General features: G+C 36.7%; 1 protein-coding gene across 5 annotated transcripts; it reads right to left on the bottom strand.

The window, feature by feature from the left end:
* Positions 1 to 27185: 27185 nt before the first annotated feature.
* On the bottom strand, positions 27186 to 195418 carry NOX4 (NADPH oxidase 4). Of its 5 annotated transcripts, none has more exons than XM_047823951.1 (18): positions 194898 to 195411; positions 194153 to 194248; positions 172902 to 173012; positions 170950 to 171034; positions 167522 to 167619; positions 163606 to 163633; positions 156579 to 156651; positions 152194 to 152274; positions 133777 to 133993; positions 131283 to 131447; positions 131088 to 131150; positions 106664 to 106724; positions 80283 to 80364; positions 52038 to 52157; positions 49463 to 49571; positions 41541 to 41609; positions 40009 to 40109; positions 27186 to 28105 (listed from the first exon to the last, which is right to left on the bottom strand). In XM_047823951.1, the coding sequence occupies exons 1-18, from the start codon at positions 194952 to 194954 to the stop codon at positions 27985 to 27987; spliced, it is 1737 nt and encodes a 578-aa protein (XP_047679907.1). In that variant the 5' UTR covers positions 194955 to 195411; the 3' UTR covers positions 27186 to 27984. The 5 variants fall into 5 exon arrangements, 4 of the variants coding, with proteins under 4 accessions (XP_047679907.1, XP_047679908.1, XP_047679909.1 ...); XR_007144956.1 differs by lacking the exon at positions 27186 to 28105 and adding an exon at positions 40739 to 40835 and having other exon boundaries at positions 40034 to 40109; positions 194898 to 195418; XM_047823952.1 differs by lacking the exon at positions 131088 to 131150 and having other exon boundaries at positions 194898 to 195413.
* Between the last annotated feature and the right edge of the window lie 47681 nt (positions 195419 to 243099).

Raw genomic sequence — 243099 nt, 5'->3', positions numbered from 1 at the left:
GAAATGGATAAATTGAACTCTTGAAGTTCACCCATTAGATGAGGTGGTAGAGAGTCTCAACAAAATCTTGGCATGATAAAGACAACTGTTGACAAACTATGGCCATTGCCAAAATCCTGCCTGCCACCTGTTTTTTTAAACGTAGTTTTATTGGAACACAGCCACATTCATTCATTTATATTACATTCTGTCAATGGCTGTTTTCATGCTACAGTGATAAGAGTTGAAAGGTTGCAACAAAAACCATGTGCCCACCACACAACCCTATATGATATTCACTATCTGGCCCATTACTGAAAATGTTTACTTGACTCCTGGCCTAAATCAAATCAAGAAATTCAGAGTGATGGAGGAGAAATAAATGTGGGTATAAAATCATGAAAGAAAATTCCACCTTAACAACTGTAACAATCATTCATTTTCTTGTTATTCTATTGTTTTGCCAGTTTAAGATATAAAGTTCTTTGGTACAGAGAGAATCATAGATATAGATACAGTTATAGTTTGTATATATGCAGCTAGAACAGATATGAATAGTACATATACATATACATTAATATTATTATATAAAAATAATAGTATTATAATAGATTTATAAAAATATAAAAATTATAAGGAATTATTATAAGGAGTTATCTTATATATATTATATTTTATATATTATATATCTTATATAACAATGGGTAATTATGAAATAACTCTAAAGCCCTTAGGGTAGTTAATTCAGAAGGGAAAATAACAAGAAACTGGAATCCCAAGAACATAAGCTGAAATGTCTACACAGTATGAGTCTCTTTCATCAGGAAAGGCCAAACCCTGTTGAAAGGCCTTCCAATTGACTGAATCAGGCCTGCTCAGAATGATCTCCCTTTTGATTAACTTAAAATCAACTGACTAGGGCCTTTAATCATACCTACAAACTCCCTTCATGACAGCACTTGGATTAGTGCCTGACCAAATAACTGAAGATGTGTGTATGCTACTAAATGCTTCTTCCAACTTTGTGAGAGAATTTTCCTCGTGGTTCATTCTAGAAACATACCAGAAAAGAACTAGAAACATACATGTAGTTCAGTATAGCCACCTTGACACACATGGTGAGTAAACCAGATCCTCCTTACTCTGTGCCATTCTCAGGCCACAACTTCAAATGGACTAGCTGGCAGCTTTTGGGGGTGTGGTATGTGACAGACCCACTGGATCTTATGGTCATGTGCTCATTGCCACATCTTCTTTGTTGTACAGTGTTAGAATCCTATGATCCCCACTGGAATCAGTTTTAAAACTACATCTACTATTGGTTCTGACTTACAGAGCACATACACTAGTGAGCTTCTCAGAAATACTGGTGCCCTTCTAAGAAATTCTTAATCCCATTGGTAAATGGAGATTTCTTGAAGCCTTACCATGAGACAGTCAGCAAGTGGTTTTTCCAGTCTTACCTACCATATCCATGCTGGCCTGCCCTTTGATCTTTCCTCCACTATCAACCATGGAGTTCTGACATTTCATTTTCATTAATGTGGGCCATCTTTTCCTCAAATATACAAGAGTGATCCTTGCAGCATGTTAGCACTGTCTTCTGGGATCTTTTTCAAGAATGTTAAATTCTATATTGGGGGAGATGTTCCCATTTTGGTAAATTTTTCTTTCCCATCTTGATCAGCTTCCTCAGGATCCAGACTCCTATATATTCTCCTAGATCTTCCTGGGTATATATGAGCTAAATCTGTAACTCATTGGTGTGTATACTTTTTCCTCTTTTAACTCACCCAGTATGTCCCCAAGAAGTTTATGTTGTCACTTGACCCTATTATTGGTCAATTACTGGTCTGATGTTCATGAAGAGAATTAGAGGTAGGGACTGAAAGAGGTATGTGTTGTCTTGCATAGCAAAGTTGGCATCATTTTCAAACAAGAGGGGAGGACTAGCCTTTAAGAGGGATGAGTAGACCACTTTTGCAGCACAGAGAGTTGAGGGGAAGCTGAGGGTTCAAGATTTCTGAGTGCATCAACCGAAATGTCTCCATCTTGACTCAGGATTCCACTTAGTTCCAACCAAAGCCCTGATCTTTAGGTATCAGAATTGACAAGGTTGAAAATTCAAGCTTTGTTTCAGTTTCCCATTATTAGTAAGTCCTAGACTGATCATCTTGTGGTTCTATCCTCTGGTGGAAGGGGATGAAATCCTCTTTAGATTCTGCCAAGGAGGCTCTCTAGCTTTCACATATCAGCTTGAATTATAGGTTCACTGGCTTTCACAATTCAGCTTAAAATAATTACTACCAGCCTTTCATTGTCTTTTTTTTCAATGCATCAATAGTGTTTAACAAGAGTCATTTGCTTTAAACTTCTCAAACCCCCTAAATTATGCTTTAGTTACAGGTGCATTTCATTCCATTAGCCTATTCCAGGTGAAGTTTGTAGTAACTACTCACTACAACAAGCTAGGAGTTATCCACTCTCCAAGGATGACTAGGGATAGAGTGATAGAATCTTAATTGCCAATTAACTGGTATGTTTTCCAGCAGCAAGTTCCTATTTCAGAGCCTGCTTCCTAAGACCACTTCTGACACCAGATGTCTTCATGTGGTTTCTGCAGAGGTCTCAGCTGATCCTAGAGCTATTTGGAGCTGACATAGTTCTTTCAAACTGTCCCACATCAAACCAAGGATCTTTAACTTCAATTTATCCACCTTGTCTACTCATTGTGTATGAGCTGTCCCAGGGGAGGAAGTATAAATTTGGGCAAGAGATTCCCTTCCAGTTCCTGGCAAGAGATTCAGCTATGCACAATCTCCAGCCCACACTGCCAGTAGCTCGGGAAATGAGTGTCTCAGTCCTGAAGGAGCAATCTGTTCAGCACGACACAGCATCCCTAAGATACGCTTATCTTCCCATTCTTTCCTTATGACTTTTCTCTTCCAAAATTTCCACAATTATTATCAATTTTCAAGCTTCTATCTCTAGTCCCAGGTTCTTTTCAGATTTCCTGACAGACACCTCCAACAGCTTATTTTTTTTTATTTTTCATTTTTTTTTAGTTGAGAGAGACAGAGTATGAGTTGGGGAGACAGAGGGAGAGAGAAAGAATCCGAAGCAGACTCCATGCTCAGCATGGAACCCAATGCGGGGCTCGATCTCACAATCCTGGGATCATGACCTGAACCAAAATCAAGCATCGGACATTCAACCAACAGAGCCACACAGGGGTTCCCCAACTGCTTACTTTTTAATTTATATAAATATCCTGCAGGAATTAAAACTTACATTTAAAAATGAACTCTTGGGGCACCTGGGTGCCTCAGTCGGTTGAGCATCTGACTTTGGCTCAGGTCATGATCTCACGGTTTATTAATTCAAGCCCTGTGTGAATAGCTCTGTGCTGACAGCTCAGAGCCTGGAGCCTGCTTCAGATTCTGTGTCTTCCTTTCTCTGCCCCTTCTCTGCTCATGCTCTATCTCTCTTTCTCTCCCCAAAATAAGTAAACATTAAAAAATAATTTTTTAATGAACTCTTTTTTTAACTTTTTAACATTTATTCATTTTTCAGAGATGGAGAGAGACAGAGCATGAGCAGAGGAGGGGCAGAGAGAGAGGGAGACACAGAATCTGAAGCAGGCTCTAGGCTCTGAGCTGTCAGCACAGAGCCCGATATGGGGCTCAAACCCACAGACTGTGAGATCATGACTGGAGACAAAGTCAGAAGCTTAACTGGCTAAGCAACCCAACGACTTCTAAATGAACTCTTAATATCCTTCTAAAAATTACTTCCTTCTCCAAACTGGCACACATTAGTAAATGACACCTATGCCCTAGCTATTGAAGTCCCTTCTAATATCTCATCCCCCTTTACCCTCCATCTGTAAGTAGTACTCTTGGTTCTACTTTCTTTTTTAAAAAAGTTTATTTAGTGTGTATGTATGTGTGTGTGTGTGTGTGTGTGTGTGTGAGAGAGAGAGAGAGAGAGAGACATAGAGAGAGGGATGGGGGAAGGGGAGAGAGAGAGAGAGAGAGAGAGAGCGAGAGAGAGAGAATCCCAAGCAGGCTCCAGGCTGTCAGCATGACGCCCAATGAGGCGCTCACCATGAAATCATGACCTGAGCCTAAATCACAAGCTGAACTCTTAACCAACTGAGCCACCCAGGCACCCCAGTTCTACCTTGAGTACAGTGTAAAGTCTCCACTTATTTCTCACCTGCCCTCTGCATGAGAGTAAGCTCTGTGCTTCAGGTCTGGTCTAAGCCATCAGCATCTATCGCTCAACTACTGCAACAACCTCTGGCTGGATTCTACCTTCTTCACTTGCCTTTTTCTAATCCCCACAGCAATTGAAGTGGCTATTTTTAAGCATGCTTGTAACACTTCAGAAGGCTAACATTCCTCTCCGGTTAAATTCCAGGTCCTCAACAAGGTTTCCTTATTTGGGGTCTGCCTGTCTTTTCAGACCTACTTCATTCCATTCTGCTTCTTACCTGCAGTGCCACACCGTGGTTTGTTTTTCTTTGTCTTTTTTTTTTTTTTAGCTCATTAAAAGTGTGATTTTTTTTCCGCCATCAGAGCACCTGTGATTTCACTCCACTCTTGCCCCAAATTCCTACTCATGCTTTAGATCTCAAATGCCATTTTCACAAAACAGTCTTCCCAGTCTGACTCAGATCTTTCTTCCCATAACCTCTCATCACATATTTCAAGGCATTTACCACAGCTTTGCATTACAAAACTATTTGTGTACATGTAGTTTAATGTATTTCCTTCCACTATATAGCTCAATGAAGACAAGGCCTGCATTGATTTTCAGACATATTCCCAATGCCTGGACTCCAGTAAGTATGTGATAGATAGTAAATGGAAGAATGAAAGTGAAATCAACAAAACTTAGATCTCGGCAAATAGAGAAAACTAAAAACAGAATAAACACACTTTGTACATAGAAAATAATGTTAGCCCCCACTTCAGCATGGGACTTCCAAACATTCAGGGCTGCTGATAGTTCTGCAAAAGGTCCAGCTTGCAGTAAACTAAGGAATACTCCTGGGGCACCTGGGTGGCTCAGTCAGTTGGGAATCCGACTCTTGCTTTTGACTCAGCTCATGATCTCATGGTTCATGAGTTTCTAGCCCCACATCAGGCTCTATTCTGACAGCACGGAGCCTGGTTGGTATTGTCTCTCTCATCCTCTCTCTGTTGCTCTCTCATGTGATCTCTCTCTCTCAAAATAGATAAACATTAAAAAATAAATAAACTAGGTAATAGTCCTAATAAAAGAAAATGGAAAAGCTGGTGAAAATAGTGAGCCCGAGAAGAGAGAAGTGCTCACAGGAATTGAAAGCACAATGACATGATAAATCTGCTAATGGTTCTAGACGACAGTGTTCTTAGATCAGATGGTGAACATCCCCATTAGAGCTTTCATAGCATGATAAATCATGATGAAAAGGTCATTAATGATATACAATACTGGAATAATTTATAAAAATAGTTTAGATCAGAACATTTCTTTGTAGAAATCAATCGATAAAATCATGGGCTGGAATTAGGCATCCCGAGGCTTGTATTTGTGGGCATACAGAAGTGAATAGACAGAGGTTCTGCTCTTATGATGTTTCAAGTCCAGGAAGAAATAGAAGAGATACTTACATGCAGAAACTATAAAGATAAAGCAGATGTGGGCTGGGGTCAGTGGAGAAGAATTACAGGAGTTTAAAGACTTGGTGAACTTAATGTTTACAGCAGATTTTTTCTTTTTTTTTCTTTTTTTTTAATGTTTATTTATTTTTGAGACAGAGAGAGACGGAGCATGAACAGGGGAGGGTCAGAGAGAGAGGGAGACACAGAATCCAAGGCAGGCTACAGGCTCTGAGCTATCAGCACAGAGCCTGATGGCAGGACTTGAACTCACGGATGGTGAGATCATGACCTGAGCAGAAGTCGGACGCTTCACCGACTGAGCCACCCAGGCGCCCCATCAGCAGATTGTTTCATATGCCATGTCAAGATCTGGGCATATTATGCATTTGGTCTCATTCCATTGTCACTAAAATTCTGTGAGTTTAGTATTCTCCTTGCTTGAAAGAAAAGGAAGCTAGAATATCAAAAGGCTAATCAGCATGCCCAAGGTCATACTGCTAATGTGGAGTTGGGATTCAAACCTATATCTGATTACAAAGTTCATGGATTTTCTAATGTACATTGGTATAGCTACTTGCCACATATATGTGATTGTGTGTTCTGTGTGTTTATGTGTGCATCTGCTGATAGCATTAAGAAAGTTCAAGGAAGTAATGACATTTGAGCTAATCTTTCTGCTTACGCAGATGACTGGTATGTCTTGAATCAAGGTTTGAATGTAAGACAGAAAAGAGTATGTGAGAAATTTGAGTTTGTTTCCTTTGATAATAATGGAGCTTTTCTAGCAAAGCAAAACAAAACCCTGTTCTCCTCCTCCTCCTGGCTACAGGTCACTGGGGTGAGCACTCTCTGAAACGTTTTGCTGTGATGCATCCTTAGTCAATGCCTAAAAGAATTTTGACTGTAGCCATCTATTAAGTAAAAAAGAAGGCCAGAGCTATGGATACCAATTATTCTTTATGAATACATGGAAATAATCATTTCTATTATGTAATGTGAGCAGTCTCCAATTCTACTCTATATTTTGGCCAATGATTAATGCACTGGTATTGAAGTTGTATCTACAAGTAGGATATTAGCCATGGGAAGAGAAAAGGATAGATGCAAGAAATTTCAAAAAGGAAAAATTAAGAGGACTTGGTTTCATAAGTAACAGAGAGGAAAATTCAAAATTAATATTTAAGTTTTGAAGTCTGATTATACCTTTTCACTAACTAGTCAAATAATTAATGTGTAAGTCTAAAAAATAATCTTAGATCATAAAAATTATTAACAGATCCTTTTTGGTTTTTCTTTATAATATTTTTCTCTTTCTTGAGGACTATTTGAAGATTCTTTCTATGCTTAGAAGTACCTCTAGCAATACCCAGTATTTCCTTTCAGTATGCTCCTTACTTATAATAACAATAAGAACTAGATTTAATTTAGCAAGAAGTTACTGAGAACCTATTGAGAATCAGATATTTTGCTAGGAACCAGAATATAAAGATGATTAAGGTCCTAAGATTGTGCACTTCATTAAGGAAATGAACAATTACTGGAGGTGTTAGGCACGCAGACAAATAACTATGAAATTGTAATGGAAATATTATCACCTCAGAGCAATATCTTAAAACACATTTTCATAAATAAGATCATTATACAGAAAAGGTAACTAATTATCCTTAGTCCACTACCGGATTTCTTCAGGCTGGCCTAATTTCTTCCATAATACTTAAGATAGTTACCTTTTTATGTATTATACATCAGACATAATTCTAAGCACAATTATTACATAATTGCTACTTCTTGTACAAATCCTTCAAGTGGATGTGTTATCTTAATTTTAATAAGGTAGAAGCTCAAAGAACAGAGGCCTGTCCAAAAGTCACAAAACTAGACTTTGTCTGCTCTACCATACTGTTTTTAGACTTTCATACCCATCTTCTCTATTTAATAAAATTATCATTGTTATTCACAGCATTGAGTACTTACTTTGTGTCCCTAAATACTTCACATCTATTCATTCATTTAATTTTCGTTCAATAGGTAAGAAATCTAAAGCTAAAAAAGTTAATTAAAAAAATTGCCCAAGATAACAAAGCTAACATGAGGCAGGATTTTATTTTTTTTTTTTTTAATTTTTTTTTTCAACGTTTATTTATTTTTTTTTGGGACAGAGAGAGACAGAGCATGAACAGGGGAGGGGCAGAGAGAGAGGGAGACACAGAATCGGAAACAGGCTCCAGGCTCCGAGCCATCAGCCCAGAGCCTGACGCGGGGCTCGAACTCACGGACCGCGAGATCGTGACCTGGCTGAAGTCGGACGCTTAACCGACTGCGCCACCCAGGCGCCCCGAGGGCGGATTTTAACTAAAGCAGTATGACTCTAAAATTCAGGGACTTTGTCTCAAAAGGGAGTATAACCATTGTGTTATGTGGTCAACTCTTGAATTCCATGGATCCAGAAAGACACTGATAAATGAAGTGAACTAAAGCAAGTCATTAGCCTCCATCTTGACAGAAACCTAAAGGCTGCTTGACAAAGCATAACCCTAAGAATGTGGCACTTGATTCACAATCAAATTGGCATCATCGTGTCATGTGTTGACTGTATGAGTGCTGTTTCAGGTGGGGTGATTCTTCTGTATGAAATACACCAAGTAATGGTGGGAAAACTGGTCTCTGGTACTTTTGAAGTGTGTAATAAAAATGGCTGATGGAGTAAAGTTTGTTTTTTTCCTGGGAATATAAGCTGTTCTGTAAGTTAAGTAAGTTACAGTTAGAATTATGAGATTTGATAAAGAGAGATAGGTTGGACAATGCAAGCGAGAGAAAAAAGAAAAAAAATGCTATCTTAGAACAGCTAATCCTCACAGCACAGCCCACATTCACCACAACCCACTAAAAAAAAGCTGGGGACAGACAGGTTGGAGAAGAGGATGGGTAGAAAATAAAAAGAAACTGATAAGGAGTATCAGGGTTGTGTGTGGTATTTTAATGACATTTAGCAAAAGGGATCAAAGAATGTTTGAATCCTGCTCTGCCAATTACTTCTGTTTTGCGTCAGGTACTCTTATTTTGTGTGTGTCAGGTATTATATAAGAGGTAACCAATATGTAAAGGGGAGAAAAAGTGGTGTTAGTAACCGGGCCAGTGTCTAATCCCAATTTGGGGTTCTCTGGTAGAGGTAAGTTGATGCATAGGACTTAAGCAATAGTCTCAAATGGAGCCTTCAACTGTTTGTAAAGGATGACTCCAAATCGAGGGCATTTGCTGCCCTTAGGCTGTCAGATGGAGAAAAGAAAGTGAAGAGAGAAAAGACACACAACAAAGAAGATAGCAACTTTCAGACAGGCTGCTTTAAGGATCAGCTGTATGCCCTTAGAAATGGGGGAGACAACTGAGAGTATGGGATAAGGGCCTGTGTCCACTGCCTCCCAGGCACATAGGGGAATAGTGAGACACAACATACCAAAAGGCATGCAGGTTGCATCGGGGTGCCCAATACAACATAGGTTGGGTGACTCTCTAGGAGGACTCACAGGACTCTGTGTACAGTTGTACTCACAGCTAAGATTTATTACAGTGAAGGATACAAAGGAAAATCAGTAAACGGGAAAGGTGTGTGGGGTGAAGTACAGAGGAAACAGGGCACAGGCTTCCGAGAGGCCCTCCTAGCGGAGTCATACAACATACACATGATTCTTCCAGTAACAAGTTGTGAAAATCTTTGTGAAATATCTATAAGGAAAGCTCAGTAGGGACTCAAAATTTTTGCTGGGGATTGACCACACAGGTACCTCTGCCTAGCACTTATCAAAATCTCTGACTCCCAGAAGAAAATCAAGTGTTCAGTATAAACCTTACTGTTTTTTTTTTATTTAAAAAAAAAAAAATTTAACGTTTATTTATTATTGAGACACAGAGAGACACAGAGCATGAGGAAGGGAGGAGTAGAGAGAGGGGGAGACACAGAATCCAAAGCAGGCTCCAGGCTCCAAACTGTCAGCACAGAGCCTAACGTGGGGCTCGAACTCACAAACGGTGAGATCATGACCTGAGCCAAAGGCAGATGCTTAACCAACTGAGCCACCCAGGCACCCCTAAACCTTACTGTTTTAAAGTTAAGTCACATCAAGCCAGTCTTATCAGTTAGGGTGGTGGGAACACACCTGAAATATAAGTTCCCAGATGCCAGCGAAGGCCAACCTTGCAAGCGAATGGCCAACCTTGCAAGCAGGCCTTGCTAACAAGGACATCAGTCACAGGGCTGGATGTTAACTTTTTCCTGAACACAAGTATATGCACAATCTTTTACACACAGTAACCCTACCTATTAATAAATACGAGCCAATAAAAATTTCATACTCTGTCCAATCGAATCAACATTTTATATTGTTGAGGCAGAGGAAGGAAAAGGATTAGAAGAGAAGACGACCAAGATGGAGAAGTATCTTTCTCATCTATAGAGAAGATGCTCCAGGTTAGTTCAAAATCAGCAATAAGTGAAGAATAAAGATAAAAGCTACCAAAGGGCACAGAATCCTCCTTCCCAGTCACAATATCTAGGAAAAGCAGACATAGTCGAACCTTGTTATTCATGGATTCCTTATGTGCCAGTGACCTACTTGATAAATTTTTTGTAACCCTAAAATCAATATTTGCTGCACTTTCTTGGTCATTTGCAGACCTGCACAGAGCAATGAAATATTTGAGTCGCTTGAGGCCCGTGTCCCCAGCTGATGTAAAATATGGTATCTCTCTGCCTTCTTGCTTCAGCTCCCATACCACAATCAAGCGTCCTGTTCATGGTTTATTTAGTGCCACATTTTTTGCATGTTTGTGCTTTTTCTTGGTGATGTTACTGCTTAAAATGGTCCCTAAAAATAATGAAGTCCCATCTAGTGTTCCTAAGTGTAAGATGGCAGGGATGTGCCTTATGGAAAACATACTGCATTAGATAAGCTTCATTTGGGCATGAGTTACAAGTGCTGTTGGCCATGAGTTCTACTAAATGAGAAACACACATATGGTTATGCACCGATTGGTTGAAAAAGTATTGTGATCAGAGGCTCACAAGAACTGAAATGGGAGCAATGGTTTAGTGTTCACTGATTCGGTATGTGTGTGGCATGTTTATAGAAGAAAAAACTACCAGAAAAAAACCAAGACCTATCTGTAGCTGGAACATCACTTCACATGTGAATAAACTCTAAGTATAAAGTTTACCATAATGATACACGGTTCTATAGCATACTGTGTGTGAATGGCAGTCAAAGTGACCATGGGCACAGAGAAGCCATGGCTCGTCAGGGCCAGTGCCTGGATGACTCCTGTAAGCCCTGAAACAAAGGAAAGTCATAGCCAAGGACAGTAGGTTAATTCAGGGGTTGAATGGAAAACAGAAGCAGAGCCTAGGTTAATCCAAGGACCTAAACAAATAGGCTATAGGACCCAGGGGTTCTAAGATCTACAGCTGGGTTAGGAAACAACAGAAAAAAAATTATATCCTCATAAAGGTTCCAGGTTAAAGCTGGTTTCAAGGAAATAAAGAATGGAGTTTATACAGGCCATGGAAAAGAGAAACTGTGGTCATAGCAAGGGTTCCGGGTCATGGCTGTAGCTCCCAGGGGTCTGCCAGTTGATCTACTTAGGAGCACCCTTCCTGTTACTGACAGATTGCGGTGAAAGGGGAGGCCAACAGCTCTGAAAGGCAAGCCTCACAAAACCTACACAGTTGTAACACATCACTAGGCATATTGTTTCCATCTGCTCTGGAAGATCAAAATGTGTTTTCCCCCCAAGTATCCCATCAGGGATTTAAAAACCAATAATTAACCACTTCTTACCACCATCATAAAAGAAACCTGAGGCAAACAGACAGCTATTTTAAAAACTTGAAGTCTGGATTTGTTTAACAATCAAAACCTCCCACTAAAGTCTTTTGTCGGAACAAACTGGAAATTTCATTTCATAACTCACCTTGTCAAAATGCGTGCAAGGTGACTTTGAAATCTGTCACAATTAACAGTCACTCTAAGTCACAGAAGTGTTTTTTACACAATACCTTGGGTCTATATCTGAAATGCAAAATCAAGTTTTAGATGTTTGCTTACATTTCCCAGTTGATGACACATTTATTAGCAAGCTGCAAACAGAGCCTCTGCAACACAAGCCACTTAAAAAGATTTCTTACAGATTTCAGTGCCTAATAAAAAGTCTGATGAGGAACTTTTACTGTCACACATTTTCATATTTCTGAGCTCTGGCAAACACATTCCTGACAGCAGGGTAATCAATATGAATAAAGGAAGGCATTTTAGAGGAACTTTTAATCTTCAGAATTGAGATTTACATCAAAGTCTCCTTGATTTGCACACCCCAAAACATTTTTTCCCCATTATCTTTTGAGGTTTTCCCTTGCTGGCTGCTGCCGCTGAGTAATTTTACAACACTAATGCTATTAAAGCATGCACTCATGACCCCTTTGTGACACAAAGCAAATAATGCACGTAGGGAATGCGAGCACATAACTGCTAATCTTGCCTTTAAATGCATTTGAACCTGACCTATTGAGATGCCCATTACAGAATGCATGACATCCTGGCAAAATACAGGAATAAGACACCATCTGAGGAAAGCAGACTCTTTGAACATAAATCACTTGGAGGACTGCAACATGGTAGGAACTGATTGGGAACAATGCACACTACCACACAGTGAAATAACCTGCTTAAGCCCTAGAAACAAGTCACCACTTATAAGAGCTCCAAAATTAGAGCCCTGTAGCATCTTACTTGACCCATGAATGATGTTCAGATTAGAGAAAACAATGAATAATACTTTAATGTAAAGAACATACATTTATAACCACGGAAAGTATGACATCCTTCACTCTGAAGCAAATAGCTTTTCATTCTCCTAGTGAAAAGGGGCTTTTCAACTTTATATACCTTGAGAGGCATATCTTAGGACCTAAAGGTGGACCACAATCATACATACTGAAGCATTTTCACTCATCCTGTCCACCATCAAATTAAAGGTTCACAGCCAACACAAGAAGACCACATGGAATGAGTCTTAGACAAATTTCTCATCTGTGTTATTCTGACGGGAAAATCACACAGCTAGTTTTCAGATGGTGCTGAAACACAGGTGTCTCTAAGACAGAGCTTATGGCAACCTGCTCATTTCCCACCTAAGTAAATGTCAGGAAAACCTGAGTTACTCTACCGGTATCCTTATTTTGTGTAATTCACAGGCTTTTAAACAAGGGAGATGGGGATATGTTGGAAAAAATATGCCTCCTGTCCAATTCAAGACCCTCAGTGGATGCCTGAAATGACAGTAGTGAACCCTGTGAATACCATATTTTTTCTATGTATACATATCTATGATAATTTATAAGTTAGGCACAGTGAAAGATTAAAAAAATAAAATGAACAATTATAACAATATACTGTAATAAAAGTTATGCAAATGCAGTCTTTTTCTCTCTCAAAATATCTTATTGTACTGTACTCACCCTTCTCGTGATGATGTGATGATAAATTGCTGACGTTAGGAGATGAAGTCAGGAGAGGGGCCAACATGATGGAGAAGTAGGGGGATCCAAAGTTCCCTCCTCTCTCATACAAAGCAGTGTTGAGGCCAAAGGACTTTGAACGCCAGGAGTCTGGGCGGCAAAGCAACAGAGATGCTTCCAGGGACCCAGTGAGACAAGACAGGCCATAGGTGTGTGATTGAGAACTGAGAGAGATAAAACAGAGAGGAGGGATCCCCTTCTGCAGAGAGACTAAGGGAAGAGAAAGAGAGGCTGGGGAAGTATAGGATTGTATCTGGACAACAAAAAAACCACGGAGCTGACAGAGAAAGGTGCAATCTCTAACTGCGGGGCTTTCTCTGGACTGGGGCCGTTTGCCCTGTTCCCGCAGCTGGGGAGGAGTGGAGCCAGCCCCCGGCTCGATAACTAGCTCAGAGGCGCAGCCCTCAGTGGAAGAAAGCAATTTCCTGCCCAGAGTGCTGTGGGAAGAAGGTATATATCCGCTCAACAGACCAGCACTTCCCTGAAATCAGGGCACACAGAGGGGGAATCTTAAATACATTGGGGTTTAAGCCCCAGCCTAGTGCCAGGGAAGCATGGGAGTCAGCAGAGTGGGACACATGGCCTCGTTTGTGCCCATGGCACAGTAAGGATGGCTTGAACAGAGTGGTTTGGGACACCTGGTTGTAGAGGAGGGACTGGGGTGTCGCATTTTTCTCCCCACCACCACCAAGGCAGGGCTTCAGGGATCGGTTTGGCGGAGCCCACAGCGGAGGCGGGACCCGCCTACACCAAACCACGCCCCTCAGTGCCTGATAACTGAGGATAGACGCTGATGAACCAGACAGCCCCTACTCCAGACCAGCGCTTCTGCACTGCCTGGAATCTTGGAAGATTCTTATTATATAGATATATTCTTCCTTCCTTTTCTCCTTCTTATCTCTTCCCCCTCTAGTCTAGTTACTTTGGTTGTTGGTTTGTTTAAGCAGACATATTTAATCTATTCTCTTGATACATGTTCTACACCTCCTTTATTTTTCCTTTCTCTCTGGATTAAGCTGTATAGTTTCTCTGGTCAATTTTCTTTTCTTTTTCCCTTCCTCCTTCTTTATTTTCCTTTCTCCATCTCTGGATTAAGCCATATAGTTTATCTGTCTGGTCAATTTTTATTTTATTTTTCCCTCCCTGGCATTTCTCTTTGTAAGGAAAAAGGCCTCTTCCATCAGCACTGCCTCCACTCTGTTGTTTAATTGTAGCTGGGGTTTCTAGTTTTTTGGGTTTTCTGTTTGTGGGTCTGCTTGTTTTTTGTTTTCTGGTTGATTTTGTTTGTTTGTTTGTTTTCCTTTCCAGGGCTACATCAAGGAACAAATCAAAGCACATCTAGTGGAAGGTCTAAAACATCACTATGAGTAGGGAGATAAAGTGACTAAAGTCACACAACAGAGAGCAAGTAACCCTCTCAAAACAACAACAACAAAACCTCCTGAAGGGCCAGGTCCTGGATAGTGTGTGACCCCTCTTTGATGTTAGTGCTCACAGGTTCAGGGCACATAACAAGCTTTTAAAACACATTAGGGACAGAAAACTAGCCAAAATGATGAAATGGAAGAATACTCCTTAAAAGAAATTCCAGGAAGAAATGACAGCTAAAGAATTGCTTAAAACACGGGGCGCCTGGGTGGCTCCGTCGGTTAAGTGGCTGACTTCGGCTCAGGTCATGATTTCGCTGTCCATGAGTTCAAGCCCCGCGTTGGGCTCTGTGCTGACAGCTCAGAGCCTGGAGCCTGTTTCAGATTCTGTGTCTCCCTCTCTCTGACCCTCCCCCATTCATGCTCTGTCTCTCTCTGTCTCAAAAGTAAATAAACATTAAAAAAAAATTGCTCAAAACAGATATAAAGAATATAACTGAACAAGAATTTAGAATAATAGTCATAAGATTAACTGCTGGGCTTGAAAAAAGCATTGAAGACAGCAGAGAATCTATTGCTGCAGAAATCAAGGAACTGAAAAATAGTCATGATGAATTTAAAAATGCTGTAATGAGATGCAAAATAAACGAGAGGTGGTAAAAGCAAGGATTGGAGAGGCAGAGGGGAGATTAAGTGAAATAGAAGATTAAATGAAATAGAAATTTTGGAAAAATATGAAGCTGAGAAAAAAAGAGATGAAAAAATTCTGGTCCATGAGGGGAGAATTAGAGAACTAAGTGATTCAATGAAATGGAACAATATCCATATCATAGGAATTCCAGAAGAAGAGGAGAGAGAGAAAGGGGCTGAAGGTGTACTTGAACAAATCATAGCTGAGAACTTCCCTGATCTGGGAAAGGAAACAGGCATTGAAATCCAAGAGGCACAGACAACTTCCTTCAGATGTAACTTGAATCGATCTTCTGCACGACATATAGTGAAATTGGCAAAATACAAGGATAAAGAGAGAATTCTGAAAGCAGCTAGGGATAAACAGGACTTAACCTACAAGGGTAGACACATAAGGGTACTAGAAGACCTATCTACTGAAACTTGGCAGGCCAGAAAGGAGTGGCAGGAAATTTTCAATGTGTTGAATAGGAAATATATGCAGCCAAGAATCCTTTGTCCAGAAACCCAGTCATTCAGAGTAGAAGGAGAGATAAAGGTCTTCCCAGATAAACAAAATCTGAAGGAATTCATCACCACCAAGCCAGCCTTACAAGAGATATGAAGGGGGATTCTATGAGTGGAATGTTGCAAAGACCACAAAAGACAAGAGACATCCCTACAAGCATGAAAACGACAGATAACACAATGACTCTAAACCCATATCTTTCAATAATAACACTGAATGTAAATGGAATAAATGCTCCAGTCAAAAGACATAGGGTATCGGAATGGATAAGAAAAACAAAAAACAAAAAACAATACCCATGTATTTGCTGTCTACAAGAGACTAATTTTAGACCTGAGGACACCTTCAGATTGAAAGTAAGGGGAAGGAAAACCATCTATCATGCTACTGGAAGTCTAAAGAAAGTTGGGAGTAGCCATACTTATATCAGAGAAACTAGATTTTAAACTAAAGGCTGTAACAAGAGATGAACAAGGACATTATATCATAATTATGGGGTCTATCCATCAAGAAGAGATAACAATTATAAATGTTTATGCAACAATTTGGAAGCACCCAAATATATAAAACAATTAATCATAAACATAAACAATTTTATAGGTAAGAATGTGGTAATTGTAGGGGACTTTAATACTCCACTTACAACAATGGACAGATCATCTAGACAGAAAATCAGTAAAGAAACAATTGCCCTGAATGATATATTGAACCAGATGGACTTGACAGATATATTCAGAACTTTTCATCCTAATAGCAGAATATACATTCTTCTCGAGTACACATGGAAACTTCTCCAGATAGATCACATACTTGGCCACATAACAGCCATAAATAAATACAAAAGAATTGAGATCATACCATGCATGCTTTCAGATCACAATACTATCAAACTTGAAATCAACCACAGGAAATGCATGGAGGCTAAAGAACATTCTACTAAAAAATGAATGGGTCAACTAGGTAATTAAAGAAGAAATTTTTAAAAATACAGAAACAAGTTGGGGCACCTGGGTCGTTCAGTCGGTTAGCGTCCAACTTCAGTTCAGGTCATGATCTCACGGTTCATGAGTTCGAACCCCACATCGGGCTCTGTGCTGACAGCTCAGAGCCTGGAGCTTGCTTCAGATTCTGTGTCTCCCTCTCTCTCTGCTCCCCCCCTCCCACTCACACTTTCTTTGTCTCAAAAATAAATAAACATTAAAAAAAATACAGACACAAGTGAAAATGAAAACACAATAATCAAAACCCTTAGGGATGCAGCAAAAGCAGTCCTAAGAGGAAAATACATTGCAATCCAAGCCTATCTCAAGAAACAAGAAAAATCCCAAATACAAAATCCAACAGCACACCTAAAGGAACCAGAAGCAGAACAACAAAGAAATAATAAAGATCAGAGCAGAAATAACAATATAGAATCCAAAACAAAAAAGGAAAGAACAGACCAATGAAATTCAGTTATTTTCGTTTTGAAAAAATAAACAAAATTGATAAACCCCTAGCCAGACTTCTCAAAAAGAAAAGAGAGAGGAACCAAATAGATAAAATCACAAATGAAAATGGATTTATCACAACCAATCCCTCAGAAATACAAGCAATTATCAGAGAATACTATGAAAAATTATACGCCAACAAACTGGACAACCTGGAAGAAATGGACAAATCCCTAGACACCCACACCTACCAAAACTCAAACAGGAAGAAATACAAAATCTGAACAAACCCATAACTAGTGAAGAAATTGAATCAGTTATCAAAAATCTCCCAACAGATAAGAGTCCTGGACGAGATGGCTTCCCTGGGGAATTCTAGCAGACATTTAAAGCAGAGTTAATACCTATACTTCTCAAACTGTTCCAAAAAAATAGAAAGGGAAGGAAAACTTCCATAATCATTCTATGAAGCCAACTTTACCTTGATTCCCAAACCAGACAGAGACCCAGCAATAAAGGAGAATTACAGGCCAATATCCCTGATGAACATGGATGCCAAAATCCTCAACAAGATACTAGCAAATCAAATTCAGCAGCATATAAAAAGAATTATTCACCATGATCAAGTGGGATTCATTCCTGGGCTGCAGGGCTGGTTCAATATTTGCAAATCAAACAATGTGATACATCACATTAATAGAAGAAAATATAAGAACTTTATGATCCTGTCAATAGATGCAGAAAAAAGCATTTGATAAAATACAGCATGCTTTCTTGAAAAAAAAAAACTTCAAGAAAGTCGGGATAGAAGGAACATACTTAAACATCATAAAAGCCATACATGAAAAGCCCACAGCTAATATCATCCTCAATAGGGAAAAACTGAGAGCTTTCTTCCTGAGATCAGGAACACGACAGGGATGTCCACTCTCACCACTGTCATTTAATATAGTGTTGGAAGTCTTAGCATCAACAATCAGACAAAAAAATAAAAGGCATAAAAATTGGCAAAGATGTCAAACTTTCACTTTTCACAGACATGATACTCTACATGTAAATCTAAAAGACTCCACCAAAAGGCTGCTAGTACTGATACATGAATTCAGCAAAGTCGCAGGGTATAAAATCAATGTACAGAAATCAGTTGCATTTTTATATACCAATAATGAAGAAACAAATAAAATAAAGAAATGGATCCCATTTAAATTGCACCAAGAAACATAAAATACCTAGGAATAAACCTAACCAAAGATGTAAAAGATATGTATGCTGAAAACTACGGAAAACTTATGAAGGAAATTGAAGAAGACACAAAGAAATGGAAAAACATTCCATGCTAATGGATTGGAAGAATAAACACTGTTAAAATTTCAATACTACCCAAAGCAATGTACACATTCAATGCAATCCTAATCAAAATTGCACCAGCATTCTTCTCGAAGCTAGAACAAGCAATCCTAAAATTTGTATGGAACCACAAAAGACCCCGAATAGCCAAAGTAACATTGAAGAAGAAAACCAAAGTGGGAGGCATCACAATCCAACTTTAGCCTCTACTACAAAGCTGTAACCATCAAGACATTATGGTATTGGCACAAAAACAGAAACATAGACCAACGGTATAGAATAGAGACTCCAGAATTGGACCCACAAAAGTATGGCCAACTAATCTTTGAGAAGGCAGGAAAGAATATCTAATGGAAAAAAGACAGTCTCTTTAGCAGATGGTGCTGGGAGAACTGGACAGCAACATGCAAAAGAATGAAACTAGACCACTTTCTTACACCATACACAAAAATAAACTCAAAATGGATGAAAGACCTAAATGTGAGACAGGAAACCATCCAAACCCTAGAGGAGAGAGCAGGCAACAACCTCTTTGACCTCAGCGGCAGCAATTCCTTGCTCAACACATCTCCAAAGGCAAGGAAATTAAAAGCAAACATGAACTATTGGGACCTCACCAAGACAAAACGCTTCTGCATTGCAAAGGAAACAATCAACAAAACTGAAAGGCAACCTATGACATGGGAAAAGATATTTTCAAATGACATATTGGATAAAGGGTTAGTATCCAAAATCTATATAGAACTTACCAAACTCAAAACCCAAAAAATAAATAATCCAGTGAAGAAATGTGCAGAAGACATGAATAGACACTTTTCCAAAGAAGACATCCAGATGGCCAACAGACACATGAAAAGATGCTCCATGTCACTCATCATCAGGGAAATACAAATCAAAACCACGCTGAGATGCTACCTCATGCTGGTCAGAGTAGCTAAAATGAACACCTTAGGAAATAACAGATGCTGGTGAGGATATGGAGAAATGGGAACCCTCTTGCACTGTTGGTGGGAATGCAAACTGGTGCAGCCATTCTGTAAAACAGTGTGAAGGTTCCTCAAAAAATTAAAAATAGAACTACCCTATGACACAGCAATAGCACTACAAGGAATTTATCCAAGGGATACAGGAATGCTGATTCATAGGGGCACATGTACCCCAATGTTTATAGCAGCATTTTCAACAATAGCCAAATTATGGAAAGAGCCTAAATGTCCATCAACTGATGAATGGATAAAGAAGATGTGGCTTATATATACAATGGAATACTACTTGGCAATGAGAAAGAATGAAATCATGCCATTTGCAGCAACGTGGGTGGAACTGGAAGGTATTATGCTGAGTGAAATAAGTCAGTCAGAGAAGGACAGATATCATATGTTTTCTCTCATATGTGGATCTTAAGAAACTTAACAGAAGACCATGGTGGAGGGAAGGAGAAAAAATAGTTACAGACAGACGGAGGGAGGCACACCATACAAGACTCTTGAATACAGAGAACAAACTGAAGATGGATGGAGGGCTGATGGAGAGGGGAAATTGGGCGATGGGCATTGAGGAGGGCACTTGTTGGGATTAGCTCTGGGTGTTGTATGTAAGTGATGAACCATGGGCGTCTACCCCCAAAACCAAGAGCACACTTTACACACTGTATGTTAGCCAATTTGACAATAAATTATATTAAAAAAATAAAAAAAAAGAGATGAAGTCAGGTGAACAACACAGGCAGCTGGACATAGTGTTTTGCTGCTACAACGATTGATCTTCTGACTATATGTCAGAAGGAGGATCATCTGCTTCCAGAACACCGTGGACTGCACATAACTGAAGCCAAAACCACGGAAAGCAAAACCGCAGATAAAGGGGAATACTGTAAACAAAATCCTTTGAGCAAGAGTTAATATATGGGCGTAAATCTTTACAACATACTCAATGTTTAGGTAAAACTGAAACCATCAGTGATAAAGTATAAAATCTTACCGTTTAGACTTCATAATGAACATTACATTTTATTAGTTTTCTATGCATAAAAATATAATGTTGACATCTTAAAATTGTATAAATATTTCAATGTTTTAATGGACATTATTATGTCATTTAGGAATAATACCACAAAAAGAAACCAAGGTAAAGCCTTGGAAAGGCTAAAGCCAATATACCAAACCCAGGATATTAAACTTATAGATTAGAAATCTATAACTCCCAATTATACATCTGATGAAATGAAAGTTACAAGAGTGTTGAGAAACTTGGGATTAGAATACTTTCAATGTTTCAAAGTAACATGTCTTAAACACTACTTGCTTAGTATCTTCATAAGTAAGATTAGTGTGATAATTGGGTCCTTCATTAGGATGAAAATAACACTAACTTGTTCTAAAAACCCTGGAAAAATTCTTGATTATTAGCTCTAAAGGTACACAATTAGTTTTTAATGAGAGGGACTTTAAGTATATTTGTCCAACTTTTATTTGTTTAGCTTTTAAGCACTATGCCATTTTCTGAAACAATATTTTCTAAAACATACCATGTCTTTACAATAATAAAATTATTTTTTAAAAATAACTGTATATATTTTTCTAATTCTTTCCAAGTTTTGAATCTGGGTTAGTGCTTCCTCTCTAGCAGTGTATAAACACACACCTCAGTTTAGCCAGACAAGAATCAAATCCACACCTGGATTGCTGAGCATAGCACATTTTGATGGGAGAAATAAGCTTCCTCCCTTTGCATACCTGCTGCCATTGGATGCTTAGTTATGAAAGTTGGAAAGTGTCATTCTACACTACTGCAGAATGTCATTTTCATTCAGGCAACTTACTCTCTCTCTCTCTCTCTCTCTCTCTCACACACACACACACACACACACACACAATTTAAATACAAATATCTACAATATAACAAAGTTTTGATGAAGATACAGTGTGAAGTATCTTTGTTGAGAGTTAAAAAAAAGATAAATTAATTTTATTCCATCTAGGAAAAAAAGTAGCTACTGTGTAGTGCTTTTTCCCCCCCCCCCTACTATAGAATTACTTAAAGTTCTAAGATAGAGGCCTTGGTTTTAATTCAGTAAGATGTCTCATATACACCTGCTTTTTTCCTACACCAAACCTTAAGTAAGTAGGATAATGTATATCACCCTCCAGCAATTCCTAGCTTGATTGTCATATCAATACAGCTATCTCTAGCCATATTGGGCCTGACCAAAATCTTGAGAGGAATCCAGAAGGCAGCTATATTGGATACAACAACTTTGTGTAGGGGAATCTCCAGAAAACAAAGATAGAGAGTGGTGTTTATGTTTTCTACTTGCCCAGAAAACATAATTAAATACTGACCCTTTCAGTTACAGTGGACTGTGACTCATAAAAGCCTGGGTTTTTATTTTCTCAGAGTGGCATTTTATTTTTACTATATTATAAAAAAAAACCCACTAAGGAACATTTACCTAGGACATTTCCCTTTCCTGACCACTCTTTTCCTCTTCTCCCCCATATGCTTGCCCCACTACATCCCAGTGCAAGGGATGTAGGTAGAGGTAGAAATTACACACATTTTTAGGTACATAACTGAATACTCTTCAGGGATAAAGGCTGCAAATTCTCTGATTTCTAACCTAGGATTCTGTTCACTCTATACACTGGAGGTGGCTGGATAAAATGATGACACTGGCATTCTCCGGGTAAACAGAACTTCAGTCAATCACTCCCACTTTTCAAAGTAATTTCTACTTTTCCCAACTTTGAATCTGAATCACATTTTAATGAGATGAGAAAAAAATTTCCCTGTTAATGCCATTTGGTAAGCAAATAACGGCCATCTTTAAATAAGGATATAATTGCACCTGGTGGACACCCAACTACTGTGATGAAAGATGCTAAGCTGACTTAAGAGCTAGAATTTTCCTGAACTGGACAAAATCAAGAGTAAACCATCTAATCACAGAGCACGGAAGTACAACTCAGGTCATATTCCAACATATGTGTGGTAAGGAATTTTATAATCCTTTAAGACTCAGTGGGAGAGGAAAACCTAGAAGATTGAAGTACTTCTCCCTAGCCAATGTGTTTTCTACCATATATTTTTTAGCAGACAAGCAAGGCCCCCATTTTATTGTGGAGATTTCTCACCACTAAAATGAATTATAGTCATCCTAATTGATAATTAGTTTCAAATGAATGTGCCGATATAGGTGAACAGACACACTGTTAAGATACAAGAGGGAATTTCTGTATCTCAGGATCCCCATTTGTTAAGAAGGTTTCATTCTCTGGGTAGAAGGATAAGAACTGAGAAGTATGACCTTGCACTGACAGAATTTTAATATGCAGTGTATGCAGCTGGCAAAGTCCATGGCAGACTCCCCTTCTTTATTGCTACATATATTAGAGCATTTACACAGGGCTGGCTCTCATCTAAATGGGGTTGTCTCTAGGTCAACCAGCAGCTTGTCAAAGCTCTAATTCTTATAGAAGCCAGATGTAATTCTGATCAAAGGTAAAATTTCTGCTAAAATTCTAGTGGCAATCAAAATGTGAAATGACCAAACATTACATCTTCCCAAAACACAGTAGTAGTCAGTTCTGCCACACACTTGAACATCTATAGAGTTATGAAAAGAAAAGCATTATCATGTCCTGATGTGTTAAATAATTTTTCTTTGACTCCTTTTTTTTCTTCCTCCCAGTTTTGCTTTTAGGAGGCATTTCTTGCCCTTACCAAGCTTACATTGTAGCCTAACACTGCATTAAGATTACTGGTAATATTTGCCAGTGTAAAATAAGAAATCCACTTTTAGATATTACCAAGAGGAATATAAAATTTTGTATAGGAGAAAGTAAAAATTCTGTATATTCACTTCAAAAAAAATTCTGGTCTCTGTTCTAAAGCAACATTGCTTAACTCTTTAATAATTTTAAATTACTGGTATGGCCTTTTTTTGCTTTTTCTCTTAATGGACCCTTCTTTGATAAGTATTGGAAGTCTTCTGCTTCTTTTCTTTAGAAAACTTCATCTAGCTAGCTTTTGCAACTCTGTCCTTTGAGAATACCACAGTGTGGAATAAAGAAGCAGGGGTAATGGAGTGGAGATTTAGACAGAAGGAGACAGAGAATTCTCATTGTTCTGTGCTGGTTGAAGTAAATGCTCATTATGCTTGATTTCATTTATTTCCTGTCTTACTAGTTAACAAAAAGCTGATTCTTTTCTCCTCAACATTATGGTCATATGAGTAGAGAACAATAATCATCTGTTTAATATCAACATTTCCCTGGGAGGTTAGAAAGCAGGGAAGTTATGATTTCTGTTTACGAATCCAAATTTAAAGTTAAATATTAGTTTTTCCTAAAAATTACACTATTACACATTTCTCCACAACAAAGTTCTGGAGAACATAATCCCTTTAGCACCATTGCCATACTTCAAAACTGACTTCTGGAAATAGGTTCTAATTGCAAAACATAAAGGACTACCACATTTAGAATCGGAAGATGCATAGGGAATAAGAGTGATTCTCTGCACCTGAATCTGGAATTAACACATAGCACCTTATTTTCCACCTACCACTAAATATGCTTCACAGGGAGTAAGATACGTCTTACTAGATGTGTATGTATGTCATGGGGAGGGAAAACACAGAGATGGGGAAAGCTGAACCCCAGTTTCAGCTCTGTGACAAACTCAATGGATGACTTTTTTTTCCCCACCACAAAAAGTGCAGTCGCCACCTGTAACCATAAGTTACTGCAATGTTACTATGTATTCCCTATGCCATACTTCTCACTCAGTGGATGACAAGCAAGCTACCACTTCCCTTTATGCCTCAGTTTTCTCGACCACAAAATAAGAGTACTCCTAACTTCAGTTATGTTTGTATAACATGGCTGGATATGAAAATGTCCTGAATAGTACACAAAAAGGAAATGTTTACCGTAAGTAGCACTTAAAAATGTGTCTCATTGTTTTAAAACAACAACAACAACGTTCAGCTGGGTTAACCTTAAGTAAATTTTTTTCCTCTTTAATATAATGAACACTCTTTAGCACTAGCATTATCTGTTGATGACTGTGGCTCATTTGCTTCTGGTCATCCTCTTTAACAATGCCTTATGATTTAAGTCTATTACCTCTCTGAATGCTCCAAGTAAACACTGATTTGGGGAGTTGTAAGTAACTTGGAGATAGAGACTAAATCAATTCAGCCTATCTTTGCCATGTTTTTATTTCTTTGCTTTAAGTGACTCTATCATTACAATCCTCCAATTGGCATTTTAAGTCGCTAAATGAAAAAAAAAAAAACTATCAATTTTTTCATTTTTAACCTGACTTAAAAGAAAAAGGAAAAAAAAAAGGAAGCCCTGAATTTATGTGTGGTATATATGTATTTATGTATGTATATATGTATGTATATATCTGTATGAATCTGAGTCTTTCATTATTATTGTTATACAAAATCACAGCCTTCTCTTGCATAAAGCAGAACCTGGATTCTGTTTGAGAGCATATGAACAGAATTTCCTTTCCTTTGTCCACAGAGTTAATTTCCTACTATAATATTATACAAATGGATGGTTTCTTGCAAAAAATATAACAGAAAAGCATAGGTAGAAACACCTAGAGTGATGGATTATTTTGTTCAGAGGTTCTTAAACTGGGGTCCTTGCTGTTGGAGGTTATTTGTAATTACACTGTATGTAATATTGTGTATTAATGTCATAATATTCACTTTTTAAAAAAAGTTTATTTTGAGAAGGTGAGAGAGCACGAGCAGGGGAGGGGCAGAGAGAGAGAGAGAATCCCAAGACAGAGAATCAGTGCAGAGCCCGAGGTGAGTCCAGAATTCACCAACTATGAGATCATGACTTGAGCTGAAACCAAGAGTCTGTCGTTCAACCAACTGAGCCACCCAGGAGCCCCTCCCCCCATATTTACTTTTAATCAGGTTTCCAAAGAGATATATTACCCAGGTATGATTGATAACTACTAATCTAGTTTAAATGAAAAATTTTAATCCCAGAGTGGGAGCAACTTGTTATATTCACACCACTAGCCAATGACATCCAAGGCCACAGTGGGTGGCCTGGGTGGCGCAGTCGGTTAACTGGCTCTTGGTTTCAGCTCAGGTCATGATCTCGTGGTTTGTGGGTTTGAGTCCCACATCAGGCTCCACAATAACAGTGCAGATCCTGCTTGGGATTCTCTTTATCCCTCTCTGACCCTTCTCCTGCTCACGTTCTCTCTCTCTCCCTCTCAAAAAATAAAATAAAATAAATAAACTTAAAAAAAAAAAACAAAAACAAAAACTCAAACCCCTAAGGTTGCTCATGCATGCTAACATGCATGCAAATAGACTGTTTCTTCAACTTGCATCATCTTGCGAAAAAACTGTCGGCTTGTTGCAAAGGGCGAGGTTATAGACATCTCAAAGATTCCATTTCAGTTTTAACATTTATTGCCACCAAAATGACCGTATGACAAAGATCTGTATGACAAGAAGTAGCCCCAGAGCAAAAAACAAAACTCTCTTCTACATGTGTGATGAAAACCTAATTTATTACTACCTACAGAAGCAAAGATTAGCTGTGTTTAACACTTCATGTTTGAACATCAGCTAGAATTTAAGAGACAGGATGTTCATCTAGAATAGTATACCTACCAAGAAAGATGTTTCTTTTTTTGAAAAATCTTCTGCCTGTTTTACTGAAATTAGGTGTATTAATACAATCACATAAATAAACTATGATCAGTAAAGAGTCAGCATTGCACATCAAGCCTGTACTAACGCACAGTTCTTTTTCCTACTTCTGTTGTGTGTGTTTCTGAAAATTCTTTTTAGTTTAGCAGGTGTTGCCAAGATGTATTGGTTATCAAATATGCCTTCAGAGCTAAATCTGCAGGAATATTGCACATTTCCCATATCCTTTTCTGATTATCCTTCCACAGAAGGAAGAAGAAAAAATTCCAAGGGAAGGAAGAAATATCTATAAGTAATATGTTTATGGGCATTCAATGCTAGATGTTTTAACATGCTTGATTGCTAACAGTGAATCAGAGCAAAAAGTAACAGTAGCATTTATCATGTTCTATTATACCATGCAATATTTTAACAGACAAGTCATTCTGCTTATTTCAGCTATATTCAATAGCAACTGATAGATGTCTACACAACAAAATCACTAAACTGCAAAAATGCCTTAATTCTTAAAGTAGGGAAGATGACTTTTCCTCTGAGCCAAGAATGAAATGGCCAGCAAGCCTAAATCGATAGGATCATGCAGTGTAGTCCCAACAGTGACTTGAAATTCAATAATTAGATTCTATCAAGACTCAGAATACCAGATGGTGCAACAAATAATATTCTTGATTCTGAACCTAAATACTAATGAAGTATTTCTTCTTGTGTAGAAAGTAAAGTACACGTTCTTTTGTTCAGGAATGGCACTGTACTTTCATTGTCTCCAGTATAAACCAATGTGTGGCAAAAGAGAGATGTCTTCTATCTTGGTGACCACTGAGAGACACAATGCTCTTTGGTCTCAAAGTACAAATTAAAGTACCTTAACAGGCTAAAAATAAGACAATCTATCCGGGGGGGGGGGGGGGAGGGAGTAAATAAAAATAATAGAGGCCAAAATGCTGAAAAAGGAAAGTCTATATATTTCTTTATAATTTAGAGTAATGATATTTTCCTCATTACTATGCAACAGTAATAGATTAAGTAAATTGTGGATGGAAAGGGCCTATTAAATCACTGTCTCTAATGCATGCAAAGGAGGGGAGATTTCCTTATAGACAGGAAAAAAGAAGAAAGAAAAATGTAAAAATAGATACTATATCAACATTTATAAAAGTTCATTTAGCATAAAGTCTACAGACATCAAACAGAGGTATTAGCATCAGTAGTGAGGAAGATTAGATACAAAGTACCCGTATTAATAGAGTCCTGTGCTATATCTTCAAACATCTAATATATTTGCCTGAAGCTTTTCAAAATCAAAGCTACTCTTGTTTATACTCACGTAGAAAATGTAATCTGAGTTTCAATGAATTTTTAATTTTGTTCAATGTTGCATTTGTTCAACCAAAAACAATTTAAAGAGGACCAAGGCTATCAGCGTCACAGTGAGCAAGCACAGCTCCTCACTAGGGAGTTCTTGAATCTGCCATAAAAATCAACAGTGTGCATCTAATAGTTTTCTTTTAATCTGAGCATTGAAAAGTGAATCATCACATCAACTATTCTTCAGGGCCTCTTTGGTTTCCAGATTAAACATGTAATGTGACCTGTCATCTTGCCACATTCTCTGTATTTCCATTTTAAATAATCATAAATAAGAAAACCTTGCTACTCTTTGGTATGACACAGCTGGTTGATTCAGCTGAGTTTCAGTCTTAGAAATTGCACTCATTCCTTGTTCAGAGTCCTGGTTCATCTCAAAGGTTTTCAGCTGAAAGATTCTTTATTGTATTCAAATCTTGTCCCATACGAATTGTTTCGGTTACTCAGTTTATGAAGGGTCTTAGAAATTGAACTGGGTCCACAGCAGAAAACACCAACTGTTTTCCTGGTAAGACAGAGGAGAAAATGGAAAATCAGGTGAAAAATTAGGCAGAACATAACAAGAAGTATGTGTTACAAACATGTTTAAGGTATTAACAAAATCCATTTATTGCTGCTTTGCATACTGAGTTAATTAATTTCTCAATTATTTCCAAATGTAAGTGATCACCATGAAGATACATTATTTACTTCATGCTATTCCCACTAGAAATCAGGATAGCTCAAAGAATGCAACTACAAGCACATATTTGCTTATTATCAGACAGAAAGTGAGAAGTCTGCCTTTAGCCTTTCCGTTACATGCAGAAACAAAATCAAGAACAGCAAGTGGTAGATGTCCGTCCACACTGGATCATGTCAGTCTTCTCTTACTAGATGCTTTATATGCATTTCTCTAAAGAGCCCATGAATTTGCACGGGCAGTGATGATTAAGACAAAGAAAAGCTACTACCAATTTGAAAGGATAATTTTAAGTAACTAATTTATATCCAAGTTGAAACAAAAGCATATTAATCTGTATACAATTCATTTTTTATTTATACACTCTAAGAACTGTAATAAATGCCAAACAGATTTTATTATTTGCTAACATAAAATTTTAGTAGATAAATTATACATATCCCTAACAAATAGACTAAATAAATCCCAGGAAATAACTAGTATTTCACATTGATCTTCTTCCAAAATTTATTATTTGCATTGAATTCTTCCTGGGATATCAAAATTACTAACAATTCATATCATATCTTAGGCAAATATAGTGTGTCCTCATTAGCTTGGCTGAGAATAATTGGTGCTGGAAAAACAAACCTGGTAAATCCACTTAAACGGGTATCAAGATTTTATAATAAATACTTGAACAATGGTTTTACTAAAACATTTCATCTTGAAAAATGAAACAAAGAACTACAAAAATAGAACTTGCACTTGCAGCCATGATGGAGTAGTAGAGACTAGATTTATCCTCATGCATTGAAAAACTAGGGGAAAAACCCCAATATATGAAGTAACATATTTTCAGATACTTGACAGTAGGTAGAACAGAACAGCGATTCACTAGAAAAAGAGAAAAAAACAAAAAACAAGAAACCAAGATGAGTCCAGCAATTGTCTCTGCTTATTGCCTGAAGGCAATCTACAGGCTGCAAAACAGAGAAATTCATGCTGAGATTGGGGCTCTGAGCTGAAGAGACAAAGAATGGAATTCATGGAGGACAAAACAGCTAGAATCTGTGAAGAATGTGGAAAGGAAGAGAGATTGGGGCACCTGGGTGACTCAGTCAGTTGAGTGCCCAACTTTGGCTCAGGTCATGATCTCATGGTTTGTGGGTTCGAGCTCCATGTTGGGCTCTGTGCTGACAGCACAGAGCCTGCATCATATCCTCTGTTTCCCTCTCTCTCTCTGTCCCTCTCCAGTTTGCATGCACTCTTTCTCAAAAATAAACATGAAAGAAAGAAAGAAAGAAAGAAAGAAAGAAAGAAAGAAAGAAAGAAAGAAAGAGTGATCCACAGAAGGAAGCTTTGGGGATCTGTAGAGGTGAACCCTCAAGTCTTTGGCTGAATACTGATTTGCTCAGGTGTGAGAGGAAACTACATGAATCTGGGTAAGGAAGTAGCAGAAAGCAGTAAGGCAAAACCATTCCGAGTTTACACAAGGTTGTGAATAATTCATATTCCCACAAACCAGAATGAAAAGATCTGTATTTCATATGTGGGCAATGGATAGTATTCTAGAAAGTTATCACCTTGCTTGAGGCAAGAGGCAGGGTGGATGTTGGACAACTTTGCCATAGATGGAAGGTGCCCTGGATCTATACTAACAAAGCTTAAAAGCAAGACTTAGGAAGATCAGACTGAATCCAAGTCACAAGACTGCATGCCTGAAACAAGTCCAACAATATTGAAGAGAAAGATCAAAATTTGGCATTTAACATCTAATGTTTATTTATTTATTTTGAGAGACAGTGGCGGGGGGAGCAGCACAGAGAAAGGGAAAGAGAGAATCCCAAGCAGGTTCTGTGCTGTCAGCCCAGAGCCTGACGCAGGGCTTGATCCCATGACTGTGAGATCATGACCTCAGCCGAAATCAAGAGCTGGATGCTTAACCGACTGAGGCACCCAGGCACCCTATGGCATTTAACATCTAAACTTCAAAATGTACAGTATCCAATAGAAAATTAGTAAGAGCTTTACAGAGCAAGAAATTATGAACCTTAACTAGGAGTGTTATGGGCTGAATTATGTCCCCTCAAAATTCGTATGTTGAAAAACCAAACCCCCAATACCTCATAATATAGCTGTATTTGGAGATAAAACATTTAAAGATGTTATTAAGTTAAAATAAAGCTGTCAGAGTGTATCCTACTCCAGTCTTCAAGAATGTTTATAAGAAGAGAAAATGTGGACACATGAAGAGACATGAGAGGAGACACATGCACAAAGCAAAAGACCATGTGAAGAGACAATAAGAGGGTAGTCACCTGTAAGCAGAGGAGGGAGGTCTCAGAGGAAATCAACCCTGCCACCATCTTGATCTTAGATGTCCTGCCTCGAGAAATTTGAGAAAATAAATTTCTTTTGTTTAATCCACTCAAGTCTGAGGGATTTTGTTATGGAAGCAAGCCCTATCAAACTAATACAGGAGAAAGATCAGTCAATAGAAACAGGCCCAGAACAACAAATTTGATGGAATTATCTATCAGACATCATTGAAACAGTGATGAGAAACACCCTTCATTATATTCAAAGGTAAACATCAACATGATGGGAAGAGAAACAGAAGATTTTTTAAAGGCCTAAATGGAAATTCTAGTCATTAAATGCAATATTTAAAATGATAAATATACTGATGGGTTAACAGAAAAATAGGCACTGCAGAAGAAAAGATAATTAAACTTAAAGACCTAGCACTACAATCTATCCCAATGGACCACACCAAGAACAAAAATTAGGGAAAAAAAATGAATAGAGGCTCAGTGACCTGTGGTACAATATCAACTAGTCTAACATGGATGGAATTGTAGCCCCAACATGAGACAAGGCAGAGGGAAAGAGAAAAAAACACTTAAGAAATAGTTGCCCTTTTTCCAAATTTGAAGAAAACAAATACATAGATCCAAGGATCTAATGAACCCCAAAGAGAGCATACGCAAAGAAAACCACGGTAAGTCAATTTAAAGTAAAACCAAAAATGACAGTTTTCAAAGAGAAAAACAAAAACAGCCAGAGGGGTAAAAGGACACTTTACAAATAATAAACAGCAGATGAAAGATGGAGTTCTTGTCAAAAACTATGCATGTCAGAAGGCAATGAAGTGACCTCTTCAAAGTGTTGAAAGACAAGCGAAAATGTCAACTGTACTATATCAAATTCTAAACAAAAATAATTTTCAAAACTGAGGAAGGAATACGAACTTCTTAAACAAAAGGTGAGAGAAATCAGCACCAGCAAACCAGCACTATAAAGTATATTAAAGGAAATTCTTCAGGACGGAGAGTGATATCAGAGGGAAATTTGAATCTACCTAGAGGAATGAAGAGCACCAAGATGGTAAATTGGTGAATAAACACAATGTGTATTTTACTTAATTTTTAATCTCTTTAAAATATAATTGATAGTTAAAACAAAAGTAATAACTATGCATTATGGAGTTTACAGTATATGAAGAAAGATGAATAAGAACAATAACCAAAGCGGGGCGCCTGGGTAGCTCAGTTGGTTGAGCATCTGACTCTTGATTTTGGCTCAGGTCATGATCTCAGGGTCATTAGATCTCAGTGCATTAGACTCTGCACTGAGAGTGGAGCCTGCTTAAAATTCTTTCTCTCTCAGGGCACCTGGGTGACTCAGTTGTTAAGCATCCAACTTTGGCTCAGGTCATGATCTCACGGTTTATGAGTTTGAGCCCTGCGTTGGGCTGTCAGCGCAGAGCCCACTTCAGATCCTCTGTCCCCTTCTCTCTCTGCCCCTCCCCTAACGCATGCTTTCTCTCTCAAAAATAAATAAGTATTTTTTAAAAATTAATTAAATAAAATAAAGATTCTTTCTCTCCTTCTGCCTCTCTCCTCACCCCTTCCTGCTCATGCTCTCTCTCTTTCTCCAAAGAAAGAAAAGAAAGAAAGAAAAAGAAAGAAAGAAAGAAAGAAAGAAAGAAAGAAAGAAAGAAACCACAGCCAAAAAGATGCAGGGGGAATGGTAGTACATAAAGCAGTATAATATTATTCAGGGTGCACTGTGAAGCTAATGATATACACTCTAAACCTAGAATGTTTCTCTGATTTCAGCCTCATCAAAAGTACCTGAGGGACTTCCCAGTCCACAAACCACCTGGTCCATGGACCACCCCTAGAGCTTCTGATACAGGAGACTTTGGATAGGGTTCAAGAATCTAACAAGTTCCAGGGGATGTTGGTCCAAGGAATGAAGTTTGGGAACCAATACCTCAAATAAAACACTAAAAGCAAACAGAGAAGTATGGCTAATATGCCAATATAGGAGTAACAAATGGAATCATAAATGTACTCAATCCAAAAGAAAGTAGATTAAGAAAGAAAAAGAACAAATGTGATAAATAGAAAACAACAGTAAACTGCTAGATATTTACATGCAAAGGAATGAAACCAGACCCCTATCTTACACCACTCACAAAATTAAGTCAGAGAGAATTAAAGACTTAGAGGTAAGATCTGAAATCATCAAAATCCTAGAAGAAAATGGAAAAAATCTCCTTGATAATAGTCTTGGCATTGATTTCATGGATAGGACCCCAGCAGTACAAGCAATAAATGCAAAAATAAATATGTGGTATTACATCGAATTAAAAAGCTTCTACACAACACAAGAAATGCTCAACAAAATGAAAAGATAGCATATGGGATGGGAGAAAATATTTGTAAAAATACATATCGAATAAGGGGTTAATATCCAAAATATATAAGAAATACATACAACACAATAGCAAAAAAAGAAATAATAAAATAATAATTGAAGTAAAAATAGGCAAAGAACCTGAATAGACGTTTTCTGAAAAAGATGTTCAAACAGCCAAATGGCACATAACAGTGCTCAGCATCACTAATCATCAAGGAAATGCAAATCAAAACCACACTAGGATATCACCTCACGCTTGTTAGAAAGGCTATCATCAAAAAAGATAAAGAGACAAATGTTGGCAAGGATATGGAGAAAGGGAAACTCTTGTACACTACTGTTGGGAATGTAAATTGGTACAGCCACTATGGATAACAGTATGGAGGTTTCTCAAAAAGTTTTAAATAGACTAGCGCGCCTGGGTGGCTCAGTTGGTTAAGTGTCCAACTTCAGCTCAGGTCATGATCTCCCGGTTCATGAGTTCGAGCCCTGCATTGGGCTCTGTGCTGACAGCTCAGAGCCTGGGGCCTGCTTCGGGTTCTGTGTCTCCCTCTCTCTTTGCCCCTCCCCTGCTTGTGCTCTGTCTCTCTCTGTCTCTCAAAAATAAAAACAAAATGTAAAAAAAAAAAAATTGTAAATAGAAGTACTATATGATCCAGTAATTCCTCTTCTATGTATACATCTGAAGGAAATAAAATTATTATCTCAGAAAGATACCTGCCCCTCCATGTTCATTGCAGCTTTATTAGAATAGTCAAGACATGGAAACAACCTCAGTGTTCATCAATGGATAAATGAATAAAGAAATCATGTGATATACATATAATTTATATATTAACTATTAATATCACACATACATACACACATACACACAGAACAATATTATTCACCCATAAAAAAGAACGAAATCCTGCCATTTGCAACAACATGATTGCAACTGGAGGATATTGTACTAAGTGATATAAATCAGACAAAGAAAGACAAATACTGTGTAGAAACAGAGAGCATATTGGTGGTTGTCAGGGCCAGGCAAAAGAGGTAGGGAATGGGTGAAGGCTGACAGAGAATTATAAACTTCCAATTGTAAGAATAAGTTCTGGGAATGTAATGTACAGCATGGTGACTATAGTTAACAATACGGTGTTGTATATTTGAAAGGTGCTAAGAGAGTAGATTGTTAAAGTTTTCTTTATACACACACACAAATTGTAATTACATGAGGTGATGGCTGGCTGTGTTGACTAACTAACCTTCTTATGGTAGTCATTTTGCAATATATATACATATATCAAATAATTATATATATCAAATATTATATGGTACATATTCAATTTATATAATATTATATGTTAATGATATCTCAAGAAAGCTGGAAAAAATCAAACACTATTTTTTATTCCATGAAATAATAAAGCATAATATATTTTGTAATGAATACATATAATATTATACATAGAATAATAATAATAATAATATGTAATGAAATAGTTTAAACACTACAATTAAAACCTCCAACTAAAAAAGTCTGATATACATGAAACAAAAACTAATAGGACTATAAAGACAAATAAAGCTAGAGTTACAGTTGATGATTTCAACACTACTCTCTGTAATTGATAGAAAAAACAGAAAATCAGTAAGCGTACTGAAGACCTAAATACCATTAACAACCAACTGTAACTAATATTTACAGTGTGCTCTATCCCCATACAATGGAATATAAATTCTTTTCAAGTGCATGCGGAATGTTCATCAACACCGACCATATTTTGGGCAATAAAACACGTCTCAATACATTTTAAAGGATAGAAATCACAAAGAGTATATTTTCTCAACAGAACCCAATTGAACTAGGAATCAAAACCAAAAAGATATATGTAAAATCTCCACATGTTTGGAAATTAAACAACATACTTCTAAAATAATCAATGGGTCAAAGAAGAAATCACATAGAAAACTTAAAATATTTTGAAGTGTATAAAAACACAAACAAAACATATCCACATTTGTGTGATGTAGCTGAAGTGTGGAGAGGGAAGGAAATTTATAGTATTGAACACTTTTATTAGAAAATAAAAAGGGTCTGAAATCAATGATATAAGGTTCTACTTTAAGAAACTAGCAAAAGAAAACCTAAGTAAACCCCAAGTGAGAAGAAAATTAAAAAGAAACATGAAAATAAATTGCCTTATACATAATACAATTTAGATTATTATTAAAACCAGATATAGACACACTAGATCTGAAACCTAGTAACACACTGGGTTACTTAGATTGAATAAAATTGAACAATTCAATTTACACCACCAAAAAACAAAAACAAACAAAAAACCTAGTGTGGCTTTCATGAAAATGAGTAGGCAGTGAGTCATTGTTTGTTTATGTACATTCTCTGTCATGCTGCATTACAGTAAGATAACATTACTTTCTTCACAGGGCAATTATAAAGTTCATTTTTCAATTTTTACAGATTTCCTGATGGCTTCTCTTAAATTATTTTTTTTTGAGAGGGAGAGAGCATGAGTGGGGGCGGGGGTTGGGAGGGAGGGGGAGAGAAGGAGAGAGAGAGAGGCAGAGAGAGAGAGAGAGAGAGAGAGAGAGAGAATGAATCCCAAGCAGGCTCCATGCCTAGTGCAGAACCCCATGCAGGGCTCTATCTCACAACTGTGAGATCATGATCTGAGCTGAACTCAAGAGTTGGATGCTTAACCCACTAAGCCATCCCAGTGCCCCTAAAATCATCATTTTTAAGGCACCCATATATCGTATTTTTTACATTTTTGTATTTCAGTTGTTAACTAGGTTAACTCTAGTAGATCTTTGTGTAATTTGAGGAGTTCCCCAGTGTGAGTTTCACTAACAATGAGATCCTGTAACTTTTTCAAGATCTACACTTAATCTCTGCAATCCATTTTCACTAAATTTGTATTTGGTTTCTGCAGTCCAACAACCATCTGGAGATTTATCTACAAAAACTTTGCTGAGATGGGTAGAAATAGATGTTAAGCAGAGAATGTTGTTTGGGGCCAGATGTTGGGAACTAGTTCCATAATGCTCAACATATTTGTGCATATTGTATATTTGTGCATATTATACCAATCTTTGTTTTTCCGTGCAGATTTGCAAGTGTGGGATCTCATAATAATGACAGTTTATTCATTCCTTGTGAATATAGATTCAGAAGGTTTGAGTGACTTGACCCAGGGACATAAGATCGAATGTGAGAGATCAGACCCAGGTATATTTAAAAAATACAGCATCTCTTCTTAATTAAAACCCTCAACAAAGTAGGGATAAAGGGAACACACCTCATCATCATAAATATACAAAAGACCCACAGCTAGTATCATCCTCAGTGGGGAAAAACTGAGAGCTTTTCCTCTAAGGTCAGGAACAAGAAAGGGATGTCCACTCTCACCATTGCTATTCAGGATACTACTGGGACTAGAAATCCTAGCCTCAGCAATCAGACAACAAATATAAATAAAAGCATCCAAATGAACAAAGAAGAAGGCAAACTTTCCCATTTGCAGATGACATGGTACTCTATGTAGAAAACCTGAAAGACTCTACCCAAAATTGCTAGAATGGATACAGAGATTTGTATTTTTTAAAACACCAGGAGGAAGATATACAGATACGGTCTCAAACATTTTACTCAATCCCAGAGTATTAGTTCTCTACTCCAAAGGCCACATAAAGTTAATCCTTTATTTCTCCTTTTGTATAATGCATAAATTTGACTAATTTATGATATGATACGTATTTTTATTACAAGTAAGAGGAAACTGGACTTTGGTTAGGCATAACGAAAAATTTCCTGACATGCTTTTAATACTGAATGGCTTATGAAGTAATATCTAGAATCTTTTTATACTTTTGAAAAATTAGTTGTTGACTTTTGGTGTATTATAGTTAATATTCTGCTGTAATACACATAATGAACACATCTCACTTGCAACATCTCACTGTCCCTAAGAGGGACATGGTAAAATAAAACTGCTATTCTTTCTATTTGGGACAATGTTTTGCTGTAAATAAAACACATTGAACTTTACAGTCAGAAGACAGGGTTCATGTATAAATTCTGACTCATTAACCATAGCTTGAGATAAATCATTACCTTTTGGGTCCTAGTTTCTTCTTTTGTCAAATAATGATGAAAATAGGGTGACTTCAAAAGCTCCTTCACTTTCCTTGATCATGTAATACCATTACATAATTCATTTCCTGAATTTAAAAAAGCCACACAAGGAAGGAACCACCTCATACATGTGTGCAAAGTAAATTGAGCATAAACTGATTCAGCCTTTTGGTTTTGATAGGACAGTATTTAAATGTGTATACTCTTTGAGCCAGCAATTCCATTTCAAGGATTCTAACCTTGAACTGCAACTCCCAAAGAGCCTGAGAAAGTATGTGCAAAGATAATTACTATAGCACTGTTAGTAATGGTAGAGAACTGGAGGTAACCTATATATCCATACTGTAGAATACTGTGAGGTAGAATTACATGGAAATCATCCATGAACAACATATGAGTGTACCTGAAAAAGACTACATTAAAGAATTCTATGTAATAGATTCATTCAATTTGCATTAAAATTTAAGGTTCATATTTTCAGTATATAGATTTTAAATATATATGCATACATATACATGTACATGTATAAGTATGTATGTATGTGACTTTATATATTCTTTCAGTAATTCATGTACATGAGGTTAACCAAAATTTTATATCTCAAATGAGGACTTCTCTTTAAGTAGCACCTTTTTTCTAGTTAATGAACCTTAAGATGTTCATCCATTCTTTTCCTAAATATGCCATGTAAAAATTCTTTAAAAATAATGCGTTTTTAGGTGCTTGGCCAGAGCAAATACAGAAAGTGAAAGTGTTGTACAAAATGTCAACAGCAGATGGTATACACTTGTTCTTCTTAAACCAGCTTTGCTGTTTGAAGGAAATGAACAACCAAGCAAATAAACATACAAAATCAATCTAAATCATGAACAGTTTAACTAATGAGAATTCTTAAGAAGGAACCAAAGAAATCAAGAATCCCAATCTAATTTCTTATAAATGATCCTTTCCTGTAATAGAATTTGGTTTCCGAATTGAGGAAAAACAATAGCAACAATAACAAAATCCCAAAGTTTTCATCACTATACCAAGAAAATTAACAAAAGGATGCTTGTCAGGAGTCAACCATGTATTTTTTTTTAATTTTGTTCCCGGGGCTCCAGGAGCCATTACAATTCCTAAAACAAAATCTCTGAAGATGGAGCCAGGAGCCATGATACATCAGTGATTCTTTCAATAAATTGTATTTATCTAGGAATTCATGAACTGAAGCATTTTTAAAACTCTTCATCTGAGAAGCTGTCTCATTTATTCACAAATATCCTTTTTATATTTATAAAAATGTATTTTTTTTAACGTTTTATTTATTTTTGAGACAGAGAGAGACAGAGCATGAACGGGGGAGGGGCAGAGAGAGAGGGAGACACAGAATTGGAAGCAGGCTCCAGGCTCCGAGCCATCAGCCCAGAGCCGGACGCGGGGCTCGAACTCACGGACCGCGAGATCGTGACCTGAGCTGAAGTCGGCCGCCCAACCGACTGAGCCACCCAGGCGCCCCTAAAAATGTATTTTTTAATTGTGAATTGATTAACTATATACTAGTAATTGTAATACTAAATCAATCTAGGAGAGCAACAAAGGATATTTTAAAAACTAAAACTTCAATTTATGTACATTCTTATTACAGAAGTATGTTTACTTAAGCAACAAAAATACAATTAGTTCAAATGTAAAAACATATTGAATTTTGATAAATTCTATAGGTTAAATACAATGGAAATACAAGTTCAAGTAGAAAAAATAATGTATGGGCGCCTGGGTGGCTCAGTTGGTTAAGCGTCTGACTTTGGCTCAGGTCATGAGCTCATGGTTCGTGAGTTAGAGCACCATGTCGGACTCTGTGCTGACAGCTCAGAGCCTGGACCCTGCATTACATTCTGTGTCTCCCTCTCTCTCTCTTTCTGCCCCTCCCCCGCTCATGCTCTGTTTCTCTCTCTCTCTCAAAAATAAATATTAATAAAAAAATTTTTTAAAGAAAAAATAATGTAAAATTTCCAATTGCTAACGAAAGCTTTTTGTATATCTTTACAAATATATGAGGTTGGTATCAAAAAACTGATATTTTAATTCCAGTAGACAGGTTTAAAAGAGTTACATTAATTTAAAAATGTCAGCATGTGCAATATGTTAGAAATTAGAGCCTTTGCAACTGTTTAAACTTATGATGAAACTATTTCAATACCAAATTTAAAATGTGTGAGTGGGTATATTGTTTTCAAAATACTCTTAGAATTCTTATAGACCACTGCCTTGAACAATAAGTTTACAAAAAAAGGGGAGTTGTGGCTAGTCTGTGCCTTACAGTGAATGCTTTCCTTAAACGGTAATCTCTTTAGACCATAGACACGTATTTCATAATACTAAGATTCCTCATAGAGTTATAGCTTCCAAGAAAAAAAATTATGTTTGGAAATACTCCTGTATTAGAGACTCCATATTACCACTAAGGATTTTAAAAGTTTATTCATTCTGATAAAAAAAAATGCAAATGCCTGATTCTTAAGTGCATTCATTGTTAGAAATGCTGGTAGAGTTCCCTTGTTTGCCAACATGATTTTGAAAAGTTTTTCCAGTGATCACCTGATACATGATGTTGGAATGAATACCCATTTTAATATGGGTCTATGCAAATTTGAAAGTATGTAGGATAGTTTCCTCATAAATTCTTTATAGACTATTTCTAAGCCAAATTTTAATTATTTGATGTTACAGATATGTGTGAGGTGGTCCCTGACTTGCTTCCTTCTTTGAGAGTGATAATTGAGTGTTTAAGTGACTTTGCCATTTGTAAACCCATTACCTAATTCATCTTTAAAAACTACATGTTATGATTTGAGAATACTTTAATTTGATCATTAGCCACATGGTAAATTTCCTGAGAATTAGTACTTACCCTCTGTTACATTTTGCTATTTCATCAAATAGAAGTTTCCACCGAGGACGTCCAATAAAAAGTCTTGAATTCAGTGCTTGGTATTTTTCTCCAATTATCTTCTGCCAAAAAGAAAGCACTATATTTTATATGACACAGAGTTGGACGAATAACTTATTTCTCTAACATCATTTTCTACTGGTGCTGTGGCTTCCTACCAAATTGCTGTGATTTAAAGAATATAAATATCAAATGGCAAGCTATTAAGTATAGTCATTTAGAAACATCATTTCCTTCCTCTTTTCCTTTAAAATCCATTATCTTCTTGAATTCCATTATTACAAATGGCTGATTTTCCTAGACTTCAGTTAGTTGCTTCATTTTTAACAACAACAATGTTAAAGAAGGCATTTTAATTGCCTACTCTCAAAAAGGGTGTAGCATATAGACTTTATTGAAGTGTTTTTGCACTGCAAATACAGTTGTCATATTTGGCTCATTGTAGGAGTAAAATACTACAAATTGTCATCATAAATTTGGGGAAATGATCCTAGACAAGATAGCCTAAGACAGAAGAGCTCCACATCTTGAGTCGATCAACAAAATAACTTCTAACGGGTTGGTGTTTGCAATTAACAGAATATTAGATCTGGATTGGCAATGAAGGGTCAGAGGGAAGTGAGAAGACAGGGGGAGAGTGTCTGAGTCCCAGGCAGACAAATGGAGAACCAATGCAATTTATGCTCCATACCTTAATTACAGCCATACCATGAGGAATAACGATACTGACTTGCTTCATGAGAATAGGAAAATGAAATATTTTTTTACATACCAAATGGGATAGAAATCTGACTAGAAAAAATAGGGTTAGGTTAGTTTTGAAGTAACTGACAAGCATTCATAGTTTGTATTCAAAGTATTATAGAAAATATATAATGGAAAATACTAAACTAAAACTTGTAAAAGCATTCATGCCCAGATTTATACACCTGTGCAGCACTTCCATGCCATCTGTAAACCTCAGCTTCCTCATCTATAATGTGAGGATGGCAATATCATCTACCTCTTGGATCTGTTGTAATTACACAAGATAATGAATATGAGATGCTGAGCACAGGGTCCCTAGTATAGTAAGTACATGATGTGTAATGGCTATTACTATGTTGTTTAGTTTCCCTTGAAGAGAAATAAGCTTAACTACATATGATCTTATCTTGTCTCTCCACATAAAAACTCCCCTCGATGAACACAATCATGAGACTGTTCGCTCATGGTCTGATTTCTGGAGGTGAAGAGTTTGAGATAACAGTGAAAAGGAGAGAGATGAACTCAAAGGTCTGTTCCCGCTCCCTGTGAGGAGGACAGATGAAAGACCTAATACGGTTAGCTTCAAGGACAAGCCATGGGTTTTCTGGACACATTCCAAAAGAGGCCTTCCTCTGGGAAACTTCTATTCAAACCACCTGCAGAAATGTTCTTCCAGCATGGCCCTTAGAGTAGATCTTCTATTATCAAGAGGCTTGTTTAATTTATGAAAACATCCAACCACATACCTGTATCCCATCTGTTTGACTGAGGTACAGCTGGATGTTGACATAGTCAGGTCTGTTCTCTTGCCAAAACTGAGAGGACATAAAAGTAAATAGACATGAGAATTCCTTCCGTGTACTCAGACTTTCTCCTATTCTAACATATGTGATTCTACAATTTAAGATGTATGGTGTCTAATCACAGTCAACCTTTACTAGCAAATGTGTATATATACATAGGTACATATATGCATATCATATACATGCCAGATTCTGACATTAATAACGTGCGCCTATTGGCACAATTAGTGCAAGTAGTAGTAGTAGTGATAAGGGAATACTAGATGGTAGCAGTGCAAGACAACAATCCTGTTATCTTATTTCACTTTTTAATTTTTTTAGAGAGAGAGATAAAGAGAGTGAGTGGGTGAGAGAGGGACACAGGGGGAGAGAGAGACAGAGAGACAGAAGAGAGAGAAAGAATCCCAGTCTCCACACTCAGCATGGAGCTACACATGAGACTCAATCCACTACCCTGGGATCATGACCTGAACCGAAATCAAGAGGTAGGATGCTCAACTGACTGAGCCACCCAGGAATCCCTATGTTATCTTTATACATACAAAACCAAGCATGTGAAATATTACACTGATATCCCCTAAATCCTTTCCCTGTATCTCTTATTTTATTCCTTAAGAGTCCCTAAATTAGAGCCAAGAGTTCACTCCTAAAGAACATGATTTTCTTTAAAAAAAACCAAAAAACAAACCACAAATAATGATATAAAATATGCATGCTAGGAATCACAAAAAAAAAATACAAAACAAACAAAAACAAAAACAAAAGGCAGAGTTCTTATTCTTGCCTTCCTCTTACTCAGCAGTAGTTTTCCTTGTACAAAAATGTATGAGGCTGTAAACATACCTGCCAAAATAAAATAGTCTCAAAAAAAAATCTCAAACATTTCAATGCCTTGAAAAATAAAATAAGAAAAATATCACCTACAGGAAAATAAACTCAGCAAAGAGGGGAAAAGGGTTGTTCTTGTCTCTGTATGCTGCCTTTTTCTAGAAGACAAAAATGAACCTACTAATAATTGGCCTTCCTCTGAATGAACCCTGACTTCTGAAATCTGTTATTTTAAAAATATTTTTGCACTTGAAATTAATATTACACTGCATGTTAGCTAATTGGAATTTAAATAACCTAAACTGGAATTTAAACAAAAATTTTAAAATATTTTTAAATGTTATACAAATATAAATTTAAAAATAATTTTTATAATTTTTTTTTTATTTTTAAAAGTATTCTTCTTCTTAGGGCCTCCTTTCATCACCCTGATAAGGACAAGGCATCAAAAGTGGAAGAGAAGGAGAGGAGCACCTCCACCTGGTGGGCTCCTTGGAGAACAGAGAGGAGTGTTTGAGGTGTGGATCCCAGGAAAGGCATCCATAGGAACAGCACTTCTTCAAAAGACAAACCATTTCTTGAACAGAGATCAGCATAGCGGGTTTGCTTTAGATGGTAATGTTTTGTTGGACTTTACTGCAGCAAGAGGATCCACTCATTCAAAGTATTATTTCTATATTATACTATAATACATTATCTACATTATCTACAATGGCCAAGTTTATAGCAACATTATCTACAATGGCCAAGTTATGGAAACAGCCCAAGTGTCCACCGACTGATGAATGGATAAAGAAGATGTGGTATATATATATAATGGAATATTAGTCAGCTATAAAAGCAAATGAAAACTTGCCATTTGCAATGACATGGGTGGAGCCAGAGAGTATAATGCTAAGTGAAATAAGTCAGAGAAGGACAAATGCCATATGATTTCACTCATATGTGTAATTTAAGAAATAAAACAAACACGCATAGGGGAAAAAAAAGAGAGGGGGCAAACCAAGACACAGACTTTTTTTTTTTTTAATACACTCTTAACTATACTGAATGGTTATCAGAGAGGAGGTGGGGTGGGGATAGGTTAAACAGGTTATGGGGATTAAGGAGTGCACTTGCAAAGAGCACCAGGTGATGGAAGTGCTGAATCACTATACTGTACACTTGAAACTAATATTACAGTGTCATAACTAACTGGAATTTAAATAAAAAATTAAAAATAAGTATTTAATTTAATTTAATATAATATAAAAAATGATACATTGGGACTCAAAGTAGAAGTTTTAGGAATGCAAAAAAAAAAGGCACACTGCAAATGGTGGGGGGATTAAGTAGGGTTTCATCACCCCTCTGGCCCCATTTACCGTGGGAGGAACACGTGGCAGGTGACTTGTCTCTCTTCCCATATTGGCCCTGAGACTTCTAAGGATTTACTCACTCATCTAGGCCTCAGGTTTTTCATCAGGACAATGGTAGGGCTGAATGTCATCATCTGTTTTCAGATGTAAAACTATACATTTTCTAACAGGTGGAAACTCTGAGTTATAAAGCCCCAATAAAAACATATTTACTTTAAAAGTGATAAATGATCATTCTCAGCTCCCATCATACTCTTAAAATATAATCGTTAATTATATACCATCAAATAGCTGCCTCAAGTTATAGCCAAATGCTAAATTCATTTTTAGGCCCTTTCGGAACTGAATCAGGATTTATGACTTTTAGTTCCAAAAAACCAGAAGTTTCTAGATGCCAGTGATGAATAGCACCTCAAAAAACACGTGGCTTTTGTTGATTCTTGTCTTAAATGTTTACCAGGATGCTGTTCTGAGATCAGTCCAATGACTCCTGCATCGATAACTGGTATTTGGTACCCACAGCCCCTAGTAAGAACTATGGAAATTTGAATGATGTTTTTAATGATGTCAATGTCTCCACTTTAACCTACCCCTCAATGAAGATAATAATATCTACTAAAGGAACAATTTTCTACAAATAAAAGGAAAAGGGGAAAAAAATAAGGGAAAAAATAAATATATGGATCAACACAATCTTGCAAATAGATTAGGACTGTAGGATCATGCACAAATATTATGTTCTTCATTTTTACTTCTCCTGCCTATCACCCTTCCTTATTTTTCTCACAAATAAAAAATAACAGGATGTGAGTCCTGGAAGGAACTTTACAGATCACTAAGAGGAATCATGGTAATCATTTCTTAAATGCCTTCAAAATGATAGATACTTTAGATATGTTAAAGCTAAGTCTCACATCAGGTTTCAAGTGCTGGTAGCCTCCTTTACAAATTGAAAGCATAAATCAGGTTTATAGAGATTAAGTGATTTACTCAAGGACTTGTAGTTCATATGAGGTAGAACCACTGTTCCATTGTAAATGACAGAATCCAAATGCCTGATGTAGCCTTGATCCCTCATTTTGATTTTGCCAATATGACCCACAGAAGTGAAGTGACTTGGAGTAAGTCATGTGGTTAGATATTAGCAGAGCTGGTACCAGATCACCTGACATCTGGCCCCGTGGTCTCCTTCATTCACCAGGTTGGGACAATCTGCCCAAGCAAGATCCACTTAAGATCCACATTTGTCATCACGGCAGATAGTCTGACACCAAGACAGTCACTAGGGCAACTAAGGTAACTTTGTCTTAGGCATTCTAGAATAATGTGAAACACAGTGGGAACAAGATTGAAAGACTCTATATTTTCATTAGTTTTCAAAAACATTTTCACCTACTCACATAAACTGTATGTAAAGTCACTATGCTATATTGCAGTTGATCTCTCTCTCTGTCTCTCTGTCTCTCTCTCTCTCTCTCTCTCTCACACACACACACACTCTGAACTTGGTAACACAGTTGCAAACACATCATCCTTAGAGGCAAAACTGAAGGACCAATGTTCATCCTGCTGATGTGAAAAATCAAAATCTGGGTGCAGAAGTGTGTATAGAAGATAGTCATCACTGTATTGTTTACACTAGTTTAAAGCTTGTATATTATTTACTCCACAGAATCTTAAGGATAAAGCACATCCATCAAAAAACTTGAAATGAAAACATAAATCTTAAGATTCAACTCCTTTGAAGGTCCAGCCACTTAACATTCTTGTCTTTCCTTTAATCCTTTCCTTCCCTACTACTTGCCTTATACAACATCTATTATTCAAATGTGCCTTTCCTCATCTTGGATCCAATTATGGCTTTTTATTTAAAAAAAAGTACAGGTTTTAGATATCAGTTCAAGAAAGATTAAAAAATTAGAAAAACAAAAGGTAGAATTAGGAAATCCCATAAGTAATACAACTGGTTAATAATCATATGAAGAGAGGTTCAATCTTATTAGCATTCAGGAGAAAATAGAATGAGATCTCACTGTTTAAGAGATTGGTAGAAATTAACAAGATTGGTAATATAATGTTTTAAAATAAATGTCTCTCATACTCTTTGGTAGAAATGAAAATTTCTCTTTGGAGAGTGTTTTGTCAGTATATATTAAAAATTTAAATTCATTCACAACCTCCTCCTAACCTCCAACTCAGAAAGTCAGTCCTGGGGATCAACCCAGGAAAAAATACTCACAAATCGAAGAGTGGTGATTTTGCTCTTAAAAGTTTTTCCTCCTTTAGCCTCAAAGACAGAACTCTCTCATGGTTTTCCTGCTAACTCACTGGCCAGTCTGACCAGCCTCCTTTGTTGGCTGCAATTCATCCTCTGTGCGTCCAGAAACTGCAATATCCCAGAGCTTGATGTTTTCACACACACTTCCAAGATCTACATTTATATCAGTCTTGCTCAAATCCTTTCAATGGCTTCTCATCCCTCCCATTTATCCCCTCCTGATTCAGCAGGTCCCTGGTAGGTCCCAGGAATCTGTACTTTTTTTTCCCAATTGTGGTAAAATATACATAACTGTCCTTAAGTGTACAGTTCGTGACATTAAATACGTCCACACTGCTGTGCAGCCATCACCACCATCCACCTCCAGAACCGTGTCATCTTTCTAAACTGAAACTCCATGCCCACCAAACAATAACCCTCTGTTCATGTTTCCTGAGTCCCTGGCAACCACTGTTCTACTTTCTGTGTCTATGAACTAGACATCTATGTACCTCATATAAACAGAGTTGTACAATATTTATCCTTCTACGTCTGATTTAATTCATTTAGTATAACATTTTCGAGGTTCATCCACACTGCACTTCTCAGAACTTCATTCTTTTTTAAGAAATATTATTCCCTTCTATGTATATGCCACATTTTCTTTATCCATCACCAGGCGTTTGGGTTATTTGGCTATTGTGAATAATGCTGCTATGAATACCGGTGTACAAATATCTGTTCAGATCCTTGCTTTCAGTTCTTCTATCTCCAGAAACCATTTATTTTTTGCATAAAATCCAAAGACTTTATGTCATCCACTTTTCCTCCAAAACAGCATACACACCAGGTCTCTCTATGATTGATTCTCTTACTATTTTCCCCCTTTCTTACTTTGCTTTGCCCACACAGATTTCTTTCATCTTCCCAAACTACCAAGCATACGACTGCATCAGAGCCCTAGCCTATGGAGTTAGATCCCCTTTTCTACAAGATTTCTGCCTAGTCTGCTCATTCATTTCACTAAGGGCTCTGCTAAAATACCTTTCTGGGAGTTGAATTCCCAATTACACAATATATAATTAGTGTGTCCTTTATGGTTTACTCTGTTGCTTTATCCCACTTTCTTTTTCTTCTTTGTCCTAATCAGAATCAGGCATCCTATGTATTTAGTAGTTTGTTGTCTATCTTCCCCACTTAGGATGAGCTCAAAAACTTGTTTTTGTTTTGCTCTCCAATGTAGCTCCAGGTCCCAGAACAGTCTGTGATTCATGGCAGGCAATGAGTGATTATTTGATGAGTGACAGAATGACAGACTGAATAAATGAATATCTGCATACAAAGACATGTATGATACTCACTGCAGTGTTCTTTGTAATAAAAAAGATCCATCATTAAGGGATGGTTAAATAAAGTACTAAGTACATCTATATTACAAAATACTCTATAGCAGTAAAAAGAATGAGGTAACTCTATTAAGTGTTATTATTAAAAATGTTCAAGACATAGTGATAAGCTTAAAATAAGCAATTCATAGAACAATACAAATAGTACAGTAGAATTTATATAACACTCTTGAGTTACCTCTGGTTACACAGATTGGGTGAGGAAAATATTAAGGGAGGATTTGGTTTATCTGAATGATTTGACACTTTTCCAAAGAAGGCATATGGATTACCAAGAGACACATGAAAAAAATGCTCAACATCACTAATCATTGTGAAAATGCAAATCAAAATCACAATGAGATATCACCATACATCTGTCAAAATGGCTAGTATTAAAAAAGAAATACTAAGTGTTCATGAGGACATGGAGGAAAGATAACCCTCTTGTACTGCTGGTGGCAATGCAACCACTGTGGAAAACAATAAGAGAAGTACCTCAGAATATTAAAAATGGAAATACCATATGATCCAGTAATTCTACTACTGGGTAATTTACCCAAAGAAAGTTCAGACACTAATCTGAAAAGACATATGCACCCCTATGTTTATTGCAGCATTATTTGCAATAGCCAAATTTTTGAAGCAACTTAAATGTTTTCCGATATATGAATGGAATGTTCATATATACATATGTATATATATAGAGAGAAAGAGAGAGATAAATGAGAAATATATATATATATATATATATATATATGTGTAATATATATATAATGAGAAATAAATCTTGTCATTTGCAACAATATGGATTGACCTAGAGGGTATTATGCTAAGTGAATGAAATCAGAGAAAGACAAATACCATATGATTTCACTTCTATGTAGAATCTAAAAAACAAAACAAATAAGGCACCCAGGTAGCTCAGTCAGTTAAGTGTCCAACTTTGGCTCAGGTCATGATCTCACGACTCACAAATTCAGGTCCTGCATCAGGTTCTGTGCTGACAGCTCAGAGCCTGGAGCCTGCTTTGGTTTCTGTGTCTCCCTCTCTCTCTCTTCTCCTCCCCCACTCATACTCTCTCTCTCTCTCTCAAAAATATAAACATTAAAATTTTTTTAAAACACAAAACAAACATACAGAAATAGGCTCATAAATACAGAGAACAAACTGGGGGGTAGCCAAAGGGAAGGGGGGTTGTGGTATAGATGAAACAGGTGAAAAGGATTGAGAGGTACAGACTTCCAGTTATAAAGATGAAAATTATAGCATAGGGGAGCTAGTCAATAACTTATAATAACTTTTATGGTGAAAGATTATGACTACATGTATTGTGGTAAGCAGTTTGTAATGTGTAATTGTCGAATCACTATGCTATACATCTGAAACTAATAAAACACCATATGTCAACTATCCTACAACTAAAAAGAAAAAATTTACAGCAAAAATGCTTATTTGTATTACTTGTATAATTTGCAAAAATTAAGATCTATATATCAACAGATAAATAAAAAGCTACATGTAGGATAGATGAAGGAGGCCTGCTTTTTATTTAAGAAATAAAACTTAGAATTTGGGATTTTCGACATTCTGCCTAGTGTGCCAAAAGTTTGGTGATGGTCCATTTGGAATATTAAAGGTGGAAATAAGAGATTAGAGCTAACAGAACGAAGGATGGAAAGTATAGTAGCAACCGCCTGCTGATGTGGCCCTCTATGTGCTTTCCCTCATCACCCCATATGCATACCTCACCGACCATAAGCCTACATTTCCAGGTTAAAATATTCTACATTAAAACACAAATATGAGCATTTCTATGTTAAAAAATACCATAGATATATACACATATTCTCAGATAGCAACATCTGAAAATGTGCGTACTAAATTATTAACATTCTATTCCTGTTCTCTTAAGAATTTTTTCTTGTTCTTTCAACTTATCTGCATATTTCCTGGTTTATTCTATAATAAGTATTATTTTTGTCACTTGAAAAAAAATAGTATTTTTAATGAAAAAAATAACCAACCGAATTTTACCTTGTTATGTAACACACAGAGTAAGTCTGCAAACCAACGGAAGGACTGGATGTCTCTGCACACCCAAATAAAATATAGTCTTCTGAGCTTGTACGGTTCCCAGTCATCCCTGTAAAATTAAAAGAACGCAGCAGGGATTAGGATGAAAAAAAAATTAAGAATCCCTGTATCTGAAAATTTGCTTTTCATTAGTAAGCAAGCAACCCACAGAAAAACCAGTCATTTACATTTTATCATTTGTCATAGGACTTGCTACAGCTCTCAAACGAATTTAAAATGCAATATACTGACTCAGAGGAATGATACACTCCATGAATTAAAGTGTTTATTATTTGTGAATATCATATGCAGATCACCCATTTCCAGTGTGAAGGCAATAAACTCCTGGACCAGAATAATATGAACCCTGCATCTCAGAAAAAAGTTCTCTATTTTCTGTGAATTCTATCACTCAGCAGGGCTCCACTGGACATCAGTTGTGTCCTGGCCTCCAGGCAAAATGAGCCAAAACCATTCCAGAAAGCTGGTTGTTTATCCCCTTCTCAATAATCCTTAAAGAAAGAGATGTAACAGCCACCTACTATGTAATGCATTCCAGTAACTCATAATTCCAAGTCTGGATTCCTATTTATAATTATGAAGTCGACTTGAGGTTAAGAAAATATTTTCTCTTTTTCTTAACTTGGAGTGCCCAAATAACTTGCAGTATGTTTTCAGAAGCAAATGATTCCTGGCTTGGAATATGGTTATTTTTCTAAGAACCTCCAAAAAGTCCCAAATTTGTAACAAGCATTTAAAATTGAATATCATTCAAACACATCATTTCAACTTTATTATTCCTTGTTTTAGTACTCCATAAAAGAGTTTTAACGCAAATTGTGCCTTCTTGAAAAGTGAATAGAATACATTTGAGAATAATTTTTTACGATTATGTTTATTTTTTCATGAAAATTAATATTAATCAATTAATTTTTGCTTATAATCTTAGAACTAAAATAACTGAAAAAGTATTTACTCGGTAAACAGTCTCATATTTGAAATTTTTATTCTTCAGTCTGTTATAACTTTGCTGAGTAATAGGCCAAGGCATCATATGCTCATTTGTTAACTCCTGAGAAAAACTTTTCCTGACCAAAATTCTACAATAACCCTAACCCTTTATTTTTTTATCCCATTATCCTCTCTTCTTTTTATCATAGTTCTAATATTTTCTGAAATAATGTTATTATGAATTTCTCACTGGTTTATTTTTCACCTGCTCCATCTGAATGGAAGCTTTTTTTTTAAAATTTTTTTTTTTCAACGTTTATTTGTTTTTGGGACAGAGAGAGACAGAGCATGAACGGGCGAGGGGCAGAGAGAGAGGGAGACACAGAATCGGAAACAGGCTCCAGGCTCTGAGCCATCAGCCCAGAGCCCGACCCGGGGCTCGAACTCATGGACCGCGAGATCGTGACCTGGCTGATGTCGGACGCTTAACCGACTGCGCCACCCAGGCGCCCCTGAATGGAAGCTTTTTAAGGGCAGGGACTATGTTTCATTCATGACTGTATTACCAGTCCCTATAAGATGGTTTGGCATGTAGGTGCTCCAAAGTATTTGTTGACAGAATGGATGAACAGTACCACTTACTATTTATGAGAAAGTAGAGAAATGAAGGTTGGTGGAATAATTTTCAAAGGACACAGGAATGGGGAGCCTGGGTGGCTCCATCAGCTGAGCTTCTGACTCTTGGTCTGGGCTCAGGTCATGATCTCACGGTTCATGAGATGGAGCCCCACATCGCGCTCTACGTGCTGACAGTGCGGAACCTGTCTGGGATTCTGTCTCTCTCTCCCTCTCTCTCTGACCCTCCCCTGTTCGCTCACTCTCTCACAGAAATGAAGAAATAAACTTTTTAAAAAATTATTTTAAAAAAGGACAGATGAATGCCAAATTGTGATGTTTTACAAGAGAGCATGCTGAAAGCCACAGACCACATATTGAGAAACACTGAATTACTCCCCTCATCAATCAGTAAATGGAGTTCCATGAACAACAAGTAAAGTAGTGCCTCCTTATCTGTGGTTTCACTTTCTGTGGTTTCAGTTACACTCACGGTCATCCGCGGCAGGGAAGCAGATAATCACTGCTCCACCTGACATATTGTCGGAAGGTCAACAGCACACAATGCTTACATCATTCACTTCACTTCATCTCATCACCTAGGCATTTTATGATCTCACCTCATCACAAGAAGGGTGACTACATTACGATAAAATATTTTGAGAGAGAGATACCACACTCACAAAACTTTCATCACAGTATATTATAATTTTCCTATTTTAATATTTGTTATTATCTCTTATTGTGCATAATTGATGTTAAGCTTACAGAAAAAAGTGTATATATGTAGGGTTTAGCACCATCTGCAGTTTCAGGCATACACTGGGGATCTTGGAATGTATTCCCTGTGTGCAAGAGGGAGGACTACTGTAGACAAATTCTGTGAGGAATTACCTCATACTAAATGGCAGATGTCTGAAATATTGGTAGTTCCCTATGTGAACTAATAAAATGGATCAAAATGACATACAGCAGGGTGTTGAGTATTGATGCAAATGGAGTTACTCCAATGCCTCCGGCCACACACAGGCTAACCTCGTAGTTCAAGGATTCCTCAAATGGACTTCCAAATGGACCATCAATGTACAGCCTGTGGAGAAGGCAGATAAAGGTGGGAAAAATGAAAAGAAGTTAAATTAATTCTCTGTAGTATGTAGCAAACATGCTGAATCCAATTTCTAGGCTCTGTATGCTCAGGCCTTATTTCATCACTTCTCATATTGACAAACCTAAAGGAATAAGAAATGTTATGTATAAACTCTCAATGCTAAAACAAGTACATCTGTTTCTAAGCCTTCCCTTTTGAGGGAAATAAAATAAAAAATATTTTAACATTAATTAAAAGTATAGAGAAGCATTTATAGGACCATGACAGATAGCTAAGGACAAGTTAAAGCTCTGATCATATTAGTATATTTGATTAAATTAAAATATCAATTGGTTTACTGTGTCTAAATTCAGTAAGTAAGGGTTCTCTTCAATAGCAAAGTCAGTAGTAGCAATATTTACAGAAACATTTACTATGTGAACAGAAAAGTAATAGAAGAAAAAAATAAAGAAACTGTTCCTCCTCTTTCCCTATTGAGGTTTATTAGTATAGAAACAGCTGGAGAATAATCTCAAAGGAATCTCCACTTACTTGGGATTGTATATTCAAGCAAGTGTGTGTGTGTGTGTGTGTGTGTGTGTGTGTGTGTGTGTGTGTGAAATCCTTAACTTCAACAAAACTTGCTAATTGTTCACTTAATATTTTTCCTCCATACTTTCTTAATAACAAAACATTAATTTATTCAGGGAAGCAAAGTGACCAGCTGAAACACTACACTGCCTAAAATCTATTGCATTTATTTTGACTGTGTGACTATGAACTTGTTGATGTAGCGTAAATGGAAGTACAACCAGAAAAATTGGAAGGCTCCCTGAAGGAAGCTGTCTCAGTTGAAAGCTGCATCTCTTTATTCCTCCCTTTCCTTTTTTTCTTTCTTCTTAGTACCTAAAATGTTGACTTGATGGGCTTAATACTTGTCTTTGATGGCTGTAAAATTAATATAGCCTCTAAAAAACTACCTTGTTCTAGGTATCTTAATGTTAAAGATATGTTGTTGTTGTTGTTTTTTTTTAATATTTTTTTTTAAATTTTTTTATGTTTTTATTTATTTTTTGAGAGAGAGACAGAGCATGAACGGGGGAGGGTCAGAGAGAGAGGGAGACACAGAATCGGAAACAGGCTCCAGGCTCTGAGCTGTCAGCACAGAGCCCGATGCGGGGCTCGAACTCACGGAGTGCGAGATCATGACCTGAGCCGAAGTCAGTCGCCCAATCGACTGAGCCACCCAGGCGCCCCGTTAAAGATATGTTAAAGGCACTGCCATTTTAATGCTCTTTTTTATATATTTTATATATATTTATATATATATATAAATTTATATATATATTTATATATATTTATATATATTTATATATAAGTATATATTTATATATATAAATTTATATATATTTATATAAATATATATAAATATATATATATTTATATAAAAAATATATATGTATATATTTATATTTTATATAAATATAAATATATATATATATAAACTTTGCTAAAACATAGCAACTGTCCCCCAAAGTATATTTATGTTGTCAGTGTTATGATACACGTACCTTTTATTGTAAGGAATGACTGCAATGATAGATCATTTAATATCAAGCATTTGTGAACTTACTGGTTAAATGCTGAATGAATTAATGAATGGACAGTCTTTGGACCTCTGAGCTCTATGGCATGTAGTCTAAGTTGTGTACCACTACCCATGTCAGGATTTGGTTTCCTTTCCTCCTGGGTACTTATAGACTATACTTCTCGGAAGTTTTTGTGGTTATATTGAGCCATATATCTAATTCTGACCACTGGGCTGTGAGTAGAGGCAATACTTGCTACTTCCAGAATAAGGCAGAGAAAAGCGTTGTCTCCTCTATGAGAAGAACTAAAAGCCATGAGTTGAACCGGAAGACAAAAGGCAACTGAATCCCTGACTTATCACTTGAAGCAGTTGTTTTGGATCCACTGACTCACAAAAGTCACTTCATGAGTAAGAAATAAGTCTGTTTTAGACACATAGACCAATGGAATAGAATAGAAACCCCAGAACTAGACCCACAAACGTATGGCCAACTCATCTTTGACAAAGCAGGAAAGAACATCCAATGGAAAAAAGACAGTCTCTTTAACAAATGGTGCTGGGAGAACTGGACAGCAACATGCAGAAGGTTGAAACCAGACCACTTTCTCACACCATTCACAAAAATAAACTCAAAATGGATAAAGGACCTGAATGTGAGACAGGAAACCATCAAAACCTTAGAGGAGAAAGCAGGAAAAGACCTCTCTGACCTCAGCTGTAGCAAACTCTTACTCGACACATCCCCAAAGGCAAGGGAATTAAAAGCAAAAGTGAATTACTGGGACCTTATGAAGATAAAAAGCTTCTGCACAGCAAAGGAAACAACCAACAAAACTAAAAGGCAACCAACGGAATGGGAAAAGATATTTGCAAATGACATATCGGACAAAGGGCTAGTATCCAAAATCTATAAAGAGCTCACCAAACTCCACACCCGAAAAACAAATAACCCAGTGAAGAAACGGGCAGAAAACATGAATAGACACTTCGCTAAAGAAGACATCCGGATGGCCAACAGGCACATGAAAAGATGTTCAGCGTCACTCTTTATCAGGGAAATACAAATCAAAACCACACTCAGGTATCACCTCACGCCAGTCAGAGTGGCCAAAATGAACAAATCAGGAGACTATAGATGCTGGAGAGGATGTGGAGAAACGGGAACCCTCTTGCACTGTTGGTGGGAATGCAAATTGGTGCAGCCGCTCTGGAAAGCAGTGTGGAGGTTCCCAGAAAATTAAAAATAGACCTACCCTATGACCCAGCAATAGCACTGCTAGGAATTTACCCAAGGGATACAGGAGTACTGATGCATAGGGGCACTTGTACCCCAATGTTCATAGCAGCACTCTCAACAATAGCCAAATTATGGAAAGAGCCTAAATGTCCATCAACTGATAAATGGATAAAGAAATTGTGGTTTATATACACAATGGAGTACTACGTGGCAATGAGAAAAAATGAAATATGGCCTTTTGTAGCAACGTGGATGGAACTGGAGAGTGTGATGCTAAGTGAAATAAGCCATACAGAGAAAGACAGATACCATATGGTTTCACTCTTATGTGGATCCTGAGAAACTTAACAGGAACCCATGGGGGAGGGGAAGGAAAAAAAAAAAAAAAGAGGTTAGAGTGGGAGACAGCCAAAGCATAAGAGACTCAAAAACTGAGAACAAACTGAGGGTTGATGGGGGGTGGGAGGGAGGAGAGGGTGGGTGATGGGTATTGAGGAGGGCACCTTTTGGGATGAGCACTGGGTGTTGTATGGAAACCAATTTGACAATAAATTTCATATATTAAATAAATAAATAAATAAATAAATAAATAAATAAATAAATAAAGGTTAGAAAAATTAAAAAAAAAAAAGAAATAAGTCTGTTTTGTGTCTTATCACATTTTCAGGATATTTCAAGGTTGACTAGTTACTATAGCAGAGCTTAGACCATCATGACCACCACGTAGAGGGTTTATATTTAAATCCTCAAAGGACTTTGCAAAGGACTTTGATTTAAAAAATACTGTATCTAATAAAAAAAAGCTACTTATTGTACCTCAAGGAACAATAACCAAAGTTTGAATGCTTAAGGTAGTGTTCTACACACAGCAGAAATTCAGAAAATATTGACAGATCAGATACACACAATATACCAATTCTTACTACATCCATCTTATTCATACTTTATAAATTATTCACTCAACAAACATGCACTATGTGCCAACTAGCTCTGTGATACTATTTTGGACTCAAAGATAAAACTGACACCATGACATCAAAAATGACTTTACTAGAGGGGTGCATAGGTGGCTCAGACAATTGAGCATCTGACTCTGGCCCAGGCCATGATCTCATGGTCCGTGAGTTTGAGCCCCTCATCAGGCTCTGTGCTGACAGCTCAGAGCCTGGAGCCTGCTTCAGATTCTCTGTCTCCCTCTCTCTCTGTCCCTCCTCCACTCATGCTCTCTCAAAAAATAAACATTTTTTAAAAACATTTTAAAGAATGACCTTACCAAAACCTTTCCATCTTCATATGAAAATCATATTAAATGGATTGTTGGATGAAAAAATTACTACAATGCTTTGATCTTTTTGAAGATAAGATCTTCTTGGGGCACCTGGGTGGCTCAGTCAGTTAAGCATTCAACTTTAGTTGGGTCATGATCTCAGAGTTTGTGAGTTCAAGCCCCACATCAGGTTCTGCCCTGACAGCTTGGAGCCTGGAACCTGCTTCAGATTCTGTGTCTCCCTCTCTCTCTGCCCCTCCCCCACTCACGCTGTCTCTCTCTGAATAAACGTTAAAATGAATAAATGTTAAAATGAATAAACATTAAAAAGGAATAATTTTTTTCAAAAAAAATTTTAAAGATAATATCTTTAAAAACATCAGTGATAAAATTGGCAGATGGTTTTAATAGCTATTTAAAAAGCAGAATTTAGGATAGGATTCTTTATATTTATCTAAATGTATTTAGCTCCTCAAGTGCAATGCGTATTTCATTTTATAAAGGTATTTTCACTAAACAGAAAAAGAACAACCTTAAAACAAAGCTACTAGAAGATATTTGAAAACTAAAGATTACTACATTAGATTATTGATAGAAATCTCAACATTATCCGTGGCTCAGAAACAACATATGTGAATTGATTCTACCACTTCTCACCATGTAAGCAAATCTAGAATATAAACATTAAATAAGAAAATTGGGCTTAAAAATAAATACTTCAACTGCAAAAACAGATCATTGCAAATGTCTACAGCAATGGAGGATTCTACTTTAGAATCCATTACACCTAGTACAATCTTCTCTTAGTCATTCATTCATTGAACAAATACTCTTATGCACCTGTAATGTGACAGTGTTTGAGGTGTCAGGGAAACAGAAATGAACAAGGAAGAAAAAGTCCTTGGCCCCTTGGTTCTTTGATTCTAGTGGAAGAGGAGCTAGCCCATAAATAAAGACACAAAAATATATATAATGTCATAGAGTGCTAAGTGCTTTTAAAAACAGGTAAAATGTAATAATTACTGAAGTTATGTGACTGTTACATAAAAATGCATTATACTGTTCTGTTTACTTTTATATATGCTTGAAATTTTGCATAGGCAGTTTAAAGGGATAGTCAGAGAATGAGTCTCTGTGCATATGGCAATTGAACAGAGACCTGAATGAAGTGAAAGGGCAAGATGCAAAAACATCTGGAAAGAGAATCTTTCCAGCAGGAATAATAGGAAGTATAAATAAACAAAGCATTTTGGCTGAATGATTTGTTCACACCAGCTAAACTCTTCTCGGGAAATTTCAGCTCAGTTTCTTCATTCAATCTCCTGCTAACTTTATTTATGATTTTTTCTTTATCAGGACTGATACTCTGTTTGGATCAGTCCCCGTCCTTTGTTCATTAACAAAATTTTTAGCTCCTATCCAATAAAAAGAACTTTTTAGGCTCTGGAAATTATGGCAGTGAACAAGAGACAAATATCCCTGTCCTTGGAGAGGGCTTCTCTCTGGTGTGATTATCTAACCCATCTTTCATTTGCATATACTTATTAAGAATCTTTTTTGTGCAAAGTCCTAGAGATAGACAAGTATATCTCCTCAATTATGGTGCTGCCCACTTCTTTACTTGTGTCTGCTTCTTATAAGAAAAACAGATACAAGGACAGACATGTTATGTGACCAGCTAAGGATAAGAGCAAAATCATGAAAAACACCTCTCTCCTACTTGTCTGCTTTACAACCCACGCACCCCGCCCCCCACATACACCCTCCCCATGTTTGATGTTCCAGAATAAGTTTTAGAAAGAAGACAATAATTCAGGGTTCTAGACATTTACTAGGGTTGGGATCATGGGCCACATACTTGTCCTCTCAATATCTGATTTCCTTGCTTCAAAAAGGACCACTGAAATGTGGTGACACAAAAAAAAGTCTGCTTAAGATTTGTACAGGGCCACCAATATCAGAAATGCTCTTTGTTAATGGCATCAATGAGCACCTGCAGTGCCCTGTCAGGCCAACTGAGAGGTCCAGTGTGACATGAGAAATGTTGATGGGAATGCGGTGTGAAGGACCTTAGATAATCAGCTGGGGTTTTTCGTACATTTCCATTGATTTTTTTTTCCCTTATTTTTATTAACGTTTTTTTTAAATTCCAGTATAGATGATACACAGTGTTAAATTTGTTTCAGGTGTACAATATAGTGATTCAACGATTCTATACATTAGTCAGTGCTCATCATGGTATGTGTACTCTTAATCCTCATCACCTATTTCACCCATCCTCCCACCCACATCCCCTCTGGTAACTATCAGTTTGTTCTCTATAAGAGTCTGTTTTTGGTTTGTCTCTCTCTCTTTTTTTCCTTTGTTGCTTTGTCTCTACATGGTATTTGTCTTTCTCTGACTTACTTCTCTTAGCATTATAATCTCTAACTCTATCCATGTCATTGCAAATGGCAAGATTTCATTCTTATTAAAAATTTTTTTAATGTTTATTTATTTTTGAAAGAGAGAGAGAGAGCAGGGGAGGGGCAGAAAGAGGGGGAGACACAGAATCTGAAGCAGGCTCCAGGCTCTGAGCTGTCAGCACAGAGCCCGACGTGGGGCTCAAACTCATGGACTGTGAGTTCATGACCTGAGCCTAAGTCAAATGCTCAACCAACTGAGGTACCCAGGACCCAAGATTTCATTCCTTTTTACAGCTGAATAATATTTCATTGTATGTATATACCACTTCTTTTCCATTCATCTATCAAAAGACACTTGGGCTGCTTCCATAATTTGGCTATTGTAAATAATGCTGCAATAAACATAGGGATGCATGTATCCCTTTGAATTAGTGTTCCTGTATTCTTTGGATAAATACCAGTAGTGTGATTACTGAATGATAGGGTAGTTCTATTTCTAACTTCTTGAGGAACCGCATTACTGTTTTCTAGAGTGGCTGCAGCAGTTTGCATTCTCAACAACAGTTGTTGTTGCATTAGTGTTCCTTTATCTCTACATCACCATCAACACTTGTTTCTTGTGTTTTTGACTTTAGCCATTCTGAGAGGTGTGAGTTGGTATCTCATTATACTCTTAATTTACATTTCCCTGATGATGAGTGATGTTGAGCATCTTTTCATGTGTCTGTTGGCTTTCTGTATATCTTCTTTGGAAAAATGTCTATTCAGGTCCTCTGCCCATTTTTTAATCGGATTACTTGACTTTTCAGATGTTGAGTTGTATCAGTTCTTTAAATATTTTGGATACTAACCCTTTATCGGATATGTCATTTGCAAATATCCTCTACTCAATAGGTTGCCTTTTAGTTTGGTTGATTGTTTTCTTCACTGTGCAGAAGCTTTTTATTTCAGTGTAATCTCAATATTTTATTTTGCTTTAGTTTCCTTTGCCTCAGGAGACATATCTAAAAAAATGCTGCTACAGCCAATTTCAGAGAAATTACTGCCTATGCTCTCTTCTAGGATTTTTATGGTCTCATATTTAGGTCTTTAATCCATTTTCTGTTTATTTTTGTATATAGTGTTAAGAAAGCGGCCCAGTTTCATGCCTCTGCATGGTGCTGTCCAGTTTTCCCAACACCATTTGTTGAAGAGACCATCTTTTCCCATTGTATATTCTTTTCTACTTAGTCAAAGATTAATTGAGCATATAATCATGGGTTTATTTCTAGATTTTCTACTCTGTTCCATTGATCTATGTGTTTGTTTTATGCCAGCACCATACTGTTTTGATTACTACAGTTTGTAATATAACAAAGTTTAGAACTGTGATACCTCCAATTTTATTTCACTTTTTCAACATTGCTCTGGCTATTCAGGGTCTTTTGTGGTTCCATAAAAAATTTTAGGATTGTTTGTTCTGGCTCTGTGAAGAATGCTGGTGTTATTTTGATAGGGATTTCATTGAATGTGTAGATTACTTTGGGTAGTATACACATTTTAACAATATTTGGTCTTCCAATCCATGAGAATGGAATGTCTTTCCATTTCTTTGTGTCATTTTGAATTTCTTTCATCGGTGTTTTACACTTTTCAGAGTATAGGTCTTTTATCTCTTGGTTATGTATATTCCTAGGTATCTTATTGTTTTTGGTGTAATTGTAAATGGTATCACTTTGTGCCACTTCATTATTAGTGTATGGGAATACAACAGACTTCTTTACATTGATTTTGTATCTTGTGACTTTACTGAATTCATTTATCAGTTCTAGTATATTTTTGTTGGGGTCTTTAGGATTTTTCTATTTATACTATCATGCCATCTGCAAATAGTGAAAGGTTTACTTCTTCCTTAACAATTTGAATGCCTTTTATTTCTTTTTGTTGTCTGATTGCTGTGGCTAGGACTTCCAGTACTATGCTGAATAAAAGTGGTTAGAGTAAACGTTTTTATTTTATTCCTGACTTTAGAGGAAAAGCTCTGTTTCCCCCATATAGTATGATGCTCACTGTGGGTTTTTCACATAAGGTCTTTGAGGTTAAGGTATGTTTCCTCTAGACCTACTTTGTTGAGGGTGTCTATCATGAATGGATGTTGTACTTTGTCAAATGCTTTTTCTGCATCTATTCAAATGATCATGTGGTTTTTATCCTTCCGCTTATTGATGTGATGTATTATGTTGATTGATTTGCAAATACTGAACCACCCTTGCATCCAAGGAATAAATCACACTTGATCGCGGCGAGTGATTTTTTTAACGTATTGTTGGATTTGGTTTGCTAGTATTTTGTTGAGGATTTTTGTATCTATGTTCATCAGAGATATTGGCCTGTAGTTCTTTTTTTGCAGTGTCTTTATCTGGTTTTGGTATCAGGGTAATGCTGGTCTCATAGAATTAATTTGAAGTTTTCCCTCCTTTTCTATTTTTGGAATAGTTTGAAAATAGGTATTAAATGTTCTCTAAATATTTTGTAGAATTTGCTTATGAAGCCATCTGGTTCTGGACTTTTGTTTGTTGTGTTTTTTTGATTACTGATTCAATTTCTTTGCTGGTCATCAGTCTGCTCAAATTTTCTGTTTCTTCCTGCTTTAGTTTTGGTAGGTTATGCCATTTGTGCTGTGGCTTGGTAGTTTTTCAGTTGGGACATATTTCTTTGTGTCCTCATTTTGTCTAACTCTTCATGTCTGTTTCAGTGTTTTAGGTAAGTCAGCTCAGTTATGCCTCTTGTTCTTGATGGTAATGACATTATGAAGAAGAGGTCCTCTAGTGCCCTGCAGTGCAGTCCCCAGGGCCTGGCAAAGGGAATACCTACTAGGTGTGATGGTGTGCTCTGTTGTTGAGTCTTGGTCTTTTTCCTTCTTTCCAGTTGCCTGCAGAGGCTCCCTTTGCTTGTTTTGGGCAGTGTTTGCTCCCTAGCTGGGTGGGACACATTTTAATGGGTATGCAGTGGTATGCCTGCAAAATGACACCTGCCACCACTGTGTGATGAGGCCCTGAAAAACATGCAGGTTGGGAGATCTATGGTGCGGCTTATGCAGGTCTTCCGGGGCAGGGGCCCATAGTACCAGGACTGAGGCAAATGTTACTGGGAAGGGAAGATCTGCTAAAGAACAGGGGGTGAAGTGTGGTGCAAGCCAAGTTAGGTTGAAGAGCCTTATTGGTTCCCACAGGTGGCTGCTGTTTATGCTGGGGGGTAGGGGAATGAAACCGCACAGACCAGCTCCTTTGTTCCTGGTGTCTCCCTGTGATCCCTGATCTCTGGGTCACACTCTGAGATGAAGAAATCACTCTCCCTCTTCTCATCCCACCGTTTTTCAAACTGCTGCTTCCACGTTGTGTCTCTGCTGATTGTGGTCCTTTATCTCTCTTTTTTAAATTTTTAATTCATTAATTTAAAAGTTACATCCAAATTAGTTAACATATAGTGCCTTCTCTTTAAGGGTGGGGAATCAGCTTCCTAAAGCCATCCAGGTTCTCCCAGAGCTGAGCACACTGGCTTTTAAAATTCCAGGCTTTAAGTCCCACTGGTTGTAAGAACTCATGAGATTGAGCCCCTCTTGCTTTCACACCCAAATGTTATGGTGATTTGTCCTCCCTGTTCAGGAGCTAGCCAGTGTGCAAGTGTGTTTCTCACCCTTCTCCACATCCCTGGCTCTCTCCCCACTGTGGACAGTCAGGGGACCTGTATCTAGAATCCTTGGGTGTGGGTGGGAAGTTGTGGCCCCTCCTGCTGGGAGGGAAAAAGCCACCCATGCTGTGGGAAGCTGAGTTTGGAAGAAACAGGGGAAGGAGACTATTGGTTACAGTTGGTTTATTGTCCAGGAAACACAGAGTGATCTCCTGGGGCCATCTGCAGACTATTCTGTCTGTTTCACCACTGGCATCGGTCAGTAGCATCAGGGCCATTTTACTCCCAAATCACGCCTTCGCCCTTCCTACCTTCTGCAGTATGTCCCCTTCTCTATCTTTAGTTGTGGAGGTTGTTCTGCCAATCTTCAGATTGTTTCCAGTGTTATCAACACTGACGTCAATGAGTGTTACCTAGTTGTATTCATGCGACGAGGCGAGCTCAGAGTCCTCATACTCGGCCATCTTTCCAGCCTGTATCTTCTCTGTCTTTTTTAAATTTTGTTTTGTTTGTTCGCTAGAAATGTGTTTTCACACACGGAGAAACAACATTTTGCTTCTTTGGGAGGAAAGATGAAGAATGAAATTACTGGTAATTTGACAACAGCTGGGTTTTTGAGAGAGACAGAAAGACAAACTACTGAAGTCATTTTTCGTATATTTAATGTGATTAATGTGTAAAATCCATTGCCTTTAATTTATGAGCAGTGATTTTTCTCCCATGTTAGTACCTGCTCTTTAAAGGAATGCTATATTCCTATTATTGTTATATATGTGACAAAATTACAGAAACTAAAGGCAACTCTCCAAAGTCTTGTAACAACATAACAGAGGTGAGATCAACCTGACATATTTTTAAACTTCAGCTGATGACTAATAAAAAGTTCCATTGTGAAGGACTCTGGATAGAAAAGAATTCTAAGAAGAGGAGAGGTCCTCTTTCCTGGACCATTCGAACATATATAAACATTTTTTCAAAAACTCAGTAAGTTTTTCCTTGAAAGTAGAATCCACTTAACATATTTAAAATTGATTTACTTGTTTTCATGTGTAATGTTAATCAGCTGATAGACCAAGTATATCAGATCTCTTTTTTCTCAATGGAAAAATCCATCATCTGCAAATTAATCCAACTATATTAACAAATAAAATTACAACCAACACTTCTTGAAATCTTGTTCCTCAATACTTCCTATTACTTCCCTCAAAACAAATTGATATCATAATAAATGAAAATAGAACTTAGACAATCTGAGAATTTATAAAATTATTGTAAGAAAGATGTTTATTAATTTAAGAACATTGGGGCAGCTGGGTGTCTCAGTCGGTTAAGCATCCGACTTCGGCTCAGGTCATGATCTCATGGTTTGGGAGTTCGAGCCCTGTGTCGGGCTCTGTGCCGACAGCTCAGAGCCTGGAGGCTGCTTCAGATTCTATCTGTTTCTTTCTTTCTCTCTCTCTCTCTCTCTCTCTCTCTCTCTCTCTCTGTCTCTCTCTGCCCCTCTCCTGCTTGCTCTTTTTCTCTCAAAAATAAATAAAAACATTTATGAAAATAAAAAAAAAGAAAATAGATACTAATTATACCAGTATTTCCCAAAAGGAGTTTCAAAGAACAATACTGTAAGGGAGAAAAAAGTATTTTGTAGTCAAATAAATTTTGGAAATGTGTTAAGGAAGTTTTTATTATTTGTTTATTTAAAAATTTATTTAATTCAAAACTCCTCTAGACTTTCACATGCCAAGAATGCCTTATAAATCTACAGGCAGGGGTAAACAATACTTTGTAAACATTATTTCATCATAAATTGTTTCTCCATAAAATATCTGCCAAGATTTTAGAGAATAGGGAACAAGTTAGAAATGGAGAATCAAGACAAAGTATTACTCTTTAACAGACTATTGTCCTTGCTAGGTTTCAGAAAGAATACCTTTTGCTACAATAGACATTGCAAAAATTATTTTAAAGATTAAGTGGGTGGGAATTAAAGTGCATTTATTTATTTAACATGTAATAATGGAAAGTTACCATAAGTAAAGCCCACTACTACCTGCTGCAGCAAAAAAAGAAAAGAAAACAAAACAAAACAGAAAGACGATTAATTGTAATGTCTGTCCACAAGAGGGATGCAAAGTGGGAAGTGGCAGGGACACCACACTTAGTATAAAACGAAGCACCATCTGAGAAGTTACTTAACGTGTGTTATATATCCATGTTCCATATATACACAACACTTTGTACTTTTCACATATTATCTGTCATAATCTTAACACCTTATGAGGTAGTTATAGTACTATTATCCCCATGTAGCAAATGAGGACCCTGAGACCAGGAGAGGTGCCATGACCAGTCTGAAATTCCACATGTTCAGATGGAGGATGAGGAAGAGTAAAGGTGAGGAGAGACAGATCAGGGTCAGGGTCTAGTCTGTAAAGAGAACCTTCTAGTTTGTGCATCTGTCACAGATCTAAATACATCTTCCTGCTCAGAAATAAGATGTGCTTTCATGATAGCCATTGGTCAGATGTGAGAATTACCTGGAACTAACTCTGCCTGCAGGAAAGGAAGAGCACCATTGCCACACAGCTGCTTTGTCTGAGCAGCCGTGGGTTCCATCCTACAGGTGATAAAAGTGAAAAAGAATGCATATAGACACTTTGCCAATGATAGTCTTTGCAGTGAGAGGAAGAGGAACCACTGCCCTCAGTGAAAGCTAAATGGGTTTAAATGTTGGAACTGTTCAGTGGTGTTTAGGTGTTACACCCATGCACTCGCACTGTTTAAAAAACACTTTCATTGTGGAGGTTCCACCAAGGACCGACATGGGGGTGGGGAGGTTGAATAGCTCTGTGGTTACCATTCTGAAATTCTCCATCCTTCATTTCTCTGTCACCATAAAACTACTGTTTAATTACATTTTGATAAACACAAGTTTCTTAGGAATTAAAAATATCACATTATAAAAGAATAGACTATACTCAATAAATATATTTTAAAAGAATAAACAAAGGATGCGATGTGCTAGCCTAAGACATAAAAGATCTTGGGATTATTAGCTGGATCCACTCGAAATGGAGGGTGTGAAAAGGCAGTATACGAAGACAGGATGAAATAAATATTTTTTCGTAATAGTCACTAGGTGGATAACAACACTCAACAATTCTATGGTGCTTTAAAGATTAAAAAACACATTTGTATGAATTTCTGATTTGATCTCAGACCAACTGTGTGTCAGCAAAATATGGCAAAAATGTACATTCCTCCATATATTCTCTCTGGGTTGATGTCAAAGGAAGTATTGCTTTCAATGATGTTTCAAGGGATAACAAGCCTCAGGAGCAGTGAAGTTTCTATAGGGAATTGCTATCTTTAATTAACTATACAGCCAAAGGATTATTTTTCTGACCATAATAAATTTATAGGCCTACTCTTTTTGTTTATGGAAAGATACTACAATGCAAAACCATCACCCTTTTCCTTGCCTATCCTGACAACAATGGAGCTATGTGTGGTTGGCACAGTGCTAAATGTTCTAGATGAATTATTTATCATTATTAAATGAGAGCTAAATGTTATTATTTGACTTCATTGATTAGGAGACTGAAGTTTTGGAAGTTTAAATATTTGCTCAAGGCCAAACATCTAATAAGGGGCTTATGTCTACCACCTGAAAGAACTCCATTTATGTTTAGAAAACAAACAACCCAAAACTTTCCAAAACAGGAGTTTTCTAATCAGAGAAATAATAATTGAATGTTTTATAAATGATTAGTAACTCCCTTTACACACAGAAATATTTTTACCTTAAAGTCTATTTTATATGAAATAATTTTGCTTTGATTAGAATTTCTCTACCCTATTCCTCACCTTCTTTACTTTCAGCCTTTCTTTATCTTTCTGTTTTGAGCAAATCTCTTGAAAACTGCCTACTGCTCTATTATTCCAGTCTTACAGCCTTTTCTTTGAACTGTAGAACTGAGTTCAGTTAAGGTGAGCCACTTACAACAGTGTCATCTTGTCCTGTTTATCTGTCTCTCTTTGACTATTTCTTCCCCTCCCTTCCTTCCTTGACTACTTTTATATTGTTAGTCTCTGCTTTAAGTTTTCTGTAAGTAAATTATAATGTTTCACATGGTGAATTTATTTTTATGATGTTGCTTGGGATTTACTGGTATCTCTGAATTTGAGCCATTTTTTCTTCAAATATATAGCCTATATTCTTTCTTTTTCCCCTTCCTAATGGAAGGCTAATATAAAGAAATGCAGGAACTTCTCCCTCCATCCACTATTTCTTAAGCCTTTCTTTCCTACTGTCCATATTTGTGTCTCTTTATGCCACATTCTTGATAATTATTTCAGTTCTATTTGACAATCTATGGTTGTGTTAATCTGCTAAGTTTATGATATTGTATCTTTCATTTGTAGAGGCTCTATTGGCCCCCTTGCCAGGCTGCCTTGAGAAGTTTGATTGTCTTTTGTCTCTTAATCATTATTCTAATGCTCTGGTTTATTCTTTTAGATATACTAAGCATTTGTTGTATACTTTTTTTTTTTCAAACGTTTATTTATTTTTGGGACAGAGAGAGACAGAGCATGAACGGGCGAGGGGCAGAGAGAGAGGGAGACACAGAATTGGAAACAGGCTCCAGGCTCTGAGCCATCAGCCCAGAGCCCGACACGGGGCTCGAACTCACGGACCGCGAGATCGTGACCTGGCTGAAGTCGGACGCTTAACCGACTGCGCCACCCAGGAGCCTCTGTTGTATACTTTTTGAATACAAAATTTCTATTAAAATATACTCATGGTATTTTTCCCCTCATTTTTAAAACTATGAGCTCATATTCCTTGGTGTCTTGTATAGAGGAATCCTTTGGAGATTAAAATGTGTCCCCCAAAGAGTATTTTCATTCTTCTCTACCAGATAACAGGAGGATGTCATGAATCTACAATCACTCTAAATTTTTGTCTCTGGGTTTATTGGGCTACATACATATTATGATTTCACTGTTCCAATCCAACCGAGATGGAATGTATGGTCACTAAGTATTGGGGAAGAATTTTTTTTTAATTCTTCTCAGAGCCAAGGACAAAGTGAGTCAATCATCCCCACTATCCCCTTCTGTATATCAGGCTATTTAATCTCTACTTAATACACTGAGAATGGATTCTAGGCCATTTGCAGGGGTCTCTGATTCACTCTCCTACCCTCCTCAGGGTCCAGACCTCATCTCTTGTCCATCAACATACAGCCCATTGAAACCAGCTCTAACATTTGGGGATAGATAGACACATTGGTAAGAGCAAATATGAGCTCAAGTACTCACTTCACTTACTAGTCTAATAGCAACTTCTTATGGTTTATGACCCAGAGCAATGTCATTCATTCATGTTCTACCATCTCAAACATGCATTAAAAACTATTTGAGAGAGAGTGTGTGTGTGTGTGTGTGTGTGTGTGTGTGTGTGCGCGCGCGCGTGCGTATGTGTGTGTGTGTTAGGAAACATTTTTAGATTTTTTGCATGCTGTATTATCTAGTATGCTATATTTATTTTTCACTCTTAAGTACACACACACACACACACACACACACACACACACACATACACACACATGAATCCTTACTATTAAACTTAGTTCCTATAGAAAATTAAGGAGAAATGTTTTTTCTCTTTTTATTTTATGTATTGGCTAATGTAGGCTTGATCTGCTGGCATGCAACTTGAAACTTCTATTCATATGCAAAAAACAGTTAAAATAACATTAAAGAAAAGCCAGCAAACTGTTCAACTGTTCAAACACTAGTACTTAACTGGAAACATGAATTGCAAGCTGACCAATCCCTACTAAATTTTCAAGTGTAACATCTAGGCAAATTTCACACCCCACTCTAACATATATTTAAACACAGCTGTAACCCTCACTAAAATAAAATTTCCTCTGAAAGCTTTTAGAGGGAATATCGTCAGTTAAAATAAACACCCTTTAAGATTGAGTTTAGATTTTAGACTTTTGTACTACAATCAGCTTTTCCAACCAAGAGTCCTATTTTATAAATTTTATTTAATTTGAACTGTTTTTTATTTAGATAATAATGAATTATTTATTTCTTGTCAACTTCTTTGGCTTCAGGCTCAAATATTTCACAATTTTTTTTTCTCAGACAAGTCATTCCATCATTTTCCTGTCTCTCCTTTTCCTACATAGCTACTGATCTTCCTGCTGAAAGCTAGGTATAGAGAAAGCTTTTCTCTTAATTGCTGCCTAACTTTAGTTTCTTTAAGCTTTCATACCTGAGATTATATTTTGTTTTGGCTATTTCCTTTCCATTAGTTTAGAGAGAGCTCAATTTAATTAGGAAATAGACCATGGCTTCTACTATAATATGCATCTTGCTGTCTTCAAAGCCAAAAAGAAAAAAAAAGGAGAGAGATTGGGGGGGGGGGGCAGAAAAGGTGGGACAAATAAGCAAAATAATGTTGCAGAATGTAATTCAGTATAAATGAACCAAAGTCTTTCGTTCAAGTGAAAAGACTGTCAAGCTGCATTTAAAAACAAAACCAAACCAAACCAAACAAAAAAACAGAGCAACAGGTCTTTTCAAGAGATTCAAAAGATTAGGTGTCTTACATAAAACTTATACTTTGTATACTTTATACAAAGAAGTTGAAAGTTAAAGGGTAAAGTATAGGAGGGAAATTCTAGCAAAAGCAAAATAATTGTAGTTACATTGATTTCAGATAAAATAGATTTTAAGGAAAAACATTACTATAGATATACTGTTGCTAATTACTAATAATCCAGCTATCTATGCTTTCAGATGTTTCCTTTGTCGTCAAAGACAGATGACTATGAGGAGGAAGACTCATTTCTACTCTCTTCTCTCCTGCTTTGCCTGCTGAGCATGTATCTCTTCCCTGGCAACAGATGTAGTAAAATGTGACTGAAGGGAATGAAAAGCCCTTCATTAGGCTGTAACTAAGATGATGTGGCTCGTTTCTCTTCAAAGTGTGGTTCTCAGATCAACAGCATCAATTTTACCAGATAACTTGTTAGAAAGAGAATTTAAGTCCCAACTTCAGATTTATCAAATCAGAATCTGTGTTTTACTACGATTTCAGGGTGATTCACATGTATATTAAAGTCTGAAAAGCACTGCTCCTGTGCATCTTCCAGGGAACTGCATAATGTCAATAGTGAAGTGGGATTTCCCTTTACTTTTCTCGTGTATTCTCTGAACATTATTTTCTCTGAGAGTTTCTGGAAGTGATGAGTTAGTGATTTCAAGATCTGGAGCATAATGTCTACTATCTGAATATGAGTATTTCCCAACACTGTATGATCAACAAGGAATGCTAATAAAATCACACATAACTCATGACTTCAACATTACTAGGAGACAGGGAATATCTGTTATAGAAAAATAATCACTAAGCACTAACAGAAAAAAAAAAAGTGGTTGAAATGGAAGACAGGCAACTAATGTCCATATTACATACAACCGTAGTCTCCAAAAACCAAACCAAACCACTACAATCACACAGAACTAAAAAAATAAAGTCCAAGAAACTAAAAATTCAGGAATACCATCAGTAAAATCTCACCCTATTAAGTTGCATGGGCTTTGGTAATTAACTGTAATATTAGTAGATTTCACGAGTGTATGGATTTTAATGTCCTGCCTCGGCTTCCCCTGCCATCTTTTTTTCCTTTCCTGGGTGAACTCCAAAATGTTGATTTCAATGTTGAGACATTGCAACATTTTCCAGACAGAATGAAATAATTACTCTATTGCAAGAAGTTTAAGTCATTCTAGCTTCTATGCTTATTAAACAATTGATCAGAGATTCTTAGTAAACAAGAGGGAAATTATATAATTAATAAGTAAAACTGACAGAAGAAACAGGTGTAACAGGCAAAATACCACACATGGAAGTGGTTGGAAAACAATGAAACCCCATAAGAATAAAACATAATTTTCTAAGTACAGCCAGCCCTACTGTCTAGACATTGCCAGATTTCTTCCTTTGGTTTTATCACTAACTCAGAAACCCAAGAAAACCAGGATGCTGTGTTAAAATAGTGTAGCCCATTAGTTATCTCCAGTTGCTGGTAACTAGTAGGCACCAAACAAATATTTGTTGAAAGAAGTACTGAAAAAATAAAATCTGTTCAACATGTTCATTTCCCTTTAACTTCAAGACCACTATAGTCAAGTCCTCATTCACTGTGGGGGAGAATGCTCTTAGTAGGGTGAAATATTCTATTCTCAAAACTTCCACAGCAATTTTTTTCAGTACAGAAATTTTAACAGTAAAAATCTGCCTTTCAAAATCCTAGTAGGAGGAAAAATACAACTTAAAAGAGTTATTATGGAAAATTTAAGGAAGATAATCAAACTATGTTTTTAATATATAGTAACATAGAAAATTAGAATGTAGGTTCTCAGATCTAGTTTAAATCATGGCTTTACCAGATGGTGGCTACATGACCTTGATCAAGTTACCTATCACTCTGTGCCTCAGTTACATCCTTTGTAAATAGACAGGGACCTAAATAATACATGTCTCACTGGTTATTGTGATGATTAAATGAATTAATTCAGGCAAGGCAAAGGCCACTGGCTGTCTACCCTTTATCTCTTTTTCCTTCTTCATTCCTAACTCTTGGGTGGTGTTATAGTAATGTGCCCACTTAAAAAAGAGTTTAGGATAACTAGGTATAAGAAGTTCTCGGTTGGGGTTCTGAGAAATTCCTTGAAAGGGAGGCCAACTCAGCCCTCATGCACCTTGCATGCACTTTGCTCTTCTTCCTTCTGCCTGGAATGACGATATGGTGGCTGAAGCTGAGAAGTCCTCTTGCAACCATGAGAGCGAACGGGAGGAGAGGTACAGACACCTCAGATGTGAGGTGCTGACGATGAACACATTCCAGCCACCAATTATCTTGGTACTTCCTGTTACATGAGAACAATAAGCCCTCATCATTTTAAGCTACATTTCTATTTTATGTAGCTGGATGGGAATACACCTGATCAGCTTTTAACACTGTTCCTGGACATGGTAAGCATTTGACAAACGTTAGATATTATTATTAATAATAATAAAGGGTTGTAATTCGCATCCATTTAATGCTAATTTAAATGTACATTTTTGGAAAATTATTTTCCTTTCTTATCTTTATCTGATTAGCTTTCACTTTAAATAAAAAGTTCTTCTAATGAAAAAAAAAATCAAAAACTATCCCAGACTCTTAGCTCCAAATCCTAAAATGAGGTGTACTAACAACAGATACTCTTCATTGAACATTTAATTTAATCCAGGGCCTACAATTGTTCTATATACAGCTCCCCTCATAATCCACATGATAGCTTTCTCAGGAGGTATAACCTCCCCTTTTGCTGGACCAGGAACTAAAGCTCAAAAATGTTAAGTAATTTTCCCGAGGCAGGAAAGACTTATTCAGTTCCTTTTGAGTCTGATTCCAAAGCTCATTTCCTTAATGATCACATATTAATTTATTACAGTAATAAACTATTTTGGTTAGGGATAAAACAAAAAGGCAAATAAAGTCTGAAAAGAGCACACTGTGCCAAGGAACTTCTGGAAAATCCTGCTTTGCAGGCTGGAAGGGTTTGGGGCCATCCTTCATATAACAATTCTTTCTTTATCTGGGAAAAAGATGAATGTCTCTGTTTCTCTGGAGAGGATGGTTTTGGAATTTTAGACCATTCTACTCCCAGGAGATAATCATATCAATAAAAACAACTAGAAGTGAGAGGGTGTTAAAAAGGCTGAAACAGTATTTAAAATCTATCTTGCTCTAATGGTTCTCGAACATTAGTGTGCATCAGAATTTCCTAGAAGGTTTATTAAAAACACAGGGCTGGGTTCCACCCCCAGATTTTCAGAGTCAGTAAATCAGGGCTAACATCTGAGATTTTTATTTCTAACATTATCCCATGTGACATTGATGTTGCTGGTAGAGCAGATAAGGAGGATAGGGAGTGAGCTGGGGCAGGTGGTGATTTTAAATATGTTGATCAGGGTAGGCCCTTAACATCTATGTCAGTTAAGACTTGGTGGGATTGATAGGTGATGGCCCACATTGTTTGGACTTTAGGAACAACTTAAGGAAAGACACTTCACCAGCAGCGGGTTAAGAAATCTCTACTTCATGTGTGATTTTTTTACCTAATTCAATCACGTATAAATAAAAGCAACACTGTTTAAAAAACCACTTTGACTGATGTTTGTTTCTCGAAAGTCTGAATTATTCAATCAGGTCTTATGAATAGAAGCCATTAATTAATTTAGGGTTTCCAAAGAGAAAAATTCTGACAAGGAATTCTAACAAACAGATATATTATTAAAATTATACCACCATAAACCATTATGACTTGATAAGTTTAATATAAGGCTTTTTTTTAACTTTATTTATTTTTTGAGGGGGGCAGGTGAAGAGACATAATCCCAACCAGGCTCTGCGCTAACAGCACTAATATAAGGCTGCATTAAAATTCACCTAATCTAGACCGAGCCCCTGGGTAGCTCGGTCTGTTAAGTGTCCAACTCTTGATATTGGCTCAGGTCATGACCTCACAGTTTGTGGGTTCAAGCTCCAAATAGGGTTCTCTGCTGTCAGCACAGAATCTGCTTGGGATTCTCTGTGACCCTTTCTCCCTGCCCCTCCCCCATTCTCTCTTAAAAATAAACACTTAAAAAATGAATAAATAAGATAAAATTCACCTAATCTATAGAATTCATAAACAGCATCTGAAATCATGGTTTAACTCTGATGATACCACCCTCTTGTAGAGCTGAGAATATTGTTAATGAGCTAGAAATCACTTTATGAAAAAAGGAGGTAGTTCCAGTCCAAGGAAGTTAAGGTGGGAATTTAAGATTTGTAACAAAAGAAGAACTTCAGGCTACTTTCTCTCTCACCTGACAGACAATCTCTGAGTCAAAACAAACAAACCAACGAACAGTAATCTCAGAAACTAAAAATACCTAGTGTCTGAGAGAAGATATATGATAGCAGAGAGTGCAGGACGGGGCAGAACAACGTAAGTAGACAGCTCGCAAAGGCACTAGATAGAAAAGCACACATGCGTACTTTATCCCCTAGAAACTGTTTACTTTCTCAGCTCATTTTGGGATTTTGGCTGTCTGGCCTCCCAGCTGCAGGTTCCTCTTGGCCCTATCCTTGATCCCCTCCTTATTTGAGTCCGGATAAGCTCATCTCTCACTCAGCACTGAGGTATCCTTGCTGCCTTCCCACTAGCCTTGCACTAACATAATTTCTTGACTTATCACATGTCTGGGCCAGTCTTCCCAATTTCAGCACTGCCTCAGTTTTTGTAGGGTTGTTTGTAGGGTTTGGCGGTCCACTTTGCTTCTGCAATCCTGACAGCAGGGTTTCTATGCGTGACTGTCAGCCCAGGGGCTGGGACCTACTTCCAGCTTAATTCTGACATCTTGCTTGCCTACCTTTGCGAGTATCAAATGAACTGAGAACCCTCATACTGCATTCCATACTCTAGTCAGAATATCAACTTGTTAGATCTCTTGCCAGATGGGTATTGGCATATCACCCACTACACAAAAGAAAACCTAAGTGCAGGGATGAGAAGATGAGAAACAATAATCCTTTAGGGAAAGGCAAGACTAAAATGTTAGGCATAGCTGTACTTGTGGAAGCTGTACACAGTTGCCTTTGTCAGAACAATGGGTGCCTTCTGGCAGGATCCAGACTGAAGACACTAAGGCAGGCCATGTGGTAGGAACTTTCCCCCACCCTGAGTTAAGGCATAGCTTCGAGAAAAGGCAGAAGAGAGCTGAGAATGAGGACTGGTGGAGAGAATCTGCATTTGCAAGGTACTTTGTATTATTTTATTGAACTGTCACAAAGTCTTACAGAGTAGAATTATGCCAGGCACTGTGCATTCCTCAAAGCAATATTAGAGAGAAGCTACTTGTGAAATAATAAGAAATATTGATTTTGGTCTCTGCCCCTGGCTCCCGACACAGAGCTCCTAAATCTCTTGGAATTTCCTGGGTGATGGGAACCTATTTTTTTCTAATGAGGTGCTTCTTGGTAGGCTCGTGGAAGGGGGCTACTAGTCACCACAAGCACCAGGCCATGATTAAAAGCTTGGAATGTTCAGCTCTACCCTATATTTTCTGGAGAGAGAAGCCGAGCAGGAAATGAAATTAATAATCAATCATGCCTCTGTGATGAAACCTCCATAAACTCCAATGCTGTGGGGTTCAGAGAGCTTCCAGGTTGGTGAACACATCTACAGTCTAGGGAGGGTGGTGCAGCTCAACTCTATGGTGACAGAAGCTCCTGGACTCAAGACCCTTCTAGACCTTGCCCTCTGTATCTCTTCATTTGGCTGTTCATGTTCATCTGTGTCCTTTATCATATTCTTTACTACATAGTAAATCCATAAAGTAGTTCTGGGTTCTGTAAGCTGTTCTTGCAAATGATTAAATCTGAGGAGAAGGTCATGGGAATTTCTGATTTGTAGCCAATGTGGATAGAGATTGTGGGTACACTGGGGACCTACTACCTGCTGTTGGCATTAGAAATGAGGGTGGGCAGTCATATGGGAATGGGGTCTATACTAACTCTGGTTGGTGTCTGAACTGAATTGAATGTAGGACACCCAGCTGGTATTGAAGAATTGGTTGGTGTGGGAAAAACCACACCCTACATCTGGTGTCTGAAGAATTGTATGTGAGAGTAAAAGAAATAGGGAGTTTTTCCTATGGTACCATTATTACCTCCATTTGAAACAGAAACCAAAAAAAAAAAAAAAAATGCTCAGAGAGACCTGCCACTTGTCCCCAGTCATGGGACCATGAATCCAGGATGTGATCCAAGTGAAAATGCTTGAAACCCTTCTTTGAACTCCTTCTTCTCCCTGCCCCTCCCCTTCAGTTTTCATCTTCCTGCCCTTTGTCCAGTAGTCCTGACATTCTTGTCATGTGCCTCCTAAAATCCTGAGATATCTACCTGCTTTTCCCTGTTACTATCACAACAAAATTGATCCTTTCTCATTGATTTCCTGAATATAAAATTATCAACTAGCTAGTGTGCTAGCCCTCATGTCCTCATGTACCTCATGTCCCTCTCTGGCTCCATGGTAAACTATGAAAATGTGAATCTAATGATTTTGCTCCTTTGCTTAAAGATCTTTTATGATGTTCCATTGTCTTCACAACAAAGTCCAAACTCCTGTAAATGACCATCCAGCTCCTTCATGGAGTGGTCCCTGCCCTCATTTCTCCTTACACCCTAGCCCTTCAGTGTGTGTTTACACAAACTGTATACGTGTGCACATACACACACTGTATACACGTGCACACATATTGTATACATGTGCACATACACACATGTACACACACACACACACACACACACACACACACACACACAAAGGCTTTTCAGCAAGAATACCTGAAGGTGATCAATGAACAACCCACTTCCATGGCTCTATATGCTGTTATGCACCTCTTCATCTGGCTCCATACCATTTGTCAAGACTTTACTCAAAGGGAAAATTAAACATCACATGAATTACCTAGATAGGAAGACACTTTCTCTTCTCTTCTTCCACTGAATTTAGTGCATTGATCTATAACTATGGGCCTTTCCATTAAAGTCTGATTCTGCCTTTTCCTCACTAGACCCTGGGTCCCTCAAAGCCACATGTTATGTCCTTATTATTTTTGTATTCTCAGTAATTGTGACTGCCTCTAGTGCACAGTAATTGTTCAATAAATATTTGAAGGATGGATTAATGGAAAAGTGGAGAGAAGAATGAATGAGAGACAGTATGGCACAATTAGGTATAATTTAGGGACCAGGCAGACCTTGAGTTTGGGATCCAGCTCTTTCATATGACTTTGGATAAGTCACTTTACCCTCATTTAAATAAACAGATGAAATCTGGAAAAGTCTTCTGAGGCTTCGCAGTTTAAGTGTATCACATGATATCACCATTTGAAGCCATTTTTAAGCAGTCCATTAGAAATGGTAAGGCATTGCTTTTATTGTCTAAATAATGAAGGTTATCCTGTGGTAGTAAACCGCATCAAAGGGGAATAGTTCTGAATTTTATCATAAATAATATTCCTTTCTCTTAATAATTATGAAATCCAGAGAACTTGATCTTCACGAGAACCAAATAAAGATATGTAACATTTTATTCCTACATTTTTACAATATTTTTATGCACATTCTGGTTAAACTTCCAGAGTCATTGGATCATGTTTTGCTGGCCTAATTGCTAAAATGGTTGCAAGTCATTTGTGAGTAAAATTATTCCAAATGTCTTCCAATCGTTTTATGTCTCCAAGCTGCACCCATAAGGATATGAGTATTTATAGCTACTCTCTTGTTTAAATACATTATAAACCTAAATCCTTCAAAGTTAATGACAGTGACACCAAAGAAATGAGCAACAAACCTTATGTTTCATTATCTCCATTTCTTTCCTCTAACCTATGAATCAACATAGGTTTTGTACTGGGTATACATTCATTTTCTTCTTTTCATTCATCTGTTTCTTTTTTAAAAAAAAATTTTTTTTAATGTTTATTTTTGAGAAAGAGAGACACAGAGTGCAAGCAGGGGAGGGGCAGAGAGAGAGGGAGACACAGAATCCCAAGCAGGCTTCGGACTCTGAGCTGTCAGCACAGAGCCAGATGTGGGGCTCGAACCCACGAACTGTGAGATCATGACATGAACCGAAGTTGGACGCTTAACTGACTAAGCCACTCAGGCACCCCTCATCTGTCTCTAACAATGGTAACACCTATTCATGCTCCAATAATTTTCATGATACAACATCTCCAAATACATCCTGATGAGAATGGATGTGCTGGGCTTTGGCAATGGGTCAAATGGAAGATCACAAATGTAAAAATGTGATGAATGAACAGTATTATATTTTGGAATAATGTTTCCCAGCAGGGAACATTTTTTTTTCCCTAATGGCTTTCCATTAAAACACACACACACACACACACACACACACACACACACACACACATACACACACACTTCAAGAACTGGTCAGTTCTCTTCTTCACAAATATTTTTTCACTGAATAAAATGTACTCTTTTCCCTATTTCATTATCTGTTAGGTCATCTCTTGATAACAGGATGCTTAAGATTATAGGTACAATATGCTGACTGGAGATCCTACCCTCAATTCAATTACCACTGTCCACTTATCAGCTTTTATTAGCCAGGGTAGACTGTGGATCACTAGAAGGTCAGCTACACTATGCTCTGCGAAAATCACCCTGTAACACTACACGATATAAGGCAAACAAGTTCCTAAACCATATTTCAGCTTTTAAAACATGTCTCACTAATAGAGTCTGTATTTAGTGAGTCACTAAAACAAGCAGAAAAGTGAGGGGAAAAAAATCTTAGCGTAAACAGGTATACTGCATTATGAATGAAAGCAACAAATACTAATGGTCTGATTACATTTTCAGCTTTCTGGAAATTTTTGCATGTCACAAAATTACAAATTCCTTGACTTATTTGTTATCTTCAATAACAAATAAATGATATTATATTTGCAAGTGAATACAAATGACAGACTAAATGAGGATATTTAAAACCATGAATAATTCAAAAATAGTTTAAATTAGGTCTAGACATACACAAATCCCTGCCCACTTATATTTATTGAATTGCCCTTAGCACAATGGTCTCTTCTACCCCAGCATTCTTTACATGGGCATTACTACATGCCCAGAGTTTTTGTTCCTATGCTCTATTCTGGACCAATTTAACACTCCTCAGGCACAGCACAAATAGAATTCTATTATCCTTTCTCTGTTCTCAGCACCTCCTAAAATTCCACTGCCAAACTAGACATTATATGGGCAATGGGAGGATGCAGATGCTTAATATTCTATAACTTGAATAAACTAACTGTATTTAATCCAGAATTTTTTCATAAATGTTATTCAGACCCAGAAACCTTTAATTAGCATGCTTTCATTTGATAGTTCAGAAAACTGAAACTCATAAAGCTGTTAAGTGGTCACCAAAGCAGTGCCTCACATCAGCAATAGTTTAGAAATATTAAATAAATAGTACTTCCCTAAATATTAGTAAGGGCAGGTTAACAGAAGTATCCTGTTATAAGATCAATGAACGATCTATTTCCCTAAGGTGTTTGGAAACATGCAATTCTAGTTAATTCTATATGTAATTTTAAACAAATAACACTTGCAGCTAGAATGAAGTATGTGTCAAGTTGAGTTCTAAGTATTTTTTCATTTATTAATTTATTCAATCTTCATAACACCCCTAAGTGGTAAGTATTATTATCTCACACCTTCCACACAGGTGGATCTGAGGCACAGAGGGTTAGGTGACCCAAGTCACAAAGTCAGCTGGTAAGACAGTCTGCTTCAGAGTCTGTACTCTTAATCACCACGACATGGGGTATGTGGCATCAGTGGATGACTTTTATTCTTCCAGTCCACAGATGCAAACAAAACAAAACGAAACAAAACAAAACATGATTACCCTAAGGATTAGACACTGACAAAGGACTGCCACATGGCATCTCTGTTAAATATTAGCATGAATCACATCACTATCAGAAAAGTAATCTAAGAGCAAAAAGGATACATGTAAGAACATACAGCTAAGGAAACTTAGGGAAATAGCTGCAAACAGATTACCAACAGAGAAATGACTGTGATTCCCCTCTTTAAGCAAAAGTATCAGGTGGACAGTAAGCCTAAGAGGCAGAAGAACAGGCATCAGTGGCCTCTAAACAGCAGCTGGAGACAAAAACATGGACAGACATGTGTCAATTCCTTCAGGTTCCTCTGTGCTCCCTGTCAATACGTATATGAAACACCATGTATGCATGGAAGGCTGTCCAGGCTTTTTGTCTGTCCCTGAGGAGGAACCCCATCAGGGGACTAGAAGATTATTACTTAAGATTAAATCTGGATTAATATCAAAGACAAAGAACAGGTAATTTGGATTCTGTATTTAATTTTGTTATCAGAGTTAAAGAAATACTATCAAAGCTAAGTATTAGAGGAAAAAATTATTCTAGAAAGTGAAATTCAGTGGATACTTGAAAACACTGCCAAACCAAAGAATGAGTCATTTATCATATTGATTGGCTTTGATGAAATATATATAAATCAAGCTCTAATTCTTTAACTTGATGAGCTTCCTTTTCTATATCAGATACCAGATTATTCACTCTCCAGCTTGTTGTATGGTAGCTAGTAAATACAATAAGACATTCATGAAGTAGAAGGTGCACCGAGCTTCTACAGGAGGGATCAAGATACTAGCATCCATCAGCTTTTAGGGAAAAGGATGCCTAATAAAAAAAACACCCTGCTACTTCCTTATTTTCTGGAAAGATGAAGGCATATTCCTTCAACCAATAAGTAACCTTCTGGCATCTAAGAGAAGAAAGAGATTCCACTTCCCATAATTATCAAGATAGTAAAGAGGAATATACAGAAATTACTAAAATCATAGCTAACATGTGGGTTATTTGAAAACCACTTATTACAACATGAATGAATCCTTGCATTTAAAGGTTAGAAAACAGGAAACCAGATGAGGGAACACCCACAAAATATCTGTTGCTACTGATACGGACTCAAGCAAAAAGAAGCACGGTCAGGCACCTATAAGACCAGGTAACTTACAGTCTGCACTCTGCACATGCTCCCAGTCACAGCTGGGCTGTACCACAAGCAAGTCTTTTTTTTCTGACCCAGCTGTGGGTTAAGACATTACAGTACAGGAGATGCCCTACTTAATTAGGTTAGGGTATTCTAGCTTTTTCAGAAATCCTTAGAAAGAAAACATTGTTTTTTACCTCCCAAATCTCTCCCGTCACCACACCCCTCCCCTTCCCAAGATCCACTGAACTCCTAGTGCTTACTTGGGATAATTTCTAGATTGAATGAAGGGTAGAATCTCAGAGTCTTGACTAGATGGAGGAAGTAGTAAGTCTCGAAATCGTTCTGTCAAAAGAAAAATAAACATCAAGTTGTGAAAAAAATCATTCATGAAAATAATGTCAAAATGAAATTATTACCTATTCTTTTAATTTGTCAATTATTTTGACTGCACATCTTTTATTAGAAATGTACCCACCATTTTATGTAGTACTAATATATGTCTATTTTACTTTAATGACTCTCTTTTTATGATTAAGATATTGCAACAACTGCAAATACAAATATAAAAAGTACTCATTAGTGTAGACTAGCAAAATCTTATAATTGAAAGATTAGAAGAGATATTTATGACCAATAAATATACCTAGAAAATACACAATCTCATTAGTAACCTGGGAAGTGGCAATCAAAACTACATACGGATAGATAGCATTCACATCATGTGGCATTAGATTGACAGAAATTAATCTCACAAGATGAAGTGTTAGAGAGGATGTGGATCAACATAAGCTCATATATTTCTGGTGGGAATGCAAACTGGTACAATAGCTTTGGAAAACAATTTGGGATTATCTTTTAAATTTAACCTCTGCACAACCTAAATGCCTCTATTGCCATTCTGATGTATATACTTGCAGAAACGGTCACATAATGTCTTAGGCAGCAAGTAAAAGAACATTCATAGCAGTACTATTCATTACAACATAAAGACAAACCACTCAATTGCCCATCAACAGAAGAATTGACAATTTGTAGCATAGACACACAATGGAATATTAATTGAAGTGAAACAGAATGAATTCAATTACAAATAAAAGCATAGTAAAATGGTGAGTGGAAAAAATACTAGTAGATTACATACAGAAGAATATCATATATTGAGTTAAAAAAACAACCAATGTATTGTTTACATATGTTATATATGAAAAAAAAGCAGCCCAATAAAGAAAAGAATAATATACATAACCCAGGATAATGGTTATCTTTTAGAAGGGGTAAGAAGATGAAATAGAAAAGCAAAAGGTGGGTCATAATTGTTAATATTTCATATCTATGAACTACTGCATCATAAATGAATACATAAATGAATGCAGACCAGGGATAATCCAATGATGACACTGGCCCATGAACCAAAAATTTGATTAATAAAATTCTGTGCTTATGAAGTTCATAATGAAGGAAGGAGGGAAGGGAAAAGAAGGGAGAAAAGAGGGAGAGAAGAAGGTAAGAGAGAGGAGAGAGAGTAAGGAAATGGGAGCAAAAAAAAAAAAGAGAGAAAAGAGGAATGTAAGGAAGGATCTTTAGTTCTACTTTAGAAATAGTTGTACTGCACAGTTATCTGCCTTGCATAAAGTAGTCTATCACTCTGATACTAATCCCGTACTTCCAGAACTAGATACTCATTACCTCTAGTCTTTCCTATGGGAAGGCTTCCTTGATGCCTCCTCTTTTTTTTCTCTCCTCCTACAAAATCTGGAATAGATGGCCCTACTGTGTGTACTCTGAGTATACTCTGTCCTTACACTTACAGAGTGTTTCATCCTACATTTCTAATGTTATGTGTAATTGTCTACACACCTCTCCTTCTCCCTCTAGAAGTATAGTGCCACCAGGATACAGAACATTATCTGATACAGATTAAAATGTTAGGTAAATATTAGTTGAAGTGATATTTCCACTTTTATTGCATAAAGAAAACTTCCCCAGTTAATCATAATGCCTTTTAGAAAAGCAAAACTGGTCATCTATCAATCATGAAAAGCAAGGGTACCAGACCTCCAGCCTTGAGAGGGTCACACCATCAGGCTGAGACAGAGTGCAAAGCTGAAACTCCAATCTGCAGTAAATCCATCTCTAACTGAAGGTGTGCAATTTCCACAAAATACTGAAAATCTGCAGTTGATGACAATCCCCACTTCCCAGTTACTGAAGAGCCAGATGTTAAACATTTGTGAACACAGTGTTTACAAAGTAGGCTGAGAAGCAGGATGTGGATTTTTCTTCATATTTATTGAAACACACTAAACCAGATATTTAATTGGCCTCTATTCTCCTGCTTGTGTTCACCACTCTGACATTCGTACAGTGCACCTGGGGAGGGACTGAGAAAAGAGTCCACAGAAACAAAAAAGCACAATTTATTTTTCTTCTTCAAGTACACTTCCTCTTTGAGTTCATATTTTCAAAAATCAAATTATATTATTGACTTATCTACTGCTATTTTTAATGAACAGAATTAATGTTTATTTCAATGAAATGACTAGTAAATTCTTCTGATATGACCATTGTCTTTCAGTGCACTTTCCAATTTATTGTAGCATTTCATTAAATGAATGACTTGTAGTGTTTCTCCTTTTCCCTTTCCCCCCTCCATTTATCCCTTTCCCAAAACAGATCTTGAAAAATAAAGCCAAAACCCAACAGCAAACATGAACTTTATACCTCAAGTAAAGAACTGTTCAATCAAACAGCTACATTGAATATGATATATCCTTGGGTGCTAAAAATATAAATAAAAGTTTTACTGAATGATTCTCAAACTGATTTAAATGCAAAGGAAAATCAGAATTCCTAATGTAAACAACCATAACATAAAATAGCTGGAGGTTTTCACACACACACACACACACACACACACACACACACACACACACACACAAAATTTGATTGTAAATCTGAAGACAATCTCTAGAGATAACATATTGATAGGATTTAAAACACACACACACACACACACACACACACACACAGCAAAAGTAGCATGTAAGAGATTATTTACAAAGCCACCTGAACTATGAAATCTATAATGAATATTCCTACATTCGAAGCATCCTTTAATCTGAATATCATAAATGCAAACAATACCAAGCAAACATGAAGATCCTTCAAGTAGCTATCATGAATGTCAAAAAAAGTTCACATATACACAAATAGAAAATAGCAGCCTAAAACTACATCCTTTTAAAATGTTTATTTTTATCGTTATATTCATAAATTTCAAAATATGACTAACTTTATCCCATAAATGTATGATTGTTCACTTTTTCTTTATGAGAATAAAAGTACACAATAAAAATTATCCTTAGAGGGGCACCTGGGTGGCTCAGTCGGTTGAGTGTCAGACTTCGGCTCAGGTCAGGATCTCATAGTTGGTGAGTTTGAGCCCCGCACTGGGGACTGTGCTGACAGCTCAGAGCCTGGAGCCTGTTTCAGATTCTGTGTCTCCCTCTCTCTGCCCCTTCCCCGCTCATGCTCTGTCTCTCTCTGTCTCTCAAAAATGAATAAACATTAAAAAGAAATTATCCTTAGAAAAATCCAAGTACGTGAAAAATTATTTAGAATTCTTACATTAGTCCTTCTTTACTCTCCTAGATTTCTGCCTATCAACTAATTAATTAGCAACCCATTGTTTATCAGACGCTGGGAAAAAGACCAAAACAGACAGATATTTCCTTTGTTAAGAAGCAAAATTATTAAAATAATACTTCATTCTCTTGCAGCAAATGTCACACCAGATGAGCTGCTTTCTCAGGAGGCCCAAAGCCTATTTCTTAAGAAAATGACAGTTATGCAAACACTGGATCTCAGTCCTTCTATGAAGCTCTTAGAATAATTTCATTAAAGCCAATGAAAAGAATGAGAGGATTTTCTGAAAAATGGTATTTTGATGAGTTGACTAATGATGAAATGATGTCTGAACATGATTTTCTACCAGTCGGGGATATACTTTAATTAACATAAGCTTTTGTAGACTTTCACCCACTCTTCCCTTCTCCCAATCAACAGAATGATCCTGAGGCTATCAGATCTGGAGGGCATACTACACATGATTACACTGATTTGGGCTCTCTGGACAATCAATTGTGAGACAATACACTTAATTATTTAAAATCAAAGATGAGAAAAATAAAATAATCTTTCCAATCCTAACTCAAACTTTTGTACATTTATTGTGACTCAATTCTTTATTTTCCCTTTTGTGAACAACAGCCACTTTGTAATCCTCCCCAAACATAAGATGTAACAAATACAATAAGAATTCCCACAACAACAGGGGCGCCTGGGTGGTTCAGTTGGTTGAGCATCCGACTTCAGCTCAGGTCATGATCTCACAGTCCGTGGGTTGGAGCCCCGCATCAGGCTCTGTGCTGACAGCTCAGAGCCTGGAGCCTGCTTCGGATTCTGTGTCTCCCTCTCTCTCTGCCCCTCCCCTGCTCATGCTCTGCCTCAAAAATAAAAATAAATACATTAAAAAAATTGAAAAAAAAAATAATTCCCATAACAACAAAAGACCAAAATGCAAACTCCTGAGATAAGAAAATAAAATCTCCCTGTCACAATAAAAAAAAGAAAAGAAAAGAAAAAGAAAAAGAAAGAAATTAATTAAAGGCACAAAAGAAAACGAAAACATGATGCCATCCTTCTGTAACGCAAAAGTCCTTTGCATCTAAAGATGTTATCATAGCCACCTAATTGGTATCTTCAATAAGAACCTAAGAAATAGCTGTTGTTTGCTGGAGGAACACTGTCAAAGTTTTACCATTTCCAAATCATGGTTTCTTTCCAGGTAATCCATTGTCCTTACCTTTGTTTCTCCATAGTCTCCACTATGGAAATGAGTATTTTAACTACTTCAAGTATTATGTTATCATGGGCAAGGAAAGAAACTCAAATAAAACATCTCTAAAGAGTGATAATGTTGCTCTAAAAAACCTGGTAAGAATTTACTGATATTTTTATTAATAGATATAAATTTTCTCCCTCTTCTTTTTCTTTTGAGAGAGAGAGAGAAAGAAAGATTATTAAGCAGGCTCCACATTTAGCATGGAGCCAACTCCTGGCCTGATCTCACAAACCTTGAGATCATGACCTGGGCCAAAATCAAGAATCAGATGCTTAACCTACTAAACTACCCAGATGCCCCTCTCCTCTTTCTTTTAATGCTCATATTACACTTAATTTGCCAGTTTTAATTTTTTTTTTCTTCAAGAAGAATTAAAATAAAATCCTTAAGGGATATTAAAGAGACTTGTTAAAGACTTAATCTTAGTTTTAAAAATAACTAGTATAACCTTTTGGGATGAGCACTGGGTGTTGTATGGAAACCAATTTGGCAATAAATTTCATATTAAAAAAATAAAAATAAAAATAACTAGATAATGTAATGTAGTATCAGAAACCATAAGATAAATGTTGCAAGGAAACAGACATCATCCCCATGCTCTTAGTATTCAAGCAAAATCCATAAATGATTACACCATAATATCACTATTATTTTACAAGGAAAACTGAAGATTATCTCATAATACAGGCAGTATTATCAATGAATATGCATTATACAGGGTAGACCAAAGAACAAATCTTCCTTTATAGTTTGCAGTACTTAGAAGCAACAAGTTATATTAGAAAAGATACCAGACTGGTTGTCAGAAAGTCTGAGTTCTCTATTTCTGCCTCTATTCTTAATCCCTTCTCTCAATATACAAATGAGTGAGATGAGTTCAGTGATTTTCAAATCATTTTTCAACTTCAGGTCCCTTAAAGAACATATGCTTCCGGAAGGGAATCTTACAGGGAGATATGAAGGGAATCTTACAGGGAGCTGTCTTGATTTACCTAGGACAGTTCTGGTTATACTTGCTAGCATTCTGCTCAATTTAGTATTCATCTCAGAATCTTATTTTTAAATTAAATGTTACTAATAAAATATGCTAGGGATGCTGTGGTTGATACAGAGAAGCAACCCCCTCCCCCACATTCTGCTTCAGTGAAGTATCTGTCATCTGGTATTTGCTCCGGGGTTCCCACCAGTTAGGCTAAGGTTTCGTAGAGTCTGCATGGTGGTTCAAGTTCTTCCTCAACCCAATCCCACATCCTTCCTTTTCCCTTCAGGGGCGCTGATCCCTAATAAACATATTACATTCATAAATTACTTCTCAGACTCAGTTTCTGGTGAACCCAACCTGCAGCAGATGGCCTTGTTAGACCTCCACTTTGTGCGTAGAGCTTCTGCTATGTTTTCGGCTACCACTGGGTAAGATGCACGTGCATGTAGTTAGGTCAGTATAAATCAATTTCTTTCCAGCCCTTTCTAGAAGTAACCTAATTAACACCTTCATTACAAGTACAGATGCCCATTGTTAAAATGAAGTGCTCTCAGACACACATTCCTTGGGACAAATAACACCATTCAGTTGGGCTGATAGTGGAAGAAGTAAGTTAAGCACCCTGCAGGCCATGTGGTATACTAGCCTGTTGCACCAGACCCTGTGCTGTAGCCCGTGAGATACACACAGCCGTCAAGGTTTCAGGTGATGGTGTCGGTGGGAAATGCAGAAAGCTATAATTTAGGCTGATATGAAAATTATACAGGAACTAGAGTTAAATACTCCACCCTAAATTGTACAGAGCAGCCTGAAAGCTCTTATTTTGTCCTTTATTATGAAGTATAGGAAATCATTTCAACAGTAGTAAGCTAAAAAACATAATGATTAATAAAAAAGTAAACACTAAATTTACTGTAATTTTTCAGAAGAGTTGAACGTGTAACTTGAGCAAAATGTTTGTCAATATCTGCCACCCACCCAGGAGGCCATAACGATTTCATTGAACACATGAAAACAATCAAATCTGTTGACAGTGAATCAGCACCTACTTTACAAGTTACTCATTATTTTATGAAAACTATGCACAAGGATGGTAATTTAACACATAAATATGTAGAAGGTCTAGTAGGTGATCAATGTTATGGGGAAAAAAATAGCTTTACAGTAATTGGAATCTATTCAGGTGGCCTGGTCTCTGTGCATAATGGTGAATATAGATTGACAATTCATCAAAAGATACTAATAAAGCAATTCTAATTTCATATTATTGCTCAAAAACAAATCATTGATACATGGGAAGGTGGGGAGGAGTGAGGAAAGAATATTTTCTAAGTGTCCACAAACCTCTTACACCTTCCTTTACACTCCTTCCATGGGTTGTGTAACTTAACATTCTCTATTACAAGGCAGCTTTTATATCCCAGGGATGTCTAGCTCATATGCTCATAGGGAAAAATAGGTATTTATTTCAATTCCCTTTTTCTTTCCTATTTTTCCTCTCTCGTATTCAATTTTCTGTTCTTTCTCTTTTTTTAATGAAAACAAGTCATTTCAATGAAAATTCCTCTTTCTCACTTCTCTATTTTCTACCCACCCCCTTTGACTGTATCACAAAAATGCAATAATAGTTCCAAAGGACATTCTTCTCTTTAGAAAGGGAATTGCAGGTAAAAAAATAAGCTGGCAAAGACCATGTTATGGTTAACGAGGTCTTTAAACACATATCTTTAACAATATTTATACAAATACAAAAGAATGGGGTCTAACTATTGGACTTCAAGAAGAAAACACTGGCATGGATGATGAAGTAAACTTAAGACAGACAAACAATAAAACATGGGAAATGTTCCTTTCCACCTAAAAGCACAAAACATCATGAGTAAGAAAAATATAATATAAAAGAGGAAGGGAAGGAGATTATATAGACAAGGGTGTCTGACAGTGGTTCAGTATGTTTATTGCAATCACGCATTCTGAAATTGGGGTGGAGTCAGGGACCACTGGGCCTATGGCGATACACACTGGAGTCAAAATTCCATTAAGTTCCCAACAGCCCTGTTAGTGGTCTGCTACAGTAATGTTTTGGTTCCTCAGGATATAGTGTCACCGTAGAGTCAATGTTTAGTTCCCTAAAGGTTGAATGTTCCCCTTTCACCCAGGCACTCACCCTGCCAAATCATAAGATCATTGAACAGTTTAATTTTGACAAATAAAAGGGTCTTTTCTCAAAGGGACCTGACTATCCCTTTATTAAAGGGGTTCAAAATCTATGAACTGGCTCAAGTCTGGAAAGTGGAAGGACTGTACTTTGTAGAGAGATGATTCAGGTTATGCCTTTTTTTGCCATAGGTTGCCCATCTATTTGAGTTCTAAGGATGCCATGGTCAGTTAGTCAACACCAAATATCTTACAAATCAATCAAAACAAAACATTGTTTCAGCCATCTTGAGTTTATAAGTTAAGTGTGGTCTTTTAGCCCCTGCCTCTCAGGGATCACATCATCTCCCCACTTCAATAATGGCCTCTCTCACTTATCACTCTTAGCCTAACAAAGAGTCACCATGGGAGTTTTTCAGGGTTCTAGAGTGCCTATCACCAATGAATTTCCCAAAGCCACAGTGAAAAATATCCTTTACGGGACTTAAGGAGTTGATAAGCCATCATACATAATAAATCTTCTCCAGCAGTGCAATTTCCCCAAGGTGCTGGATAACTTCATCTACAATATATGTAAGAAGTCTGTAAACATATACACCAAGAATGAATATATTTAAGGATATGAGATGAAAGAAAGGCATTAACTTTTATTTTACCTATACCGTTTGTATTCTCCATAGTACATACCTAAGAGTAGTATTTTTTAAAAGATAGATGTGTATACCATGATTGTACATACACATGAACATGTCTTCAAGAGTACTTGTCATTCACATTTCCTACATATTAGTTGTTTTAACACTGTCCACTCCTCTACTTTCTAAGGAAGTCATAAAACCAATGAAGAAACACAACATGCATGCACACACACACACACACACACACACACACACACACCGGCTGCTTGAAAGAGAAGGCACAAATTTATTTTTCCATAACATTTAGGAAGTACTGTTTAAATATATAAACAAAATATGAATATTTAAAAATTACTTTTTCAGGATATATTTATTGATCAGGCACCAAGTTAGGTCCTCAATAAGCTTAAGGTCTAGTAATGAGCACATATGTCATCAAAAGATATGTATCCTGCAAATAAATAAGTGCTAAATGTATACTCCAAGGGTCCATAAAAACAGATCAACCAACATTGCCTGGATATGCTGGTAATATGAAGCAAAAGAATCAGGAAGGTTTTATTTAAAAAGTGAAACAAAGACCAAAGAAGAAGTTCTTCTGACCCATGGTGCTAGATGAAGTAAATAATTCTGCTGATATTTTTGTGGTCTACTATATATCAATAATTTGTAATGGAAGAAAACTTAAAATTGGGAATGAAACTAATATTTTGAGCAGGAGGAACTTTTATCAATTAAATCATATGTTATTCATTTATTCACCCACTCAACAAACTTTTATTAAGTACCTATTATTGGTCACACATGATGAATACAAAAGATTCTTATTCTCAAGGGCAGCTCTGTTTATCACAGGGAAATGCCAGGACAACAAAAGAATTGCAATTCCATTAGAGCTACTTGAAAAAGGATTTAAAATGTAATTACAAAATTACTTAAAAAGGGAAAGAAGAGCTGTTCTCCTAGGGATTTAAAGAAATTAATGGTTTGTAAAAATTTGATGTTTTATTTTTCTCAAAAAAAAGAAATATGCACAGTAATCTTAGAAAAACAAATTACTTCAAAAAATAGGAACAAAAGGGCACACTTAGAGTGGTACATTCAAACCAACTAGAAACATATAGAGTCTAAGTTTTCCTTTTCTGAAAAGTTTAAATCAAGTGAATGTTCTTTATTACCATGGTAACGGTATTGAATAAAAATAGTTGCTATTTAAAATACTGCTTTCAAAGCAACATCAAAGGCATTCAAATTAATACTATTTTAGGTAAATCAGGAAATCTAGTTGCAGAGCAAAAGTATTTTGATATTAGAGATACAGAAAAATCTGTTGGTAGAATTAAAATGGAAATGGACTGCAATTCTAGAAGAAAAAAGCAATCAGCTAAACCCTCTGGTTATTTTAACTACCTTCTCCACAAACATGAAGGCCAATGTCAAAGGAATATAAAAAAACAAAATCTTGGGGTGTCTTGATGGCTCAGTCAGTTAAGCATCTGACTCTTGCTTTTGGCTCAGGTCATGATCTCACAGTTCGTGAGTTCGAGGCCCACATTGGGCTCCGTGCTGGCAGAGAGGAACCTGCTTGAAGTTCTCTTTCTCTTTCTCTCTCTCCCCCTCCCCACCTTCTTTTAAACATTAAAAAAAAAAATCATGCTTGTCTTGTACAAGGAAAAAAAAATTAAAACAAAAAAAACAAACTCACATTAGTAAGTCAGAAGATGAAGACATATAGCACAATGCATATACAACTAGAGCAAATAAGTGAACAAGAACCCTAATAAATGGCAGAAAAAAGAGAAGCATAAAAATCCTGTACTTGACATATATCCTTCCACAAGAGTCCCTTGAGCTTTTTTCAACTATACCAACATTAATCTTTTTTATTATTCCTACTTTATGTGGAATTAAATTATCCACATTCTAGAGCTTATTTCTCTGAAAAGAATTATACAGCTTTATACAAGCAATGAACTGAGAAATGACACAGCTCCCTCAATGCAGCTTGTTGTAGACGAGGAAGCTAAAAACCAGACAGGCAGACTGACCAACCCAAGGTCACATGGCTAGTGAGAGGCAAAGAGATTAAAGAACAAAGCAAACTCCTCAAAATTCAGTCCAGTGTTCCTTCCGCTGCCTTACTGTTCCTTTCCCTCATTCTTGGGAGAGAAAATGCTGGTGTATTCCCTCTTCTCTCCTCCTCCCTTTCTGACTTTCTTCTTAAGAGTTACAAAATGAAGGAAAAAGGCAGCAGTGTCATATACAGTCTGTATATACGTAGACAAGTGGTACTTTTAACATCATAAGGTCTGAAGGTAGTCAGTGCACTATTATATGAAGGTAATTTATTTAGTGGATCCTTTTATTTCCAGAGGAAACATAGTGATAAAAGTATGTTTCTTTAAAACTCATTATTCTGGGTCCTACTTGTTAAACATACTTGTTAAAAAAAAATTCAAAAGCAGCTTTTGAAAGAACTGCAAACAGACTTCTTGGCCTCTTAATACATCAGTGAATCAATGTCTATAACTAGCCTTCTTAAAAAACATAAATTCCCTTCCGTTGCCACAGAGGCTAAACTACAATAAAAATTGACAAGGGAAAAATAAAAGAACAGAGGTTCAGGGGAAAGCAAATAAGAGAGGCATTTTTGGATAAACACATTATTGCTACTAAGCTTTCCACAATCCACTTCTTAAGGAAAATGTTATATTTTCATTTGTCACAGCAAATGCACTTTTGTAACAATGTTGGCATTCAACAAAAGAAACACCTCAAAGTGATCAAGACTCAGCTTGATACTAATTCAGTTCCTGCTTTCTGCACAAACTCTGAATACCCACTGGGTACATATTCTATAAGGAACAGGCAATTTTATCCAAGATCCAAAGAAACTGGAGGTTTTCTTTTATGTTTTTATGAAGTTCTAACCTAAAACCCTGGGCTAACAAAATTAATGGCATGCAATATGTGGTCTTTTCAAGCTTATAAAAACCAACTACACAGTGAGGGTCTTCTCTTTTCTTAAATACAGGAGCTCCTGGCCAAAGAACAACCCTATAAAATGGATTAGGGAAGAGCAACAAGCAAATACACGAATCCGCTTCCTTTGTTAGGTTGTTTCATTGGACAAACTTCTGGTTTTCTTTTTACATATGCATTCCCAATGTCAGTATTTTGCATCCTTAACAGCAACAAATATTATCAATAAAAAAACTGTTAACTGATAGAATAACTATAATACTGTATTTTACCTAATAAACATTTATTTGAATACTATTACTATCTTCTATATTCACATAATTTATCCCTTTTTGAGATTCTTATTAAATTGAAGGGGCTCTTTTATTTTTTTTTAACGTTTATTTATTTTTGAGAGAGAGAACGCAAGCAGAGGAGGGCAGAGAGAAAGGGAGACACAGAATCGGGAGCAGGCTCCAGGCTCAGAGCTGTCAGCACAGAGCTCAATGTGGGGCTCAAGCGCACAAACCATGAGATCATGACCTGGGCCAAAGTCGGAAGCCTAACTGACTGAGCCACCCAGGCACTCCAGGGCTCTTCTTATTATTTTTTTTTTAATTTTTTTTTTCAACGTTTATTTATTTTTGGGACAGAGAGAGACAGAGCATGAACGGGGGAGGGGCAGAGAGAGAGGGAGACACAGAATCGGAAACAGGCTCCAGGCTCTGAGCCATCAGCCCAGAGCCCGACGCGGGGCTCGAACTCACGGACCGCGAGATCGTGACCTGGCTGAAGTCGGACGCCTAACCGACTGCGCCACCCAGGCGCCCCGGCTCTTCTTATTTTTAATGTTTATTTGTTTTTGAAAGAGAGAGAGAGACAGAGTGTGAGCAGGTCCAGGCTCTCAGCTGTCAGCACAGAGCCTGATGTGGGGCTCAAACTCACGAGCTGTGAGATCATGACCTGAGCCGAAGTTGGACGCTCAACCTACTGAGCCACCCAGGTGCCCCAGGGAATCTTTATATATTGATCAATACATACATATGATATATGTTTATACCATATATATGTATTGATGCTCTTTATATATTTATAGATAGATAAAATTTCTGTTCAATTCTATTTTCTGTTTTGATTGAATTTTTATATTTTTACATAGTGTAACCTACTTAGTTTGCTCTGTGTATTCTTCTAGATAGAAAGTCCTTTTATATCCAAAGGTTGCTGATTATTAACTTCTATTTTCTTCTGATTCCTTTACAGATTAACTTTTTTACGTTACAATATTTAATATATTTGGAATTAATTTTGGGTCATCTAAAGTAAAGATTTAATTTTTTTAAATAGTTAAGTGATAATTGTTTTAGTTATTTACAAACTGATACTTCATATTGATTTATGGACCTTCCTTTATCTATGATACATACTTTCACATAGTTAAGGGCCTGTTTCTAGGATATCTTTTCTCTTTTGTTAAAAGATTTCTTGTCATTTTGTTCTAGTAACATAGAGATTAAACTAGGTCAACATTATAGGAGGAAGTGTGGTAAATTAGCACAAGCTTTAGCATACAATGAGCCTGAGTTCAAATCTCAACTGATCCACTTAATAGCTTCATGTTTCTAAGTACATCTTTTTAGCCTTATAAATTCTTAGCTTGTTTGTAAAGTTTATTTCACTTTATAGCATGTTTTAATAGGGCCAGTGTTACTTTGTTACTCGAAATGTTCTAGATTTTTAAATTTATTTTTAATTATTTTCTTCTGATTTTTCAAATAAGCACTAATACTGTTTTTGACTTTGAATTTTGATTTATTTACTCATTTTTATTTTAGAAAGAGAGAGAGTGTGTGCGGGGGAGGGAGGGAGAGGGAGAGAGAGAGAGAAAGAGAGAGAGAGAGAGAGAGAGAGAGAGAGAGAGAATGAATGAATGAATGAATCTGACGTGGAGCCAGACTTGGGAGCTCAATCATGGGAAGGTGACCTGTGCCAAAATCAAGAGTGGAATGCACAATGGACTGAGCTACCCAGGTGCCCCTGAATTTTTATTTTAACTGAAATTATATTAAGCCTGTAATTTACCTTGGGTAGAATTAATAGTTTTAAATATTCAGACTTTATAGCTAGAAACAGCATGTCCCTCTGAACTATCCTATCCTTAAAAAAAAAAAAATCCTTCATTTTCTTGATATTGCTTGTTTCTCAATTCCCATTGAAGTTATATCAGTGTTTTTCCCCTCTGTGCATTCTTTTTAGTATGGTAAAAATAATAAATACAAAATTAATGTCTTTGATAGGCTTAGGGAATTTTTTTGTTAGAGGACTGCTTACAAAGGCTAACTTCTCCAGCTAAATACATAAGCAAACAAATATAATATGTAATCAATACAACTAAAAACCTCTTTTGGAGGGGTGCGGGGGTGGCTCAGTTGGTTATGTGTCCAACTCTTGATTTTGGCTCAGGTCATGATCTCACAGTTTATAAGTTTGAGCCCCATGTTGGGCTCTGTGCTGACAGAGTGGAGCCTGCTTGGGATTCTCTCTCTCCCCCTCTCTCTCTGCTTCTCCCTGTTCATTCTCTCTCTCTCTCTCTCTCTCTCTCTCTCTCTCTCTCTCAAAATAAATAAACATTAAAAAAAATTTAACCTCTTTCTGAAAGTTAATGTGGAAAATGTTGCCTTTTGTTCCCACTCTGTAGAAAAAGCAAGAATAAGAAGACTTATTCATGTAAATAAAGAAAAAGAGAAGAAAAGAGAAAAGCAAAGCAAAGCAAAGCAAAGAAAAAAGAAAAGAAAAGAAAAAAGAAAAAAGAAAAAAATCCCCATTCTATTGGTTTGGATCTTGGCTCTGATTTTTTCTTCTGTGCTCACTGCCAGCCTTGAAAGTCTGCGTGGTTGAGTACACTATCTCAACCAGATCAGACACGATATTCAAAGTGCCATTGAACAGTCCACCATTCCAGCATCAACAAAAGATTTTTCACTATTACTGTGAAAGTAGAAAGTCAGAGAACTATGTCATAAATGAGAAGGAGTTGGGAGACAAAAGGATGACAAATCACGTGACTATTCCTTAAAGGACAGTCTCACTCTTAAAACGCATTTTATTTGTTCTAATTAGAGGCATAGCTTTCTACTAGGTATTGTCATTAAAATGCTGGAATATGCAACGTTTTTTACACAGATCTTCTCTTCTTTCCCTTCTTCCCTAATTATGTTGATAGCTGCACCCCAAGACATTTTACTAGTTTCTCGGTACAATGCCCACAAAAAATAAGATCACCTCCTATTTTTAAGCTCTTCATCATACTACATACAGCAGACAGTTTTAACTCTACTGTCTATTTAGTTTGGCACATTTGGGGGGGGCGGGTTCTCTAGCATTTCATGTCCATTATTTGTCACCTCCAAATTTTCTAAAAATCTTACTTCATGCAAGGATTTAATTTTACCATTCTATTTACATCTGTTAATGATACCTCACCCTCCTCCTCTGTTAGACTTGAAAAATCATAAGAGCAGTAGCATTTTCACCAGACACTTTTCCCATATTCCCTAACTCAGTTTCCTTTGAATGCACAGAAGATAAGCACCTTCTTTTGGTATTAACATACTTAAAGTCTTTGGTGTGTTCATTTGGAAGACACTTAAGAACCTTATCTGGATTGTTACAATCCATCAAGTTACAATTTTGCCTTAAAAATTATAGTATGTGTAGAGAACAGGAACTACATCCATCTAGAATCCTTTACAAAGTGCTTTGCAAGTGCATCAAAGAAACGAATACTTAAAAATGTTCCTCATGATAATGATAATGGCACAAAACTCTTGACTTTTTGGCTTCTTGTAAATTAGCTAATCCAGTAACACTAGACTAACTTGGCAAAATGACATACATGTTCTTGGCTGCCCAGTACATTACTGTCATATTTTTAACATTCTTAAGAAATTATATTATCAAGAAAACTCCTCACTATTCTTATTTTCTTTCATATTATAGTATAAAATCAAGCAGAAAATAGTAGATAACAGAAAGTCCAAACTTCTCTTAGAGACAAAACAGTTCACACTAAAAACATAATAATTCATGCAAACAAACCACTTTGCTATAACAACTCTATTTCCAGGTCCAGAAATTGTAGAATTTGCTTATATTCAGGAATTAAAAGTCACAATTTTTATTGGCTAGAAAACAAAAATTTTGCATTTTACTCTGTCTTTGAGGTTGTAAAATGACTGCAGTAGAATAAAACTTAATGAGTAGTGAACTCCAATCATTTACTGAGCGGTCTCAACATATTCTGTGGCATCATGAGTGAGCTGTCATCTACTAAAGAATGACAGCACAGATTTCATGTGCATAAACTGAGAAACCAAAGGGAAAATAATTTATACTCTCTTCTGAGAGCAGATGGGCATTTAAATTATAATATAAATTACTCATTTCCCTGATAGAAAATTTTCCTTGATTTCTGAGGCTATGGAATGTGAAATTTAACCCCCGTTTATATTTATTGAATTATTTATTATATTATAATAGCAAATGCGTTATATCAAATGCCATCAAATTAACTAATTAATTGTCCTCAATGATTTCCACATAGACTCACATGAGACCAGAATTAGTGTTCCCTTATACACGTAGTATATACATTAAGACATAATATGTTAATCCTCATCCTGACCCAGACTCACCTAGATAAATACACAAGGAATTGCATACGTATTTGCTACTTATCTCCTATGAATCACAGGCCAGACCACACTATAAATTCAGTCACTCTCAGAGATCTGGGAGAATTTAGAAATAGGAAGAATTTAGAAATAAGCCTATTTGCTATATGCTTCTTTTTGCACACTAATTTTCTCAATTTACTGGTCTCTCATATACTCAGTAATTCACAGCAATCTATACCATCCCCAAACTTCTCCCCTGCATTTTCCCAATATGTTTTATAAAGTTGGCAGTAATCCCATAGTTGTTGTTCTCCCATAGGTATTGTTTGGCCCTATTAAATTGGACACCATAGATCATTCCCTCAATAGAACTTTTTATCTCCTCAGCTTCCTAGACAATATTACAAATCTTCAATTTGGTGTCTTTGCTTCTAACCTGGTCTTTCTTCTTTTCAATCTGTATAATACCAGCAAGGTGATCCATATAAAGTGCAAATTTTACTTTAGTTCCTATTTAAAGCCCTTCAAATTTTCACCAACATCTTTAGGGAAAAAAAGACCAAACTTCTCAGCAGTTCCTACAAGCTCCTCCATGACATGGCTTTTGCATACCATCCCAGCTTGGCCTCGCAAACCCATGACATTTTCCTCACATCTCATGAGAGTTCACACCTCTGAGCCATTATTCAAGCTATCTCCTTCCCTGGAATAATCTCCTACCCTGGACAAATCCTGTTTACCCTGACACTGCTTGGCCCAGAAAGCCTCCTAAATTCCCCTCCCAGAAGCATCTGTACCCTCCATTTTGGGGGAGTACAGCATTACACTTTGTTTATGTATTTGACTCCTGTCCCTAATAGGTTGGGGGTGTTTGTAAAGCAGGGGATATGCCTGCCTGCCTCCTTGCTTGCTTTTCTCCTTCCTCCCTCTCTCCATTCCTTTTCTTAACAAATAATTACATGTACCACGAACAACCATTTTAATAGGCCTTTGAATATAATGGTAAACATAAAAAAAATACAGCCCCCTACCCTAAAAAAGTTTAGTCTATTGGAGGAAACTCACTACATCAATGATAACACTTTGAATATATAGTTATCAACAGAGATAACTGCTCTTAAAGAAAGAAATATAGCATGGGGTGTCTGGGTGGCTCAGTCAGTTAAGCATCCGACTTCCGCTCAGGTCATGATCTCGCGGTACCTTAGTTCAAACCCCACGTCGGGCTCTGGGCTGACAGCTCAGAGCCTGGAGCCTGCTTTGGATTCTGTCTCTGCCCCTTCCCCACTCATGCTCTGTCTCACTGTCTCTCAAAAATAAATAAATGTTAAAAAAATTTTAAGAAGGAAAGAAATATAGCAGCCTATAACAAACACCTAAAATTGAGGTGTCTAGAATGCTTCTCAGAAGAAGACTCTTGAGCTGTGGTCTAAAGATCCCAGGTACATGTATGGGTAGGGGTGAGCAGGATGCTGAAGAGTACTGTAAACATATGGATCAGGACAGACATGGGGTGGGAGGAAACAAGCAAAATAAAAGGAACCAAAAGGCCACTGCTGCTATAGTGTAAAGAAGAAGAAACAAATTGAATCAAGATGAGAGGTAGGTCAGGGCCAGAGCAGGGAGCCCTTCTAGGCCACTATGAGGATTTTTTTATCTTTATCCTAGGAACAATGGGAAGCTATTAAAGTGATTGAAGAGAAGTGATTTAATGTGATTCAGGCTTTGAAGTTTCTTTGGCTGCACTGCAGAGAATGAATTGGAGGTGACAGTTGTAGCGAATTCAATCAGAAGTGGACCAACGCTCGTAAAATCCAACACCACCATCTCCCTACCTGCTCAGTAGCTAATCTGAAGACCAGCTATCCTGGGGAAAAAACTCACAATTATTCTAAGTTGTCTCACTTAAATTTTGGACCACATATCTTAGTAGGCCTATTGGCATATCTCAGAAGGGCTACCATGCTTCATTCATCAATTTACTTCCTCCTCCTCAAAATTCAACATATCTTCCCACATCCTCAGTCTCAGTGATAAGCTTACTATTTTTTCACCAAGGAAACAGAAAAAAACAGAAGAGAAATCCCACACTTCCCAATCCAAGCCTACCAATCCATTGGTAGCCATGCTCTGGAACCATCTTCTCTGTCTTCCAATCTGTTATGAAGCATGAACTGCCTAGATGCCTTATCTACGGTCAATTCCTCCACTTGCACATTGAAATCCAATTTCTGTGAAATGCATTAAAAGGCCCTTGTGGACTTTGCTCTTTCCCTCTACTTCATTCTCATTACTCATTGTTCCCCGAAGTATGTAAACATATTACAACAGTTCACATTAAATATATGTGTGAGTGTGTGTGTGTGTGTGTGTACCTGTATTTATGTTGTATGTGCTTTCACATCTGCCTTGTCTCTATATCCTCCTTCCTTCAGCTACTGACTTATTTCTTTATTTCATTTATATCAAAACTCCTTAGAATTTGTCCAGTAGTGTTTTGGCATATACTTAACAGGCAAGTCTTTAAAAACATTTCTTAAATCCTTATTTTATGGTGTCTGTCAATTTCTGTGGAATAAATACACTGTGGATGATTTTAAAGCTGTCAAACATGACCCTGACTTAACAAAGTTGGAAGAGAAGCATTCAATGACCCAATGAACTCATAGGAGCTGCCCCCAACATATCTCTGGATTTGTCTATATGGACCATCTCTACTTCTCTTGCTATCTCTTGAGCCTACTTCAGACAGACTTCTGTTCCCAATACTTCATTAAAAACACAGCTCCCAGTGTCTTTATTCAGCCCTCACTCTACTCCACTTCTCAGTAGCATTTGTTTCAATTGATCAATGCTTTTTTCTTTATTTCTTTTCTTTTCTTTTCTTTTCTTTTTTTTTTTTTTTTTTTTTTTTTTTTTGAAATATTGCCCTATTCTGTCCAGGATTCAAACTCTCCCTCTTTCCTCAGTGGCCATTCCTTCTTTGTCACTTTTGCTGGACTCTACATGTTAAAAGTCTCAGGGCTCTGTTATAGTTCTTCTCTATTTATACATGTTTCCTTGTTTTTAAGTTATTTATTTTGAGAGAGAGTGAGAGAGAGCACACAAGCAGGGGAGGGGCAGTGAGAGAGGGAGAGAGAATCCCAAGTAGGCTCCATGCTGTTGGTACAGAGCCTGATGCAAGGTTTGATCTCACAAACCATAAAGTCAAGACCTGAGCTGAAATCAAGTGTTGGATGGTTAACCAACTGAGCCACCCAGGCTCCCCTCTACACACCTTAAAATAGTTACTCTTGACAGGACAGTGCCACCTCGTAGGAGTAGTTTTGAGAATTTGGGGAGGTAATTTGGATCTCACAATGATGATCAGTAGTTACAAAAATTTAGAGGGTAGGGATCAGAGACATTAGACATCAGGAATTGTCTCACTTCCTGCATGCTTTTCATGACTTGCTAGACATTCACGTAAATGAAAAACTCATTTATAATGATAAAAAATGCAAAGGTTTTGTATGACCTAAATATGTGCCAAAACTCCCAACATTGCAACCACCCTGTACACTGAAGTAATATTGTAAATTATTGTGACTAGAATTTAACCAAAAGAAGTTCACTATTTTGTAAAATCACACCATAAAGAAAACAGTGCTCATAGTATTTCAGTTGTATTGGGATTCTATATTTAGAAGTGTCTTATTCATGATCATTTTATATGTGGTTTAAGTCACCTATTTCATTATGACTTCTAATATAGTCATGCTTGAAAATTTAAATATGAAATGTAAATCATTTTCTATAAATGACTTTATCTTAATAGCTCCTTTATACTAAGGTTAGGACATTATATTGGTTTTTATAAGTTATTTGTGTACATAGTATCTGTAATTGCATTTTAAGAATGTAAAGCAGGCATATAAAATGTACATAAATTCTATAAAAGATATATTAATGTAATGGTATACAGTGCAAACACATACAATGTCGATATATAATATATACAATGTAATATATATATAAATGTACATTAAAATGTATATAAATCTTACATAGATGAGAATTACTAACCAACTTTGTATCTTTAGATCCATGAATATAATAATAATTCTCAAGTTTGGATCTCTACTCTTACCTCCAGACTCACACGTGTAAAGACCTATTCAACGTTACTTTTTGAAAGTCTAAGAGGCATCTCAAATTTAAAATGTACAAAACTGAATTTGAATGTCCACTCTTGTGCCTCCGATATGCTACAATGTTCTTTATCTCAATACACAGAAGCACTGTCCACTTACCTATTGATACTAAATACCTTAAATTGTCTTTGATTCCTAACTCTTGTTACATCCCACCTCCAGTCCCTCAACAACAGCTGTGAGATACCCTCAGAATCCACCCACTCTTCATGACCCAGTCACCATCACCCTACACATACCAGCACCTTCTCTTGTCTAGACAGCAGTAAGAGCTTCTCTCTTAACTCAACTTCTAATTCCCACTCTTGTCTACCCCTATCATATTCTCTATACAGCAGCCACAGTTACCATTTTAAAATCTGAGTCAGACCCAAATCAAAATCCTCCAATGATTTTCTATAACATTTATAATAAAATTGAAGTTTATAAGAGCCTACCATATCCAGTCCATGGGTATTCTCTGATTTTATTTCCTACAACATTCCAGTTTTAACTGGTCCTTGAACACAAACATTGGACTGCCTCAGGGTTTTACATGTCCTCTTATCTTCCCCATTATTACTTCTCCAGATTCAGAGTTCTGTTCAAAAAGGCTTCGCTGACCTCCAAATCCAACCAAAACCAAGAATGATTTAAGTGAACTCTTCATGATTTAAGTGAAAGGAATTTAATGCAGGGAACTAATGACTTAGGCGAAGGAAGTACTGAAGCTAAATCAAGAACAATGGAGAAATCCAGAAAGTAGAAAGAAGCTACTACCATCCATGAAGGCTAATGGGACCCTAAGCTACCAGAACCTGTAAACCAGCACCATATGGCAGGAGATAAAACCACTACTGAATCATCTCTAAAATGATGATACATTCCCCACCCAAATAAAAAGTTTGACCTGTTTTCTGCAATGCTCTGAAGCCCCACTTTTTCTTCCTTCTCCCTAAACTCAATCATTTAAAATAAATAAATAAATAAATAAATAAATAAATAAATAAATAAATAAATAAATAACCTTAGCCTGACAACCACTAGGTAGTATGTATTAAAACAAAATGGATGATGATTCAGATTTAGATTTCAAAACCATACCTTTTTTCTCAATCACATAAAAATGCACTGGATGTTATATGTAAGTGATGAATCACTGGGTTCCACTCCTGAAACCAATACTACACTGTATGTTAACTAACTTGAATTTAAATAAATAAATTTTAAAAACTACAAGGTTTCCTATAGTCTATAGTGTCCAATCTCTTGCTCACTTCTCTGATCTATTTTCTATTACGCACCCCTTCACTGTCTCTATTCCAGACCCACTGGCCTCCTTGCTGCTCCTTGAATATCCAAACTTATTACCACCTCAGGGACTTTGTACTTTCTCTTTGCATACTCTAAATACACTTCTTCCTGAAATCCACTTGACTTATTCCCTCATCTCCTTGCATGTAACTAAACACCCCATCTAAAACAGCACTCCTACCCTTCATCATTTGTACTCTCTTACCTTTATTTTTCTTCATAGCATTATCACTATCTAACATATTATACATTGATTTGGTTTTTTGTTTACTGGAGATCTCTACTGACTAGAATATAGTCCTTATAAGTGCAGATACCTTATCTGTGTTGGTCAATTCTGTATCTCCAGACACAGTGCAGTGTCTGGTATCCAGTAGGTGTTTATATTTCATTATTAGCCAAAGTAACAGATAGTCTAAATGTTATTTTCCACAAATGACTAACCACTGTAATTTGCTAGTCATATCAACAACAAAAAGAGTATTTCTAGTCACTCCTTTGTAGGTACAGCAATTGATAATTCATACTTATTTTGGGCTTGAACTAAGGTTTACACTGTGTGAATATGCACTTTGTAAGATCCATGATATTTCATATGTGCAAGTATGATCTGTGCTGTTCAAAAAGGTCAGTTTACTCAAACTTATTTGGAATCTAGTTTTTTGGGGGCATGTTCTCTAAAATAGTATTGGTATTCAATAGGAGTATTTTTAATTTTTTGCTTTTCTTACAGCAATTAAAAGCCATTCACAGATACATATAGTGTAAGGTGGATACCACAGTTGTTCAAAATCCATTCTTCTGACTGTAGCAAGATTTTTCTTTTTTTTTTTTTAATTTTTTTTTCAACGTTTTTATTTATTTTTGGGACAGAGAGAGACAGAGCATGAACGGGGGAGGGGCAGAGAGAGAGGGAGACACAGAATCGGAAACAGGCTCCAGGCTCCGAGCCATCAGCCCAGAGCCTGACGCAGGGCTCGAACTCCCGGACGGCGAGATCGTGACCTGGCTGAAGTCGGACGCTTAACCGACTGCGCCACCCAGGCGCCCCCAAGCAGACAATATGGAAATGAATACCCAAGATTCAAGGAAAAGCTGTTCTGTGATATATACAATAAGCCCTCTGTTGCATATTTATCCACTTGTCAATCCATTAATTACTGAATGGAAAAATGACAAAATTTTCAGATTAATTGGAATGCAGATATTATGTATAAAAAGGTTTTGTAGTAAAACTTAAACCTCTCTAGAGTAAGTTGTTATCTAGGCCATTAAAATACCCAGTAGTTTAACATGATCTCAGACATTATTCAATAGTAATGACATCTAATGCAAAAAGTAACAAAACAATTTTCGATAGTCAGAATGGTAATCAAGCCAATAGGCAATCTGTAACCATGCATCTGAAATTGGAAAGCATGACTTATTCTAGAAAATGGAAAGCATGACTTATTCTAGAAAAGCAACAAAACGTTAAGTCAAAGATAAATCCACTTGAGTAATTCACTCTACCCCCTCTATTCCCATCATTTAAAGAAAAAACCTGAAATGTGTTTAAGAGGTTTGAAGAGTCTTCCAAACTTAATGAGTTCTTCCCACACTTCAGAAGTACAACAGAGACCTGGTTAAAATAAAAAGCTAGTTGGGGTGCCTGGGTGACTCAGATGGTTGAGCATCTGATGATTTCAGTTCAGGTCATGATTGTAGGGTCATGGGATTGAGCCCCGTATCAGATTGCATGCTGAGTGTGGAGCTTGTTTATGATTCTCTCCCCCTCTGCCCCTCCTCCACTCACGTACATGTTCTCTCTCCTTCTCTCTCTAAAATGTAAATAAATAAATAAGTAAGTAAGTAAATAAATAAATAAATAAATAAATAATAAAAAGCCAGACTTGTCCTGTGCTATGTAGCCGCTTTGATTGCTTCTTGGTCACTCTACTGCTGGGTATCATTGATTACTCTTAGAAAGATCATCCATGGGGCAGTCTTAAACCTGTTCTTTAGGCCTGCCCAGGGCAGAACATATTTCAGGGAAGAAAAAGTAACTATAAAATATATCTGTCAGTTTGGAAAAGCAAACCTCTGGTATTCTACTTGTTACACACCCCTTTGGTATTTCCTACCCCTACTGCTCTTAATACTGAGTTTTAGTCAATTCTTTTAGAACAAATCCAATGATCCTTGATCTTAGGAGTAATGTCCCCAGTTTTCCTTCCATAATTATAATTCCATTGTTTTAAGGCAGCTAAACCTTGTTTTGAACTAAAGTGCCAGATAGTGGCAGAATTATTTAGGGGTTCTATGCATGAATGCTTGACATTTTTTTCCAAGTTAACAAATATTTAAAATCAACAACCAAGAAGGTCTATTAATTGAAAAGCATATGACTGGAACTAAACTCTGAATAGAATGATCTGTTTTCTCTCTCAATGGCACAGTACATAAAATAGGAAGATAAAATTAAAACTATTATGTGTTCCTAATAGAAAAGATTGAAATAAATGATGAGATAATCATTTATTCTAATGAGCTACTGACAATAGAAAATGACTTTATAAAGAAACTCAACAACAATAGCCAGTAATAATCTATCATGAAGTTTCTCCTTACCATGATAAATTCAATTATATCTTCAATGTGTTGCCCTTCAGTTTTGGAATTTAAGTGATTACCATTCGTTACTGAAGCTAATTCTTACTTTATTGGGATTCTTACCAGAGAAGAACTTTGCTCTTTCTTTATTTGTCAAACGGGTGAAAAACAGCTGCGATTATATCCACTAGTTCTGGGCTTATCATGAGAATTACTATTTTCATACCACACCAGCATTTTTCTTTTCTTTTCCTTTCTTTTCTTTTCTTTTACACCAGTGTTTTTCTAATAAGGGGCTACCATGATATTTTCTTGAATGCAATAAAATAAACTTTATCTATTTTTTATTTAAATTTTAGTTAACATACAGTGCAATATTTGTTACAGGAACAGAATTTAGTGATTCATCACTTACATACACCACACAGTGTTCAGCAGTAGTACCTTCCTTAGTGCTCATCACCCATCCTCCACCAAACCTCCATCAAACCTCAATTTGTTTTCTACCTTTAAGAGTCTCTTATGGTTTCTCCCTCCCTCCCTCCCTCTCTCCCTTTCTCTCTCTCTTTCTTTTTGTCCTTCCTTTCCCCTGTGTTCATCTGTTTTATTTCTTATATTCCACATATGAGTGAAATCACATGGTATTTGTCTTTCTCTGATTGACTTATTTCACTTGGTATAATACATGGATGGAGCTAGACTGTATTAAACTATACTTAAGCCTGATGTTTCACAGTTCCATAGGTCATTACTGCTCAAAGCTCTTTTGATTAATTTCATTGTTTTCCCATTAAATACTATGTTGTATATTTTCTCCATTTTCATTAAGTCTCCAATTCCAAGCTGGCTACCTGTTCTATAGACAAAGAATTTATGCACATTATTATTTTTTAACTGTATAAGCTCTTTCAACTGTCCTTCCTAAAATACCCCTTTCTTATTACACAATATCTTGTTCTTTACTGATTTTCCAGAAATTAGTCCCCCCTTTCCAATGCTAATTTCCCAAACCTGTGCTTTTAAAACCACTCCTTCGAGTCCTGTACCTATTCCCACCCCTCCCCACTGACTCTTCTCTGTTTTCCAGTCTTAGTCTTTCCTTGATTCTAACCCATTCAACTGGAAAATTATTAAATACTATTTTTTATGATGCTCTAAATCTTTCAAATGTTCTCTAGCACCTCTAAGTTATTTTAATATCTTGTTAAGGCATTCAAAATCTTTACCAAGCTGACTCTAAATGGATATTCCATAGTATTCCCCAGAACAAAATCTTTGCTTCTGCTAAGCTGATTGATACACCTTTCTCAAATATGGTTTACTCATTACCTTCTCTGATTTTTGACAATGCTGTGAATTTTACTTAAATGACCTACTTCACTTGTGTGATTTTCAAGGTTTGGCTCAAATACTATCTTCTCTGTAAAGCTCCTATAACCCTAGACTACACTGAATCTACCGTTTGCTGATTCCCTATAGTTTTCACAAACCAACTCCTAGTTTAGCATTCTATTCGAAAATATTTTTATTTATACTTGCATTCATGTTTATACCTACATCTTTTCCCTTGAGCAACCAAACTAAACAACTAGCCAATAAGCTAATATATACTGAGCACTCACTTGTCAGTTACTCTGTTGAACCAAGGGAATAGACGAATGAATAATGTTTCTTTTTATTTACTCAGAACTCTTAATATAATGCATCTCTCAGATAACACAAAAGTTTTTATTGAATAAATAACATATCATCCATCAATAGACTTGCTATTAAAAATGACCATTATTTCAAAGATGCTGTGGAATTGCTATGTACACATAGGTAATACCACAAAAAGATCATGTAAGAAGTGAAACATAATTTATGTGATCTCAATCGCAGGTGTTGATTATTTTGAGAGTAAAACCAACCATTAATTTTAAAATCATGTTTTCTAAAACATGCATTTCATTGTTCCTTCTATTGCCAGTGCATCTGACAAGTAGGCAGAAACCAATGATTTCCAGAGAAAACAATACATTATTAACAATTATTGATATCTAAGGTATTTGAGTTGCAAAAATTCATCCTACAAAAAGAAAATGTGAATGTCAAAACTTAATAAGCAAATAAAGAAAACAAAACCACAGCCTGAGAACATATACACATCTAAATATGTTGGTAGTTCTATTACTTAAACACATGCAAACTATTATATGACCCATTATTTTCAAAGCATGTATCTTAAAACTCTATATTCTACATACCTGTCCAGTCTCCTACTATTTTGAGGTGGACACCAAATGTTGCTTTGGTTTTAGTAGGACACTAAAAAAAAATAAAATAAAATAGTAGAATCAATTCTGATTAACAGTTATGTATGACCAAACTATGATTTAATTACAACTTTCATTCTCATAGCAAATTCCCCAAGTCAATAGAAAATAGGAAGGAATGAACTGAAAATCCATATAGATCCTCATTAGTGAAAAAAAGAGCAACGTCAACCAGTTAATAAGACAATATATCTTTCTCTAAAAGCTCCTAAGTATTTAGACAAAAAAGGTAAAATATGCATAGTCTAAAACTGTCAGGATATCGCATCTGAAGACAAATATTGCCAAATACTTTTTGAATTAAAATATTTCAGAGGACATGGCTTTTAACCACAAAGGAAGAAATGGAGACTGATTGTAACATCTTTTTCTCCCCAGATATTATTATACACTTTACATCTTAACAAATTTCAGGAATAAAGAAAAGAAATATTTCTCAATGTGACCTAAATTTTCCATGTCCAACAAGGAAACTCCTACTGAGAGAGCTGTATTTCACTCCCTCCCTTAATTCTCAGAAGAAATAAATCTGGAGTGAACTGGCAAGGGTATCTGGGAAGGAGAATGAGCCATGGGTACTGGAAGTAAGAAAAATATCCATGGCCTCATGTTCAGGAAATACAGAAAACACCCACATGGTACTTTTTGGCTCACAATAAGAAAATGCAGAATCTCCTTTTATTTTTCAGAACCCCAAACACTTATCCATAACCCCAAGATTCAAAATTGTAACAGTACGTTTTTTCATAATTCACTGGGTGACACTATCTAACTTGAATTTATGGGAGATAATGATGGGAGGCTAATACTTCTGTATAAAAATTTGTATATAAGTGTTTCCTACATAAATATCCATTTGTTTAAGAATGTTACCCCATATCCTGCTAGAGATCTTATGTAATATATGAAATATACATACCTTTTAAAATCTACAAAATTCTGAATTCTGAAAACACATCTAACCTGAGAGTTATGGATAAGAACTTTATATACATTATTATTTTTAACTGTATGATATATGCTCTTTCAACTGTCCTACCTCCTAAAACATCCCTTTATTACCACACAATACCTGTCCTTTCCTGATTTTTACAGAAATTAGTTCCCCTTTCCAACACTAACTTCTCAAACCTGTGACTACCAAGCTTCCCTTGAATACCACGTACCAAGGGCAGGGCTAAGTGCTTTATTTCCAAAATCTCAGAATAACCCTGGTGAGCTGTCCTTTATATTGAAGGAAACTGAATTAACTGAGACTTAAAAATATTAACTTGCCCAGTCATACAACTAGTAAGAAGACAAGACAGAATTTGGACCCATGTCTGTCTGACTACATAGTTCTTAACTATGGCAAGTCACTCTCTCCACTAAGGTAAGCATGAGAGATCAAATGGAGTAGGAGGGAGAAAAGTATTTGTTGAAGATTACAAGAATCATGTACAACAATAAGAATGAAGTAGAAATATGGGCCAAAATCAAAGCACCAATGTGGTTCGGTGGGCCCTGAGATAGACAAGGGGTTGCAATAGAGCAAGTCCAATACCCTCAAATTCACTTTGTCAATCAACTAATGTAGGTCACACTGGGGTGCCAGAAGGACAGGAAATAAGGAAAGATAAACACACCACGGAGATACGTAAAGAACTCACAGTCAAAAAAGGTAGCTTGGAAACCAGTGAAAACACTAAAATAAAAAGGTAGGTATTACTCATTTAGTCATAGCAAATCATAAACTAATAAAAAGTATGTGATCAAGTTCAGGATTGGGAAATAATGTGACATGGAATTTTCAAACTACTGCTCTGCAATCAGTGTTTTTTTTTTAATTTTTCTTAATGTTTTTATTCATTTTCGAGAGACAGAGATACAGAGTGCTAACAGAAGAGGGGCAGAGAGAGAGGGAGACACTGAATCTGCAATCAGTGTTTTTAATGGAATCATTATTGTTAGCACTATAAAAATTAAAAAAAAAACCACTTATAAAATACTTAATTATTTATACTATTAAAATTATAATATTTCATTTATAATTGTGACTTTAATATTTATTTCATTTTTATTCTGATTTTTAATAATTCTGAGATCAGTTTTATAACTAGTAAATCTTAATGATCATACCTTTAGTAAGATGATGTGATCTGTAAAAACCGCCCATAATTTTTGTAATGTTTATTCATTTTTGAGAGAGAGAGAGAGCGCGCGCGCGCGCGCGCATGAGTGGGGGAGGGGCAAAGAGAGCAGAGGACAAAGGATCCAGAGCAGGCTCTGCACTGATAGCAGTGAGCCTGATATGGGACTCAAACTCACAAACCAGGAGATCATGACCTGAGCTGAAGTCAACCAACTGAGCCACCCAGGCACCACCATTGTTTTCACTTCCTGCTACTTAAAGCTGGCCAGAACCTCAATGCAGTAAAAGTTGTAGCTCCCAGAAAGCAAAAACCCAAGCTACCAATCTGTCCACATGTCACTTGATGATTCCCTCATTGTGAACTACATCTTAGGTTAGAAAAAGATCTAAGTCAAGGAGGCATCAGAATAGAGAGCAAAAAAAAGGTTAGTTTTGGTAAGTCTGAGTGTGCATTTGATTTAATCTCATTCTCTAAAGGAAAACATATAACTTGCCAAATATTCATATCTCTATTCCATCTTTCAGTGTAAACATTGCAAAAGATAATTGCATGTGGTGTTTAACACACCCTCAGGTCCTGTAGGAGCCTATAAAACTCCCTCGTGTGATGCCAGCCAAATGCATCAGTATAGTTTTTAAGGTTGATCTGATTTCAAACAGATGAAACATAGTATGGTTTCTTTCAAAGTCTGGGAAAGATGCCTTTATGTTACTGATACTTTCTCAAACTAGCTAGGTATAAGAATACAGGATTTAACATTGTCTTTGTCCAATCATATCGCCTCACATTTGAAGGGGGCCTGCACAGATTAAAACACAGAATGACTTCAGCATGTGTGGTTTGAAACAATGACTGGAGATCTTGGAATCACATTCTAGCAGCTTTGCACAAATAATGTTCAGATTCACTAATGTAGCTAAAAACATAGTATAGTGATTCTTTAATGTCTCCTCACTATCTTTTTTATGTTTTTATTCAAATTCCAGTTAGAATAATATTAGCTTCAGGTGTACGATGCACTGATTGAACACTTCCATACAACACCCAGTGCTCATCACAACAGGTGCACTTCTTAATCCCCATCACCTATTTAACCCATCCCACAATGTTTGTTCTCTATAGTTAAGAGTCTATTTCTTGGTTTGTCTCTCTCTTTTTTTCCCCCTTTGTTTGTTTTGTTTCTTAAATTCCACATATGTGTGAAGTATGTTATTTGTCTTTTTCTGACTCATTTAATTTAGCATTATACTCTTTAGCTCCATCCATGTCATTGCAAATGGCAAGATTTCATTATTTTTTATGGCTGAGTAATATTCCATTGTGCATATATAACAAACTGGAGAGCAACATGCAAAAGAATGAAACTGGACCATGTTCTTACACCTTAAACGAAAATAAATTCAGAATGGATTAAAGATCTGACTGTAAGACCTGAAAGCATAAAAATCCTAGAGGAGAACGCAGAGAGTAACCTCTTTGACAATGGCCATGACAACTTCTTCCTAGATAAGCCTCTTCACTATCTTTCTAATAGCATTTAGAAAACTTCTCAACAGGATGAAATAGTAAAGTACAGATATCCATGGCTCTCTGACTTTCCTAGAAGCCTAATAAGGAAATATACTTATGACAAGTTTTCGGTTTAAAAAGTTACAGGATAATATACATACTTAAGTTCACACTATTAACATAAAAAAGATATGAATTTTTATATATATATAGGAATAAGTTGAAGAGAATACATAACATGGCATTAGGAATATTAACTTCTGGGAAGTAAAACTGAAGACAGAAAAGAGAATTCATTACATACATATCTCCCTTTTAAGATTAGTATTAGCCTTTATAATGTTTATAATTTTAAATATTTTAAAAGTTTAAAATGTAAGCAATAATATATTACTGACTCTCAACTTAGTCTCATTTAATTTTTTTTAATATTTATTTATTTTTTGAGAAAGAGAGAGAGAGTGTGAGCAGGGAGGGGCAGGGAGAGAGGGAGACACAGAATCCGAAGCAGGCCCCAGGCTCTGCGCTGTCAGCATAGAGCCCGATGCAGGGCTCGAACTCATGAACCATGAGATCATGACCTGAGCCAAAGTTGGACGCTCAACTGACTAAGCCACCCAGGCACCCCATCCAGTTATATTAATTCTATATAAGTAATCAAACCTAAGAGGTGTATAGAGTGAATGTGATAAACATCTCCAGGACTATAAATTTCAATAATCTTAAGCCATTTTTTTATATTAAAGCATTTGCTAACCATCAAATATAATGGGATAAAAAGATTTAAACCTAGAAATATTTTGGCAAAATTTCTGAATGTGAAGGAAAATTATGTAAGCTTTCAGAATGGAAAACATAAACAAGTTGCTTCCGAAGAAATAAAAAGAACTCAGATTGGTATCACATTTGGCTACTACCACCCATTCCAAGCTTGATGATAAAAGGGGCATTGTCTTCAAAGTTCAGACTTAAATCATCTTTTTTTTTTTTAAGTTTCCTTATTTTAAGAGAGAGAGCACACATGTAGAAGTGGGGGAGCAGCAGAAAGAGAGGGAGAGAGAGAATCCAAAGCAGGCTCCGTGCTGTCAGTGCAGAGCCTGATGTGGGGCTCAAACCCACAAGCTGTGAGATTATGACCTGAGCTGAAGTCAGACGCTTAACTGACTGAGCCACCCAGGTGCCCCTCAACTTAGCCTCATTTAAGTTTCCTAGATGAAGACAAAGAGTATGGCTTATGTTGACTATAATATATACACCAGAATACACAACACGTACTTTAAGGGTAAGAAAATAAAGTGACAGAATTTGTAAGAACAGATCTGGAGGAGTTTCTATTTTGATATCCTTGAGTAAAAATGTTTTCCTTCAAATTATTTGTACATTATGGCATTGAGTTTTAAAAGTACTCAAATGACTAATAATTTTATAACAGCCCCACAAAAATATAAACAGATATTATGTAATCATCTTACATTTAAGAACTAAATATAAAAATGATGTCACTGCACAATGATTTATTCAACATGGAAAAGAAATTTAAAAGCCACAATATGTTTGTTTTTAAATCAAGAGCCTTGCAATAAAAAATAAAAATGATTCTAAAGTGGATGTTACTATATTAAGAACTAAATTTTCAATGTAACAAATTTGTTAAACCACAGAAAACGATCACAGAACAGAATGTGTCAGATCTTATTTTTAGTCCCTTCTTCCAAAGCTCTAGTTTCTACCCCTGTTAGACATTCCCACCTGAAATTCACTCTAAATGTAATACATGTAAAAACCCCAGTATCTTCCCATATTGCCTTCTTTTCTGATTCCTTTATGTCCAAACATAGAACCCATGCCCTTATCAGAATAGGGGCTCAAATATCAGAGGAATATCATGTGTATCTCTTCCTGCCAACATTCAATCAATTTTTAAGTCCTTTACAATAATCTTACCAAAGAAAATGTATGATTATAGCAATCTCCTATTGATTAACCTTTTGTGTCCTCCTAAGGAAAAACACCCACATTCTTTCTTTCCTAGAGTCTATAGCCAACCACATCTGCTCCAAATTCTTTCCAACTTTATATTTCAAGTTCCTCTGACCACTCTAATCCAGCAAAGACAACATGGATCAGCTAATATATTTCCCTGCCCGTCACTTTCCCACTTACTAGCCTCCATTCCCACTTCTCATATTGAACACTAGCAATTCATTAAGACCCATCTCAAATGTTTTACCACTTTCATGAAGAAATCCTAATTTTCCCTGCCATGAAAATTCCTCACTTCCCTGACCCCCGCTAAATTATTTGACTTCTATGCCCTTTATTATGGTCCATCTCTTTAATTGTATGTGATTTTTTTCTCTGTATGAGTATACATTTGCAATGTCTTGAGATCAAGGCCTATTTCTAAGTCATTACTATATATCCATAGCATATTATCCATAGTGGGTATACATTCAAATATCAATTCAGTGAGGTATTGGAGAATTAACCTGAGAATGAATAAGGACTTCAATAATGGGCAATTCTTCTATAATTTATTCATACATTCAACAAATGAGTCCAAAGTATTCCAGAGACTATACTAGGAGCTCATGCAATTTCACAAATAAGGATTGTCTAAAAGTAAGAGAAGAGATAATGAGCCAGGAGCACAGAACTCATTACAATTAATGCAACATGTGACTCCAAACATTTTGACAAATACAACGTCTTAATGTCTCTTTGTTAACTTGAAGAAAAAAATTAGTGTTTACTTGCATACTTGCATGAAAAAATATACTCAATCTTAAAACATACAGATCCTGGAAAAGTATGTACATGAAATGTTTATGAACTGTGATGGAATGTGTGCATTTATCTCAACTCTTTCATAAAAACAAAACACTAACATGACAGTTGAGGGATATAAAAACACAAACTAAAACAGCAGAGATAAGATGGGGTGTGATAACAACAATGGAGAGGTATCAACAAAATCTGTAATGGAGAAATGTGGATGACATGGTGGCTGGGGAATAGACTGAAAGAAACAGATGAAACTGAAACCCCACTACCTTCATAAGTGGGGTCACCTTGAGAAGTAAGCCCACCTTTCGTTCACAGAAGACCTCAGAGCAATAGACCTCAGAGCAAAAGAAGAAGCCCACTTTTCGCTCACAGAAGACCTCAGCTTATGATTAAAAACAAGAGAAAGAGAAACTGTTCTTATCTGTATGTGAAATAATCTGACCCCTACAATCATCTTACCCCTCCACAAACCCGAAGACAATCGGAGGTGGGACAAAAGGGGCTCTAGATGCAGGAATAACCAACACAGTGGAAAGTAGGGCTGATATTTGCTACTTTTATGATTAGCCCAGCAAATATTTAATGAATGCACACTAAATGCCATCTCAAATTTACATTCCAAAACTAAGCTCCACAAATGCTCATCAGGATTTGCTCTCTCCATGATCTTCCCTATCTCAATGCAGCCCCAGCTGCTCAGACCAAACACTGTGAAGATAACCTTGACTCTTCTATTGCACATTCCATACCCAATCTATCAAGAAATCCTGTTAGATCGGGGTGCCTGGGTGGTTCAGTCAGTTAAGCATCCGACTTCGGCCCAGGTCATGATCTCACAGTTTGTGGGTTCAAGCCCTGAGTTGGGCTCTGTGCTAATAACAGCTCAGAAACTGGAGCCTGCTTCAGATTCTATGTCTCCCTTTCTCTCCCTGTCCCTCCCTGACTCATACTCTGTCTCTGACTCTCAAAACTAAACAAACATAAAAAAAAAAAAGAAATCCAGTTAGCTCTAACTTGAAATATACTCAGAATATGACCACTTCTCACTACTTCCACTGTCACCACCCTCATCCAAACAATCATCATACCTCAACCAGATGTCCACAACAGCCTCTTAACTGGTCTTCCCACTTCTGTTCATTTCCCTTCATCTACTCTTAGCACAGCAGCAAGAGTAATCCTATGAAAAAGTAAGTCTGATCATGCTCTTCCACTACTCAGAAGCCTCCAATGGCCCTTCCTCACTCTAAGTAAAATCCAGAATCTTTACAATGTCCTATAAACCCTACATAAGCTGACTCCTCGTGACTTCTCTGATATTATCTCCTACCATCCTTCCTTTTTCTTAGTGTGTTCTAGCCACACTGACCTCCCCTCTTCCATGCACACACTTGGGCACACACATATATACACTTACAAGTCAACAGGCATTAAGTAGAACTCATGGTGAAAACTGGCTGATTTTGAGCAGAGAAATGACATGATCTGATTTGCATTTTAAAATAATCACTCCGGCTGCTTTAAGATTAAATGGCAGGTGAGCAAGGGCAGGCAGAGGGAGATCAGTTAGCAGGCTATCCAGACGGTAGTAGACTGGACCAGGGGGCCACGGCAGAAATGGCGGACATGTTTTGAAGACAGAACTAAGAACATGAGTGGACAGATTACTGACTATATCAAAAAACAAACAAACAAACAAAACAAAAACAAAAACAAAACAAAAACAAAAACAAAACCAAGAGTAATATCCAGGTTTTCGGCATGGGCAACCTGAACAATGGAGCTGGAATTAACTGAGGTGGGAAAGATTGTGGGTGAAACAGATTTGGGAGGCTGAAGATTAGGAGTTCAGTTTTAGACATGTTAAGATATCCTTTAGACATCCAGATGGAAGTTTCTGGAAAATAGCTGGATACATGAGCTTGAATTTTAGAGTTGGGAGGCGGGGCTGTAAATATACATTTGGGAGATGACAGCACACAGATGCATCAGTAAGACTGCATGAGATCACGAGAGAAATGAGTTTAGCTAGAGAAGACAGGGGGTTCAAGGAATGGGCACTGAACTGTTCTGGTATTTAGAAGTTGTAGGATTGGCAAGAAACAGCAAAAAGACACTGAGTAAAAGTGGCCAGAAAATGAGGAGAAAAACCAGGTGAATTGGATGTCCTGGAAGCAAAATGAAAAAAGTGTTTCATAAAGCAAGTGATCAGCTGTGCTAAATGCTGCTAAAAGGTCAATTCCATCAAGGACTCAGAAATGACCACTGGATGCAGCAGTAACATGGTCATTGCTGACCTTGAAAATGTTTTTGTAGGGTGCTGTGGGCAAAAAGTTGGTGGATTTAAGAGAAAATGAGTGGAAATGTACCTGGAAGGAGATGTGAGTCAAGAAAGGAGCTTTTATTCACAATTTTCTCCTTTGTACCTAGGTAAAAGGAGGCATCTAAAAATACCAATAGGATAAATCAAATTTAATATTAAACAGCTGGTTTTCTCTGAATACATTGACCTATTTAGGTTCACATTTATCATGCAGATTCTCATTAGGCACTGAAGGAATATTTTCTTTACCCCTGGAAAAAAAAAATGAAACTACAGCAGTTAGAAGATGTTTAATTTTCAGGGAATTCAGATGTCCTGTTATGTTTCATGAACATTAGTGACCTTTTGGGGGCAATTTCGACCACTGTATCTGGTCTATGGTTAAGGTACCTTGTTGCTTTGCTAATTTATCATCTATCCCAGCTGAGTTTCTAAGCTGCCCAAGCAAAAGATTTGTGAAACGCTAGAGAAAAACAATTTTTTTTTAAGAATTACACAAATGAAAGCAAGACCCAAGATCAAGGCAGCTGATGCAGACTTCCTGGTTGTATTTAAACCCAAGACATTAAATAAATAATAATAACAAAAAATTTGCTAATCTTTAAGGAATCCATGACCATTCTTGTCTGGTTTTCATTGAAAACTGGAAAGACTATTCCCAAAATGACTGGTTAAGAGATTAAAACTACAAAGCAGAAAAATGATGGCAAGTACAGGCTTGCTATGTAAAAGCACAGACAATAACAAACCAACAGCTAGACTTGCCTCTGACTCATGGAAAAATATGTGAAATCAGGTTATCCCAGCTTAAAAATAATGAATCACACAACTTAGAATACAGATGTCAGGAAAGCACATGTGTACTTCTGATTAAAAATAATAACGGAAGGATATAGAGGTATTCATGCAAACTTCAATTCCATAAAAAAGCAGATTCTGCATTATTTCTTTAGTTGAGAATCCATGAAAAATATTATTGAACATAATTAATGTCTACCTCAGTTAAATATTAAGAGATGCTATATTTCATTGTAAGCAGTAGTTTTCATACTTTAAGTTTTAGTATTCATTCATTCATTCATTTTCTAAGTAGGCTCCATGCCCAACATGGAGCTCAATGCAGGGCTTGAACTCACAACCCTAAGATCAAGACCTGAACTGAGTGCCTTATGCCCAACCAACTGAGCCACCCAAGCACCCCAGCTTGGGCTTCTTAAAATCATCTCTGATTCACATATATAAATTAGGTGAAAGCATACCTTAAAAGAATAGATTAAAGAATAGAATAAAGAAAAAACCAGAATAGAATAGATTCGTTTGGGTAGAAAATCCAAACTTTGGCAATTATAGAGCATGGCAGGAAAACACTGTTAAAGATCCATTACACAGTTGAAGAACAACATGTAAAACTCTACCTGGACTTTAAGCCAATGAAGGCTTTAAGCCAATGAAGCCAATGAGGGAGAAGAACCTGAAAACATGAATTCTGGATCTAAATTTGTCATCAATGGTGTTACTTGCTTTGATCACTTAAAGAATCTATGCTTTAGATATCCCCTCTCCCCAACAATAAGCAAACAAATAAATCTGGTGCTTGGACTACAAACTGTTTTTTAATTGATGTATAGTTGACATATGATATATTAGTTTCAGGTGTACAACACTAATTCAATTATGTACTTTATAAAATGCTCACCACAGCAAGAGTAGCCACCACCCATCACCATACAAAGTTATTACAATCTTATTGACAATACTCCTTATGCTGTTTTTATTCCTGTGACTTTATTTTATTTTAAAGTTTATTTATTTATTTTGAGAAAGGGCACAGAGCAAGCACAAGTGGGGGAAGGGCAGAGAAAGACTCCCAAGCAGGCTCCACGCTGCCAACAGACGGCCTGATGTGGGGCTTGAACCCACGAACCATGAGATCATGACCTGAACCAAAGTCAAGTCAGACGCTTAACCAACTGAACCACACAGGCACCCCTGATTCATTTTATAGTTGGAAGTTTGTACCTCTTAATCCTCCTTGGACTACAATATTTTTAAGTTCAATGAATTTTGAAAAACTAAGATTTTTTTATGTGTCTCATATATTAATTTCAAGTTTTAAAAAAGTAAGATTTTTTCACAAAATATATATTTCATATACTTTTTAATGTATTTATAAATACATAAGTGAATGTAAATATATAATTTAAATACATACATTTAAATGTCATTTGTAGTGGAAATGGTGGTGCACTGCTCACATCTTCTTCCTCTCCCCACTTCCCAATTTTCAGGTTCAAAACACGAATTCCTCAACCTTCCCACTGCTGAAAATGTTTCCTGTAGAGCTCATTCCTGAGGCCCCTCCCCAGGAACTGCTAGCCACAGAAGGAAGCTTGCATGCCCATCTCTAAGTGTCTTTTTCCTGGAGATATCTCACTTCTAGTGACTGGCCAATTACAGAGTACAAAGATGTAGCTTCCTGACCTCAATACAGGACAACCTGAACTACCATTTATGTGTAGTGGCTGTCAGACCTACTGAGGCCTCTGTTGAGCCTTTACCCAGCATTTCAACTTGTCTTGTGTTCTCAGGTGCTGTCCTGAGTGCGCTCTCCACAAACCTCCCTCAGGAAAATCTCTACCTCTCAGTCTGTTTCCCAGGAAACTCAACTTAAAACATTTATCCTACAGGCTAGTAAACCACAGGAGGCAAAATTTCCATTGCTCCAAATGACTGTTTCTAAACCAATCTGGGGCCAGAACTTAGTCACTGCATGCTGCAGAATGAGGCAAACAAAACGAAACAAACAATTCCATTCCATTTAATCGCATCGTGGCTCTCCAGTCATTCTCTGAAATTACAACCATAACAGCTTCTAACTTACTGAGAACTTACTGTATACCAAATACCAGGATTAGCACTTGATGATATCTTTGTAATTAAGATTCAGAGTAACTGCATTAGAGAAGTTACTAGTATTAGCCACATTTATTTTTTTAATATGAAATTTATTGTCAAACTGGCTTCCATACAACACCCAGCGCTTATCCCAACAGGTACCCTACTCAATACCCATCACCCTCCCTCCCACCCCCCATCAACCCTCAGTTTATTCTCAGTTCTTAAGAGTCTCTTATGGTTTGGCTCCCTCCCTCTCTTTTCTTTTTTCCCCCCTTCCCCTCCCCCATGGTCTTCTATTAAGTTTCTCAGGATCCACATAAGAGTGAAAACATATGGTATCTGTCTTTTTCTGTATGGCTTACATCACTTAGCATAACAATCTCCAGTTCCATCCACGTTGCTACGAAAGGCCATATTTCATTCTTTCTCATTGCCACGTAACATTCCATTGTGTCTATAAACCACAATTTCTTTATCCATTCATCAGTTGATGGACATTAAGGCTCTTTCCATAATTTGGGTATTGTTGAACGTGCTGCTATAAACATTGGGGTACAAGTGCCCCTATGCATCAGCACTCCTGTATCCCTTGGATAAATTCCTAGCAGTGCTATTGCTGGGTCATAGGGTAGGTCTATTTTTAATTTTTTGAGGAACCTCCACACTGTTTTCCTGAGCGACTGTACCAGTTTGCATTCCCACCAACAGTGCAAGAGGGTTCCCATTTCTTCACATCCTCGCCAGCATATATAGTCTCCTGATTTGTTCATTTTAGCCACTCTGACTGGCATGAGATGGTATCTGAGTGTGGTTTTGATTTATATTTCCCTGATGAGGAGTGATGTTGAGCATCTTTTCATGTGCCTGTTGGCCATCTGGATGTCTTCCTTAGAGAAGGGTCTATTCATGTTTTCTGCCCATTTCTTCACTGGATTATTTGTTTTTCGGGTGTGGAGTTTGGTGAGTTCTTTATAGATTTTGGATACTAGCCCTTTGTCCTATATGTCATTTGCAAATATCTTTTCCCATTCCGTTGGTTGCCTTTTAGTTTTGTTTGATTGTTTCCTTTGCAGTGCAGAAGCTTTTTATCTTCATGAGGTCCCAATAGTTCATTTGTGCTTTTATTTTTGCATTTTTAGTTCATTTTCCCTTGCCTTTGAAAAGGTGTCAAGTAAGAAATTGCAGCGGCTGAGGTCAGAGAGGTTTTTGCCTGCTTTCTCCTCTAGGGTTTTGATGGTTTCCTGTCTCACATTCAGGTTCTTTATCCATTTTGAGTTTATTTTTGTGAATGGTGTAAGACAGTGGTCTAGTTTCATTCTTCTGCATGTTGCTGTCCAGTTCTTCCAGCACCATCTGCTAAAGAGACTGTCTTTTTTTCCATTGGATATTCTTTCCTGCTTTGTCAAAGATTAGTTGGCCATACTTTTGTGGATCCAATTCTGGAGTCTCTATTCTATTCCATTGGTCTATGTGTCTGTTTTTGTGCCAATACCATGCTGTCTTGATGATTACAGCTTTGTAGTAGAGGCTAAAGTCTGGGATTGTGATGCCTCCCGCTTTGGTCTTCTTCAAAATTACTTTGGCTATTCGGGGTCTTTTGTGGTTCCATACAAATTTTAGGATTGCTTGTTTTCGCTTCGAGAAGAATGCTGGTGCAATTTTGATTGGGATTGCATTGAATGTGTAGATAGCTTTGGGTAGTAGTGACATTTTAACAATATTTATTCTTCCAATCCATGAGCATGGAATGTTTTTCCATTTCTTTATATTCTCTTCAATCTCCTTCATAAGCTTTCTATAGTTTTCAGCACCCAGATCTTTTACATCTTTGGTTAGATTTATTCCTAGGTATTTTATGCTTCTTGGTGCAACTGTGAATGGGATCAGTTTCTTTCTCTTCCTGTTGCTTCATTATTAGTGTATAAGAATGCAACTGATTTCTGTACATTGATTTTGTATTCTGCGACACTGCCGAATTCATGTATCAGTTCTAGCAGACTTCTGGTGGAGTCTATAGGGTTTCCCATGTACAATATCATGTCATCTGCAAAAAGTGAAAGCTTGACTTCATCTTTGCCAGTTTTGATGTCTTTGATTTCCTTTTGTTGTCTGTTTGCCGATGCTAGAACTTCCAACACTATGTTAAACAACAGCGGTGAGAGTGGACATCCCTGTCGTGTTCCTGATCTCAGGGGGAAAGTTCTCAGTTTTTCCCCATTGAGGATGATATTAGCTGTGGGCTTTTCATAAATGGCTTTTATGATGTTTAAGTATGTTCCTTCTATCCCGACTTTCTCAAGGGTTTTTATTAACAAAGGATGCTGAATTTTGTCAAATGCTTTTTCTGCGTCAATTGACAGGCTCATATGGTTCTTTACTTTTGTTTTATTAATGTGATGTATCACACTGATTGATTTGCAAATGTTGAACCAGCCCTGCAGCCCAGGAATGAATCCCACTTGATCATGGTGAATAATTCTTGTTATATGTTGTTGAATTTGACTTGCTAGTATCTTATTGAGAATTTTTGCATCCATATTCATCAGGGATATTGGCCTGTAGTTCTCTTTTTTTGCTGGGTCTCTGTCTGGTTTAGGAATCAAAGTAATACTGGCTTCATAGAGTCTGGAAGGTTTCCTTCCCTTTCAATTTTTTGGAACAGCTTGAGAAGGATAGGTATTATCTCTGCTTTAAATTTCTGGTAGAATTCCCCAGGGAAGCCATCTGGTCCTGGACTCTTATTTGTTGGGAGATTTTTGATAACTGATTCAATTTCTTCACTGGTTATGGGTCTGTTCAAGTTTTCTATTTCTTCCTGTTTGAGTTTTGGAAGTGTGTGAGTACTTAGGAATTTGTCCACTTCTTCCAGGTTGTTCAGTTTGTCGGCATATAATTTTTCATAGTATTCCCTGATAATTGCTTGTATTTCTGAGGGATTGGTGGTAATAATTCTATTTTCATTCATGATTTTATCTATTTGGGTCATCTCCCTTTTCTTTTTGAGAAGCCTGGCTACCGGTTTATCAATTTTGTTTATTTTTTCAAAAAACCAATTCTTGGTTTCATTGATCTGCTCTACAGTTTTTTAGATTCTATATTGTTTATTTCTGCTCTGATCTTTATTATTTCTCTTCTGCTGGGATTGAGGTGTCTTTGCTGTTATGCTTCTAGTTCCTTTAGGTGTGCTGTTAGATTTTTTATTTGGGATTTTTCTTGTTTCTTGAGACAGGCCTGGATTACAATGTATTTTCCTCTCAGGACTACCTTCACTGCATCCCAAAGCATTTGGATTGTTGTGTTTTCATTTTCATTTGTTGCCATATATTGTTTAATTTCTTCTCTAACTGCCTGTTTGACCCATTCATTTTTTAGTAGGGTGTTCTTTAACCTCCATGCTTTTGGAGGTTTTCCAGACTTTTTCCTGTGGTTGATTTCAAGTTTCATAGCATTGTGGTCTGAAAGTGTACATGGTATGATCTCAATTCTTTATACTTATGAAGGGCTGCTTTGTGACCCAGTATGTGATTTATCTTGGAGAATGTTCCATGCGCACTCAAGAAGAAAGTATATTCTGTTGCTTTGGTATGCAGAGTTCTAAATACATCTGTCAAGTCCATCTAATCCAATATATCATTCAGGGCCCTTGTTTCTTTACTGATTCTGTGTCTAGATGATCTATCCATTGTTTTAAGTGGGATATTAAAGTCCCCTGAAATTACCACATTCTTATCAATAAGGTTGCTGATGTTTGTGATTCATTGTTTTATGTATTTCAGGGCTTCTGTATTCAGTGCATAGACATTTATAATTGTTAGCTCTTCCTGATGGATAGACCCTGTAATTATTATATAATGCCTTTCTTCATCTCGTTATAGCCTTTAATTTAAAGTCTAGTTTGTCTGATATAAGTATGGCTACTCCAGCTTTCTTTTGACTTCCAGTAGCATGATAGATAGTTCTCTATCTTCTCACTTTCCAACTGAAGGTGTCCTCAGGTCTAAAATGAGTCTCTTGTAGACAGCAAATAGATGAGTCTTGCTTTTTATCCATTCTGATACCCTATGTCTTTTGGTTGGAACATTTAGTGCATTTACCTTCAGTATTATTATAGAAAGATATGAGTTTAGAGTCATTGTGATGTCTGTAGGTTTCATGCTTGTAGTGATGTCTCTGGTACTTTGTGGTCGTTGCAACATTTCACTCACAGAATCCCCCTTAGGATCTCTTGTAGGGCTGGTTTAGTGGTGATGAATTCCTTCAGTTTTTGTTTTTTTGGGAAGACCTTTATCTCTCCTTCTATTCTGAATGACAGACTTGCTGTATAAAGGATTCTTGGCTGCATACTTTTTTTCTGTTCATCACACTGAAGATTTCCTGCCATTCCTTTCTGGACTGCCAAGTTTCAGTAGATGAATCCATCACTAGTCTTATCGGTCTCCCTTTGTAAGTTAGAGCCTGTTTATCCCCAGATGCTTTCAGAATTTACTCTTTACCGTTGTATTTTGCCAGTTTCACTATGACATGTCGTGCAGAAGATCAATTCAAGTTATGTGTGAAGGAAGTTCTCTATGCCTCTTGGATTTCAATGCCTTTTTCCTTCCCTAGATCAGGGATGTTCTCAGCTATGATTTGTTTAAGTACACCTTCAGCCCCTTTCTCTCTCTCTTCCACTTCTGGAATTCCTATGATATAGATATTGTTCCATTTGATTACATCACTTAGTTCTCTAATTCTCCCTTCATACCCCTGGATTTTTTTAACTCTCTTTTTCTTACCTTCCTCTTTTTCCATAATTTTATCTTCTAATTCACCTATTCTCTCCTCTGCCTCTTCAATCTGAGCTGTGGCCACCTCCATTTTATTTTGCACCTCATTTATAGCATTTTTTAACTCCTCATGACTATTTCTTAGTCCCTTGATCTCTGTAGCAATAGATTCTCTGCTGTCCTCTATGCTTTTTCAAGCCCAGCGATTAATTTTGTGACTATTATTCTAAATTCTTGATCCATTATTGCTTAAATCGTTTTTTGATCAATTTGTTAGCTGTCACTACTCCTGGAGTTTCTTTTGAGGAGAATTTTTCTGTTTCTCATTTTGGACAGTCCCTGGAGTGGTGAGGAACTGCAGGGCACTTCCCCTGTGCTGTCCGGAGAAACCTGTGTTCATGGGCAAGGCTGCAGTCAGACCCAATGTCTGCCCCCAGCCCACCTCTGGGGCCACAATCAGACTGGTGTGTACCCTATCTTCCCCTCTCCCAGAGGCAGGACTCACTGTGGAGTGGTGTGGCCCTGTCTGGGCTACTTGCACACTGCCGGGCTTGTGGTGCTGCTCTGATGGGATCTGGCATATTAGCCAGGGTGGATCCACAAGGTGCACAGGGGCAGAAGGGGCAGGCTTAGCTTGCTTTGCTGTCAGTGGTCCCCTGCGGGAGGGGCCCTGCAGCACCAGGAGGGAGGCAGACCCTTCAGAGGGATGGATCCACAGAAGCACAGCATTGGGTGCTTGCAAGGTGCAAGCAAGTTCGGTGACAGGAGCTGGTTCCCTTTGGAATTTCGGCTGCGTTGGGGCGTCTGGGTGGCGCAGTCGGTTAAGCGTCCGACTTCAGCCAGGTCACGATCTCGCGGTCCGTGAGTTCGAGCCCCGCATCAGGCTCTGGGCTGATGGCTCAGAGCCTGGAGCCTGCTTCTGATTCTGTGTCTCCCTCTCTCTCTGCCCCTCCCCCATTCGTGCTCTGTCTCTCTCTGTCCCAAAAATAAATAAAAAACGTTGGAATTTCGGCTGCGGATGGGAGAGGGAGATGGTGCTTCCCAGCGCCTTTGTTCCCCACCAAACTGAGCTCTGTCTTCCGGGGCTCAGCAACTCTCCTTCCTGGTGTCCTCTTGCCCTCCCCTCTCTCCGAGAGCAGAGCTGTTGACTTTTAACATTCCAGATGTTAGGTCCCACTGGCTGTCTGAACTCATAGAGTCCGGCCCCTCCGCTTTTGCAAGGCAGACTTTGGGGGCTCTACCTTGCCCGGCAGGCTGCCCCTCCACCACCTCAGCTCCCTCCCACCAGTCCGTGTAGCACGCACCGCCTCTCCGCCCTTCCTACCCTCTTCCGTGGGCCTCTTGTCTACACTTGGCTCCAGAGAGTCCATTCTGCTATTCTTCTGGCAGTTTTCTGAGTTATTTAGGCAGATGTGGGTGGAATCTAAGTGATCAGTAGGAGTAGGTGAGCCCAGTGCCCTCTACGCCGCCATCTTCCCTCAAGAGCCTTCGAAACCTAGCCACATTTAATAAAGAAGTGAACCAAACTATGTCAGTAGTCATAGGACCAAGTGGGGGAATCTAGGCCTCCAATCCAAGCTGTAGGATTCCAAACTCCATGGTCTAACACTACAGGATGGCCTCTGATTGCCATCAATCTTGTCAGCAAACACATGCCTGATGGTTCTGCTGGAGAGAATGCAGGTGCATTCGAAGAAAATAATCACGAATTCCTGGGAACAACCACCAGATTAACACATGTTCCTTGTGTAAGAAAGTCAATGTCAAGTGTAAGAAATGCTGAAGCACTTTAAAGAATGAAAACTCCAACCTTTGCATGCCTAATTAAATCAGCACTCAAAATTTAGTTTTACTTTGAAATTGTGAAATGTAACATAGTGCTTCTGTACATTATCTTTTGTACTCAGTTTTTGTATTTTCAGTTTTAAAAGTTTTATCTTCATTTTTAAAAAATGAGATAAAAGTCAAACTATTGAATTTATAGTTGTATATTTTATAGTTTTTATTTTTCTGTGCATTGGCACTGTATAGGAAAATAGGCATTAGATTCTTTTCTAGTAGGGGAATCTGAACTTCAACTCTGCACTACACAGAAGAACTTAGTAGTATGCACAATCCAAAACTTTCAATTGCTTATTTATCTAACATTTTTATAGTTTCAGTAAATTTCTCTCTTAATGGCAGTTCTCTTTTCTCCAGCAACAAGGATTTCCAAAAGCAAGAGGAGTCTCAGAACTATGAATGCCCTGAACATTGATGGATGATGAGTCAGGAGAGAGTATAGAATAGCTTAGCTGGGAACATGATTTTCTGCCAGGCAGGTCTGTGTTTGAATCTCACCTGTGCCACAAAAGAGCTGTATGACTTTGGATATGTTATTTAATCCGAGGCACATTATTTTCTACATCATACAAGATGAACAATACATGTTTCATAGGAATATAATAAAAATTAAAAATATACTATTTTCAGGGAGCCTGGTGGCTCAGTCGGTTAAGTGTTCAACTTCAGCTCAGATCATGAACTCGCAGTTCATGGGTTCGAGCCCCTTCATTGGGCTCTGTGCTGACAGCTCAGAGCCTGGAGCCTGCTTCAGATTCTGTGTCTCCCACTTTGTCCCTCCCCCACTCACTCACACTCTCCCCCCCAAAAAATAAACATCAAAAAAAATTTAAAAATAAATAAAATATAATATTTTCAAAGCTTATGAAAGAACTTTGAGGCACTTAATTAGTAGGGACTATTAACCTTAATTTACATATTTTTTAGTGGGAATCAGCAAGTGGGAAATTGCTTTGTTTTGCTTTATTTTAAAGGAACCCTTAAGGGAAAAACCCAGTGAAAATGTTTGAGAAGCATGCATTTTACATGTAGTGCCAAGTAGAAGTAATTGGACAAAAACAAAGAAATGGCAGGAAAAGACAATAAATTAACATAATGGCATGACATAAAATTTAGCTTAGAAATGTTTGTTTTACTCAAATTCATTTCTAGGCAGCAGCAAGATTTGCCTCTTTTCCCTCTTATGAAAATAGAAACTCCCTTGGGGGATAGTAGGAGTTGAGTCCGCCAGTAACCCCCCGAAATCTGGGAAGGCTACAAACCATTTCCTAAGCCTACACAAGTACACAATACACAGATGGTCCGATGAAAAGAATTTCCTTTGCCTTAATATTTTTTGGAAGCCAACCATTGTTACAATTTAAACTATGAGATCGAGATACAAACATATATATATATATATATATATATATATATATATTTAAAATAAGAACAAATTTGAATACAAAACCTAAACTTGCAAAACAAAGACCTATTTCAATGTATGGGTTGCTAGTCAAACCTAAGAAATACTGATAGGATTTGTCAGATAAGCACAGAAATTAGGAACAAGGAATTTTTCCACTGTGAGCCCAAGGAGTGGGGGATGGGAGGTGAAAAAGGACTTATTGTTTCTGACCAGATGTTTTCCATGGATTGTTTCCCTTTGCCTTTAGTGTATCTCCTCCAAGCACCTTTGCCATAAGTACATTCTAGTTGGCAGAGGCTAAGGATGTTGGTAAACATCTTATAATGTGCAGGACAACATGCCACATCAAAGAATTATCTAACCCAAAATGTCAATAATGCTGAGGTTGAAAAGTCCTGATCTAGCACCAACATCCTTCTAAACATCCTGGGGAGACAGCTTTCTAAGGTTCTGGACTGGTGTCTCACTGTTAGAAATGTTTTATCATATTGAATCAAAATTTATTTCTCTAAAACTTTTTAGCTATTTGTACACCTTAGGATCCCAGAGGAAAAACATCTAATTCTTCATCTACGTGACAGATTTTCAAATGCTGAGACGACTGTCATATCCCCCAAATTTCTCATTTTCAGATTGAAAAACCACATGTTGATGTCCTATCCCTGCTCCTCAACAACAACAACAAAAAGAAAAAACAATATACCGTAATTGCAAACGTGAAGGCAATAATCCAAATTAAAAGGAAACATTTTGAGATTATGAAAAAAAATAGTAGTATAGTTACCAAGTACTGACCCCCATCAGAGATACACTCCCGGCACAGAACTCATAAGCAACAGAGCTGGGGTTGAATCATCAACTTCATGTTCTTTGTGTGAATACCCACTACCCTTTCACATCACATATAATCCCTTTCTCAACTCTCTCTCCTACTTTCAGTTCTTCTGTCTTTCGCCTGGCCCCCTCTTCCTTCCCTCCTACTGTTACAGAACCTGGTCTGGATTACCCTGAGGAAGAACCAAGTGGCACTCTGGCACTCGGAGATCTTGGAAGGCAGGAGGTTTATTTCACACCTGCAGGCTCAGAGATCACTCTCCAGAGGTCTGAGCCCAGAGCGTAAGCAGAGGGAACCATTTACCGTCTGTTACTTCCGCATTCCACATTAGTAGTAACTTGGCACACGTGGCAAGCGGGGTAGGCAGAAGAACCTGGAGGGGAGTCTTCGGGTGGGACCGGAATTTCCCTATCAGTTCTGTCGGCCATCTTATAACAGATTTTTCCTATCACTACCTGTGCCCGCAGCCAGCTCCACGGCTATCACAGTTTTTTCCCCATCACCTGTTTGGGAAACAGATGAGGCCACTGGAGGCACTTGCCAAAAGCCCTTATGTCCTACATGCCACTCTTTTAAATTTCTCCTTTTGCCCTGTGATATGGTCCTAGGACAACCAAAAGAGAGTAGATCTAGAAGCTTCTACTAGGCAGGTAGCATAGGAGAAAAATTCTTGGCTTTTCTGTTTTGAGAGAGCATAAACATTTTCAGTGATACAATGTAAACTATCTCTTCTGTTTTTATTGAAGCTGGATGATGAGAACATGGAGGTCGATTATACCATTCTCTCTACTTTTATGTATGTTAGGAAATATTTTTGTAAAAAAGTAAAAAACCCCTCTTCTCTGTATTTAACATTCAGCAACCATCTTCCTTTCTCATTCCATATTCTCTATTTAATGCTATGGTGAAGAAACTATTTTCAAAATAAAGCCTCATGTTGTATACCTTAAATATACACAATTTCTCATTTTTCAATTACACATCTATAAAGCTGGGAAAAAAATAGAGTCAAACACAAGATTAACTTCAGAAGTAAATTCTGTATGACCCCAAGAGTGGACCAAACTTTTTAAACTACTTACATAGAGACAAACATACGTGTGCACTTTCTCCCTTTTCCATTCTTCCCTTTCTCAATACTGTTACCAATTTCATGTTTATGGGATGTATGAAATCAGAGACATGGAAATGCATCATACAACTACCAGAACTAAACATGGTGTGGTGGATGCAATTGTGTGAAAATGGCTTCGTGATTCAGCCAAACCATCATACAGGAAGGTCTTTTCATCACATTTACTAGCCAAGCATCCTACTGTCTCATGGAACAAGGGCAATATTTAACCCCATTGTAGGGTATACATATCCTAAAGGAGTGAAGGCCATGATGTGGCTCCATGGCTCCCGGTAACAGCTGGGTCCTAGACTCTGTGGTCCTGGTTTTGAATCCCATGAGGACAACTAAGTTTGCACTGGTCTTCAAAACAACATATTTCCCTTCTCACTCTATCCAGCTGCCCACATGGCACCAGATGAAAGGGTGTCACCAGACTGAATAAACAACTGTAAATTAATGTATGCCACAAAGTAGGCCAGCATTCCCATCTTTCTTGATAAAACGGGATATTGTCAATCACTGGACTAGATCCCAAGCTACCTTTCCTTAATCATTAATAAATAAGTTTGCTATGTACAAACAGAATGAGAAATTTGAAGCAATTAAATACTATTGAGCAAATGTCTGTGTTTTCTCGAACCATTTGACACTTCCTTTCTGCTTCCTTTATCCTTTAAATATAGATTTTTCTGGCCTAGCTGTCTTTACAAGGATATGTTCTCAAGGGACAAACTCACAATGAAAATACAAATCATAATAATTGCTAGCATACGTTTACATGTACCTGACACTTTCCATGTTTCAGGCTTTGTTCTACATACTTTACTTGTAGAAGATCATTTAAACACACAACATACCTAGGAATAGACAATGTGTTTATATGGCAATATTACTCTGGTGGAATAAATGCACAGAAAAATGAATAACTTGGCCAAGGTTTCCAAGTTTTCAACATAACACATCAAATTTGAGGGGTGCCTAGGTGGTTCAGTCAGTTAAGCGTCAGACCCTTGATTTCAGCTTAGATCATGATCTCATGGCTAGTGAGTCTGAATCCCGTATGGGGCTCTGCGCTGACAGTAGGAAGCCTGCTTGGGATTCTCTCTTTCTCTCTGCCCCTCCTCTCTCTCTCTCTCTCTCTCTCTCAAAATAAATAAATATACGTTAAAAAAAATTTTAAGGGGCCCCTGGGTGGCTCAGTCAGTTGGGCATCTGACTTTGGCTCAGGTCATGATCTCACAGTTCATGAGTTCGAGCCCCACGTCGGGCTCTGTGCTGTCAGCTCTGAGCCTGGAGCCTGCTTCCGATTCTGTATCTCCCTCTCTCTCTGCCCCTCCCCTGCTCTGTCGGGCTCTGTCTCTTTCTCCAAAATAAATGAACATTAAAAAAATTTAAAAAAAAATTTTTTTAAATAACACATCAAATTTGAAAGTGGTTGCCATTCCCAGTACAACCCTACCCCTGCATCCCAGCACTTAGGCACCAGTGATTTTGCTGCCCACCCCCCACATCTGTTCAATTTTATTTGCATATCTTAAGCATATATTTAAACATGTGGGTCCTGTTCTTAGTTACTTTTGCTAGAAATTGAAAAAAAATCTCAATTTCCATCATCAATTGGAAATACTAAATTAATTACAGTACTTTCCTACTGTGAATATTATGCAGTCATTAAAAACAATGTGACATACACAAATATAGTAACATGGAAAGCTGTCCATGATATATTGTGTTTTCTTTTGTTGTGTTTATTTATTTTGAGAAAGAGAGAGAGAGGGAGGGGCAGAGAGAGAGAGAGAGAGAGAGAATCCCAAGAAGGCTCTGCACTGTCAGCACAGAGCCCAGTGGGGGGCTATATCCCATAAACTGTAAGATCATGACCTGATCTGAAATCAATACTTGTACACTTAACAAACTGAGCCACCCAGGCTCTCCAGCCATGTTATATTGCTGAGTGAAAAGAGCAAATTATAAAACAAATGATCTAGCAAACAGGTATCAAACATCTATATATGCCTAACTCTACAGGAAAATGTCTGTAAGAATATATGCCAGATTCTGGAAGAAAGGATTGAAAAGTGGGGGGAATGAGGAAAAGTTCCCATTTTATCTCATCTATTTGTGAATTGTTTACTTTTTGATAATAGACTCATGTTATATTTATAATGCAGAAAAGAATGTTAAACAATGTGCTGACAGGCTAAAAATATCTGATGAAGTCATTACTTAGCCAGATCTTCCCCCTACCCATTATTTATTCCATTTTATTTCTCTAACTTGGTTTTCCTTTCCCTCCCAACACACAGCCTGGGCTCCAATTACACTGGACTTTTTCTTTTCTAAACACTGCTTGGATTTTCTTAGGCTTCCACTCAACTCGGAGTACCCTCTTTATCATTAAATTCAACCTCTCTAAAGAAAACCATACATATTATATTTGGATACACAGTTCATAATGGGAAAAATGTAAATAGCCAGGAAATTTTCTGTATTTTGAATCAATAAGCTTTAATACATTTAAACGTATTGCTTCCTGGATTGTAAACTCTTAGAAAATAATAAATAGCTACAAAGTTTCTGAACAGATATTTTTTTGGATAAAAAAAAAGGCTTAGTTAGACATGTAGGATATTGTGATAGCCTTGCATGATTTTTAGAATGACGTGGAATATACACACACAAAAGAAACACACATTTCACTCTAAAAAAATTCTTAAAATCAAAAACAAGTTTCTTACCATTGTGAGGGTAAATGGATGGTTTTCTAACGCAGACACACTGGGACAATGTAGAATAATATACTAAAAAACAACAAACATAGTTTCTAAGTGACCAAAAGAGAAGTTCAAGCATTCCAATGATGGCATGAATGCTGATTTTCAAAACTTATATAAAGATAAAGGGAATTTAAAAGTTACTAAACACTGACTCACCTGGCCAGGTCTCGCTTTAAAATTTTCTTTGACCATTCGGATTTCCATGACATCTGAGGGATGACGTATGACCGAGATGATGGTGACTGGCTTATTGCTCCGGATACACCTGTAAAGTCTTTCAGCACAATACAGGCACAAAGGTCCAGAAATCCAAAGCCAAGTCTAGTGGAGAATTTTTTAAATATACTTTAAGAAATACTTGTATTGTAGGAATCCTTATCTCCTGCTCAATTGTTTATGTCATACATTACAGTAATGAAATTTTAATCTATATTTTGAATAATAAAATGTAAAGAAAAATGAATGAAAAATAAGATGCTCACTGCAACTTATTCACACAAGACTAAAGTATGAGATCAAAAGGGAGGAGCACCTGGGTGACTCGGTCAGTTACACATTTGACTCTTGATTTCGGCTCAGGTCATGATCTCACAGTTCGTGAATTCAAGTGCCACAGTGGGCTCCATGCTGACAGTGTGAAGCCTACTTGGTATCCTCTCTCTCCCTTTCTCTTCCCCTCTTCCACTCTCTCTCTCTCTCAAATAAATAAACTTTAAAAATAAATAAATAATGAAAAATAAAAGGGGAACTGATGTGCCATATTAACAGGTATGCATACAATGTTTCATATGTCCCTCTATGTATACCATAAACACATAATGCATGTATATACAGTATTTTATCTAAAGAGAGAAGGGAAATTAAGTGCTCAAATCAATTTGAAGATGATTTCAGAAAAAATTGTACCACTCCAATATCTGTTAAAAAAAAAGAAAATCCTGGATATATATGTATTTTTCTTTCTATTTTTAAGGTATTAAAATGTTTTAGTTTGCAGGAGCAGTTGGAATTCTTCAGAATGTCAGGTAAGTTTATTTAGAGTATTTTTTAAATACTTTTATCTATTTATTTTTTATTTGAGTGTAGTTGACACACAATGTTACATTAGTTTCAGGTATACAACTTAGTGATATGCCAAGTTTACACATTATACTATGTTCATGATAAGTACAGCTACTATCTGTTCCATGTTTATACAATGCAAAATATGTTTATGCATAGATTTTAAAATATAGGACATACTACGCATGCTGCTTACAACTTTTACATAATAAAAGTAATAGGAACAGAAGATAACATATAGAATTTGGGCAGTGTGACAATTTCACATGTGTGCTGTATAGATATCCCAGATCCCAGGATAACTAGCTGCATGCTCTCAGAAGTACGGAAGCCTGTGTGGTCAACCCTTCCTTTAGAACTGCACACTTTATTTCCCTCATCACTTGGAGACCTCTGATCCAAACTTATTTTAATGGTTACTTTTTTAAACCTTACTTACATAGCTATTTCAGACCTTCCTCCTTCCTTGCAGACAGATCATGCCTCTTCCCAGTATTTTGTTTGCTACTGTGTGAGTAGCAGACATCACAAGACAAGCTCTGCAATGCAGCAGGCTGGCAACTCTGAGATGGTCACTTACCCTTTGAGCATCAAGTGTCATGTAAGTAAAATGGGAGTCACAATACCTGCCCTGCCTAACATATAGCATTGTGTGAAGCCCGGAAAATTCTGAAAACTGCAAAGTCTATTAGAAATCTAGAGGATTGTTACTGACAATAAACACAAGACTAATATACTTATTCCAAAGTCATCTACAAATTCACTCTACTTTTCGACTCCTTTTTCTCTTCTGAAAACAGACATTTGACATACTGTACCATACTTCCACCTGCTATAGGCAAAGAGTACAGGGTGTTAATTCCCATGTGGACAGCTCCCATAGCCACATGGGAAGATCAGGACCCTTGCTGAACTACTCACTGGGTATTTGGGTAAGAATATTTTCTAATAGTAAACATTTTAGTCAAAGACCTGGTTTTCTACTCTACTTCTGTCATGTAGTAGGTTGCAGAGTTTGCTGAAGGTATTTTATGTATTTAAGCCACAATTTTATCATCAGAAAATTAAGGATGATAGTAATGGCTTCAAAGAGCTATTGTGAACATTAAAAGAAATTATGCATACAGTACATTTTAGCACAATACATAACAGATGATACTAACCATTCAACAAATTGACTTTACAATTTATTATTTATAGTATTATACAAAATATCGTACCGTAACATTATTCTATACCATAATAATAATTACTATTAGTGTTAGTTCTTTCACTATTGTTTTTATTATTCAGCCTATTTTTCTCAACGGATAGGGCAAGCACCAGTGCCACAGTATGCAAAGATTACATGGTCAGTTAAGCAGGAATTTTCCATAGTCTATAATATCATAGGGCTTTCTCCTTGAACACCAGCTACCTATAATGGAAAAACAGGTGCTCTCTTGCTGTTGAAACATCCTAGAATGTTTTTTTCTACAAGAACAATTGTTTTATATACCTCCAAAAACATGTTTAAATGTAATGTTGGTCAATAATTATGGAAATATGGACTTTGCAGAGACAATCAAAGATACAAAATCAATCTGACCTGTGGAAAATTAGCTTGGAACCTGGGCTCTTCCATACAAATCTTCACAAATCTCTTTTGGGTAAGTTCATCTGGCTTTGCAAATCCTTCAGGAAAAGATTCATGAAAATGTTCTGAGAGATAATCTTGTAAATGAATATTCTGGTAGTGGGTTCCATTAAGATTGATGCAGCCAGGAGGGTGGGTATCTAAATTAGTTTGATACTTCAGCAGCCCTCTGAAATTAAATTAAAAAAAAAAAAAAAGAAGGTGAAAATGAAATGGAAATCAGGGGACATAGTATGAGAAAATAGCCTCTTTTTCTTGTTAACTTTCCATAGCATTTATCTGGAAAGTGCTTTTCATATATCTTACTTAGGAGCAACTGAGAAATCCTAAAACTTTTAATTAATTCTTTACTATGGGACTAAACCAAGATTTTTAGCCCTTAAACAAAGGCCACAAATACATGGTTGGGAAGAATACATCAATATTTCCAACTACTCTGGAATTTCACAGCCTTTATTTCAACTCTATTAGGCATTCGTACAACCATATACAAGTTTTGACTTCAATAAATACTATAATAATGAGTACTTTTGCTATATCTTCAAACACAAATGGGAAAGTGTAGGGATCATATTTGATTTGGCTGAGACTGGATAAATCAGGCCTTGGTGATTTACAGAGAAACATTAAACAAACACAATAACAAGAACTAGAAGTTGGCATCTCGTTTGGTCTGCAAATTAATATACAGCAATTAGACCCTACCCATGTTTACTTTTCAAAATTTCTCCATAAAGAAGACCATATAAAAGACTCAAAATAATTAATCAGGAAGGAGGGCCTAACCCCTAAAATCAATTCTGATTGTTGTATATTTTCTGACATTCTAAGACAAACCATTCAACTTTCTATGTTTGTATAAAAACATAATAAAATTTTTTAAAATAAATTTTTAATAAATTTTAATAAAAAGTCAAGACCTACTTCATGGGAATAGTGCATCAATGGATAGATTGTATAAAACATCAAAAAAGATCACTACTGCATAAGCAAATCTTGAAGGAAAAAATTAAGATTTTGAAAAGCACTGGAAATTTGTCAGTGTGTTTTATCTCTATTTTAAGGCCATTAAAATTTTGGTGTCCAAAATTATTTTTCCTGGTTAGCCAACAATATATTTTTAAATTACTCTTCAAGTTACCAAATAATTAACTTTAATACATTTAAAAAATGTATATTTTAAGAACTTCACAGCTATAGTGATTTTATAAGTGATTTTACAAAGATAATATTTTGGAACAACAAAAATTATAACACGAATAATAGGACTAAATAGATCCAATATATGAAAGTTAGAAAGGGCCAAGGCAGTCTTTTATGGAATTCAACATCTACTCAACCTGATCGTTTTCCTTTTGCTCATGTTCATTCCTTTTATCCCTTCTTTTTATATTACTTTATTCCTTGTAACTAATCATAATTAAGTCATTAAAGAGCATATAGTATATGTTATAGTATATCATTAAGGAGCAAGATGTATTATGTAACATCAATGGCAGGCCACACACCCATCTTTTAAAGTAATGCAGTAGATATGGCCTAGGTACAGAAGAATTAATTATTATTACAGAAATGTGAACCAAATACAGAACCCTTCATAGAATTCTAGTCATATAAAATAATCATTGTGGCATTATAGTTAGAAAACCTATGAATTTGATTCAGCGGCCATTACCCAAACCTGTTGCTCCTACTGACCATCCCAAGGGTGGTGGTTATCAGGTAGGTAGGTCAAAAATCGCAGACATTTATTCTACTAGCCTCAAATTGAACAAACATTGGCATAATGCACTTGGTACTATTCTAGGTGGTTCTACAAAGTTCAGTAAGGAGTCAAATCTGGCCTCTGAACCTCTAAACAAATAAAATCTAGTTAGAAGACATCTTGGGAGAAGCTGAATGGAATTGAGACCACGAATAACTGGAATAAAGTATTTTAATACACCTTAGTAACGTTTGGTAGACATCAGGCCCCAAACATAGCAATTCATATACATTTCACATATATATGCAACAATTGCAAGTAATTATTATTCCCATTTACAAATTAAGAAACTATTTTCATAGATATTAAATAACACCCCAGGGTCACATAGCTGGTAAGGGGCAGTGCCAATATCTGAACCCATTTCTGACTGAAATTCTAAACTCTCCACCTGTCACTATACAGAATGTTAATTCATTGGATCCTTATAACATACCTGTGAAAAAGGTAAGGAAGAGGAAGATTAATATTTATTAAGAAAGTATGTCAAGAATTTTTTAAACATCTATTTCTTACTTAAACTTGAAAACAAAATAATCATACAGCATAAGTGTTTTGATTTCCCATTACACAGATGAGAAACTTAAGGCTTTGTTTGGGTAAGAAATTAACCAAATGGCAGTCTAAGCATGGGATTCAGAAACAGCATCTCCTTCCTTCTACAAACCTTTATCATATAAAGCAAATCAGTTGATTAAAGAAGTAGACATCAAGGAAGAAGGTTCAAAATGAACAAACGCCTGGAAATAAAGTCAGATCGTGTGTGTGTGTGTGTGTGTGTGTGTGTGTGTGTGTGTGTGTATTGGATGGGGCTGTTTAACACACCAGGAAAAGGAACATTATTTACTCCTCCTAAGTCTTAACAGTGTTCAGGTGGGCAAGACCCATGTGCTGAGGTCCTTAGAATGACAAACATTACTATGCAGTACAAATCTTTGGGCCAGCTCAGTCAAACAAAACACTGCCATTCCTGGTATTTCAAGGGCTATGTAATATGCTAAAATCCCTTTTTACTTTGAAAGCTGTATGTTACTTTTAAGCTACACTCAAGCTAAATGGCATAGGTTACCTCTGTCTTAAAACCCCATTAAAATGTTTTCTTTGTCTCGGTTTGTAATTGTTGCTAACAAATAGTCATGGATAAGACAGAAAAGATCTATAGACAGACAATGATAACAAAAAACATTCATTAAAAAAAAACCCACAAGCACAGAATCTCAGGTTAGATTTGGCTAAATAAGGTAGTAAAAGATACTGAAGGGTTCATATGGAAGGATACTGGCACATTCCGAACTCTGTATTTACAGGGTAAGTGCTGGGCATACCAGACAGGTGCTTCATGCCTCACTGCCTATTTTTTTTATAACAAATTTATGTGGTAAAGATCAGTGGCCCCATCTTAGAATAAGTGAACACATTTTGAGCTGTTATCTGCCTAAGACCACACTGTCAGCCAGTGGCCAAGTCCAAACAAAGGCCATGCTCCCTCCCCTGTACAAGGCCAACCCTCTCACCCTTCCATTCTTCCTATGAACAAAGACCTATGAAATTAAAGACCAATGTATATATTGAACAAAAATTTACTGGTGCAGGCAAAGACCTGAATTTGTCACATTATTTCATTTTAATTAACTTAAATTGAGTAGCTATGATCAGACATGAAAGCAGTAACAACAAAAAAGCAAAGTGAGCACATATTGGAGATTAGTAGGGTGACCCTTGAGAGTATATAGGGATGGTGAACTTTGATTATGAAATTTGGAAAGGGATTCATGAAGGAAGCAACTGAAAAATGTGAAGATGTTAATGGTTTAACAACAGGAGAATGGCATTCCAGTAAGAGGGATAGTATGAACAAATGCACATGGTTTGCTCCCAGATTAGTAGAGGGGATCATGTCTTATGTATTTACATATCCACCCATATGTCCATACTCACTGCCAAACCCTGTCCTCTCTCTAACAAGTTTCTGGCAGACAGTAAATCTTCAATGAATTTCTAGTGAATTGATTTTAAGAGCAAATAATCCCATAATTTGTTTGAATATAAAAGTGCATAGACGTTAAAATAAAAAGAAAATATTCTTGTATGTTTTATTGCATCTTTCATATTAAATGATAAATAATTTGAAAGGAAAAACCGGGAAGGGAAAAAGATGTCCATGAATGGTAAACAAAGAGTCTTGCCAACTTAAGGCAGTGACAGAGCAGGCGGTAAGGGGAGGAAGCACACAGACCATGTAGGAATAGGAATACTTATTACTCATTTTTTTTAGTTTTATTATGTTCCAAAGGACAGATTTTGAAATATCTTTGGAATGTCTAGTGTTCTTCTATCATGAGAAATCATGGATTTTACAGTGTATCAAATACGTGGTTGTGGATGCTATTATTTTTGTACTCATAAGGATTTCAAGATGTGCTTTCAAAACGCAACAGAGTTTCAAAAAATAGGTTTCTTTCTTTTTGTCCTTTTTTTCCTTAAGAGGCATTATAGACATACTACCATTTTTTTATATGACAAAGTCACAGAAAATAATACAATACACAGAATAAATCCCACTAGGTTACCACATAGAAATCATAAAAATATTTTATGGCAAAAATTAAATATTACAAAATGCCACACTGCAGAAAGGAGAAACACAAAATCATTCCTACTTTAACTGCACGTTAAAAATGTCTAACAAATGCAGTGTCACTTACGTAACCTTTATGCTTGTGATTTTAAACCTTTTTTACAGTGGAGAAAAAAAAATCCTTGTCCCATAAGGAACCTACTTTTTTCCTAGTATTCTATAACACAAAATGTTTCTTGTCTTTACAGAAAAAATAGAACAACCTGTTTCAGACTGTTCTTTTTACTCTGCTTCAAGTAAAAAAAAAAAAAAAAAAGAGCTTAAGAAAATACACCCTAATTCATCATTTCAAAACCCACTGGAATTCACTGGATTGTGTGGAATCCACTAGAATGCACACTACTTAAGGTCAAGGATGTGTCCTGTACCTCAGCTGCATTGCTGGTGACTAGAACAGTGCATACCATCTATAGCAAGCATTCAATATCTATTCATGGAATGAATTACTGAATGACCAGAAGTGTACAAACAACTTTTTGTTTTGGTTGTTGTTGAAACACATGGTTGAGTCATCATCTGGTTCTACCAAACACAGAAGGGAATTGGAACTCATAATCCAACTTCAAAAAAGATGCCTAGATGTTAGGAAATGATATTTAGTAAATAAAGTAAACCATGTATACAAGAAATAGCATGAAATCAGTCTGCAACTTACATCATCCCTCTTTACCCTTGAGTACTGCTAAGTTTGACCCAAGATTTCAGCCCTGTCCTTACCCTAAGCCAATTCTTATCTAAGCAGACAAATTATCAAGAGAGTCAAGTTCTCAACCTACTTAGTAGCAGCATGTAGAAGTGGAGTGCTTGCCTCCACTTCCAGCACACATCAGGGAAACCCCAAGCACCTGAGCATGTATCAAACCAGAGCTTTTATTCCCATCCCTACTTGGTCTGGTCTAGCCAGGTTCTTGCCTCTGCATTCTCTCCTGGGCACTTGCAACTGATGCCTGAGTGTATTCGCATCCTGCAACTTGACTGTAGCACATACTTTGTCTTGTTCTTGCTGATGGTGTTGTCCAAGACATGAGACTAGGCAACACAGGGCCAGCATCACAGGTGTGTGACTTTTGCAGTCTCAAGGAACCTTCTCTTAGAAAGGTCCCGTGGCTGGTTCAATGCTCTGTTGTCACCATCTTGAAATACTTAGTAATGTTTTATCAAAGAGCCTCACAGTTTAATTTTGCTGTGGGCCCTGCAAATGAAGTTGCCAGCCACAGACACTATGCAGCTGGCAAAACTAACCATTAGAGCCTAAAAACACAGGATCAAGACCAGAATGTTTCCTAAGTGTGTGAAGTGAAATAGGCCATTTTACTAAACAGGCCATTTTACTCTTTTTTTTTTTTTTCTCATTTCCCTTGGCTGAAAAAGTGAGATAGCACATGTTACTGTCTAAGTCACAATATAAAGGAAAGGACTTTGATCTCTTGGGAAGAAAAAAATATGTAAGTATCCAACATATCTTAGTATATCCTCTGCTTTCAGGCTTTACAAAACTGGCAGTGGGAATAAAAGGATTACTCCACATTTCAGAAAAACATGAATGTACTAAAATGTTTCTTAAATGTAGCCCTTGTTCCTTCTCCTTCCCTCAACTTTCTTACCCTGTACCTCCAGCCAGGACCACTTGTTATTATGCATAAGGTCCCAGGAGGAAAACTGAGATTAAAATTACGTGAGAAAGTATTTGGTCTGAAACTCACTATTTCTATCCTCTAAGTGGGGGAGAAGTACACTCAGTTTAGACTAAAAATCCATGAACAAAAGTAGCTTATAGCACAAATGAATTTATGTACATGAAAATGCTCTGTATATACTATATCTACCTATACATATGGCATCCTTACGAGAGAAAATACCACATGACCTCAATACTTACCCCTACTTTTTTCCAGTATAAAATATCAGCAAAAGTAAATAAATCATAAGACCTTAGTCCAGATTGGATAATATAGAGGAATCATTTTTACACAAAAATGAAAAACAGTCCTACGAATAGGAACTTAGAAGTGGGGAAAAAAACACTTCTTAAAGACCATATTTGTATAGAACATGATATTATTAACATATGGGAAATATGTAAATATTATATGAGGGAGATTTGAATCTCATATAAGAAAGACTTCATTCTCCAGGAATTTTATTCACCCTATATACTTGGATGAAAAATTCAAAGGCCAAAAAGTAAAAGAAAACAAAGAGATGAATTTTTTTTCTTCTGTGATCCAAAGAATTTTTAGCCACAGAATTACATAAAAATCCCCAACAAAAATTTGCCAATCTACAAAACAACCAAAACACTTAAGACCTAAAAGTTAATTCCTCTGGCATAGGAATTGATATTCTAGTCAGTGTAAGAACTTATTACCCAGACAACAACAAATATAAACGAGAGTCCCAAAATGGGAATCCAAGTTACGTTTAAACAAATACACAGATTATTTTTTATTGTTACCAACAGTGCTTTGATAATTGAGGAAATTTGGAAGAGCTTAGAAGGACAACAAATTCCTAGCTAAAAGCCTATTAATATAATTCCCCTTAATTCAACACAAACTGAGTAATGGCTTGTGAAAGGGATTCCCTTGATAAAAATGGGTAAGAAACCTTCTGACCCTCAAACACCATAGTTTACCTACGATATATCATTGCTGTGTTGCTTTTTCTCTTTTATATTGGAACTCACAGACACATAATGGGGTAGGCAGAAAACAACCCTGGAATTTCCTACTATTCAATTTCGACTTCAGCTATAGCCCAACATTCTCCCTTTTACATAAGGATTTACACAGTGTATACTTTTCTGTACTTTAGGATTTTTGGTGGTTATGTGAAATTCCTCTCTCCCCTGGATATTTTCAAGGAGTGTATCTGTAGGTTCTTTTTTTTTTTTTTCTCTGTGCAATTCCCATTCTCCTTAATCTATATTGTAGCAATGACAGGCACCATTCTGAGGCTTGGTAACAGACTTTAAAAGATGTAGAGCACCTGGGTGGCTCGGTTGGTTAAGTGTCTGACTTTGGCTCAAGTCATGATCTCTTGGTTTGTGAGTTCGGGCCCTGTGCCTGGAGCCTATTTCAGATTCTGTGTCTCCCTCTCTCTCTGCCCATCCCTTCTCACACTCTGTCTCTCTCTCAAAAATAAATACATATTTAAAAAAAAAAAAAAAGATGTGGACCACCTGTTCACTGGATGAAGAGCCACAAACCCACGGTGTGTAACAAGAATACTGGTGAGAGTATCTCTTCTACTGTATTTTTATTAGCTCTAGTATAGATCCTAGCTTTAATCATTGCTATTTTCAAGTTATGTGGAATAATTTTGGAGGTTAAAATACTATATAGATATAATTTTATTATTATATACTTACTATATGCTTTAACAAAGTTGTACATTTTAAGAAACATTTATAAAGCAACACAAAAAAGTTCCATTTTCTTACAGTTTTCTGGGAGGACTATATTTCAAAACCTTGAAATCTATGTAGCTTGTAACAAAACTGAACTTCTTACTCAAAATACACAAAACACACACATACACACTCGCCAACTTTTATAGATAAATTAGAAAATTATCCCAGATTTTCACATGACATGAATATATTTCATTCAAAAGCAAAGTACCCTCCAAATCATGAATAAATAATTCATTAATTCAAGAAAAGTTTAGAAATTAAATGCATAAATTTTGGGGTCAGAATGTGGGTCAATCCCCAGCCCTATCAGGCACTAGCCAGGTGCCTTTAAATAATCATTTAATTTAACCTTCTGTGCCTCATTTTCCCATCTGTAAAATGACCTCATAGTGCTATGAGATTAAAAAAACAAAACAAAACAAAAACAAAAAACAAAAAACTCCATATGTGTGCATGTGAGAGGTTATGTATGTATATATGTATGTGGCATAAATTGCTAAGAACAGTACCTGTAACATTGAATATTATATAAAATTTGGAAATTATTAGCAATAGTATCATTATTATCCTCTAAAATGATAATGTAGGGGCACCTGGGTGGTTCACTCTGTTAAGCGTCCAACTCTTGATTTCGGCTCGGGTCATCATCTCATGGTTTGTGAGATCGATCCCCACCATCAGGCTCTGAGCTGATGCACAGACCCTGCTTGGGATTCTTTCCCTCTCTGCCCTTCCCCTGCTTGCACACATGCACACACACACACACACACACACACACACACACTCTCTCTCTCTCTCTCTCTCTCTCTCAAAATAAACATTTAAAATAAAATAAAATGATGATGCATAACCATATTTATCAGTAAGTTCTCCTTACAGAAACCTTCATGTGAGAAGAAAATTGTCCCAGTGTTTCTAATTTTCCCCACAATCTACTGTTTCTAACTTTGGATAAAACAAGTGAAGATATAAGATGTATCAATGTAATATTATAGCTCTCTAGTAAAAACCTAGCTTAGGCTTCATTCAGTTATTTTTAACTTCCTTTGGGACACAAATAGCTTTGGGAATCTAATGCAAGCTACTGTGGGGGTGGTGGGTGGGTGTATTCCAGGAATTCATGGATCCCCGGCACCCATTCAGTGATTCCTAGAGATTATGAATCCAAGTAGAGAACTCCTACTCTATTAAAAAAGAAGTAGGATTTTGAAGTAGAAATAAAGGGCATCAACGTTAAAATAATTATGCACACCTAGTAGAAATTAAGCATCTAGAAACTATTCAAAACAGGTCACTTGTAAGGGTGACACGTAGTATACAAAAGATTTAGCAATTCCCATGAATGTGCAACTCCTCAACCTTCTACCTAACATGGTAGAGCACATCCAGTTACGATCTCTAAAGTGGGACAAAGCTGGGCAAATCTACTGTGTTTATTATTTGAAGGTTCTAGGCTCCCACGTACCCATGTAGAGCCCCTATTTGAGGTAAGGTTTCCTTTTGTGATTCAGTCTCTCTAGAACTTTCCCCTATGCCTAGGAATAGGTAGAATAACCATATGTCCTGGTTCAGCCACAAGTCACTGCTTAATTATCCACAGTATCCCATTTCATTCTCAGTGTCTAGTTTGAACAATAAATTATATAGCCAATTCAAATCTAGAGGCAATGAAAGGAAAATTGAAAAGAAAATGTAGGGAAATAAATTTTTCTCTCCCAGTGCTAGAATAGAATTGGCTTAACATAAAACCTCTGGGCCTTCCTTTCCCTGGGCTTCACCAAATTCCCATTGACATTTTAAGTGCAAATGCCTCTCTCTAGTAGGAAGATCATACAAGCCAGTGTGGGTGAAAAGAGCACTCAGTGCAAGTGGCTTCTAGAAGAGAAGATATTTGGAATCAGCAACTTTCAGCACTAGTCTATACTGCATAAATACCTCCATCCCCCAACAGAATGTTCTTAATTTCCTTCTCCTAAGGGCATAGTAGAAGGAGGATAAGCCAGTGCAATAAGCCTAACCTCATAAATATTTGTCTAACCCTGGTTAACTTCTCGAGCCTAAACTCCTATGAAGCCAACAGTGCCTTTCGTTCATTAATGTCATTGTTGACAAAGGCTGCCCACTGTGTCCCCCTGGTTTAAAGAACAGATGATTTTAGAAACATGCACATGGAAATCCATTCTTTTAAATCCCCCTAGAAAACATGATTCAAACAGAATATAAATCACACTCTACAATGAACTCTTGCCAGCAAATAGTCCCAAATGGCAAAGAGCTCTGTCTAAAAGAATAAGTATTATATAATACATAAATAATATGTATTAATTTATATAATAAAATGAGGTCTGAGAGGCCCAGCAGAGCTAGCACAAAAAAATTATTTATACAATTAGCTGGCTCTCATTGCCACATGTGCTTTTGAGAAGGCCCTTCCCCCTCTCTTTTTAAGAACTGTCACATTATAATTCCTCTCTCATGTAAATAAAAAAACAAAATACAATTATTATCCACCCAACATACAAGCTAAAGCCAGTGGGTGGTGACTGTGGTAAGACTGAGAGGCAAGGGTGCCAGTTCTCATTTACAATATGTTCTCTCCACATGCCTGTCAAAGGAGTAGGGTTAGTCTCTCCGCTGAGGCTCTGTGACACTCATAATTGCTTTTCACTCCAATATCCCTTTTATCAGTAAGTGAGAATGGCAGTATATATCTCCTCCTGATGAGTTTTTCAAATGAAAATAAAGAAGTGTCCGGTTACATTCATGTCTGAAAAGAGGAAACAGTTTTGGCTTTTTTTCCCCCCAAACGTCTTCCAAATTGAAATATCCATAATATAGCACACAAATAGCAAACCTCCTAGAAAAGTGTATTAAAAATTAAAAGAAAAAAATTCCCCAGGAGGATGCTTGTCTTGCAAATCCCAAAATAAACCTTTATTGTTAACACCAATTGAATTTTTGAGACCTAACAATGTCATAAAAAATGTTGCCCTTTCAAGGAATATTCTTTTGATCTGCTAAGCTGTTTTCATTATACATTTATCAGATTACAGATAGGAAAATCTGGGCTCTTCAAAAGTGCTGTGTATTTATACAAAAAAGATTCTTCAAACAGTTAAATGTGGAGTTTCATCCTAATACAGCTATTAGTATTGGTATAAGTATAATTCTTTTTTCTAATACTTGAGTATGTCCCTATTATGCCTATATTGCTACATTCACTTGTTTAAACCTGAGACAACCTTATAATGTAGGTGACTTTATTAATCCCATCTAATAGTTAAGAAAGAGGACAAATTATCTGGCAAGGTCATAGAGCTATTAATGGTATAGCTCTTAATTGCCATGCTCTACTGATCTCTTGAAAAGGAAAATTAGCATATTTTAGATACATTTGACCACCGAAAAGAAACATCTGATTTGGTTTGTATGAAATGTGTTCTTTTAAGGATGTCACGCAATAAATAGATTTGCTGAGAAAGAATTTAAAAATTCCAAAACATAGGTAACAAGTATAAAAATTAAGTTAAGCTAAGTGCATGGATAATCATGGAACAAGACAATCAGGTCCTAAATAATGACCGTAATATTTGCAGCGAGAAAGACAAACTTTCTATGTTGCCAATGTCATATTACATACACCAGAGCACTACATTTAGTTTGGTTTCCAGCTTTAAAAGGGATACAAAGTTCTCTCTCTCAAAAATAAATAAATCAGTAAAAAAACTTTTAAAAAAAGGGCTCAGTTGGCTAAGTATCCGACTTCGGCTCAGGTCATGATCTCATGGCTGGGGAGTTGAAGCCCCACATAGGGCTCAGAGCCCTGGAGCCTGCTTCAGATTCTGTGTCTCTCTCTCTCTCCGCCCTTCCCCAACTCAGGTGCCTGTGCGCCTGCACGCCCGTGCTCTCTCTCAAAAATAAATAAAACTTCAAAAAAAAAAAACTTTAGAAAAAAAAGGGGGTGATACAAAGGAAGCCATACCAAACTGCAGCCAGCCTAATTTAGTGATGAGGAATGTGGCCTCAGGAATCTGATGATCCCTGGGTTCAAACCCAAACTCTTCTACTTATTATGTACGACTTTTAACAAGTTCCTTCACCTCTCGCTGTCCCTGTTCTATCACCTGGACAAGATATAATAGCAATAATGATAATAATAATATAAAATAATAATAATAATGATAACAACAGCATATTTTACCAGGGTTGTTGGGAGGATTTAATGAGATAAAACATTAGTAAGGTACAAGATAAGTACTCAATGAATATTAACTATGAATATGTTTTTTTTTAATTTCGAATAATGATGAGACTTGAAATATCATAAAGCAAGGAACACATGAACATAATTTAAAAGAGAGGGGACTGAATTTTGATGGCCTACAGAGTCATAGACATCGAAGTCATTGGATTAAATTAAAGTAAAATAAATTCTGGCTCAAAAGAAAAAGAACTTTGTGAAAACAGGAGCTTCCCAAAGACAGAATGGGCTTTTCAATACTAGATATTTACTTAGATTGCATGGGAGACAAAAATCATCTTTCTCAAGATATCGTTTAAGCTTCCTTCAAAACTGGAGATTCTACAAAAGTAAAATGGACCTTTGAAAACCATCAGAAGCAACTGGTCTTCCTATTGCAAAAGTCTGCTTAGATAGAGAAACTAGTCAACAATTTCTCATGGCTTCATCCTTGAAGCCTAAAATTTTCTAAAATTTCTAGCCTACATTGATTCTTCTGTTCTTTGAACTACTAGAATTGTTGAAAATAAAATATGTTTATGGCTGGAAAATATGCAGTCTAAAATTCTCTCTAGTTCTTTTTTAAGTTTATTTATTTATTTTAAGAGAGTGAGAGAGCATGTGCACATGGGGGAGGGGCATGGAGCAAAGGAGGTAAAGAATCCCAAGCAGGCTCCATGCTATCAGCCCAGAGCCTGACACAGGGCTTGATCTCATGAACCATGAGGTCATGCCCTGAGCCTGAGCCAAAATCAAGACTCAGACACTTAACCAACTAGGCCACCCAGGCACCCCTCTCCAGCTCTTTTAACTGACATTTTTAATTGCAAACTAATTACCAACACTGGAAGACTAAAGATCATATATTGTTCTTCTATACTTCATTATAGTAGTTAGCACACTGATGGAGAAATGCCCAGAAAATACTGATTTCCTGTTCCAATCTAAAGTATGCTCTTTAACAGAAATCTCAGTATAAATCCAAGAAATTTACTTTGAATAACTGCACCTTACTCATATAACCAAAAGTTATAGAATGAAATTATCAAGATATTTCATAAGCAAAGATACGTCTAAGTTCTCAATATTGGCACAAATGATAATAATTTCAACAGATTTACTTATAGACAGATCCTTTAGGAATAAAAAGACTTTTTTGAGAAATGTTTCATTTTGAAAAAGCTGTAAGATTTACCACTAGTAGGGGCGCCTGGGTGGCTCAGTCGGTTAAGCGTCCGACTTCAGCTCAGGTCATGATCTCACGGTCCGCGAGTTCGAGCCCCACATCAGGCTCTGTGCTGACAGCTCAGAGCCTGGAGCCTGCTTCACATTCTGTCTCCCTCTCTCTCTGGCCCTCCCCCGTTCATGCTCTGTCTCTCTCTGTCTCAAAAATAAATAAACATTAAAAAAAAATTTAAAAAAAACCCAAGATTTACTACTAGTAAGTTTTCCCACACCAGAAGCATAATCTGTGTGACTGTATTCAAAATTTAACGTCATTGGGTTAAAAACTTTTAGCTATAAGAAGAATAAGTTTTGAGGATCTAATGTACAGCATGATGTCTACAGTTAATAATACAGTATTGTATACTTGAGATTTCCTAAGACAGTAGATCTTAAGCGTTCTCATCAGCAGAAAATAAAAAAAAGGTAACTGAAGTGATATGAATGTGTTAATTCACTTGGTTGGTTGTAATCATTTCACAACATATATGTTTATCATCACATTGTAAAAAAAAAACTTAAATGATATATAATTTGCAATATACTATAAATATATTATTTTGTCAATTATACTTAAATAAAAATTTAATTTCATAAAATTGTGCACTATACAATGCTTATAGGATTATGTATTTGTTGTATGACACTTATTTCAATATTAGAATAATTGTTTTTTACTAATAATATATAACTATTAAATTGGTATAAGAAATTGATTATATGTAATTCATCCCGCAGATGCCTTTGTTATTTCTTTGCAAAAATGAAAGTCACTTTCTGTTTGTGACCCTTGTTCTACAAAAGTAAAATCAAAATTTAAGAAGGCCTTCTTTTATGTCCAAAAAATGAAGAACTCTCAATACAATCCTCTTTAAGCTTAAGAAATCTGTTTGAACTCCTGAACCTTTAAAAAAATTGACTCTATTTTGAATTACAAAGAAACAGACATTTTCAGTTTTAACTTAATACAACATAAAGGCAAAAGAATGCATAATTAATTATACTAAGAAATGATTGCATTTTTCTCTCTGTTACAGATAGATGTATGAAAGAGATCACAATCCCAGGTAAATCAAGATATTAACCTTTAAAAAAAAAAATCTTAACACTAAATTCTAAGTACAGACCTCTCTAAAAATACAGAACCTAGCAGTTAAAAAAAAAAAAAAAAAAAAAGGAGGTTTTGAGTAAGAATGCCTGAATTTGTATCCAGGATCCATCAGTTAGGTAAACTTTCAGAAGTTATTTACTCTCTCTATACTTCAGTTTTCTGACCTGTTAAGGGGTTGTGACAGTATTGTTTATCTTCATAAAACTGTGATCCTTGGAGACATAAAGTATCTCAATTATTTTGAATTTATCCTTGGCATATAGTAAGCATTATGTAATTGTTTTCAATTACTGTTATCATCAGTAACATCTGCTTACTCATAGTCCATTTTATGATAATAGCTCTGACAGGCAAACAAATTTTCTGTACAGAGAGATTTCTTGGTGTCCTAATAGTCCATAGAACATATTATCCCCCCCCCCCCCAAAAAAGGGAAAAGAATAGAATCCAGAGCTTCCACAGACCATGGCCCTCTTCCCTGTGTGGCAGGAATGACTAACTGGAAGCCATGATTATAATATGTGGCCACGCTTCTGATGCTCTACAACTGTATGTTCTAGAACCCAGTATAGAACAAATTGAGCCAAGACATGGAAGAGAGACCCATATAAAACTGCTATTTAAACCAGTGGCCTCCAAAATCAGAGGAAAAAAAAAACATTTTGAACATGTACCCTGAAATAAATACATAATTTTTGTATATGACCTACTGTACTGACAAAGTACATTATAAAACATTCTGAGGAAAAGATTAACAGCAAATCTGAAGCTTTCTCCAAACACTGTCTCCCTGGAAACATTTTGGGCTATGATAAACAGGGAATGCCAGCTGTGTTTCCAGGCAACATTGTTTATTAATGGTGGAATGCATTTGCACCAGGAAGACTATGAATGAACTATGTAGGACTCACAGACCTCAGTTTCCTGTGTGCAGTGTATTCTTGTAACTGAGGGTATCCCTTGAAGAGATCTGGGCCGCTACCAAGAAACTGGTTCCTATGGAGCATGAGTCTTACCCAAAGCAAGGTAGTCTATGCCTTGGAATTACTTATTAATTATTATTTATTAATCTCAAAACTGAGCTACTACATGGGAGGTAAGGGAGAGGAGGTGGGAGAACCAGAGAGACCATCACAGAAGAACGACCTGACATTATCCTATTGACTTTCTATATTTCTACCCTGTATCATTTACTCAATCAAGTGAACCTGATGCCAAACAATGGTCTACTGTGTCATATTAGTATGAGTCTCAAGACAAAACCATAGTCCATTCCAGTGATCACACAGACACATGCATACACAAAAATGTATTATTTCCTTCCTCTAACCAAACAGATTATTTTAAGCACTATACCTTTGAGTACACTGCTTGGGTTGACACACATTTTCAGAATAATTGGTGTATATTCTTTGTAACAAGCTTAGGATACTTTCTTTTTCCCTTTGTGATCTTCTGATATTGACAGATCCTTCTCTCAGATCATTATAAACCAATGTAGGCTTTCTCTGCAACTACTACTGTGGGTAGGCCTTTTTACTTTGTTGTTATTTTGGTTTTTGTTTTTTTGGTTTTTTTTTTTTTTAACATTTATTTATTTTTGAGACAGAGACAGACATAGCATGAACGGGGAAGGGTCAGAGAGAGAGAGGGAGACACAGAATCTGAAACAGGCTCCAGGCTCTGAGCTGTCAGCACAGAGCCCGATGCGTGACTCGAACTCACAGAGAGCAAGATCACGACCTGAGCCTAAGTCGGATGCTTAAACAACTGAGCCATCCAGGCGTCCCTGTTTTTTTGTTTTTTTAATTTTTAATTTTTACTCGCTGTCCGTGAGTTTGAGCCCCGCGTCAGGCTCTGGGCTGATGGCTCAGAGCCTGGAGCCTGTTTCCGATTCTGTGTCTCCCTCTCTCTCTGCCCCTCCCCCGTTCATGCTCTGTCTCTCTCTGTCCCAAAAATAAATAAACGTTGAAAAAAAAAAATTAAAAAAAAATTTTTTTTTATTTTTAATTTTATTTATTTATATTAAGTTTTGTACCTTAATTCCAGTATAGTTAACATACAGTGTTATATTAGTTTCTTGTGTACAATATAGTGATTCAACAACTCTATACATTAGTCATTGCTCATCATAATAAGTATACTCTTTAAGCCCTTTCACCTATCTCAGCCATCCCCCCACTCACCTCCCTCTGGTAACCATCAGTTTGTTCCCCAGAGTTAAGAGTCTGTTGCTTGGTTTGTGCTCCTCTCCTTTTTTGTCCCTTTACTCATTTGTATTGTTTCTTAAATTCCACATGAGTGAAATCATATGGTATTTGTCCTTCTCTGACCGACTGATTTCACTTAGCATTGTACTCTCTAAGCGCATCCATATTGTTGCCAATGGCAAGATTTCATTCTTTTTATGGCTGAATAATATTTCATTGTGTGTATATACTACATCTTCTTTATCCATTCATCAATTTATGGACATGGGCTGTTTCCATCATTTAGCTATTGTAAATAATGCTGCTAGTGATATGTGTATCCCTTTGAATTAGCGTTTTTGTATCCTTTGGGTAAATACCTAATAGTGTCATCACTAGATCATAGGGTAGTTCTATAGTCCTATTTTTTTTTTAATTTTTTTAATGTTTATTTATTTTTGAGACAGAGAGCATGAGCTGGGGAGGGGCAGAGAGATAGGGAGACACAGAACCTGAAGCAGGCTCCAGGCTCTGAGCTGTCAGCACAAAGGCTAACATGGGGCTTGAACCCATGAACCATGAAAGAGTGACCGAGCCAACATCAGATGCTTAACCTACTGAGACACCCAGGTGCCCTAAAGTTCTATTTTTAACTTTAGAGTAACCCCCATAATGTTCCCACAGTGGCTGCACCACTTTGCATTCCCACCAACAATACAAGGGGAGAGTTCTATTTCTCTACATTCTTGCCAACACTTGTTGCTGCTTGTGTGTTTGATTTTAGCCATTCTGACAGGTGTGAGGTGATATCTCAGTGTGGGTTTGATTTGCATTTCCCTGATGATTAGTGATGCTGAGCATGTTTCCATGTGTCTGCTGGCTATCTGGATATCTTCTTTGGAAAAGAGTCTGTTTTTCAATAGGATTATTTGGTTTTTTGGTGCTGAGTTGTGTAAGTTCTTTATATATTTTGTATACTAACCCTTTATCAGATATGTCATTTGCAAATATCATTTCCCATTCAGTAGGTTGTCTTTTAATTTTGTTTTTTCCTTTGCTGTGCAGAAGCTTTTTATTTTGATGTAGTCCTAATAGTTTATTTTTTGCCTTTATTTCCCTTGCCTCAGAAAGACATATCTAGAAAAATATCGCTACAGGCTGCTAGGCTTTTTTAAACTAAAACCTGGTAACTCTATTGTTACAAATTCCACAGCAGCAAGACATTAGGAATTCCTAAACTTTTAAGAAACATTAAAATACCTTCTTGAAGTTCTTTATTTCTTACTAACTTTCTCTTAGAGGTTACCACGATATAACTACATGGACTTTAAAAACTGCAACATTGTAAAAGAAGTAACTGTCTTTCAATTTTAATATACTTTTATACTAGATTCATTAAAATATGCTATGATAGGGATGTCTGGGTTGCTCAGTCAGTTAAGTGCCCAACTCTTGGTTTCAGCTCCTGTCAGGATTTCACATTTTGTGAGATCGAGCCTGTGCCGGGCTCTGGGCTGACACCATGGAGCCTGCTTGGGATTCTCTCTCCCTCTCTCTCTGCCCTGTCCCTCCTGCTCTCTCTCTCTCTCTCAAAAAAATAAAACTTTAAAAAATATATATGCTATGATAAAAACAGAACTATTTCTTCATTCTTGACACTACCCTCAATTCCATATAACCAAATAATTTTACCACTTTCTATAAAAATTTCTCTAGATTTATCTATCATTACCCTATTTTTAGGTATACATGATTTTAAAAATATTTTAAATATTTTTTAAACTTACCCTGAAACATGCAACATCAGCAGCATGTAGAAGACAAAGAAGAGATTATGAGTATACCAGAAGATGTCATAATTAGAAACTCTGAAAAAACAAATAACTTAATTTCAATGCCACTTTACATTCCATCATTTCAAACATATGTCAAAATTGAAGAAAGTTAAAATAGGAGTTCATCTGAGATTTATCTATTAAGACAAAAGTATTAACATATCATGCAGAGAGAACTGACAAAATTATAACTAACACTTCATAATTTTGAAGATTCTTTGTATTTCAAATAAAGATACATGGAAAGAATTAAAATGAAATGTTTGAAGTAATTATGAGTTTGAGGAGTAGGTAATAGGCGGATAATATGTACTTTCACTGTCCTTTTGATCAATATTCTCAATTTTCAGATGATACCTAAAACAAATAATCCTCCTATCCTAATACATAGTGTGAGAGTAGTCCAAAGGAAAGTAAAATTGAAACTAAATAGATGCTCATTACAGTTTTATATTCTTTTCCTGAACAGCCTACATGTTAAAAAAAAAAAAAAAAAAACAAAACACCTTGGTGTTACTGCCCTGGGGGAAACAAAGAGCCTCAAAAGAAGTGGTATGGTGAGCACAATTTATGGAACTTTTGAGAAAAGTAAGAAGACTAACATATTTTATTTCATATGTCTGGGTAGATATTCAAATATTAGAATCTTGGAGGTGGAAGGCAGATATTAGTAAAAGCTTCTTAGAGGATTCTGATACAACCCCTAGAACTTTCAGAACCCCTGAGATAAGCAATATCCAACTGGTTTGACATTTACTTCATCTACAGCTTTAGTTATTATAAGCAAGATCATTCATATCCTTGGATCATACGCTTTTTTGCACATAGCTGATTCTTTTTGAACCTAAATTCCTAGAAGTGGAATTGCTACATTGAAGGACACTCATTTTGTTTTTCATACACACTGGCAATTGCTCTCTGAAAATGTTTATCAATTATAAACCCAACTGTAGGTAGGAGAGGCTGTTTCCACAAACCCCAACTCCACTTTATACATTTTCATTATTTTATGTAAGTGGAATTGGATATGATTTCCTTTCTGTGTTACTCACCTTAAATTCTTCTGTGATTTATCTATTCATGATAATTATCCATTTCTACAGTATATTTTTCTTAACTGTTGTGTGTAAACTGTTTAAATTTTAACCATGTTCCATATAATTTAAGCATGTTCCATAGATTGTAAGAATTTATTATTGGGCAAAGTTTCTTTTAAATTTTAATGGCATAATTTTTTTACAGTTACCTCTAATTTATCTCAAATTTCATTCACTTAAGCCTTACTTTCTTCATAAGTTTGTAATGGCATCTTCATTATTTAGCAGCTTTTTATATATATCAAAGTCTCCTACAGGGCTTTCTATCAACTCTATCATTAGGTTCAATTCCTTGGTAATTTTTGCAGTTAAGTCCTATTCTGTTTGAAGTTACTGAAGCTTAATTGTGGTAATGTTTGGTAAGCCACATTCCCTTTTACTTCTCTTTGGAACATGTACGTAGATATTCCCTGAGATGAACTTTAGAACTGTTTTTGCTGAATTCAAAAAACAAAATAATCTATCTTTGATTTTGATGGGAATTACAACAAGCCTACAAAATGACTGAGGAAGAACTCCATTTTTGCAGTATGCAATCTTTATTAAAATATCTACTTATTTCCCTCAATGCAGTTCTGTGTTTTTCTATATAGATTTTAACTAGTTTCTTATTAAGTTTATTTCTAGATATTCCATGTTTTTATTATTTAGTTTTATTCAATTTCAAACTGATAATAGCTATTATATAAAAGCTATTTTTAATATTTGTTTTGTATTCATTTACCTATTACAATTCTTTTCTTTGGTATAACACTAATGTTTTTTTTTTCCATAATTCTCTTGGATTGTCTGGCAGAACAATTCCATATACCTTTCTGGAAATAAAGATGATTTATTGTTGCATTCTTTCTACTAATTCTAAATGTTTCATTTCTTATCATATATAATAATGGTAGAATTAAAAATATCACTTTTGGCATAATTTTCTTAGGAATGTATCTCGTGTTTCTTTTATGAGTTTAGTTCTGGCTTTTCTATTTTTTTTAATTCTATAAAGGAAATTAATTCCTAGTTTACTTATTTTAATTCATAACTAGGGCTAAGATTTAATAACCACCATTTAAAAATCTATTGAGATAAAAATATGTTTGTATTCCTGTCACCTGCTATTAAAATATTTACTTATTTTAATAGATTGACCCATAGTGAACCATTGGTGGATTACTAGACTACATTCAACTGTTAGAAATCAAACATTAGGGGCGCCTGGGTGGTTCAGTCGGTTGAGCGTCCGACTTCGGCTCAGGTCATGATCTTGCAGTCCGTGAGTTCGAGCCCTGCCTCGGGCCCTATGCTGACAGCTCAGAGCCTGGAGCCTGCTTCTGATTCTGTGTCTCCCTCTCTCTCTGCCCCTCCCCTACTCATGCTCTGTCTCTCTCACTCTCAAAAATGAATAAATGTTTAAAAAAAATTTTTTTTTTAAAAAAGAGATCAAACATTAGAAGAAAAAAAGAAATCAAACATTGGAGCCATTTATTCTCTTAATTTCTCTAACGCTTTATTTCCTCACTGGTAAAGAGAAGAGGAAGAAGAAGATTATCTCTGTGATCCATTTAAGAATTCACAATAAAGCTTGGAGAAAAGCAGAGTTGGTTTTAGTCTCTTTTAAAGACATGAAAAACTGAAGATTGATGAACATTCACTGAATTATTATGAGTACAAATATAATGGCTCGGTTGAAAATAGAAGCTGATCTTTACACTCCATTTTATAAAACTATCTCTCAATTAAGGATTTTTAATCGATGTAGAACATTCATAGATCTTCGATCTTGCAAATAAGTATGTCAGATGCCCTCATTTTCCTTTAAGAGCACTGAAAACTGAAAAATGTATGTTCTTTAATATGCCTTACCTAACTAAAATAAAATTTCTCCCCACAAAATTGGCACTCTTAAGTACTAATGTTAGAGATTTGATTTGCCTTTCTCTAAGGTGAGTTTTAATTCTTGTGAGAAGTCTTAAAAGTGTGCTTACTGTTTTGCCAAGCCATTCTACATCCAGATAGTTTTCCTCAGGACGTAAGTGCAAAAGTATGCAAAGACATATGGATGGGGGTGTTTGCTTCAGAACTGAAATACTATAAAAAATGGAATCAACCTAAAATATCCAACAATAGGGGAATTGGGAAAGTTATGTATATAGGATGATATGCTGTTCTAACAGTAAAGAGGATGACAGAGAGATATTTATTAATGTACAAAAATGTTCCTAACATATTTAAATAAGAAGCAGATTTAAAATAACATCTATAACATGATTCTGTATTAGTGACATACATAGACATAGCAAAAGAGAGATCAGTAGTGTGAAAGGGGGAAAAAGAGAGTGATGGTGGAGGTAGGAGGTGAGGACTGAGTGAGTAAAGGCAAGAAAGATTAAGCCTATAAACATCAAACCAGAAAGTTTATAGTGCTAAACTCTGGTGAGTTTACTTGCGACATTTTGGGGTGTGTGAATGTGTGCAGAGATGTTCTCAGAAGTGCAAAGATAGAATCATTTTGATATTCTATTAGGTAATTATTTTCAAAATGTGTATGCATGTTTTTCCATTAAATTTCCCATCTCAAGTACAATAATTGGGGATTTTTGTATACTATGTATTATTTCTTCTTTTTGCTTTCTGAACCAAAAAGTTGGACCTAGAAACACAAGATGCTGTAAAATATTGACATACAGAATGTATCTATCAAAAAGAACATGTGAAAGTATTCATGAAAATGTATGTCTGCAATTGCTCAAAATCTCGTAACCAGAAGAATAAATATGCATACAGATATTTTTGATTATTTTAGCAGATGTCAACTAACCATGTTCCCAAAGCTTCATTTAAAATACTACAATAAACTGCAACAGGAAATGAGTTATAAAATAATTATGTTATATTCCTTTGCATACATGTTGATTTCAATCTCATGTCTTGTAGAGATACACTATCCTTCAGAAGGATGACCCTGAAGAACTCAAATTTCCTCAGTCATCAAAAAGTCTCCACATGTTTCCTTACCAACACAGAACATTTGACTAAACAAAGAGATTTTTCAAAAGCAGGAAATGATATATGGAAATGTCTCTACTTCACTCTTAGTTTTCCAGAATAGTCCATTAACCATAATACTGGCTGCACTTGCTAAGTATTCCAGTTAATCAACACTTTTTCTGCATATGAAAATGAAGATAATCTGAGGAAAACTTAAATATTCGGGCCAGTAAACATTGATATAATGGGCCTGACACTCACCGTATTGCGTATGTAGAAGCTGTAATCATCAGGAAGAGCACCAGCACCATGCAGACCCCTGTCAGGCCAGGAACTATAAAAAAGTTATATAAGTACGTTTAACTTAAACCATACTGAGAAAAAAAGTACAAAAAATTATTACCTTAAAATCCAAAGGGCTACGGTGCTCTGTGGGAAGCCCAATTCAAATCACATATCTCTTTGTATGTTCCTTCTCAAAAAAAGCCCTTTTAAAATTAGCACAGATTCAAGGTACTTAAAACAAAGCAATCTTTTCTACCTTTAAAAGAAGAGTCCACCTTAGTATTTTCACGTATCCCACTCAGAATGCTGGATGTGTACATACTTCTGCGGGGACATGCTATCCCAAATGCACACAAGATATCAAATGCCAATAATGAAAACAACAGAGAAAAAGTAAACATGTTTAACGGGGAGGCAAGGAGGAGCAGGAGGGAAAGACTTCTAAAGGCACAAAAAAATTTTAAAGGGTGAGTGTTAAGATCTATTCCTTATATTGATAGTGATGATGGTTTTGTAAACATACCAAGTGTTAAAACTTATGAAACATGAGTGTGTATTAAAGAGATGCAATTAATTGTATCCTAATTCTACATGAATAAAGCTGTTTTAAAGGAGGAAAAAATATGCAATGGGACTGAGTTGATATCCAACACCTTTTACCGTTTTGGTTTTTCCACCACCGTATGAAAACTCCCTGACTCCCTCAGCCCTCCTTTTATGGAACTAATAGCTCCTCTAGTCTCAATTCAAATAATTTCTTTTGGGCTTCACTATCCGGAGTAATTTTAAAGAAAAAATAAACAAAACCTAAAGCTTTCTAAAAACCACAACTTCAACTGTAGAACAAAAAATGGTAGAGTTCAAGAAAAAAGAATTACAGTGTTGCTGTTTTAAGAACACTTGCAGGCCTATCACCTTAGTATGGAAAAACAGGCTGTTAATCAGCGTTTCTGATATAATAATCATTTTTTAACAAAGAAAAAAATGTGCAATGCTTTGAAAACTTAATACTGATGTGATAGATGGCTAAATCCAATGTTAGTCGGTACAGCATATCCAAAATGAAGAGTTGATATGCTGGATCAAAAACAACTAAAATCACAATAGTTGCATTTCGATTTATCTTATTAATACCAAATAAAATATCCCGTCTATAAGCTACTGTTATTTGCTCTTACAATCATACAAGCAACAGTAAGCCCTAAATAACCTGAGAGATTCCATCTTAAATCTTTATGGAAAGCTACTGAAACAATTGTGTCTCCAAAAGTATAGGCATTCCCCAACTTCTCTCCTTGCCAGGGAACCACCTAGAACATAGAAGGGCCATCATGAACTGTAAGCCTCTAGCAGAAGCAGACAAGCTGGGAACAATACAGGAGCAATACAGATGTGCATCATTAGGATTCCAACAGTTTGGAATCACTGGAAAATGCTAGAAATCTCAGTACAGTAGAAACAAGTTTCTACTTATAAAGGGCCACATGAGAAATAAAGGAGCTAGTTCTTGTATGCTTAACACTTGAACACTCTCTCCTCCTTGGTCTTCCCAATATACAGATTTGGAAGCCTAACAATACTTGCCTTTCCTGATATGCCTAATCCAAATCATCTCTTCTCTATACTTCTTTTCCAGGGCCCTCCCTCCCCTTCCTCTTTGCCATTGCCCCAGGTGAATACTAACTTCCTAGGGGTAAGAGAAGAACAAGACAACTATATATAACTAGTTCACACTTAAGGACTAACAGTACAGAAAAATGGTATTTACAAAAAACAGCATGCCTACAAAATGGCCCAGCCTTTCCACCCCCAAGTATTTCCCCCAAAGAATCTCAAATACACATCTACACAAAGACTTGTTCAAAAATATTCATAGCCACTTTATTTTTTTAACAGTTAAGGCCTATAAACAATTGAAATCTCCATCAACAGATGAATGGGTAAATAATTGTGGTATTATCTCTACCTGAAACACTAATCAGCAATTTAAAAAAACCACCATGTGCTATATGCAACAACATACATGAATCACAAAATTATTAGACTGAGTGAAAACAGCCAGACATTCTTCCACTTAAAAAATCCCAAGAGTACAAACTCTGTGATTCTTTTTACATAATATTCTATAAAACCCAAACCATTCTCCAGTGATAGAAAGCAGATCAGTCTCAGGATGCATTATAAAAGCACAAAAAGCTTTGTGGAATGATAAATATATTTGTTATCTTGATTTTGGTCTTGGCTTCACAAGTGTATATATATGTCAAAAATCAATCAAATAGCATAATTTACATATGCATTTTCTACTGGGCTCCAATTATAAGTCAATAAATTTGAAAAAGAAAAAAAAAGAGGAGGTCTTTCTCTCTGGCTTCAAGTAATTAAAAAAAAAAAACTTATTTGACCAAATGAATAAATAAATGATAGAATCCCAGATGGCTCCATGATGTAAAATTTGTGGTTGCAGAGGCCTTTCCAATAATTTTCTTGGGACTTTATTAAGGTCTACTGTGTCTGCATACAAGGCTTCCCATGTGGTTCTAAATATGCCAGGATTAGCTATGGAATGTCTACAAATCACTTCATCAGGACACCTGAAAAAACTAAATATGTTTAGTGTAGAGGCATAATTTCCAAAGTATATTGTTTGAACAGTAATTCTTTGTGATATTAATTTCTATTTCTCAAAAGCATAATAATAATTCCTTACAGAGTCACAGAACACATTAGTATATTAAAGTCTCTGGGAAGTACTAGCACTAAGAAACCAGAAACAGATCTTTCCTCAAACATATAACCAGTGAACACCTTTTAGAACAGAACACGAAAAACATACTGGAAAGATTCAGAGGAGGTGAAATAGTTGACATCAGTCACTTGAAGATGAAGTAGACATCTTGGCCGATGGGATGCACATCCTGGGATTAATGCTCCCATTACTGTCCCTTAGGCCAAACTCCAATCTCACTGGAGGAGAATCAATTCAACACTTTTTAATGTTCTTTCAGATTTATGAAGTTATCTTTTTTATCTAAAGGATTCATGTTTCCTTTCTATCTCCCAGAAATATAAAAAGATCAGACTTTGTAATTTATAAAGTAATAGGCCAGCTCAATGAAGAAGAAAAAGTTACTTATAATTAACAATGAAAAGGAAAAATTATTATAATTACAATGGTCAATAAAAGGGGAGTGCCTTAAGAAGTTACAATTTCTGACATTGGAATTAAACAAAGGTTAGCTAACTGATTATCTAGATGTTGTAAAGATCGATGTAACAAGTAGTAGAGTTACATAAATGGCTTTTATCTTCAGTGTATTTTTTCTAGGTATCTGTAATGTACTATTAGGTGATAGAAAAAATGAATCCTGCTCTAAAAGAAATTCTAGTCCAGTATGGGAGACAAGATAAGCAGACAAATGCAATAAAGGGCATTAAGTGCTGAAAGAGAGCTAAGCATTGAGTGTTTTCAGGGTACATCAAGGGGCACCCTAACCTAGCTTTTGATGACAGCTCATCTAAGACCCAATATATTAGTTTCTATTACTACACACATTCCAAAATTCAGGAAGCACAGGTTGGAAATTATGGAGCTAGTCAAAGCTTACTCGGCCATCTTACCTGCCAGAAAGTACATTATGAACTCTCTGAATCCTTCAAATTATAAAGCAAAACCTACACTTGTTTCCTTAGGAAATGACATGCTTGTATGTTTATTCTTATTACTTTTTATCTATGCATATTGGATTTCATTAATTAGTTGCCTTTAAAAGGACTGCAGTATACTCCCAAGTCTAGAAGAAACTGACAGAACGTTTTCATCCACATCCAGATGTGGTCAGAAATATACCATCTTGTACTCATTATCCTGTTTTTTTCCAACAAAACTGGAAACACAATTCTATTTGTTTTTGAAGGCTTTTCTAATTGAAACTGGATAGTATGCATTTTATTCTCATCATACAAGGTACTACCAAATTTGGAAATGACATACTAAATATTTTGAAATCCATGTCTGAATAATACAATCTTTTAAACTTGTTTTATTTTATAAATTCTTAATGTTTTTAACATTTCTTACTGAGTGATCTAACTACCATATTTCATGTCACTTGAACTGCCACAGACTTTATTTTCTACAAAACCATCTTAATTTCTCAGTTGTAGATTACATTGAAAAATATGTAAAGACAGAGAGAAGACTCTATGTAACATTAAACAACCTAAAATCTAAGAAATCTATTAACCAATAAAAGGTAGACTTTATCACTAGAACACCTAAAAACATGCATGCATTCCTCCACCAGAAACTTGATTTTTGGGGCACTAGGGTGGCTCAGCCAGTTGGGTGTCTAACTTTAGCTCAGGTCATGATCTTGCGGTCTGTGAGTTCGAGCCCCTCATCAGGCTCTGTGCTGACAGCTCAGAGCCTGGAGTCTGCTTCGGATTCTGTGTCTCCCTCTCTCTCTGTCCCTCCCCTGCTTACACTCTGTCTCTCTCTCTCAGAAATAAATAAACATTAAAAATTAAAAAAAAAAAAAAAGAAAAAGAAACTTGAGGGGCACCTGGGTGGCTCAGTCGGTTAAGCGGCCGACTTCGGCTCAGGTCATGATCTCGCGGTCCGTGAGTTCAAGCCCCGTGTCGGGCTCTGTGCTGACAGCTCAGAGCCTGGAGCCTGTTTCAGATTCTGTGTCTCCCTCTCTCTGACCCTCCCCCATTTATGCTTTGTCTCTCTCTGTCTCAAAAATAAACGTCAAAAAAAAAAAAATTAAAAAAAAAAAGAAACTTGATTTTTCCTTGGCACCGTACCTAACAACATTCATAGCTATGAAACGGTATTTTAATCATAGACTTACTAGTAATACAAAGCTAGACTAAGTCTATTTGTAGAAAACCATCCCTTCTCCCATTGCCATCCTTTGATTCTGCTTTGTTCTCTCACCTACTACTCAGTAGGGTCAATCAGATGCTCTAGAAGCTCCAGACTCATACATAGGGCTTCTGGGCTGTGTTCCAAGCTGACAACCTGAGAACCTGGCACCTTCTGGCCAGCACCGAATTTCTTTCATGAAATGGTGTAGACTGGGACACTAAAAGGATAGTGATATACTGGTTTGTTTTTCAAATTGTTTGTAGTGACAGAAACTCCACAAAACAAAACAACACAAAAAAATGTACCTGAGGCTCTGCATGCCCTAGGGGAAGCCCTGCCTTACACTGGAAAAGCTCACATTCAGGTGGAAAAGACCATGCATGTACGGGAAATAAAGTATTCTCCAGCATAGTATTTTACTATGTGTCTTTAGGAACCCATGCCAAAGAAGAGAGCAGCTCTGCCTTCAAGGAGGAATTTGTGCATGATGGGGTGTGTCAGTTGAGGCTGGAGGCTGAGCAGAAGCTGAGCAGGTTAAAAAAAAGAGAGAGAGAGAGAGAATAGGGTAAGAGAGTAGACAAAAGTTAGGTGTTGTGAGAAGGGAATTACAACAGTATGATGAGATGTTCAGTAAGGGTGAAACAGAAGCTCCTGAGATACCTGGGAAGGTTAATAACATTCATGGTCAGGTCACACTACAGAGAGAGGTTCTCTAGAATGGAATCTGGAAATTCGTATTTTTAAGTATCATCTCTACTTAGTCCAACATCACTCATGGAAACTTCTGGGAAAAAACATGGGATGGTGGGGTTTCATGCTAGATGGAGAGATCACCTGCTTATATATAAGTATTCATTACACTAAGACTCTGAATGTAATATCTTGGTCATATGAGACATCTTTTTATATGTCTGTAAACTAAACTTTCCCAAACATTTTAAATGTCTCCATGTTTCACCCATACTTTGTGCTGTACAAAATAATATTAAAACAAAGTTCTTGGATATTTCTGTAAAATTAATTCATATGAACCAAAAAATACATTGATTCACACATAAGGTTTTGTTTTTCTGCTTTTTCTGCCTCTTATTTCTCATCAAATTCTTAAGGCTTAAATGAAAAACATATTTTCAATGAGCAAAGTTGTAAACAAAACTAAATTGTGTTCCTACAGAGAAAACTGTGGAATACTTTGCATACACAGACAGAAAAAAAAAAACCATATTTTATAAATCAAAATATACCACTGTGTCCTCACTTGTGACAAGGAAGGGGAAAAAACATCTGAATTATTATTATTTTCATCATAATATTGACTGAAAAGAAAAACAATGCATTTGACAGAGCCATGCACCTCAGTCTCCGATGCAATTTTGATCCTTAATAGGGTGTTTGCGATAGCCAAGCCTTTATGATAGACCGTCTCAACTACCTAATTGTCCTTACCACTGAAATATGTGCTAAAAATCCCCCAAATGCAGTTTTCTCCTTTCATCATGTAAGGTTGAGAAAGAGAAGAATTTTAGTAAGAATTATACAAACAACAGGACAAAATTTTGAGATGCTTAAATGCGCTTTAACAAATTAATAGTCTAGACTCAGCTTTCATGGACAACATGCTTGGAAAGGAAAAGTAAATGACAAATGAAAAAGGAGTCCCATTGCAAGAAAACTAATGGATTTTAATGACTGTTTCTCCCCTTTTTACATAGGTTATAAAGATGACAAAATATCCTACTAAATTACTGAGTTATAAGAGCCACATTGATATTCAGAATGCTTGGTGTTTCTTTCCAGTACCTTGAGGGCAAGAGACTATTCTATGTGTATCATCTCCAACAGGACTATCACAGCCGTGGGCACAAAGCCTATGGGATCACATTGTTGTTACTGGAAGAACATATGGAAGGCAAATGCATTTACTTATTTTTACTCTTAGTTCATCTGAACCCCACTGTTTGCCTTGTCCCCTGCTTTCGTTGCAACTTATGCTTAAACTCCTAACATTGGTTCTGACTGCAAATTTTCCATGTTATATCTTAACATATATTTAATTGCTATGTAGTTTGATGATGCTTATTTTCAAAGATTTCCCTGAATCTGCAGAAAGAGCAATGAATAACAACTTACCAGTTGTGAAGAGAAGTTTTCTAGGATCCTGAGAAAAAGGGAAAAAAATTGACTGAAAAATAGAACATTGATAATGTAAAATTCTACAAGGAATCTGCTGGGTATCAGATCCATTATGCATTTCAGATGCATTCTCCCAATGGAAATGAGAAATTCAATTAAGTTTCATAATGTTTTCATGACACTAGAGGAGATCATAACAAGTACAAAATCACACAGAGAAGACTATCCTTCTGAGAAAGAAAGAGCACGGGATGAAGAGTCAGAAAGTGTAGACTTTCAACTTCATGGCTAATTACAAATTAGTAGCAGTGGCCTGAAGCCCACACTATGACCATTTGGAGACTCAATATCTTTGTCTATAATGTGGAAACATTCATACATACTTTGTCCACCATAATTGTCAAATTGCACCTTTAAGATGTCAAGACAGTGAAAATCAAAAGTAGTAAAATATATAGGGAGGGCTGTACACTGTAAATTCAGTGCAAAGAATACTAATGGAATACTTACAATATTTCAAATACTGTGAAAAGTAGTGACAATATTCAAATAAAGAGGATGGGTTCCTGTTACTCAGAAATATAAAAATTAATCTTGTTAGTGTAATCTTTCCTTTAAACTACATCTCTTGTGGTGTAATGGACCTTAGGCAACTCCCTTTGTATCTTCTGAGATCAATCCCCAGTAGATTTGTGGATTTGTTTTTCATCCTAATGGTGCTTAATATTGCACAACTTTTGAAATTCTTTCCTATGCCTCCATTGAAGCTGGAGTCAGCCCAACCTATATACAAACTGGGAAGCCATTTATATGAAATAATTGCAGAAGCCTTGAATAAGGGCCACTTGCCCAGCAAGAGCATAACTTCATCCTGCCGGGGCCAGATGACTTCTATCTCTGACATTAGGAACATAGCTAAAGGGTAACCTAGAGTAACCTAATATATAAACAGCTAGTGAAAATACAAGACCAGCTGAACAAAGAGGTAACACCAGAAATCTGAACCAATAGCTGTGGGAACTCAGAGGATGGAACAATTACTACTGCCAGGGAATGAGGATGGAATGTGAGAGAGCAGGAGACAGTTTCACACATGACAGGATGAGGCAGATTCGGGTAGGCCATAAAGAGTGTGCCACCCAGTAGCCCGAGGGTGGGTCACTAGAAATCTGGAGAAGACAGACAGAGACCACAAAGCATGGACAAAGGTTGCTTGTCACAAATCCTTCTTTCTCAAAGACAACTCACAGAAGACTCTGTTTATGCATGCAGTGTGTGTGTGTGTGTGTGTGTGTGTGTGTGCGTGTGTGTGTGTGTGTGTGTGTGTGTGCGTGTGCTTGTGTTTTCATCTTCATCTAGCACATTGTCTGATACCTACAAGTTGCTCAAAAATAAAGAAGAGGGAGAAAAAAGAGAAAGAAGTAAGGAAGGAAACAAAGAAAGAAATATAAATTAAAACAATGAGTTACCATTTTTCATCCTTCAGACTGGCAGAAATTAAAGAAAAACAAAAAACAAGGCAGGTGTAGCTATAAGCATTCTGACAAACTTGGTAGAAGTATGTCCACTGGTGAAGCCTTTCTGGAAGGCAATTTGGCAATGTCCATCAAAATTAAAAATGTGCAGGGCGCAAAAATTAAATATGTGGGTGGCTCAGTCGGTTAAGCAGCCAACGCTTGATCTCTGCTTAGGTCATGATCTTGCTGTTTGCAACTTTAAGCCCTGCATCCAGCTCCTCGCTGACAGCACAGAGCCTGCTTGGGGTTCTGCCCCTCCCCTGCTCTCTCTTGCTCGCTCTCTCTCTCAAAATAAAAATAAACTTTAAAAAAATAAAAAAATAAAAAAAAACCTAAAAATGTGAACACCTTTGAAACAAAATTCTACTTCTAGGGATCTGTCTAGTGGAAGCATATAAAAAAATCGATTTATTGGAGAGTGGTTCATAACAAAGACTCAACAACAACCTAAACATCTGTGAATAAGGAAAAGTCTAAAATAAACTGTCACACATTAGTACGAAGAGAATGATAGATCTATACTCTTTGATACAGCAAGCTACCGCACATGTAATTATGGAAATAAGAAAATTGTTGATGAGAATGTTTCATAAAATACCACTCAAAGTATCTTATAAGAGAACAGAAAGTTATTAACTGTGGCTACTTTTGGAGAAAAGGGTTTCATTTTTTAAACTTCATTTTCTTGAGAGTTTTAAAATATTTTCTTTTGAGCATGTAAGCTGCATAAAGTTAAATAAAGTTAATAACTACAGACCCTAATATGACTAAAAATATTAAAATATTAAGCAAAAGCATATGACATTTAAATGATAGAACCTTTAGGGGCACTTGGGTGGCTCAGTTGGCTAAGCGCCTGACTCTTGATCTCAGCTCAGATCATGATCTCAGGGTTTCATGAGATCAAGCCCCACATGGGACTCCGCACTGACAGCGTGCAGAGCCTGCTTCAGCTTCTCTCTCTCCCTCATTCTCTGCCCCTCCCCTGCTCTCTCTCTCTCTCTCTCAAAAATAAATAAACTTTTGTCCATCTCAAAAATAAATAAACATTTTAAAAAAAAAAAATGATAGAACCATTATAGTTATTAAAGACTTAAGATTACCAAAACAAAAGAGAGAAGCAAAGAAGGAAAGATAAAGACTGGCGTCGCTTCGGTCCTGGCAACGTCCTTGGCATGGCAGGACGTCTCTGTGTGGCAGAGGCAGGAAACCAGGGAATCCGTGTGCTATGGGCAGAGGAGGATACAGGAATAGGAGTAGGTAGCAGGAGATGGAAAAAGTGGTGGCTCCATTCTGAAATCATTACAGGTGAAGAGCTTCCACTGGCATGCAACAAAGCTGGATTTGTCAGTGGTTCTTAATGCTGGGTGCTCAGTGCAATTATCAATGCTTGACCCCAATGCACACCAGTTAAACCATTTTGACTTTTTTAAGAATACTAGTGTCTGGTCAAAGAACTTAGCAAAGGCTGCTTGCTATTTTGGTTTTGTGACTTGTTTCTGTGTTTGTTGTCGGTGTTCCCTTTGTTTTGTTTTGAAAAAGAGATCAAGCACATAACCATAGCAGTATTCGTCTAGATAACTCAGGTGATACGTGGAAGAGAAAATGGAGCTGGGGAAGAGAGGGAACAATCCTACAAAGTCACTACCAGACTTAGCAGAACAGGGAGGGGGTGTGATCAAATTCAATGCCCAGTAGTTTGATTTTTAAGCAGTCTTGCCATGAAGCAAAGGAAGACAGGAAAAGTCAGGATGAAAGTACTGAGCAATAGAGAGCTAACCAGGGTTATACATGTGTTCATCAGGCTCTGGCCTGCCACCCCGCACATACAATTTCACTTCATGCGTGGCTTCACATGGAGAAAAGCAGCCCTAAATAATAATGCCCGCACCAGAATTCAGCTCCAGGTCACCTATTTCAAGGATTAAAACAAAACCGAGTAACCACTAGAACTCAATAGTATTTTTTTAAGTCAAATAAACTGATTACTCAGGATCCTCAAATAGTCAACCTGGGTCTCTGCCCTTTCTTGCCCAAGTTCTTAAAAAAAAAAAAAAAAAAGAACTTTTGCCCTGTAAAGACACCGCTGGCCGTCTCCGCTGGATAGGAACCAGACAACGCTGTTGGGAGGCAGAAGGCAGGCCTGAGTGGCAGCCGTCGGAACACGGCGAAATATAAAAAGTAGACACTCTCCACCTCCCATTTGCAGCAGGAGAGACTGTGAAATAGTAATTACCTATATTTTCTACTGAAAAGGAACAAAACTCAACTTGACAACTGCATTTTAAAAGCACTCAAAGGGAGCAGCAAGGTACAAATTTTCCGTGAAAATCACATACCTTCATCAGTCACCTCACCACAAGTGAAAGGAAAATGAGAAGAGGGAGACCACCCACCTCATCTCGGTATCTTGCAGCATTCAGTTCCACGAAATCTTCACTGTAATTCACTGAGAAATTGAGGGCGTTCACCAGATGGGCAGCCACGTGCACACCTACGGAATCACATGAGGCCCAAATCAGTGGGGCTTTTCTATACGCTCCACAAAGAGGGCTCATTTCCTCTCCCTCAGTAAACACAGGCTCAAACTTTGACAGCTGATCTGAGCAATAAAATATTAAATTGAAAGGGGAAATTTTAAAGACACAAAAATCTTGATTACTGACAGTTTAGTATTAGAAATCATGTAAAGAAACTGAATTTTCAAAAGCTAGAATAAAATAACCCTAGCAAGTGAGGGTTAGGAAACTCATACATACACACTTACACACGTAAATGTATGAGGATATGAGCGTGCATTTACTTATTTAACAGCTCCTGGATATTTGAGTTGTTCTACATTTTTCATCTCTCCTCTAGCTCTAAATCTGTTGCATATATCTTGTGATTTTCCACTGCCACTCAACCTAAAATATAGACCCCCTGGAAGGCTTTTAACTAGTCAAAATTTCTCACAACCCATAAATTCAAATCATAGCATCCTAAACCCAACAGCAAAAGTGTTGGCAATCACTTCGTTGGTATTAAAAACTCGGGAAAGTAATAATTACCATTTAACAATCTATCTACAGTGGCACAGTAGACAGAGAGCTCAACTGACTCAGAGCTCTTGGAAAAGATGCACGTGTTAGGGAGTTACTACAGAGTTGAAGACAAATTCATTTTGGCATGGCCAGGGAAAAGGAAAATTATCTTGAAGAGGCTGGAAAGGAAGCAGAAAACAAACTTGTGCATTGAATGATACCACATTCCCCCTTCCCAATCTTTTCTTGTAGGTGAAATAAGGGAGGTGAAAGAACAACAGATAATAGTTGGAAATCCAGTTTTCTTGGCCACACTGTTTACCTACCAACGCCTCAGATTAGTTCTCTGTAAAATGACAATGACAGAAATAGGAGATTTAATGAGATGAGTAACCTGAAACTGGTTTGTGAACCATTACAGTCTATACAAATTTTCTGTTTCAACAGAAAACATGGTATGGAAACTGGAAAACTCTAGGGTCCCCTCCAACCTAGCATATGAGATGTAGATATGCCAAAAGTTCTAAAGTACTCAGAAAGCACACAGAAGTAAGAGAAAGACTAGAATGCTAAATAAAAAGTTAGCTAACTGATTGATAAGCTCCTGCCAGAATCAAAAAAGGAAAAGGTCCCATAAAAAGCAGACAGGAAGTTAGAAGTGGGTTAACTAACAAGCAAGTACAGAGTTAAGGAAATTTTTAAAAGGGTGCCCTGGTGAGACCCAACTATGGCATAGGCATAAAGTGTAATTTAAGCAAAATTGTGTGTCCTATAGCTTTATCATGTCTGAAATATATAAGCTTTAAAAAAGTCCCTTCATTTTAAATTAAAGGTTTATATGTTAACTACATACATAGATTATGGGTCATTCTTTCTGAATTCTCCTGAAAAAAAGCCCTAGGTAACAGCTGTATGAGATATACCCTTAAGGGATACATTCACCTTCTTTAAAGATCTTTTAGGTCAAAAGATCTTTAAAGATTTTTAGATTCAGGGCTTCTAATTTTAGGGAGCAGGGAGAAAGCCAGGCCAGACATTTTGAATAGATTTTCCCATTTAATTCTCACAGCAAAACAATTAGGTGGGTAGAAGCATCCCTATTCTACAGATAAGAAAATTAAGGTTTGGGGCACATAAGTGGCACAGTCAGTTAAGTTAAGTGTCCAACTCCTGATTTCCACTCAAATCATGATCTCACAGTTTGTGGGATCACAGCACGGGGCTCCATACTGTCATCTTGGGATTCTCTGTCTCCTTCTCCCTCTGCCCCTCCCCCACCTGCACACACGTGTGCATTCTCTCTCTCCCTCTCTCAAAATAAGTAAGTAAACATTAAAAAAAGAAGAAGAAAAAAAAAACTAAGGTTAAAAGAGGCAACGTATCTAAGGTCAGACAACTAGTGAGTGGCAGAAAGCAAACCCTCTGGAATGTTTCTTCACGGCAAGACTCTACCCGGTCTCAGTCTGGTTGTTCGCCAGCTGAACCAGAATATTTGGACACAGCTACAGTTTAGAACAAATCAAGTTACAAATATGTCAACATTCCCTGACACTCCTCCTTTTCTGACCTTTCACTCTCTGTGTCCTAATCCAGCCCTAACCCTTACCACACCCTTGGTCCTCATCTCATCCTGGATTCTTACTCCATACCCAGACTTTTGGGCTGGATGGATTCCTGATCCCACCCCTGAGCCTCTCCCTGTCTCTCTCCTCCAGAGGTGGAAACCACCAATACGAGGATGTCCAGGGATAAAACGGTGCAGATGCCTGTTTCAAAAATACTTGGCAACCTTTTAAAAGCTGAAAGCTTAATGATCTCTTGATAATAGCTGCATCAAAACACGTCTGATTCAAAATAGCCATACATACATATCCAGACCAATGTCCCTGGTGTCAAAACAGCTATGTCCTATCAAATAATGGCCAGACAGAAATGTCAGTTGCTACGCCACTGAGATAATTAACTCCTGAGATTACAAACCATAACTAATTCTATCCTAAAAACTTCATATGGGTGATCTCATTTTAGTCTTAAAACCATGAGGCAGGTGCTATTGTGAATCCATTTTATGATTAAAACAACAACAAATCAAAGATCAGAGAGCTTATGTCACACAGTAAGGCAGGAGGGCGTTCGGGATAGAGCGTACACGATTCATCTCCAGAGTCCATGTAGTTAATAAATATGTTTATTATTTTCTGTTCCAAAAATTTGAAAAGTATCATATAAATGCTCAAGATAAAAATTTATTTTAAAAGGATCTTTTAAAAACCAAAAGATTCTCACTTGATACTTTAACTTGGAATTGAACAGGATACATTTCCACAAGCTTTTTGACATTTACTCTTCAACCCAAGTATTAATATCAAAGAAACATTTATCAAATATAATTTTGAATGGACTCACGTTGTATGAAGGTACAGTTCACATTCTAATTTGTATGCATTTGAACTCCTATCATATCTTCACTTTTAAACCTTAAAAACTTCTATTTCTTTTCATCTTTCTGAATGAAATTATTTACTTTTGGAAAACAATTATTAGCAGCTTGAGGGCCAACTTTCATACATTATAATGTGAAACACACACACACACACATATATATATATTTAATGTATAAGATATGTTCATTTTCTGTAACACCATTAGGCAACTCTCTTTAAATACACAGTAAAGAAAAATTAAGGCATATAGTAAGAAAACCACAAGTTGGACAGCAAATAATTTATGGAACAATAAAAATACCATTCATAAAATGTGTTCTTCTAACACAATATGTTAATATCTTTTGGTTTTCTCACCTGAAAAAATGCAGATAGTAACACCACAGGTTATATGGAATGTTCTGCTTTTATCCAACAGTCTTCTGGTTCTCCTGCTTGGAACCTAAATAAAATTTGGCATGGTGAAAATCATGCAGCAAATAAGATACCTGTAGAGTTTTTCATTAAAGCATTGTTTATGATGTCAAAGTTTTGGAAATACAGCAGAAACCTAGGAAGTAAAAGCTGATGAGGTGAATTATGATATATCTAATCAGTGGAACACCCGAACATTACAGAGAATGTAAGAAGGCTTATTACTGATGTGGAAAGATGTGTGAGACAACAGCTAGGTAAACCAATTATAACATGTAAACTATACTATAATCCCATATTGTTTAAAGTCAATGGCAGTATATGCCAATCTGAAGGCATTTACCCCAAAATGTAATCAGTAATATTAGGAGAAACCTTCCCTGATCATGATTTCTGTAATGTTTGAGTTGTACAATATATATTATTTCCTTTTGTAGTCAAGAAAATAAGATTATTTTTAAATGAAGCAATTTCATCTATGGTTTTAAATGTCTTCATAATCTTATAAAAAATAAAATGTCAAGCATCTTTGAGTACCTAGTTTCACATCAGGGGACAGTTCTTTAAGACTTATTAAATACTGAGAGACTTAGGTGGCCACGTTTCATTTCCTGCTGTTTATCTTCTCTTTCTTCTCACCAAGCCAATAGCCATCCATAGGCATCAAAACCTAGCATTTTACAATGGCAGGCAACCTACAGAAAGAGTTATTTCCACAAATTACTGTATTAAAAGTAAAGAGTTTCTAAATATAATTACATGAAAAGGTTGAGAAGTTTTACTGCAGTAAATCCGCTTATATAAACTTCACAGAACATCAAAGTGACCTCATATTAACAACTTCTTTTAAAGTATCAGTATTGATCCAGCAATGCCTTACTATCTCAATGAAGAAACCACACACACACACACACACACACACACACACACACACACACACATATACCACACACCAGGATAACTGAAGACAAAAAATAATTTCAATTGAGTTTCAATTTCCAAAACGTTTTTCTGTTTTCTTACAACCTTCATTTTGCAACACTAAATATCACACACGACATCACATCTTAATCAAGACATCTTCTCCAATCCTACTACATAGCTTAAAACATGTCTGTGTTTGAAAAGGAGGTAAATCACCACCAACACCAGCAGTCACCCTATATATTGCCCAAAGTCCACAGGGCTCTCGCTTGCTCACCTGCACTTAACTAAATGAAAACACAAGGTCTCAATGAGGCATAGTATTCAGGAAAAAATCTCAGAACTGGGACTGATCTTAGCTCTGCCATTTCACTAGTCTCATGATGTTGGTCCAGTTACTTAATGTCTCTATGCCTCAGGTTCTTCATCAGCAATCCCTGCAGAATCACTGTGAGGATTCCTAGCTACATATGTGGAATGCTTCACACAGTGCCTGATACCAGTGTTAATAACCATTTCTTTTTTTTTTTTTAATTTTTTTAACATTTATTTATTTTTGAGAGGGAGAGACAGAGCATGAGCAGGGAAGGGGCAGAGACAGAGAGGGAGCCGCAGAATCTGAAATAGGTTTCAGGCTCTGAGCTGTCAGTACAGAGCCTGACGCAGGGCTAGAACTCAGGAATGGTGAGATCATGACCTAGGTCAAAATCGGATGTTTAACCGAGTGAGCCACCCAGGCGCCCCTATTAATAACCATTTCTACCCACCCACTGCCCTTATCTAGCGTTGCAGAGTAGCTCATGGATCATCCTGACAGATGACGAGGTCTTTACTCTCATCTAGGAAATGACAACCAGTAAGAGAAATCAGTCTAGTAGAAAATCAGACCATGAAAACTAAGTGCTACTAACATGCCACTGTTACACTTGATTTCTGTGCTGGAATCTGTGACTAGGATTATTCGTGCTTACCTTCTGGGATCCTCGAAGGTAGGCCAGGAGTGTCCGGCACATGGGTAGAAGGATAAGGCTGCAGTTGAGGTTAAGAACAGATGCGGAGGCTCTGCTTAGACACAATCCTAGCTGAACAAATAAGGCAAGGGTCAAAACACGGCCAAGGCAAAAACAGACTACAAACTTACTACAGGCCTCACCCTGTTCCTCCTTCAAGGATCATGGCAAAAACGCCAACTTCTTCAAGAATCTTGAACAACTCACCTCTCACCAGAAACCCCTAAAAGAAACTGGTCTCTTTCTCCTCTATACTGCCATGAAACTTAGTCTCCCCTCTTTCTACTAGTGTTAGAATCACCCAAGTACATTTTTCTGGTGTGAAGTCAATTTCTTATTCCGCCCCCACTATACTGTTCTGGGTATTAAGAACCCTAGAGAGCCCCAGTATTTTATGCACCTCCACACTGGTGTAGTTGAATCCTTTTTTTATGGATAAGGTACCAAAAAATTCAAAGCTCTGACTACACAACCCCCTTCCAAACCACTGCCTTTCAGCTCTTCACCTTACTGACTCTACCCATCTTTCTGGTTTCACCTTAAGAACTACACCTCTAGAGTTCTTCAGTGACCCAAAGGTAGGAGGGATCCAGATCAGCTGTGTCCCATACGAAGATTATCAAAACCACATTGTGCAATCTTTTTTTTTTTTTTTTTTTTCAAAGAATCGGAACCCTTGGTATCCAGGCAATACTTCATGGCAACTATCTTGCTAGATTGTCATCTGCTCTTGTCTGGTACTTATCTACATTCTTCATATAAATAATGTAGCATATGAAAGCAAGAGATGGGGTCAAATCTGTACTCTCCTCCTAAAATAAACATAAAAGTATTTGTTTTAAGGATATTGACTGAGAAATGTGCATAAGTCAGATGCTTTTCTTATCTTAAAATTCTTCATGCTCGTGAGATTTCCAACTTAACTCTTGGCAAATAGCATCTCCGTTACAAAATGTTTATTGTTAGCACATGAAATATTGTTCCGGAAGGGGATAGAGGGTAATAAGTCATGTCAGGAAAACAATAATTTTCACTGACTTATATAAAAAGTAATAAATATTTCCAGTTAGGCTATTTTTACACCATGAGTTAGAACACCTTAGAGATATATTGCAATGAATATACCATTAAGTAGACAAATAGAAATAATCCCCTCCAGACTACCTAAAAAAAAAAAAAAAAGTTAAATCTAACATTCTTTTCTCAATCAGCAAAATTATTACCATTTCAGAGTGATGGGTTTTTGTTATTTAGGCCTCCAGAGAAATAGAATAATTGTTATCTCTTTTGATCTGGCATCTGCACACGATAAGAAAATTTTAGCTCAAGGGATTTTAGATGATAATTTTATCTGCAATCTTAATGTACCAGGACAATAATTCACTTAAAATTTTTCAGCTAAAATCTATCATATAAGTGTAGGACTTAAAAGATACAAATAAATTATTCAATTTTCCTTTGTGGTTCAATGATTTAAAGAAAATTCTTATATTCCTCATTTTCTAACCGTTTACTGCATGTCTGGAACTGTTTTATTGTTGTGCTTACATTAAATCACATAGTAATTTAATTCAAAGTGGCTTTAAGTGTCCCCTTAGGATAGATGGGAGTTTATCTTTGGCATTCCACCTCTTCCTTACAATGCTGTAAAATCTAACCGGAAATTTTATCAAGGACTCATTTCTACCTACATGTTTGTTCCTGAATATCCTTAGTTCTCTAAAATAAGAGGAAAACTTCTTTTTATTAGGTTATCAGAGTACAAACCTCCCTCATTCTGAAGCAATGGAAAGAGTGAGGAAAATGGAGACAGATCCCAGTCAATGATTTCCCAGGAATTCATTTTATCCATTTACTACATGGGTAATATTCTACAGCTAGGGGAATTTGTTTTGTTTCATCATTATTAATGCATGATCACTGAAAGAATCAACTATCTCAAATATTCACTAAAAAGAAATGACCGACCAAGTCTGGTGCCCTGCCCACTCTACCTGAACGACTTGTGTCACCATTCTGAGAGAACTTAATTGCTGCTTTGCTTTTCCAACTTCATTCAAGTTAGTTGTCACTAGGTGGCAGTGTTACTTTCATGTTTCAAATTCTACCTGTCAAGGTCTCTGAAACATAATTAACTGAGAAATCCATATGTAATTTTAAAACTATGAATATATTTTAGATGAGCAAATACAAAGAAAACATAGCTTCCTCCTTGTTATAGACTGGATGTCTGTTCCCCCCAAGTTCATATGATGAAATCTAATGTCATAGTATTTGGAGGTGGAGCTTGGGAGAGTTTACTAGGTTTAGATTAAGTTTTTGAGGGTAGGGCCCCCATTATGCAATTAGTGATTTTATAAGAAGAAGAAAAGGCCACAGCTCTCTGTAGACTCTCTGTGAGGACAGAGCAAGGTAGCTCTCTGCAAACCAGGAAAGGGATCTCACCAGACCAATTCTGCTGGCACCTTGATCTTAGACTTCCCAGCCTCCAGAACTGAAGTAAACATTCGTTAAGCCACCTAATCTATAGTATTTTGTTACAGCAGACTGACCTAATGTAATCCTATAGAAAAATCATAAGGAAATATGCCATTTGAAGCAAGTTATAAAAGAATATAACATCTGGGTATAACAAGTATATGGTTATTTTTCTAAAAATCTCAAACACATGGTTTCTTATCTTAAATCTGCTATTTAATATTCATCTTGAGCTAGTTAACTGTCCTTTTCTGCAAAATTAAGAGGGATAATTTTTCTTATCTGTAAAATGAATGTAATATGCTATGATACAATAATCCTAGCTCTTAGAACTTTTGTGAAAACTAAAAAAATCAGTCTAAAATATGCAAGCACTATACAAAATTAATTTATTGCCTTGGTGTCGCTATATCGCATCTTTTCTCTAAATTTTCTCTTCTATGCTTCTACTGTAAATGTTATCTGTTCCATTTACATCATTCATTCAATACATATTTTGTGTGATATGTACATATCCCAAGGCACCAGGAGTTCTAAAACAGAGAATGCCTATTCCTTAAGATGTTTGCATTTTAGTAGGGGAAACAGACACTAATCAAATAGCTATATAATCAAATGTAAATTCTAACAATGATCAATTCTGTGAATGAGAAATACAGAGTATGAGCACGTATAACAGGAAACGAAAGCTAAATAAGAAGGTCAGGAAGGCTTCCCCAATTACGTGAAAAGTGAACTGAGATCTTGAGGGTGATAGTACAAGTCATTCAAAAAGGAGAAAGACATCCACGCAGAGAAAACCAGCGTGAAAACCAATGCACAGCAAATGGGAATATGGTGTATATATGAGAATTTAATAGGTCAGGATTCCAATCCAAGGATTGGAAATTGAGGGTGCCACAACATAAAACTGGAGAAGGGATAGACCTGGCTGGCTTGTGTAGGTCACATTAAGAATGTGTGTCTTTATCCCAATATCAGTGCAGAGTGAATGTGTTTTAAGTAGGACGGCAGTAGAAAGAGGTGAGAATGTGCTAATGATTAGTCTGAAGGAAGTACGCAGAGCAAATTGGAAGAAAGTAATTTGGGCCATCACATTTCTTTGTGCGGCTAATCATCACAAAAATTTTGAGACAAGAATTACATCTTATGGTAACTATGACCCAGTCTTGCATATAGAAAGGATCCAGTTTTGACTAAATATGGTACGCATAAGTGAATTTATTTTGCTAAATACTTTACTGAAACAAGTACCTCTAAAACTGGAGTACTAAAAGAGCCTACCCCACACCCCACTGTCCCCCAGAGTCTCACTCCTTCTATGATTGCTCTGACCAAAGGTAATCTACGCTTCTGTTGAATTGTTCCAGAGACAGCAGCCATTCCAGTGTCAAAAACCTCTTTTGCTTTCTTACACTTACATGAAGTCCATGTCTCTGTAACTTCCACCCACCAGGCACCTCTAGATAATAATATTCCTAACCTGAAGATAAAAGAATGATTTCTTAGTCCAATCTTGTTTTCTTCATGCTAAACACAATTAGTTGTCTCTGAAATTCTTGAAAAAATTTTAGGACTCCTTCTCACCTCAGTGACTTTTCACAGTTCACCAGAATTCAGTACATCCTCAACATAGACTAATAGTAGCAGGCAGTACTGAAGAGCCTCATCTCCCTCACAAAGCACATGATTGATCTCTGCTAATTCTAAGACTGTGCTATATCATAGGGCAACTATGTTACATAATGGCTCATCTTGAGTTTACAACATAAGAGATTTCTCCCATGAGTTACTACAAAGCAATGACCCCTATCCTACAGTGGAAAAAAAAAAAAAAATGAAGGTGAGAGAGAGCATATATATGCAAGAATGATATGGTTTTAGACTATTCTATCATATTGGGTATAGATACTATATTCTGATATTTTTTTCTTCTCAATTTTGCTTTAGCTGAAAACTTTACATTCATGTTTTCCACCTCTCCATCCAAGTGTTTGACAGACCTATTAAAGTGTAACAAAATCCCGTGGAAATAGTTGACTTGCAAAAAAAAGAAAAAAAAAACTTTTCTGGTAAATTAACTTTCAAATGAACATTTTGCTCTCAAATGGGAAGTTTCAGCTCAGGTCATGATTTCATGATTCATGGGATCGAGTCCCACTTTGGGCTATGTGCTGACAGCACAGAGCCTGCTTGGGATTCTCTCTCTCTCTCCCTCTCTCACTCCCTCTCTGTCTCCTCATAGGACCAACTGGCTATACTTTTATATTTAATGCTGCTCCTGGATGCATTACCCAGACTAGTCATTCCAAGTTTCACCCCGTATCTCCATTCCCCATCCATGGCTCATGCATTGCCATTCCTTCTGTTTGTGATAGCATTCCACCTCTTCCAACCTCCACACTTCCTCTACAGAACTTTACACATTATATTGTAATATTTTACCTGTTTATCTCCTTGTGCCCCCCCCCAAAGTTAGAGAGTGGCAGCACTGCAAAATGGCAATGCCCAAACTGCCTCTTATTGTTGGGGACCTCAAAAATTCATGCTTGTTAATAGTGAAAATTGTCTTGAAAAAGTACTCCTTGAGGAAAATATGCTTTTAGCAATGAAAGCCAAAGAAAAGTAACCATGAGACAGTTACATGAACAAAGAGAGAAAACCCCATAAAGTAGTCTACAGACTTTTCCAAAGCAATGGTATTTTTTATTGTCTTTATAGTAACCATGACAGACAATCAGAACAATTTAGTTTTCCTATACCTCTAAATCAAACTTTTGGTCATAGTTTAAATTTCACTTTGTACCATTAATATATTATAAAAGAGATATAAATTTAGAATATGATAGCTATTTCATGCAGACAAGATTGTACTTAAGGATTTAAAAAAATGATATTTCAATGAAAGGTTACTTCAAAAGTTGACTACCTATTTTGACACAGTTTCATATGAAAATAATGGATAAAATGCCATGAGCTATCAGAAAGCAGTTAATAATAATTGGAGTAATTATTTCTTTAAAAAAATTCTACAATAAACTACCAATTCAGTGGTCTTGGGGTATATCCAAAAGCTCATGAATGTCCCTTATTCCATTATAAGCTATAATTCATGCCAAATGATCCTAGCTGGTTTCTGTCAACTAACTGCCCTGGAAACTTTTAACTATGATGTAATTTTTGACTCACGTTGACCTCTCTTCCAATCTATAATCCTTTTTTTTTTAACACTGTCTCTAAAGAAAGAAGCTGGAGGAAAAAATTTGTTTCCATAATTAAAGGGACCACTAAAAGAACAGAAGTCATCCTGACTTTACATCCATATTTCCTTATGCTTAACTCAAATCTTTCTTTTATATGTCATCACCCTTCATTCTACCCTTTCTAGAAATAAACTTTTTCATTTTCAGTAGGACTACAGTAGGAATGTAGTCTTTCCTTAGAAGTCTATTATAACTCAGAAAGAAATGTAGCTCTTACATAGAGAGAAGAAAGCAGGATTGTAGCATGGCATTTCTGTCCGGATTTTGTCCACCTTGTTTTTCCTGTGCCAAAAGCCCAGAGAACAGAAGAGATTCACTTCTAGACCATGTGTCTGTCTACAAAAGTTAAAGTTCAACATAAATGGGATCCAGAATTGCATTGAACACATTCCTGGCTTTCTACAGGCAATGCTGTCTACTGAACAGGTCACCAGATTAAGAGGTATGGCATTTTTATCACAGCTAATACCTGTGACCTCTACCAAGGTCATTGTCTCTAAAATGTAGAATTGCAGAACTTAACAAAACAATAATAAAAACCTCCTCCACTTTCTCTCATAGACCTATTCTAAAGGGTAAAAATATATCAAATAAAAATGGTTTGACCTTTTTAGCTGACAAAATGGATTTTTTTTTAATTCACCCTTTACATTCCTGTGGATGTTCACTGCTTATCTCTCTCTTATCTTCTACTCCTATCTACAGCACAAGAACAAGGATCTCAAGAATTACAGTGCATTTGCTTTCATGTCATTGCTACATTTCTTCCTCCTGCAGGAATTATTCATGCACAGGGAAAGGCACCAAGGAATGGCATGTATTTTGTAGAGCATGGGTGGCTGGAAAGCTGAGACAGACCCTGTTTCTCCTCCATCACAGATCCAGCACATCTGATCACAATTACTGAATATTTATTTAGTCACCCTCAGCTACTCTTCATCAGAAACAATCATTCCAAAACCTTGCATCATTCTTCCTCATCTTTAAACCATTTTTAATTTCTCAACATTCCTCCTAAGATTTAGAAGCCAAAACAGATATACTAGTGGCTTGAATGCATGGAATAATTTTTGGAAGGAAACAACAGTCATAGCAATGGTACGCTCTCACTTGGTTAAGACTGCAATCAGACTATCCATAATGACATATATTAAAACTCATGGACTGAATATAGGATTTCAATATTAAGATTTTTCTCACACGAGTGTCAATTAAGCATTTCTATTTTACTCCTCCTGAACTCAATCCTATTTGTTAATAACTCTTCTTCATTGAATCTATAAAGCTATCTTTAAGTGCTATCTTTGCCCTCAAAACACTAGCAATCTAGTTAGCTAACTCAGCTTGTCTTTTAACCCTAGCTTTCAACTTTGAATCCAGGTGAATTTCTTCTAGTCTTTCTTTAGAGGAAAATCAAAACAAAACAAAATGAAAAACTGTCTCCAAGAAGAAGCTGTCAATTCTAAGGAAAAGAATTCTGGATGCATCAAAATGGCCAAAATGCCTGAGAGAGTAGGTGCTCAGTAAAATGGACTGAATGAATGGACTGTTTGGTACAGACTATCTGTCTAAACTTCCTGATGCATACATATTTACACATTAGACTCTTCCAACAAATTCTTCAGAGTTTAACTGGTCAATTTACAGTGTAGAACAACACATTCCATCAAATGTAAGATGATAAATTGGTATAGGAGAGGAAGTATAAATCAAAAATAATCTTTTTTTTCCCTAAAAAGCTAACACTTAATAGGTCCAAAATAACTCATGTTGGAATTTCTTAAAAAAAAAAAAAAAAAAAAAAAAAGCAGCACACAGACATACTTGTCCAAGTGTGCATGTAAACTTCTACAAGGATTCTCACTGCAGTATGGTATGTGATATAAAAACAAAACAAATACAACTAAAATGACTAACAGTGGAGAAATATGCAACAAATTAACTACACATTATGGGATAGTATTTAGCCATTGGAAATAAGTTAAACTTGTATAATGGAAATTAAATAACAATATCCATAATATATTGCTGAATATTCAGGTGCATATATGTGTATTTGTATATATAGGCATATATATAGAGAGATAGATGCAGACTAGATTAACACAGATTATATAGATTCTATGTTTATAGATTATACAGAAGTCATTAGTTACCTCTTAGATGTAAAGGGGAGTTTCTAATTTTTTTTCTATTGTGACACCAGTATTCAAGGTACAGAAGTATGTATTTCTTTTGAAATTGTACTTTATTTTAACAATTAAGTACCAAGAACTAAACAGATAGATTACAATAAGAAATTCACAGTAAGTATAATTAAATGAGTTATTATACTTTGAAATTCTAATAACATAGCCAAAGGAAATAATTATAAAAACAGAGGGGGGTATTCTGTACAATGATTTTTTTTAACTTTATTTATTTATTTTGAGAGAGCATGCAGCATGAACAGGAGAGGAGCAGAGAGAGAGAGGGAGAGAGAGAGAATCCCAGGCAGGCTCCATACTGTCAGCATGAAGCCCGACATGGAACTCAAACTCCCAAACCATGAGATCATGAGCTGAGTCAAAATCAAGAGTCAGACACTTAACCAACTGAGCCACCTGGGCTCCCCACAATGTTTTTCACAGCATTTTCTGGAATAGTGAACAGAAGCCAACTGGATGTCTAAAAATTTGGGAATTTTTTTTTAATTTTTTCTTTAATGTTTTTATTTATTTTTGAGACAGAGAGAGACAGAGTATGAGCAAGGGAGGAACAGAGAGAGAGGGAGACACAGAATCCAAAGCAGACTCCAGGCTGAGCTGTCAGCACAGAGCCTGACGCGGGGCTCGAACCCACGGACCATGAGATCACAACCTAAGCCGAAGTTAGACTCTTAACCGACTGAGCCACCCAGCCACAAATTTGGGAATGTTTAAGATAGGTGTATGTGTATTTATTCAGTGAAATATTAAAAATAAAAAATGTATGTTTAATAATTTAAGCTTCATAATCTATAACAATAGAAATAAATCTAATGTAATATTTAACACTAAATGTTAAAAGGAAAATACAAAATTGTTTATTCTAAATGATCATAGTATTGTGTGTTTTTGTTTTTGTTTGTTTTTTAAGTAGGCTCCATGCCCAAAATGGAACTCAGGACCCTGAGATCAAGAGTCACATGCTTGGGGCACCTGGATGGCTCAGTGGGTTAAGCATTCGACTTTGGCTCAAGTCATGATCTTGTGGTTCCTGAGTTCCAGCCCCGCATCAGGCATCAGGCTAGTGCTGACAGCATGGAGCCTGCTTCGGGTTTTTTCTCTCCCTCTCTCTCTGCCCCTCCCCACTTCGTGCTCTCTTTCTTTGTCTCTCAAAAATAAAGATTAAAATTTTTTTTAATATTAAAAAAAAAAAGTCACATGCTCTACTAACTGTGTCAGCCAGGTGCTCCATGAACGATCATATTATTAAAAAAAACAAAAACTTGTATTTAGGAAATACACCAAAATGTTCACAGTGGTTATGTGTGGGTGCTGAGATATAAATGACTTATTTTGCATTTTCTCTCATTTTCTATAGTAAATATGAAAAAGACTTAATAAATTTGAAAGTCACAAGAAAGATTGTTTTCCAAAGAAAATGGAATGGGAAAAGTCTTAAAAGTAATGTTTGAGGAGTAATATTATCTTTAAATAATGAAAATATGAAAGGCTGCTTTCCTTTTATTTCAACTTTTGTTCATTTTTCCATTTTTCCCCTTAATCATATGCATTATTTTCATAAAATACATGACAAACCTTTATAAATTATGTTGCAAATATTTCCATGGCTTAAGGTGATAGCTTTCAGAAGAACATTAAGCTACTGGCCTCTTTTTTCCAGACTTTTGATAAATGAGAAAATATTTATTTAAAGTTCAGGATCAACAGGACAATATAGGATAGGAAAGGACAGTAGAAGACAAAATAGCATGCAACAGGACAGGGCGGGACAGGACCAGACAGAACAGGACAGGATGAGATAGGACAGAACAGGATGGGACAGAACCAGGCAGGAACAGGAAAGAGGGCAAGTTATAATGAGTGACATTACAGCTGGCAAGGGATGGGGGGTTCCAGTTAATGAACAGAAGAACTACTGGGATCATGGGAGGGCGTGAGAACAGTTACTGGTTCTTTACCACTACTACAACTTAAATGGGTCTCAACATTAAATATCACCAAACTGAAGGACAACTAACCTGTTCAAATTGTAACACACCGTAGGATCTTTCTATATACTCGTTAATATGGTTTTTAGTGAGATTAAGATGAAGGTGGAGGTGATGTCAAACATGGAGCACTTCTAAAAATGGACACTCAGTTGTATTTACTGGTTTGCAGTGAGAAATCTAAAGGTTACTTGATGACTGTATTCCCATGGCTTTTTTCTTCTGTGTTGCCCATAATATTAACCATTTAAATAAACAAACAAACAAAAAGTCATATAAACAGTTATGGTAAGGGGCTCCTGGGTGGCTCAGTCGGTTGAGTGACCGACTTCGGCTCAGGTCGTGATCTCACTGCTCGTGAGTTCGATCCCCATGTCGGGCTCTGTGCTGATAGCTCAGAGCCTGGAGCCTGCTTCAGATTCTGTGTCTCCCTCTCTCTCTGCCCCTAACCCACTCGCATTCTGTCTCTGTCTCTCTCAAAAATAAATAAACATTAAAAAAAATTAAAATAAAAAACAGTTGTACTAAAATAACAGTTACGGTAAAAGAAACAATGGTAACACATACAACATCAGACTTAGAAGTATAGGAAATGAATTAATCTAGGAGAGAACATGTAAAAGATAGGTGGATAGAGTGGAATGAATTATAAAAAAGATAAACAGGGCACCTGGGTGGCTCAGTCAGTTAAGCATATAACTCTTGATTTTGGCTCAGGTCATGATCTCATGGTTCGTCAGTTCAAGCCCCTTACGGGACTCTTCACTGTGGAGGCTACTTGGGATTCTCTCTCTCCCTCTCTGACCCTCCCCTGCCCATGATCCCCCACCTCTCAAAATAAATAAAAGAAAAACATACTGCCAGCTGCAAAATCTCTTTAAATAATTTAGAAGGTACACATTGTATGAAATGAGTTGAGTTAATTTCTCTTCAGTGCTGGAACTTTTTAGTCATTAGCAACCATTTATAAACAGATTTCAACATCAAAACATTTTTAACTTCAAAATGTAGCCTGAAAGAAATGATTCCAGCATTGTCTACTACAACTTCCCAGAAAGGGAAGTCATACTCCTTTTTCTAAGTTTATTTATTTTTGAGAGACAGAGAGAGAGAGAGAGAGAGAGAGAGAACCAGTGGGGGAGGAGCAAAGAGAGATGGGGACAGAGGATCTCAAGCAGGCTCCATACTGACAGCAGACAGCCTAATGGGGGCTCGAACCCACAAACTGTGACATCATGACCTGATCCAAAGGTGGACACTTAACTGACTAAGCCACTCAGGAGCTCCGGGAAGTCATGCTTTTTGAAGGCCTCATACTCATTTCTTCCTCATCCTACTCAATCCTCTCCACAAAACACAAAACAAAACCCTACAAGAAGTATTAGGTTAAACTATGTTAAAGTGCCGTTTTTGTAAGACAGAACATTTTAACACTGGAATTTTTATGTAGTTCAACTTAATATTATAATTCTCAAATTAAAATTGAGGAAACACAAGCTTTTCTTATGTTTGAAACTATTTCAATATATTACTTAAAAAGACATTTCTTAAAAGGCAAAGTCATGACAAACTTGGTCAGTTTGTCTACAAAATCCATGTTCTTTTCATTACATTATATTGTTTCCATTGATATTTTGGAATCTTCACAGGTATTACTATATTTGAAATTTAAACTAATAGTCCATGCTGAGGAAAAGGTGATCACAGACACTTGGTTTTAACAAGAATTAGAACACATGTCATATAAGACTTCAACAAATTAAATTTCATATATCTAAAATCTGTGGGTTTAACAAGATATATTGTCTTCTTTAAGAACAACATGTTCAAGGGGCATCTGGGTGGCTCAATTGGTTGAGCATCCAACTTCGACTCAGGTCATGATCTCATAGTTCATGAGTTCAAGCCCCACATTGGGCTCTGTGCTGACAGCTCAGAGCCTGGAGGCTGCTTCGGATTCTGTGTCTCCTTCTCTCTCTTCCCCTCCCCTGCTTATTTGCTCTCTCTCTCAAAAATAAACATTAAAAAAAAAAAAGAATGACATGTTCAAGCTTTAAAACAAGTACAAGACTAGTTTTCTTCAGGCAAAGCAAAATTAAGTAAACTTATAGACCCATTGTAATATAAGCTCTTCTAAGATGTTCATTTGACTCATTCCTCCCCTCTTACATTTTATAAAATGTGCAAGATCAAAATGAATAATTCAGTGATGGGTTCTACACAGTCCAAGCCAAGCCCCAGCCCTACAGAAAAATTCCATGGGAGGTAACAAATGGGATACAGACAATGCCCAACAGCAAAGGCTAGTTCTCAAGTGAAGAAGAACATTCATATTGAAGCTCTGCATTCTTGTGGCTTAATATGAGTCATTTCTTTTTCCAACTGGAATCCATTAATATAGACCACTGATGAAACTTTGTTAGTTTTGCCTTTCGATAGTCTGAGCTATAAGGGCGGGTGGGGCGAGGGGTAGAGAGAGAAAGAAAAAAGTATTCTTCACCTTTGTTTGCGTAACTCAAAGCACTTTACAAATGTGTTTTTGGGTCCATGCTTTTCAGACTAAGAGAATTAACAAAGCTTAAAGGCCCAAAGTAACTTCTCAAAAGCAACTTGGCCAAGGGAAATCAGTGAGAGGTAAAAGTACTCTTATCACCCTGTTTCAACATATTTTCAAGAGGTGGTTCTTCTTTTCTTGTTCCACAATTCTCTTGGGGCACCCTCACCAGCCTGGAAACCAATGTCCTCATTCAAGGTAAGGTGACAGCCAGTTACTCAGGTAAGATGCTAATTAGAAGGCACAAGGCAGAGCATTTGGGGCATGGGGGAGGAAGTTAGCAAAGAGAATCAAAAGTGTAGCATGGAGAAAAAAGAAACTTGTTTGGATCACTACCATTTCATATCCTTCCTATGCACCTGAGCTTTTGAAGATCACATGAAATGAAATTACTTGCACTTTGAAATCAGCTATTTGATAATCCTGTCATAGGAAAAAGGAATATAGTCAGAAAGGCATTCACCACAAATCATTTCTTAGATTTATCTTAGTGCTGAAGTGCCTACTTGTTTTTTTTTTTTAATTTCAGGTTATAAAATACTTTCACTTTGTGTACATCACTCATCTCTTCTTGCCTTTAACTCTGATATCCTTGGTATGCGTCTGGAGACCTTTAACAATTTCCTAGTTCATGAAAACCATTAAAGCATGTAATTTAAAGCAAGTTCCCCATAGAACCTGTGTTTGATTCATTTATCCATAGATAGGCATCAATGTCAAATTCAAGTTTCCAATTTCTAAAATCGTAAACATTCTACTGCTCATGCAAAGTCCATCTCCTCCTTAATCTACTTTTTCTCTAGTCCCACTCTGCCAAAACACTAAAGAAACTACTTCTCACAAGGTCTTTTACCACATTGCTCGATTACAGTCACATCACACAGTTCCATTAAATTGTGGATACTGGGGCGCCTGCGTGGCTCAGTCAGTTAAGCTTCCGACTCCTGATTTCAGCTCAGGTCATGGTCTTAGGGTTCATGAGATCAAGCCCCACAATGCGCTCTGGGCTGGCAGTGCAGAGCCCACTTGGGAGTCTTTCTCTCCCTTTCTTTCTGCTCCTTCCTCGCTTGCTCTCTCTCTCTCTCTCAAAAATAAATAAGTGAACGTTAAAAAAATAAAATAATACAAGTTCTGGAACCAGGATGTTTGGGTTGAAGTCCCACCTCTGTCACTCAGGAACAAGTTACAGAATTTCCCTAATTCAGCTTCTCAGATGAAAAATTAAAAATATCTACTCCTTAGGGTGCCTGGGTGGCTCAGTCAGTTAAGTGCCCGACTCCTGATTTCAGCTCAAGTCATGATCTCATGGTATGTTCATGAGTTTGAGCCTCATGCTGGATTCTGCAGTGGCAGTGTGGGGCCTACTTGGGTTTCTCTCTCCCTCTCTCTCTTCCCCTCCCCTGCTCATGCTCTCTTGTTCTCTCTCTCAAAATAAATAAACATTAAAAAAAGTATATCCACAGGATGTATAGAAAGATTAAACAAATTAGTCCATACAAAGCTATTAGACTAAAACCTGCTATCAAGACAGTCCTCAATGAATGTAATCTGCTATTAATGTTACTAATATTATTAATAACAAAATGAAGAAAGATTTGAAAATCTCTGATTTTAATTCCACCTCCCAATTCTATACTGTTTTGGATGCTATTGATAAAAGAAAATTATACAGAGGGCATTCAGATGTATATAACAAGGAAGTTAAACATTGCTAAAAGTCTGATGAACATTATGAAAACAGAAATAATTGAAATAAAAATGTCTCAAAATACCTTAATTATTTATCTGAGACAAATCTAAAACAACTATAATGCTGAAAATGTTATCCTGAGGGTAAATCAGTAATTTTCCTTGACTTCTTAAATTGCTAAACATCTAAATATCAGTTCACTTAAGATGGAAAGCTAGTGGTCTATACAGTGTGGTGTTTAATTTGTACATATGTATTGTCAACTTAACGGACTGAATATTGGACCGAGAGGATTAATGGACCAGAAAAGTGACCAAGCCACTCATTCAGTGCGTGATGATGAGCAAATCACTTTAACTGCATTTTTCTGATTGAGAAAATGAGGAAGAAATCTAAGATACCAAAGCTTACTTCCAATTCTAAAATTCTACAATTCTCTATCTACCATAAACAGTTTAAGAATATGATTGCATCAATGAAATGTAAGTCATTTCACCTGTTTATAAAGAGGAAGTAAATCATTTTCAAATAATAGAGTGCTAGAAACAAACAAACAAAAAACACAAAGAACTATTCAGTTAAAAATATCTCCTGGATTGAAACCACAATACATACCTGGGCAAATCTAGGTAGTAACTATTATATTTTGTGCAATAAATGGAAAGAATTAATGATCAAGCCTTTTCTAGAAAATAATAGATGGTATATACTCCTTCTCAACAGAACTAAAGCCACCTGGGTCAGCTATGAAACCAATACCAACTTAAAATCCTGGGTCCATTTGTACAGAGACTCTAATCTTTGACCTTAACAAATTCACATGACATCAGATTTCTGTCTCAGAAAATTGTTAATTATGATAGAACTTCTAGGACTTTTGAGACGATAATGATTGACCAAAGAAAGATCATCACCAAGACTAGTGATGACTAGACTAGACTAGAAAAAAATCTCAGTGCTCACAGCTCACAGCTCTCTCATACATATCTCAATCAAAGTTTAAAAAATGAGGGGCACCTGGCTCAGTAGGTTAAGCATCCAACTCTTGATTTTGGCTCAGGTCATGACCTCACTGTTTGTGAGATAGAGCCCCACTTTGGGCTCTGTGCTGATAGCCTAGAGCTTGCTTGGGATTCTCTGCCTCCCTCTGTGTCTGCCCCTCCCCAGCTTGTGCTCTGCCCCTCTCTCTCTCTCTTTCAAAATAAATACATAAACATTTGGCGGGGGGGGTTAAAAAAAAAAGAGAAGAAGATCTTCATGACCATGCAGCAGATCTAAAATAATAATTGTGAGGGGCACCTGGCTGGTTCCATCAGTAGAACCTACAACTCTTGATCTCAGGGTTGTAAGTTCAAGCTCCATGCTGGGTGTAGAGATTACTTAAAAATAAAATACTTTAAAAAAATAAAATAATAACTGTGTGACAAAGCAACAAAATTAAATTTCTAATTATGGCACCATGAGAATAACTGGGATGAAATTAAACAGTCATTAAACAAATGTTAGTTTAGGAGGAAAAAGGTATAAAATGAAGACACATTGAATCTGGTACCATAAAACACATTCTCTTTTCAAATTAACATGTTCTTATCATTTAAATTATATCTGTTAATTATTAAATGTCAGAAATATAACTCAGAAACAGGTGAACTTGAGTATGAAGGCTTCTATGGATAATATTTTGAGTTGAACTGCTCCAACATTTCAAAAAATCTAGGAAACGAAAGTTCTGAGTTGGTCACAACACATTAGGACTTTCTAGTAAAGTACAAGCAATCACATTTTCCATTCCTTGAAAATAAATAAATCAAAAATAGATGTCATCTTAAAAAATCAAAGTACTCCTTTATTTAAAAGGTTGTTATGGGAAGTAGGAGGGGGTTATTGTTTGGTTGTGTGTGAGTGTGTGCGTATGTATGTGTGTGTGTTGTTTTGCTTCCCTCAAAAGACTTTCGTTTCTTCATAGCTTAATTTTAAGATTCCAAAACTCACAGCATGTCATAATTAAACATCTCCTAGGAAGTACACAGTCTGATTAGCACATTAACTCAGGCATAAACCAGCCGTGACCATGCTGCCTCCAGGTCTGGGTCAGACCAGCCTGGGAAAGAACAGTCATGATGAAAACTCCTTAAGATACATTAACCTCAATGTTATTTTATCTTCCATCAGTTTAGATCTTCTTTTTTCTATCAATTCTTATGCAATTGTTTTAATCGTTAATTCTGGTCTGAACAATCACCCAATCTTTTAAAAATTAAAAAATTAAAAAATGGGTACACTGGTTCTGAGAATTAAATGATTTTACCTTCATTCTCAAAGGTTCCCACCACCAAAAAGTTCTGATATTTAGAGAGAAGTAAGAGATCTGTTTATAGTTACACACCAATAACTAGAGCCCACAACTTCCCATCCAATATCAACTCCTGTTTTGGAGACAGAGAGCAAGAAAACTACCCACATCCCGATGTCTTTTTATTGGGCTGGTTAGTGGCCAGCTGTTTGCTGTAAAACAAAATGATACATGCATATGACCATGAAAGTAGGAATATTTTCCCCCACAGTCTACACTCACACTGTCCAAGATGGAGCCACTCACTGCAGGGAGTTACTGAGCATTTGAAGTGTATGTAGGCCCACCTACCAAGAAACTGAGTTTTTAGGTTTATTAATTTTTTTTAAATTTAAACTTAAAGCTGAGGGGAGCCTGGGTGGCTCAGTTCATTAAGCATCCAACTCTTGACTTTGGCTCAGGTCATGATCTCATGGTCCATGAGTTCCAGCCCTGCGTCAGCCTCACCTCTGGGCTGACAGCGTGGAGCCAGATTGGGATTCTCTCTCTCTCTGTTCCTCCCCCACCCACGCTAGGCTCTCTTTCTTTCTCTTTCTCTCTCTCTCTCTCTCTCTCTCTCTCTCTCTCTCTCTCAAAATAAATAAATAAACTGTACAAATTAATTAAGAGCTGACACTCCTTTGTGTTATCAGAAAATGTTTAAATAAGTTTGGAACAACGTGGGTATGTGGATTCATTCACTTTTTGATTTGTAGAATTTTACAAAATCTAAACACAGGTCAAGTATTTCTGAGGAAAATTTTGGTGACTGAATTTTCATGTGCACAAGTGTAAAATGCATACTATATTTCAAAGAGTAGGCAACAGCATATAGAATATCTCATGAATATTTTTACAAATACTGACTACATGTTTAATACTTCAATCTATTACAATACTTTGGATATTGTTATTATTTAAAATAAAATAAATTATTAAATTTAATGCCACTGCTTTTTACTTTTCTAGTGGGCTATAGAAAATTTTTAATTGCATATGACCCATACTACATTTCTATTGGGCAGCAATGATGGTGAGTAACAGTAACCAGTGGCATAAGTATCAGAGATGAGCCAGTGAAGTGATTTAGAAAATCTGCGTAGCATGAGCAAAAAGCAAAAAAGGCCAGGCAGGACTGTATTCGCATCCTAGCTCTGACACTGAACAAGTTGCCAGCTTCCTCGGCCTACATTTTCCTATGTGTAAAATGGGAAGAATAGTTTCCTCACATAAACAAAAACATTTGTAAAGTGCCTGCTATATCATAGTAATAAAGAAACAGTTGAATAGTTGTTTTTCAGTAGAAAGCAGAGATCTCAACCTACTAAGAATTAACTACTTCTCAATATCTATGCCTTCTTGCAAATGGGCTATATTCTGTGGACCCTTCCTTCCCCTAATACTAGTGCAACTTTATTATTACCTTACTTTTAAAGATGAGTAACAGCAACCTTTATACTCAATGTTATTATCAAAATATTCAACAACTGGAGGTACTTTTTCCATTTGTGTCTTCTAGTGGAAGCAAATTCATTTCCAGGAATACCATCATGATTTTTATGAACCTAGGATTCACCTTAAAGACACTTAATAATATCAGAATACTTATTATGTTCTTTTCAGGCTTTCTAAAATTCATCACAGTGGGACCTTGTTCTTATGAGTGTTTAGTAGGCCCAAAGACACTCTATCTGTGACTTTAAGTTAATAATAACGAAGCATAGTTATTAAACATGTAAAATATGGGAGCCAGAAATATTTATTTAAAAATTAATTATATCTTATTGTTATACTCTATTTTCTTTGCGATTTGAAAAATGCCTGCAAATTCTTATACTATGAAGTAATACCATAATAATCAAAAGATTAGGAAAGATAAGCTTAGGACAAATAAAATTAAATCCTCCTTCATAAAGCAAATAGTTAAATTATAGAGTTCCTTTTTCACTAGAAAGTAGAGTAGTATAGACTGAAAATATTCCAAAATGATTTAGATAAATGAATGCCTAGAAAACTCAATAGGTGATTACTGAAAAGTGAGAAGTTTGGAAGTCATCTTTCACATTTCAGCAGGATGCCTAGAAGAAAAACCATCCTTCCCCATGGTGACTTTTCATACAATGTTGACTCCTGACAGGATGGCTTAAGTAAGGGTCAGCTCACTACGATACAATCATTCTTATGTTTCCATAAAACCTAATTTACAGGGCACCTGAGTAGCTCAGTCGGTTAAGCGTCCTACTTTGGCTCAGGTCATGACCTCTTGGTTCTAGGGTTCAAGGGTTCAAGCCCAGCATTGGGTTCTGTGCTGACAGCTCAGAGCCTGGAGCCTGCTTCAGATTCTGTGTCTCCCTCTCTCTCTGCCCCTCCCCTGCTCATGCTCTGTCTCTCTCTCAAAAATAAGTAAACATTTTAAAAAATATTCTAAAAAATTAAAAAATAAAAATTAAAAAAAAACTAATTTACAATGACCTCTCTCTTCTTTAATCTGTTTCTTGTATTTTTCACTCATAGTTTTCCATTTAGTCCTTTTATCATTTTTTCTTTATTCATCTGATGAATATTTACTGAGCCTTTCCTGTGTGCCAGCTGGTCTGCAGGCCTCACCATTGTACCTCACTAACTAGCCTGTCATATTATTCAAACAAAAGCACTAATGTAAGATGGAAGTAGAGAGAGGCAAAACACACATAGCGTTGTTTTTGTTTTTGTTTTATTAGTTGGGTTATATGTGTGTGTATGTGTATATTCTTCATCATATCTGACTTGCCAACAAAAATAAATTTGAGGTTATCACACCGCATCCAAGTTCAGAAAAATTAACTCGGTTTCCAACATAATTTGTAAGTAAGTTATTATTTTAGCTTATACAAATGTCATAGAGTGAGATCCAATACTCAGTTGTGGCTTACGACTTGTCTATTCTTAGATTTTATTTTAATACAAATATCTCCTGGTGAAAATGTACCACTTTTGATAGCAAAATTTACCATCATAACTCTTTAGAGTTTTCTCCAAGTTATTCATATAGTTACATAATAGGCCAGCTATCTCCTACTGAAAAATCTCGTGTTCACTAATTCACACCTAAGGGGGACTTTCTAGGGGAAAAAAAAAATTAAAAAGATAAGTCAGCAGACCTTTATATGTCTATTAGAAAAAAATTTTCTTAAGTTGTTTCTTCAATTATAAGTATTTACTTGTTTGATTTTCCATTAGACTATAAGCAACTTGAGGCCAGGGGCAAGCTCTTACTCTGTATGTACCCATTTGAAAAGTGCAGGTTTCACAACAGTTTGCTGGTTAAATGGAAGGTTGGTTGGATGAAAAACGAAAGAAAATTTCAGATTTAAGAGTTAGCAATGAGTTTAATCTTTGAGACTATTATTCTTAACCCATTAGTTAAAATCAGAGATGAGCAATGATTATGACATGTCGGTTAGGTTCATCAATTATAACATGTTATCGCCCTGGTTGGGGATGCTGATAATGGGGGAGGCTATGCATGTGTGGGGGTAAGGGAGCATATGGGAAATCTCTGTACCTTACTCTCAGTTTTACTGTGAACCTTAAACAGCTCTAAAAAAAAACAAAAAAAAAAAACAAAAAACAAAAAAACTCTTAAAAAAATAGGTGTTAAACTTAAAAATATCCATTGTGTGATCAATAGATAATGAAAAATAGTATTCTGTTATATAAAAACACCCGCTAACTAATTCAGCCGCAATTTATTGCAGTCTTAGCACGTACCAAGCACACTACTCTCAGAGCCGTGGCTTAAAGATAAATAAGATCTGTAAATGTAAAGCAGGAGTTGGAAAGCTGCTTCCACCAAATTCATGTGAGCTGATAGCAATTTTAAATCATCATTAAACTATGGAAAAGAAAACCATGGATCTATTACTCACAATGGGTTCTCTTGCCCAATGAAAAGGAAAGACAAAATCTACCTTTTCAGACATCCCAAAATTTTTCAATACATTTTATACTTTTTGCTTGTTGCTTAGAAAATGCTATCTCCTAATACAAAGTAAGAAGTCCACAGTGCCTCTGTCTTTTGTTAAGGAGTCAAGGAGAAAGGGAGTGGAAATAATGAGATCAGAAATGTCATGGAATAGAGAAAAGAATATCAACATGAGATAAATCAGAGTGAAGTTCTGCACAAAATCATTCTCATATTAGACCAGAACCCTGCAACCACAATCAACCAGAAACCTAGGGTAAGATGTTGAGAAATGCCCAGAAATGAATAACTGCATTGGACACAGACTTTGTGAGAACTGGCAGTAAAAGGAAACAGTGCAGAAATCCTCCGGATAAGCTTATGGGCAGGCTGAAGGCTTGACTGGTAAAAACTACAAGCCCGTCATTGGCTGGTCCTGATGGTGAAGCAGATCCTTCAAGGCACTTGGCAGCTGGCAAGATGTAGCAACTTCTCTCAGGTACTACTAGCCTGGTATTGCAGGTTCATTCCTTTGACTTCAGCAGATAGTTATCTTTTGGTTCTTAAAAGAGTTGATCATTTTAACATAGACGAGTGTAAATAATACATCAGGAAAACCTGACCGCTTTAGAGAATGACAAACCTTTCTGAAGTGAACAACCAAAGTTTCTTTAATAGATGGAAAAATTGACCAAGCCTTGTAGCAATGTCTTCCCGCCTTAAACGCATTCTACCAGGTCACCCAAGTCCCACTTACCCCTAACATCTGGTGGAGGTAGTGATACTCTGGCCCTTGGTTATACAGCAGGAAGGTTTTCCAGAAAAGCAAAACATTCAGGGAGAGCCAGACCAACTAGATCACACAAAGAAAGAGAGAAAACAAAAATTAAAAATAAACGTTACCTGATAAGTGGAAACCTCACGTGCATTCGTTGGACACAATACTTTCAGTGGAAGCTGGATTAGTAGTTGCAGAAAGCATTCTTAATTAACCAGCAAGCTGAAGACCACTCAGAGGAAAACAAATCTGGCCTCACTCAGTCCCTGCACCTGAGATTAAGCATTCTGGGTTGCAAGCAGGTCTCCTAAACCATCTGCAAATATCCCCTGCAGCACAAAACGAGACTAAGAAATTAGTGGCATCACCCAGTCCCGAGCATGGCATGTTGTTAAAATGCAACACCAAACAGAAACAATCCGGGAAAAGAGCAAAGGGGGAAAGAAGTTTAAAGGGTTAAGAAAAACTTGTGTTCACTGAAAGTGATCTCTCTTCCTCCACATCTGCTCTCCCAACAGTGTGCAGAAAAGTTCCCATGCACTTGGAGTAGGGGTGAGGGGAGGGTGTCGTTATTATCTCCAGGTATTAACAGCGGAAAGTTAGTTCAGAATGTTGGAATTAGAGGCAAAACTTCCAACTTCCCACCCGCGCACGCTCAGAGAATGAATCAAAGTTGCTGCACGACAGACAAAACGCAGGGAGAGAGCCTTGCCCGCCATCCTACCAGGCAGAGGTGTTTAACCCCTTCGTTGGCCAGCCAGCTCCTCCAGGACACAGCCATGCCGCCGGCCCCGCCGCGCTGCGCTCTGCGGCCGCCGGCCCGCGAAGGAGCGGCGGCGGCCGGGACAGCGGTTACAGTTGTGCGGCCTGCGGGGGGGGGAGCCGGGTGGGGACGGAGGGTCAAAGACGAGTGGAAGCGGAGGCCGGCGCCGAGCCAGCCCGGGCGGGGTCTGCGCCCGGGAGCCGGGTCTTCCGGGCGCCGCGGCTGCGGCCCGCGCGGGGTCTGCGCTGCGCGCTCGGCGGCCCCGGCCCCGCGCTCGGAGCGCGCGCTCCCCGGCCCCGCCGCCCGGCTGCGCGAGTCTGCACCGCCGCGCCGGTCCCTTTGTCTGCGGGCGAGCCTGTTGTTGTGGCTGCCACCGTTCAGGATGTCCCGGCTGGGGACTGGGAGGCGCCCCCCGCAGGCTCGCGGAGACCGACCACGATGTGGGGAGTGATACCGGTACCCTGGGCACCCCGCCGACCCTTCGTACGCTCGCACGCACCTAGCTCTTAGGCACGGGTCGTTTTCCCCAAAAAAGTTCCACTCAAAGACGCTCGGGAACGAAATTTGAGCCGGAAATAGCCTTTTGTGTACTAACATCCCCCTTCTCCCGCCCAACCTCAGGAACGCATCCCAACCCCAACGAAGGCCCCTTCACAACCTTCACCTAAAGCTTCCCTCTGCCTCCCTCTTCGCAGTCCCTCACCCCTACCCCAACCCACATTCTTGCGAAGCTTTTAAGAAAATTTTGAATAAAAAAGAGCCCGGCGGTTTAATGGTTAAAGATGACGTCATTCTCAGGGGCTTTAGGGAAGCTCCGATTCACTCTGTTTAGAAATGTGCGTCTTATTACCTAGTATCAGAGTCTGTTTAGTAATAGGAATCCTCTCAAAGTTGTGCCAGAGGCCTGGTGAAGGGTGCGGAGAGTATGACATTGACACAGGCTACCTACCTTTTGCACACCGCAAATTATCAATATTAGGAAAGAAAAAAAAAATCATTCACAGAGAAGAATGTCGGATACACAGTAAGTGTTCAACAAAAGTTTATGAAATCAGGACTTTCCAAACTTTAACAACTAACAAGTGGTAGAAAAGGTAAACCACTAGTAGCCTAATTTCATGTCTTTTAAGCTTTTTTTTTTTAAACAAAATTCATTTTAAAACACATGCCTTAATATGTAATTGAAACTGAAATTTCTTCTCTTACTACAGCAATGTACTTCCCTCACTAATTTCATGAACTGATTAAAGACTGCAACCCTCAGTTCAGAATTTGAATTAATCCCTATGAAGTGTGGGTTATATTTCTTGCAGAGAACTTTCTAATAGCCTGTCATTTTCCATTGGTAAAGGACTTTCCTGTTTCATGCAATATCAAATCCTGAAAACTGCTTTAAATCTTTCCGGGGATAAGAAGCATGTTATTTGTAATTTCATATTGAATTTGTTATTTATTACTTATTGAATTTATTATTGAATAAACCCATGTTTATAAACTCATATTGACCATGTAATATCTAAAGGACCCAAAAAATACCACACAAAGAACCCAAGGAGAGTCACCACTGGGAAAGTCAAATTCTGGGACACACTGGTACTCCTCAAATTACACCCTAAGTAACCATCCCAGAGCCATAAGTTCAATGGATGGGAGGTATAGAAGGTCCAGAAAACCGTTTTGGTTCTTGCCATGAGTGGAGAAGAATGAAGCAATTGAAGAATAGTAAAATAAAAGGCAATTTTTCTTGGCTTAATTGATCTAGTTCTTTTTTCCCCCATTTTATTGAGAAATTGACACACATCACTGTAGAAGTTTAAGGCATACAATAAGATGGTTTGATTTACATATTGTGAAATGATTATAATAATAGGATCAGCTAACATCCATCATGTCGTATAGAAATATATGAATAAAATAAAATGAAAATAAAGAAAAAGGAAAAGGGGGGGGAATTTTTCTTGTGATGAGAACTCCTAGGATTTACTCTCTTAACTCCTATATATCCTATAACAGTGTTAGCCATGGTCATCATGTTGTATGTTATGTCTCTAATATTTATTTATCTCATCACTGGAAGTTTGTACTTTTGACCACCTTCCTCTAATCCCCTCTCCTCTGACCCTCTGCTTCTGGTAACCACAAGTCTGATCTAGTTTTCTGAGTTGTTGTTGTTGTTGTTGTTGTTGTTGTTGTTGTTTTTCTCTAATTCCCCTTATAAGTGAGATCATATGGGGCGTCTGGGTGGCTCAATCTGTTGAGTGTCCAACTTCGGCTCGGGTCATGATCTCGTGGTTTGTGAATTTGAGCCCCATGTCAAGCTCTAAGCTAACAGCGCAGAGCCTGGAGCCTGCTTCGGATTCTGTGCATGTCTCTCTCTCTGGTGCTCCCCCACTTGTGCTCTGTCCCTCTCTCTCTTTTTCAGAAAATAAATAAACATTAAAAATTTTTTTAAAAAGATAAGTGAGATCATATAGTATTTGTCTTTCTCTGCCTTATTTCATGTAACATAGTGTCCTCAAGGTCCATCCATGTTGTCACAAATGGCAGGGTTTCCTTTTTTTTTAATATCTTAATAATATTCCATTGTATATAGATGTACAACTATATTGTTGTACATATTATTATGTTAACTGAAAGAATAAGAACATTAAAATAAAGACAACTTCTTTGTCCATTCATCCATCCATTCACACTTAGGTCATTTCCATGTGTTGGCTACTGTAAATAATGTTGCCATGACACCAGGGTGCAGATACCTTTTCTAGTTAGTGTTTTCATTTTCTCTGGATATATTTCCAAAGGTGGCATTGCTGGATAGTATAGCAGTCCTATCTTTAATTTTTTGGAAGATCCTCTGCACTCTTTCCATAGTTGCTATACCAATTTATCATCCACCAACAGAGCACAAGGGTTCCCTTTTCTCCATATCTGTGCCTTGTCTTTTTGATGATGGCCATTCTAATAAGTAGGGGATGATATGTCATTGTGATTTTAATTTGCATTTCCCCAAAAACTAGTGATGTTGAGCATCTTTGCATATACCTGTGATCTTTCATATATCTTCTTTGGAGAAAGGTCTTTTCAGGACCTTTGCCTATTTTTTAATTGTTTAGGTTTTCTGTTTGTTTTGTTTTTGCTTTTGGTTTTGCTATTGAGTTGTATAGGTTCTTTATATATATTGGATATTAACCACTTATCAGATATATGTTTTGCAAACATTTGTTCTGATTCCATAGGTTGTCTTTTCACCTTGTTGATGGTCAAAGACCATTTTTTTTTTTTTTTTTTTTACAGATCAGCTACTTCTAGGGGGGAAAAAACAAACAAAAATAATGGACCCAGCTCTTGCTATGTACCTACTACTTGTCAGCCACTGTCCTTGGTACTTCATATTCAAAATCTCACTTAATTCACTTCATAGTTCTCCAAGTGGATGTCAGTGCCCCTACTTTAAAGATAAAGAAGCTGAAACTTAAAGAGATTACCCTTGCCTGAGAGGGTGGGAGAAATAGGCAGATGTTAGTTAAAGAGTATAAACTTCCACTTATATAATGAATAAGTTCTGGAGGTGTAATATATAGCACAATGATTATAGGTAACAATATTGTAATATATACTTGAAAGTGTCTAAGAGAGTAGATCTTAAATGTTCTCACCACAAAAAAGATATGAGAGGGGTGCCTGGGTGGTTCAGTCAGTTAAGTGTCCAGGTCTTGATTTCAGGTCAGATCATGATCTCACAATAGTGAGATTGAGCCTTGTGTTCAGCTCTGTGTTGAGTGTGGAGCCTGCTGAAGATTCTCTCTCTCCTTCTGCCTTCCTCTTTCTCTTTCTCAAAAAAGAAAGGAAGAAAGAAAGAAAGAAAGAAATAAAGAAAGGGAAAGAAAGAAAAAGAGAGAGAGAGAGAAAGAACTACATGAGGTGATGGAGGTGTTAGCTAAGCTACAATGGTAATCATTTCACAATCCAGAAGTATCAAATCAACATATTTAATACCAAATCAACATAATGAACACTTTAAGCTTATATAATGTTCTACGTCAATTATATCTCAATAAATCTGGAAAAATATTATGTTAACTGAAAGAATAAGAACATTAAAATAACGATAGAAAAATCAAAATCAGAATAGCAAAACAGGATTTGCTTCCAGTTCTAACAACCCATAACCAGACGTGTTTGTGAAATCCTTCTGTAAAACAACAGAATGCCATACAAGTGTTGATTATTACATTGATCACTATTATCTCATGTGAGCTCTGCAGAAGGGGCCCAGGTTCTGACTGGGTGTGTCGCCTTACAGGGAAACAATACTGCAAGCTACCCTCAGGGGACAGAGCTATTACTCTGTCTTGCAGGAACTGTCATTAATGCAATTCTTTTCTATATTATTTCCCCTAGGCCAGATTGTTTAGTGAAGTAGTTACTGTCTTTACCAAGATAGGAAAGCCTGTCCTTGAAAGTAATGAGGAATTCTGTTGCTATATCAGCATTCCAAAAATCATAGTAAAAGAAAGAAAGAAAGAAACAAACAAACAAAGAAAGAAAGAAAGAAAGAAAGAAAGAAAGAGAGAGAGAGAGGGAGGGAGGGAGGGAGGGAGGAAGGAAGGAAGGAAAGAAGGAAGGAAAGAGGGAGGGAAGGAAGGAAGGAAGGAAGGAAGGAAGGAAGGAAGGAAGGAAGGAAGGAAGAAAAAACAAATCACATTTTTGCCAGGAAAAGACTTCACAGGAAAAAAATCAAATGACAAATACCTTTATTTTTGGCTTAAATAATAGTAAAATAGTAGTGACCATCCTATGCTGATTATAATCTCTGTTTGGCAGTTAGAGATGTTTTTGATCTATTATTTATTACTTAATAAATACTGGCTAAGGTAGACAGTGTCCTTCAGAGTATGAAATCCATGGGGAAAAATATTGATCAGAGTTTACCCCTCTGGCCTGCTTTCTTTGTTCACTCCTTTATGTGTCAGCTCAGAAGCATGTCTTTGCCAGGAAACTTTTCCTAGCCACCGCCCCCAACTCCTGTGTGCTCATATACTCCGTGCCCATAATCACTACTGCATTTTCCACATATTCATTTAATTCTAGGGGTGCCTGGGTGGCTCAGTCAGTTAAGTGTCCGACTTTGGCTCAGGTCATGATCTTGCTGTTCCCAGGTTTGAGCCCCTGCATCGGGGTCTGTGCTGACAGCTCAGAGCCTGGAGTCTATTTCAGTTTCTCGTCTCCCTTGCTCGGTGCCCTCCCCCTGCTCATTCACTGGCTTGCTCTCTCTCTCTCAAAAATAAATAAACATTAAAAAAACAAAAACAAAAAACATAGCAGGACCTTACAGAGTGAATAGTAGTTAAGTATATTCTCCTTCTTGTTTCTGTGCCTGTCTCAAACTCGTGTCTCCAGTGTCACTTTCTGGTAATGGACGAAAAGTCTCTGCTCTGCTTGGTAGTTAATTACCAGTAAGGACAAACAATAGATCCAGAGCCCCTTAATATAAGTGTCACCTAAACCACAAACCATAAGATATGCAATCGAGACAAGCTGTCACTTGAATTTGTTTCTTGGGGCTGCAGTAACAAATTATCAAAGTTCAGTGGTTTAGGGGTGCCTGAGTGGCTCAGTCTGTTAATCTCCCAAGTCTTGGTTTTGGCTCAGGTCATGATCTCACAGTTCATGAGTTTGATCCCCCTATTGGGCTCTGCACTGACAGTGTAGAGCCTGCTTGGGATTCTCTCTCTCTCCCTTTCTCTGCCCCTACCCTGCTGGTGCTGTTTCTGTATCTCTCAAAATAAATAAATAAGCTTTATTTTAAAAAAAAAAATCAATGGTTTAAAACAACAGGAATGTATTCTCCCACAAGTCTGGGAGCCAGAAGTCTGAAATCAGACTATTAGTTCAGAATCAAGGTGTTGACAGGGCCACACTCCTTCCTGAGAGTCTAAGGGAGAATGTGTTCCTTGCCTCTTCCCCAGTCTGGTGGCAGCTGGCATACCTTGCCTTCTGGCCGTACCACTCCACTCTCCACCTCCACGGGCACTGGCCTTCTGTGTATGTGTCAAATCACTTCTGCCTCTCTCTTCTAGGGATGCCTGATTATATTCAGGGATTTAGGGTCTGGCCCCCCTCTGAAGTAATCTCCCCATTTCAAGATCCTTAACTTAATCACATCTGTAAAACCATTTTTACCCTTTTCCTTCTAAAGTACCATTTACAGGTTTACAGGTTTCTGGGATTAGAATCTGATATATTTTGGTGGTCATTTTTCACCCTGCTATAACACCAAAATTAACATGTGTTAATTTTATTTCCCTAGTAGATATGTCAGGCTTGTAGTAGGAAATTCACCTTAAGAAACAAAAGTTGAGGGGTGCCTAGGTGGCGGTAGGTTAAGAACCCAATTTCAGCTCAGGTCATGATCTCATGGTTCGTGCGTTCTAGCCCTGCATTGGGCTCGTGCTGACAGCTCAGAGGCTGGAGTCTGCTTTGGATTCTGTCTCCTTCTCTCTCTGCCCCTCCCCTGCTCGTGCTCTGTGTCTCTAAATAAACATGAAAAAAAACGTTTTAAGAAAGAAGTAAAATTTGAGACTCCTACTAGTTAGCAAGAAATCAAGAAGTCAGGAACCATGCCCCTTCCTGACCTGATTGGATTTACTATTTTTGTTAACCCATATCTGATTATCAGGAGTGATAAGCATTAAACTCAAGATGAAAAGAGCCTGTGTGTTTTTCTTATGAACAGAAAAGAGGAAAATAGGAAATCTGTCCTAGGATGCCAGCATTACTGACAGAGTGGACAGAGAATCCCAGAGGTGGGAGTAACTGACATTAAAGAGAAAGCAAACTACTTTGTAACCCTTATTTTCCAACAAAGTATCTTTGAGGGAGTAAGAACCTCTTTAGCTTCAGTATTTCTCAAAGAACTGACCTAGCTGTGTGAGTGCACAGTAGACATTCCAAAATAACTGAATCAGATGATGGTTTACACTTGTTTTTGTATAGAAATGACAATGAGTCACTGTCTGGAACTTGTCCCCAGACTTGTGAATTTCTCACTGGTTTCCTGAGGGGCTCTTTCTTGCCAAGGGTCTCAGGGACATAGTTTCATTGAATACAACTGAATAATAATAAATTTTTGTTTGGAATTGCCCTATATAGAACAGTTTTCTAAACTTCCAGATTTCATAGACTGACAAAATTTCCAACAGAAAAAAAAAAAAAAAAATGAAACCAACACAGACCATCCAAATTTTGCTGCAAAGGATAACTTCTAAAATGAAAAATAAACAAGAACATCATGCACTTCCTGGGGTGCCTGGGTGGCTCAGTCGGTTGAGCGGTTGAGCGACTGACTTGGGCTCAGGTCATGACCTCACAGTTTGTGAGTTCGAGCCCTATGTCAGGCTCTGTGCTGACAGCTCAGAGCCTGGAGCCTGCTTCTGATTCTGTGTCTCCCTCTCTCTCTCTGTCCCTCCCCCACTCATGCGCTATCTCTCTCTGTCTCCAAAATAAATAAACATTAAAAATTTTTTTTAAAAAAAGAATATCATGCACTTCCATATTTATTAAAGAAAATTCATTTCTACCAAAAATAAATAAAAATTGTAAGAAATTTTGAATACCTTTAGCTTCCACAGAAACTCATTATATTCTCTCTCTCTCTCTCTCTCTCTCCCTCCCTCCCTTTCTCTCTCTCTCCTTCTCCTCCTCTCTCCTCAGATTATTTTTCATTACTTGAGCCTCAAATCTTTTCTATAAGATGGGTACAGACATTCTTATCTTCACCCTCATTTTATACATGAGGGAACTGAGGCACATGAACAGTAACTAGCTTGCCCAAGGTCACTCTTTTGTTTCTGGACCCAGTTCCAATGTGTGGAGAGTGAGAAGGAGGGGAGTTTCCTCATACCAACAAGCAATTCTCCACACACCAGCTGCCTGTCCTGCAATTCAACGCAATTCTGACACTATGTATGTAGAGATAGCATCAGATTACACAAGTTAAGGACACAGTCTTAAAAGACTGTCCCTACTCTGTACCCTACTTCAGACGGCAGTCTCATGCCCAGGTTGTTACCTGTACTTCTGACCAGAGGTTCCCACCACCCCCTTCTCAGGTTCAATTATTTAGCTAGAGCAGCTCACAGAACTCAGAGAAACATTTTACTAACTGGATCACTGGTTTATCATAAAATGATATAACTCAGGAACAGCCAGATGGAAGAGATCCATAAGGAAAGGAATATGGAAGAGTGTAGAGCCTCCATGCTCTCTCCAGGGGTGCCACTTTCCTAGCACCCCATGTTTACCAAGCCAGAAACTCTACACTTTGTCCTTTTGAGTTTTTTGAAGGCCTCGTTACATACACATGACTGATTAACCCAATCACCATGATTGGCCATTGGTGATCCATTCAACTTCCACTCCCTCTCCCCTACCTTTCAGGGTTGGGGTAGGGGGATGGAAGGAGGTTGGGACTGAAAATTCCCACCTTCTAATCACATGGTTGGCTCCTTAGGCAACCAGCCCTCATCCTTAGGTACTTTCCAAAATTCACCTCCTTAATATAACAAAAGATACTTTTATATCGTTTATCCCTCTCTTTGGAAATTCCAAAGGTTTTAGAAGCTCTGTGCCAGAAATGGGAACAAAGACCAAATATACATTTCATATCATAAATCACAATATCACAATCACCAAGACGTTAAGGAGTAGATTCCAGAAGCCGATACCCTGTTCCTTCCTGGACACCATGGACTAGGGTTTCCATGAGTTCTGAGCTAATATTTCAGACTCCAAGTGGAGCTATGATTGGCAAGTCACCCAGTCATCTGAGGTGTACAGGGATTTACCAGTGGGCTTTTATACTCCCCAGATGGTGCACATTCTCAAAAGACTGTCTCATCTATTGTTTATGATATTATTTGTCCTTTTTATTGCATGGCATTCCCTGAACATAGCCATTAACAGAATAATTCCTGGATGTCTGTGTTATTTTATTGTTTTTAAAGTTTTAAATAGAAGTGTCCCAGGGTGCCAAAAGATATTCTTAACACCTGCTTCCATATTTCTGCTCACATCCTCAAATAGCTTTGAACTATTAAGGAAGTAAGATTGGACTTCTTTCCCAGAATCGCATCACTTTCTGAACATATCATAAAAATCTGAAGTCATAGCTGTTAGAATCTATGTTAAATGATGTGCATGTTAGAGTCACAAAAACATCTGAATAAGAAAAAGTTTTAGAGAACATCATAACTTCCACTTATAGAGAGGAAGCTGAAGCCCTTCTCTCTGCTCTTAAAATTCACCAACATCCCTCAATACCACTGAGCCTTTGCACAACCTGAAAGCTTGCATTTATATATTCATTCATGAGCTTACTTGATTCATGTCCATCTCTGTTATAAAATGTGAACTCCCCAAAGGTAATGTTTTTGTTCACTCTCATTTCCCAGGGCCTAGAACATGACTAAGTGCCCAGTGATTATTTTGGGTTAAAGAGATGAATGCCAGGAGGAGAATAGATTTCCCAGCTTCTCTTACCATAATATTTACACACTGACTTTTCCTTTTCTACACGGACATGGTATTCTGAACTTCTTTAATTATTTAGCATCCCCAAATATATTATCCTGTTTTCCCCCATCTTCATCCATGTGTGCATGTTATTTTTGCTTCCTGGCACACCCTACCTAGTGGTACTCAGTTAGTCTCCAAACTCACAACAAGTATGCTTCCCTCTTAGGGCCCACATGGATTCTTCCCAGCTGGATCAGAAACACAGGCTCACCCTGTGTGCAGCCCTCTCTCCAAGCAGTTATCAAGATGCATTTACTGATGCATTTCCTAGGTTGTTGTTTTTTCAACTAGATGTGAGCACTTTGAGAACAGAAAAATCTTCTTCATTATTTAAAACCTGGCACATACTAGTTGCTCACAAAATATTTCATGAATGAGTGAACGAATGAAAGCCTAGCACACAATAACAGTTAAGGTTATTTTCAAAATAAGAAATCAGCACTCACCAATCTTATTCTAATTTCCCAGAATGTGCCAAAGGTTTAACATTAGAATTGATGGGAAATAAGTTCAAGAACATAAAAGAAAAGAAACTCATTTTCCTTGTCTATCTCTTCCTCCATTTTCATGGAATTTAACCTTCAGGTAAAACTTTTTTTTTTTCCACTCTCCAAAAAGTTGAAATTGGAGATTTTGAAGTATTGTTTTTATTCTCATGCTCTCATATTGACTCGCTTAGACCAACAGAGCAACTTAAATGTATGGGTAGCCTAACTGATCTTGAAAAAATATACTGTATGGGATCAAAGGTTTAAAAGAAACTGGAATGATCTTACAACTTAGAGTTCCAGCTTCATATTCTACAATTGAAACTTTTGGAGAAAAGCTTTGCATTCTTGCTTCCTCTTCCCCTTTTCTTCAAAGTTTCCTCAATTCTTTAGTTGGAGCCCCTTTTGAATCAGATCCCTACCAAAGGAAGCATTGTGCCTCCTCTAATCTTTCAAATTCTTTAGTTCAAACTTAGATAGGCTCAGACGTTACACTGTGATGCAATTATTTGCTATCCATATTTGTTTCCATATCAGTGGGATTTCATTGGAGCGGCAGAGTTTGAAAATCATCCCCTATTATATACCTCTTCTTCATTTTAGTAATAAATCACCCAGAGGTTCAGCTGAATCATAGCTGTCCAGCTGGCTGTTACATGCCCTAGCCTCTCTGGCAGTCAGGAGTAGGCACTATGTTTCTACAAATGCCATGTGAGCAGAAGGGATGTGTACATCCCTACTACAAAGGAAATTGCTTGCATTCCACTTTCTTTTTTGCCTGCCACGCAGCCTGGAAATATGCTTCAAACATGAAGGTAAGGACAATGAATGGTAATGAAGAAATAAGATACTAAGAACCTAGATAACTTTGCAGGTGAGTTATAACTTCCCCTCTATAGAGCTCACTTCTTGATTGTTGTAAGGGAAAGAAATAAAAATTCTGCTTTATATCAGGGGCTATATTTTAGGTTATATCTGTTGAGCTTGTACTCTATTATTATAGAAACTGGCTCCTGTAAATGAAATACAATCATCATAAAAATCAAAATATGTGACATTCATTTAGCAAGTTGTGTTGCAGGTAGAGAGAACCATAGTCAGGCTAGAAAGGTGTTTGCTGCTTGAAAATATATGCTAACTTGGAAACAGACCACATTGCTACCAAGCCTGTAGCTTTGGAGAATCAGGTAAAAAAAACAACTTTGAGAACTGGCTGCTACTTGGAATTTTTAGCCAAGTGCTAGAAGAGGCATGAGGTAAAGTTAGACAAAAATGACCCATTTGCATATAGAGATGGAAAGGAATATAGCTCTGCGAATGTGGAGCCTATCTGTCTGTGAATGCAATTTAATGGATTAAAATGCCATTGACTTGAAGCCCTAGAAGGTTGGGAAAGTCAAGTGCTTCCATTCCCCAAAGCGCATGATATAACATTGTGGTCAGAGCCAGCTGAGGGGCAAAGATCAGTTAAAGATTACCGGCTTCCCAGCCAGCTTCCCAAGACTTCAATTTCAGATGGCAGTAAGGTAGCCAATAATAAGTTAAGGGGAAGAGAGATGATCAGTGTAGAGAAGAGAATAAATTAAAGATGAGTGACTATAGGCTCTGTGGAAATTTATCCAAAAGAGGTCTTTGAATGTGGCTATTGCATGTGGAACTGACTAGAAGCAAAAAGACCAGAATACTACTAAGGTATTGAGGAAATTTGTTACCCAAGAAATCACAAGTCTAGTGTTCAAGAGCCTATGATTATTAAATCTCTAACCCAATGCGTAGTTTCCTGAAGCTCCACTCTTTCTTGCCTCCACTGATATGGATGGTGGACAGGAGAAACCTCCCAAACACTCATAACAAAAGCCTAAGAGAACAATGAACAAGGGAGATACTTTAGGGCAGGGTGACCAAGAAACTTCCTCCACCAGCAGTAAGCTTTCACAGTTCCTGCCTGGAAGAATTTCACATTTGAATTTAGCTGAAAAGTACTGAGATTTACATTCCTTATATTTCTCAAAGGGTGTTTTTTTAAATTTCTTTCTTGAATTAAAAAAAAAAACAATTGTGGTAAATATAGATAACATAAAATTTACCATTTTAACCATTTTTTAAGTATGCGGTTCAGAGGCATTCATGACATTCACATTATTGTGCTACCATCACCAACCATCCATCTCCAGAACTTTTTCACCTTCCCAAACTGAAATTCTGTACCAATGAAACAACAACTTCCCATCCCACCCTGTCCCCTCGTAACCACTATTCTGCTTTCTTTCTTTCTCTGTGAATTTGACTCTTCTAGGTGCTTCATATAAGTAGAATCATACAGTATTTGTCCCCTTTTTTGTGTCTGGCTTATTTCACTCAGCATAATGTCTTCAATATTCATCCATGTTATTGCATAATGTCAGAATTTTGTTCCTTTTTATGGTTGATTAATATTCCATTGTATATATTTGTGACTGGAAATTTCCATAGGCAATGTGTCCTTCTCAGGATAACACAACTGGGGGGAAGCCCTTTTCCTACTCTACCATTGTATATTGGAATTGGGAAAGACTTACAACTTGTGTTTAGTTGATGGGTTACCAGACCATAAGACCACTTTCAGACTGAATAGTGAAGACTATTATGCTATGATCCTGGATTTTCAACTGCATTAGATAGGATTACTAGAAAGGATTTTAGGCCACTCCCTTGTAGAAGGTTTGACTGTATTTTTGAGGAAAGATGAGGATACATACATAGGTAGCTAAAAGGGAAAAGTATGACAGAAATTGCTAAGTGTCCATGTATATTCATTCTGCCCTAGTCTACTAATAATAGAACCCCCAGAGTTTCTCTAAGCATAGAACCTCCAGTAAGAAACTGCATTTCTTTACCTACCTTTAAGGTAAGAGAGAGGTGACTAAGTTCTGGACAACTGGATGTTAGCAGAAGTAATGTGTTAAACCTTCTAGTCACATCCATCACATAGGAATCGCTTACATTTCACTTCCTCTCTGTTTCCCCTTTTATAGCACTGGAACAAAGATGGATCAGCGAACTGTTTTTTATCAAGAGGACCACACTCTGGAGGAAAGTTGCACAACACAGTAGGAGAAATTGTTTCCCTGAATGGTCCCCTTGGAGCAAAATCCCTGCTAGTCAAGATTGAACAAACTCCTATATTAGAGAGAGAAAAATGTACCACCTTGATGAATTCACTGTGTCTTTGGTGCTTTTAATCTTACAGTAGCTTAGTCTAAACCCTATGTATTATAATTAGATTATAAAAATATAGATTGATCATGAAGAACTATTTTTGATATTTAGAAACACAACAATATTAACATTCTAAATGTTTTCAGTACATCTTAAGTTATTGATAAGTAAGGGACTGTATCTTTATCTTCATATTCCTAGCATTTATTCTATTGTCTGACATGGTTATCGATGCATATTTCTCTCATTAATTAATCAAGTAATTCACATAATGACAATAGCAAAGTATAAGAATGGCTGTGTGATTCAAATACCTTTTTAAAATGAACATTAATCTGCCTCCCTTATCTATTAATTATAGTTGTTGCCCTAATGTCTAGCCTTGTGCCTTCTCATCAAGGTTTGAATTGAATTACTTACTACTCATCATATCTGTCCTATCTGAATGAAAAATGCCCTTTATCCTGACTTATTTGTCCTAGAAAATTCTAATCATTTACTTTTATAGCAACAGAACAGCAGAAGACAAAGTATTTAGTAAGTAAGTGTGGAGATGTGCTTGTTAGCAGATTTAAAACTTCCTTTTCATATTTTTTATAGTCTCACAGCCAAATTTTCAGTGGCAAATTCCATACTACAGTATTCCAAAATATTATGAGGTCACACAGAAATAAGTCCTCAAATAACCTCTTTCACGCAAACCCAATTTAAATAGGAAAAGCATCCAGTTCTCGTTGTGATAATTACTTGGGTGGCAATACTCATTAATATGGTCACTAACAGAATAAATAAAGAATATGTGTGGAGAGCACAGGAATAATATAACTGGGCCACAGTACTTAACACAATGGAAGGAAAAACTACCACTCATTTTCCTGTTGATTATCAAATTTCATTTCCTCCTTCAAGCTCATTAATACTGGATATGGTATTGTTTTCCTCATAAGTGAAATGTCAGTTATGAAATTGCAAATGCTGTGTTAGGGAGGCATTCGGATCTATTGGACAGAGAAATGAATTTGAAGTTCAAAGACCAGAGTGCACTGAATCCTGGCTCTGCCACTGAATTGTTTTCTTTTACTTTGGAAAAGTAATTTAACCTTTCTAAACTTTGAAGTCTTAACTTACGAGATGAGTAGGACGGGCCAGATGATTACTAAGGTGTTTTCTGGTTGTAGAGTTTTATGATTCTACACATTTCCCAATCCATCCTGTAACATTAAAAACTCATATAACATATGTTAGTTGAACAATGCACTTTGTGTTAGGCACGATGTTAGATCAAAGTTGAAGGTAAATGACCAAGATAGACATGATCTCTGCCCCTCTGGAATTTACAGTCAAGTGGAAAGACAAAGAACATAATAATAATTATAACACTAAATAATTAACAGCATTTTGGAGAAATGCTACCAAGGAAGGTAGACAATGATATAAGATATAAAGCAAACAAAGCTGTTTTAGTCTAGAGTGCTAGGGAATCTTCTCTGATTAAGAAATGTTTAAGCTGAGGCGTTCTTGGGTGGCTCGGTCAGTTAAGCACCCGGCTCTTGATTTTGGCTCAGGTTATGATCTCACAGTTTTTGAGAAAGAGCCCTGCTTTGGGCTCTGTGCTGACAGAGCAGAGCCTGCTTGGGATTCTAGCTCCCTCTCTCTCTCCCCCTCCCCTGCTATCTCTTGCTCTCTCTCTCTCAAAGTAAATAAATAAACTTAAAAATAAAAAATAAATTAAAAAAACAATGTTTAAGCTGACACCTAAAGCATAGGGGAAATCCATGTAAAGGAAAAGGCTGAGCAAATTCCCTGTGATGGAAGAGAGTTCTTAGCCCAATTAAGTTGCTGAAATCAAGCTAGTCTTGCTGGAGAACACAGAATGAGGGAGAAAGTAGTGCAAAGTGAAACAGGACAGGCAAGCAAGGTCAGTTCTTTTGGAGCTTTAAACACAAATGTATGTATTTTGGACTCTGTACAAAGGTATACGGGAAGAGATAGGAGGGTTTTAAGTAAGGATGCAATGTGGTTTTGCCTTTAAAACATTATCTCTTCCTGAGGAGTACTGTAGATAGCAATTGCAGATATGAGGAAACCAGATCAGAGGCTAATGTAGCAGATAGATGAGAGATGACAGTGATTTTAACAGGGTTCTTATAGTTAAATGGAAATAAATGGATAGATTTTTTATATATTAGAAGCTAGGACTACCAAAATTGTGATTAATTTGGATATTAGTGTTGAAGAAGGGTGAGATTTCAAAGGTCATTCCATACTCTCAGGCTTCAGCAGCTAGTTGATACAGATGACATATACCAACCTGCATTACATCCCCTTGTGAAGAAGAGAGAATAAAGATTGCAACCTGAAATAATGAATTGTGCTGCCTATGTGACACCCAAGGAAAACATTGAGTAGCATTTGGATATACAGGTCTAAATTTTCATAGATGTTTGGGATCTATAATGTATATTATATATACATTATATATATGTATATATATGGTGTATATATTTAATATATATTATATATATAATATATATATAATACATATATATAATGAGGACAGGAGCTGTTACCATGTATATGGTATTTAAAATGATGAGAGTGGGGGCACTTGGGTGGCTCAGTTGGCTAAGCAACTGAGTTCAGCTCAGGTCATGATCATGTGGTTCGTGGGTTCGAGCCCCGTGTTGGGCTCTGTGCTGACAGCTCGGAGCCTGGAGCACGTTTCGGATTCTGTGTCTCCCTCTGTCTCTGCCCCTTCCCCACTCACGCTCTGTCTCTCTCTCCCTCAAATGTAATTTAAAAAATAATAAAATAAAATAAAATAAAATAAAATAAAATAAAATAATGAGAGTGGATTGAGCTGTCAAGGTAGAAAAGTATAGAAAGAAAAGAGCAGAAAAGGAGAGAAGAACAGAAAAAGAGAGCAGAAAAGGAAATGGGGAAAGGCCCAGGACAGAGCATTGAGGATATTCAACATCTAACGCTCACATCAAAGACAAAGAAAACCTAAGAAAACTGATAAGTGATCAGAAAAGTAGCAGAGGTTGGCAGTGGTGGAGGCTGCCAGAACACTTAGTGTTAAGAAGTCAAAATAAGATGGTACTCCTAGAAATAGAGTATGACTGACTATACAGAAAGCTGCTGAAAAGTCAAAGTGAGGACTTAAAGAAGCTACTAATATAATTGGTGCAGGAGTCATTAGAGGGCTTAGCAGAAGTGGTTTTGACTGACGAATGGTGAGTGGACTAAGAAATTAATAGGAGATAAGTAATGGAGATGGGTACTTTTGCAACTGTTTGACCATGAACAGGTGAAGAAAAATTGGACACTAGCTGAAAGTTCAGGGTGAAAAAATCCAGGGATTTCTTTTTTTAATGATGGGAGAATGTGTTTAAATATTGATGTTAAGGATACAATAAAGTAGATAATGGTGAAAGAAGAAAGAGGAAGGACAGGAGGAGGAAGGTAGAGGTGGAGGGAGAATGAGGGAAGGATGGGGAGGAGGAGGGAGGAGAAGGAGAAAAAGGAGGAGGAGGAGAAGAAAGAATAATAATAGGGATAAGAATGAGAGGAAGAAGAAGAAGAAGAAGAAGAAGAAGAAGAAGAAGAAGAAGAAGAAGGGGACTAGCTGTTAGGAAATGTTCCTAAATAGGTAGAAGAGAATGAGATCCATATCACAGGTAGACTTTATCCTTTAACAGGAAGGAAGGAGAAAAAAGATAGTAAAGATACAGGAAGATTTATAAATTTGGAAACAGGAAGTTGAAGTGCTCTCCTCATGATGACTTCCATTTTTCTCTGCAAAATAGAAGAAGTTTTACCTGCTGAAATTGGTGGAAGTGGGGTAAGAGATCAGAAGTTTGAAGAGAATGGAGAAAGTTTAAAATACTAGTTTTAGAAAGTAGGAAAAATAGCTAACCTGCGAAACACAGGAATACTGCCAGACCTGGTTGAGACAGTTAAAAGAGGCAATCATGAGTCAGAGAACAACTTCCCGGCTTCACTGGGCCATTGTCTTTAAGTGAATTTCATGAGCACAGAGCCAGAAATCCGGAGAGAAGCTTGTATTTAGTCACCTGTGATGCTTGGCTGGACAAAGGGGCAAGGAAATGGAAAGATGACAAAAATGCTTGTGACAGCAGACTAAAAAATATATGCTAGACGTACAGGACTTGAGGGAGAGGAGGCTGATGAATAGAGAGAAAATAGAAGGGACAACGAACTGGATGCCATAATTCTGAATGGTAGAAGAGGTTTTATGTAAATAATTTGGAAGCAGATCTCCAAAACAAAGGAGGTTTGGTCTGAGGATTTCAAAATGAGAGCTTTTTTTTTAACTGGAGCAAGTCTGAGTAGTGTAAATGCCCAGTATGCGTCCAAAGTAAGCGCTGGTGGCAATGAAGGAGAGAAGCATGTCGCTGGACATGACAAGAGTCTTCTGTCTCTACCCTCGCCTCAGTTTCTCTTATCATTAAAAAAACACTTAACAACATTTAAAGAATTTATTTCGAAGCGATGCCAAAACATCCTGCCCAGAATGACCATTTGTCTAGGGTCAGCATGAACTGAGGAGGAGGGAACAGCAAACCAGCTGCTAGGAGGGAAGAGTAAGTGCTGCAAAGTACTCACTAAGTACTCTTAAGTACTGATAGTTGTTCAGGGAAGACTTTCTGAAGGAGGTTACTGCTGAGCTGAGTCTTATGTGTAAGTACTAGTTAGCAAGACAAAAGAAGAGGTGTTAGGAAAAGTTCTAGACAAAAAAAAAAACAAACAAAAAAACCCCAAAAAACAAGCATGTAGAGATATGTAAATCAATTCATTCTTAAATTGTTGCTTTCATTCAAGGAAAGGTCTGCACTAGCCACGATGAAGACACAAAGATGTTTCAAAAAAGTTCTCAAAGGAGGAGTATTGCATGTAAAGTCTCACTGCCATATCTGGACTGATACTTGCTAGATTTCAAGCTCAAGGACAGGAACTGGGGCTATCTTAAAGACCTCTATTCACTTAGTACCGACAATAATTTGATATATAGTAGGTATCCACTGCATAATTGTTGAATAAATGAATGGATAAATTCAATTGCTAGTCTAAGTCCCAGTGTAAATTATATTTCAGAGTCCTTGTGAATAGAATATTACATTTTGAATGAATGCGGAAATGTACACATTTATTCCTTTAAGCTGTGGTCAGACAATCTTTGAGCACCTCCAATTTCAGAGAATTTACTGCATTTTAAAGATAATTGGTTTTTGGACAGTTCCAGATGTTAGAGAGATCTTCCTGATACTGTGTCAAAATTTCCTGACTTTAATTACCACCTTAATTCTCTTATCTCACCTCTGAACACCAAAGTGATAGAGGTTATGATTAATTCCTCTTTGACAAGGCACAGTTCAAACATGCCAAGGTAGCTATGCCACTTATCACCTTTCCTTCTACCTGTCTAGCTTCCATGGCAACCCTCTTTTCCCCAGGCTAAGTACAGGAATTTCTTCTTTACCCATCGCTCTTTGTTAGCTGTTACTCATCTATTTGGCAGGTCTCAGATTAATGACTACTTTGGTCTCAGAAAAGCCTGACACCGGACGATTAGTTCTCCTCATTTTAAACTCCTGTATCACCTTAGGTTTTTTTTTTTTTTTCTTTTCTTCATGGCACTTTTTAAGTTAGACATTGTTATTGTCTGCCTTAACTGCTAGACACAAAGTACATTAAGTGAATTGGGTCCACAAGGGGGAAAGACAAAATAAGTATAGAGAGATTAAATTTGAATGAGACAGATAATTGTTAAACGAGTAAACAATATAAATTCAGAAGTGGCATAAATCTTAAAAAAAAAAAAAAAAGCACTGGATGGAGAATAAATGGGAATAACGGAAAAGTGAGGGTCAGGAAAGGCCTTTCTGAGAAGCTGATATTTAAGGTGAAACTCAGAGGAGTCGAATTTAGTTAGGTGAAAATTTGGGTTCAGGATATTCCAGAAAGAATATCAGTGTAGAAGTCCATGAGGCTTAGCGTGCTAATACAGGCAGACTCCACCTAGTAAGGAGATAACTGGGGGAAGAATTTACCGAAGAGTAAGCACGCTGTGTTATTCGCTGGAAGTGTAATGTTAAGGAAACACAGAGATCTTGAAACTCTAAAATTAACTATAAATTGTGATACTATTTATCAGCATAAAAACATTCCAATACAATTATTTGGATGTCTGCTTCCAACCAGAATGGTAAAACAGGGAGTAGGAGTTAGTCTTCCTTCTGAATCAACTAAACCACCAGACAAAATATATGAAACAATGGCTTTCAAGACCTCGGACATGAGATGATGAAGCATAATGAACTCTAGAAATGGAAAACCATAGAAGGTGAGTCCTACAATTGCTTCAGGTACTGTATTACGAGTTTTTAGGTTGAGGTGTGGGGAATGGGGACAAAGTGGAACCCAATGGCCTTCCTGAATTGGCAGGATGCTGCTGAGAGTCTGGAAGACCAAGGGGTTTCGCATAGAAGAGAAAATGCACAGCAAAAGAATTACAGAGATCTTCAGAGGTCTCCCTTGAGTATTTGTCAGTAAATGCATGTGAAGAAACTACCTGAAAATGGAGAAAGACTATCCAAAAGTTAAGAGGGAACAACACAAAGTGGCCAAACAGGGCCAGGAAGAGTGCCCCTTCACATCATTCAGCCTGGAAATTATGCAATTCACAGGGTATCAGGAAGTGTACTCAGGAGGCTCTTATGTCAGTTGTGGAGAAAAATTTGCCTTAGAGTAAATGTTGTCTTGATCCACAAAACAAAACTTAAAATCAATATGCAACAGAATCACTGTTTTTATGTAACTTAACTGAGACCCAGGAAAAATCCTCAAGAATATCTACAGGAATACAAAACTATCCAACACCAAATAAAGTAAAATTCAAAGTCTACTATCTAATATAAAATACCCAGGCTTGCAAACCTATACCTAGTAAGTACATCTTTCACAAATAAAGATGAAATAAATATTTTCTCATATACACAAAAGCTGAAAGGATTTATCACTAGCAGACACACACTATAATAAATGTTAATGAAATCCTTCAGGCAAAAGAAAAACGGTACCATATGGAAATATAAATTTATACAGAAGAATAACAATCATTGCAAAGGAAGACTAAAATGGGTAAGTGTATAAGATTTTTTCATATGATTTAAAAAAAAAATTTTAATGTTTCTTTTTGAGAGAGACAGAGTGTAAGTGGGGGAGGAGCAGAGGAAAAGGGAGACACACAGAATCTGAAGCAGGCTCCAGGCTCTGAATTGTCAGCACAGAGCCTGACGTGGGGCTTGAACTCAAGAACCGCAGGATCATGACCTGAGCCAAAGTCGGACGTTTAACCGACTGAGCCACACAGGCGCCCCTTTCATAGTACTTAAATGTTAAAAAATCAATAGAACAAAACTATCAAAAATGCGATATGGACTTTAACACATATGTAAAAGTGAAATATATGACAACAGTAGCTGAAGGTTGGAGATGGGGAGAAAAAGAACTCTCCACTGTAGGATTCTTACACAAAATGTTTAGTGGTATAAAATCTCTTGAATATAAATTGTGAAAAGTGAGAGATGTATATTGTTAACCCTGAGTAATCACTAAAATAACAAAACAAAAGGTTGTTAACTAACAGACTAACAAAGGAGATGAAATTAAATCATTAAAAGTGCTCAATGTATCCAAAATAATGCACAAAAGGGGTAAAAATTGGACAAAGCAGAGATGTGACAAATACAAAACAAAATTAATCACATTAAATTAAGATGATCTAACTCTACCAATTAATAATCTGGAATTGTCCAACTACATAAAACAACTGTCCCCCAAAAAGCAAGAAGCAACTATACAAACCACTTGAAAACACACACTTTAAGTACAAAGACATAAGTAAGTTGAAAATAAGATCTTTAAAAAAATATATACAAAGATATATTATTCTAGCTTCTAAAAATAGAAAGATGGGTGTCTATTTCAGATGGGACAAAATAGATTTCATAGTAAAACATATTGCCAGGGTTATTTTGAAGTTTATCACTTGGTTTCTAATATTTGGGGATTTGCTCAGAGGCTTTTTGTTTTCAGTTTCCAATTTAATTCCTTTGTGGTTAGAGAAAAAAACTGTATGACTTGAATCCTTTTAAACATATTGTTAATTGTTTTCTGGCCATAAATCTGATACATTTTATTAAATTGAAAAGAATATATATTCTTTTTTTTGGTGGAGTCTTCAGCACATGTCAGGTCAAGTTGGCTGATAATGTTGGTTAAATATTCCACATCTTCAAATTTCATTTTTTTGTCTACATGTTCTACCAGTTATTGAGAGAGAGGTATTTAAATCTCTGACTGTAAGTGAGGATTTATCTTTTTGTTCTTTTGTTGTGTCAGTTTTTCTTCATGTATTTTAAAGCTCTGTTATTAGGAGTAAAATGTTTAGGATTTTTATGTTTTCTTGATGAAGTAACCTCTTAATCGTTATTAAATGGTCCCTTTTATCCTTGTAATGCAAAGTTTGTTAATATTTAAAAATAAATATAGGGGCACCTGGGTGGCTTAGTTGGTTAAGAGTCCAACTCTTGATTTCAGCTCAGGTCACGATCTCATAATTGGGAGATCCAGCCCCGTGTTGGGTGTGGGTGTTGGGTGTGGAGACTGCTTGAGTTTCTTTCTCTCCCTCTTTCTCTGCCCCTCCCATGATCTCACTCGCTCTCTCTCTCAAAAAAATAAAAATAAAAATAAACTAATAAATATAAATACATTGACCATAAAAAACTAGAACAGGGAAAATATAATCTCAATAACAACTATCAATCAATATTGATAATCTCAATATCAAATGCAGACAAGGCATTTAATAAAATCATAATTACATATCTGATAAAAACTCTATAAAAACTAGGAACTGAAAGTAACTTCCTCAACTGGGTAAAGAGCATCTACAAAAAGCTTACAACAAACCTCCTATTTGATGATGAAAGCCTGCTTTTATCCCAAGATCAGGAACAAGAAGTTGGCATCCCCTCTTACCATTTCAACTCAACATTACATCGTTCAAGAGGTTCTGGCCAATATAATAAGGAGGAAAACATGTGAACAGATTGGAAAGAGAGAAATAAAATAATATTAACTCACAAGTGACATGTTCATCTAAGCTGAATATTCAATTGGAATCTAAGGGGAAAAGAACTTTTTCTTTTTGGGGGGGGGCACAAGTGAATGAGGGGCAGAGAGAGAGAGAAGCAGGGCTCACCCAAAGCGGGGCTCATGCTCACCTGAAGCAGGGCTCATGGTCACCCAAAGCCAGGCTTGAGCTCACCTGATGGGGGACTCAGACTTGCAAACTCTAAGATCAGGACCTAAGCAGAAGTCAGATGCTTAACCAACTGATGCCCAGGTGCCCAGGGAAAAAACTTGTACAATTCCTAAGGAAGTTAGTCAAAGTTGCAGGAGGAAAGATCAAGGGGAAAAAATCAATTGTATTATGTGCTAGCAGTGAAGAATCAGAAATTGTCATGAGTGGGGCACCTGGGTGGTTCAGTGGATTAAAGGTTTGACTCCTGGTTTCTGCTCAGGTCACGATCTTGTGGCAGTTTGTTTCATGGGAATGGGCCCCGTGTTGGGCTCTGCACTGACAGCATGGAGCCTGCTTGGGGTTCCCTCTCTCCCTCTCTCTCTGCTCTCTCATTCGCTCTCTTTCTCAAAATAAATAAATAAACTTGAAAAAAAGATAAATTGGTATTAGAATGTAATACCTTCTACAATAACATCAATAAAATTAAAAAAAAAAAACTGCTAAATCTGTCCAAATGTGTTAGTGAAAAACTACAAAACATCCATAAGGAAAATTATGAACCTGATTAAAGAAATCCAATAGCTAAATAAATGGAGAGATATTGCAAGTTCATGGATAAGAAGACTCAATATTGCTTAAAAGACTGTTCTTCCCAAATTGATCTATAGATTCAATGCAATCTCAATCAAAATCCCAGCAAATTATTTTGTGGATATCTACAAACTTCTTCTAAAGTTTATATGGAGAGGTAGAAGATCCAATATTGGATATTGTAGGTGACACAATATTGAAGGACAATATCAAACTTAGAAGGCTATCACTACCTGATTTCAAGACTAGCAATAAAGCTATAGTAATCAGAAAGTATAGTATTTGTGATAGTACAGACATCTAGATCAATGAAACAAAATGGAGAATCCAGAAATAGATCTATATAATATAGTCAACTGATATTTGGCAAGGGGGTAGGACAATACAATGGAACAAAGATAGTCTTTGCAACAAATGGTTCTGGAACAACAGTCATCCACATGCAAAAAAGTGAATCTAGACACAGGCCCTACACGCTTCACAAAAATTAATTCAAAATGGATCACAAGACTTAAAAGTGACTCAAACCATAAACATCTTAGAAGAAAACCTAGATGATCTTGGATATTTTTAATTCAACACCAAAGGTATAATCAATGAAAGAAATAACTGACAGTTGAAGTTCATTAAAATTTAAAACGACTGCCCTGTAAGAGACAATAATAAGAGAATGAGAATACAAATCTATCCCAGGGAGAAAATATTTGTAAAAGACACATCTGAAATAAAGTATCATTATATGAAATACACAAAGAACTCTCAAAACTCAACAATAAGAAAGAATAAATAAATAAAACAAGAGCCAAAAACCTTTAACTGACACTTCACCAAAGAAGACATACAGATGATAAATAAGCACATGAACAAATGCTCCACAACTTAAGTCATCAAGAAAAAGCAAATTAAAATGAGATATCACTACACACCTATTAGAATGGTCAAATCCAGAGCACTGACATCAAAGGCTGGTGAGGATGTGGAACAACAGGAACTCTCATTCATTGCTGGTAAGAGTGCAAAATGGTGCAGCCACTTTGGAAGACAGTTAGGCAATTTCTTATGAAACTAAACATACTCTTACCATGCAGTCCATCAAATGTACTCCTTGGTATTTAACCCAAAGGAGTTGAAAATTTATTTCCACACAAAAACCTAAATGTTGATGTTTACATTAGCTTTACTCATGGTTATCAAAACTTGGAAGCAACTAAGATGTCCTTCAGAAGGTAAATGGATAAAATGGTATATCCAAATAATGGAATATTATTCAGCACTAAAAATAAATGTACTAATTAGCCATGAAAAGACATGAACTTTAAATACATATTACTAAATGAAAGAATCAAATCTGAAAAGGCTATATAGTATATGATTCCGACAATATGACATTCTGAAAAAGAAAAACTATGGAGAGAATAAAAGGATCATGGTTGCCAGTGGTTGGGGGTGGGGATGGATAAATTCGCAGAGCATAGAGAATTTTTAGAGCAGTGAAAATACTCTATAATGCCATAATGATGGATATATACTATTATATATTTATTCAAATCCATAGAATATACAACACTAAATGTAATGTAATGTAAATCATAATGTAAACTATGGAGTTTGGGTGTTTATGATGTGTCAGTTTGGGTTCACCAATTGTAACAAATGTACCACTCTTGTGGGAGGTGTTGATAATGGAAGAGGTTGTGCATGTGTGAGGGCAGGAGGTATATGGGAAATTTCTGTACATCCCCTATTTAAAAGTTTTAAAAGTTTTAAATATAAAATATCTTAAAATCTTAAAATATAAAATATAAAATCTTATATATATCTTAAAATATAAAATCTTAATAATAAAAAAACTAAAATAAAATTTCTGAGAGATTTTAAAAATATCTAAACATATGGACCAATATACCATGTTCATGGATTGGAAGACTCAATATTGTTAGAATGTAAATTCTTTCCAAATTTATATGTAGATTCAATGCAATTTCAATGAAAAATTTTTGGTAGAAATTGGTTTATTCTAAAACTTGTATGGAAATAAAAATGACCAAGAATAGCCAGAACAACTTTTCAAATAAAGAAAAAAGTTGAGAACTAGCACTACCCTGATTTTAAGACTTATAAAATGATAGTTGTCAAGGCAGTACGGTATTAGAATAAATGTAGACAGAGAAATGGGACTGAATAGACAACACAAAAATAGATCTACACATGTGCAGAAAACTGATTCATGACCAAATTTCAATGACTATTCAGTAGAGAAAATGTATTCTTTTTAAAAATGGTGTTGAGATACTGGGATACTTCTATATGAAAAGGAAAGAAGAAGAGGAAGGAAGGAAGGAAGGAAGGAAGGAAGGAAGGAAGGAAAGAAGGAAGGAAGAAAAAAAGGAAGGAAAAGTAAGAGAGGAAGGAAAGAAAGAAGGAAAGAAGGGAAAGAAAGGAAAGAAGCAAGAAAAGAGAAAGAGAGAAAGGCAAGATGAGGAAGAGAGAGTTCTATTTCTATTTTCCATTATTATGCAGATATTAATGTAAAATATATTATAGACCTAAATTTAAAACCAACAATAACCAAACTTCTAGAAGTAAATATAGGAAAATAGATGATGTAACCTTGGGTTAGGCAAAATTTTCTTAAATACAACACTAAAAGAAAGATTTATAAGAAAAAGTGATAAATTAGACTCCATCAAAATAAAAAAAAAAACTTCTGCTCATCAAAGATAGTGTTAAGAGAATGAAATCATAAGCTATAGAGTTGGAGAAAATATGTGCAACCTATATATCTGAAAAGCACATGTATCTGGAATATATAAAAGACTTTCAAAACTTAATGATAAAGAAAAAAAATAGTTCAATGAAAAATATAGAGATACTTAACTAAAGTTATATGGTTAGCAAATAAGCATAGGAAAAGATGTGAAACACCATTAATTAGTGAGAAAAAGTAAAATTAAGGGATGCCTAGGTAACTCAGTCAATTAGGTGTCCAACTCTTGGTTTCAGATCAGGTCATGACGTCACAGTTCGTGAGTTCGAGCCCTGTGTTGGGGTTCTTGAGTTTGAGCCTGGCATCAGGCTATGCTGTGTGCTGACAATGCAGAGCCTACTTGGGATTCTCTCTCTCCCTCTCTCTTCTACACCCTCCCCTGCTCTCCCTCTCTCAAAATCATAAATAGACATTTTTTATAAAAGGAAAAGTAAATTAAAACTATAATGAGATATCACTGCATACCTATCAGAATATCTAAGAATAAAAAAAAAATATCAGTGATACTAAGGAATCATTAAATAATTTAGGGGAAACTTTGAAATACCCATACAATGCAGTACTATTCACCAATAAAAAGGAATGAACTCTTCATATATACTATGTATATGAATCTCAAAATAATTATTCTGAGTGAAAGCCAGACATAAAAGGGTTTTCACTGCATGATTTGATTTTTACAAACATCTAGGAAATACAAACTATTCTATATTGATAGAAAGCAGGTCAGTGATATCCTGTGGATGGCGTAGGATGGACTAGGGAGGGGTGCCTGGGAGTAATTACAACAAGGATTGTATCTAGGAGGGAGGACATTGAGGGATCTTCTGACAGCGATGGATATATTCATTATCCTAGTTGTAATGGTATCATGGATGTATTCATATGTCAAAATTTATAAAATTGTACCCTTTAAATTACTGCATTTTGTGTGGCTTAATTTATATCAGTGATACCTCAATAAAGTTATATGCATCCGTGCATGTGTATGTATATACAGGTATCCCCCATTTTGCAAAATGTCATGTTACAGAAGACCCACACTAGTACCTGTTTCTGTTAAATGGAAGTAATCTGAAGAGGACTTTCACTTTTATGAAAAAAGGGGAACAGCAAAAATAGCGTTCAGCACTTGTTTTGCAGGGAGACATTATAGAGGCAGCGCCTAACAGGAGGAAGGAGAGGGGACCCGCCAAGCTCCTGCCCAGGGAGCTATGCTCAGCATCTCAGTGTCTCAGCACCGAGCTGCCATGGCTTTGAACTGTGATTTATCTCCATTTATTCTGTGCCTTCATTAGCAAGATGTATCCTAAGGTATCAGAAAAGCCTAAGAGAGGTTATTTTTTGAGTGTAGGAATGCTCAAAAATTTTGCCATATAAAATTGCACACCATTGTGTACTTGTTTGCTCTACACCATTTTGGCTTACAGAAGTTTTCATAGAAACGTTCTACTTTTGGGTAACAAGGGAAACCTGTATGTAATACATATGAAATATGTAATAATACACAATAATATTATGTATAATATATAACATATAATAAATGATACAAGGATGTATATATACATGTATTAAATATATATTGCAAGAAGATTAAGTGACTGGTGTGTAGACATATAAGTAACTTTCTGTTGAAAGCCATTCTTAAATCTATCCCTTGCTGCAATTCAGTATCCTAAATGTATGGGATTACCTCACTTTAGATGTCTCTTGTAATATTCTGCTTTATTGTACTTATTTTCCTCTACTCTTCTCTTGTTTTCTGCAGTGCCCAGCTTAGTACTTTCCAGATGGCAAACTATAGCTGGGTCATGGGTGACTTTAGTAGAAGTAATTTTCTGGATGGAATTATTTTCCCCCCAAGGTTATCAGTGATGGGACTTTACAAACAAAAATGACCAAGGGTTGGGGATGGGCTAAATGGGCGATGGGCATTAAGAAGGGCACTTGTGTTGAGCACGAGGTGTTGTACGTAAATGATGAATTGCTGAATTCTACTCCGGAAACCAATATTACACTATATGTTAACTGACTGGAATTTAAATAAAAATTAAAAAAAAATGATTTGCTTTTTTTTTAATGTTTTGTTTTATTATTTTTTGAGAGAGAGAGAGTGCAAGTGGGGGAGGAGCAGAGAGAGAGGAGGACAGAGGATCCCAAGAGGGTTCTGCACCGACAGTAGTGAGCCCAGTGTGGGGCTTGAACTCATGAACCCTGAAATCATAACCTCAGCCCAAATCAGACACTCACCTGACTGAGCCACCCAGGTGCCCCCCCAAAAAAAGATCTCTTATAAAAATCAGTTTAATTCAAAAGTCAAAGAACCTAAAAAATTTGGAAATAAAACCCAAATAGTTAAGCATTCTCTTTCACTTCAACCAATGGAAACCTTGTATCTGCCTTCATAGTTTATACAGAACAAAATTTATTTTTATACTAAGCACCCATTGGTTTAGAATACATAACACTAGGAATATCAAACATGCTTTTTTAAAAGGCATAATGCAGTAACTATTGGTGTACTAATTAACATTCCTCTAACCCCCAGGATTCTTCAGACATAAAAATCTTAATACCACACAGTTATATGGGCCACCGATCCAAACCATTATGCGGAAAAAACTGAGGCTCAAAAACGACTTCACCTAAAGTCTCAGAGTTAGTATGTCTGTTCTATAGATGTGATATGTCCTATAAATGAGTGCTGACCCTCTAAAAAGTGCAGTTCTCTGGCTAGCCCCGGGACAGACAGCCCAGGTCCACTCTTTGTTTAGAGCTTGCCAGATAATCATGATTATCTCAAAACCGTTTTTTCTTTAGTCTAAGATTAGTCATGTTGGGAAATTAAAAGCAGTTGTATTCTGAAAAAAAAAAAAAAAAAAACCCTATTTTATCATGTTTGTAATATACCCAGGATGTGTCAGTTTCTAACCACTGAAATAAGACCTAATCATTTGACAAATGACATTTATTCCCTTACTCTCAGAATTGACCAGGGATTGCTCATGGGGAGACATTTCTTTGGGAAGATTTATGAGGGTGAAGTTACAGAGATAGTTCAGGAAACTAATATCAGCAATCTACCAGGCACTACCCCAGGCATGTTATACATGTTGTATTATATAATCCTCACAATATTCTGTAAGGTAGCTATTATGAAGCCCATTTTACAGACTGAAAAACTGAGGCTATGAAATGTTAAGCCAAATTCACAAAGCAACAAAGTAACAGTTGTTATTTAAACTCAGGGTTGAAGGACTATATAGGATTTCCACTGCACTACATAGCCTCCCAGGCAGAAAGATTCAGCACAGAGAAAAACTAAGTGTTTTCATATCATTCAGGAAGCATAATTCAGATCCAAATTCAGATCATGTCATGGAGGACTTTAAGAAAATATGTCTTATACCGCTTTTATTTTTTTTTTAGTTATGAATGCTATGATTCTTTTCCTCAAAAAAAAAAGAAATAATAGAATAAGAAACAATAAGTAGGATATATTCATAAGGAATAAATCACTCTGAGCAAACCTAATTACTTTCTTTCTTCCAGCGGAATTACATGGCCAAAAGATAATGGAAGTACAAAAGACACAATATATCTTGATTACTAATATAACAGATAGTGTCTCTTAGACATTAACTAGCACAATTAATTGAAAATAGTTTCAATCTGGAATAAAAATGAACTTCACAGAAACAAAAGGGCAATATCATATGCTGTCAGGGGCCATTCCAGGCTTCCTGTCTTGCCCCGCCCCCAACTGCCATTTGTCATGCTACTTGTAAGGGCAGCAACTGTCTGGAATTACAAAGCAGACAAATCCTGTCTAGTGCTGGCTCTGTCCATCTAGGAGACCCAACTTGCATTAGATGGAGATAGAAGTTGGGGGCGGGGCATAGAGAAGTACACCCTAGGGACATGAGTAGCAATTGTAAAACAAATGCATAATGATTCAGGAAGGAACTGTGCAAAACCACCTGAAGGAGCCATCATGACCTCCAGAATTTTGTTACTGAACTTAAACTAAACTTTACAAGGTATCTGAAGAAAAAAACATATCAGCCAGAGTCAGCCTTGAAGGCATAGAGAAAGGAACCACAGGAAGTGAACCATGTTGGATTTAGCCAAGTTCAGTAACCTGCCCAAGGGCACATGGTCATTGAAGGTTGGAGGCAGAACTAAGCCACAAGTGTGTCTGTGTCTCCGGATTTTAACCACCTAAACCCCACGGTCACTTCGTGTAAAGATGTATCCCATCAACTCACACTTCTCTACCTCCTTGAAGCCAGGCAACCGCTAAGTTCCACAAGTCAATGAGATGACCTGGGGGCAGTTGGTAGTAGAAATAGGCATAACCTCCTGTAATGAAGATAATTAGAACCCACAGGACAATAAATAGATTCCTACTTTCCTCCTAGGAACCTGTGGGTACTTATAAAGAGATTAGATCCTGGTTTAATCAGAAGGTATGGAAAAGGCACTTGCATTGTACCTTTGGGGCCTCTAGCCAGGACAAGGATGGCCAGGCTTGCCAAAGCAATCCAACCCTCAGGCTTATTCTAGGAGGTATCCTCCTTCAGATTTTACACAGAGTTACCATTTGAACTACTTGTTAGGAAGAAAGCAAATTCGTCATAAACCATGCAGAACAAAGAAGCCTATGTTTGCTATTTAGAGATAAAAACTGTTCCAGGGCATAGCTTCTATTTGCCTAAACTGAAGGAGGGTAAACTCACTCTAGGCAAAAATATGAAGTCAAAAGGTTTTTCCATATTCCTGAGGTCACATTTTGCCTCACTGAGTTTAACAGAATAAGACTACTTAACCGGTTCCCTGCTTAACTGACTGAGCCACCCAGGCGTGCCTGAAGTTCCTATACCTTTTTGATATAGAGTGTTAGGGAAGATTTTTCTGATATGAATTTCCTAAGTAGGGTTATTGTTTAAGGTTAGCCCTTTTTGGGTTATCTAATTGCAAACAGATATCCTGATGACAAAGGTAAGATCCTGTTCACAAATACTATGTATCAGAAGACAGCCTAAGTCTTCTTTCAAATAATACCGAATTGGTTCAATTTTTAAAGCTGGAGTAGAACCTCCCTAAAATTGATTCATTGGAGCACATTTAAGGATTTAGAACCACCATTTTCCAAGATTCATGTTCTTCAAGGCTTGCATTTATCTGGGCAAAGTAAAGATTTCTAAAGAGAAGAACCACTGTCTAGATTTTCCTTGGCCTCTGTAACACCCCAGACTTGTTTTCAAACAGACCCTACTCCTCTTAAAATCATCACAATTTACTGAATTCACAAACATACTAAGGGAACATCTTCTCGCCAAGATCACCAATCTTCTCTGTCTGAATATTATAAATGTAATCTGTAGGTACTTGTACTGCTAAGCTTGAAGCTGAGTTCAATAGAGCACTTTAAAAAAATGTTTTAATTGATTCATTATAAGAGTTGCCTTAGATATTGCATTTTTTCCTCTTGTTTAAGCCAATATATTCATCTTAATCTCAGGTTAAACACCCCTTGATCAGCCCGAATCTGCCATATGTTTCAAATTATCTCCTTCATCACACTTATAGTTACTGGTCTGCATACACCACCACACTTGATGCTATGCAAGTCACATCGGAGTACGGTTCTGTCCTTAAATACCACTGCATGTCCTTAAAGAGCACTCTAGCAGAGTGCTGAGAACATACTCAACACTGAAAATATGTTGAATAAATGAATATTTAATTGAAATCTTTGGAGGAATATTTGTGAGACTCTTTAAACTCTTTGTTATAATATTACTACACTTATAGAAAGAATTCCAACCGAGCTGTGTCTTAACTCACTGGGCCCCATGAAAACCTTGACTTTAAATCTCATTGAAAAGCAAACACAAAACAGAAATTCAAAACAATGAGAAACTCGCTAGCCGGTGAGACTGGTGACCACAGGCCACACACATTAAGGGATCTGTTTATAATACAATTTTTCAAACATTAGCAAAACTATTTTTGCGATGCAGTCAGCTCTATTCAAACCTGCAAAAGAAATGCAGGTTTGTTTTTTTTTTTTTTTTAGTCATTAAAAATCCCTGTTTAGGGAAAATATCCTCCAGATGGTCTGTAAACTTACTTCCCTACAGGTTTAAGCATAAATGAGAAGAATTTAAGAGAGTACCTGCTTTAAATAAATTGAAGTCCCCCAACCTGGATAAATTTTATTGGGGAAAGTAGAGACAACCAGCAGATGATTATGTTAAATAAGTGTCAATTGTCCTTAAGGAATTTTGGGGAATAAGAGACATGGCAAAAGTTTAGAGTTGGGAAAAATATGATCTTCATATACATAAAGGTTGTATTCTGTGAATTATTAATCTATGCATTGAGTAGAGATCCCAGAAAAAATTCTAGGGGATAATATTAAATAATAGTTTTTAAGGGGCAGCGCCTGGGTGGCTCAGTTGGTTAAGTGTCCGACTTCAGCTCAGGTCATGATCTCGCTGTCCATGAGTTCTAGCCCCATGTCTGGCTCTGTGCTGACAGCTCAAAGCCTGGAGTCTGCTTCAGATTCTGTGTCTCCTTCTCTTTCTGCCCCTCCCTCACTCACACTCTGTCTCTGTCTCTCTCAAAAATAAATAAATATTTTAAAAAATTATTAAAAAATTGTTTTTAAGTGCTTAAAAAATCAAGGAGAATGGGGAAAAATGTTTATTTTCTGGATTATTACATATTAATGTACCATTTGATTTAAGAATGCAGATTAGAAATTTTGCCCAAATAAGTGCTATCTTTAGAGGAAATGATGTTCAAATTGCTTTATAAGAGGATTTTTTTTTAATTTAATTTTTTAGTTTTTAAAATTTACATCCAAATTAGTTAGCATATAGTGCAACAATGATTTCAGGGGTAGATTCCTTAGTGCCCCTTACCCATTTAGCCCATCCCCTCTCCCACAACCGCTCCCATAACCCTCAGTTTGCTCTCCATATTTATGAGTCTCTTCTGTTTTGTCCCCCTCCCTGTTTTTATATTATTTTTGTTTCCCTTCCCTCATGTTCATCTGTTTTGTCTCTTAAAGTCCCCATATGAGTGAAGTCATATGATTTTTGTCTTTCTCTGACTGATTAATTTCACTTAGCATAATACCCTCCAGTTCCATCCATGTAGTTGCAAACAGCAAGATTTCATTCTTTTTTATTGTTGAGTAATACTCCATTGTATATATATACCACATCTTCTTTATCCATTCATCCACCAATGGACATTTGGGCTCTTTCCATACTTTGGCTATTGTTGATAGTGCTGCTATAAACATGGGGGTGCATGTGTCCTTCAAAACAGCACACCTGTATCCTGAGAATTTTTTAACTTGGTGGGGCATAGATTAGCTTCATAAAGTCCGTAAACCTCCTGAAATTATGAGAAAATATTTCAAGTATGTCTAAGTACTTTGCCTAGAGAGAGAACCCATAGTTTTCCTATCTCAGCTTCTAACTAAAACAAGTTAAGAACTTTTCAGTTAAGTTCAGTAAAGTCTAAGAATCCTCATGGCAAGTAATATTACTTAGGTGATATTGGTTAGTCACAGGTCATGTGGATCTCAGAAACTACAATCTTCAGAGGGTTAGTTCGAGAGACGCTAGGACCTTCCAGTATTCCCTGCAGTGCACACAAATGACTGGCTGCAACTATAGGCTGGCATTTCGGTGATACATAAGGTACTGGCGGCACCACGTATTTATCACCTGTAAAGACACCAGACAGGGCATTTCTCATTATCCAAGAAGCTGAAAGCTTCATAAATCCCTCAGTATGATGATTCTTATTAGCGCTATTCAAACTAGGCTGTAAAGTGTCAGTACAATTGTTTTCATAAAGAAATTCATTAGTCATTGCACAGAGAGAAATAGAAAAACTTCTTGGTAAGAATATCACTGTGAAATCATGTTTAAGACTTCAGTAATTCAATTCTGTATTTTTATTTCATTTTATTCAAAATTTTTAAATGTTTTTAAAAATTTATTTATTTTGGGAAAGAGACAGACTGTGAATGGAGGCGTGACACAGAGAAAGACACAGAATCCAAAGCAAGCTCCAGGTTCTGAGCTGTCAGCCCAGAGCCGGATGTGGGGCTCGAACCCACAGATCATGAGATTATGACATGGGCTGAAGTCGGACACATAACCTACTGAACCACCCAGGCGCCCCACCAGTTATGTATTTTTTGAAGAGTATGGGGTTTATGATGGTAGTCAGGGAAATCCCCTATATTTAGTCATTACAGCAGTTCATTACAAGTTAGAACCTCTGATTTTTTTTTATTGAGATAGAGTTGACATATTTTATTAGTTTCAGATGTATAAGGTAATGATTCAACATTTGTGTATATTGTGAAATGATCACTGCAATAAATCTAGTTAATGTCTATCACTGTACATAGAACCTCTGATTAAAGATCTTAATTTTTGCAATTACTCGGACACTGGTTTAAAATGAATTGTCCTGGGGCGCCTGGGTGGCGCAGTCGGTTAAGCGTCCGACTTCAGCCAGGTCACGATCTCGCAGTCCGTGAGTTCGAGCCCTGCATCAGGCTCTGGGCTGATGGCTCGGAGCCTGGAGCCTGTTTCCGATTCTGTGTCTCCCTCTCTCTCTGCCCCTCCCCCGTTCATGCTCTGTCTCTCTCTGTCCCAGAAATAAATAAAAACGTTGAAAAAAAATTTAAAATGAATTGTCCTGTTCACCACAGGGAAGGTGGGTGGAGAAATGTGTCAATAAGTGATAGAGATTAAGGAGGGCACTTGTGATGAACACTGGGTGTTGTATGTAAGTGTTGAATCACTAAATTTTACAACTGAATCTAATACTACACTGCATGTTAAATAACTGGAATTTAAATAAAAATGAAAACAAAAAAACAAATAATCAATCAATCAGTAAAATTGTCCTGAAATAAAAAATTGACATTCTTAGTGTGGAAAATACAATTTATAAGTCCCTCCAATTTGACATAAGGTAAATAAGGCACTTTTGAAATTCTATTTAATCATCACAACAAATCTGTGATGTATATACTCTTATCCCCATTTTACAGGGAAGAAAACAGTCTAGTGTGGGTAAGTAATTTGCCTAAGAACACTGAACAGTTCCCAGTCTCTGGGAACTGGTACCAGAGTGGGTAAACCCAAACTGTAATTGATGAATTGCTAGAGGCTCAGTGTGGGCAAGTTTGAAAGTTAAAAATGCCAAGAGGACCTAGTCTTTTTGTTGTTGTTGTTGTTGTTTAACATTTATTCAGTTTTGAGAGACAGAGAGGGTGAGTGGGGGAGAGGCAGAAAGAAAGGAAACAGAATATGAAGCAGGCTCCGGGCTCTGAGCTGTCAGTGCAGAGCCGGATGCAGGGCTTGAACTCTCAAACCGTAAGATCATGACGTGAGCCTAGATCAGCCTCTTAACCAACTGAGCCACCCATGTGCCCCCAGGAGGGGCGAGTCTTAAAGGAAGGCCCTCACACTTTTGTAAACTTGACCTTCAGAATCCTGCCTGGTTCTCATAATGAAGTCCATGGAAAACTACTCTCAGACTTCCAGCAAGGGGAGGAGCAAAGCAGCCTTTTCTAAATAAATACTCCAGAGAATTCTGTCTTAACAAGAACCGTTCTTAAAAGAAACTTTACCAGAGCCTAACCAACTGGGATTATACCAGAACCAAACAATCCTGGGAGGAATACGGAAGGGAAATACCCAATTGCAACCTGTTACACCCTTCCTGTGAGGAAGGCAAATGCCCAGCTCTAGTCCTTTATAGCCTTCTAGTCTCAAATAAAGGTGAGGGGGACTGAGAAGCACTTGTGAAAGTCATAGCAGGGAGCACAAGCTCACTGAAAGACCAACTCACAGCGAATGTGAAGTGATTTCTCATGTGCTTTCTTTAATGCATAATAATGTAGGGTGTCTTTGCATGTGATTCTTGGTCATTTATAGATCTTCTTTGGAAGAGTATCTATCTATTCAAATCCTTTGCCCATTTTTAACTGGGTTAGTTGTTTTCTTCTTATTAAGTTGTAAACTATTTTTCTATTTTCTGGATAACAGTCCCTTATCAGATGTATGATATCAGAGATACGACTTAACTAACATTTTCTGTGGGCTGTCTTTACATGTTCTTGATGGGATTATTTTTGGCACATTTAAAACATTTTGATGTAGTCCAATTTATGTACATATGTATGTTTATGTATATATGTGCTTGTGTATTTTTTCAAGTTATGCTTTTGGTGTCATGCCAATGAAACCGTTGTCTCATTTAAGGTCAAAGAGATTTACTCCTGTTTTCTAACAGGTTTATAACCTTGACTATTAGAATTATGTCTGTGGTCCATTCAAGTTAAATTTTGAGTGTGGTGTAAGCAAGAGAACCAACCTGATTCTTTTGCACATGACTATTCAGTTTTCTTCACGCCATTTGTCAAAAAGAATACTCTCTTTTTATTAAATTTTCTTGACACTCTTGTTGAAAATCAGTTGCTCATAAATTTGTTTTGGGACTATCAGTTCTAGTCTATTTATGTCTATCTGTATGACAGCCCACACTATTTTGATTTGAATTCAGGAAATGTGAGTACCCCAATTTTGTTATTTTACAAAATTGTCTGGTCTATCTATCCTATGTCCCTTGAGTTGCTATATGAATTTTATACTCAGCTTGTCAATTTTTTGCAAAAAAAAAAAAAATAACACAAAAAAAACAGCTAAGATTTTGTAGATATCACATTGAGTTTGTAAATCAATTTGGAGAGTATTGTCATCTTGACAATATTGTCTTTTGATGGGGGCGCCTGGGTGGCTTGGTCGGTTAAGCGTCCGACTTCGGCTCAGGTCATGATCTCACGGTCCATGAGTTCGAGCCCCGCATCGGGTTCTGTGCTGACAGCTCAGAGCCTGGAGCCTGTTTCAGATTCTGTGTCTCCCTCTCTCTCTGCCCCTCCCCTGTTCATGCGCTGTCTCTCTCTGTCTCAAAAATAAATAAACATTAAAAAAAATTAAAAAAAAATATTGTCTTTTGATGCATGAGCATGGGATGTCTTCCCATTTATTTAGATTTTCTTTAATTTCTTTCCATAACATTTTATGATTTCCAATGCATATGAGTGTTACACTTCCTTGTGAAATTTATTTCTAAGTATTTTGTTTTTATAATGCTATTGTTGTAAATGAAATTTTTTCTTCATTTAATTTTCAGATTATTCATTGTTAGTGTATGGAATTTTAGTTGATATTTGTAAAGTGATATTTTATCCTACAAATTTTCTGAACTTATTTATTAGCCCTAATAGTTTTTTATGTGGATTCCTTGGATTTTTTATGTACCTGATCATGTATCTGAAAAAAGAGATAATTTTCTTCTTCCTTGATAATTTGTATGCCTTTTATTTCATTTTCTTTCTTATTTTCTCTGACTAGAACCTCTGGCATAATGTTTATTAAAAGTAGGACAGGACAACTTTGTCATGGTTCTGATCTTAGGAAGAGAACATTTTGTCTTTCATATGATTTTAGTTGTGGGTTTGTTGTAGATGCCCGTAATTAGGTTAAGACTGTTCCCTTTATTCCTAAACAGTCGATGGATTGTTTTTCATTTTTTGCTTTGTGCTGTATTTCATAATGACAAAGTGCTAGATTTTGTCAAATGCTTTTTGTGTCTATTGTGATGCATCATGTAGCTTTTGATTTTTATCCTATTAATATGATGTATTACATTTGATTGATTTTTGTATAATCAATCAAACTTGCATTTCTTGGATAAATCTGTATGTTGGTTTGCCAGTGTCATATACATTTAATCATTTAATAAGTTCCTGTTCTTCAGACCAGCATAATATTCTTGAGATTCATCCACACTCTTTCATATAACAGTAGTTCATTTGTTTTTATTGCTAATAGTGTTCTGTGATATGGGTAGAACATGATATTTTTCACCCATTACCTGTTAATGGCTATGTGGTTTGCTTTTAAGTTTTGGCTAGAATTAATGAAACTGCTATAAATATTTGTGTACAAGTCTCTGTGTCAATATTCATCTTCAATTACCTTGGATAAATACTTAGGAGTGCAATTTCTGGTCATATGGTATATGGAAGTTTACCTCAACAAGAAACTGATAAATTTTATTCCAATGTAGTCAATACCATTTTAAATCTTCACCAGCAGTATATGAAAGTTCAGTTGTTCTACAACATTGCCAACACTTTTTATTGTCAGTCTTTTTTTTAGCATTCTTAATGGATGTATACAATGTTGAAAACCTTTCCATGTGTTTATTACCCATGTCACTCACATATATTCTTTTCCAAAGTGTTCAAGTTGTATTTCCTCTTTTGTTTATTTTTTTCTTTGGATTCAAGTCATTTTTCATATATATGTACAATAAATATTTTTCCCATTCTGCCCCTGATGCAGATTCATTTTGCTAATGTCTTCATAAACCAAATGCTTTAATTATTATAAAGTTCAATTAATTAGTATATTTAAAGTTTATGATTTTTACATTCTGCTTAAGAAAATTTGGTCTATTCTATGTCTCCAAATTTTTATTCTATGTTTTGTTCTAGAAATTTTGTAATGTTGGCATTAACATCTAGGTCTATTATCTGTGCATTACATCTATTACATCTATTATCTACGTTTACATCTAGGTCTATAATTTTGTATGCCATCTAGGTATGGCAGGAGATGATGGTACACATTTGTTTTCTTACATATGGAATCTGCTGTTCTAGCATCCCTTGCTTAAAACACATTATTTGTTGAAAATCAATTGACCATGTATACAAGTGTAATTTCTTAGATTTACTATTCTATTGCAGAAAAATTGGCTGAATATATCCCCAATATCTTGAAAAACATTTCTTACACCAATTATATCTTCTGTTATCTCTATTTTACTGTTGAGCTCACATAGTAAATTATAGTTTTATCAAGAGTTTACATTGTCTCTTTGTTTTGTTTTCATTCTTCTATTGATACTTGCTTTCTGTTTACTATATATTTTATATTTACATATCTGCTGCTCTTTATTAATTTCTTTAAATCTGAGGTGCCACATGTTATCATTTCTCTTGAGCATGAAAAAATATATATCAGGACCTTTAAGAGTCCATTTCCACTCACTCCCTCATCCCTGGTACCTGTTGTTATATGTATTATATCTATATATATTATAAACCCCAGAATATAATGTTATAATTTTGGCTTTAAATAACCATAGCCTTTTAAAGAAATTAAGAGGAAAGAATCAGCGAAATTGAAGACAGATCATTAGGAACTACAAAAGCAAGATGCTCAGCAAACTCTAAACATGGTGAACGCAAAGAAAACTCTCCTGGCTATACCATAGTCAAATTGTAGTTTTCTTGCTTCTAATTTTCCTCGCTTTAATCTTCAGCTGCTCTGCCAACCTTCTAGGCTTTCCCTCTCATACCTCAGAAAACAACACTCCATCTTTCTGATCTACAAAGGGTTGAGAATGGACTCAGTTTAAAAAATAGCAAACATAGGTCTTACCCAAACTTTAGCCAAATCTTTTAGGTGTAGATTCTTCTCTGATCTCTGGCTGCATTTTTTCCAGTGCCCCTAGGATCTCCCTTGCATGTGAAGTCTAGCTATCAACCTGGTATTTGGGCAACTTAGAGCCAAAATGTGGGGGGGTTACTGGTGAAATCTGTGACTGTCAGGTTATCAACACCTGTTATTCCAGGTATAAGTACTATTCCCTGGAGCCTTGAGCTAGTAAGCTGCAATTTCCTGTTGCCCTTGGGTGTTTGGGAGTACCCTCTGTCAAAAAAGTGTAACTCTTTTCTTTTTGGCTACAGTTTTTTTAAAGTAAATTCCATTGGCTTCCATTTTTGCAATGTCTTCTGGGAATTTAAGTAATTATTTTTATATTTGTCCAGTTTGTAAACTTCATATAGGTTCATATAAGTTATTAAGTATAACTCCAGGTAGTCATAAAGTTTTCATGTTATCTGGTTGACCATTACCAATATACTGGTGTCTGGTTAAACATTACTTGACCAAGTAATCTTTCCATGACTCCTTTTATGTGCTTCAAAAGCATCTGTACCCCTTTTTTAAGCGTATCTACCTTATAGCTACTTCAACATATATTGTTTTCATGAGGATATAAGCACCAAAGAATAAGCATTAAGTGTGTCTCATGTAACACTGTATGGCCAGCACACAGCACAGTGCTTAGAACATAATGGGTGCTTAATGCACATTGACTGAGTGAATAAAACAAAATCTCTGGTGAACTATTTATAAAACTCAAAACTAAAATGATCTCTAGTCCCAATGAAGCAATTCCAACAAACATCAATGGTATAAAAACTTCTGACCTTAAGTCACACTGGAAATTAAACACACAAACAAAATCCCACAAGAATAAAGACTAAATGAACTGGCTAAATACACTCGGGATTTTTTCTTTTTTAACTTTGAAAAAAAAACCCCACAGAAGTTGAGACATACTTAGGAATTTGCACTTAGGAATAAGTAAAGGATGGAAATAAGAAGATAAAATAAAATGTTTGTGGGAGAGACAAACATTTAATAAGAACATACTTCTTGTGCTTTAACAAAAACAGGTCACATTCATACCAGTAAAATTTGGAAATGTTTTCTGGACAGCTATGGAAAATGATCACAAGAATTCAGTTATCAATGTTCTTATAATGACTACAGAAAGTGGGTGGGGTAAGTATGGAGGGCAAAAGTGCTACTTGCTTATGATGAAAACAATAAAACCAGAGGAAAACATAATCAGAACTAGTAGCTACACAAACTAAAATTATACGATGATTCTGTGATTCTATCTTTAGATATAGATATAAATATAGATATAGATATAGGTATAGGTATAGATATACATATGCATATGCATATACATATGCATATACATATATATATACATATGCATATACAGATATAATTTATATGCAGCAGCAATCTTGGTGTTCCTTACAAGAATAAGTCAAGGCCCAAAGCAGGAGGCATCACAATCCCAGACTTTAGCCTCTACTACAAAGCTGTAATCATCAAGAAAGCATGGTATTGGCACAAAAACAGACACATAGACCAATGGAATAGAATAGACTCCAGAATTGGACCCACAAAAGTATGGCCAACTAATCTTTAACAAAGCAGGAAAGAATGTCCAATGGAAAAAAGACAGTCTAACAAATGGTGCTGGGAGAACTGGACAGCAACATGCAGAAGAATGAAACTAGACTACTTTCTTACACCATTCACAAAAACAAACTCAAAATGGATAAAGGACCTGAATGTGAGACAGGAAACCATCAAAACCCTAGAGGAGAAAGCAGGCAAAAACCTCTCTGACCTCAGCCGCAGCAATTTCTTACTTGACACATCCCCAAAGGCAAGGGAATTAAAAGCAAAACTGACTTTTGGGACCTCATCAAGATAAAAAGCTTCTGTACTGCAGAGGAAACAATCAACAAAACTAAAAGGCAACCAACGGAATGGGAAAAGATATTTGCAAATGACATATTGGATAAAGGGCTAGTATCCAAAATCTATAAAGAACTCACCAAACTCCACACCCGAAAAACAAATAATCCAGTGAAGAAATGGGCAGAAAACATGAATAGACACTTCTCTAAAGAAGACATCCAGATGGCCAACAGGCACATGAAAAGATGCTCAACATCACTCCTCATCAGGGAAATACAAATCAAAACCACACTCAGATACCACCTCACGGCAGTCAGTGGCTAAAATGAACAAATCAGGAGACTATAGATGTTGGTGAGAATGTGGAGAAATGGGAACCCTCTTGCACTGTTGGTGGGAATGCAAATTGGGTGCAGCCACTCTGGAAAACAGTGTGGAATTTCCTCAAAAAATTAAAAATAGATCTTCCCTATGACCCAGCAATAGCACTGCTAGGAATCTACCCAAGGGATACAGGAGTGCTGATGCATAGGGGCACTTGTACCCCAATGTTTATAGCAGCACTCTCAACAATAGTCAAATTATGGAAAGAGCCTAAATGTCCATCAAGTGATAAATGGATAAAGAAACTGTGGTTTATATACATAATGGAATACTCCATGGCAATGAGAAAGAATGAAATATGGCCTTTCGTAACAATGTGGATGGAGTGTTATGCTAAGTGAAATAAGTCATACAGAGAAAGACAGATACCATATGTTTTTACTCTTATGTAGATCCTGAGAAACTTAACAGAATACCATGGGGGGAGGGGAAGGGGGAAAAAAAGTTAGAGAGGGAGGGAGCCAAACCATAAGAGACTCTTAAGAACTGAGAATAAACTGAGGGTTGATGGGGGGGTGGGAGGGAGGGGAAAGTGGGTGATGGGCATTGAGGAGAGCACCTGTTGGGATGAGCACTGGGTGTTGTATGGAAACCGATTTGACAATAAATTTCATATTAAAAAAAAAATAGGTCAAGGCATTTTGGTCTGGGTTAACTCTATCCTTTTGATACTCTGATAATGGAGAAAGATATGTCTGTCAACTCTCCCTTCACTGAGAAAAAGAAAAAATCCGAAATCACTTCTCTGCGCTTTTGCCACATTGGATAATCTGAGACTAATGAAAAGCTGTACACAATAATAGAGGGGGCAATATGAAAGGAAATGAGAAGATCTGTCCTTAATGAACTGTGTGACCTGGACTGTTTCACTAAACTGTAGGACATCAATGCTCTCGTTAGCTGAGCAAGGAGACTCAACAAGAGGGCATCTAAGATATATTCTACTTTAAAAAAAAAATAATTTCATAATTTGTCGTTCAAATAATTTTCCACTTCAAGATCGCTCTGTGGTCAGGATGTAAGGCTTTACTGAAAAGATAAGTATTGGGATTAGTTTTACAAATTATCAGATGGTAAATAGTAGCTTGCAGTCCTTATGTAGGATGATTTCATTGCATTGCATTTATTCATTAATTTGATAAATACTTACTTACTAAGTGTTTGTTATGTTCCTAGCTGCTATGTTAGGTTATGGATATAAAATGGTAATCAACACACTTCAAGGCCTCAAGTAAATTATAAAGAAATAAGGGAGACAGGACAACAGAAAAATTCTGAACCATGTGAGAAGTGCTATGATTTGAATAGATGCAAAGTATTCTGAAAGCACACCAAAATTACTTCACCTGGTTTTCAGGAAGTTAGGGAAAGCATTTCAAGGTAGATGATATTTTCTATATGAAACTGTGCTATGTAATACATAGATTTATAGATGCCACTGAACAACCCCTAGTTTCAAAGTGATTGCAGTTTTGAACAGAAAGTAAAATGAAGGTAAATAAGGTATTGGATAAAAAGTATAAAGCAACAAAAAAGTTACCTATACAAATTTTCATCATTTTCAAAGAAGCAGAGGGGCGTCTGAGTGACTCAGTTAAGCATCTGACGCTCGGTTTTGGTTCAGGTCACCATCTTGCAGTTTTGTGAGTTCAAGCCCCACCTCAGGCTCTGTGCTGACAGTGCAGAGCGTGCTTGGGATTCTCTCTTCCTGTCTCTGTATCTCTCAAAATAAATAAATAAACTTAAATTTTTTTTGTAAAAAATAAAGCAGAAGTTTCCTCCAATTAAAGAAGTCAAGGACATCTTCAAGAGAATTGACGTGACCACTGGTATTAAAAAGACAAGGGGAAGCATTCCAGAAAGAAGAGATTTATTAAGCCAAATTTCCAGAACTAAGGAGTGGCCAACAATGTCACTTACCAAATCCTATGGCAGTAGGAAATAGGATTACCAAGGCTTACAAATATGGGGGTTCAAGTGTATCTTTTAAATAACAGATACATTTATATTCAGAGATAAATGGTATCACCAAAGGCTTTCTCACACTCTTCTCTTGACTCTCATTTTCTCTAATCTTCTATGAATGGTGACCTGATTCTTTTTTTCCTATAAGCACCCCTAAGCTAACATCTTTAAGCCTTAGCAATGCAGCTACAAAATCATTTCTCTTTGTCTTTTACCATTCATATATAAAATATACTGAAGGCTTCTACCATTTCTTTGTTCATTACGTAAACTAATCAACATGAAGTATAAAATGGGTTACAATGCTTGGCCAGGCTTGTCTGTAACCTTGTGGCCAGAGAGTAGACAGTGTGCTGTGACTGATGGTCCCTTTGTTTATTTATTTTTTTAATTTAAATTTTAGTTAGCATACAGTGCAATATTGGTTTCAGGAGTAGAATTCAGTGATTCATCACTTACATACAACATCCAGTGCTCATCACTACAAGTTTCCTCCTTAGTACCCATCACCCATCTAGCCTGATGGTCCCTTTAAAACTGGGAAGGAGTGAGGAAAAGTAGTTCTCATATGGGTTAGTGATTCTGGGAGACGAAAAGGTTATCCACTACTGTTACTGCCCTGAGGAACTGAGAAAAAAAAATGGGTAAAAACCCTTATTTTCCCCCTTGCTACATGTGAAAGTACATACTGTCATGTCACTGCTTGATAAATATTTACTGGTTTTAAAAGAAACACACTAATGGTTTCCCTAAGTGTCCAGTATTCAATAACATTTCAGTACGCGACTCCACCAACAAAATATTTAGGAATTTTATTCCAAAACATATATCCCTTGCCCCTTAGCAAATACACACACACACAGGCACACACACACACACACACACACACACACATACACACACACACATTCCAGAAGTAAAACAATTCTGATTTAAATTCCATAAATAAAATGCGAGGTGATGCTGAAAAATCCTAAATATTGGTAAGAAAATTATTAGCACTTTTGAATGAGGACCACTAAAAATACTTAAGAACTTGATTCAAAAATTTTTAAAAGACTTTTCACAAAGTAAAACGAAACTCTTAATTTTCTTAAATACAGCAATGTGTCTACCAAGGAAAGTAGAGTCAATCCACAGTAGTTTATCATAGGATATTTGTCAGCAACCACAGTTATTTGGAAAAGGGAAAGGAAACAAAGTCCTTCAAGAAATTAAACTAGGTATCTTTGGTACTCATGTTCTTGGGTAATTGGAAGGCCTCACTCAGAGTTTTATGTCTTTAGATTAGCATCCCTTGTGACAAACTTAACTTAGTCAGCTGTATGGATTCCTTCCAATAATAGATTAGCCAAAAATGAGAAAGCAGAGAACTCTGAAGTGGCGGCATAATGATAGCCAGGAGGAAGGACAAAAGACAACCCAACAATGACTGTAGAGACAAATGAGAATTGAAAAAAGCCAAATAGTATGAGGGCAAGAGGATGGCACCCAAACAGGGGCTAAGAGATGCCCTGTAAGTCACAATATTTGTCTGTGTAGAAGACACAGTCTCTGTTATTTTACTGTTCATTATTTAACCTCTATTGGTTTCCCCCAATAGAGGTCAAAATTAAAGAGCTTCTCATCAGATATTCTACTCCCAGTTATTTAATGGAGAGAAATGAAAACATCTGTCCACACCAAAGACTCACACGTGAATGTTATAGTAGCTTGATTCCCAATAGCCTCAAATTAGAAAAACCTAAATGTCCATTGAGGCGTGTAGGGTAAACAAAATATATCAATACAAGAAGAAACTACTCATCAGTTGAAAGGAGCAACTACTGATAGACCCCAAAATTTGGACAAATCTCAGAATCATTCTACTGAACAAAAGCAATCAGACACAAATGAATATATATAGTGTGATATCTTAACATAAAAATCCAGAAAATGCAAGCTAATCCAGGGTGACAAAAGGGGCACCTGGGTGAGTCAGTTGGTTAAGCCACCGACTCTTGATTTCAGCTCAGGTCATGATCTCACAGTTTGTGGGACTGAGCCCCGAGTCAGACTCTGCACTGACATCGAAGACCCTGCTTTGAATTCTCTCTTCCTCTACCTCTCTGCCTCTCTCTCTCTCCATCTTTCTCTCAAAATAAATAAATAAACTTAAAAAAAAAGTACAATAATTACTTGGGAAAAGAAGGAGAGGGAACATGTACTGGAAAGCGTTCAAGGAATCTTCCAGGGGTGATGCAAATATTCTGTATTGATGCCGCGTGGTTTACAGGTGTATACATCAGCCAAAAATTTATCTAATTGTATACTTTAAATAGATCTTGGTTATTCTTCATAAATTCCACCTCAATAAAATCAATAAAAAAAACAAGGTTTGCTGAAAATTTGTGAACTTCAAAAACTTTTAAAGCAGAGCACTGTTTAATGCCTAGTTACTACAAATGTTAAGTAGGTTTTTCTTTTCCTGAACAGTATTTGAGAGGATTCTTTTAATTTAACATTTTAAAGGCCAAAAGAGTAATTATTTTTAAAAATCTAAGGGGAAAAATCTAACAAGTATTGGTCACTTATTACATATAAACATTTTACTTATGTTGTATCATATATTTCAATGTAATAGATGGAATTAAATCCACATTGTAAATGAAAAAAACGCAAGTCTCGGAAAGTTTATTGAATTTCCTCTGAGTCTCAGATCATTTAGACCATTGCCTCATATTCCTTTATGATTTGTTTATTTAACGTACTAAAGTACATATTACAGTCGGTAAAATGTACCCATTTTAAGTGAGCATTCCAGTAAGAGTTAATCAATGTAACTACTCATGCAATCACTATCACAAGCAATGTAGAAAATAGTTTCATCACACCAAACATTTCTTTAATGCCATTCTCAGTTAACTGCTGCAATCAACCCTAATCAACCATTAACCTGTTTTCTCTCATGATAGAATAGTTTGCAGTTTCTTACATGCAAATTTTTATATTTCTATGTTGAATACAAATTTTTTATTCAAAAAGAATATGAATAGAATTGTATTCTTTTGTGTTTGACTTCTAAAATTCAGGGTAATAGTTTCATGATGATTGCATATTGCTATGTCTATAAGTAATTTGTCCTTTTACATTATTGAAGAGTATGGCATCATAAAGATATACTGCATTTTTAATCTAGTCACCTGTTGGTTGATATTTAGATTGGCTCCAGTTCCCAGTTTAGTACTATTACCAATAAAATTCTTGTGAACATTTGAGTATAAATCCCTTTGCACACATATGTTTTTATCCTCTTGGTTAAATGCCTAGCTGTGCAATAGCTGGGTAATATTATAGATGTATGTTTAACTTGAGAGGAAATTGCCAAATCGTTTCCCAAAATGGTTATATCATTTTACACTTGCACCAGCAGTAAATAAGAGTCTCATATACTGCAAATATTTGGTATTGTCATTAAAAAAACAACAGCAAAATGTAGCCATCCTAACGAATGTCATTTTGGTCCTGATTTACATTTCTCTGAAGTTGAGTACTTTTTTTTTTAATGTTTATTTTATTTTTTGAGAGGGGGTAGAGGCACAGAAAAATCTGAAGTAGGCTCTGCACTGACAAAAGAGACCCACAGGAGCTCAGACCTTCAAAAGGAGCCATGAGATCATGACCTAAGCCAAAGTCAGGCACTTAACCAACTGAACCACCCAGTGCCCATCTAGCACCATTTTTTAAAAATACTTTCCTCATTCAATTATATTGGCATCTTTGTCCAAAATTTACGATATATGTGTGAGTCTATTTTGGATACTCTGTTATTTTCCACTGATCTTTATACTGATATCACAGTGTCTTGACTAATGTAACTTTATAATGAGTCTTTAAGTCAAGTTGTGTAAGTTTGCATCTTTCTTTTTAAAATTGCTGTGACTAATGTGGGTCCTTTGAATTGCCATATAAATTTTAGACTCTGCTTGTCGATTTCACTGCAAAATAAGCTTGCTACAATTTTGACCGTGATCTAATTGAATCATTAGATTGATTTGGGGAAAATTCATATTTTAACAAGGCTTCAGCCTTCCAGTTAGCAAATGTCTTTCCATTTCTTCCATATCTTTCCTCAGGTTGTATTAAATTTCTTTCAGGAATATTTTATAGTACTCATTGCATAGGTTTTGCACATGTCAAATTTATCCCTAAGTATTTCATGTTTTTGATGCTTTTGAAAACAAATTTTATTTTTTCTTTTGTGTTACAACTTTCTGTTATTTTATAGAAATGCTATTGATTTTTATATACTGGCCTTGTATCCTGACCTTACTAGATTAGCTCATTAGTTTTAGTTGTTTTTTGCAGTGCCTTAGAATTCTACATAGATGATCATGCCATCTACAAATTA

Source organism: Prionailurus viverrinus, chromosome D1 (genome assembly GCF_022837055.1).
Source record: "Prionailurus viverrinus isolate Anna chromosome D1, UM_Priviv_1.0, whole genome shotgun sequence".
Classification (NCBI taxonomy): domain Eukaryota; kingdom Metazoa; phylum Chordata; class Mammalia; order Carnivora; family Felidae; genus Prionailurus; species Prionailurus viverrinus.
Note: the sequence above shows the minus strand (reverse complement) of the source record. Positions and strands in the feature narration are given on the sequence as shown.

Excerpts from the sequence above, each read along its gene's own strand:
- NOX4 (XM_047823951.1), bottom strand. The coding sequence starts at position 194,954 with ATGGCTGTGTCCTGGAGGAGCTGGCTGGCCAACGAAGGGGTTAAACAC. Across the intron at positions 133,994-152,193 it reads CTGATGTTGCATGTTTCAGG|AGGGCTGCTGAAGTATCAAA; the intron begins GTAAGTTTAAAA and ends ATTTAATTTCAG. Across the intron at positions 40,110-41,540 it reads GTCAAACAGATGGGATACAG|AAGATAATTGGAGAAAAATA; the intron begins GTATGTGGTTGG and ends TCTTTTTGGCAG.